Source organism: Eublepharis macularius, chromosome 17 (genome assembly GCF_028583425.1).
Source record: "Eublepharis macularius isolate TG4126 chromosome 17, MPM_Emac_v1.0, whole genome shotgun sequence".
NCBI classification, from domain to species: domain Eukaryota; kingdom Metazoa; phylum Chordata; class Lepidosauria; order Squamata; family Eublepharidae; genus Eublepharis; species Eublepharis macularius.
Genome location: NC_072806.1, coordinates 24049134 through 24326640, shown reverse-complemented (window position 1 = coordinate 24326640; position 277507 = coordinate 24049134). Strand labels below are relative to the sequence as shown.

The 277507-nt window shown below is 44.2% G+C and overlaps 4 protein-coding genes across 6 annotated transcripts; 3 read left to right on the top strand and 1 right to left on the bottom strand.

Annotated features, from left to right (window-relative positions):
* The first annotated feature begins 32846 nt into the window (after positions 1-32846).
* Positions 32847-63309, top strand: UBE2G1 (ubiquitin conjugating enzyme E2 G1). Its single transcript, XM_055000959.1, has 6 exons — positions 32847-33308; positions 51123-51225; positions 54734-54831; positions 56245-56423; positions 57143-57267; positions 62228-63309. Exons 1-5 carry the CDS (start codon positions 33263-33265, stop codon positions 57227-57229), a joined length of 513 nt encoding a protein of 170 aa, XP_054856934.1. The 5' UTR covers positions 32847-33262; the 3' UTR covers positions 57230-57267; positions 62228-63309.
* Positions 63310-72684: 9375 nt separating this feature from the next.
* On the top strand, positions 72685-124464 carry ANKFY1 (ankyrin repeat and FYVE domain containing 1). Of its 2 annotated transcripts, none has more exons than XM_055001058.1 (25): positions 72685-72735; positions 85281-85473; positions 88411-88529; positions 93320-93455; positions 93895-94018; positions 96562-96711; positions 100473-100638; positions 103425-103629; positions 104285-104353; positions 105141-105340; positions 107189-107286; positions 108294-108519; positions 108738-108836; positions 110264-110417; positions 111415-111583; positions 112143-112261; positions 112495-112651; positions 113250-113450; positions 114830-115006; positions 116514-116661; positions 117480-117570; positions 118218-118342; positions 118498-118644; positions 119729-119819; positions 121601-124464. In XM_055001058.1, the coding sequence occupies exons 1-25, from the start codon at positions 72726-72728 to the stop codon at positions 121731-121733; spliced, it is 3507 nt and encodes a 1168-aa protein (XP_054857033.1). In that variant the 5' UTR covers positions 72685-72725; the 3' UTR covers positions 121734-124464. The 2 variants fall into 2 exon arrangements, with proteins under 2 accessions (XP_054857033.1, XP_054857034.1); XM_055001059.1 differs by lacking the exon at positions 72685-72735 and adding an exon at positions 72797-72876.
* Positions 124465-126968: 2504 nt separating this feature from the next.
* Positions 126969-133179, bottom strand: LOC129344437 (neuferricin). The gene is made up of 5 exons (XM_055001060.1): positions 133061-133179; positions 132449-132956; positions 131450-131590; positions 129282-129468; positions 126969-127814 (listed from the first exon to the last, which is right to left on the bottom strand). The coding sequence occupies exons 2-5, from the start codon at positions 132699-132701 to the stop codon at positions 127601-127603; spliced, it is 795 nt and encodes a 264-aa protein (XP_054857035.1). The 5' UTR covers positions 132702-132956; positions 133061-133179; the 3' UTR covers positions 126969-127600.
* A 502-nt stretch (positions 133180-133681) lies between these two features.
* On the top strand, positions 133682-234416 carry ZZEF1 (zinc finger ZZ-type and EF-hand domain containing 1). 2 transcript variants are annotated; one of them, XM_055001956.1, is made up of 55 exons: positions 133682-134252; positions 143804-143948; positions 146502-146696; positions 147765-147936; positions 149851-150050; positions 151559-151769; positions 155235-155351; positions 156581-156759; positions 159629-159727; positions 159913-160004; positions 161432-161580; positions 162613-162724; positions 163717-163932; positions 164374-164474; positions 167219-167388; positions 168469-168602; positions 169320-169390; positions 171072-171186; positions 171399-171558; positions 171952-172073; positions 172169-172291; positions 173375-173541; positions 181241-181322; positions 182566-182767; positions 183659-183804; positions 184219-184459; positions 187582-187661; positions 189507-189600; positions 191451-191940; positions 193037-193201; positions 195558-195677; positions 197075-197236; positions 197831-197960; positions 200494-200632; positions 201700-201865; positions 203200-203462; positions 204538-204695; positions 205495-205678; positions 205928-206064; positions 208527-208804; positions 209457-209631; positions 209787-209919; positions 211948-212144; positions 213203-213322; positions 214697-214885; positions 215473-215573; positions 216577-216712; positions 218338-218697; positions 219339-219482; positions 220317-220485; positions 224283-224381; positions 225378-225543; positions 226652-226802; positions 227264-227335; positions 234252-234416. In XM_055001956.1, the coding sequence occupies exons 1-55, from the start codon at positions 133773-133775 to the stop codon at positions 234357-234359; spliced, it is 9087 nt and encodes a 3028-aa protein (XP_054857931.1). In that variant the 5' UTR covers positions 133682-133772; the 3' UTR covers positions 234360-234416. The 2 variants fall into 2 exon arrangements, with proteins under 2 accessions (XP_054857931.1, XP_054857932.1); XM_055001957.1 differs by lacking the exon at positions 234252-234416 and adding an exon at positions 229670-232451.
* Positions 234417-277507: the final 43091 nt, after the last annotated feature.

Here is a 277507-nt window from a genome sequence, read left to right as displayed (position 1 = left end):
GAACTCCGTTCTACTGTGTTCCTGCTGAAAAAAAGCCCGGGCCAAACTAGTCATGACTGGGTCCTTGTGGCCATCAAGAGGGTGTTGCTGCCATTTTAAAGTCATTTACAATTGCTGTGAGGGGCTGCAGCATGGTGCTCTTGTCCCCTCCCCACACCTTTTCAAGTGTCAAAACAGCTGTGTGTGGGGGAGTTTGGCATTTGGTAAGGCACAGCAGGGAACAAGAGTGGCTCAGCCTGCCGTGCTGCAGCATTTTTAACTGGGGATGCTATGGATTGAAAGTGGGACCTTATGCATGCCAAGCAGATGTTCAGCCACTGAGAACTAAACTACAAGAGACGAATTACACGAGGATGCTCACGTGAAGGGAGTCGCAATGTTAGCTGGGAAGCTGAGTTTTAAAAGACAGATTGGAAGGCTCTGTCAATTTCCCCCCTCTACAGAGCCAGGGAGATCCCTGTTCAGAGGGTTTGTTCATTTCCTCTTTGCCTCTTAGAAGGGGAGGGTAAACTGACAGAGTCTTTCAGAGGCAAAGAGGAAATTAAGAGATTAAGAGCCACAATCTCCCTGGCTCTGAGCCAAGCTACAAGTGACGCCTGACACGAGTTGGACACTTGTCAGCTTCCCTCAAGTTTTGATGGGAAATATAGGCGTTCTGGTCTTACAGCTTGGCTTTCCATTTAACTGAAGTTTACAGAACCCCCCCCACACACCCACGAAGGGGAAGGGGGCGTGTACAGCGAGCGCCTGACGCACTCCCCTTCCGTCCTTATGTTTTCCCTCCCATAGACTGCCACTCTGTAAACTTCAATTAAATGGAGAGCGAAGCTGCAAGACCAGGATGCCTACATTTCCCATCAAAACTTGAAGGAAGCTGACAGGTGTCCAACTCGTGTCAGGTGTCACTTGTAGCTTGGCTCTCTATAGAGAGGGGAAATTGACAAAGCCTTCTGATCTCTTTTAAAACTCAACTTCCCGGCTAACATTGAGACTCCCTTCACGTGTGCAGCCTCTTGTAATTTGTCTCTTGTAGCTTAGCTCTGAGTCATAGTCCTCTTAAGCTGTAGAAGCTTGCTGGGTGACCTTGGGCCAGTCACATACTCTCAGCTTAACCTACCTCACAGGGTGGTTGTGAGGAGAAAATGGAAGCGAAGAGAACGATATAAACCACTTCGCATCCCCATGGGGGAGAAAGGTAGAGTATAAATGAAGTAAATAAACAAGACATCTACCTGAGACCCTGGAGAGGTGCTGCCTGTCAGAATGGACAGACTCAGTATGAGGCAGCGTCAGGGCTTTTTTTCTGGGAAAAGAGGTGGTGGAATTCAGTGGGTTGCCCTTGGAGAAAATGATCACATGGCTGGTGGTGGCCCCGCCCCCTCATCTCCAGACAGAGGGGAGTTTAGATTGCCCTCTGCAACCCCCCTTTGTCTGGAGATCAGGGGGCGGGGCCACCAGACATGTGACCATTTTCAAAAGGTTCCGGAACTCCATTCCACTGTGTTCCTGCTGAAAAAAAGCCCTGGGCAGCGTCATGGGTTTATGTGTCCAGAGCAGGGTTTCCTTTCCCCATCACCTGCTCCTGTGAGATCCTTTTAAATGCAAATGGCAAATAGAAGATTCTGGCTCCTAGCACCACCACCCCATCTCAACTCTTTGAACCTACCCTAATTTTTTACAAGTCTCCACTTGTAGCTGGCACTTTCCAAATAGCTGAGCTTTGGAGAACCACATGAGCACTCCAACTTAACCTCTGACATAGCTGAGCTTTGGAGAACCACATGAGCACTCCAACTTAACCTCTGACATAGAGTCTCTCTCCAGACGAGACATCTGACGCATGAAGAACATGTGTTGGAAGATGCAATGTTAGTCAGGAGGGTAGTTTAGAAAGACAGAGCCAGCGGCAGGGCAAAGGCTTTGGTATACACTGGAGCTGTTTGAAGGGGCTGTGAAATGCCAGAAGGGAAACTTCAGCCCATTATAACCTCTCCAGGTCCAAGCCCGGCTCTGGAAGGCAGCTCCAGCCCATTTCCGTTCCTTGCTGCCCTCTGGTTGCAATCCCACACAGTTTTAGACTGGAGAGGTGAAACTGACAGAGCCATCAGCCAAGTGAAGATGAAATTATCAAACTCTCTGAGGACCGATCTCCGCCGCTCTGTCTTTTAAAACTACATTTCCCAGCTAACATTGTGTCTCCCTACACTTGACAAACACGTGCCAAGACGTCTCATGTAGAGAGACTCACCATCATGTTGATCTGCAGTAAAACAGCAGGATTTGAGTCCGGTGGGACCTTAGACCGTTGGGTATCTGAAGAAGGGAGCTCTGACTCTCAAAAGCTTATGGTCTCTAAGGTGCCACTGGCCCCCAATCCAGTCTGTGAACACACATGAAGCTCCCTTATACTGAATCGTTGGTCCATCAAGGTTACCACTGTCTGTTCAAACTGTCACCTACAACCTGATTCTTTTAGCTTGGATTGAACCTGGGATCTTCTGCATGCCAAGCAGATACTCTACCGCTGAGCCACAGTCACTCCCTGCAGCATAGAGCACCTCCACACCCCCAAAGTAGTGCTCTGTTGCCAGAAATATGGGAAGATGGCTACATCCGTTTTCAGCTTGGCTTAGAAGCTACATGAATCACAAAGTAGAAGAATCCTTGATTCTCAGCAAACATCATAGGTGTGACACGGCACACAGGAATGGAGTGATATTGGTACCTCCAAAGCAAACAGCCTTCTTTCCCCAACAGGCTACCTCTTGCAAGTCTGTCTTACAAAGTCTTCAATGGCTACATTCCATCTCCAAAACATTTCTCTGTGACTACTACCCAAGCAAGCAGGGCATGCCTAGTACCACACTTCATCAATGCCCTATCACTGCCCATTCAATAAACCTCTTTGGCTTTTTAGTTCTCCTTAGATAGGGTTTATCTCTTCACCTGACACCACATAATAACAGTCCACAGAGTCATTGCCTAATACGATAATGGATCCTTGTAACCTTGGAAAGGATTTCCAAGTAGCGTTGCAAGGTAAATAAGAAGCTCCCATCCTACCCCGTCATTGCCTCTTGTTTACTCTTTCCACTTGGGCAATAAAATTCGTATCTGGGTCACGCACAAGACAAGCCACGAGCTAAATGCAGACTGAGCTAAATCTCAGAGTTTTAAACCTCCCTTCTCACTAGTTTTCAGGAGAAGGAGAGAAAATTCAGGGTGAGAAGCAAGCGAACTTTCTATTGACTCGTACCTAGCTTTTTCCTCATTCTGAAGCATAAACTGTTGTTTCCTTGGGTCTTCTCTTAAGACCTTTTCTCTCCAATCCTGTCATCTACCTCTGTATTATCTACTTTGATGGGCATCCATTCTCTAGGCAGAGATGGATCTTTCCTGGCCTTTGTAACTCAATAACAACAACAACAACAACATTCAATTTATATACTGCCCTTCAGGATGACTTAACACCCACTCAGAGCAGTTTACAAAGTATGTCATTCTTATCCCCACTACAAATACCCTGTGAGGTGGGTGGGGCTGAGAGAGCTCTGAGAGAGCTGTGACTGACCCAAGGTCACCAAGCTGGCTTCGAGTGGAGGAGTGGGGAATCAAACCCAGCTCTCCCGATTAGAGCCCCACACTCTTAACCACTACACCAAAATGGTTCTCCTTTTAAATGCAAATGGTAGGATCTCAAGATCTCTTAACTGAACCTGATACTCACGATCTCCTCCACAGAGTGCACAAGGTCTACAGTTGAGCTAAAGCTCTTCTGACCATTCACTTATTCAGATAATTGTACCTTGATAATCTCCCCAGTGCAGACCCAAAGTGGTTCCCGACATTGTTCTCTTCTCTTCCTTTTTATCCTCTATAGTACGCAACCCTGTGTGGTGGCTTAGGCTGAAAGTGACAGTTCCAAGGTCACCCAGAAAGCGTCCATGGCAAAGCACAGAACTGAAGCTGGGTATCCCAGACCCAAGACCAGCTGTTACACCTCACTGGCTGTTCTCCTCATGGAGGGAGGACACAGGCAACAATACAAACATAATAAAACTATTATGAAAACTCATAAGAGAGAGCAATGATCCTACATTTAGTATCTTTAAAAAATCTGCAGCATCATTGTCGTTACATCACTGGTACTCTGAGTTATATACAGCAAATAGCTAGGGCAGAAAAATGGACACATCAGCTTATGGTGCAATCCTAAACAGAGTTACTCCAGTCTATGCCCATTGAAATCAATGGGCATAGACTGGTGTAACTCGGTTTAGGATAGCACTGACAAAGAGTCCAGTAGTATCTTTAAGACTAACCAACTTTACTGTAGCATAAGCTTTCAAGAACGACAGTTCTCTTTGTCAGATGCATGGGGGGTAGGACGGGGCTGTCAGAGTTGTTAAAGGTAATGCCACAATGTCAAATTTTTATGTCACGTGGCAAGATTTCATTTCATATACTAATCAGAACAGTACCCAATACCAGCATTTATCTGAACCTTCCTCAAGTTATGGAAAGAGATTAGATTCACAGTATATATAGCAATGTTTTTTTTTAAAGCTCCCATGTGCCATTAAAATTTCCTCTCTGTTTTTTATTGTGAAAGATAAATTTGAAAAGTCCTCCATTAACATGTATTGTCGAAGGCTTTCACGGCCGGAGAACGATGGTTGTTGTGGGTTTTCCGGGCTGTATTGCCGTGGTCTTGGCATTGTAGTTCCTGACGTTTCGCCAGCAGCTGTGGCTGGCATCTGTGGCTGGCCACAGCTGCTGGCGAAACGTCAGGAACTACAATGCCAAGACCACGGCAATACAGCCCGGAAAACCCACAACAACCATCCTGCATTAACAGTTTGATTCAACATTGCCAGTTTTCTTTTTCATCTTTTTTTCTTTCTCATTTTTCTTCCTTTTCTTATTTAATCTTTGTTGTTGTTGTATTATATGCTAATTTCTTATTCTTACATGCAGGGCTTTTTTTCAGTGGGAACGCGGTGGCACGGAGTTCCAGCACCTCTTGAAAATGGTCACATGGCTGGTGGCCCCGCCCCCTCCAGACAGAGGGGAGTTTAGATTGCCCTCCACACCACTCCATTTTTGCCAAGGGTGATTTAAACTTTAAAAAATGCCCCCCTTGTTCCAGCTGACCCAAAGTGATGTCATTGTGCGGTCCTGAGTTCCACCACTGAGTTCCACCACCTCTATTCCCAGAAAAAAAAGCCCTCCTTACATGTAATATTGTATGTTATGTATGTGGTTAAGATGGGGTGTGTGTGAGGGGGTGTTGTTGTTGTGTTTGAAAAATTAATACATTTAAAAAATTTAAAAATCAACACGTGATTTTGGGTTCCATTCCCTGGACCAACTCGTGACACACACACACACCCCAGCTCCCAGGCTGTGTTCTTAGTTTGTTTTGCAACTCTCCATACCCCAGCGTGTCTTAATGAAGGTGCTGCCAAGAATATGCACTTCCAAAGATAGCATCAAGGGGCCACGCTGCAGATGATGGCAGCTGGACTGAAACCCAGACCCGAGCAGAGTTCTCTGCTCCAGAATCTGCTGTCAGACGCCAGAGGCCAAAGTGCAGCCGGTGAACAGCAAAAAGCAGAGAGCTTTTCTCCTAGAATTTCTATCAGGGCGCCCTCCCTCCTCCTCTTTGCCAGCTTTCCTGGGCCAACATTTCACCCCAGGGTTCTGGGGTCTGATTTTAAATGCGGGAGGTCCGTAGTTTGCATGCACACCCCCAGCCCTATAATGTCCATGCTGAAAATAGGCGTTTGTTGACTACAGCTACTTCTACACAGGGATATTTCTGCCCTGAATGGAGAACAGCATGATGCCTCCACATTTGAGGGGCGCTTCCACACTGTCACATCCATTCCAAGGATGACTTATGGGGCTTCCCTGTTCGCTGCAGGTCAAAGAAAACCTTCTGTTTAAACAGGAAAATGTGGAACAGCAACCGGCAGCACTTCTATACGGAAACTCCACCCACTGGTAGCCAGACAAGGGAGGGGGCGGAGCTATGTTTCACTTTTCCTTCCCTCCCGTTTTAGCCTTTAGGTTTTTAAAACCCCTTTTCTCTGTTGAGAGGATGGCGGGGGGGGGGGGGGGTCTGGAAGGAACTGGGATTGTGGCAAGAAAGGGGAGGGGGTGGGGTGAGGTGAGGTGAGTTGGCCAGCGCTGAGAGGACAGAAGGACATGCCAACCCTGCTGGCTTCCATGTTGCTTGCTGCTGCTTCTGTATTAGGGGTGCCTTTTTGCTTCTCTGTGTGGAAGTGGCCAATGAGAAATTTGCCTCATATTGTAAAACTCGCGGATCGCATCCAGGGAACTGCAGGAGGAGTTCCACTTGTACAGGAGGCCTTGCTGCCTCTCTGCCCCACGACAACACACAGCAACCCCTGGACACACTGTCTTGGGGGGTCATGGTGTGATGTTGATAGGGCCTAGGGTTGCCAACCTCTCCAGGTGGGGCTAGAGTTCTCAGGTGCCCGCCAGTGGCAGGCAAACTCCCAGGGGTTTGCCTCCTTACCCACTGACTCACCAGTGGTCGGCTGGAGGTGACGAGCTCCTGGAGGTTGCCCGCCACTGGCAGGCACCCCTAGAACGCGCATCGCATGCTCCCAAGGGGTGCAACTACATCACCCCTGGAAGTGATGTCATCACGCCAGCTGCGGGAGCATTCCTGCGCTTTGTTTGGAGCTGATTTGGGTCCCAAACGAGCCGAATCAGCCCCGCAAGGAGTGGCCAGTGTGACAACGTCACTTCTGGTGGTGATATCACACAGGTGCCAAAGCGCATGCATGCGAAGCATGCACGTGAAGAAGACCTTGCTGCCAGCATGAGGTAAGTGCCAAGTACCCTCCCCCCACAGGGAGGGTATAGGGACCTGGCAACCCTAGGTGGAGCCTGGAGTTCTGGAATTACTGGTGATCTCCAGACGACAGAGATCATTTCCCCAGGAGAGAATGACTGCATTGGATGTTGGACTCTATGGTATTATACCATTTTGAGAAAATAAAATAAGCCCTACTGATAACTGCCTGTTAGTTCACCAGCCTAGGCTTCAGCCACGGGCCCAAAAGTCCCTGACTGAAAGCCTCCCAGGTGGATCTAAAGCAGCCCCAATAGGAACATTCAGAGAACTCTACTTTTGACCACTTACATTGATAAAGTGAGGGTTCCATGTTTGGGCCATTAGCAGAGTCTATCGTTTGGCATAGGAAGCATGATTATAGGTGGTTGTGAGCTGTTTCTGCTGGCTGCTGTGTGTGCAGGAGAGAAAATAATAAATCATACACTTGCTTTATATTTAGAAAAGAAATAAGAGTTCTTTATTGTAGGAACTCCGTATTCTGTTAGGAAAGGAGGAGCTATAGATCCTAACTACCTATCTATTCTAAGGGTGGATATGGATGGCAGGACAAGTCCTGCATCCATGCTGCCAAGATGGAGGGAGGAGAAGGAGAGAGAGGTTGCCTGGAACAATGTCAAGAAGAGAGAAGTGAGAGGGAGGTGGTCAAGAGGAGGAGATCCTGAGAATAGCAATCTGTATATCAAAGGACAGTCAGAGTAGTAAGCAGCAAACAGTAAACGGAGTGCCCTGACCTCTCTATCTTTCTAACTCTTTGGTTTGTCCCCCTCTGAAACCTGAGGAAAGGGACAGCGCTGGATCTTCCTCTTCCAATATACATGACCGCAGATTTCAGACTCACTTCCAGCTCTCTGCCACCACTACCATCCAATCAGGATTCCACAGCTGCTACTCAAGATGTGGGTGGCGGCGTGACCAAGCTAGGGAGCTCATTTGTGTGGGGAAAGTGAAGGGACTGACTCGTCACTGGAAAGCGGGTGTCTTTGACTCCATCTGCTGAAAGACAATTCCAAATGTTCCACAAGATGGGAAGTACCGAAAAGAGCAATAATGTGACTGTTTATTTGAATATTTTTTTTAAATCCTGGCCTTCCTCCAAGTTGCCAGGTGGAAGTTTACACGGTGTCGTTCCCCTCCAATGACCTAGTGAGATCATTTTGTCAGAGAGAGTGTATATGACTGGCCCAAAGTCATCCTGCAAGCTTCATTGCTGAAGAAGGATTTGAACTCGGGTCTCTCTGCCCCAAATATGACCCGGGGGGGGGGTCTGCAATCTTTTACAATTAAAAAGATCAACAAACAGCCAATAAAAGAAATCCTGCTCGCATAACTGACACTTAACATTGGCATTTAAATTGGCATTTTGATTGATAATATGTAACATTTCCACAGCCCAAACACTGGTTGTTGTGAGTCGTTTATTGGGGAGCAGCCCGCACAAGGACTCGCCTGCATTATTGTTTTAGTAAATGATTCACACTTGGATTCCTGGCGATTGTTTTCCCTCACTCATTTCATTTCTCAGTAAAGCATCTCAAAGAAGTGACTTGGTCTCATAAAAACCGCTTCCTGCCGTTCCCTTTGCATATTGGTGACTAGCTCGATACCCATGCTTCGCTATGGTATTTAACTACTTTAAGTCCAGTTATAATACTTACGGGTATGTAACATTTTTTTGGTTTATGTGGGTTTTTTTAAAAGTTGGTTTTGTAGTATAATAGCATAGTACCCAAGCTTCACAAAGGTGTTTGAATAAGGCGAAGTGTGTTATCCCTATTTAGGAGTCTTGTACCATCTTTCTTACGTAGGGGTGTGCCTAGGCTTGCCAGCTCCAAGTTGGGAAATTCCTGGAGATCTGGGGGGGTGAGACCTGGAGAAACTTGGAGGAAGTGGGGTTTGGGGGAGGGAAAGGACCTTGGCATGGCATAATTCCATAGAGTCCACCCCCAAAAGTAGCCATTTTCTCCAAGTGAACTGATCTCTGTGGGAGATCTCCAGCTACTACTTGGAGGCTGGCAACCCTAGGTGTGCCTCAGTAAAAAAAATTGAGGAGCCCATAGTACCTGCAGGGCCCCTAGACTTCAACCTAGTCAGCCTTATGAATAATAGGGCCCTATCCATGTGGTTCAGTCCTTCTCTTCCTGCCCTTCCAGTATTAGGCCTACCCAAATCTCTGCACCCCTCTTAGGTGTCACACTTTGATTGTTCTCTGCTGGCTAGAAATGTTTGCATAACCAAGCCTTAAGTCCTAGTTGCCTGTGAGAGCTATTGACAGCATGGAGAGAGAGGAGAGTGCTTGAGAGCAATTAACCGCTCTCCTGTCACCTGTCCTTGTACTGACAGAGAAACTTCTTAGAAGGACTGTGGCAGTTCATAAACCTAAAACTATCAATAGTGTGATATAGCAGCAAAGTGGGATGTATTTCTCCGCGCAGTGTATTGTCTACTCTGGCAGAAGCTCACCTTGATGTCAGGTAGAGAAAAGGTCTCCAACCGTATACCCAGTGCTCAAGATCCTTGAGTGAGACCCGAAACAGACGTGACGAGTTACCTCAATTCAACCTGGGTTTCCTTGCCTCAAGGTTTGACAGGAAGTGTAGGCGTCCTTGCAGGTGCATCGCTGCATTTCTCCTTCCCCTGCTTGCGTGGCCCGGAGCTACATAGCCACACATGCTCTGCCTCCCTTCCCCCACCCCCCGTCGCACTGAGCGTCACTTCATCTCCCCCCCTCCCTTGTCTGGCCCAGTCCCCGTACTTCTGGGCTGATGGGGGCTTCTGATGGGGGCCGGGCGAGTGAGGGGGAGATGCAGCATGATCCGGGAGCCTTTCCTACCGCTCTCCTGGTGCAGCCCGGTGTCGCTCTGTGGGGGCTGGGCCAGGCGAGGGGGGGGAGATGAAGTGACGCTTTAATTTGTATTGAGGCAGAAAAGTCTGTTGTCTGTTCATGTCTGTATGGCCTCACGGTCTCTGCCAATTTTGAACTGCTGCCTCTGAATGTGGTTTTCGGGTGCCGGTTTTGTCAATCGTATAAAGTCAATTAAACAAAATGAACCCATGTTTCAATACTTGAGGCTGGGACGTTATTGCATAGCAACCCCAGTTCTGCAAGAACCTGCAAGGAGAATTGTTGCTTTGCAACCACTTGCAAAATTATAAGCAAATAAGGGGGAAAATGAAGAATTTACTAGGAGCTGGTGACTGTAATGACACCCTATTTTTGTTTTCCAATGATGTTTGCTTTCCCCCATCACGTTTAGGAGAAGAAAGAGATTCGCTTCCAGTTGTGCTCTGAAAAGGTTCTGCACTTTCCAACCGGAGAGCTGACAGTTGCTGTGAAACTTAGTAGGAATAATGTCACAGAACTCTCTCCAGGGTGCTGCCTCTACCCAGGGGAGTCTTGCATGAGATATTGGAGTAAGTGCTGATTCTTCATGCCATGTCAAGTTGCTGTCCTTTGCAGTAAAATGAGCAGATCTGAAGGCAGATCTGGATGCCTATTTTTCTTCAGGGGTTGTGCAGCCTTCACTAGGCCTACCCCAGGCCATTGGCCCAGCAAGGAAGGCAATTAGTTGTGTCCAGGGGTCATTTCATAGAAAAAGAGCTGGAGGAACTCATTAGCATAATTTATTAGCATATGCCACACACCCTGACATCACTAGAAATGTGTCATTAGCCTAACTGATTTGTATATACCACACCCCTTGACATCCCCTATCCTGGCTGTTTTGGACCCTATCCTGGCCATTCAGGGCCGAAATTGGGCCCAAAATGGCAAAAAGAGGCTGAAAATGGCCAAAAAGGGGCCCAAAATGGTAAGGATCAGGCCGCCGCTGAGCAGGAGAGTGATCCACCACCCGTTAGAGGCCCAATCCGGGCCATTTTGGCCCCAATCCAGACTGAAACGGGCCCAAAATGGCTGAGAGTCAGGTGGGCAGGGCCACCTGACATGTGACCTCTTTGGGGAACTACCGGAACTGCGTTCCGGTGCGTTCCCCCTCAAAATGAGCCCTGGTTGTGTCCAGCATTTCAACCATTAAATTCAATTGCTGGAAAATGGCAATGTTCAGAAAACCAGGGAAAGACCGCTTTAATTCACCAGGGGGATACTCTGTTGCTAACCTGAAAGACACCATTCTTCAACAAAAGAGCTTCCAAAGGAGACTGCAGCGTGAAACTGCTAAATCAGAATTCATCAGGAAACTGAGTTGTACTTCCCAAGGTCTGAACAAAGACTAAGCATTTCTTGCCCATTATCAGTGTTAATCAGTTTAAGCAAAAACACACACACACCCCACCAAAAAAATTAGGGAGGTGGTATTACATCAACAATTGCTGCTATTGTGAATTCTCTCCAAGATTATTTCTTCTATTTCGTGTCCTTTTGGACTATTTACCATGTGTTTCCTCCATCATCCTGAATATATAAATCTGCTAACTGAGGGTCTCTCTCACAGATCTGATGAAACGGGCTCTTTGCCCTGAAAGTGTCTGACGCAATTAGTTAGATTTAAAGGGGCCATAAGTCACCTGGTGGGTTCTGGGGGGCTGTCGGGAAAATTGTGTACACTGCTCCCCGGGCACTTTTCAGATTGGGCTTAAGACCTTCTCCCAACATGCTATGGTCAGGAGCCAGTTTGGTGCAGTGGTTAAGAGCGGCAGGATGCTAATCTGGAGAGCCAGGTTTGATTCCTCCACTTGAAGCCAGCTGGGTGACCTTGGGTCAGTCACAGCTCTCTCAGACCTCTTTCAGCCCCACCCACCTCACAGGGTGATTGTTGCGGGAATAATAATAACACACTTTGCAAACTGTTCTGAGTGTTCAGTTGTTCTGAAGGTCAGTATATAAATCAAATGTTGTTGTTATTGTTGTTGTTGTTATCCAGACCAGGCCCTTCATGGCTGAGAATTCAGTCTGAAAAAACATAGGGCTCTACAGAAATGAGCACATCTAATTAGAATTTCAACGCAGCTACCTTCCATGGAATGTGTCCTGTGAAACTGCTTGTATATTACATTCCTGTTGACACTGCCTGACGTCACAGCGAGGCAAGTCTTCCGCCTACCTGTGTCATCTTTTTAATTAGATGCATATTAAATGATAGAATAATCCTACATGCTCCAACATTCCACACACGAAAATAGGGCCATGTGTGTAATGCTTCCTGGGTTTCATACCCAAAATCACTTGGTGAGCTCCCCACCAAGACCCCTGTTGTGGTCAGCGGCTGGAGGTTCACTCCATTCCATCTGTTGTATGCAAGATTGATATAGTCTGCATGGACGTGGCACAGGAAACTTTCTAAAGCTAAGCAGATCTCAGGCTGGCCAGATCCACTGATCTCTGAGGTCTGGTGATCAATTGTAATTCCAGAAGATCTCTGGGCCCCAGCCAGAGGTTGGCAATTCAGCTGCTGCCTCTTTTCACTCCAGTCGTGTTGATGGTCGGTGGGAGCTACATCCAGGCCCAATGGAAGGCACAATCCGGTCTGACTGCTGCTTTCCTTCCCATGGAGGACTCAGAGATGACTCTCAGCAGCTGGAAGGAAGGCAGCTCTCAGCTGGAGCTGGGACCCTACCAGAAGGAGCACGGCCTGTTTCTAAGGGCCAAACTACAAGTGACGAATGATACTTGAACGGCAAGTGTATTTCTCCCTGTTCACTTGCCCTCCACTTGCGCTCCCCTTGAACCACTTGCCCTTCAAGTGTCATTTGTCACTTGTGGCTTGGCCCTAAGGGGCCAAGTGAAAACGCAGTGCAATTATTGTCCAGATCTCTTTCTAAAATATATACTGACACTGATGGTGGTTTTAACGCTGACTTAGGGCTGTTTAGTACTCCTCTTTGACTGACAGAGGATTATATCTGTGTGTTTTTTCCCTTAATGGCAAGTTGCCTTGAGAACAATTTGGTGATGAGAGCAGCGGATTCTTTTGGCTCAGGAAGATACTTACGGGCAGGCCTAATTGTCCTCGAATCTAACTCTGAACACACATTACAGAGAACGCACATACACCCTGCTTGTAGGCACAGCGACCTGCCACAAGGGTCCCTCCATGATGCTCAAAATAAAAAGCCAAACAGAACAAACGAGGGGGGAAACCCTTAATCTAATGGGGAAGCCAGTTGCAATCCACTGGCACCTCTCAGCCGGCCTTTCCACATTCACAATTTAATCTGCTTCCACATGGTGTGTGTGTGTTGGTGTATGTGTGTGTGAGAGAGAGAAAGGCCATCCCTGCCCTGAAAGCAGCAGAATGTGGGATGGAGACAATGCAGGGACAACATTGCGTGCTCTGGCCCCACGTGACTCACTGTTGTCCCTGCCCTGGCCGCTGCCCCTTCTGTACCTCCTTCTGGCTGTCCCCCTAACCCTCTTCACAGCTGTTCTGGGGTGTTCACAGAGTTGTGGCTCAGCTGGGAAAAAAACCCATTAAAGAGCTTGAAAGAGGGGAGGGCATGTGGAGTTTAGCTCTGCAGTTTTGAAGAAGAGTTGAACGATGTAAAACCAATGTATTGTCGAAGGCTTTCATGGCCGGAGAACGATGGTTGTTGTGGGTTTTCCGGGCTGTATTGCCGTGGTCTTGGCATTGTAGTTCCTGACGTTTCGCCAGCAGCTGTGGCTGGCATCTTCAGAGGTGTAGCACCAAAAGACAGAGATCTCTCAGTGTCAAACCACTTTGGGTCTTCCTGGGAGGGACAAATGAAGTAAAGTAAATAAATAAGGGGCAACGTGGCTCCGCCCCCTTCCTGGGGAAAGGCATTTGCACAGACACTCTGTGCCGTCCCGCGGTTCCCCTTTGAGCTGGAGCAAAGGTGGTGGTTGTTTTGCACCTTGCTCCGACTTAAAGGGAGAAAGCAGGAGAGCCCCGTGAGTTGTGCTCTGAATAAGATCCCTACGTAGTGATCAAGTGGAGCGCAAGTGAACAGGGAGGAATACACGTGAGTCTGTTCACTTGCTGTTCAAGTGTCATTTGTCACTTGTAGCTTGGCTCGGAGTGTAATGTTGAGGGGATAGATCCAGAGGAGCTTTGTCCTGCATCTGACGAAGAGAGCTGTGGCTCTCGAAAGCTTATGCTACAATAAAATTGGTTAGTCTTAGAGGTGCTACTGGACTTTTTGCTATAATGTTGAGGGGAAGCATCTGCCAAAAAGCAAAGTCCTCCAGCTGCCCTCATGGGGCAAAGTCCCCCATGTGAATGCAGCTTTCTTTGAGAATAATAATAATAATAATAGCAACAACATTCGATTTATATACCGCCCTTCAGGACAACTTAATGCCCATTCAGTTTACAAAGTATGTCATTATTATCCCAAATGAATGATTCCAAAGCATCCAATGGAAGGCATCTGGTGCTGCCACTTTGTGGATCCAGGCAGTATCTCCATGTTTATATCTCCTTTCCTTCAAGAAGCCATACATTCTGTTCATTCTCTCCGGTCAACATCCCCGATGAGTCTCTCTACACCTTACTAAGTACCTAGGGATGCTCAAGTGCAGGGCTGTATGTCTAGTCCTCAATTCGTGTGCAGGCTCTTTTCGCTTGGCGCACATGCATGCTGCTTTCTCGGAGCTCCCTTTGTGTGTGACTGCACCTGCAAGTGATCCCAGAGGGCAAAGCGCCATTTCAGTTCTGTTTTTCCTGGGGTGGGGGGAAGGACTGCAAGTTCCTTTGGCGTGCCAATTTGCATTTCTTTAAGGTGTGAGAAAGTGTCAAGATCTGCATTTCAATGAATGGATGTGGGGGAAACTGGGATACTGTTTAGCAGTTGAGGAGAAACTGATATCAAACTCCTGAATGTACTCATTGGGAGCAAATGGAAGTGTGACTGTGCGAGTGAGAGCACGGAAAGTTGGAGGGAGGGCATGTGAAATGAGGTTCACTTGGGCGTCTCTAGGTATTTCGTAACATGCAGCGAAACTGGCTGTGAGGTAAGTTAGGCTGAGTCAGAGTGGCTAGCCCAAGGTCACCCAGTGACCTTGATGGCTGAGACGTAGGATTGCCAGCTCCAGGCTGGGAAATTCCTGGAGATTTGGGGGGTGGAGTCTGGAGAGAGCAGGATTTGGGGTGGGAAGGAACCACAGCAAGGTATAATACCATAGACTCCACCTCCAAAGCAGCCATTTCTTCCAGGGGGACTGATCTCTATGGCCTGGAGATCCGTTGTAATTCAGGGAGATCTCCATCCACCACCTGGAGGATGGCATCCCTAGCCGAGAGCCTCTAAATGAGACACCTGGACGTGTGTTCATCAAGTGCAGGGAGGCGCAACGTTCACCGGGAAGCATAGTTTAAAAAGACAGAGCCTGCAGATTGCTCCTCAGAGGGTTTGTTAATTTTGTCTTCTGCTCCCCAAAGGCTTTGTCAATTTCACCTCTCCAATCTAAACTGTGTGGGATCCCAACCAGAGGGCAGCAAGGAATGGAAATGAGCTAGAGCTGCCTTCCAGAGCTGAGCTTGGACTTGGAGATGTTATCATGGGCTGAAGTTTCCCTTCTGGCATTTCACAGCTCCTTCACACAGCTCCAGTGTATAGCACTGCTGCCAGCTCTGTCTTTTTAAACTACCCTTCCCAGCTAACATTGCATCTCCCCACACGTGTTCTTCATGTGTCAGATATCTCATGTAGAGAGACACTCTGAGTGGGGACTTGAACTCGGGTCTCCTGGGTCCAAGTTCAACACTCAACCATGCTTCTATTGCTGTGTTGCTGGTGTTTAAAAACCATGCTACTTCTGTTTGTCATTTATTTTGAAAACTTGACTGCTGCCCAACAGTGCCCACCCCAGACACTGGAAAATGTGGCACATTGGCCAAAGCTGATTAGTCCTCTTGTCGGGCCATGTGAAGCCCCACTGAGAGCATAAGATATGACCCTGCAGTCACAGATTGCCAGGGGACAGCAGCAGGCAGGCTTTGCTGATGGGATGTTTGCCCGCTGGGACTGGTTTTCTCATTGAGGAACCCTGAAAAAACTTTTGAGGAATCTTGTGTTTTTCCTAAACACTTAGAAAAACATTCAGGTTCCCTTGCTCCATTTACCAAGAGGAACATTTTTCCGCAAGTACAGTAACAAACATGCGTCCAACCTGGCAATCTCCAAAGACAACATGTTCCTTGAATTCCTTATAGACTTCCAGGAATGTTTTGCATGAGATCTGGTGCCCTTTGACACAATTTATTGCATAGATCTGAATAAATAAGGGGGGGGGGAGACGCTGAGCAGCAAACCTCCCTGCATTGCCAGGGCTTGAAAAACAATTGGTCATCTGAAGACCAACGAAGATGAGATGTGCATTGAAGGGACCTGCCTGGCATTAGCAGTCTCTTTCTCCCGTCTTCCTATAGGGAGGTCCGTCCCCCCCTCTGCCGCGCAGAGATTACTGGAAACAAAACAGCTTCTTGGCTGCTTTTCAGAATCTCTGCAAATGAACTCATGTTCCAGATGATTCAGTGTTCTCCATCTCCCCTTGGTAACACAGCAAGACACACAAAAGGGCAGCCTGAATTGTCAAAGGGATGGAGCACCTTCCTGTGAAGGAAAGTCCAAAGCATGTAGGCCTCTCCCCCATCCCGTTTAGAAAAAGGACGGCTAAAGGGTGCAGGGGATGATCAAGAGTTATAAAATGATGCATGGGGTGGAGAAAGTGAGTGTGCACGAGAGAGAGAGAGAGAGAGAGAGAGAGAGAGAGAGAGAGAGAGAGAGAGAGAGAGAGAGACCTTTCCTGTCTCGTTCTACTAGAACTCCAGAGCACCTAAAGAAGATGATAAGCAGATTGAGGACTGAAAAAAGAAATTAGTGCATGATTAACATGTTGAACTTGCTTCCACTGGAAAAGTATGTGGCCACTAGCATAAGTGGCTTGAAAAGCAGACTCTCACATATGCACAGAGGATAGGATTGCCAGCTTCCAGGAGATCTCCAGGAATTACAACTGATCTCCAGGCTATAGAAATCAGTTCCCCTGGAGAAAATGGCCAGACTCTATGGCATTATACCCTGCAGAGGTCCCTCCCCAAACCCCGTCCTCTCCAGGCTCCCCCCCCGCCCCCAATCTCCAGGAATTTCCCCACTTGGAGCTGGTCAACCCTAATTTGGAGGTTAGGACTATTCACCGTGATGGCTAAATGGAACCTCCATTTTCAGAGGCAGTGTATAGCAGCTGGTAGGACATCATGCTTCTGGGCTTCCTGGAAGCATTTGGCTGGCCACTTCTGGAGACAGGATTCTGGTGTAGGTGGGTCTTTGTTCTAATCCAGAAGGGCTTGTTTTACATTTTTACCAGTGCTTTCAGAAATAAACGGTAAGGGATACTTGATACATAGCACATGTTTTTCATAACTGATTCTCTTGCCAGTTTCACATGAACAAGGAAATTGGAACTTTTAAAGTGATGTACAGCAAGCTCTTGAAATGGGTTTTTTGGGCTATTGTTATTTTAAATCCTGCCTTCCGTCCATCTGGTCTATACGGCAGCAGCCAGGGCCTGTGATGACTTCTCTGTTGTGACTCCCACTCTCTGGGGGTGCATAAAGTAAGCCTTCTGTAGGGCTTCGTCTGCAGAGTTCTGAACAATGTTTGATGCTTGCTTGGGCTTCCAGACATTTAGTCCTTTGTGATATCATCGCTTTATCTCCATTGGATTTTATGTCCTGTGTGTTCAAACAATTTTACCTCCTTTATGACTTCACATTTTCATCCTGCCTTTCTTCCAAAAGCCTTGGGGCAAGATACCCGGTTAGGAGTAGATTCCCTACTCCTCTGTTTAATCCTCACAGCAGCCTTGCAAACAGTTGGCTAGACTGAGAGCCAACTCACACCTTACAAAGTCCTTCAGTCTCTTGCATGTCCATCCCGGTACTGTTGACAAGACCGGTTCTGGGATTTCTGTGCGTGACACGTCATTCCCAGTTGCATGTAGGCCTGATCCAGATTGGGATTGTGGGGCATAAGGCGAGTGGGCTCAAGCCAGGGCCCCGGGGAAGGCATTATTTGTCTGGCGGTGGAAACTATGCTGGACCAAGGCTCTTCACGGCCTTGGTCCAGCATACTTACGGGAATGCCTCCCTCCCTATGTTCCTCCATGGCAACTTTGCTTATCTGAACAGGGTCTCCTGCAGATGCCACCTGCACATGGGCAAAATCAATAGCAGCCTGCACGTGGGCTTTTTCAGAGCTGGACCCTACCCTGTGGAATGGCCTGCCCAGTGCCCACTCTCCTAGCTTTCTGCAAACGATGCAGAAACCGAATTATTCAAAAAGGCTTTTGTATTGTAGAGAGATGCTTCTCTAATGAGTTAGGAAGCATAGGACTTCCCCCCTATGTTTCCTTACGTACTACCTGTTGTCTTAAATATGTGCTCCTATGAGCTACTTGTGCTTCCTGTTGTCTAATGTCAGCCCTAGAATTGCTTATGTTCTGTTTCAGCATCTCTTCAACTCTGTATTGGATTCTTACTAAAGCTATGTCTTTGGCATTTTTAGGGAAATGTCCTTGATATTGACTGTACTAATCTCACACTGTGTAATTTGCCTTGAGTCTTAATGAGAAAGGTGGGCTAGAAATGACATCCATCCATCTATTCATATATACATAAATTGTATATAGCCCATTAATATGGGTGAGTTTCTCCAATGGGGCAAATAACTGCAGGGGAAAAGGTTTTAACCCCCCTCGTTTTGTGGGCATCACAGTTCTGATCCAAATCTTGTGTATGTGGGAACTCGGTTCCACGCATGGAACTCCCAGAAAATGTTAGATTGGTGATAGGACTAGGGTGAACACACAGGGGACACGTAAGGATTTTGTAATGTGTGGATTGAGAGAGGATGCCTAGGATTGCCAACCTCCCGGTGGTGGCTGGAGATCTCCTAGAATTACAAAATTACAGAGATCAGTCACCTTGGAGAAAATGACTGCTTTGGAGGGTGGGCTCTATGACATTATACCCCTCCACCCCAAAATCTCCAGGAATTTCCTGTCCAAGAGCTGGCAACAACAGCCTCACCTATTTCACACCCGAGTGGAGTGGACTTTGAAGCTGGTTCTTCCCAGTTCAGATCAGACGCCACACTGGCTCTTTTCCTGTTGATTAGGCCAGCTTGAAAGGCAGAGTATGGGTTTCTTTATTAATCTATTTTTTATTTTTAAAATAGAAAAGGGGTACAGAAAAGAAAAAGGGGACAAAAATTTAAAGAAGGAAAAGGAAAAAATACAGAAACTGTGTTACAAAGGCTATCAGAGTACAAAAATCTTATAACATTTAGGATATAAACAACATGCACAAAATTCAGACCTGCTTCCACTCCTCTTAAGAAAAAAACCTCATTATTTCCCTTATCTTGTCACTGCTTAATACTCATATAAAAAGGTAAAGGTGCAAGCACCCTGTGCAAGCACCGAGTCATTACTGACCCATGGCGGGACGTCGCATCATGACGTTTTCTTGGCAGACTTTTATTACGGGGTGGTTTGCCATTTACCTAATACTCATATATTCCTTAACAATATTTCTGTACTGACTTCTTAACAATATTTCAATACTAACTATAATACATTGTATTCTACTCAGGGCTTTTTTTCTGGGAAAAGAGGTGGTGGAACTCAGTGGTGGAACTCAGGACCACACAATGACATCACTTTGGGTCAGCTGGAACAAGGGGGGAGTTTTTTAAAGTTTAAATTGCCCTTGTCGAAAATAGTCACATGGCCGGTCACCCCGCCCCCTGATCTCCTGACAGAGGGGAGTTTAGATTGACCTCCGTGCCACTCGGCGGCACGGAGGGTGATCTAAACTCCCCTCTGTCTGGAGATCAGGGGGTGGGGCCACCAGCCATGTGACCAACTTTAAGAGGTGCCAGAACTCCATTCCACTGCGTTCCTGCTGAAAAAAAGCCCTGATTCTACTAATTATTTTACATTGATCAAATTAATAACCTTATCTATCTCGCTATATCTCTGTTCCTTCATTCTATAACGTGTTTAGCCACCCTCCACCTCCGCAGGGTATGGGTTTTGAAAGGATTAAAGGAGGGATTGGGTCTCTGGTGGTCTTCTGGTGTTTCTTCCCTCCTGACTTTACTCTCTCCCTGCCTGCACTGTGTCCAGGTGAGGGTCTGGCTTTCACTGTCGGCGTTTCCCTCTGCTTTCAGATGAAGACAGCAACTCATTTAAATGAGACAGCCTTTCAATGCTAGACAGTCTGCTAGAGAAACACGTTTGAATGAGGTATGTTAACATTTTGAAGAGAATGACATAATGTCTTTTTAAAAAGCAGCACATAAATTCTTCAAGTAGCCAAGTCTTCTGCTTTTGGGATGATCTAACCATTCCTGTAATGTCAATTGTTTGTCTTGAAAGTTTTCTTTCTCTTGAAAAGTTCACGGAGACATTATGGGGGAGAACTATTCAACTCTGGCCTTTTTCGCACAGGCAATTTTTGCTCCGTTTGGCCCCATACCTCTTCAGGTTTTCTTCCAAATTTCGGACAATTAACTCCCCCTTCAGATTTCAATGCAGCATTTCAAGGGTTCTCTTCGAAGTTTTCCCCCCATGAAGAAAAAGCGCAGGCTGAAGAGAACCCTTGAAATGCAGCATTGAAATCTGAAGGGGGAGTTAATCATCCAGAATTCGGAACAACCCAAAGAGGTATGGAGCCAAGTACGGCAAAAATTGCCTGTGCAAAAAAGGCCTCTGTTAACTGCAAGGCAATTTGGGCTTTTGAGATCTGTCACTTACCTTTCTGTAATGCTTATTAGAGAAAGTCCCATTGAACTCAGTGGGATTTACTTCTGAATATAGTCCATCACTGTAAACCTCTAAGGAGACTTTATGGCTGTTTGATAATTATTTTAATTTTGGTACTCCTTGAAACTGAGGAACAAACCTTTGGAGAATAAGAGGGGACCATGATTTGATATGAATGCTGTTCCTTGAAAAAGAAATTACGAAACAGGAAATAAGCTAGCAGCCTGTTGGGACAAGCTGGGACTTTTGCACCCTGGTCCTGCGGGGCGTGGGCTGGTCCTTGTGGATAAGTCCGAAGAGCGGTGTCTTGCCATCCAGTCAAAAGACCTAAAGTAAACAAAGGGATATAATGAGGAACTGAGACTAATTAAACTTACCTTGCAAGAACCCAGCTCTTATCTGCTTACATCACACTATCAGGAGCCCTTGGACCACTGTATCCATGACTTTACCAACACAATTCTACAGCACAACAGCTCATATAATATTTATTATGTACTATTTATTGTAATATTTATAGAAATATTTATTATAGTATTTATTGCATATTTATTCCTGCAATCGTCGTCTATATTATATCTGTGCATATTGATGAATGACCAGTCACTGCAGATTTATGAATGAAATTGCTCGTGAATACCATCCACTTGCTACGTAGGTCGGGGTCTTAAACAGATGTCTCTCCTATATTGTTTTATATTCATTGTTATTTATATTTGAGCACCTTGCACTTTAAAATTTTTAAAAAAATTTAAAAAGACTTTTAATGTGGTGATTGTACTCCACGGGGACTGTTTGACTTTTGGTCAGTTGCCTTATACCCATGTGCAGGGCTTTTTTTCTGGGAAAAGAGGTGGTGGAACTCAGGACCGTACAATGATGTCACTTGGGGTCAGGTGGAACGGGGGGGGGGGGAAGATTTTTAAAGTTTAAATTGCCCTCAGCAAAAATGGTCACATGGTCGGTGGCCCCGCACCCTGATCTCCAGACAGAGGGGAGTTTAGATTGCCCTCCGTGATCTAAACTCCCCTCTGTCTGGAGATCAGGGGGCGGGGCCACTGGCCATGTGACCATTTGCAAGAGGTGCCGGAACGCCATTCCACTGCATTCCAGCTGAAAAAAAGCCCTGCCCATGTGAGCCCTATTTTGTTTGTTATTTCCTAATGGGGCCTGAAGAGCTCCCAGAATCACAACTGATCTCCAGACTATAAAGATCCGCTTCCCCCTGGTGAGAATGGCTGTTCTGGAAGGTGAATTGTATGGCCACTATATGGCATTATGCCCTGCTGAGGTATACCCTCTCCAAATCCCTCCCACCCCTAGAGCGAATTTCCCAACCAGCCATGTGGAGACCAAGAGGATTTTGTCATGTATGAATCGGCATTTAGCCTTGCCCAGCAAGTAAGGCTAGTCTGACAGAGGGTCTTGGTCAAAAGCCACTTTCCCCACTCGGAGCTTGAACATAATTTTCCAGTACTGAAACCTGCACTCCGCAACCACTAATCATTGGACTCCATTGTAAGCTTGTAAACAGAGCTTACACTCTGAAAAGGTTGCATGCAACAACGATAACTGAACGCTTCTGCAAAGGGGCTTCTGAGGATGCACGGAAGCAAAGTCACCGAACTGACTGCTTGGAGAGATTCAGCCTGGCAAGACACCAGCCATAACCATCAAATCTCTTGTTCTTTTTCTCCAAAGGGCTTCTCAAAGCACGAAAGCTATTGGAGAGGGAAGAATGACAGACTGTGTAACTTTGTATTGCCAGAGAAAATAGCCCGACTAGTTTAAAGCTTCACGTCAGATAAATGTTCAACATCATATGTGACCATTTTCCACAATGAAATGGATGAATGCACTTCTATTTCCTACCTGTTCTGATAGTTAAGGTGCTCTTGTCAACGCTGCTGACCTTCTAATTTGATTTTCCACTCTCACTTGGCTGAGGGGGTTGTGACCTAAATACATTTTACAAGTTAGGAGAGACAAGTAGGGTCACCATGTCTTAACTGGCTCACAGTTCTAGCCACTAGTTAATTCTTTGTTAGCCAGCTAGATAAATCTTGCAATAGTTTTGGTTCAGATTTCAGCCAAGTGCCAGAACCGGTTTTGATACCAGGACTCAGTTCTTCCAGGACTGAACATATGTGTAGTGTGTTTTCATCCCAGCCACGATGAAAAGTTAGAGCTTCTTGATGAGAGAGTGAATCCTTGTCAAAACATTTCCTGTACATTACTTTGCAAGACTGGTTGAGACAGTCAAGGAACCCAACTAACTGTAGTCTGAAATCTGGAAGCCTGAACTGGGTGATGTAGCTTGTCTTTTAAGACAGTTTTAGGAGGTAAGCAAGTTACATGATAAACTGGTGGTGGAGAGTGCCATCAAGACATAGCTGACTTATGGTGACACCCTGGTGGGGTTTTCATGGCAAGAGACTAACAAAGATGGCTTGTCGTTGCTGCTTCTGCAACCCTGGTCTTTGCTGGAGGTCTCCCATCCAATTACTAACCAAGGCCGACCCTGCTTAGCTTCTGAGATCTGACAAGATCAGGCTCATCTGGGCTATCCAAGTCAGGGCAAAGGTAAACTAGGGATGCTTAAACACTTACTGATTGGACTCACATTCTGTTTGCCAGTTGCAGGTAGGGAGTTGAATTTTCATCAGGCAGTTTGACTATTCTGAGCAGTTCAAACCTGTGGATTGTTTCCCATGTATTCAAACAGTATAGAACAATTGATTGGCAGCATTTCACACATGCACATTCTTGCACGGCCTGATGGGAGTTTTAATTCCTTCCCCACATACTTGTTGCCATGCACACAGGTCTGAAGTCAATTATTTAATAAAGAGTGAACAAAGTGGTGTCTCATTTATAAGTAAACGCTGCTTTTGTTTTTTAAAAAAGCCTTACAGTTTGATGTTCCTCTAAGTTCACGTGATCAACTTTATTACACACCTTTCATCGTTTACTTCCCACCATGTCCTTTAATTTCCTGACCCAACCATCCATGACTCTGGAGGACAATCAATTTCACCTACTGCACAGATGCAAAAGCAGCCATGAGGCAAAAGGAAATGAAACTCTGCTGTTGCAGCAGGTGCAATCCTATTCGGATGGCAGCGATGAGACCCGAGGCTCAGCTCAGGAACGATCCCAGTTATCAAAAACAGTATGTTCGCCCTGAAGTTCACAGCACCTGTACTGAAATGCAACTTGGTATCTCGAAAGGCAATGCCGTGAGGGGAAGGAAGCAGAGGGCTGCGGAAGGCCTTGAGCACACTGAAGCAGAGAATTAGTGGCTTGCTAGCCACAGCTGATCAACAGATGTCCAGGACTGGAGCTGACATGAGTGAGGTTATATATATCAGAAGGCCAGGCGGAGAGCCAAGGAGGTCCAACAGAAACCTGTAATTCAGAGAAAAAGAAAGGAGGTCCATTCCCATCCACCCACCCCAGACCTTCCATGGTAGCTGAAATGGTGGAGGTTTCGATTCTCAACTTACAGTATCTGACACTACCCTGGTCATATAAAGATGTTGACCTTATGATACAGCACAGTATAGGTCAAATACTGGAGTACTGCATGTAACCTTCAGCACCCTGAGCTGGACTCAAGCCTTCTATTAATAGAGCAAAAGTCAGAAGCGTAATGTTCACAGTTGGACTGATGACTGGCGAAATGCTGTGTGCGCGCATGTGTTTTAAGGCAATTACGTGCTGGCCTTGACTGTCTGAAGAGTTAAGCCTTCCCTGTACACATGTATTGTTTTTTTGAAAATGCTTCTTGCCTTTTTTTCAATGCCAACAACAAAAAAGTAGCGGACAGTGTCCCTGGGAATAAAACACTCGCTCTGCAGAAGTGGGCTCAAATCCAAGGTCAGCTGTAGACCCACAAAGTGGTTTTGAACAAGTCCCTCTGTGCTTCTGCTGTACGTTTCTAAAAAAACTGGGGTAACCACGTTGCATCTTTGCAGAGACTGAATGTGGTATATGCAGTGGCTACACTGCTGAAAGCAATAGTCCATTGGGTACTATTAAAACCACAATAGCAAAACCTTGCCCTGACCCAGATGGCCTGGGCAAGCCCGATCTCAGCAAATCTTGGAAACTAAGCAGGGTCAACCTTGGTTAGTCATTGGATGGAAACCTCCAAAGAAGACCAGGGTTGTTATGCAGAGGCAGGCAATGGTAAGCCACCTCTGTTAGTCTCTTGCCTTGAAAATTCCAGCAGGGGTCAACACAAGTCAGCTATGTCTTGATGGCACTTTATACCACCATCACCAATGCTTTGATGGGACTTCGTGCAATATATCAGTTAGAACGTAGTCCTAGCATCTGGAAGAGCCAGGTTCAAATTCCCCACTCTGCCATGAAACTCACTGGTTTGATCACTCTCAGACTAACCTAGTTTACAGGGTTGTTGTTAGGATAGGTAGGGAGAACCTTGAGCTCCTTGCTTTTCCTTGTAATGTCCAGGCTGGATTACTGTCATGTGTTATATATCGGCCTAGTCTTTTGACATTTCAACTGCTTGAGAATAAAGGCAGCCATGCTATTAACTGGATCACTTTGTTTTCCGCAGACTATGCAAAACTTAGTTATTCAGGATCAGAAATAGATCATATAGGTGTTTTGGTAAAGTGGACAGGGCCTGTAGACAATATTGCTGGGTACTATCTGTTAGTGTAGATATGCTCCTACTGAGATTTTCCACATTGTTTAATATCTTCATGTCAAATTACTTGTTTTGTTTCTGCAATGTTTCATATATTTTAATCTATGCTTATTTTCAAATTTCCACAATCCATACCCTGTTGAATGGTTTGTTGAATGTACCAGCCTTTGGTTGTATTGATTTACACTGTGTAATCTGCCCTGAGAAAGATTTGCTCTGGTTTCCAGCTGACTTCTGGATGGAATTCAAGGTGATTGTTTTTACCTCAGAAAGAATTGACTAGGCCCTCTTCTGCACAGGTGATTTACTCCTCTCTTTTTGAGCGTTCATTCCTTAAGGATCAGATTCCTTTTGGCCACCAACCTTTTAATCCTGGCCACTTCTAATCCAAGTGTGGGTGCCATCCTTTTTTGGTCTGCTGCACTGTCACGAAATAAAGAGGGTTCTGTGGTAAGGTGTGAACATCATCGTTGGCATCACTGTTAGCGTCACTGGTGCCATCACATTACCATCACTCCTTTTTAAAAAAAATTGGGTATGCCCAATTGCTTTTGGTGTAGTGGTTAAGAGCGGCAGGACTCTAATCTGGAGAGCCAGGTTTGATTCCCCACTCCTCCACTTAAAGCCAGCTGGGTGACCTTGGGTCAGTCACAGCCCACTCAGAGCTCTCTCAGCTCCACCCACCTTACAGGGTGATTGTTGTGAGGCTAATAATAACTGCTCTGAGTGGGTGTTAAGTTGTCCTGAAGGGCAGGATATTACTGTTATTGTTATTATTATGTTATGACGTTACAATGTTATGACAACTAAAGGCACTCAGCACTGTTAGCAGTAGGGGAAAAAAACAAACAAAAGAGAAATGAAAGAAAAAAGAAACCCAACACGGCATGTGTACAGTGTTGGCACAGCATCATCCCAAACACAGAACTTTTAACCCAAAAAGCTTAGAAACCTAAAAGAGGTCCATGTCACCACAACACAAATTAACTGTCACTATATTATGAGGTCCTTTTTTGGCAAAGAAAACTTTATGACATTATCATCATCATGTCGTTAACTCATTATGTTTTGTTTTGCCCCAAGTGCCAGCCTCTGCCTCTCAGCTCTGGGTCAGCCTCTTTGGGGCTCTCCAGTTTGGTGTGTGCGCGTGTGTCTCTGTGTGGGGGATTCCGCATGATCGACTTTGATCGGACTTTCTGAGCAGTTGTGCTGTAGTGGAGTCGTATGAATCCACCGCTCCCCGATTCCACATTAAGGCTTTTGTTTCGCATTGACATTTCATTTCATCATGCTCAAAGTCCATTGTGCAGAATTTGCCAGTATAAAAATTGATTCCTCATTGCTTTTTTGGGGGGAAGTGTCAACAGACGTGCATCTTCTTCATTTCCCCCCTCAAAAAACCGTTGCTACATATAAATGTTGCATCAAACGAACACATCAAAATTTTTCTCAAAACACACGTGGCTACGTATAAACGTTGCATCAAACAAACACATCTGACAGGTCAGAGCATTTCCCGCCGATGTCGTGGAATGAATATTGGTTATTGACATTTGGAGGGAAAATTGTTACCGATGACGCCGCTTTCCCTTTGCCTCAGAATCTGTCAGCTGTCACTGAGCAACAAGTAACAAATTTGGCGCATTGAAAAATGGACCCGTTATTGGGCAACTGTCATCACGTGACACAGGACATGTTTCTGCATAGACATGTAGAAATATTGCAATGTTTTTTATAATTTTTTTAAAAGAGAGAGAAACAAGAGGGGAAGGGAAAGGGTAGTGGGTGTAGCTTGGAAAACGTGATCAACCAATCAAATTTAGTTGATTCGAAGGGCGGGAGAAAAGGGCAAGGGTAGGGAGAACATCGGATAAAGAATTTCGCACGATTAAAATCCCTAATCTGCAGCAAATGGACAAATAAGTCGGGGAAAAGCAGGAAGGAAAAAAACCGGACAAAACCTGCAGTGACTTCGAAGCTGCTGCTAGGATCGCCTTCCCACGTGTGGAAATGCAAAAAAACCAAGGCCATTTGGAAGCTGAAACGCAGAAAACCACTGGTGGGGAATCACCCCTCGTGAAAATGCCACACTGAAATCTGAGGGAATTTGGAAGAAAACCCGAAGAGGTATGGGGTCAAAAGCGGACAAATTTGCCCGTGCAAAAAAGGCCTCGATTTGAAACAAAGTAGCCGAAGGACTGTTTTCTTGTGTGTAAACCAGTCCAACTAATGAATTCAGCCTTGCCAGCTCTGCTTCAAGTGCTCCTGCCATCCAACGTTAGACAGGTGTCTCCATAGGGATAAGGTCTTTTCTGTGGTGCTGCCAATATGAAAGATCATTCCCAGAGATGGATCTTTTACTGATGAAGTGGAAAGCTGACAGTCCCAGAAAATTTGGTGAACACTCCCAGTTGGGATTTCACTGCACCTTACTCGCTACCATTAACTTATCTTATGGTGTGTTGTTGTGTTTACGTATTGATTCATTTTACTCATGATAGTTTTACTTAAGGTGCTATTTATTTATCAGCTTCACACACACACACCCTTCCCATAAACAACAGTAGCAACAATTCTGTCTTTGTAAATGGAGAGATGGAGGAATGGACAGCCAAGAGAAAAGCAAAAGTGGCAGTCTAGGGGTATAAGATTGGAAAGGAAACACTTTTTGAAATTGTCCACAACCACAATTGTCATGAGCCCATCAGAGCCAGTGTGGACAGAATTGGGATGCAGAAGGGACTGGCTTGTAGCCATTAGTATTCCTTGCAACTTCTAGCTGAGTTAACCCAATCTGGCATTCATCCAAAATCTGAACTGATGGATGTTCCATATTGTGTTACTCACTTGCCCCAGCCCCTCACCCCCTCTTTTACTGAACACTCCACCGTTAATGTTGCGCAGCAGCCAGCCTTCTCTCCTCTGCCCCCACTTCATCTGCTCTCTGCCATTGTTTAGCTTGGGGAGGGGAGGACAGGGAGGGAAACGCACATTCTCAAGCCTGTTAGCATGCATGTAGCAAGTGGCAGAACTTCTGGGAGTTCTCTTAGGCTCGACTTTACAGGAAAGAAAGGTGCAAACTTGCAACTGCTGCAAAAAAAAAATTCTCCTGCTGATATTAAGCAAATGTCCAGGGTTGGAATCTTCAGCTAACTGCCAAGATCAATCCCCCCCCCCACACACACACACAAGAGGGCCTGTTGCCAACACCTTATTTACGTATTTATTTATTGTTTATTTCACATTTCTATTCCGCCGTCCCCACGAGCGGGCTCAGGGCAGATCACAACCCATTAAAATACAATAAAATTCCATCTCCATAAAACATTTAAAAACATCATTAAAAAAAACATTTCTAATTATGCAGTCAGCCTTACAAACTAAAACAGGACGGTGGGCAGCCTTCGCAGGGAGGGTTAGATTTAGGGCTGCCATTCCCCTGCCCGGGATGTGGGATCCCCTGCTCACACCTCCTCCCCCCCGACCCCACTTACCTGGCCAGCAAGGAGGTGATTCAGCCCTTTGGTGAACGTGGGAGTGCATGCCGGGCTGCCCTTTGACCCACGTGATGATGTCACTTCCTGGAAGTGACATCATCACACATGCTGGGAGTGCATGCACGCGAGAGGAGAGAAAACGATGACTGCGGAGGGTGAATGTGAGGTTCCCAGTCCCCTGCTGGGGGACTCAAGGGACCTAACAACCCTAGTTAGATTTTATACGCTCCTTGTTGTTTCAGGCTGGTGGAGGCCCTGACCTCAGCCATGCTCCTGGTGGAACAGCTCTGTCTTGCAGGCCCGGCAAAACGATAGTAGGTCTTGCCGGGCCCTGGTCTCAGTAGACAGAGCATTCCACCAGGTGGGAGCCAGGACCAGGAAGGCCCTGGCTCTGTTCTAGGCTAAGCGGGTCTCCTTGGGGCCAGGGTCCACCAACAGTTGTTTATCCCGATTGGAGTATCCTCCAGGGAATATATGGGGAGAGACAGTCCCACAGATGCGCTGGTCCCAGTCCGCATAGGGCCTTATAGGTCAGTACCAAAACCTTGAATCTGATCCGGTACTCCACAGGCAACCAATGCAGCTCATGTAATATTGGTGTTATATGTGCTCCATTTGGCACTTTGATAATAACGCTCGCCACTGCATTTTGTACCAGCTGTAATCTCGGGTCAGGCTCAAGGGCAGCCCCGTGTAGAGTGAGTTACAGTAATCTAGCCTAGAGATGACCATTGCTTGGATCCCTGTTGTTAAGTCACGGGTTGACAGGTACAGGACAAGTTGCCTGGTCTGGCGCAGATGGAAAAAAGAGGACCTGACAACCGCTGCGACCTGTGCCTCCATTTTCAGGGAGGCATCCAGGGTCACCTTCAGGCTCTTAGCCTTTGAAATTGGCACCAGCGGTGCCCCATCGAGGGCCGGGAGCCGGAGTCCCAAACCTAACCCCCCCGTGGCTCAAGTAGAGGACCTCCGTCTTTGTCAGGTTCAATTTCAGCCGTCTCTGTTTCAACCACCCAGTCACAGCTGCAAAAGCACGTTACAGGACATCTGGGACTGAGTCGAGCTGGCCATCCATCATCAGATACAACTGGGTGTCATCTGCGTATTGATGGCACCCGACTCCGAAACTTCGTACCAACTGGGCAAGGGGGCGCAATATAGACTTAAACAGTAATGGGGAGAGTATTGGTCCCTGTGGGACCCCGCACACCAAAGGGTGTTGGATGACCATTTCTCCCCAAGCGCCACCCTCTGTCCCCGACAGTGGAAAAAAGAGACAAGCCACTGCAAGGTCGTCCCTCATATCCCCACATCGGTGAGGTGGTGAGTCAAAAGATCATAATCGACTATATCGAATGCTGCTGACAGATCCAGGAATATCAGTAACTCCGAGCCACCTCGGACCAGATGTCTGCTAAGATCGTCTGTGAGGGCAACCAGCAACATCTACGTCCCATGTCCTGGGCAGAACCTGGACTGGAAGGGATCTAGGGCCAAGACATCCTTCAGGAAGCCCCGCAGCTATTCCACCACCACCACCTGAGTGGAAGTCCAGCACCTCACCATTTCTCTCTCTGTAGGACTGAGTCCTCCACATCTAAAGGTGACTGCTCTGCCATGACTCACTGACTCTATGGCATTCACCCCTGATTGAGGAGGTCCCTCCCTTCCCAAAACCCTGCGTCCCCCAGGCTCCACCCCCAAATATCCAGAATTTCCCAAACTGCAGCTGGCAATCCTATCTACCCCCAAATATCCCATAATTTCCCAACCTGCAGCTGAGCATCTTGCCAAGCACCCCCCTCCCCTGAAGTTGGCCCTGCTGTTAAAGGCACAAAAGCAAGCCAAGCTGCTTTGCTTCCGGTCTACTGGCAACCTAAGTTCTCAGTGAAGAGGATACCCTGGACCTCGGCAACACTCAGAGGTCTAAGAATTGCAAAGAGGTGGCAAGCAAACAATTAATTGCCTAATGTGTATATTCAATTTGTATAACTTTGCGTATGGACAAAACCATAACTCTAAAGTATGGTGGGAGGGGGCAAGATAGCACTCTCTCAATGTAATGAATCTTCTAGCTGATGTTGTGGTTAAAGTTCTTGCATTGAAGATAGTAGAAATAAATCTATTTTTTGTCAACTGAAAAGAGTTTAAATCGATTAACCTTACTGATGCAGCTAAATGATACTATGTTCGTATTAACAGATGCTTTTCAATACTGGACCACAATGCTGTTTCCTTAACGTTTAAAGACAAGTGGCCTAATTTGTATTTAAAAATAAATGTGATGTGTTGAAGGCATGAGTTTAAGGTTGCCACTGTTCTGCCGCAAGGCTTTGTGGCTCCCCCTCCACTGTTTGAGTGGAACACCACTATCCTTTCTATCTAGGCTCCTGGGCTCATAAATATGCAGTTTTCTTGGCAAGGTGGGTGCAGTGGTGAGAAACTTTGGATGTAGAATTACAGCCTCTTAAAGTAACAAAAACCCTTGCCAGAGGAGGATGGGGAAGAAGAGTGTTAACCCTATGTAGGAGCTCATCCCCCCCTGCTCCCGATTAAGTGCTGGGTTGTTAATGCCATTTAAAATGACTGTGTACTACTTTTGCAGTTGTTTCATTTCCATTACACTATTTTTTTAAAAATCTTTGTTAAAATACTATATAAACACAACAGAGAAACTAAAGAAATTACAAAAGCTTGATATATTTGATGCGTTAGAAACATAATCCTTAAACCACCATTCACTAAAACATAAATATGTCATACAATATTAAAAATACACACTTAACTTTGGAAAATTACTTCATCAAATGGGTGTACAAATGGAATTATTCAGCTTGCTTTTACAAAGGAACAAGACACTGTTTATTGTATGCATTATCTTGCTCTTAATGTATCATTTTCTGATTTCTGTAATCGTTTTTGCTTTTCTTATAGATCTTACACTGTTTATATTGTATTATTTCTCAGACTTTATGGTCTAATCTTATTACTGTGTTAATTGTACGCCTTCTACTGTTTCTTGTTGTAATTTTTGTAACCCACCTTGAGTCTTAACAAGAAATGCAGGTTATAATTTATTTTTTTAAAAACCTCTTTGTAGAAATATAAGACAAAGTACAACGATCCTACTGGGTAGTTTCTGAGTTGTTTAATATGTCAGGCTTAGAATTGCTTGTGCTCTATTTCAGCATTTCTTTGGCTCTGCATTGGATTTCTGCCAGTTTTAAATCTTTGCAAATTTCCCTTTATATACCCTATTGCACTATTTATTGAATATCTTTGAAACTGACTGTAGTGACTCAGTGTAATCCACCTTGAGTTTCAGTGAGAAAGGCGGACTATAGATAACATATATAAATAAAGTATTAAAAAGAAATAAAAAGGCATATTTTGTTTCCTGTAATCGCATGGAGTTTCAACGAGAGAAAGGCAGACTGCAAGTAACAAGAGGAAAGAGCAAGAGTCCAGTAGCTCCTTAAAGACTAACAACACTTTGTGGTAGTTTATGAGCTTTCGTGAGGGAAGTGAACTGTGACTCAGGAAAGCTCATACCCTACCACAAAATTTTATTTGTATTTAAAGTGCTACTGGACTCTTGCTCTTTTCTACTGTTACAGATTTACACAGCTAACCATCTTGATAGGCAACAACAAATATAAAAAGCAACTTAATAAACCTAAACATGTAACTATTAAAAAGCGAGGTTGAAAGGGGGAAAAAAGACTGCTGCTGCTGAGAAGGAGCAAGAACCCGCTCTCCTTCCTCCACCTGAACGAACTTGTCAGCGTCGAAGTCAGAACTGGGCTCTGCCCTTCCCAACATGGCGGCGCCTTTATTTCTTTATTTACAGGCCGCCGTACGCCGCCGGGCGATTCGCTTCACTCGTCTGCCTCCCCACTGAACCCCATCGCTGGACCTCCCCAAGATGGCGGCCACGCTGAGGCGAAACGCCGATCGCGCCCGGCCGTAGGGGAGAAAGACGAGCAAAGAGGGCGGAGCGGGGAAAGGGAGAGCAGACGGCGGCGGCGACGCGTGCACCCTCAGTGCGCCTGCGCGCCACGGCGCCTCAGTGCAGTGAAATTCCGTGAGGGGGGAGAAGAGACGGGGGGTAAAAAGAAAAAGCGGAGGGAGGTTTGAGGCGAGAGAAAGAGGCGCGCGGCTCCAGCGCCCCCCCAGCCGTGGCCGCTGAGAGGAAACGAACATTTAAATAAGACCCCCCCCCCCGAAATCCCCTCCCCCTCCCTTCCCCCCTCCCCCCGGCAGAGGGACTCCGAGGCGCTGCCGTGGCGGCGGCGGTGGTGGCGAGAGGGCGAGCAGGCGTGAGGAGGAAGAGGGGCGACGACGAGGCTCCGCCGGCTGGCTGGCCGCCTCACGCCCGGTGGTAGCAGGAGGAGAAGGAGGAGGAGCGCCGCTGCCGCCGCCCCAGACTCCCTCCCCGGGCACCGGTGGGGAGAATGACGGAGCTCCAGTCCGCGCTGCTACTGCGGAGACAGCTGGCAGGTACCGAGGCTGCCCGCTCCTCGCTCGGTCCGGTCGGCCTGGGCTGGGGGGCAGAGGGGGGAAGGGAAGCGCACTCACACGAGGGGGAGGGGTCTGGGGGTGGGGGAGGGGCCGCTCGGCGGCCCTTGGGGGGTGGGGGAGTGGAAGTGAATGGGGGGGGGGCTCGAAAGGGGGGATCCTCTTGGGACTCGCAGGAAGGAACAGACTTTCTTGTCTGGGGGTGGGGGGGGGGTGATGGCTAAAAAGTGTTTTCTTGAGAAGAAAGGGGGGTGTAAAGAGTTAGGGGTGGCTCTCGGTGGAGTAGGGAGGGAATGTTGGAGGGGTCTCTTCCTGAGCGGGAGGGGCGATGGGAAATGGCTCCCCCCTCAGGCGAGGAAGGTCTCCCCCCTCAGTTGTGGCCTTTGGGATAGGTGGGGCTCCCCCCCCCCCGCATTTATGGCCTGTGGGATAGGAGGGAGAAAGGCTCTCCCCTCAGTTGTGGCCTGTGGGACAGGATGAGGAAAGCCCCCCCCCATGGTGGCCAGTGGGACAGGATGAGGAAAGCGCCCCCCCCCATTGTGGCCAGTGGGTGAAAAGAGAAGGGAAGGTTTAGTGTTGGTGGAAGAGGTGGTTACAGGGGAGGGAGACAAGCTGGAAGCATGATGGGGGCATCTAGGAAAGATTGGGGTGGCACATTGCTTGCTGTCAGGTGAGCCCCTCTTTGGCAAGAGGGGGGCAGAGGAGGGGACTAGTACGAAGAGGAGGTGTGTCATTGGGTTAGGAAGGTTTTCTCCATTCCAGCACCCTACTGAGAGAATGGGGAGGGGACTTGTATGAGTATGTGTGTTGGGAGGGGGGTAGCAGGAGGTGGAGAGTTCCCTGAAGGGCTTGTAGGATATGAAGTGTGTTTGGCTGAGGTTTGGACTTAGTGCAGGGTGGTGGGGGGTGCCACAGTGTGGCTTCTGGGCAGTAGGAGGGAATGAAGTGTAGTTGGGAGAAGGGAAATGATTGAATGGGGCTATCTTAAAAAAGTAGGAGCTGGGAGCAATTGTATGAGGGGAGAAAGTGAGTCAAAAGAGAGCTCTGTGTGAATGTACAGAGTCAAGAGTAGGGAAAGAAGTGGGATGGCTGGAGGTGAAGGGGGGGTCACTAAGCATAGACCTCATCAGTTGGCATTGAGGAGATACGAGGCACTCTAAGAACAGGCTGTGGGAGGTGCTAACTGAAAGAACCCGCAATACATGCTATATTGAGAGCTGAGGTGGTGGGCCTGAGTGTGTTAGTTGGGGTGTTATGCTTGGTAGAGGGATGAATAGCATTTGAGGCACAAACTAGCTGGAGGAGCAATAGATGGGCAGGGGAAGAAGAAAGTAGATAGAATGGTGAAGGGATCAGTGAGTATTGGCAGAATATATAGCCTGGCATGGAAGTTGGGTGTAAACAAATTCATAGTGCAGCAAGTGAACAGGAATAAAAGTAAGCAAGGTGCCTGGGAGCCACTCTCTGGTTCACCAAGGGGGAGGAGTTGGAACCTAAGACCTGCCCTACTGGATGAGAAATCATTCCTGCTCATGCCTGGGAGGGGTGCAAGGAGGACTGAGTTTGAAGGGACAGGCTCACTGTAGGCAGATATGTAAGGTGATCAAGGTGTCAAGGAGTAAATGGAAGGCAGTAAGCTATTTAGGGCAGATGGAGCAAGGGGGAGTGCTTGAACATGAGGAGGAAGTTTGAATTGTGGGATGACCACAGAAGTGACTTGATAAAGGGTGAAAAGCCAAGATGCTTGTGGGAGGGATACTATTAACTGATTGGGGAGCAGCAGCTAAAGAGAATTATGAGAAGTCTGAGGAAACTGTTTCTGGTGGGAATGGCTAGAATGTTTTGAGTGAGACTTGGGAAGATTAGAGCTGGTTTAAACCAATGAAGGCTTGAATGTGCTGAAGGAAGAGCCTGCAAATGAAGCTGAGGCTAGTTTAGGTCACTTGTGCAAGTAATAAAAAACATCCGAAATCAGGAAGAAGTCGTTGTTTTTGTAGTTGAAGTGCAAAGTGAGGGATGGGCTAGGGAGTGATATACTTGAGGACAGTCTACATGGTAGAGAAGTTATGTAAGGTAAAAGGGGGAGGCTATCAAGTTTAAGGAGGAGCATAAAGATAGTCATGATTGGAGATAGAAGCAGTCCCTGATTAGTCTAGTAGGGGAAGTATGTACTAGCTGTATAGGGCAAGGTTGGATAAGTCTTTGAGGGGAGTGGGGTTACTGGATTTGATGGGGTTAAGGGGTGATTTGGGGGTCATACCTGAGGAACAGAAGGGTAAACTGAGTGTCTAGGGATTCTGTGGTATGAACTGGCATTCCCTATGCTAGTAGGCACCTTGCATAGAGAGAGGGGGGAGGTTATGCTTTTTAACCATCTGTTTTAGGGAAGGCTTTGAGCTGCTGCCCTGATATTGTCCCCCTCCCCCCTTTTTGCTCAATCTATAGAATGAATTTGTACATTGGCTGCTTTGTTGAAAGCACAGTTGACATCTGTGGATTAGTATATTGGGGTGGGGGATGCAGGGGGATTAATTAGTATTGTTTCAGGTCCATAACAGAGAACTATCATAGGGTGTTTTTTTCAACTTCTTTCCTGCTAGGACTTCTGCCAGGGCTGTTCCTTTCCAACCACTATTTGAAGGTAGATGATATTTTGTCACAGAAGCTTTCCCCCCCCTTAAATCTCATTTTTGTGTTTCATAGTGATAGGGATATAAGTAGTGAGGATTCTTTGAAGAAGGCTGACTGGACCTGAAGACTGTGGATGGAATTGGTAGAGGATCACCACCTGGCCTAGGATGTTTTTGGAAGGCTGGCTGCTTCCTTCACTTTTTTTACATTCTTCCCCAACTTTTCCCCTCCTCTCTTTTGTCTGTAGCCTGGCCAGTCTTGCTTGGCTTACATTCTTTAGCTGTTGATGCAAGGGGATAGAGTTGAGCTTGGCCTGTCCCAGCTATAGCACCAAGCACATGTAGAGAATTCCTGAATGGTCATATTTAAAGAGAAATGAGCCAACAGTCACTGTGTGTAAAAACATGTTTTACAGTACTCCACTTTCTTGTCCTGCTCCCACCTGTGTCCAACTTCTTATTCCTGCTGTCAGGATGAAATATTCTTTAGATCTACCAGTCATCTGACTTACCTTGAATAAAAAAAAATTACCATAAGCAAACATATGGGACTGGGTATAGTGTGGCTTTGGGCTGCAGTGCTCTAGCTGAAGAGTGTTAAAAATAGTGCATGATGCAGAGTGGGGAAAGAAGACTGCTGCAACAGTACAAAATAATCTAGACTGGAAGAACTAGAGTTCTAGGTTTAAATACTAAAGTACTGCACTAGCAAGGGGAGTCTTTGGTAGCTGCCTTTAGGCTTGAATGAATGGCGAGTGAGGTGTATTACCTTTTTTAGCTCTGTGTACCTCAATGTCACACACATGGCATTGCAATAACTAGATACCAATGCTGTTCATTTCAGTAAAATGTACAGTGACAATTGCAAAATGCTTTGCATAGTGGTTTGAAAGCTAGGGCTTGTTTCATGGGGGTGGGCTGTATATGGTACCTTGTCATTGCACATGACATCAGAGTATCAGACCTCATGCAGTAAATTGAGAACAAGATGTTAGGGAGAAGCCCTTCTAATGCAAGTGTTGAATAGCAACTCCATTGCCCAGTGTTTCCCAAGTTTAGCAGTCTCTGATACTCCTGAAGGAGGAAGAAACACAAGATTCTTTATTAATTTGGGGAGATGAAGAAAGAATGTCTTGAAAATAAAGAGAAATCAGTCTAGTCTGGCAAATCTTTTGTACATGCCTATAAGTCCAGGGCAAATGTAAGTTAATATGAATGTTGTTGTAAAACTTTTGCCTCCTGTAACACCACCTTTTGACTTTTTCGTTTTAGAAGTGTTCTGTATCTAAACTCTTAACAGTTGTTTCCATGCAATAAAAATCTTAAATGCTTATACCATGTCCAAGCTCTGGTCTTATGTAAAAATGGATATTTATGTATAGCTTATTTGGACAAGATATAGACAGGGATTTAACTCTCATTGCAAGTAATGGAGGGTGACACTACTGTATTTGGTTAAACATCCAGTTTTTTCTTGGAGTTCTTGATCCAGCAGGTGACATGCATATGGATCTTGCTTCTGCATGCCAATCTCCTTATTGAGATGGGACATTAGCATATTTATACTGTGCTGTCAACCATTAATAAGGCTAGCTTAACATGAATAAGACAAATGTTGAAATTTTTATGTGTGCTTGTCAGTAATGGTATGTGGGTCAGAGGTCCCTTGAGAGTTGTGTGCACAGTAACACTTCTACATTTGTCTGTGTTGTCACTGTGGGGGCTGGTAGCATTTTAATAGTTGCGGACCAGGTGAGAGGTAGGGGTGTGAATGTATCTGTAAAGATGGAGATCTGTTAACAGTTGTGTTCTCTGCAGACATTTTGGCAAAGGAGGACTTCCTCTTGATAAGAGAATTCAACCCCCCACGCCCGCCCCAAAAACGACTGCTCAGGAAATTCAGACTTCCCAAGCATGGTTTCCTATGGCTGTCTGCTCCAAGAGGGAACTCCCTTGTACAGCTGATCTTCCCAACCCCCGCCCCCTTCTGTTAGTTGGCACTTACGTCCAAGTTTCAGCTGTTCTAATCTTTAAACAGTCAGAATGTTAGCAAGTTGAATTACTATCTACTTCTGTCACGCTTGCATATCAGCTGTTTTTTTAGGCACCTACTTCTAGGATAGCAGCCGTGTTAGTCTGTTGCAGCAAAAACATCAGTGTGTTGCAGGACCTTGGGTTAACATATTTATTACAGCAGTTAATACTACAATAAATCTATCTCTTATGATACGTGGCTTGTGACACATGGTGTGCTCTCGCACTTCAAATGCCTTATGAGGTGGGTGTAAAAATGGAGGTAGACTCAAATAGGCATCTGAAGGTGTTTATCACCACAATCTGTTGATTAGAAATTCTTAAACTTTGCTTGAGCACAGGCTGCAACTTAACTGCAATCTCCTGGTGTGCAGCACCTGCTGTGGGGGGTAGGAAGCCTGGAATTAAACTTTTCAGTACATTTTTATCCTGCTTTTTTATCATGGGTACATGGGTACTGACCAGACCTTCTTAGCTTCAGCGTCGCCACTTTATGTGCCTTCCAACCACATGCTAAGCCTAGGTCTCTCCATTGGTCTCCTGTGGCTTGTGAACTTGTGGCTGCCTCTTGAGATGGTAGAATGTAGTGTTAGAAACAACTCCTTATTCTAGTTCAATAATAGCATTAACTTAGTGAATGCTAATTTCACAAACTGCAGACAACCAGCTGTATGTATAGAAATGTTTGTAAATGGGAAGTGGGTGGAATTACAGGGGAGGGGGGAGCTTCTACAGTGTTGTGCTTGCTGGAAATTTTCTTGAAGACGACTGTCCCTTGGAAAATCTAGTTGTGCTTGCACTCTAAAACTGCTGCATTAATGAGCAGTTGAAGAAGTCTGCCTTGAGCGCTTTTGGTGTGACAGTTTCTAGAGTTGTTGAGCTTGGCAAGAACAAGGCATTTACTCTTACAGAGGGAAGACTTTAGTAACTTCTAAGTAAACAATTATGAGAAGTCACTTGGATTCTACAAAACTGGCTGTCATAACTTTTCCCTTGTGTAGGCATACAAGAGCTTCCATGAATATGCCTGGAGCTAGTTATAGAGCTCGCTGCAGAGAGCTGTTTCACAGAGATTTTATGTACAGATTTTTTTATTACTTTTAAAAGGGAGCTCACTTTCATGTATGTGGTGAACACTTTTTCCCTTTCTTTTCCTTCCCACCCCCACCTCAAACTGCTTGGCAGCTATGACAAATTGGAGAATGGAAATGCTGCTAAATAGACCATCAAATTTGGGGAGATACACGTAGAATTAATGTAATACCATAGCATTTTTATGATAAATCTTGGTGTACTTTCTGAAATTTGTTCTGTTATGTTCCAAGCTGCTTCCTGTCAAACAGAACAATGCTTTCGTCTGGCAAAGAGTATCCTAAACACATTGAATAGCCAAGCGCATAACCACTGGCAGGCTGGTACTCCTCACTTTGTCATGTCTTGACACTACTGTGATTTTGTGAAAGGCTTACTTGCCTACTGTAACTGATGTCCTTTTTCAGTAGTCTGTGAAATGAAGTTCAAAGTTTTCAAGTTTGCTTGTGAATGTGGTGCTAGCAGTGCATGTATGTTAATGGAGATAAGAGAAGCGAGGAGAAATTACTGTTGAATGTGACTTTAAGATTATATGAGTGAAGTAGACATGTTTAAATGACAGCATTTAAAAGAAAGTGGAATGCAAAGGTAATCAAAGTGATGATGGTAGCGTTTGACTTTCTTTTCCAGGTGTATTTAGCTGATAAATAACAAGGAACTTGATTAATATTCCATTGTTGGTGATGCACAAATACTTCACAAATACTTTCTTCTCTGGAGCACTAATAATGTTAGGGATAAATAAATAGAAATCTGTGCAAATGTGGAAGTACTGGATAAGGAACTGTTATGAGGAATCCTGCTTCACAAACAGATGTTGTCCAGGGCTGGGAATTAGAGCACTCGTGTCTTGTGCAGCCTTAGGAGGAAGAAGAGTAACACTTCAGCAGAAAGCCTAAACAAATTTTTAATGTGAAGAGTGGATGCTTAGTGTAACAGACTTATTATGACAGCTTGAAAGCTGAGCCATGCGGTGGTTCGAGGCACTGCTTTACTGATGTCATAAAAGGACATGCACATCTTTGTACCTTGGTGCATGGGGATACTGTTAATCCTGAGTTTATATTTAAAATAAGAGAGAGAGCTCTGGAAGAGCTGTGACTGACCCAAGGTCACCCAGCTGGCTTCAAGTGGAGGAGTAGGGAATCAAATCCGGTTCTCCAGATTAGAGTCCTGCCGCTCTTAACCAGTACACCAAACTGGTAATTAAATGGTAGGTACTACTTACACAAGGGCACTCTTGGCTTCCTAGAATATTTGATCGTTTAATATCTTATGCTATAAGATATATAACATAAAGTAGATGATATATATCTTATATATATGTTGTTATCTTCTAACATATCTTGCCATCTAAGCCCTGGGGAATTCTATAGATGCCTGTCTTGCATACCTGTTCAATGGTAGCTGTTTCATCCCTCCAATTTAGAGTTAGTTTAAATTCCATCTTGTCAGAATGTAAGGTCAGCTTTCTGAAGGCATGAGCAATTGCTTGAAAACATTTGAACTCCTCCATGGTCCTTCCTGTCTCGATTATTCTCTTAACTGGTCAGGAACATGGGTCTCCTCCTAGTTCTCTGCCAATGAGGCCTTAACTGATATCTTGACCTTCTCTGAAGTTACTCATTTTGGAATTCTTAGTATTTGTGCCCTTGAACACGATTTGACAATACAGTAAACATAATCAAAGTAAAATGTTTTCTAACTGTTGAAGTTACAGTACTCCAAACTATAAACTAATCCTTTTCCAGAAAGAACAGTTAAAGCATTGGCACTTAACTTTGCTACTGATTCAAGGGAGCTGTTTGCCAAGCCAAGTGACTCTTCATCCTTGTAGGGGAGTCAGGCATGAAAATCCAGTGTATTTTATATAAGAGGAAGTAAAACTCTTAGGTAGCACAATACAGTGTTAATCTTAGTTGAGTTTAGGACACACAGCAGAAGAATTTGCAGAAGCTATCATAATTAGTCAACATTTCACTAGGTGCCTCAGACCTCTCTAAAAGCTAAGGCTGTGAACAGATGCTTTAAGATCTTAAAGCACAGTAAATCACGTCAGTGATGAGAGCAGATTACAGTCAAAGCTATTTGGATTTTGTAAGTCTGCAAGTGCAGAGCTCTATATGGGATCCTCCCTCTGATATCAGGCTTAAATTCACGAGACTTTTGATAGGTACTTTTCAAAGAACTGTTTTGTTTAGAGATACGTATGTATGCTTCAAACTGTAAATGCATTGCCACTGTTTGTGACTATTGTATTTTATTCCTACCTCTTCTCTTGCATTAGAGTGCCTGGATTCTAAAAACTTCCCAAATTATTAAAGATTTTATTAACTATATAGCTTGATTCCCAGAATTTGAGTATAGAATGTCAATTGCCTTGCAGTCATACTTTAAGAAATATTGAAAACATACAGAAAGGTATGTGTAACATTCATTTTTGTTAGAGAAGCAACTGGGGAATTAAGCAGCATATATCAAAAATATCGTGATACAAGCGTCTACAATAATTACATCTGTGTACAACATTATGAACTATACAGCAGAACTTTGAAAGGATCATTTTTAATTGGTGATAGAATATACAAGTTCTGATTCTGAACTAACTTCACTTTTCATGTATTCTGCAAAACTGATGAGGGCTCTAATTGAAGGAAGGTTAGCTACTTTCATGTGTCCTTATTTTGGGGGTGGGATTATACACACCTCAAAATATGGACTAATTGGATATTAACTTTAAATGGAGACTCTCATACCGATTTGAGCATTACAAAGAATAAGAAGACTGCAGTAATCCTTTAAATGCCATTGTTACTGAGAAATATGTCTTGAATACTCAGGAATTATGATTGTATAAGAGACACAAGAAATAAAGGAAAGACAAATACGAGTAAAATCCTTTTTCTCCTTCTCTGACAAAATCCAGTTTGACCAGCTCTTGTATTTCAGTCAGTCCTGCACACTGCTTAAATATTAGCTTTGGGGATAAATACTTAGTCTGTGGCGAACAAGGGAGTGCCTTTACCATCTTATTTATTTCATTTATACTTCACCCATCTCCCCAGTGGGGACCAAAGCAGCTAACATCATTTTCTTCTCCTCTGTTTTATCCTCACAAGATGCCTGTGAGGTAGGTTAAGCTGAGAGTGTGTGACTAGCCCAAGGTCACCCAGCAAGCTTCCATGCCAGAGCAGGGATTCAAACCTAGGTCTCAAAGATCCTGGTCATATGCTCTAACCACTACCCCCACTGACTCTCCATCCCAATTTAAACTCTTCCTGTGGAAGCTTTCATTCTGCTCCATATAGCATGTATCCGCATAAAACTGTAGTGCTTGCCAGATCCATCCTGATCTAATTGTGTGATCAGTCTCAAGTCTTGGGGGAAAAGATGGACTATAAATGAAGTACATATATTTATAAAGCTGGTTAAGCGTACTAAGCAAGCTGGTTAAACTCTGAGAAGTATAAAATATTAAATTTCAAAGTATTTCTTGCTTGGGCGGTTGAATGTGGGTATCTGCATTAGAATGGGGTTGACAGATGATCAGGCAGCCTGCTTGATACGGACTGCCCTTTAATGGTGTCTCTGCCTGCACTGTGCAAGGTAATCACAGTAGTCTTGCATAACCTTTTACCTCAGCAGCAGGACGAGGAGTAGCATAGCACTTGTTTACTTTATTGTACAATTGAAAAGTAAAAAAAAAGAGAGAGAGCATTAAGGACAGGGCCTTAATCCAGGATGGTGCAATATTAGCCTGGCTGAAAAGTTCATTGGACTTAACACTGCACTACTTTACGCGTAAATGTGTAGGAGCAGTACAGGTTTCTCTCTGCTAAGAAGTTAAATGTTTTGATCACTGGACAAACTGATTGCTTTCTTACTAAAATAGTCTGTAAAGTTCATAAGCTTTAGATTTTTCCGATCTATTCACCCAGTAGAGAGATTATGTAAAGTACATTATAGATATGAATCAGGAGGCTCAAAAAATTCACAGAAGTCCAGGGCAAACTCACTTGTTTATATCTGTTGACTAAGACTGTAAAAAGTCCACAGGGCTGCCTTAGTGGCCCTTGACAAGGGATTGCTTGCTCCTCCGTCTTTCTTTGAATATACTGACTGAAATGCTGCAGGGTAACAATTTGTAGCTCCTGATCAGGTCTGGACATAACTGGATTAGCCGGATTCAGTGACTGGCTTGTGCCAGTTCAGATAGTGACTGTCAGTGTCTGCATAGATACTCCTGTAGTTTGAAAATATGGCCCAGCTCAATTATTTCACACCCATTTTTTTAGGGGATGTTGATTTTAGGAACATGAGTACTGAAATAGCAAAAGCGTGTCCAATGGTGTTCAGCTTGTGGAAGATAGGTAAACAGTACTTGTGTTGAGCCAAATGTAAAATTAAACAACTCTTTGTGTGTGTGTGTGTGTGTGTGTGTGTGTGTGTGTGTGTGTGTGTGTGAGAGAGAGAGAGAGAGAGAGAGAGAGAGAGCGCAAACGAGCAAATGAACGAACATGCAGTAAGTTGGCCAACATGAGCTCGGGCATGGAGACCGTTCTTAAAATTGGTGGTTAGTCTGTACTGACAAACCAGGAAAGAGAAGCTAAGTTTAACAAGTGGATGGTCTTGTTTACTCAAGTGGCTGCTCCTGTTTAGCAAATCCCTTTTATTATGGAGATGCATTGGTTAATGTTCATTTGTGTTGAACTAGGCAGAGTGGGGGGGGGGTTGCCAGATCTTAGTCTTTTTCTTGCTTGGTATTGTTATGAGCTCTGCCAACAGAACCACTTTTTCCTTCCCTCCACCTAGTTTCATGATGTGGTGTGCCTGAGGTAGGATCAAGTTTGGATTCCTGACAACTTCTGGCTTCTCCCCTGAGAGTAGAGCAAGAGAACGCATGAATGGATACTTTTCATATGCTGGTTATAGTATGATGTGTTCATAGCAAAATATATGGGCTGTTGCACAGTGCTGAAAGGATGGCTGTTGAAAAATACTTTGAAAGTACCTGCAGCAGTGATTTAGTGTTAATACTGCTACTGAGCAGCTTAAATGCATGGCTAAAACCTTGCAAAATTGTCTCTAGCATACTCCAGTATTACTGAAGGGCATATTGCTGTGGAAGTAGCCACTGTGTCTGGAAAATAATGGCATAAATTGGGTACATGCAGCATTTTGGATAACAATATACTTTAGGTTGGGAGTGCACTGCACAAACCATGTTAGTTCTGTAGTGGTAGTGGTTGGCCATGTGAGGTGAAGTACCCTTTCTGCATTTGCTGTGTGGACCTCGGTAGTTCTGTGAAGGAATATTTGGTTCTCTAAAATAAATCATAATCAGAGCTCGAAGGCACCTCAGGCACCTCTAGGGTTATCTAATCCAAAACCCACCCACCCCGTACAATGGAGGAAATTCACAGCTACCTAGAATCTAGATTGAGAACTGCTGTGTTAATTGTTGCCATCCTGGTTTGTTTAATACTAATCTTGTTAAAAACTGTAATTTTTCATGCTGCTTGCTTGGAGATCTTTGGTTAAAGTAGAATGCAAAGAACCTAATTTTTCTCTTTTGCATTCTGTGTATCTTAGCAGTAAACACTATGTACTGTTACTGCTAGCAGAAAAAGGTATAGAAAGAAGAATGCTCTGCTTTTCCATATCTCGTTTCTGCTGAAACATAGAACTTTTATTTTGTAACAGTTCACTATGTCTACACATGTTATATAGATAAAAATAGTTTGTATGGCCAGTTATTTCAGAAAATATCTAAGTTTTATATTAAGAACAGGTATCTATCAAATCTGTAGTTCCTCATCCACCTGCATTTATTTATTAAATGTTTTAACTGCTTTTTCCCCACACTGCAGGACTCAGAACAGCTTACAGAATAAAATTAGAAACCACATTTTTAAAACAATACATTCAACAAGCAAGCCCCTCTGTTGGCCCATGTCAATAGTCAGGGACTATCAAAAGTGCACTATACAATTTTGCTTTATTCTCTGTGCCTCACATTGTTTAACCAGTGAAGGCTTACGGACTGCTCCCTCTTGCAGATGGGTTAGAACAGTCTCTGCTTACTCCAGAACTTTTACAGTAATGGTCCAACATGATGAAAGGAACCCAAGGAAGGTCCCCACTCTGGTTTTCTGAAGGCTTTGCTAAACTGAATTATTTATAAAGGTCTTTTTGTGAGATCTCCCACACATTTGACTCTTGTGACAGTAGATTTATATTCATCGTATTCTGTTTTGTATGGTTTACTGTAACCCACCTTCAGTGCTTTTTTGAGAAAGGTAGGCTAAAAGTGTTGCAAATAAATTCATTACTTGACTTGAACATAGAAGCAAATCAGCAGCCAAGCTGCATCAGCCAAGTTGATGAATAAGCATTAGTCAAAACTTCGGATTTGTTCAGTTGTGATGGTTGTATAGACCTGTGCCTCCATACTTCAGTTTGTTATCTTTTGGCTCTATTCCAACGTGGTTCCAAAGCCAACCTTTTCTTTAAAATCAGGACTGATTCATACATGCAGGACTACTGCTGAGTTTCCTTCATGCAATCCTAGCTTAGTACTTAGAGCATCACCTAAACTATGTGGGAATTCTCATTATTGTAAAAGGTTCAAAAAAGGCTACTTCAATCCTGTGGCATACAATCCTGTGGCATACACGTCTCTGATTCATATGATTTGTCCTCCATGCAGTTGCAAGCATGTGCAAGTCTGAGGGTTGGATTGTCTGGTGGAAGTTTAACGGTGTTACTACATGCATGCTACATTCACCTTCCCTTTTTTAGGTCTTGCCTAACAAAATCTTAGAAAATATAATTGAGGATAAGAATATGGAAAGAATACCAGTTCTCTTTTGGATTCTGGTAGTAGGCAGCCTTGCAACATTTTGGATAACTATATACTTAATACCATATTCATACTTCAGTAATTTAGATTCAACACCTTGAAAGCAAAGCTGTTCTTCATTATGTTAGGTCAGAGGGTTTCTACGAATAATGTTAATCTCTGAGGTAACATGGTAGCAGTTTATAAACCTGTTTCAGAAAGAGAACTAGTTATGCTAAAATATAGAACAGCCTAGGATAGCCACATCTGTATGTTTCTTTTCTGTCTAGACCTTCATTTTGATCCAGATGTTGATCTTTGGTTGGATGAGAATTACGTCCCACCATCCTCCCCCCGCCACATGCATTTGGTTAAAGGAAACCAGGCATTTGATTCCAGTAGTCTTGAGAAACTAGTCTGATTGAGTTCTCTTGGCTTATAAAAGGAAACAAAACTAAGAACTAAAATGAATGATTCAAAAGTTGTATATGTTGGTTCCATAGGCTATTCAGCAAAGCCCAGGCAAAACCGTTGCCTTTCTGTTGTGTTCAGAGTGTCCTGGCAGAAATGTTCCAACGAAATGGCTGGCTGCAACTGCCAAAGCAAGTTGAAAAGTTGAGATGCCATGCATAGCTGCTGCTTTGGCCATAGGGCTCTGTCTGCTTAGTCATTTCAGCTGATGGTGCTGCTTAGACTCATTTGAATTTGTAGAGGGCGGCTTCCCCATAAGTTACTGTCATTCAGTATACCTTTGGAACCAAAGCCATAGCCTGTGCACGGTTCACTAAAGCATCTTGTTTTGGCTAGTTATGTGGTAGGCAGTGTGTACACTGATGACCTATGCCATAAACGGGGAATAAGATCTATCTATGCAGACAGGCCACACTCTTTACTTGGTTTTTAATTCTTGGCAGGTGTAGCAAATGGAAATGCTATTAGAGTAGAATGAGTCAGTTTTCCATTTCAGAGGGTAACCTTCTTGCAAGAGGGTTAGGCAGAAGTAAGGACTTGAACCATATTTTCCTTTCACTCTTCCCTTCTAACACTAACAGACAGCCTGCTTAGTCCAAAACTTTGTCTTATCCTAGAGCAAGGGCAGGGACAGCATTAAAATGGGGCAACTTCAAACAGTTCTGAACATGCAAAACTCCGGGGCTTTGATGCTGGAAACCCAAATGAAGAAACCGAGGAATTTCAGTTCTGTCTAAAGATAAGGGTGCTGTTGAATCTGCTCCCTTCTGTACAATGCACATCAGCCAAAAAATAAAAATGATCATAAGTGGCAAAATGCTTTATGTAGACTAAAGTATGCCATCTGTTTGACCTTAACAGAGAGGCAGAAAGCTCCTCTCCTGTGTCTTGGACTATTTCCATGGGCATCAGTTACATATCTGCTAAATTTTGCAAGCCTAGAACATAGCTATGGCATCCAATTGGGCCAATGCCTTACTTTACTTTTGTCCTTCTAACACAACTGTCAAATTCTCCCTGCAAAATCTTGACTCAGGCTTCCTACGCAACATACTTGTAAACTTTTATTTGTGGGGAAACAATCAGCTGTTCCTATTGCAAGTGAATTTGCACTGCCTGTTAAGTGGGTAGTATATGTCTCTGAAACTGGAACGAGTATGTTGTTGAAGGTTTTATTCTGTGAAGCTTGTGAGAGATCCAGTACATTTCAGAGGAAGTTAGCCGTGTTAGTTTGTAGTAGCAAAATCAAAAAGAGTCCAGTAGCACCTTTAAGACTAACCAACTTTATTGTAGCATAAGCTTTCGAGAATCACAGTTCTCTTCGTCAGATGCATGGAGGGCAAGAAGAAATGGTCAGATATATAGGTGGAGAGGGGAGGGAGGAGTAGATGCAAACAGTAGCTTCTGATATGGAGATCAGTTTGCTTCTGTTAAGGAAGTCAGTTACTTCTGATAATGAGATAACCGTTCATAGTCTCTATTCAATCCCAGCCTGACTAAGTCAAATTTACATATGAATTCCAATTCAGCAGCTTCCCATTGGATTTTGTTTTTGAAAGGTTTCTGTTGAACTACAGTGGCCTTTAAGTCCTTGATGGAATGTCCTGGTAGATTGAAGTGTTCTCCCACTGGTTTCTGGATGTTGCCATTTTTAATGTCAGATTTGTGTCCATTTATTCTTTTGTACAGAGGTTGGCTGGTTTGTCCAATGTACAGAGCAGATGGACATTGTTGGCACATGAGGGCATATTTTCTTTATAACTCTGGAAGAGCTGAAATCTGCTAATGTAAATAATATGCATGTCTGCTCAAAAGTTAGTCCCACTTTGTTCAATTAGACTTATTCCCTGTTAAGTGTGTTTAGGATTGCAGACTTAGCTGAGCACGACAGCTCTGGTCTCGAAGAATATCTAGTTTACGTTGGTAATAGGTGGACTTTCATTCCGAACATTGTGTTTCATCTGTATTCTCTTGTGGGGTGGATATCTTGTATATAAGGTTCATTTTGGTTGAAAGTATACATTAATTATTACAGTATTCCTCTCTTGGGGTTAACTAAATGGAAAACAATTAAACTTTTTCTTGGAAATATGTCAGGATCAACAAGTGAGATTGTATGAAGTAAAGTTTTATCTGTTCTGAAGACAGCAACTACTTACAGATTTTTGTGAAGGTGGAGCAGGCATTAATTGTTAAAATTATGGGAAATAATTATGACTAACATCTAGTCCCAGTGAGAAAGATGGACTAGAGATGAAAGTAAATAAATAAAAAATTGACTGGTTTCTTCGCTTGGTAACAATTTCAGCTGCCAATATTCTTAAATTACTTCTTGAAGCAAAGCTCACTCTCCATCAGAATCAAGTGTGCCACAATTTAACTTCTTATTTTTTAAAAAAGAACTCAACTATAAATCCCAACCTAAAACAAAAGTCACATATAACATTACAAAATTTAAAATTTTAAACAAAGCAAGTACAAGGCTGAATCAGAAATAAATTGCCAAGATACTAGTTACTGCTCCAGTCCCAACATTAAAATTATTCAATCTCTGTTTTGCTTCTTTTGGTTTATTCATATTCTGATATGTTTCAGATGAATACCACTGCCCTCTAAGTACCATATAAATGATTTTCTACCTCCATAGTTATTTATACACAGTCAAATTATTTAACAGAATATCTTCCGTATTTTATGTTCCTAAATAACTGGTGAGGCCAAATCTTGTAATTGCCCAGGTGCAGTCGGAACTTTTGCTGCTGGTAACACATAGATTGTTGGTTGCCTACGCACCACTCTTGGTCTTTGTCTCAGATGATCCAGTAGGATTTAGAGGGTTCATATACTCTAATCTTCCTCTGCATACCTGTTTCAAGTACACTTGTATTACTTCACAATGCTAACACGTATGATAGTATATTCTGACCTTTATCACAATGCTGACAAAGGTTGCTCAGTTTAAAGACATCTTTTAATCAAAGACTAGAAATACGTATTTCAAATTGAGATTCAAAATCCAAGTGTGCAAATTGCATTTCTCTTTGAGTTTGACTCATATTTGTGTGTTCTAGTCCCATTAATGTAGAGTAGAAAACAGAGTGTAGGAGAGAGATCTGAAACATAATTCTATAAAAGACAGCTTCAGTTGGGTAGCTGTGCTGGTCTGTAGTAGCAGAACAAAATCTGATACTGATGAAATGAGCTTTGACTTCTGAAAAATTATACCTTGGAAAACTTGGTTGGTCTCTAAGATGCTACTAGACTTGAAATTTTGTTATGTAAAAGATGGAACCTGACCTTCTAAGATACCTCTGTGGATTCAGATAGCTAGGTCAAACATGCCATATTCTCTAAATTTAACATTATGACAACAGATAATGCACATCAGGAGAGATATGCCAAGTATTAATTGCTCTCTATATTACCCCAGGCCGAGATGACAGAAATACAAATTTCGCTGTGATCGTTTCGAGAGTGCACAATCTGTTTTTTTTAGCTACATCCACACAGTTTCTAGATTATTTATGAGAATTTCCTCACTGTGCTAATTGAGTAATTTCCTTGTATCGCCTATATTATTGCAACCCGAATGGGTGATGGAAATATTCACCAGCATTTAGAACTGGTAACCCCCTGTGTTTTTTCAGTATTTGTCAAGTGCTTAGGTCTGTTTATTCGTCTAAATGAATGTGTTGCATTTTGTTGTTGAATTTGGAATAGCTGTGATCTTCCCCAAGTGTATCCCAGTTTTAAACATTTCTTGCCAGTTGTAAGTGAGCATTTTAGAGGCCAATAGGAGTTTTTTAAAAAACCCAGCTTTGAATCCTTTACCCACAACAAATTAGCTTGGTGTTGTAATGGTGTAAGTGGTTAGCCTGAATCCAAGGTGAATAGACAGACCTGAGCCTCCTGAAGCCTAACAGGATTCTTTTTTTATCTGGACAACTGTCTTTAGGGTAGTAACACTGGTTTCAAATTGGAGTTTCATCAGTACCAATATGAAGAACAGATAGCAAGGTCAAATCACTCCTCTCTACATTGCTAGGTTGCTGTAGAGGAACAAATTGTTGTGGTTTTTGTAAGCTTGAGATCTAGGATATTGTGCTGCATTTAAACATTTTTCTTAGCAGTGCTTGGATTTCAAAGCAGGCGAATCCTATACAGTACTCTGGGGTGTTTAGTTTATTTTCTAGGTGTTCAAGTGTTTAACCCCTTTTCAAAGACACCCTGCACCCTAAAGGAATTTAGCAAAGCTAAATGTTATGGTTAATTTTGGTAGGCTTGGTACATGGTACCAATTCTGCATCCTTAAAGGCAGCAAACTTTCATTATGCTGTTGCTCTTGGAAAGTGGCTTGTAGAGGCAGTTTTGTTTTCTTGCAATTAATGTAATCATAGATATGCAGTAGGGTGTTGTAGCATAATAATTCAGTTTATCACTAGGAGGAGACATGTCACAGGTTGGTGTAGTGGCTTGCTGTATGTGGGAGGGGGAAGAGTAGAGGAATGAGTAACCTGACTTGGATGAAATGACTTTCTGATCTTGGCATTTGTTGTATGGCCTTTCTGTTCATCAGATAACAAAACAAACTAGAAACCTTAAAAGTGAAAAAGCAGTTGAATGCATACCTAAAATTCACAAGCTCTGCATGTGTGCGTTATATAGCAAAAGGCACGAATAATTGTTACCATTACTCTAATAGTATTCGTCTGTTTGTGTTTTAAACAGAGCTCAACAAAAACCCCGTGGAAGGTTTTTCAGCAGGCTTAATAGATGATAATGATCTCTATCGATGGGAAGTCCTTATTATTGGTCCTCCGGATACACTGTAGTAAGTATTATTAATGGAACTAAAAATCATGCTGCTTAAGCATTTGACATCTTGCTAACTAGTTCAGCAAGATTGCTGCTCAGAATCCTCTGGTCTATTGATTTTACTAAGGATGTGGCTTAGTAGAATAATCCATTTTGTTTACTTGAATATTGTTGTAACTTTTATGTATTGCTCAAGCCCAACCGACCTTGATTATGACAGTTCCTCTATACTGCTTTCTTCTGTCCAAAGTTTAATAGGCACTTGTTGTGTGTGTGGTCAGGGGTTCATGTGTATCCTAGACACATGCCAGTATAAATGGGATCCATTTTCTATTTTAAGTCAAAATTCACAATATAAGGAGACAATCTTCCCACCACACCTCTCACCCATGCCAAAGAAGCTGCTGGTTAGGTTCTGTACTTAGTATAAGGAATACCCCCAGTCTGGGCAGATTATAAGATTGTAAGATGTTTGACGAAGTGGCAAGGTGCCTTTACAGACTTGGAAGGAATACAGGCATCCCTGTAGGATGAAATCAGAAACACAATTCATAGAGAGAAAAAACGAAAAACGTAGGCTGGAGATTTGGCCAGCTGGAGCAATCTAAATGTCAGTCACCATGATAGCACCTCCCAATATTAGAAGCCCATATCAGAAGCCAATCACTCCTTAAAACACTATACAAGTTGCACTATACTCCTTTTTGCAGAGAGTATAGTTGCAGAGAGGTGAGACGGAAGGAGGAGCAGGTGATAGTTACTTATCCATGCAGGTTCAGTAAAGGTGTTTTGGGACATTTAATAGCCCAAAATAGATCAATCTGACACACGAAATTGTTTCTTGAAGAAACGCTCCTGTGAAAGAGCACTTTTGTGGCTGAAGGCACTCTGGTTAAAAAAAGGACAGGCCTTGATTAGAGGCCTTGAAAGAACCTCCTCAGGATACAGTGAAGCCTCCCGCCATTAGCATTCCACACTCGTGCCAAGACCACGGCAATACAGCCCGGAAAACCCACAACAACCATCGTGCTACTGGACTGTTTACTATTTTGCGACTACAGACTAACACGGCTAATTTGTCTAGATCTATCACTCTGCCATGAAAGCTTGCTTGGGTAACTTTGGGCCAGTGATACACTCTTGGTCTAATCTACTTCACAAGGGTTGTTGTAATAAGAAAATGGAGAAGGGGAAAATGTAAGTCACTTGGGATCCTCATTAGGGAGAAAAGTTTAGTATGAATGAAGTAAATAAAATAAATATATGCACTGTAGTCTCTTCATTACTTTGAGCCAGGAGTGCCTGGCTAAAACACCAAGTTGCTAGTAAACTGTACAAGTTCTGTAATATAATAGGCCTGGCAAGTTCCTTGCATGATAGTCTTTACCCTAACTTAGTTTCATGGAAAGATCCACCGATTCTACACCATGTTTTATGAGAGGGCTTGTTGCCATATGTAGGTAGAATGAAAATTAAAACTACCCCTTTGCCCAGCCTCAGTCTAGGAAAGCTCTGCCCATATTGCTAAGTATATCATTGCTAAACCAGCAAAGTGGATCCATTCTTTTTAAAAAATGGCTTTTGAGGACCGTGTTCTTTATTTTGGACTACTTTGGCTTATTTAAGATGGTGTTGCAATACTCTGGCTAGTCTAGCATCTGTTGCATCGTAGAATAAATGTTGCCTGTACAAATGGCAGGGCCTGGGTGCATTTCAGGTGTTGCCTAGTAGAGTAGCATCTAGAAGATGCTGTTGCTTAACAAGCTGAGATGTTTTATAAACTGTAAGGGAAAGATAGAAGGGAGTTTACTTTCTCAAACCCCATATAGATGAAATATGATATTTGAAAGTAGGCATGGGTCAGTTGATCACATAGTTGATCATTTTCAAATATTCCATGAAGCTGAGGATGCTTCATGTAGGTAGCAGCTTCCGTTTGTTATGTTATCGCTTTTATCACTTGTTAGCAAAGGCAGGAGTGAGGGTTGTTTAACATCATGAGAAGTTAAAATAATTTATTACACTTTCTTTAAAAGCTCATTTCATTTTCACAATAGCAAGTTGCCTAATTTGTTTTTGCAATTAGTATTGGTATCACATTTTCTGATTAAAATCCTTTTTGTTCTAATAAAGCTAATGCATTGATAATCGTGAGCAGGTCAAATGGCCAACTGTACATGAAAATGCATGTCGTCCTACTTGACAAGTATGGATACAGGCATTTGTCTTAGTGCTACAATCACTTAACACCTCTTACAAGATGTTGTGTTAGGCACGCAGCCAATAAGCTGGCCATATCACATAATGGAGATGTTGGTGTAATGCTGGTGGCTCGGCAGCACTTGCTTGGCAACAAGTATTTGCCAGTGTGAGGAGCTGCGCCGTAGAAACCTGATAATGCTTTCTTGTCCAGGTGTATTTACAGTCTTCCGCTTTTCTTCCGACTGCTGTCTAGAGAACTTCCTCATCAGTGTCATGAAGGGGGGGGGAAGGTATAAAACAAAATGCTGAGTCATCTGTAAGGCCCATGTGACTGTTCAAAGCAGCTTAGGTGCAGGCGTGCAGTTAGTATGAATTATTGAGCAAAACGCTGGAGGGAACACAGACTAAGGCTACAATTTTGTGTGTATATTTGGAAGTAAATACCATTTGAAATCAGTGAGGCTTACTTCAGGTTAAAAACATAGTTGGCATTGAACTGCATGGGTTTCTTTTTCTAAATTAAGTTGGGAAACTAGATTAAGTGCATCATGACAGACCTCTGTCACATTTGCTTTTGTGACGTTCTAGATTTGAATTCCACTGAGGATCTCATTAAAGAGATAAGAAGTCCTAAATAGTAGTCCTGAAATATATTCTGGGTTCTAGACAGTAATGCTGAAGCACCAGAATAGGCACTTATCTGGAAAACACATGGCTTAAATGGTATAGCATTCAATAGCTGCGCTCTTGTTTACTTTATGTTTATACCCAGGGCTTTTTTTCTGGGAAAAGAGGTGGCGGAACTCAGTGGGTTGCCCTTGGAGAAAATGGTCACATGGCTGGTGGCCCTGCCCCCTGATCTCCAGACAGAGGGGAGTTTAGATTGCCCTCCGCGCCGCTCAGCCATGTGACCATTTTCATGTGACCATTTTCAAGAGGTGCTGGAACTGCGTTCCCCCGCGTTCCCCCTGAAAAAAAGCCTTGTTTATACCCCACCTCACTGGGGAAGTGGGGACCAAAGCAGCTTACATCATTCTCCTCTCCTCTGTTTATCCTCCTAACAACTGTATGCGGTAGCCTGACTGGCCCCAGATCACTCAGTACAGTGAGTGGCACAGTGGGGATTCTAACGGTGCCCCCAGATCCTAGTCTGATACTCTATAAACACATCACACTGGCATCAGCAGCATTTAGACAGGTAGTGCTGACTAAGATGTGATGACTCCATTTAAATTCAAAGCATTGCTGTTCTGCCGTGGTAAAATTAAGCCATTGAAGTTTCCCAAGGCCAGTTGCTGATTTTTTTTTTTAAATTCACGCAGTGAAGGCGGCGTCTTCAAGGCTCACCTTACTTTTCCAAAGGACTATCCGCTCAGGCCGCCAAAAATGAAGTTTATCACAGAAATATGGCATCCAAACGGTAAGCTGCTATTTTATAGTCATGTGTAAAATATTTTTGTTTTGCATCTGGAATGAATTTGAAGTTTGGTGTAATGGGGTGGAGGGATGAGACAAAAAATTATTAGTAAGATATGTCAGTTCTATAGGACTGCCTTCTTGGCAAACCTACCTATACACTAAAATACAATCTGAGGCCCTTCTTAGGATGTCTTCACCTCTGAAGACTGCAGGTAAAATATTTTTCTCCAAACTGTTGCAGTAGAGTGAGTAAGGCTGAGTGAGCTGTGAATCAAACTATTGCTTCTTGCACAAACTCATTAGGCAGTCTTAGGTAAACCACCATTTCTCATTGCAGCCCCCTTTTCCAAGATGGAACAACACTGAGCTACCTCATGTCCTTGTTAGTAAGGATTACAAATTCATATGTGTGAAGTGCTTTGTATATGCAAAAGAACTGTGTTGCTAAAAAGTTGATTATGAAGGCTCACCTTCCAAAACATATCCAGCAGGCCCTTGTGTTGCCATCTTCTAGGTGTGAAACGAAGGTGTATATTTCTTCTGCCTTTAGTGAAACCTAGCTTTAAAACTGTTCAGGTAATTAAAGAAGCATAAAACCTTAATTTGGCTCAGGCTATTCTTATAAAGCTAGACATGCATAAAAATGACTTTATAGTGTATAACATATAGTAATAGCTGATTATATTGTTAATTAAATATGAGGTTGGATTGTATTTTATAATTGTTTTCATTTGTGTTGAAATGATTGTTATTATAATTCTTTTTACAAATTACAATAAAACTTGAAAAAACCTGTTTGGGTTTTTAGTGTTAAGTGACTATTGCTGCCATTTATAGGGTTTTCTTAATAAACTGAACACTTTGTTTTGGAACTTGGTTAAGCTACAGTGAGAGTCTTGTGTAGACTAGTGGGCCAGAGTATCTGAAGCAAGCCAAGAATAGTCTTGGCCAAGCAAATCTTTCATTGCTAGTATATGAATTTGGCATCAAACACTTTATGGTGGAGTTGACTCTTATGTGTGCAGCTGGTGAATGAATAGTCTCCTTTTTTGGTAATCAGTTTTCCCTCCACTTGTTTAAAGTATAATATAACCAAATTGGCATTATTTTAGTCTTAATGCTGGAATTTTAAGCACATCTCCCCCACACCCTTGCCTTGGACCATGGATGTCTTGAGGGATCTTGGATGTAATGGTTGGCCTCTGCTCCCCAGTCTGTAACATGGAAACACTTGTGACTTGCATCACAGTATGCTTGTAATGTTTGAAAATAATAGAATTGCCAAGCTAGATGTTCTTCTGCTGGTGGATAACCTGCTGTGATTAACTAGCATGGTAACTAGCAAGCAGTTTAGCATAGCTATACTATATATAGTTTAGGATTGCTACTATTACTAATGTTTTTGTTTTTGTAGTTGACAAAAATGGCGACGTCTGTATTTCCATTCTTCACGAGCCTGGTGAAGACAAATACGGCTACGAGAAACCCGAAGAGCGCTGGCTTCCCATCCATACTGTGGAAACTATCATGATTAGTGTAATTTCTATGCTGGCAGATCCCAACGGCGACTCTCCTGCAAACGTTGACGCAGCGGTATGACTGTGGTGGCTTGTAAATGGATCTCTTCCCGGCATTGCAGTTGAATTAGTTTCAGGTCCTTGGCAAGCAGTTTTCTTCCCCATCGTAAAATCTTCTGGTAACAAATGAGATGGGAGCTGAACAAAAGCAGTCTGGTAATGGTGCTGGTTAAGCAGAATGGATGTCCTGCACCTTCTGCTTTCTGTACCACAAGACCAGTATCTCTGGATGGATGGATTGACATATGTTAAGTGGCGGTTTTCAGAAGTATGGGTATGGGTATAGCTGCTTGATTTGGTATGAATGAAATCCTCAGCAGCGTCTGGCAGACGTGGAGTAAAAATATGTCCCGATGGCTAGTGCAAGAAGAATGATTGTGCAAATCAACTTATTCAGAGTGCAGAATCCAGCTTTTCCTGGCACAGAAATTTGATTCTTTTCACAGAATATACGTAGTCCTGATCCTGGGCAACAGAAATATATTTGTTGTTAGGATCTGTGGAATGTTTGTTCTTTTAAAGTGAAACAAAAAACTAAACCGCTGCTTCCTCTGAAGCGGCCAAGAAAGCTAGGGAAACTTTCAAAAAGCTAATGCTGAATAGTCCTATACGTATGAACAAGAGAGTAGCTTCTTAACAGGCTCAAACATTTTAGGAGGTTCGGAGAAATACATTAATTGAGCTACTTGCTTTGTGTTGAGTCATTATTTTTGAAATCTGAATTTCAATTTATAGAAAGAATGGAGGGAAGATAGAAATGGAGAATTCAAGAGGAAAGTCGCCCGCTGTGTAAGAAAAAGCCAAGAGACAGCTTTTGAGTGACATTTAATTCCGCAGCTAGTAGCTTCACTTTTTTCAGGGTAAGTATTAAAAAAAAAACCCTCAGAAAATTCCCTTTTCAGTTGGAAGAGCCCACATGGGTCAGAGTTATTAAATATTACCACCACTATGATTAACAGTAAATGCAAACCCAGGTCACCTACACAGTGTTCTTGATTACCCCCCAAGGGGACAGAAAGCATCTCTTCATAAATGAATGAAAAGGACCAGGGCTTTTTTTCAGCTGGAACGCGGTGGAACGGAGTTCCAGAACCTCTTGAAAATGGTCACAAGGCTGGTGGCCCCGCCCCCTGATCTCCAGACAGAGGGGAGTTTAGATTGCCCTCCGTGCCATGGCGCGGAGGGCAATCTAAACTCCCCTCTGTCTGGAGATCAGGGGGCGGGACCACTGGCCATGTGATCATTTTCTCTGAGGGCAACCCACTGAGTTCCACCACCTCTTTTCCCAGAAAAAAAGCCCTGAAAAGGACCTTCCTCAAAGTGGTCTGATAAGGATGGAGCATGCTCCAGGAAAATAGACAGCAGTTGAATCAAAATAGGGGTGGGAAGGAGAAGGCGGGGGAAAGGCCTGCTCAAGCTTCTAAGAGTTTACTGATTTCTTGCAGGGGGAGATGGGGATGGAATTTCTCAGTCATTTTTATTCGCCTCCTCGCTCCCTCTTAGTTCATTATTCTCTTGTTAGATCCTGTGTGTTTAATGCATTGAGGTAAGAATCTCCACAAAACTTATTTCCTCTGTTCATTGCTTCTCAGTTTCTATGCGCGAGCTTACTACTTGCCTTGATTACATGCTGAGAGTTCTCTTTTGAGACTAAGAATTAGTCCTATGTGTGGGGTGGGTGTATAGGTCCGTTTTGTAGCTGGAGTCTCTGGGTAACTAGCTATCCAGTGTACATGTGAAATTGCTTAGTGGGACGCTCTCGTATGTGAAGCAGCTTGTTACTGAGAAATCTAGCACATGTTCCAAATACAGGGAGATGTTAACTGGGTGAGTAGGGCAAAAGTGATCCTGCCCTTGTGTTTCTTAGTATGTGCTATGATAACTGAATTTGACTTTAAGTAATTTCATTGCGCCCTGACCTGGATAGCTCAGGCAATCCTGATTTCGTTAGATCTTGGAAGCTAAGCAGGTTTGGTAGTTGGATGGAAGACCTCCCATGAAAACCAGGGTTGCAGAGGCAGGCTATGGCAAACCATGAAAACCCTACCGGGGTGGGTCATCATGAGTCAGCTGTGGCTTGACGGTACTCTCCACCACCAATTTTCAGTGCAGACAAATTCCTTTCTGCTGTTTACACCTGTTGATTTAGGAGTTGAGCTATCACCTTGGCATGGTGTTGTACTCTATTTACTCTTGATGGTATTGGGTGCCTAAGCTTAATACCTGTTGAGCAAAGGAGATGAAGTTGCTACAGCTTTCAACTAAGTTTGACAGCTATAACTAAGATATGTGTAGACTCTAAGTGGCCTTTAAACCTGTGTTTGATGCCTCAGCCTTTGCATGAATCCTTTCCCCTTTGCTGTAAACCCTAAATAGGTCAAGATTTTAATTTAAGAAGAACATACAAGCTTCTAAGTTGTACAAAAAATGTTCAACAGAAAGTATGAAAAGGTACCTAAACTTCAGCTACTTAAGTACCTGCATAAGTGTCCTTTTTATATTCTATTGCAAGGGGACTGAGGTAGCCTATTTTGTAAAGCACTACATACTTGAATAAGTGGAACAACAAATCTCAGAGAGGGGATGTCACCCAGCAGTGACAGACTCCTAGAGCGTGATCTCTGTCTGGATGCAGAAAAAGCATTTGATCGCGCTGAAAAAAATTATTTTTGTTAGAGCCTATGAAATTTGGCTCTCATTTAATCAAAATGTATGAAAAAACCCTCTGCTCATGTAAAACTATAGATCAAGTGAATAAAACAGGAATGCCCGTTATCCCTGTTCCTTTTTGACCTTTCATTTTTAACCCTTGGCTAACACAATCTTACTATATAAAAGGCTAAGCGTATTCAAGACAGCTCACTTCCTACCCTGGTGCACCTTCAGAGGGTGCTGCTGTGGAGGGAAGACCAGTTGAGGCAGCCAGACCTCCAGAGAGCATGTTGGGGCGGGAAGCTCAGGCCCAAATCAGGTGGGGAGCAGGCAGCAATGCTTGCCCCCTGCCTTCACCCATCTGGGATCCAGAGCGGAGCAGGTGGCAAGGCCTGCCCTTCACCCTCACCCAGCTGAGATCAGGAGTGGAGCAGGTGGCAATGCCCATTCCCCACCTTCACCCATACGGGATCAGGAGTGGAGCAGGTGGCAATGCTCACCCTCCGCCTTCACCCAGCTGGGATCAGGAGCAGAGAAGGTGGCAATGTTCGCCTCCCGCCTTCACCCAGCTGGGATCAGGAGCGGAACAGGTGGCAATGCCCACCCCCCACATTCACCCAGCTGGGATGAGTGGAGCAGGTGGCAATGCCTCGTCCCCTTTCATCCAGCTGGAATCAGAAGCAGAGCAGGTGGTAATGCCTTCCAACTGCCTTTACCCAGCTAAGATCAGGAGTGGAGCATGTGGCAATGGCCGCCCCCCGCATTCACCCAGCTGGGATCAGGAGTGGAGCAGGTGGCAGTGCCTAGTCCCACTTCAGCCAGCTGAGATCAGGAGCAGAGCATGTGGCAATGCCCGCCCACCGCCTTCACCCAGCTGGGATCAGGCACAGAGCAGGCGGCAATGTCCACCCACCCTTTATGCAGCTGGGATCTGGTGCGCAGCAGGGGGCAATACCTGCCCCCACCTTCACCCAGCTGGGATCAGCAGTGGAGCAGCAGTGGAGCAGGTAGAAATGTCCATCCCCTCTTCACCCAGCTCAGATCAGGAGCAAAACAGGTGGCAATGCCCACTCCTCCCTTCACCCGGCTGAGATCAGGAGTGGAGCAGGTGGCAATGGCTGCATCCCGCTGTCAGCCACGTGGGATCAAGAGCAGAACAGGTGCCAACTTCTGCCTTCACCAGCTGGGATCAGGAGCAGAGCAGAAGGCAATGCCTGCCCTGTTCAACCTGCTGGAATCAGGTGCCGAACAGGTGACAATCCCCCCCCCCCCACTTCACCCAGCCGGAATCAGGTGCAGAGTTGGATGCAATGCCTGTCTCTTTACCCAGCCAGGATCAGGCGCAGAGCAGGCAGTAAGCCCCGCCCCCTCACCCAGCTAGGATCAGAAGTAGAGCAGATGGCAAGGCCCACCCCCCTTCAGCCAGCCAGCCAGGATCAGGCGCAGAGCAGGCAGCAAGGCCCGCCCCTCACCCCGCCAGGATCAGGAGTGGAGCAGGTGGCAAGGCTCGCCCCCCCTTCACCCAGCTGGGATCAGGAGCAGAGTAGGTGGCAATGCCCGCCCCCTGCCTTCACCCAGCTGGGATGAGGAGCAAAGCAGGTGGCCCCTGCCTTCACCCAGCTTTCATCCGGCTGGGATCAGTGATGGAGGAGGAGGGAATGCCCGCCTGCCGTCCCTCCCCTTTCTAGAGCCTGTTGTTTTTCCCCCCATAACGGGCTTTGTTGCTAGTCACAAATAACTTCAATATCAAAGGAGTTACAAGGAGTGAAAACAGGAAACCAGATCCATAAAGTCATCTTATTTGCAGAATACATAATTTTATATCTAACAGACACAACCAATTTACTTCAGGCTTTGTAAAATTTACTTGCAGGTAAATTTTGCAGGTGGAGAACCAAAAACGTTATCAATTTTCAACATAAATTAACCACTGGCATGTGGAAATACCGAGGAGTTAATATAACCATAAATCGTAAAGATCTAATAAAAATTAATTATAGCAGTTTAAAACATGCAGTTGAAAAAAATCTCACTGATTGGAGCAAGATGAAATTCTCTAGGCTTAATAAGATCCTCATTATCAAGATGGTGATGTTGCTTAAACAATTATCTTTTTTTCAGAACTTACCATTTACCTTATCTCCCAAGTGTATTGCAGAATAGCAGATAACTTTCAATTCAGAAAGAACTTCTATATCTGCCACTGATAGCTGCTAAACTGCAAATAGTACAAAACGAAAGAGGGGAAAAAAACACATTCTTTCTACTCAGGCTTCATACAACAGAATATGGTATATTAAGGTACCAGATAAAATTTCATCATACTTAAAGGGAATGGAAAACCCAGGAAAAGTGGCTCCTTTTTGTGCTATATTTTGGTTTAAATGTTGATTCAAAGAAAAGCCAAACTTAAGTCTTAACCTGTACAATTTAAAAATAATGCAAGCAACACCACAGCTTACTCTTTCTAGATAAACATTTTTGACACAACTGTTTACAATAAAAATGCTTAGTGGTTTTTATTGTCACTGAGATCCGTCTGTACACAGCTTTTACTGTATTTACATTGTGTTACTGGAAATTGTATTTAGTTATAGACGTAGCATGTTTATGTGATAAACTGTGATTTTTCGAAATAAAAGAAATCTCTGCGCAACAAATCTCTTGTGCTGTATAGCTGAAAATAGTTCTGTGTAACTTGAAAACTTAAATGTTTTGACCAAGTTAGTGCTGTCATTTAGCGTTGGAATATAGACATACCTATTTGAAAAACATCCAGTACATAAATAGCATAAATATAAATAAAAGTTTTCTGGTGGAAGAAGCTTCTATATTAAAAACTACCATTTTTATCTTAGGAAATGGCAGTTAAATATTTTATGGAGATAACATGAAATTTTAACTACACAACCTGCTTAACTTACTGCTATTCTAGCTGTTTTAGCCATTCTCCAGCTGACTTTTCTAGGACTTCCTTGCAGTTAAGTTTGAATTGGGATTCTGACCAGCTGTTCTGATGCGGGTCGTGAGTATCTTAGATGCTTGTGAGAACTGCATCTCTTGGGTGTAAATAGTCAGTAGAGAGAGAGGTCTTTCAGAATTCCCAGTAGCATGACAATGCAACGATTGGTCAAATTGGCTGATAGGTTTCTGTATCTTGTCTTGCAGGTCTCCAATTGAGGAACGTGGCACTGTTTTTCCTGCACTCTACCCACCTATTGCTGGACTTCTGTTTATACCAAGTTGGCAGACACTGGCTGGAACTGGGCTGCAATAAAACTTGCCAGTTATCAATGCTGACAGAGCCTAACAAGTGCCAACAAAGATTTGTGCGTTTTGAAAACTAATGAACTGCTTTAACCTTCAGGAAAAATTGTAAAGATGTGTACATAGCACAACGTGATCCGGATAATATATATACAGTTCATGTACATCCACAAATACACATTGTACCAAATAATGCTGTCTTGTAGTTAGGATAAGTAAAGAATCGTGTAAATTCTAAAGATTTTAGCAGGTTTTCTCCCCCCTCCCCACCCCCTTGGTTTTTTCTTACCAGTCCTTAAAAATTTCTTGTGAAGCATGTTGGACTAAACCAATTAGGATTAAAAAATTCCGTTTAACTTTTTTTTCTTTGAGTCATTGATGCTTCATTAAAATCTTTCACTTTAATAAAGTTTAATATCTTTGTAATTCTCTCCCTTCCCCTCAACTTTTTTCCAGAGGTCCTTAATAAAACACTGAGATCTATTCCTTGATTCTAACAAAGACTTGAGCACTGTCACTATCAAGAGGTGCAGTTCTTCCTTTGACACTATAGCCCAGCTGTGCACATCTCTTGGATGGGATGTAGCAATAAAACTTAAAGCTGTGGAGCTCCCTTGAGCTTGAGATATTTCCCAAAGGGCTGAGCAGTTTTGCTTTGGAAATGGTTAGCCTGATGTAGGATGAGATGCTTTACTTTGATTTCTTGCCTGGTTTGGTTGGATAAATAAAAGCATGCAGATCTCTAGGCTTTCAAGTGAGTTCTGGTTTTGGTATTAAATGCTTTTTCTGTCCCCTACACAGCCTTGCCTCTCCCCTCTTATTCCTTTTTTCCCTCCTCCTGTATTTCTTTGCCTTCTGATCTTCTGCAGGTTTTCCTCACAATGTATAAAGATAAATTGCGATGTATATTTTCATGTAACTTGATTTTGGAATTCTGTCACCTTCTGTAGTGAGTTCTTCCAAAATACAATTTTTTTCCAATAGCTTGGTGTCATGTGGGCTGTCTGCAATATTAGGAACTAGAGAATACACTTTTTGGGGGGGACGCCCTTCGCAGGTTGAATGTGGCTGTTCTCGACAGCATATACTTGTTAACAGGTCCTTTCCAACAGATGATTCCTAAGTGCTGTGAACGTACATCAGGATCAAATGAGTTCCAGAAACCTGATGTGTCGTATTTAAAGTATCCTCTCTTGTTATCATAAAGATGAATCACCGACACACAAGTTAGTAGAGAGATTCATTCAATTTTGGTGCAGTTGATATGTCAAATAGCTGGTGAGGTAAGCCATCGTGAGGCAAGTCTTGTCTTCAGTTTTAGACTGTGGTTATGAAGGGGGAGCAAAGTTGCCATTCCGCCTCCTTGAGCAGCATGCGCCGTTACCAAAGACCGAGGGAAATGTGAAGCAATTGGTTCCTGTTCCAGGCTAGTAAGCAGGGAAGTGTGTGTGCACAAGTTCATCACAGGCATTCCGTCTTGATACTCTATACGGCAGGGTGCTTTTAAGCTTGTTTATCCTCAAACTTGTTTTAAAAAAAGACAAAGCTTTCCAAGCCTGTAAACTGGCTGTACGGAACTTCTTTGTTGATTGTATTCCTTTGGGTTCTACAGCAAGGGGTTCCTGCTGTTTACACCCCTCAGTAGCCACAGCTTAAAAGGAGTGGCTGGAGGCAAATCGCTTGCTTGCTGTTAAGTTGGAACCCGCGGAGGAATAGTTGCAGCCTCCCTCTGGTATAATCTGGGGCAGGTGGCACTTAGTTACATGACACAAAAATAAAAAGTGTCACAACTCCTTAATGGTGCTGCATTAGGCACTTGTTTCTGTAGCAGCTCTTGGCAAAGCACACGCACTGCCTTCATTTTAAAGCGTGATGGCTTCTGACTCCATGTAAATCCTCCTAGAAGGAGATATGTATTAATATAGCAAGGGGGCTAGGTTGAATGGGACTTCTGTGGCGCTTTTGTCTGGTGCAGCTAATTGCATGGGGTCTGAATGGACAGATCCAAACTAAACCTCTACTTCTGTATCCATCCTTCCAAAGCTGCCTCTAAGCTCAGCCCTCTGTAAACAGTTGGCCAGACTCGCCTGATTTCTGGGCTGTGGTTTCAAACAAAAGCATGTACTGGGGGTGGGGGGAGACGCATGTTAGGCTTCTGAAGGGAAAATAGTGATCCAATTATGAATGCCAGGGGAACCACCATTGGTACAAGCCAATTAAAAGGAACAGCAATTAAAACCTGAGAAAGGTAGCAGGTTCTTGCCTGTACCGAAGCAGAGAAGTGTTTGTCCCCTTGGCCTTACTACATGTGGCAATGCAATGCAAAGTTACTCAAAGAAGCCGTGAGTTAGAAACACTCCTTAATTAAGCGCTCACGCTTTTTCAGCAGACAGATGTATTTGCTGCTTCCGAGCTGTTGGTGCCCAGACACAATAGCTGGATTTAGACAATTGCTCCAAATGAGAACCAAATTTACTTGGCTCCTGCTGAGGTTGGGGGAGGAGATTTCTTACCAGCCAGCTGGCTAGCGTGTACACTCTTCTGCTTATGTAAGACATGGGGGGTTGTCCTGTATCCTGGCAGTGTGGTGCCATATATTTCCATAATTATGAAAGGGGGGAGAAAATCCTAGTATTTCTGGGGCAGCTATTGTAATCCAAAAGACAGCCAGCTGGATGTAGAATTAATAAGGTTTCCCAACTTGCCACTACATATTATATTTGCACATTTGGCCCTTGGATGAAGAAAAGGCATGGGGATGGCAATAGTTTGAGAAGGAATTCCACTTTGGGCTGAGCAGAAACATGATTGGGCTGTGGTGAAGCTCTGACTATCGTCTGCAAACCAGCTTAAGGAAGAATAATAGATGCCTCTTTGACATTATGCAAATCAAGAGTTTTGCTTTGAGATACTCATTTCTTACTATCCTTTTGTTTCTCAAAGCTGTTGGCTCTAAAGGAGGAGCTACAAGTCAAAACTAGCTGAGGCAACCTCTGCCGTTTGATATGGAGCCCAGCCTACTTTATTTCTAAAGCAACTAGGGTGTAGTCTTTGTCTGCTGCTGGTATTGGAGCATCTTGAAACTCGAAGTATCTGCTCGAGTTTCAAATTTTTCTTGCTGTTTGAGTTGGTTGCAGTTTGCTTCAAAAAGTTACAGCTGACAGATTCTAGTTTTGCAAAAATCTCTCCCCCCCCCCTCCAGCACTTCGTGGCAGTAGAACGGGCACTGCTTTCCTGGTTCCCTAGGGTGGCTGTTTTGGATGCGACTCTTGGAATATTAAATAAACTCTTGTAAATGGAGATCTCTGCCATATTGGGGCTTAAGGGTCACTATGTAAAAAAATTGGCGTTTTTAGCAATTGTGTTTAGAATGTTGGACAAGCTTCTCGGAGGTGCTGGTTTGAATCCCCACTTTGCCATAGAAGCTTGCAGGGTAACCTTGGGCTCGCTGTGTGCGCGTGGTCTCTTCGTGTCTTAACGTACCCCTCAGGCTTGTTGTGAGGATAAATGTGGGAGACAGCAGAATGGTATAAGGTTTTTTGGCTGTCCGCTGGGAGAAAAGTGGGTACACATGAAGTTAAAACCTCAATCAAATCCAGGCTAATCAGAAATGGCTTTTCCATCCCAGCTCCTCTTGTTCTGCTGAACAGTTTTTTTTAAAGTCTGATTGAGAAGCCAAATTTCAACCAGGCCTTGCTGTTTGAGCCGTTTGCTGTGGCAGGTGCTCAGTAAAAGGTATGGCTGATCTACCACTGGTTAGAGCCAGGCCATGCTTGGGATCTTCCTTTGTTCTTGAAAGTAGGAAGATGGAAACTTCCTTCCTGGCTGCATTCTTGTGTAGTTAGTTTATACCTACTTTTCTCCCCATTTGAGACCTAAAGTGACTTTAAACATTCTCCCCTCCTTTATCTATACAATGACCCTGTGAGGTAGGTTAAGCTGAAAGATTGGTGCCCAAGGTCGCCCAGTGAGCTTCCACGGCAGAGTGGGAATCCGAACCAGATTCTAACCCCACAATAACTACGACTCCACCCTCATGACTTGGTAACACTTACTGAATGGGTTAGTAAAAGTTAGGTCTGGTCCCAGTGGTACCACTTAAAAATAAACGCAAGATGACCCTCTTGCTTAGAAGTGAGATTAACTCAATCGTAAGCTTAGTTGCCTTGTAACGTTCTGCTAAGTACCTACAATCCCTGTCTCAGGAGTGTATCTTATCCTCTCAGTGAGCGAGTGAGGGAAGTGAATTTTCAGAAGGCACCTCTCAAAGCTGCTGGCTTGAAAGCGTGTACTGCAGTTATAGGGTTAATTACAATGGAATGGTGACATCAGTAGGCACTGTACCTCTTATTCACTTCCCCCTTCCCCCTTGGAAAGACTGAGCAAATCTAATACACAAATGGTGACACACTTATCCCACCCACCCCCCTGCATCCTACATCTATGCAGCTGTCATGCACAGACCACCTCCATGAGTCCAAGACCCTATTTAGACAACAGACTGAAGATGTTCTCACAGTACATGCAAGGGAGTTATCCATGTTCCAAAGAAATAATGCATGCAATGCTCTGGTTATACATCATTCCCTTGCGTTAAGAAGTATACAAATACATAAAGGTAAAATAGGGTTATAGTGGTATCTCTCCCACTTTCCCTTCATTTTTATCCCCTCTCAGTGGTTTTCAAACTTGGTGCTGCCAAATAGCGTGGGGCTCCTGTCTGACTTACAAAAGGGATTTCTCAGTGAGATCAATGATGGCAGGCAAGCTTCCCTGAAGCCCTGCTTGCCTATTGCTGCTGATTCCTCCCCACTCTACAAAACACTGCTTCAAGGGAGCTTGTGTTATTTCTGGTGGTATAAAATGAGGCCTGGTGTCCCCTAAGATCGTTCCTTTTCTCAACTTTTTGCAGTGTGCAGAAGTCCTGCAAATTTATAGGCTTTCCTTAGCAAACACCTTTGGGAACTGCTTGTCTAAGAACATCTACAACTACTCCTTATATTAATTAGAAGCACATTCTATTGATTTTGGTGCAGCTGTCTAGAGAAAACTATATGCTAAAGATTCTAGGCAATGATCCAGGAGTGCACATTTACTTAGGAGCAAGTTCTGTTGAAACGAATTGGCTACGCCTCTGAATAAATGTTTGGGACCCGGCTGTTGACTTGTCAAGCAGAGACTGGGTGGTGGCCATTTATTTTGGTCTAGTGCCTGGCAGTAGAACAGACCACCAGAAAGGCAGTGCTTTCCCCCCAAAATGCTGCAGTGGACTGGATGATTACAAGCTGAACAGGTGACGGTGAAAAGCGTGAAAACATGCCATGTCTCCTAGGCTGTGCTTTCAGAGAATTGTGGAGTGGTATTTTATGTATGTACATATTTATTTTATTGCACTTATATTCCACTCTCCCTGTAAAGCAGGCTCAGAGCGGATCACATCAAAAGTATAAAATAAGGTAGCATAATAAATATAAGCAATTCCAGCCAATAAAACCCAGCAGCATTCACGTTACACAGTCTCTCAACATCCAAAACCCACAGGGTGGGTGGCGCATGATTAGATGTTGTGCAGATCAGGGGAACAATGCCCCCTGCTGGCAGGAGGCTGATTGGTGGGATCTGCCCACCTCAGTCACCATATGCCTGGCAGAACATCTCTGTCTTAGAGGCCCAGCACAAAGATAATAGATCTTGCTGGGTCCATGTTTCCACAGACAGACAGAGTTCCACCAGGTCGGTCGGTGCCAGGGCTAAAAAGGTATAAAAAAGTGAACCTCGCTTTTTGTACCCTGCTTTTCTCCCCAATGGTGACCAAAAGCACCTTACGACAACATTGTCCTTCCGTTTTGGCTTCACACCAACAACACTGTGAGGTCACCCGAGGTCACCCAGCAAGCTTCTATGGCAAATTTGAATCTGGGTCTCCCAGATCCATGGGCAGGCTCTGGAAGTTTACTTGGGTGCAATTATAGCACAGTAGCTAGGACTATAGAAAGCTCAGCTTTTAATTATTTTTAATGGTAAATTTTTAGCTGCTTGTGTGGGAAGTGAGTGGTTGGTGTGACTTAGGCCTTAATGTAAAATTTCCCCATCGCTCAGGATCCTGTCCCCACCCACCCCAAACAGCCAACCCACAAGCAGTGAATGAAGCTTTCTTCCTGTTATTGCCAACTGGTATGCAGAGGTACACATAATCCATTTAGGTACGACTAAGTGTTAGATTCTCCATCAATTTCTCTAGTCCCCTTTTAAAGTGTAAGTTAGAGTGGTAGGAAGAACTACTTTCATGTTGTCTATGATGAGCTTAATTAGGTGAACTTGAATGTCAAGTTAAGGTGTCCTGAAGGGTGGTATATAAATTGAATGTTGTTGTTGTTGTTATATAAAATTCCTGTTGGTTCTGACTAGTGCCCTATTGTCCAGCATCCTGTCTCTCTCCCAGACCTGCCCTCCAAATAGCCAACCCACAAACAGTGAATGAAGCCAAGTTTCTTCCTGTTATTGCCTGCTGGTATGTAGAGGTAGATACAGAGGATCTGTTTATATATGACCAATAAGTGTTAGATTTTCCTTTGATTTCTCTAGTCCCGTTTTAAAACTATTTCACCTATTCACTCTGCCAGGCCTAGAGGCCAAGGCCTTGCCCTAACGTGGTCTCCAAGCACAGGTCTCCAGAGGTTTGGATGGAAAGATTCCCTTTATTCACTATGGCTAATAGCCACTGATGGAAGTCTTCCCCATGGATCTGTCCAATCCCCTTTCCAAACTGTCCGTGCTGGTGGCTGATGTGGCAAAATAATTTTGAAAATAGGCCTGATTAGATAAGACCAAATGGAGGTCAGAGAAAGAAGTGGAATACTGCAAGCATTAAATATTTTACCTATTTTGAAAGGAAGCAAAGCTCCTTTGTTGTCCCGTACTTGGATGGTGATCTCTATGGAATGGTTCAAATATAAGAGCAAGCCATAATTCGCCACTATACAGTTCAGTTTAGAACAGCAAACTATGGTTTGTTGCCTTTTTTCCCCTATTGCCTCCCTGCCTATGGTTAAATAACAAAAAGAAGAGGGACTGCACCCACATAGAAGTATCACTTTTCTTACTTGTTTTTAAATCTTTATTATGCATATATGCTTCTGCTTACTCCAGGATCAACAAGAACACACTACATATGCTCAGAAGTTTTTTTTTTAATTGTTCATGTTCTTTCAGGGCCTGAAGAGAAAAAAATACCGCTGATAAGAATACGTAGCAATTATATTTCCAGCGTGAAAAGCTCCTTGCCCCAATGTAGCCAATAACTCAGACCAGCATGCTGCAGCCTAGTGACAGACCACGCAATCTTCCTAAGCGAGTTACATCAGTCTAAGTCAATTGACTTCAAAAGACAGTGAGGTGTAATGGTTAGAATGTTAGACTAGGATCTGGGAGGCCCAGGTTCAGCTCCCCTCTCTGCCATGGCAGCTTACTTGGCGGCCTTGTGCCAATCACACACACTCGGCCTAACCTACTTCACAGTGTGGTTCTGAGAAAATGGATGCAGGAAGAATGAGGCTGTAAGGCACTCTGGGTCCCCTTTGGGGAAGAAAGCAGGGTGTAAATGTCTAAATGATAAGTGAAAGAGCCTGTGACTCTCATGTTCTGAATGCATATCTGCTACTAACTCACAAGATAGCAAAAAATTCTGCTCTTTATCTGCAAAATGAGGATAATGATACTGGCCTAATGTACAGGACTATTTTAAAGAATTGCAAAGACATGATGTACCTGAAGCGCTCTGATCACTGAAAGTGCTACATAAACGCTATCAGTGGTGGTTCTTATCATGCTGTATGGTAGCTCTGGACTTTTAATGGAAGTCCGGCAGCACCTTGACAACCGACATCATTTATTCCAGCATGAGCTTGCCTGAGTCAGAGCTTGCTTTTTCAAACGCTATGAAAAGGAAATCATATTCCAGATTTCTATAGGAAAAATTATCAAAGGGAGGCGTTGGGGCAATGATAGGCTTGGTGTTGAATCCCCTTACAAATCGTTCAGGTGTTGTTCTCGGGGTAAGGAACCAGAACAAACTGGATAATGGATGATGAGAGAAGTCAGAGGTTTCAGACTCTCCCTCGTGGAATGCAGATAAGCAAAAGTGTAAATAAGTAATATAAACAATAATACATTGGGGAAAGTGTATAAATAAATTTGCTGACATCAGTAAAGTGTTCAAAATAAAACACATTCTGTTTTATTTTGCTATGATTGACTGACAGGGCTATCCTTCCAGTATTTATAATGCCCTTACTGAACGTGGCTAGGAGACAGAGTAACTTAATACCAGGGCTTTTTTTCAGGGGGAACGCGGGGGAACGGAGTTCCGGAACCTCTTGAAAATGATCACATGGCTGGTGGCCCCGCCCCCTGATCTCCAGACAGGGGGGAGTTGAGATTGCCTTCCGCACTGCTGAGTGGCGCGGAGGGCAATCTGAACTCCCCTCTGTCTGGAGATCAGGGGGCGGGGCCACTGGCCATGTGACCATTTTCTCGAGGGCAACCCACTGAGTTCCACCACCTCTTTTCCCAGAAAAAAAGCCCTGCTTAATACCAAAAGCCAGCTAAGGTGAAAGATGAACTCCCTGACTCATAGGTAGATCCTAACCTGACACTAGCATCTACACTAGTTGTTAACAGTTGTCGTTACCTACATTGATTCTTAAATTCAAATAGGGAAAGACAGGTTTCCTTGATAGCTCTCTGTGCTGGAGATAGGTGGAACAGGGTACATGCATTTCCTGTGCATATGATGGAGGAGCAAAATTGTTGCTTTCAGGGGTAAATTCCATGGAGTTCAGAGCTATTTCACAAAGGGACCTATTTTATCAGCTGTTACGGAGATGATAGAGAAGATGGTGCATAAATATTATTTTAAATCTAGTATATTATTTTATCTTGAGTTCTCTGAGGAACTCAAGGTGATGTACTTTTATCTTCGCAACCACCCTGTGAAGTACATGAGGACAAGAGTGACTGGTCCAAAGATCAGCTTCATGGTATGGTAGAGATCTCAGCATCCCATATTCTAGTCACGCTAACCACGACATCAGAGAGGCTCTCTGTATTCTCTCTGGAAAATGTATGTTGCATGCATATGTATGTGGTGGAGCAGGATTTGAAATAATCACAAATAAATAATTCAGAGACACTTGTGTGGTCATGGGTACCACACAAGTAAACACACTCTGTGTACGCTTGGAGGCATACTGCCCTTCAGTCCTTTAAAAACCAACAAATCTCTATTCCACTTGAAAAAAGGCACCCTGCACATATTTATATTTATTTGTTTTGAATAAATACATGCATGTTCAAAGGCACCTTATTTTACTTTTTGTTATTATTGACTGTCATGAATGCCTTACAAAGGTTTTTCATAGAAAAGAGCATGAGTCTAGTAGCACCTATAAAGCTAACAACATTTGAGGTAGGGTATGAGCTTTCATGAGTCACAGCTCACTTCTTCAGATTTGCTTGTTTGCAAAAAAAAAAGTATGTATTAGTTTTAAATACATACATGTTCAAATATGTTCAAATGCACCTTGCCCTTGTTCCCTTTAAACCCAAACCAACTTTTGAGCCCCTGAGGGGAAAAGGCTGTCTTGTACCTTCATAAAGCAGGAACTAAGGTTACTTAAAATAAAACATAAATCCAGAGGAGTTTGCCTTGTTGGCAAAATAGGAAGAGTCCAATAGCACCTTTAAGGCTAACCAACTTTATTGTAGCATAAGCTTTCAAGAACTACAGCTCTCTTCATCAGATAAAACATCTTTGACATTACAGTGAAATCCTAAGCAGAGTTACTGCAGTGGTTTCAATGGGCTTAGACTGGAGTAACTCTGTTTAGGATTTGAGAAGAACACTCTGGACATGCTCAGAGGCACTCTGCTTGGCTTGCTGCTGCCGTTTTTTCACTTTGCAGGATACGAAAGAAAAATCGAGCCCTTCGCGCTCTCCCTTCTATAGTAGAGAAGAGCAAGAGTCCAGTAACACCTATAAGGTTAACAACATTTGTGGTAGGGTATGCGCTTTAGTGAGACACAGCTTGAAGAAATGAGCTGTCTCTCAGAAAAGCTCATACCCTACCACAAATGTTGTTAACCATAGGTGCTACTAGACTTGTGCTCTTTTCTATCGCTACAGACAGAAGAACACCGCTCCCCACGCGATCTTTCCCTTCTTCTAACAGCCTCCTTTGGGAGAAAGTGGAGTAGGTGGGGCTTGCACAGGAGGGCGCGTGCGCAGTCGAGCGCTTTTGTAAAACGCCCTCTTTTTCTTGCCCGCTCTCCCCACTTTCTTTTCTGGGTCGCCACTCGCCTCACATCTCGCGAGAGGTCCAAGCCGGAGGCCCGGGCCAACATGGCGGACGGTACGAGGCGGGGAAGCCTTTAAGGGGGGCGGCGGCGGCGGGCTTGTTCTTGTCAGGCTTCTTTGCGGCCGTCGGCGGCTTGGCGGGACCCCTCCTGCAGATATCACCGCGGGAGGGAAGAATGTAAAACGGGAAGGATGGGTGGGTGTGCCTGCCCGCTTCTCGTTTTTCTCGGGTCTGCCTAGAGGGGGGTGGTGGGGTTACCTCAGGTGTAGTAGTAACGGCAGCCTCCCCTCCCCGGGGGAGTGTGTGTGTGTAACGGCGGGGATGGAGTATGCCTCTTCTCTATGAAGGAGGGTAGAAGAGCGGGTCTGTCAAGTCAGCAGTGGGGGGGTGGGCCTTTAGGTATCAGGGTCGCTTTTTTAATATGTTATATTTATACTTTATAAAATGTTCCTGTGGGGCTGAGCACCCGCTTTGCATGCACAAGGCTCCTTGGACATCTCCAGGCTGAAGGGTCCTCAGGTGCTAGGGGACACCTCGCACCTGCTTTGCGTGCAGAAGGCCTCTGGCAGTCGCCAGGTAGAAGGACTTGAGCAAAGATCTTTCTTTGCCTGAGAATAGGAAGAGCTGCTGTCAGCCTGAATAGATGACGGAATGAACTTTAGGTGGTTTACTGGGCCCAACAGGACCCAAAGCTTCACGTGTTCCTTTTTTAGAGAGCAATCCTAAGACGGCCTACTCAGAATCCTATTTAGATCTATTCAATCAGGTTTACTCCCAGGAAAGTGTTATTAGGATTGCACTGTTAAACATTCTTTATATGTATCCTTATATCTTATTTTTATGTTGTTGTATTGCTTTGTGATCTTCCTCAGTCTGATCTCTGGAGTGGTGATATATAAAGTTTCTAAATATGTAATTCTGATAACAAGCTAAGAGGATGAGGCTTTAAGATCATGGTCTAAGAGGTCGTTTTGGGAGGGTAGCCATGTTAGTTGGTAGTCATAGAGTAAGATCCAGGTTCAGTACTACCTCAAATACCAACTAGATTTCCAAGTTATGAGCTTTTGAGAGTCCAGGGAGTTTTGACTCTTGAAAGTTGATACCTTGGAAATCTAGTTGGTCTTTAAGGTGCTTTTGGTCTGAGAGATGTCTTTCTTATCCTCCCTCCAACAAATATACAGTCTGAGGAAGAGGTTTGGAGAATTGTGAAGCTTGTGCAATTTGTGTTGCCTTCGTTGGCCTTAAAAAAAAGCTGTTATATGGGTTTTGGATTTTGCTTTGGACCAACATGTTTATCTTGGTTGAGGACCTGTTAGTAGGGCACTGAAAAGGACAATCTATAAATCAGGCAGGGTTTTTTGCTTGCTCTGGGTGCTCACCAGGGGAAATGTGGAGAGGTTGCATTGTACGCTCTCACCTCTCCCACAGTGCAACGGACTGATGAACAATTATGCTCCGGGAACTATGGGGTGCTGAGGCTGGTTGAGTTTCATTTGCAGGAGAGTGGGGAATCTATGAGGAATGGAGCACTGGCTTGACTGAGCAGGAATATTTAATTGTATTCTGTAGTAGGGGGAGCTGTGGGTCTCGGAGAGAGCTCTATTTTCCCTATGCTTCTTTGTGAGCCTCAATTTATAACTTACTAATATTCCATGTCTTAATTCTTAGGCCATTCTGGTTCATCACATAGTCCAACAGTTCTTATTTATCAGATGCAGCTTATGTTTTTACATCCCTACCTATTGTCTGTCTCATTCATATATTTCAAAAAATGCTTACTTTGGACTTGCCTTGCTCAAATTTTGCCAGGGTGGGTAGCTAGTGGTGATGTTCTTCAAAGTCCAGTTCCCTCTGCCAGACCTTGAAAGAAAATCTTGGTTGATGTGTTTTATATCTAGTGCACGTGTGTGAAAAAAAATGCATTAGATATAATGAACCATTAAGGCGTCAAGCAGGGTGCAGCCTGTTATATCACATGCAGCTGCTGTTGAGGCTTACTTTGAGCTTGTGATAACATGTTGGAGGATAACTGTTTTCTTGTCTATCTTTACCCAGAAGAACAGTTGGCCCCATCATGACTGTAAAGGTAGCTGCTGAGTAAATAAAAAGTATATGCAATATGACTTTCTGGAGGGTGTAACAGTAGTGTTATAAGCATTTTCTAACTTTTGTCTTTAAAATGTTGGTGAACAGGAGCATGCTATGCCCATCTGTGTGTAAAAACAAAACAAAGGGAATGTATTCCTACCCCCCCCCTTTTCTTTTATAGACATCTAGGTCTGGTTTTTTTTCCAGGTTTGAGTTCTGCGTGCAAGTTTTCTGTGAGTTAGGGGCTTCAGTGGGCTCCTGCATGTTAGGAAAAAGTCCTAGAAAGGAGAGGAGGTTGGTATAGTTCTCCGTTATGGTATTAGTTAACCTCAGACTTGCTATTGTATATACATGACTATTTTATTCCCAACATCCCATCACCTCCTTCTTTGTTTTATTTTACTATATTATATTTTGTAAAATTCCAGTTGTAAAAAATTGAGAACATGTTCCTATGCATGTTTACTTAAGCAATTCCGGTTAGGTAGCTGTGTTGGATAAAAAATAAACAGGAGTCTTTTGGTGCCTTAGAGACTAAAAAATTTCTCCCTGCTTGTAATTCCACAGAAAGTGCTTGTCCTCTGCATATGACCCATGATGCCCACAAACTTCCTCATTCTCTAAAGCCCAAAGAAGCTGGTACACCACCAGATTCTCTCACAATTCAGTTTTCCTGGCATGAATGAATACTTGGTGGTTAAATATCTCACAGCTTACCAACAGAGAGTCCTATTTACTTTGAAAACTTACCCACTCACATTTGCTGTGCTTATCTACCACCATCTGCTCACTCAGGGCAAGGAGAGCAAAACCAACTAAACTACAAGCACCTCAGAAACTAGAAGAGAAGGAAACCTAAAAAGCCAACCCTCTTCTAATTAGTTTCTTCCCGTTTTCTGATGGGACCTTCTGGGGAGTCAACAAGGTGATGAGCATAAGTTACGTCAAAGACTTTGCTTGTGTGAGAAAGTCAGGCCACAACTACAGGATTGCAAATTTCTGATACGTATAAGGTTACTGTGTAATTTTCAGCCTTCTGTTTTTTTCAGTGCTCACTGCTTTTAAACTCCTTAAAGCATTAAAACAAATTTCTTCACAGAAGTGCTTTCTGTGATGGAATTTTGTAACAGTTTAAGTATTCCTAAGCAAGTGTTAAAGAGTTTCTGGCACAGGTGTTCTAATTAAAAACTTGAAAGCTATACTAGTCACATAAATAGGTGGCAGAGGTATTAATAACTGCACTGCACTTACTGTATCTTCCTTTTAAAAAAAATTCTCTCTAAATTTTAACAATATAAAACAACAACAAATATAATAATAACATTCGATTTATATACTGCCCTTCAGGATAACTTAATGTCCACTCAGAGTGGTTTACAAAGTATGTCATTATTATCCCCACAACAAACACCCTGTGAGGTGGGTGGGACTGAGAGAGCTCCAGAGAGCTGTGTCTGTTCCAAGGTCACCCAGCTGGCTTCAAGTGGAGGAGTGGGGAATCAAACCCGGCTCTCCAGATTAGAGTCCTGTGCTCTTAACCACTACACCAAACGGGCTCTCAATAATACAACATTAATAAGACTCCAAACATGAATACCAGTTCATAGATTAGATAATTAACATATTTACAGATCATAAATAATTAATAAAGAGAGAAGTCAATATATTGGTTAGGTACTATACAGTCTATATTAGTTTGTTTAGTAATATGCTTTAGAAAGGGGAGCCATCTTTCCAAAAAGAAAGATGGATTATTGGGATTCTCTGATGAGGCTATTTGATCTGTTATTTTATCAGATATTAAGAGGTCCCAAACTTCTAGCATCCAATGCCTGATAATAGGTATTTTGTCACTTTTCCAATTTTGAGCTGTAGTTATCTTAGCTGCTGTTAGCATTAGTGACACAAGCTATAAGTAGGTACATTGGTTTTATTCCATAAGTTCAGCAGTATAGCTTCAGGATTACGTTGTATAGCCTATTATCGCTTTTCTAGCAGTAATGACTTTTTCCCAGTACACCTGGATTTGTGGGCACATTCACCAACAATGTAAAAACGTTCCTGTTTGTCCACAATATATTGTATCTTCCTTTATCACAACCTTCTTCTTGCATCTGCATGATGGTGTTCCTTTGGGATAGGTTAGGCTGTGAGTGTGATGGCTCAAGTCATCCATTGAGCTTCATGGCAGAATAGATCCAGAGGAGTTAGCCGTGTTAGTCTGTAGTAGCAAAATCAAAAAGAGTCTAGTAGCACCTTTAAGACTAACCAATTTTATTGTAGCATAAGCTTTCGAGAATCAAGTTCTCTTCATCAGATGCATGATCTGAACTGGGATCATGCATCTGATGAAGAGAACTTGATTCTTGAAAGCTTATGCTACAATAAAAATGGTTAGTCTTAAAGGTGCTACTAGACTCTTTTTGATATGGCAGAATAGGAGTTTTTCAGCAGCGCAATTCTATACAGAGTTGTATCTTTGTAAGTCTATTGAAATCAAAGGGTGTACTTCTGTTTAAGATTGCGGTGCAAGTCTTCCTGATCCTCGTCTGACCTTTTAACCTCTACACAGCATTGTTACCTTTAAGCGTGTGCAGCCCTGTACAACAACTGCATAGCAGGTTAGAAAGGAGGTGGGTAAGACACCCCTAACCACCAAGGGAGCCATGGCTAGCGAAGAATTAATCCTGGGTTAGCTGTACTCAAGATCTAATATTTTTGTACCATACTGGCTGCCCAAAATCTGTAAGATACATTGTATCCGCTTTGTATATCAATACAATTATTTTCAATAATTGTTCTGTTTTTCAACCTGAAGAACTTGAAAACTTGGGATATATTTTCCAAATGATTTTTTTTTAAATTATCTTTTAGAATGAGTCAAATGTTAAGAGAAGATTACTCAGTGTTTTACACTGAAAATATTTTCTAATAACTGTGCAGAATACTTTTCTATACTAAAATAGAAAAGAGTCCAGTAGCACCCTTAAGACTAACCAACTTTACTGTAGCATAAGCTTTCGAGAACCAGAGTTACTATACTAAGTGATTGCACATCTTATACTAAAGAGACATATAACTTAAATCCTACTTCAGATTCCTCAACTACTGTGGCATGCAAGAAAACCTGAAAATATCCACACCCAATCTAAAAACAAACATATAAAACAAGACTTCTTCCATTCTCTGGAGACTATGTTGATAAAATGAAAGTTCACAGCCGGAAGCTTAGTTGATTTTTCAGAAACTGGTTCTGGTTAAAAAAGACAACTTGTTAGTAATATTTTGAAGAATATTATTTAAATGATAAAGTGGTTCATATGGCCAGTTTTCTGCATGGCTACGACACTTTTTCCTGTGTTGATATGTTACTGAACAGATCAGTGTTATTCAGATGTTGACTTAAGCTTTAGAATATAGGGATCATTTTTAGCAGTGTGATCTGTTAATGGGAAGACACAGGATATTTTGTCACTGGAACTGGAAGCCATTTCCCCCACTGTGTGCAATAAATAAATAAAAAGCTCTGGGTGAACATTTCAGTCTCCAGAACACTTGGTGGTTGTTCTGTGAAAGTCAGCATTATCCAGTAGAGGAACTTGAGAGGGGGAGAGAGACTCCATCAGGAAACCAAATTAGAATTTCTGATTTATGTTGCTAGCATTGGTTAGGGGCTCAACAGGCCTGGTAGTTATTTTCAGTCTCCCAGTAGCTGTTAAATTTCTTAATGTAGCAACTGCAGTTGCTGTTACTGCATATCTGTATGTTTTTTCAGTTTTGCACAGAAATGTGCACAAAAAAATTAATGTTTGCTTTGTCTCCCCTCTTTGCGAGGATAAATCTTGCTGGCTTGGATTTATTGGTTCATTTGATGACATGGGCTTAGGCCACTGAAAGCTGATGCTTCAATAAATGTTAATGTTTAAGGCGTCACGGGACGTTTCTTGAACTTTGCTGCAGCAGGACTAATACAGCTACCCCGTTGGAATCTGGTATAAGATGCTTTGAAGTTCTTTATTTTTTTGGATACCACTAGCTCTTGGGAAGACAGATTTATTAGGACTTAAATACAAACTTCTTTTGGTTTACTACAGTATTTGATGGTTTGGTTTCTATTTCTTCTTACATGTTTTCTCCCATTACTTTCCCAGCCAGCACAAACTTAAGGTGGATTTGGATGCCATAGGTCAGCTTGCTGGTCTACTGGGCGTATCTGTCAGTCACATTTTTATCCTTCTGAGGAGTTCAGAGAGGTGTACATGCTTTGCTCTTTGATTTTATCCTTGCAACAACCCTTTGAAGTAGTTCACAGGCTTACATACTGAGCTCCATGTATTGTTGGGGATTTGAACCCAGGTCTCCAAGTCATAGTGTGATATTTCTACTCATCATAACACACTGCCTTTCATTGTAGGAATAAAATGCTTAAATATATACCCAACAATGCCATTGTGCTAACTAAGATGCATATAATACATTTTGTTCTTAAGGTAATAAAGTTTTTATCTGATGAGTGAAACATATGCAACAATTACTCTTTGAATTTCAGGTTTCTTCCAAAAATTGGACATAAATTGGTTTTTCTGAATGACTTTACAACTTCTGTGCACTTTGCACTGTAACCTCTCAACATCCTGTCTTAGCCAGAATCAGGATGGTTGAGTCAGTGTGGAGTGGCAGCCTTTGACTAGGCAAGCTCATATTCAAAATCTTACTAACTGAAGCAGCTTACTTCATGGCCTGGGCCAAGTCACTCCTACAGTGTTTTTGTAAGGCAAAAAATCAGTGTGCTAAATTCCCTGGAGAAAGGAAAGAGATGATTTTCTTGCCCTTTTATACTTAATGTGTGAAGCTAGTTTATTGAGACTGGACACATGTATCCTGGATGGGTGGGTATTTTCCAAGGATTTCCCCCCCCCCCAATTTATCAGATCGGGAAATTTAATTTAGGGGAGTATTGAAGAAAAAACTTACGAAGCTTTTAAAACAAAGTTTTACTTGCTTAAAACATGCAGCAAATTTTTGAAGGTGAATAGCTAAACACCACATGTGGAACCACCTTAGAAGCAGTTTCACTCTTGACTGAGGAAAAAAAAAATGGGAATGCCTTTTATTAAAAACATTACCTGTTGAAGAAGTATGACTTTCAGGTCAGAAACAATGTCCCCTATGTAGATTGAAATATTCTCCCACTGCTTTCTGAATGTTGCAATTTTGAAAGACAACTCAGTATCCATTTATTCTTTTACATAAAAACTGAGCTATTTGTCTTATGCACAGAACAAGAAGACATTGTTGACGCATGTCACAAGTTTTTGAGGATGAGCCCATGGTGGTAAAGCTGCTGCTGATAGGTCTTATAACAGTATTACCTTGGGTGTATTAAGGGATAAAACTGGCATTTTGCTTTGTTGCAGAGTGTGGTTGCTGGGCTTGTGTCTGCTTGGTGGTCCATAGTGGTTGGCAAGAGCTGTCCCAGGTTCAAGGATGGTCTGTAAACAAGGGAAGGCCTGTCACCCGAGGCCTGGCTGAGAGAGGAATAATTATCCAGTGTGAGCTGTAGTTCATTGATGAACTATTGATCATTCCAAGCACAGACTGTGTGGCTGAGGAACTATTGACTTGGTGTGTTGTCCTAAGACGTCAGATGAGGCTGGAAAAAATCCCAGATTCATGGGAGCCTAGATGCTTTAGATTAGGCTCTTAAGTACATTATTTCTTTTAAAAACAATTGAATTGCAGGGAAACTATTCTGCTTATCACTATCAGATCCACCCACTCAATAACTTGATATTCTGGCCAGCAAACCACTTTGTTTTTATTGACTTTCTAGTGCTCCAGGAGTTACTAACTAGACAGAGGAATTTTTTAGCAGGATTTGCATGATAAATGGCTAAAGGATGCTGGGCTAGGTACCAGAGTGTCGGCTTAGGCCAGTGAAGATGTCTTGTGGGTGATCAGATACAAGAATTATTAGATTTCATCAGTCCACAGTTAAACCATCAAGGAAAGATCCAGGTCCAATAGCACCTTAGACAAATTAGCTTCTTAAGGTACGAGCTTTTGAGAGTTAAAGCATCCTTCATCAGATACCCATCTGAAACTACCATCAAGACAGTTTTTACTTTTTAAAATGTTCTACCCCTTTTGTGGTCGTGTAGAGAAGATACTTTTTATTTCTTGGCTCTGAAATTATATATCATGGGTAGTTTGTGTTTTGATATAATTCACTTTGTCTCAACAATGAATATTCAGGTAGGTAGCCATGTTGGTCTGTAGTGGAACAGCAGGATTTAAGTTCAGTGGCACGTTGGAGACCACAAGAAGAAAGGAGCTTTGACTCTCAAAAGCTTACACCCTGAAGAATCTTGTGGGTCTCTAAGGTGCCAGTGGGCTCAAATCCTAATGAATATTCAGTTTCCTATGTATTTTAATTTTGGAACAACTGTCACGTTCTGCTAGAAAAAAAGGAAAATTTGAAATGTGAATCAATGTGCCCATGTTCTTATTTTGTATAATGTTTTCTGATATTGAGATGTTGGTTTTTGGGTTATAGGATGTGGGGAAATTGCTAGATTGTTTATGATAAATTAAACCAGTCGGCTAACTGTATGCAAGTGTGTCTGTGGAGCTAAATTTTGTAAGAAGCTTTTCTGTTCAAGCCTGCAATTAGCTGAAAGTATTTGGGAACCTCAGGCCTGTCCTATTCTGTTGCCACTTCTCCCACTGACATGTTCCATAGCGGTTGTGCTATAAGAATCTGCATTGCTGCTTCTGTCTTTTGATTTGTTACTATCATGGCCACCCTTCTGGAATGCACAATCACTACCTTTTGTCCCAGTTGAGTCTCCCAGGAGGTTCTGTGGACGGCTTAGTTTGGCTGACAGCCAGCTCCCAATGTGATGGGGCCTCCACAGTCAACATACATTCCATTGCAGTGTAAAATGCTCCTGTTGCGACTGTCTCTTTGATATTTCCCTGTCCCTTGGTTAGTTAAATTGCTTAAGTGTCTTTGCTTGCACTAATATAATAGGTAGTGCTTTGTTTGAGCTCTCTTCTCCTCACACAGCATGCATTCTGACCTTGTGCACTGGTTACAGTTGATGCAGACTTCTTCCAGAATAATTGAAATGAGTTGGATTCCCTATTTTTTTTTCCCAAGTGGTACCAAATTAATGTATTTAAAAACACTTTTATTCTGCCTTGACACACGGTTAGAAAGCATTTTAAATTAACGACATTAAAAACAGCAGCCACAGTAAAGATGATTTGTTTTACCTAAGTGGTTTCAAAATTACATTGTGCAATGCTTGCGAAACTTCCTGAGGGAAAGATAGCTCTGCATTGCCTCATAAGGTCAGTGAGCTTTCAGACAGTAAGAAGCAGATTGCTTTTATATGTCCTTAATGCTTTGGGTGTGTGTGTGTGTGTGTGTAAAATAGAAAGGAAAGAGGTAGGGTGATATTAAAATGGTGTGCCTGCCAGTCACTGTCAGGTGGGAGCAAAAAGAACAAGCCGAGTTGAATGGAGGTGTCTGAACAGAAGAACAAAAGCCGGAAGAATTTTGGGAAGAAGGAGCAATTTGGAAATTCCACCCCCTTTTAAATCTCCCCTTCCAATTTTTTTAAAGCTCTGAAGGGCTTGAGCAGGCTGATTTTTCACTCCCCCTTTCTCCTTTAACTGATACGGGGTTGCTTTCAACATCCTCTGTCTTCTGGAACATTTGCAGTCATTGGCATGTGAATTTGAATAGGAAGCCATATCTGCCGCATGGATATTTTTTCAGTCTTTCCAGCGTAGATGTCAGCAGGCATATCGATCCTTTCCCCCCCACTTTTCTTTCTCTAGTACTTCAGATTTTCCCACAATAAAGAATTCTTAAGAGGCTTTTCCTGGATCTCTCCTGGATTATGAATGATTCCCCCCTCTTTCATATAGTTATTTTTGTTTTATTTCTTTAAAACTTTTATATGCTGCCTTTCTACCCAAATAGGATCTTCAAGGAACTTGTTGGACAATTTGATGTCATATATTTTGGTGCTTCTATAGTAATTGCAACAGCCTAGTGGTGAAACACAAATCATGACTTGTATTGAGCCATAAATTTTTTTGGCAATTTGGGTCAGAAATAGCAGAACTTCCTCTTTATTTTTTTTTTGAGTGATGCCTTATTATGCCAAGTTTACCTCTGCTGCTAACCCTGTGAGCAGACCTCTGTGTAATATTTAGACCTGTTTTTGTATTGATACCCTCTTATCTGGACTTTATAGAGAGACCATTTGTTGTGATTTGACCCAACACATGCAGGTAAAGGAGAGAGGTTATTTGCAGAAGGCGTGGGAGGAGCAGACAAATGCAAACCCTACATGAAATTTGGTTTTTATAACAGGGATCTCAGCCATCTCAGCATAGCCAAAGGGGATTGGTCTTCAGCTTAATCAGTTTGCAGAGTATGCTAGTGAAGGCAACTCATCAAGTGCAGAAGATCAAGGTTAGTGTGTCATTACAGCACCCTTCCAGCATCTGTTGAATGAAACTGACTGACCTATTGGTCAGTTTCAACATTTGATCTTGTGTGTTTACTCATGGTTCCCGGACAGTTCAAAGTGATAGGTGAGTAGCTTAGTGTGGTTCCTAAAACTGTAGCTTCCCAATGTTTGTTCCATTTTTTAAAAAAAAACAATAGACTTTCTTCTCCGTTTGTTTTTCTCTGCTGTTTAAACAAGCAGCCTCAACCTGTTAAGTAGCTGAATGTAGTACTTTATTATATGATCTTTCACTCTGCCTGCAGAATTGTTGTTGAAGTGGGCCTGTTCACAAGTATCAGGCTGTTATTACAGTGCATTGATGCTTAACAGGGGCCTCTGGGGTGATCTACAATTCTTGGAGGGCTCTTTGAACTTTTTGAGGCAAGTGAGAGGCGGGTTTTTCAGGCACTCCCCCCCCCTTGCAGTGGCTTCTGACAGCTAACAGTGAAGAACTGTTATATACTGCTTGCTCTGCCATGAGTATGAACTCCTGGATTGCCCCCCACCCCCATCCTTGAAATGGCACACAGCAAATGGAAATCAAACACAAATGCCCCTTCTACTTTTAGGACACCCCCACCCCCAATAATACTCCTCCATCTATGAAACTAGGTATGTGTACGGAACCTCCAGAAAGAAATGCACTGTACTAGTGACAAAGATGAGGAAGAACAGGAAGAATACCCCCCCCCCAAAATGGCAATAAGGTTCAAATAAGAATTGTCTCTTCTTTGAGGAACGTTTTTGCCCTTTTCAGTATATATCATAAATATATCTAGATAAACTTGAGTTGTCCAGAGTCTTGTGTTGATGTTGGAATTGGGGGGGGTATTCAGTGATATTGCATACTTTGTAGGTGATAATAGATTAAAGTTTAAGACCCCCATATTGCACAGTGGGTTAGGGCTTCATATCTTTTGCCTGTGCTCCTTTGCTACCTGTTTGCCTATAGTATATTCAGCGAGGACCGAATGTCTCTTCCTGGAACAGGTTGGGTGGTTTGCCTCTGCCGTGTCCTGCTAAGGTGTGAACTCTTCCTGATGCTGATGTCAGTGGCTTTTGGCAGAGCTGCAGAACAGACCTGCAGAGTTGCATTTAGCGATTCAAGCTCTTTTTTTTTTTTTTTGCTCCCTTTGCACAGGGCTACTTGATGATGTGATATGTACAAAAAAATTTACAACCATTTAAAAATGGTAATTGCTGTCATTCGCCTCCATAAATTTTACTCTAAAAATGTATCAACACTCAGGTTATACCTTTTAACATCACTGATTGGGAAATCTTGCTGCCTGGTACTTAATGGAAGCTATCAGTCTTTGCCAGTGACTTCAGCAGCATAAAGGTCGATGAAATACAAAGGGAAGCCTTTTTATTATTGCCACTTGAATGCAGCATATTAATGTAATAGCTGAGCCACCCTGTGCAAGTGACTGAAATACTGGGCAGTGGGTGAGGCCACACCTGTTTCTCTCCCTTCCTTCCAGGAGGGGCAGAGAACGACTAGGGCCAATGTGTCCCACAGCAAATCTCCTTTCCTCTGGGGTAGTTCCAATACCTGAAAAATTATTGTATCCGTCTCCATTTGGGGTGCATTTCTAAAGAGCATAACCATGGCAAGAGGTTTTCCCAACCTTTCTGCATCTACATCGTTCACCTCGAGATGCTTAAGTTTGAGCCTGGGTCCTTCAGAATACGAGGCCTGGACTATCCTGCAGAGCTCTGTCCCCTCCCCAAGGACATATGAAGTTGCCTCCTGCAGAATTAAAACAATGATTCATCTAACTCCTACTGTCTACTTTGACTGGCAGGAATGCTCTGGGAACTCAGGCAGAGACCAGTCTTTCCAAGCACCTGCTACTGTTCTTTCCAATGCAGATGCCAAGGACCGAACCTGAGATCCATCTTTGTGCAAAGCACGAGTTCTGTGGTTGAGCTGAATCCCCTTCCTGTCTATGCATTGTGTTTGGTTGACTTTTTTTGCAGAAGAAGTGGCCAAACTGGAGAAACACTTGATGCTCCTCCGTCAGGAATATGTCAAGCTGCAGAAGAAACTTACGGAGACAGAGAGAAGGTGCACCCTCCTGGCTGCTCAGTCGAACAAAGAGAGTGCCAGCGACTCCTTCATCAGTCGGTTGCTTGCCATTGTGGCAGAGCTGTATGAACAGGAGCAGTACAGGTAAGAAGCCTTAATCTGACAGAAAGACTCCTTCCTTACTTTCAAAACCCTCCTTGACTTTGTCCTGCTCATGTCTTGATATGCCTGGGAACTTGTCTCCTCCAACTGCGCCGTCCTTGGTCTCTTGCTTCCTCAGATGCTTCCACTCTTTCTCCCATGGTACTTTTTTATACATGGAACTATCTTTCAGAAGAGCAGCATGATGCTACTCATTTTTTTTTCAAAATCCACCTTTTCCATGAAGGCTTTGGCATAATCTCTTTCCCTGTCAAAACTAAGTATTCATAATAGAATGAACTCATATCTCTTCCTGTTTATTCCTACTTCCCCCCCTCACCATTTCTCCAGTATGGCAAGCTTTAGATTGTAACCTTGGGACAAGGACCTGATATATGCTGTAAAACACATCAATTCTTTACAGATAAAGATGGAGACAAGAGCTGTGGATAGTTAATGAATGCTGAAAAATGTGTTCCCACTAGCTAGCAATAGAAACCATTCTATATCTTGTAAACCACTTCCAATGAGGTAGATAACCTGTTGTAGCAAAAACACTCGAGACTAACAAATTCTTAATCTTGCATAAGTTTTTGTTCTTGTACCTAGTACAGTTGGAGTGTGCGCGCGTGTGTGTGTGTGCATGTGTATTTTCTAGATTGGATTAACGGACAGATGCTGCTACAATATTTACATAGGGCATACTATTCTAGATGCTGTTTACTGTGCAGGAGTGTCAAAATTATGCAGGCTTGCCATAGACATTATATTAGACACTGATGCTTGTAAACATTTAAAAGTAAAAGATTTGGTCTTGTCTCTGGAACTAGGGTCTGGCACATGGCTTTGTGGTGTTGACTAAAAGATTGTGTGTGAGACCCAAGTACTCTGACTTATTTTCTTACCCTTCCCCTTATGGGTGAGAGGGTAATACCATAAAACCTGTAGCTTGAAATGCCCATTTTGTGACAGGCCAAACAACCCCTTTTTTGATTCTTGAGGCCTAGGCTAGTTTCTGCAGTTCAGCAAAGATGAAATAGATCTGTCCTGCATTACATGCTGAGGAATTGTGGTTTTGTGCTTATGATTTTACTGCACGCTATGGCTCTAGGTGCTTACTGTGGTTAAAAAGGATAGCAGCCCCTGCCATGTAGGTATACAGTCTAATGATTGTCAGATGAGGGTACCCCTTGCTAGAACTGAGCAGATGACTTGTGTGACAAAAATGATCGTAATCTGCATCTTCTTGCTAAAGAGCTTGGAGAGGACTAGATGTGGCACTGACAGCCATTCTGTTGAGTAAGTGATGTATCTGGATGGTAGGTTCACCATGTGTGAATTGCTCCGTTAAAGTGATTCATTTACAATGTTACCTGTATCCTGTCTGAATGCTTCAGTGGCTTCTCTTATTTCTGGGCTGGCAGCATTTCTGTGCTATATTGTTGGTGTAGAATGGTACATTGCCCTCCTCTCCCTTTTAATCTTGTTTCTTCCTTTTGGAGATGTAGGTATCATCATCTTTCCTTATCCTTCCACTGTCCCTGAACAGACACCGTTGGATCTTCTTAGCCATGTTTTAATCAACTTTGAAATTCATTTGAAGTTACTGTACTTAATTGTTTTTTTAATAACTAATGTCTATGCGACTTTTCTTAAAACTGATCAGAATTAATATTCCTCTTTTTTTGTGGTGTGTGTTTTGTAAGCCACCTGGGGCAGGGCTTATCCTGTCTTTCTCCAAGGAGCTTGAGCCTGGCATACCTGGTCAGACTCTCCACTTTCCTCCCTTGCTTTTGCCAACAATTCTGTGAGTTAATTGAGGCTGAGAGCATGTGACAGGCCCAAGGCAATCCAGTATTCTCCTCAACCCCGTTCTCCCTAGTCAGTCTGACACACTATCCATTATGCCGTACTTGCTCTGTGCTTGGTGAAATTGGTCTGTAGCAAATGTTCTTTGTTAAAAAGGAAAATGGGGATCTCACTTCACGTACTAGTGAAGGATTTAAAGCTTTGTGTATTTGAGGGCAGTGTGGAATAAGGGAACAGTGATGTATTTAGCTTTTAGAGGGACACATCAGAAATGTGGGCTCTTGCTGATGTTGCCTATTTGGGCTGCATGGATTTTATTGCTGTTCCAGAGGCCTGAGTGAGAAGCAGCTGTGGCCAAGCCTGATGGAACCTTGTGGCCTTCCTCTGCACCTATTCATATTTTATAGATCTGTATTTGAAATTGTTACCGTGCTGATTTGAGAACTAATTTTTGGTGGTAAAAAGCAATAAATATAAACTTTCTGGAAATAACAGTTATCAGATTAGCTTGGGAAATGCATACAATGTGTGCACCTCACTTATTCTTTTGACTGGATCTTGTTTTCCTCTGTGTTATGTTTCAGACACTTCTCTCTGTAATAACTCTTCTGCTGTTTGCAGCTTTTGGAATAAGTTGTTCTGTCCTCTGAGTGTAACACTATGTAGCTGATCAGATGACTCACAAAAAGTTATGCCACGATAAACATATTAGCCTCTATAGGATTGCAAGACTTTATTATAGCTGGTAAGAGACCTCAAGATCAGTGGGGAAAGAAAGGGGGTGTTTGCATTCTCTGTGACACTTTTCTTCCGAAGCTGATGGATTGTGTAATGGATTGGAATTGCAAGGAAAAGCCCTTTGAGAAGCCTAATGTATAGGCCGTAGTCTTGGTTTCTAACTTCTTTCCATCATGTTTTAGAATGTCTCAGCAAGAAGGAAGGGTGGAGTTGCCTTTTGTTCTGTAGTTCTTGGAACTGGAAGGAGCCACTAAGAGCAAAGCATAGCAATGCTCCTGATATGGTGGTGCTTCCCCCCTCCCCCCATCAGACTCTCCTGAATTAATTACAATTATGTGGAGTCATTAAGTCATCTAAGCCCAGGTGTATGTTGTGTGTGTTGTATCTCTCCAGTGACCTGAAGATAAAGGTTGGAGACAAGTATATCAGCGCTCACAAATTTGTATTGGCAGCTCGCAGCGAGGCTTGGAGTCTGGCCAACCTGGTGTCGACTGAGGAGCTGGATCTGTCAGGTTAGTTTCTGATGTGCGCCTTGTGTGTGAGATGCTTTCATTGCCTCTGGAAGAGCTGGTGAAAAGCCTCTTTGGAAGAGGAGGGGCTGCATCCTATCCTTCTGGAGGAGGTGCTCCGCCTACAGAAAGAGGCACTTGATCTGTTAATTACGAAGCTTTTGTCTCTGAAACATGCTAGCAGCCTTTGAGAGCCGAGTGTTAATGCTACTTAAATCAGTGGCCCGTCCTCCTTTCACTTTAATGATGTGGATGCTAAGCGTGGTGGTCTGTTCATCTTAGCAAGCAAGATCTTGTCATTGCCCCCTAACAAAGCTGTCTGTAACTGCCTGATTATTCCTTTGTTTTGATGATTGCTCTGTCAGAGTTGCTCATGGACCAGTTCCAAGTAAAAGCTCTGTTGTAACTGCAGTGAGTATGTTTTTGGAAACTTGAAGTATGTTTATTTGGTGTTCTAGTTTCCTCACCCTGTCTTCTCCGAAGGCTGGCAGCAGGCAGCTTTTTTTCCTAAAAATTGAGTGGTGTGATCAGAACACCAGCAGACTTGCATACACTTCCCTAAACGTTGCTGCAAACTTGAGGCTTTTGCAGGATTTGCAGTTTTGTTGAGAGGGAGTTGTTTGGCAGAGTGGAGCAATGCAAACTGCAACCGTGAGAAGGGGCTGGGGTCTGCTGAAAAGTATGGAAGCTTTATTTGTTGAAGCACTTATATCCTGCTCTTTCATAAAATAGTATTCCAGGGTAAGTTAAGGGACGTTAAAAATGCAAGTCATCATAGCAATAATGCAGAAAAATGCATCCTAAAATTGTATTACAAACCAAATTAAAAAGAATAACCAGTTTGCCCACATTAACTTAGAAACCAGGGTTAAAAGACTGGATTGAAACCCAATGAATATCACAGCAGCATAACTTGCAAAAGCTTCAGTATAAAGAAAAATATTATTTTAAGTCTTTACAATGTGAACAAATGCAGGCAAAGCAAACCTTGCTAGGGAGGAAATTCCAGAGCTGTATCCCTGCCACAGAGAAGCCTTTCGTATGGTCATCCATTGTGCTTCAGACAGGTATACGTTGGTTGTTAGCCTGTTAAAAGTTCATATTTTACCCTTCAGAAAAGGACCCTCAGGGCAAGCTACAGCCATTAAAAACACCTGAGCACTGTAACCAAATAAAACAAAGTCATCAGCTAGCACCACGAAGACCAGTGTTGTTAAATCTCTAATGGTCAGCAGCATAGCTGGGTTAGGACCATATTTAACATATGGCAGAATGTTAACAAGGATGGGTTGAAGTGGACCTCCCTTGGAAAGGAATTCCACCTCTCTCTCTTGTTCCTACCTGCTGGACCTTCGATAACGTGGATCACTGAGTACCGTGATTTCTGTATACCGACCGATTTGAAAGGAGGCAGAACTTGAGATCTTGCAGTCTGACATCATTTAAGACTTTAACGATAACTGGCATTTTGAGCCAAGAAATTTAGCAGCCAGTCAGTACAGATTAAACAAGAGTAGACTGGTTGCTCACCCCTGCCCACTCTCTATTAGCTGAATTGTGGACAGGGTCCACAGTTTGGTGTAGTGGTTAAGAGTGCAGGACTCTAATCTGGAGAACCGGGTTTGATTCCTCACTCCTCCACTTGAAGCCAGCTGGGTGGCCTTGGGCCAGTCACAGCTTCTAGGAGCTCTCAGCCACATCCACCTCACAGGGTGTTTTGTTGTGGGGATAATAATAACATACTTTGTAAACCGCTCTGTGAGTGTTAAGTCATCCTGAAGGGCGGTATATAAATTAAATATTATTATTATTAAGTGATTACATGGGCACTTGGGTTCATGCTTGTGTAGGAGTGGGTGATCCTTGAGAATTGCATCTGATGGAAGAGGGCTGTGGCTTATGAAAGACTCTGCCACAGTGAATTCATTAGTCTTTAAAGCACTACAAGACACTTCATTGCCTTGAAGAAGTATGATTCCCAGGCCATTTAGAACTTTAAAGGTTACAGTGTGTGACTTCAGAAGGCTGAATCCAACTTCTTCCTGTTTCATTTGCTCAATTTAATTGCTGAGACTTTATTTTTAAAAAGTGTGTATAAATTGTTTTCAATCTAGGTTGTTGATGACTTGATAAAAGAGCTCAAGAAAGCTTTAGTTGGCTGAGGATTGGTAAAGATTTTCAGCATTACTTAAGATTGCACAAGCATTCTGGAAAAAAAAACCCTTTGCTTTTATTCCCTTTTTAACTCACGCTCTTAAGGCAGCTTGCAAGAAATTAAAAACTCCATTGAGGCGATATAAAAAGGTTGCAGGATTAGCAGTGTTAATCATTTAAAATGTTAGCAATAAAAATGGAATAAAAACATAAGCCACAGCAGGTCTAATTTTAAAAAAAAATGTTGTCAGGATTGATCATTAGATATAAGAAATGGGCTGGCGCCGAAACCACAATATTTTAGGAGTGGCTTTCCTTTCTGAAACTGCTACTGAAAAGGATGCTGCAGAAAAAAAGAGTGACAAATTGCCTTTTTAGTGTTTCATTGACTTATAGTGTATGTGTGTTAATGTGGGGCTGCTCCCCATGGTCAGTATCATACCGCTTGCGTTTCTAGCTGCACGGCTGCTTCTAATATTAGAGCTTCAGCAGGTCTTCTTTCCAGCGGGTGGGCGGGAAGTCAGCTCCCATGCTGCAGAAAAGCTGTATTTCAAGAACCACCTGCCTCTTGAGGTAGGAATTCCATGTCACAGACTCCACAGGATGCAGCATTTCAAGGGTGAGACCTCCAGCCCAATAACTTGCACAGCCACTGACCATGTTGCATGATATCCATCAGACACTGTGAGAACCCATGTCAGCCACCCCCACTAACATGGAACGGGTCCCAGCAGCCCCATCTAGCCCAAGACTTGGGAGGGCTTGCATTTTCCTTGTCTTGGGAAACAAGAGGTATCATGGTGTTGCTGCAAGGGATCCCCCCCCCGCCCGCGCATTACTAGAACAAGCATATCTACTAACATCTTGAGCCTTAGAGAAAGCCTGTTGGTGTATAACTGAAGCCACTCTGGTGTGGATATATTGGTCAAAAAGTTAAGTGGCCTATCAGAACCTTTACAAACACAGAATGCTTTAATACGCTGCATAATATTAAGATATGTAGCTGATCAAGCCAAAATTTTTGTGTTATAAGCGAATGATGTGCCCATTGGAGAAATTTGCTATGTTAATGTTTACTAACACCATGTCAATTTTTGAACTGTTCGAAGATAAAAACAATCTATGTTACTATCCATTAACTCACAATAAAATAATTTCAACAAATAAACCAAACATCAGAACCGTCTACCTAAGATCCGGAAGCAATAGGGAAGGCTTCCGTTTTAAAGTCTTGGGAGTTGACAAGCACTGTCTCCCCAAGAACTAGAAAACTATAATTTTGGAGGCAAGCTGAAAGCAAGATATGAGCTAGAGAGAAATGCTTTGAGTTTCAGAGAAGGACTGGGTTTAGAATGTTATTGATTTTATTCACTTCATTTATATCCCACCTTGCCCGCAGTGGGAGCCCGACGCAGCTTACATTGTTCTCTTCCAAAATCCCAAATTCAGATTTATTACGGTCAAATGACCAGCAAGAAAAAGATCACATATACAAACCACAGTTCCTATCTACATAAAAAGAAAGAAGAGATTTAATTAAAACTGTTATCATACTCTGCAGATAATAAATCCTAAAAAATGGTTCTCTTCGCCTCTGTTTTATCCTTACAACAATCCTGTGAGGTAGGTTAGGCTGAGAGTGTGTGACTGGCCCAAGGTCACCCACAGCAGAGTGGGGTTTCAAACATGGGTCTCCCATTTCCTAGCCGATGCTCTACAGTCTGCCAACAAATCTTTTTGTGTAGCTACTACTCTATGCTTTATCGTTATTTTGCATTTGGGTTTAGGCATGGGCACGAATTGGAATACGAAGCAAATTTCGTCACGAAATGGGCCGTTTCGTGTATCACAAAACCATGTTTTGTGGGGCTGCGGTTATCACGAAATTCACAACATTTTTGGCCTGTTTCATTAGCTTCGTGAACGATTCATAATTTCAGACAGGCTGGCGCCGATCCTTGATTCCCTAGGTAACAATGGGCCAGACCTTTTGTTGCCTTTGGAAACCCTGATCATAGCCCACTTAACCTTGATTGGCAGCTCTCCTAGTCATCTGGAGAGCTTCCATTCTGCCCTATACAGGAGCTGGGGGGGAGGGTGTCAATCTCCTAGGCAACCAAGGAGGTGGACCTTCTGTTGCCATGGGCACACCAATCTCGCCCCTCCAAACCCTGTTAGGCAGGTCTGTCAGCCAACCACAGACCTCCTGTTCTGCTCTGTCAGCGTTTTTTATAAAAGGCACCTCTCTCTGCCTCATGTTTCAGTGACCTTTCTGATCAACGTGTTGCAAACTGGGAGGGTGGGTGGAGAAGAGCCTGCTGAAGTCTCCCTGTGAGTTTGACATCTCTGGGTATGAAGGGGGCCGTTGAAATGCCTCTTGGTTCTGATGAATCAAGAAACTAACACATCATTTTGGCAAACGTGTCAATTTTGTGAAATTTTGTAATTCGCAATTCGTGGATCATGACGAAACACGAAACTCTCGTTTCGGGCTTTTTCCATTTCGTGCCCATGTCTATTTGGGTTTCTAGTGGCTGGTCAGACACTCACCAGAAGGCTGAATCTGACCCAGGGTTTCCCTGGTTGGTGACCCCTAAAGTAAGCTCCCTCCAGTAATATACCTCACTCTTGTTGCCCAGATGCTGACCCCGAGGTAACCATGGCGATGCTGCGCTGGATCTATACAGATGAGCTGGAGCTGAGGGAAGACGATGTGTTCCTGACGGAGCTGATGAAACTTGCAAACCGGTTTCAGCTGCAGCTCCTCCGAGAAAGGCAAGCCTCTGAATAACCTGTTGCGTCTGCCTTGTAATTAGCCAAGCTGGATGCAAATTGGCTATTGGTCCTAATACAGATCATTAGTTCCTGGGGCTTTGGGGGAGGTGGCTTTGCATTTAGATGTTGGCATAATGCAAATATGTCTGTAGGTGATCCTAGGGATGGCATGATAGTCAATTATTGCCTGCAGGCTGATGGTTTTGACCATGGTCCAAGCATTCCCTGAAGCTAAGAATGCTGCTGTGCATAGGCAGCGCCTTCTTTCTTTCTAATATCTCTCAAACGTTATGTTAATGAAAGCACAGGAGTGAGGGCTGCTTTGGCCTTAGTCTTGCAGTAGAACAAAACCACTGTTAATATAAATTATCTGATAGTTAAACCTCATTCTTGTTACTGACTTATGTTCCTGCCCCTCCCACGCTCTTTTTCTTGATAGGTGTGAGAAGGGAGTTATGTCGCTAGTTAATGTCAGAAACTGCATCCGCTTCTATCAGACTGCCGAAGAGCTGAATGCCGGCACTTTAATGAACTATTGCGCTGAGATCATTGCCAGTCACTGGGTAAGTGCTGAGATCAGGCAAGGAGTGCTTGGAGATGATATCCCTGATATTCCAGGGCCTGGCATACTTATTCCAGCTATCATAAGTGGCCCTTTGTCCTCCTGTTTCTAAGGCAAAATTCTCTGTAAAGGATAGGGCTAGATTGAAGATCTGCATTTTTTGTTAGTTATTTCACTTTAAGAGCCAAATCAAAAATGCAACAAAGACTGTCCTACAGTGATACTCAGTGGCTTGGGAGCCACATGTGACCCTTTGGTATGCCACTTGTGGCTCTTATGAGCACCGTTTCCCCAATCTACTCTTTCCCATATTTCAGGAAAGTGGCCTTTGCATGGTGGACCTTTTGGTCCCCATCTTGAAACAGCCATTAGAGGAACAGGTATGCTGTGAGCCTCTCAGAAGTGTAGGCCTCCATCCATTCATGTTTAGAGGCAGTAAAACTGAATACCAGTGTCCCAGGAGGTGGCATCAGGGGAAGGCCCTCCAGAGTAACTGATTGGCCATTGTGTGAGACAGGATGCTGGACCACTGGTCTGATCCATCAGGGTGGTTCTTATGTTCCTTTCCAGAGATGGAAGTAAATATGGCTCTTTTGGTTGATAGTAATTGCAAATGCGGTTCTCCATGAGCTGTGGAGTGAGTACCACTGCTGTACCATTCCTAAAATGTGGGTGGGGAATTGTATATTTTGACTGTACCTCCCTCTCTAAATTCCCAGAATGTGAAAAGTTAGTTTGTAGCAAAGATGGGATTTACCCAGGTCCTCCTGTTTGACTTTCTAGCTTTCTGCATGCAAGCAGAAAGCTAGCTCTCTCAGCCCCACCCACCTCACAGGGTGTTTTGTTGTGGGGATAATAATGACATACTTTGTAAACCGCTCTGAGTGGGTGGTAACTCATCCTGAAGGGCGGTATATAAATCAAATGTTGCTGTTATTATTATTAAGGAATTATTAAGGGCTGCAGTCATGTAGTGGATATTTGTGCATCTACTTAAGATGGGATGTTATCACGGGAATAGCATGGGCCTTGTTTGCACTGAAAGCAAGAGGTTTCTGGCCTGCGATTACTAAATTGCAGCTTCACACTTGAGGCTGTTCTGGAAAACACTTCATAGAGTAGGAGCAAATTGCCTTGTTAAAGATCATCAGCCTATGCAGTATACTCAGATAAAAATTCTAGTGATTTGACAGTAAAATGTGGGAGGAAATAAAGTGATCCATACACATAGGAGAGGCTTGCATACAAAACTATTAGCTTGTATTCCAGAGAAGCTGTAAAAAATGGAATGTTACAATAGGTGGTACATTAGGTGAAGTGATAGAAGGCCATCTTCTTCCAGATCTCAGCTATCCCTTTCGGGTATTCTCCAGAATTGTTTAGTACAAGGTCCGCCACATTTTTCTTCAGCTCTGTGCCTTGCATGGGTCATGTGCACTTCCGTTAGAGCTGATGTCATGAGCAAACCAGTCTGTTAAGTATCTTGATTTTGGGGCTGGAATCTAACCTTACATAGCTTATGTGCCTGCATTCGGATCTCCTGACTAATTTGAGTAAGTTGAAGACTTCCGCCTTTAATCCTTGCATGCTGTGCAACTGGAGGAAGGAACGTTCATCCCCAGCCGTTTACCAGGGTAATTACTGTCACAGACTTCGCTCTGGTTTGTTCAATTGTCCTGAGCCAGAGTTTCTGCTAGCTTCCCTATTTTTAAAGGGAGAGCAGCCATTGTTTCTCATTTACAGAAGCCTTAGAGTAGCCAGACATTTTTTTTTGCACACACATCTTCTCCACTGCATCTTAAGATGGTTAAAGTTGGCAACATTTGGGCTTTCCATTCTGTACAATATCTTTATCCCTGCCCCCAGTTTTGTGTGTTATTTAATAGCCTGCCCGAAGAAGATGCTAGAGAGATACCAAGCTTGTTCACAGCTTTGTGATGTTTTACTTCATCTTGTTTAAGGTATCTCCTTACTGTGTCTTTGGAGTCACATTCAGTCTTTCTGCTACCTGAAAGAAGAAAGCTATTACTGTGCCCAGGGATTCTGTTCAGATATTTAAAAAAATTTTATAACCCATTTTTCTCTGAAAAGGACCCTTGTGAGAAAGTAGTGTGTATAAATAAACTAGTGCCTCTCAGGCCAGTCCTGGATTCTTTGGCTAGCTTGATTGGTCACAGGCTAGGAGCCCAAGGACCTGCACCTCTGGCCTGGCCCAAACTTTATAAGGTAACAGACAGGAAGAGAAAAAGCAACCCTCAGCAAAAACCGTCTTTATTTCATTCCTTCCCTCCTTTCCTTTTCCTTATTTCCTCTGTATTCATCTTGTCTGGGGTGGTGGTGATGCAGAAACGCTAGAGACAAAGCTTTCCTGGCATCATTCATCAATACCTGGGCTCATTTGTATTGCTAAAGGTCTTGTGTGGTGACATTTTCTGCCACATTAAATGGCTCTGTAGTAATAAACCAGTGGCTTAAAATATTAGTGTGGTAGTTGGGATTGGGGTGAACAACTGTTAAGATTCTTCTTCTTCTTCTCCCTCCCAGGATGATTTGAGAAAAGAGGACTTCAGCAGCATGAGTGCTCAACTATTGTACAAAATGATCAAATCCAAAACAGAATTTCCTTTGCACAAAGCTATTAAAGTGGAGAGAGAAGATGTCGTCTTCTTGTACCTTATCGAAATGGATTCACAGGTACAGTGTGGCTACCCAATTCTGCACAAGGGTTACTTTTGTAAAGCTTTCTGGCATGGCTGTCAAGATGTTACCTGGAATGGGCCTCCTTATGAGTAAGTGGGTGGAATTAGTGGCAAGGAGGAAGGCTATGCAAGTGAGTTAATGACGGGATATCTCCACCAGTATTTACGGAGTCCTTTCCCCAAGGTAGCAGACGAAACTTGGTGCTTTAAGGTCAAAGAGTATTTTTATTAAAAGAGGAAATTCACACACACAAGAGCAATATAAAAACAGTTTCTCTCACACGCACAGAGTCCTAGGAGGTTTAGCTAGAGATTGGAATAGAGTGAGGGAGGGGAAGTATATTTACCGATCCTGGAGAGTAGAGTAGTCTGCAGAGGGAGAGAGCTTCAAATGTCCAGCATTCTCGGCCAGAGAGACTTAGGGAGGAAGTGGCCCCAGGGGAGCAGCGCTTGGATCCAGTAAGCGTGCACAGTTTGAATGGGGCAAGAGTCCTGGTTCTAATAGGGCAAAACGTGTCCTGAGGCTGTGAGAGTCCCCTCAGCTGTTGGGACAAAGACTGTAAAAGTCAGTCTGTGGGAATTACAAAAGTTTGATTACTTGCTGCCAGGGTGTGTGAAAGGAAAGGCAAAGTCTCTCCTGGAACTGCACAAAAGGGGCAGTTTGCTAATGGGTTCTACCGGAGTTGAGTTGATGAATTTAGATATGAGAGAATGTAGGTTCCCAAAGAGAAATTAACTTATTGATGCTGATTGATTGCTCACAAATTTGAGGTGGGGAAATGTAATCATGGGAAGAGGACATTGGAATGTGCTGATGGGATGACACAGACGACGCTCACTATTGTTATGGTCTCAAGTGAGTTGCCGGGAAGATAGTAAATCCAGTCACCCTAGTCCTTTGCATTTACATGCACATTCCAGGCATACCTGAATCTCTTGGGCTGGGTCCAGCAATGTTCTGCCTAACCAGCGTGGAATTTCCACTGACGCAGACTAAGCTGCATTAATCCAGGGGCCCTGTGACCTTTTATATCACAGGCCTGTATTAAAGGTATATCAAATATGGCGAAGGCCAGGGCCGACTGCTTACAAAGATGGCTTGCAAAAAGATGCAAAGACATTTTTTTTAAAAAAAACGTAACCATCAACAATAAAACCAAGCATGTGAGCTGAGACTATTAGCAGCAATGAAAATAAAACCTTCATAAAACTAGTATAAAAGCGTCTTAAATACTGCAGTGTCATCAGAGTCTTAAGTTACATCAGCATTGCTTTTTGATACGATTCCCCCCCTCCTTTACTCAGAGGATGATGGGGGGAGGTGTATGCCACAGAGTGGCAACCTTGTAGATGCTGAACGTGAGATCTGGAAACCCCACATACTCCTCCATGGAAGAAAGAGGATATGAATGCATCACAAAGCCGTGCGCGGCTCAGGTCTTGCCCCCACAGAATCCTCCTCTCTTTGGTTTGTACCTCTCAGCCCTGTACCAGAAGCTTCTTTTGCAAGACCCAAAGTTTAATTCCTCAGCATGTAGGAGTCTGTCCCTGTACCAGATTCCCTGATGTTTTATTATAGCTTCATCCTGCTTTTCAAAAGAGGCTCATTTTTATGAGCCAGCCTGGAGAGCCAGCATGATGTAGTGGCTAGAGTGATGGACTAGTATCTGGGTGACCCAGGTTTGATTCCCTTCTCTGACATGGAAGCTTGCTAGGTGGCTTTGAACCAGTCACATCCTCTCAGCCTCACCCACCTCACAGGGCTGTTGCAAGGAAAAAATGGAGGAGAGGAGAATGATGGGAGCTGCTTTGAGTCCCCATTGGGGGAAAAAAGCAGGGTGTGAGTGAAGTAAAATAAAATTTTCAAAAATTAAAAATCATAGAAATCAAGCTCCTGTACAATTAAAATTTAAACTGATCGACAAAGAGGAAACTTTGGTGTGAAACCACACTACAAAGGGGGGAACCCCACCGAGGACCTAACAAGAATTACCAACGTTTACTTCTACAAGACGAGAAGGAACAGTTATATTACACTTTCTGGCCAATGAGTGGATTCACTGTTATTTACTATTGTAATTATTGTGTATTTATTATATTTAATGAAGAGTTATCATCCATATACTAGCATGTTTTGGATCAAAAAGGATATATTTATAATGAAATGTTTGACGGTTTTGTAGCACTGAGCACTTTATATTTATTAACACTTGTTTACATATCCTGTTGATTGTTGGTAATTCTTGTTAGATCCTCAGTGGGGTTTCCCCCGTTTGTTTGTAGTGCAATTAAAATTTACTGCAGATGTTGCTTGGGGAGGGGGAGTCTCACCTAAGCTGAATCCAAGCAAGATGGAGGGATGTCTGACTGCTGCCTTCCCCCTCTCTCTGGCTGCGTCGATAGCAGATGGTAACTGGGAGCATTCAGTCATGAAATAAGCACTGTCTTCCATTAATATGATGGAATTCGCTACAATCGCCTTTTTTGAAAAATCGTTTTTTACCAGCATAAATTGCCAAAGATTTTGTAAGTAGTAATTTTGAAGTCACTAAAAAAATATACCTGTAATTGAACTTTTCTCCTTAGAGTAATGATTACTGTTTTGGTGTAGTGGTTAGAGAATCTGACTAGTATTGGAGAGACCGAGGTTCAAACCCCCAGTTCACTGTGGAAGCTTGCTGGGTGACCTTGGGCTAATTGCGCACACTCAGCCTAGCCTACCTGACAGGGTGGTTGTGAGGATAACATGGAGAAGAGCAGAATGTATTATTATTATTATTATTATTATTATTATTATTATTATTATTTGAATTACACTCCACACAATCAATAATAAATAAAGATCACATGTTATCATTGATTGGCCTTGCTGAGCTGATACAGGTTTCCACCAGAGACCTAAATATCAGCCAGGTATCAATGTAATATGTATGCTGTTCCAAGTAATGTTCTCTTTTGGGAGTTCTGTAGGTGTTATGTCAGAAAGCTCCAGTTTTTCCATATAAGTTGCAACATTTTTTGAAATAATTCCCAGTGCCCCGATGATAATGGGGATTACTGTTGTATTCTTCATCCATAGTTGGGTGGTTTCTATTGCCAGATCTCTATATTTAATCATTTTTTCTTTTTCTTCGACTCTAGCATCCCCCGAAATTGCAATGTCTATTATCCAAACCATTTCCCACAACTGTTATGTCTGGTGTATTGTATTCAAGGTGTCGATCAGTTTGTATTCTAAAATCCCACAAGATCTTGACTTGATCATTTTCTAGCACCTTTTCCACCTGATGTTTGCATGAATTCTTTGATACTGGCAGATCATACTTTTTACTCAATGACCAGTGAATCAGCTTTTATTATCATCATCATCATCAACAACAACATTTGATTTATATACTGCCCTTCAGGACAACTTAACACCTACTCAGAGCAGTTTACAAAGTATGTTATTATCCCCACAACAATAATCACCCTGTGAGGTGGGTGGGGCTGAGACAGCTCCTAGCAGCTGTGACTGACCCCAGGTCACCCAGCCGGCTTCAAGTGGAGGAGTGGGGAATCAAACCCAGTTCTCCAGATTAGAGTCCCATGCTCTTAACCACTATACCAGACTGGCTTCTGCTTTGGGTCCCCATTGAGGAGTCACCTTAAAAACTTCCAACATTTATTTCAATATGGGTTTTCTTGGGTTATATTGAAATAAATATTGCTACTTTACAATATCTTAATGCCAGTCCTCTATTCCTGTTCCTGCAGCTACCTGGGAAGCTGAATGAGTTGGATCATAATGGTGACCTGGCTTTAGATCTGGCACTCTCTCGAAGACTGGAGAGCATTGCGACCACCCTGGTCAGTCACAAAGCAGATGTTGACATGGTGGACAAGAGAGGCGGGAGTCTGTTGCATAAAGCTATTCAGAGGGGTAAGAATGCTAGATATCCTGTGACAGGATCATTCACTTTCCTTCCGAGTATCTATCTGAACACAGCTAGCAAACATCTCAGATTCATAGGTACTGAAATTAGGTTTCTAGGTAGTCAGAGTGTTTTTCTAGACTCTTGTGAGAAAATGTGCATGATTTGGTGACACCTTATGTTCTAAGAAAGAAGTACCTTTTCTGGCAGCAAACATGAGGCTCTTTACTCCTTTGCCTGCCACTGAAGGAGAAGGCTGGAAGGAATTTGTAGGGAAGAAGCAATGGGTTGGATGTATGTCAAGTGCCATCAAGTTGCAGCTGATTCATGGTGAATCCATAGGGTTTTCAAGGCAACAGAAGTGGTTTGCCATTCCTTACCACTATGTTTGACCGTAGACTTCCTTGGAGGTCTCCCATCCAAGCACTAACCGGGGCCAACCTTACTTGGCTTCTGAGATCTAATGAGAGCCAGTGTGGTGCAGTGGCTAAAGTGAGGGACTAGGATCTGGATGACCCAAGTTTGATTCCTTACTCTTCCATGGAAGCTTGCTGGGTCTGTTGCATACTCTCAGTCTCAACCTACCTCACAGGGTAGGAGAGAAGATGTAAGCCGCTTTGAGTTCTCATTGGGGAAAAGGCAGGCTAAGTAAAAAATATGAGATCAGGCTAGCCTGGACTATCAAAGTCAGGGCATGGGTAGGATCGGGGTGCTTTCATTCTTTCCCCAAAACCCTGTGCTGGGAACTTGTGCATGATAAAAAAAAAGCATGCAGGTTGGGTGTGGGTGGATGAGTGGGGACTACTGGAAGGTAGGGAGCTGGGTGGAATTGGCCCTCCTTGTGCCAGCAGAAAACTGGTTGGATTCAATCTGTGATAGCTGCATTGGTGGCTCCAGGTGAGGGCAGAAAGGCAGGGTGTAAATTCTGTAAAATAAAAAAATAATAATAAACACAATACGTTGGGAATTCTGCTCAGGAGCCGAGTGTGTAGTTGTGAAGCTCTCTTTAGTGAGGGATGTCTGCTGATCTACCTTTAGATCTGGAGAAGTCAGCTGTGTGTTATTCTGATCAGGATCAATTTGTTATGACCATTGTAGAGTCACTAGACTAAGTCAAAATCTCCAAGAGGTTTGATGTAAGCAGATGCAGTTACTAATACAAGAGAAGGGATCGTCTTGAGGATTCGTATGTCGGCGAGGAATCGGTTGCCATGGCAGTGATGTCCAGAGACCTTAAGAGCATAGCAGCATCTTGAGTTACATCTTTCTCTGGCAAGATGAGCCTGTATGAAGCTTGGTTTTAATCTTAGTGGGGCTTTTTTTGCCTGTTCCTGTTACGTTAACAGTGTAAGGCAATGAGGCACATTCTTCGTTATGCCTTTGGGCTAAAAGCCTATGAAAAGGAAGTTACCTAAATGCATACAGGAAGAAAATTATTGTTCTCTACCAAAAAGGTTTTTTCTAATCTATAGACATGAATTTGTTTCCGTTTTTGATTTTTTAAAATTATCCCATCTGTCCATATGAACACACCTAGTGTGACTTTTGCAAACCTATGCACACAGGACCAAAATGTATGAGGCCAAAGTGCAACAAGATAAAAGCAACAGATGCTAAAACCAGAGCTCTAGAGAAACAAGCATGAATGGCAACCTTTTCAGGCTTGCTGAAAAGGGCTACTGTGATGCCTGCAAGCAACTGAAGATTTAAGAGGCTTCCGCAGTCAGGTTACAGGAAGGACCCTTAGCAGTTGGAATGCACAGCTTGCCAATAACTGGAAGCACAGCAGTACAGGTAGACAGAGGTAGCAGTCTCCTTTGCTGTTGCCATTCTGTGAGTGTGATCCTTACTCTAAGTCAGTTTGGGTAGATGACAATAGAGTGCATGTGTCAATAACTAGAGTGTTGAGCTAGAGCCAGCATATTGCAGTGGCTAGAGTATCTGGGAGTCGTGGGTTCAAATCCCTACTGTGCCATGGAAACTTATTGGATGATCTTGGACCAGTCACTCTCTTCTCAGCCTAACCTACCTTACAGGGTGATGGTTGTGAGGATAAAATGAGAGAGGAGTAAAATAGAAGAGGGGACAACAACGTTGTAAGCTACTTTGTGTTCCCACTAGGAAGTTATTAATAAGTTTTGGGAACAAATACCCATACAGTCATGAAGCTTTCTGTGGGTGGCTTTGTTTCAGACCCTCTCGGTCAGCCTCACTCATTTCAGAATCAACGGCAAATGGAGAACCACATGCACCAAGCCTGAGGTGCTTGGAGGAACTGGAGTGTAAAAATGTGTGACTTGGTTGAGCTGCATTCAGTCTAGTCCTTTTGACTTTGCATGTGGAAATGTGGGTAGCTTTGTTCATCCCCTTACTGTGTTTATGTCCACATTGTTGGGTGCTTGTGCTTTTCCTTAAAATGACTGCAGGAGGAGTCCCTTCAGATTTCATATATTATGGTACGAAAAAGTAGTTTCATATTTCTGAGAATGAGGAATGGAGGGAGAGGAACTGCTTTTTGAGGAATTGCTGCAGACAACAGATTAAGGAACATCAATGGCTGCCTCACTTGAAGAAAGCAGACCCTGATTTATCAAGATCCATAGCATCAGGGCTTGGGTTTAACTAAACCATTTCTGCCATTTGTGTTTAATCTTGGCGCTGTGTTGGGTAGAGCTTGAGGCATTATAATAATGGCTTCCTAGACACCCCCCCCCCGGGACTCAATTCTTTGGAACAAACTTAATTTTGGAGCCGTTGGCTGAAGTATGACTTCTCTTTTTGTTCTTCCTAAAAGGAGATAAATTTGCTGCTAACTTCCTGGTTAAGAATGGTGCCCGGGTGAATGCTGCAACCCTGAGAGACCAGGAGACTCCCCTGCACCTGGTGGCCTCTTACAACCCCAAGAAGCACACACCAGATGTCATGGCAGAAATGGCACAGATTGCAGAGTGCCTCTTAAAGGCAGGCGCCAATCCGAACATGCAAGACAGCCAAGGAAGGTAACTATATAGAAATAGCTCTGTTTGCTCCCGTGTCTTTTGCTCACTTCTAATGTCGCTTGACTTGCCCACTTGCATGGTTGGAATGACAGAATTGTTGGGGATTTGTTGCCAGGGTGACCGTGTTGTGGGCCAGATGCCCAATACAGAGGGTGTGCTTGAAGTTGGATATACTGTTGGAGACACCCTTAGTCTATGGCCTAGGCTAGATTAAGAGGCTGCATGATCACAGCTTTGATACTGATTCTTTGCATATAGATAGTTACAGGTGTGTTGGTCTGCAGTAGAACAGCAGGATTTGCATATAGATCCAATTGTAAATCTGAGTTGATGGTTGGAGAGAAACGACTGGTGCCTTGAGAACAGTAGAGAGAAAAGTTGAGTGTAGGAGGAGATGGGATGTGGATAAATGTACAGCTAGTGAAACTTCTTGAGCTGGTGCAGAAAGTTCTTGATGAATCAGAATATGATTTGATGCTAAAATGGATTTTATAGCCATGTACAAAAGGAAAAAATTCTGGAAGACACAATCAAGGGAATGGGATAGTCTCATGCTCTTTGGAAATAGGCCTGTGCTTGTTGAATTACATAGTAGATCTTGCTGTGAAGCCTTTGGGAGACTTGTCCTAATGGAGCTGACCTCTTTCTTTCCTAGGACTCCATTGCACTCCTCCATTATTGTTAGGAATGACCAAGTATTTAGTCAGCTACTCCAGTGCAAACAGTAAGTCTGTACTACCCAATAAAATATAACTTATTGTGTTGCTAACTTTTTGGGGGGGGTGGAGGTCTGATTTTCCAAAACATGGGGCTTTGTATGAGCCTGAGAAATAACAATACTTGGAGGGGAAAATACAAAAGTGCCTTATGCCAAGTCAGATCATTGGTTCACCTAGGATGATACTGTGTTCCTTTGACTGGCTGCTTTTCTCCAAGGCCTCAGTTGGCGGTCTTTTCCTAGACCTGCCATTTTAACTGGAGATGTATGTCTAAGCTGTGCTGTGTAATTATGGGTTACAGTTAGTGGCAAACTTGTACCTGTTTGGCACTTGGACTCCTGGGTAACTTTCAGTTCTGAAATAGTTTGGGTGTGATTGGCTAGAAAGTAGCTGCTCCAGTGCATCCTTGTCCATATAAGAGCAAAATTGCATCTCAAAATTGGCAACGCCTCACCTTCAGCAGGTGGCTGCTAGAAACTAGATCTGTGGTGCTAGTCAGAATTTGCAGTACCCTCCTTGGGTATATTTGTTGGATGCCTTCCCTCTCCAAGGTACCATATACAACATTTTAATTTACCTAGGCCTTTGACATCAGTTTAAGATTCTCTCTACTAGTTGCAAATTCTGTGTTCACTACTACGTATTACAGACCTTTTACAGAATTGTGTTTTATTTGTGTTCTAACCTGTTTTGTAGGCCAAATGAAGCTGAGAGATGGCGGTGGGCGGGGGGGGGGAAGTAAATCAAATTGCAGTTAGTGTATTATGGGTCAGAATATTTGCATCTTTTAAGGCTCGATTTGGAACTGAAGGACCATGAGGGAAGCACCGCTTTGTGGCTTGCTGTTCAGTATATCACTGTCTCTTCTGACCCTTCTGTAAACCCCTTTGAGGATGTCCCGGTTGAGAACGGCACTTCTTTTGACGAGAACAGTTTTGCAGCCAGGCTTATCCAAAGGGGCAGCAACACAGATGCTCCAGATACAGTAACAGGTAAGTGGAAGTGGTGATGGTGTGCAGAAATCAATGGTGGCAAGAAACCAACTGGGGTGAGATTTGACATTGCCTTTTGTGATTGGTAGGAAATAATTTCCATGTAGCTCCATGTCGACTTCTAAAACCCAGGTTGTAGTTTGTATGTCTTATATCTTACCCTTCATCCAAGGAGCTCATAGTTCTCCCTTCTTTTCCATTGGTGTGGAAAGCATATTTGTAAAAAGATTAATCTTCGCTGCCTGCTCTGCAGGCACAGCTGTGCTGAAGATCTTGAAAAAGTTCATTTATGAATGGCCCAGTTTCACCTACTGAGCTTCATGGTTGAGTAGAGATTTGAACCTGGGTGCGCTTAGTAGCTTCTCTTGATGTCTCCAAGAGACCAGACAGATAAATGCTAGAATTTGGTTATTAATTTGAACTGGGTAGTTGCTAACCTTCTAGAGTACAAGGTACACTCGATTGTTGATCTTGGGGCTAGGAACCTTGTTTTCAGGTGAAGACCATGCTGGACACTTGCTGAAGGCCTGAGGCTACCTTTCCTCACACAAACATTCTTCTTGTAAGATGCCACTGCTGCTATTCCCATTTCTCAGATAGAGGAATGAAGATGAGAGGAGGTGGCTTCTCTAGGGCTACCCATGAATGGTTGATTGAATTGACCGAACTCAGAAGTTTCTGGTTGTGCACAAAGAGTTGGCTGTCAGTTGTGTGTATGATGTAGCTAGTTGTTAGGAAGAAAAAGCCCCTGTAAGGTGAAATCTCTTTAGGCAATCTTGGTACAAGTATTGAAAGAAGCAATAACCTGTGACTGAATTCCAGCTTCTCAAGAGAACTGCAGAATGAACTTCAGAATTTAGGAATGTCATGTCTAAATGTTACCAGCAACTACATAGACGTTTTGAGATCTAAAGTGGCACACAGTTGGAGCTTTGACCAAGTCTAGCTGTGCAAAAAGTGGCTTCTGACTTTGAAATCTAGGCATGCCGGTTTAAAAGTCCTCAGAGATCTTACTCTGCTTGGAACGGGGAATTGGAGCACTTGTGATGTTAGCGACTGAAAAACTGGCCGGAATGCGTTGCCTTAATAGTAGTCCTGTAGGAAAAGAGTGAACTTGGAGAGAAAAGATGAAAGTCAAGTAGAAGAGAGCAGGGCAGCAAAATTGAAGTTATGAAAGGAATGACTGCTTTGGTGTAAAGAGTTGGTTATAAGATCATATGGAGAAAGGTACAGCGAGCATTTTCAAATAGTTGTTACTTTTGAATTATGAACCAAAAAAAAAATACTCCTGTCCTCTAATGAAACTAAGGTTTCAAACTGTTCTGCTTCATGGGAGAAAGAATCAAACCATAATTTAGAGTAGTTCAGGTATGTCCCAGTTGGCTCCAGATCCCTGTTGGAACAGAATTTGCTAAAAAGGAAAAAGCACCTTTGACCCTTCTCCCAGTGAGATGCTCCATTGCTTATTTCAAGAGAGATTCCCTCTTTCCTGAAGTTTGACCTCTCTGTTCTGAAAGCAGAAAATTAGGAGGATCAGTTACAGCTACTAAGGTGCGCTGCTCAAATGTGAACTCTTCTGGGGATTGTGAGCAGTGGGCCTTGTAATCTGCTCTCCCCCCCCCCCGCCCATGTCTTCCATGCATGTCTTGTTAAAATCTAGCAGAACCTCACAACATTGCTTTTTAAAATAGCTAGCCGTCATGGTTTTAAGTGGGAAGTCAGATGCTGATGATAAAAAAAACCTGTGCTATGACCTTTGCCATACTTGCTTTGGCAAACACAAGATGGTGACTTGAATGGTTTTTAATCTGTCATTAATTCTGTGTGCTGTTTTCCTGTTGCCTCCAGGAATCTGCTTGCTGCAGAGGGCAGCGGGAGCAGGCAACGAGGCTGCAGCGCTCTTCCTGGCGACTCATGGGGCCAAAGTTAACCACAGGAACAAATGGGTAAAGAAGAGAATTAAGGCCTGTTTCACTATACTGTTGTCCATAAATGTTGCTTGTTGGTTGTGTGAGATGAAGGGTGGATTTTAGGTTTGTACGTTTCATCCAATATGTCCTCAACCAAAGGGTGGGAAAAGTGAGAGTGGCATGAGATCTTGCATTTCTTTTGAACAGTGTGCTGGTGCATGTTTCCAAGCCTGGGACAGGAAAGATAGAGTAGGAAACTCGCACACCTGATACTCGCTCTTATTCTTGCCCCTATTAGATTCCACGAGCCAGGTACTATCTGCTTCATAAACCTAGTTATTAGCATTAGAGAGTTGATGGGTGTTGGAAAGAACCCAAGGGCTTGTTGAAACTTACGGATCATTCAAAGGTCTCAGCATTTAGACACAGAGGTGTAAAATTTATGTGAATTCTGAAGCCATGGAAGAAAATTTTGGGTAGGTGGGGAGGACAGATTCTAGAAATGCATCATTTGTAACTTGGCATATAAAACTGGGCCTGTTTGGCATATTTATGGAATTTGAAAGTATGAGCACCTGAGTTTTCTGCAAGTAGCACCGCAAGCAGATATATAGGCTGTTGTCTTCATTCCCTGCTTGTGGACCTCTTGAGGGCATCTGGCCACTGTGACAAAAAAGGGCGTTGAACTAGATGGGGTTTCAGTTTCATCTGGCAAGTCTGTTAGCATTCTTACGGTGCGGTCCTAAGCAGAGTTACCTCCTTCTAAGCCCATAGGTTTAGAAAGATGTAAAAATTGCCTAATGCGGCACTGTTAGTGGATAGCTCTATCATATGAGTGATTCTGCACACGTTGGATAATGCACTTCCAATCCTCTTTATAGATCATTTGGAACGGATTTTGTTGTGTGCGGAACGAAAAATCCACCTCAAATGATTGATAAAGCGCATTGAAAGTGCATTATCCAACTTGTGCGGAATCAGCCATATATAGATGCTGCTTTCAAGCTCTATTGTCTTAAGTTGACGAAACTCTTCTCTTAAAGGGAGAAACACCGCTGCACACAGCCTGTCGACATGGTCTGGCCAACCTCACAGCAGAGTTGTTGCAGCAAGGAGCTAACCCCAACATCCAGACGGAGAAAGCAGTGCCTGCCCAGAAAGGAGCGACTATACCAAGCACAGCAGATAATGTTTATTTGCAGACTCCCCTCCACATGGCAATAGCATATAACCACCCAGATGTGGTGTCAGTCATACTGGAACAAAAAGGTAAAGGGTCTGTTGGGAGGCTTGCATCCTGCACATCTTTTTGTAAAAACATTGAACTTTGTTCTTATGGGTGGAAGATCCTATGTCTGGGGATCCCACACAAATAATAAAGAAACTAACAAGACACAGTTCTACCTCCAGCATTTCTTTTCAAAACAAAAGGATAACTTGGATTGTAGTAATAGAACGTTAAAATGGTTTAATTTTTTGTTTTTCAGCTAATGCCCTTCATGCCACCAACAACTTGCAGATTATTCCTGACTTCAGTCTTAAGGACTCCAGAGACCAAACCGTACTGGGACTAGCATTATGGTCAGGTAAGTGTGAAGCTGTTATGGAATATGCCTGTGTTCAGTGGAGGATCTCAAGGAAAGTAGTACAAAAATGAGAAGCTAGATATTTAGACTTAGAGGCATCTCTCTTGTAAGGAGTTGGAGTAGCTTGCTGTAAAAAGTGGATCCGTGCCTCAGGGCAGTCCCTCCTAGCAACCTCCTATGATTATTTGCATGATTAGCTAGGGGAACCCATGATACATAGTCAGTTTCTTGCATAGGCGTGTGGCAGATTGGATGAAGCCAGTTTATGAAGGCCTTGTGTGGTTTATGGCTTTCCAAATGTAGATTCAAACTTCACTGGATTGGGGTTGTCGTTGTGGTATTATAACATCATAATCTGCAGTTGGTTTGGGCCGGCATGTCTATACCTAAATAAGCGTTGCCTGGAGTAAGGACCAGGATCCTGTTTGCTAGCTCCTGGACATTTTCAGCTTTGCAATACCTAGACCAGATTAAGAAGACACAGACAAGCATGTACTAGCTTTGGCAGTGCCGACAGAAAGGCAAGACAGATTCAAGTCCTAAAATTGCTGTTGAAGGGATATCACTGTAGATCTTTTCGCTGCCTGGAGTGGCCACAAGTTGTTGGTGGGGAGGAGATTAAATTTGGACCTTTGTAGGTCTGCCCCAATACTCAATCCATTACTCTGTCTCTCTCTTCTCTCCACCAGTTCTCCCACCCCCCATTAGATTCAGGTTGGGAAGCTGGCTAGGATGAGATATTAAAGAAGTAAGGCCAGAGAACTGGGCATGGAATGGTGCAAGATAGTTTGATGTGCCCAAGGATCCTTGGTTTTAAGCAGCAGCTGCCATGCGCAGTGGTAGTTGGTGTTCAAGCACCAGGTCCCAAGATCCCAGTAGGCGTTGTTTACAAAAGTACATATGGATCCCCTCTTCTGCAACAAGAACAATTTTGTGGAAGTAGCTCTTTCTCACTTCCTCTTCCCTCAGTAATGCAAGAAGGAAGCAGGGAAGGGACAGTTTTAGCCAGTTACCCCTTTTTGCCACAGTGTGGTGCTTCCCCTTTTATTGAACCCTCAGGAGTGCTTTTTCAGGGGAAAGAGGAGTTAGCAAACAACTTGCAGTAACCGCCACGCACGAAGGCACTTTACTGCTTGATACTACTATGCATAGGGGCATTGGGAAAGGATGGTTCCTTCTGAGGCCTTGCACATGCCCATAGGACCCATACCTTAATAATTGTGATCTCCCCGCACCCCCCTCCCCAAGCACATGCTTGCTGAACTTTGTTCAGAGGGGTAGCCTCAGAATTTGTGGATGGGTGCAAATGTTCATTGAGCTGTTCTCGTTGTTGAATGGAGAGGGCGTGAACTTTGCTGAAGTCTATCAGTTTATCTTTTAAAATCTGGCATTCTGTGACATCATAATATGCCTTGATTTCCCCCTAGGCATGCATATCATAGCCGCTCAGCTCCTTGGATCCGGGGCCTCCATCAATGACACCATGTCGGATGGGCAGACACTGTTGCACATGGCAATCCAGAGACAGGACAGCAAGAGCGCACTCTTCCTGCTGGAGCACCAGGCTGACATAAATGTCAGGTACAACCTGGGCCTGGGCCCTGAATTTGTAGGAGAGTAATTGGATGATATTCAAGACCATGTGTGCTCTGCGGTTTGGTAGTAATGCTGGGCATTGTGAAGTCTTGATTTTCAGTGCAGGCAACTGATGTCCAGTGAGGTCTTAAAAGTGGATGATTTGGAACATTTCCAGAGGTTTTCGGGGAAAGGGACTTCCATAGCTTCTTGTCCCAAAGCCACTATATAGTATCTTTCTTTTCCTGCCAGAGGGAAGGAAAGACTACAGTTCATGGACTTCCGTAGTTTTGTATCTCCCGCTATCTAGCCCCTGTATCCACTAGCAGCTCCTTCTATCCCCTTCATCTGGAGGGGTAGAACCTGGGCAGTGTCATCAGCTACCAGGGCAAGAGGAAGCTGATATTCAAACATCCCATATCCCTAAAAACGGATGTGTTGTATTTTAATAGCCACTTTGGGACCAGCTGAAGATTAGGGGGGGGGGGGGTCATTGTTACAAGCTTATGATGGTGAACTGCACTTCTACTACCTGATGTTTGTTACCTGTTTTTTTGGCAGGTATAACTCTGTTACCTGGCTTTGGTTTTCCTAGAGTGTCAGAGAGGTTTCCCTTAATACCTGCTTCTAAGATCCTTTAACTGAGGCTGCCAGTGACTGAACCTGGCACCTTCCTCATGCAAAGCATATGTTCTTCCATGGAACTGCACGCTGTTTCCATCTTCCAGCACAGGCTTGTCTTCCAGCACAGGCTTTCCAGGGGCATCTGTCCACTTACTACTTGAGACAGAAAGCTGGTCTAGATGATCCTTTGATGTGATCCAACAAGGCCATGGATACATTCAGTACAAAGCTGGAGGGGAGCATGGTGTGCTCCAGGATTACAGAAGAAAGGGCTCCTCAACAAGGTGCCAAATGGTCATTCTGCTAGTGAAGTTATGACTCGTTACGACACAGCAGCAGTGGCTGGTTCCACATACAGCCACGTGTGCTTTTATTGCAGGACGCAGGATGGAGAGACGGCCCTTCAGCTGGCCATCAAAAACCAGCTTCCGCTCGTGGTCGACGCAATCTGCACCAGGGGAGCAGACATGTCTGTGCCGGATGACAAGGGCAACCCTCCACTCTGGCTTGCGCTAGAAAACAACCTGGAAGATATTGCCTCAACTCTGGTAAGACTGGATGGCGGGCCTTGTACTGTCCTTTCTGGTTTTTTAAAAAAGAGGTTTGCATTGCTGCTGGATCACAATACACAAAATATTTTTTAATAAAAACTCTTTTACCAGTTACTTCTACCTCCCTTCTAAACCTTTAAGGTGGAGAAGAACTATGAAAAACTCCACCTCATCAGTAGTTGGGATCTATTAACTATCAGTGAAAGTTTCTGATGGATGCCAGTCTTTCCCTTGTGTCCCATCCCTCCTCCTGCAGGCCTTTCTGACTCCAGGAAAGTTGATTCCTAGAGTTGTAGGGCCCTCAGTGATTAATAGGCACTGGTAGGAAGGCGTCTGATCCGTTCTCCCCTCCTCAGTAAAGTCTTCCAATCAAGGTGACTTACGTGTCCGTGTAGGATCTGTGACCTTGGGGATCTGCAGTTCTGATGTCAGAAAGGACTGCTGAGGGAGGGAGGATAAGGGAAACACCTGTAATCCTTGTACCTATAGATAACTTTAATCGTGCCCAAATGTTTATTAGCTGTTCATTAGCATCTTTCTGCATCTCTGCCTGCAGGTAAGACACGGTTGTGATGCCACTTGCTGGGGTCCAGGGCCAGGTGGCTGTTTACAGACCCTCCTTCACAGAGCCATCGACGAGAACAACGAACAGACCTCCTGCTTCCTTATCCGCAGGTGAGACGCAAGCCTGTTTGAACTGTGTGTCAGTTGCAGCTAGATTTCTGAAGGCTCATGCTGTAACCATTCATGGCCTATAGAACATGTGACTTCTCCTTGGCTCCTATTAACCAATTAGTCAGCAAGCTCTTTGTCTGCACAGTTGTTGGGGAAACTATGCTGTTTTACCTGTGATTCCTCCCAATGTAAATTCAGCGTAGGGCTAGGCTGATGCACTGCTTTCTCCCTAGCGGCTGCGACGTCAACAGCCCAAGGCAGCCCGGCGCCAATGGAGAGGGGGATGAAGAGGCTCACGATGGACAGTCGCCTTTGCACTTGGCAGCCTGTTGGGGCCTGGAAGAGGCGGTGCAGTGCCTTCTGGAGTTTGGTGCCAATGTAAACGCCCAGGTACAGGAGGGAGAACATTTTCCGGGTCTTCATCTCCTGGCAGGCCTCTTCATGTCCTCCTCTATGCCTGGAACAGGCTCCCCACTCCCCAGTGAGGCTCACCTGGCACCTGCTTTACTTTCTTTTAGGTGCCAAGCGAAAGCGTTCCTGTTTACCACTTTTTACTTTTCGTTAAGGGATTTTATTTCTTCCATTCCATTCCGTAGGCCCAAGGAGCAATATATCTCCCTCATTTTTATTTGCTCTCTGTATTTTATGGTGTTATGCCCCTGCTTATTTTAAGAACTTTGGGGGTTTTGGGGGAGGTTTCTTTTAACGGCTTTGTCTTTTAACAGCTCAGTTTTGTTGACTTAGATGTGAGCTGCCTCAAGCAGGTCTCTGGTGAGGCTGCATATAAATTTTCCGAAGAAATAGATTTCCTCTTTGAGTCCATACAACGAATCTGTGCCAGGAGGGAGGAGGGACTCGTAGTGTGCCTTTGCAGGATAATTTCATAGCATCCATTATCCTGCATTAGCCCCTCTTAGAATGAAAGCATTCTTTGTGGCAGCTTCTTGAGCTGTATCGTTAACCAATTTACTCTCTCTCTCCTTTGTAGGATGCGGAAGGAAGAACACCCATCCATGTTGCCATTATCAATCAGCACGGGGTCATAATCCAGCTGCTGATATCTCACCCCGACATCCATCTCAACATACGTGACCGGCAAGGCATGACCCCTTTTGCGTGTGCAATGACTTACAAGAATAACAAGGCGGCAGAAGCAATCCTGAAGCGGGAGCCGGGAGCTGCTGAGCAGGTATGGGGAGAGGCAGATGCCCAAGCCAGCGGCTGAGGCCTTATGGGGGACTTCTTGCTGCATCATCTTCATGTGATATAATTGGATGTTACCCATTAAGAGCTCCCACTTACTTGACTCGGTCCGTTTTCTCAAACATGCAGGTGAGAGGGAAAATCTGTACTTGGAGGTGTGTGCTGTGACTTTTGAATGTTAGTGGTCGGAATTTGTAGATTCCAGGCCTATTGACTTTGATGGCTTTGTGTTGGCTTAGTGTCCGTGTGTGGTTGTGAGTGTGAGATAAGATGCAATGGCCTATCAGATCCCTGAGATCAGGTGAGCTTTCTGTAATGAGCTTTAAATGGGACCACCTTTGAGAAGGGTTCTAAAACTTCAGCTGGTTCAGAATGATATCAGCAAATTGCATTATTAGTTTCCAGTTTTCTGGGCCCAATTTAGAGTGCTCTTTCTGACCTATAAAAACGTGAGTGCCTAGAGATCTTAAGGGACTGTTTCGTCCCAAATAAATCTGCCAAATCTACCAGCAGCAGTCCTGCTCTGTGTGTCATTGCTGTTGGAGAGAAGCAGCAGAGGGCTTTTTTCTATGGTAGCATCGCAGCATTGGGTTTTTCTGGGAGATTCTCTCCCCCCCCCCTGCTTTTGTTAGCATTCCAGCATCAGGTCAAGATGCGTCTCTTCTAGCACTGTCAAATTAATGATTGTGAGCTTTTGGTTTCTGTTTGGGTGCTGCCGCAGCTATAGTATCCATACTGCGCCATGAAGCTTGCTGGGAGATCTTGGGCAGTTCACTCTGCCTCAGCCTAGCTGACTTCATGGGATCCTTGTGAGATTCAGATGGGTAAGGATGAACTGCATAGGCTACCTTTTGCTCCTTGAAGAAGAAGTGGGATAAAAATGTGCTTGATAAATACCTTATCCACGCACCTGCTACTTTATTTTAAAAATCCAACCTGCTGTGGCATTTTTAGAGATATTGGTAGGGTGGTTTGCTTTATACCTGAATACTTTATTAGCCGAGTTGGGGGCGCAAGGTAAAAAAGCGAGAAATGCAAGTTAACGCATGCAGCAAAGGCCACATGTGAAGTGCTAAATACATCTGAAGAGTGGAGATGGCTGCTCTTTGGCTTTATATCTTGTATTAGGTCGTCCTCTGGGTATGCGTGTTTAGCCAATAATGCACATAATGTGAGTTCTTGCCTGGAAAAACTTAGGCTACACATTCTTTAGCAAAGGTGCAGTATTTTGTATCTTTGCTGCTTCCTAACTACTCATCTGGAGTTTGCGTTAATAATCTAGGTGTTCAGTTTTAAGGCATGGTGCTTGGAAATCCACTGTGGAGGGTTTTTTCCTCACTTTTTTTTGTCTGGTCAATGGTTCAGATGGACAACAAAGGCCGGAATTTCCTCCACGTGGCCGTTCAGAATTCTGACATTGAGAGTGTTCTGTTCCTGATCAGCGTCCAAGCAAACGTGAACTCCAGGCTGCAGGACGCCTCCAAGCTCACTCCGTTACATCTTGCTGTGCAAGCTGGCTCGGAAATCATTGTGCGCAACCTGGTATGTGCTGCGGGGGGAGCCTTAACTCTACAGTACTCATTGCTGGAGGAGGAGAATTGGGAGAATGGCTTCTGCCAGGGTTCAAATTCAGCTTGAACATGACGGTTCCGTATTAGGTAACTGCAGCAGCAACTGCCAGTCATCCAGCAGGCAGAGGTTTTCATCGTTCCTGAAATCCAGCCCTTGTCAGTGGAGTCATCATCATTGTTTATTACGGTCGTAAGACCAGCATACAAATTATACAAAAGGAAAATACAATTAGAAGATGAAAAAGGTCAGTTTAAGAGCTTTTAAAATGTGACTCCCGTAATTTAAGAACTAAAGCACAGAATTTAGCAACTTGACATGTAATCATGACATCAGCGGAGTTGGTTTCACACATTCAGCTTGCAGGCTAGCAAGCCATGTGAATCTTTGTGTTATTTTGGGCAACTGTCTCTCCGAACATGTAAGAGATTTTGCTTTTGTTCATTATTATACTTTGCTCGGTGAATGCCTTTGTGGTTGATGATATTTTATTTTTACTCACACTGTTGTAATCCGCCTTGGATCTCAGTGAGATAGGTGGACTATGAATTTTAAAAAATGAAAAATGCTGGCCTGCTTTGAGCAAATCGTATTTTGGAAGAGCGGGATGATAATAGAAAACCAATTTAATAAAATACTATTATTACCACCACCCTGCTAGAATAACTCATACCAAACCCAGGCTTTTAAAATTAAAGCTAATTCCCAGTAGACAACCAAGTCAGCGATAGATACTATATGGCAGCAGTCAGAACTTAACCAAAAGAGCAGTTGGATTAAAAATGGGCTTTGCCTGGTGTCTAAATGTCAGAAGTTGAAGATACAAGGGCGAACCCCATGGATAAGAGTGTGGCAGAAACAAGAGGTGGTTGCTGGGGGCAGCACAGTAAGAGGGCACCAATGCACTGCTTCCCCCCCCACCAGCAGCCGCTGGGTCTAGGAGGATGTGTTGGCAGTGCTGTCGAGGCTTGCCGTGCTCTTGGCCGTCAGTGATACAGGAAGGGCATCGTAGCCATTGTTTTCCAAACCAACTTGCACCCAAGCCAAGCCCTTGCAGCATTGCCTGTGCTGTAGGGGATTGGCTTGTTCCGATCTTCCACAGGAGGTGGTGACTATGAAACTGGTCGCCTCTTGCTTCTCCAAAGGAGAATCTCTGCAATGGGCAGTTTCATACGAGAGAAAGCAGCTCTTCAGATCCCCGTAATTAAATAGTTCAGGGATTTTATAGGTCAAAACTGGCACTTCAAGTTGTGCTTGACTGCCAGGGTGGGTATTGCAATACAGAGATGATCTGTTGACCAGTAGTGTGCCCCACTGAGAACCTTACTGTGGTGTTTTGGGTCAGTTCTGTGAGCTTTTCACGTGGAGGGTATTGTAGTAATTGATGTATGAGTAATAGGGGGCTGCTTGTGCTCTTCTGATGTGGTTCTCTGTTGTTAAAACAGCCTTTTTTTAAAAAAAATCTCCTTTCTGCTGACAGTTGCTTGCAGGGGCCAAGCTCAATGAGCTGAACAAGCATCGCCAGACGGCCCTTCATCTTGCTGCCCAGCAAGACCTTCCCACAATCTGCTCAGTCCTTCTGGAGAATGGAATAGACTTTGCAGCAGTGGATGAGAATGGGAACAATGGTAACTCCCTGATGCAAGCCTTTCTTTCTCTCATACTGGCTTGCAAAAGATCCTTGCAAGTTGTCATTTCCAGTTCATTCCCTTTCCCGTTGCTCCTTCCAGAGATTTCCTGGGCTGGGGAAAAAAAATCACGTTCCTTTAAATCAAGGAAGATGATTTAGCGGGTGTGTGTGTGTGCGTGTGCGTGTGTGTGTGTGTGTGTGCATGGGGGGATTTTAGAGTACTAGGCGACCAGTCCCAACTATCTATCTCTCCCCCCCTCCCCCCGGCCAGGAGCTTGTATTCTAAAACTTGAGATAGAGGAGGGAGGTAAAGATGGGGATAAAATGGGGAGACAATTTGCATTTATTCCAGTTTCAGATACTGTGGCTTAGGTTCAACAGGTGATGGGGGGGAAAGGGGTTGTGCCAGTGGCTTTATGGAGAAGTAGCCTTGGAGGAGGAAATTGAAGGAAGAGAGAAATGGCAGGCAGATGATCTAGAGGTAGTTCTAGGTATAATTATTTCATTTATCTGTTTACTTCATTTATACCTCACCTTTCTGCCCGATGGGGAACCAAAGAGGCTCACATCATTCTCCCCTCCTCCATTCTATCCTCAGAATAACCCTGTGAGGTAGGTTAGGCTGAGAATGTAGGACTGACCCAAAATCATCCAGCAAGCCTCCCTGGCAGAATGGGGGTTCAAAGCTGGTTACTAAACCACACCGGCCCATTGGGTTGTGTCTTACATAATTTAAATGAACTTGCACGGAACAGATTTGTACTTGAGCTTCTGGTTTTTGAACGGTGGCTCTCTCCTTTGTATCTCTGAACACAGCCCTCCACCTGGCCGTGATGCAGGGGCGCCTGAATAACATCCGTGTCCTCCTGACAGAATCCAATGTGGATGCAGAAGCCTTTAATCTAAGGTAAAGTTAGCCCTGCCCATTTCTGTATGCTTTGTGTTTTTGTCCCCCCTCCTCCCACCCAGGTTTCCAAATTCTCTCCGAGGTGCTGGCCAATGATTGATTCACCCCGTGAACCGTGTCTAAGTTGGACTCGTACCATTGCGAATGGTGAGCTCTTTTTCTATAGGGGCTCACATAAAATGGCTACTTCAGTACCAAAAAGCCCCCTTCAAACAAAGTGCTCCATACATATAGAAAATTAGGACATCACGGAGGCTATTTGTACAGGAAGTTCTTTAACGGATGGGCCCCTTCAATCATACGCGTCCTGCCATTGCAGTCTGACGGGGGTATGGCCCATACACCGTCTCCTTCTCTCAGTGAGAACTAGGCATGAAACATGCTGACAGCGCTGGTTTGTCCCCTCAGTCCTTCAGTTGGCCTTGCTGGGATATCTACCTGCGGTGCTGGCAATAATGACTTGTTCCCGCTGCTGATCTTGGCTGCCTTGCAAGGTCTTTGCCCTGCTCCAAACTATGAATTCTTGCGTGCCGGTGGAGCATGCCACCAGGAATTGCTTCAAAGTTCTCTTTTTGAGAAGGCGCTTGTGGCGTAAAAGACGTAAACAGTGCAGATGTCTGTAATGTGCTCGATGTCTTTGTTGCCAGAGGTCAGTCCCCAATGCACATCCTGGGGCAATACGGGAAAGACAACGCTGCAGCCATCTTTGACCTCTTTTTGGAATGCATGTCAGAATACCCTCTTGACAAACCAGATGCTGAAGGAAACACGGGTAAGATGCTTGGGAAGTCGTGACTGTTAAGGGGTGGTGCATAAATAACTAAAATTAAAAAAACCTGCTTCCCTAAATAATTCATCCAGTCTTAAAAGCCATTGAAAGGGGGTCCATGGACAGGACTGAAGACTCTCCTTGCTCTTTCCTTCCAGTGCTTCTCTTGGCCTACATGAAGGGAAATGCCAACTTGTGCCGGGCCATTGTGAGAGCCGGAGCACGCCTGGGAGTCAACAACAACCAGGGAGTCAACATCTTCAACTATCAAGTTGCTACAAAACAGCTTCTCTTCAGGCTCTTGGGTAAGGGGGGGGGGCAGGCCACCTCTTGTTGCAGCAGTGCTTGGGAGACCTTCTGGGAAAGCTTGGGACACCACCCTGGGGACCTGACGGAAGAGAAGTTGGAGGGGCAGGGCAGATTTAACCAAGAAATAACAGCATCTCCTTGGAGGCCAAGCACTTGGCATGAAGTGAGATGTGTAAGGGAGGAGGAAATGCCATAGGTTGGGCTTGATATTACGAAACATGGTGGCAGGCGAACTGCCCAGCTCAGGTCAGCAACTTCCTCTGCAACTTGATAGGGTGGTGGGCTGTGATGGACAGCTTAAAGATGTGGGTTGGTGTAGCATGCTGGTTAGAAAGTCAGATAGCGGCGAGGAAGACCTGGACTCATGTCCTCTCTGTCATGAAGCTCACTAGGTGACTGTGGGCCAGCCTCTCTTTCAGCTGCACCCACTTCAGGAGGGCTTGTGAGGTTAAAATGGAAGGGATGGGGGAGAGAGGAGAACAGGGTACACTGCCTGCTGCTCCTTGAAGGGATCTTGCTATTTTATTGTTTGTGGCAATTGTGCTTGTGCAAAAAGGTCCGTATTTGCTCTGGTGTGCTCCTCTCCTCTTCCACAAAAGCATGGAGGCTACTCATAAATGGAGAAAAACAGAACTTATCTATCAGTGGAGGAAGGGGGCATCCTTGGGCGGGTTATTTCTCCTACTCTTTTCCCCAGCAGCGCTAGAAAGTTCAGAGAGAGCCTGTCTTTACCAACTGAAGGAGTCCCCTCCACCCCAAAATTCTTGTCCAGTACATCTACTGGCCTAACTTATTGGAAGTGTAGACTTACATGATACTGACATGAAGAAATGTAGTCTTATGAACTTGAGCCTGTCTCTTGGCCCTAAACAAAAAGGATCATGCCGCAGCAATGTGGAGTATCTGTAGGTGCTTTCTCCTCCTCGCAAGCACAGGATGATTGAGGTGGCTTACGGGGAGGGAGGCTGTGGAGAAGCATTTTTGTCTTTCATAGGGTGATTTTGTCATTGAGGGGCAGAAAGGTGGCCTTGGCGCAGTGAGGATAAACCCAAGAATTCCTTATTACCCTTTCTTTTTCAGATATGCTGTCCAAGGAACCTCCCTGGTGTGATGGCTCAAACTGCTATGAATGCACTGCCAAATTTGGGGTCACAACAAGGAAACATCACTGGTAATTGACCCTTGTGTCAGTTTTTGGCTTCACAAAGTGACAGGTTGTGATAGGTTGGTCCATTATACACCTGTGTTGACAGGCAACAGAACAGAGTTTTCCCAATACCTTGAGATGCTGTTAAGCTGACGGAGTTTGGGATTGAACCTGGGACTGGGTTCATTCAAAGCATGTATTCTACTACTTAACCACCTCCCCTCCAGTTACAGAGGGTGTAACGAGCTTTTGCCCGTGTCTGAAACTAAGCTTCTACTAGCCAAAAGAAAGATGTATCTTTCTCCTGGAAAGCTTTCAGCAATTAGTTCTTAGACCTGTCAAACAGATAAGTTCTTTGAACCACCTGTTTATCAGTACATTTATTTATATAGGGTTCAATCTTGCTTTGCAACTCTTTATCAAACACACAGACACCTGTCTAGAGTTTATTTCACTTTACTGAAAATACACCTTAGTTTTTTAATGAAGCAAGTAATCAAAATATAAATGGCTATTAATATAAATCCTATAAAAACAGAACACAGAAAGGCAATAAGAAATAAGTTTGCTAACATTTCTTAATAAATTCCAAGTTTAACATAAAGTTTCTATGAAATACATAGGTAAAAATAAGTTCTCACCTAAATTCTCTCAAGAGATTTCTTCCATCAGAGCTCTGCCATTCTATCTGCGTTTGCAATTTTATACATCATCATATGCAAATATTTAAGGTCTTTTCACATGATAGCACAAACAAACGATGATTGGTCTGATGCTTCATTGAATATTCATAGTTTCCATTGTATAACCTTCCAATTAGTAAAAAATTACGTTATACTCAAACTTACAAAGCAAAACTATAAATCTCTGAGAAGTGTCAGAAAAAGCTGAGAGATCACCATTGGTTGAACCTCTGATGGAGGAACATTAATCTCGATAGAGTCCACTATTTTAATTAACTGTCAAAAGATTAAAGTACACCTGTTAGAATTACCTAACACATAGAAAAAAACACACAGACGGTTCATGCAAAGTCTGAATGTTCGTCTAGAGTACAAGTGCTTGGCCTAATATTGCTCAGTATGGATTATTGTCGTGTGCTTTTATCTGTATTGGTGCAACAAGGGCATCCAGAACCATTTACCTTAGCTGGAAGGTTCTGTGTGTGAACGGCTGACCTAATGCTAGTATGCAAACAGACAGCGATGGCGGGGAGCTGAGTGGGGTGTAGCACAAAGGCCTATATAAAGCGCAAGGTGGTTTTGTCCTTGAAAATTTGATGTAGCGGTCTGGCCTTCAGAGTTGCAAGGAGCAGATAGGGAAGACAGTAGCTTGGATACTTAAGTTTCTGTCTATCATACCAACTCCACAGTGAAAGATTTCATCTGATGTGCTAGGGACCTTCCAAACATTTACAGGCAGGAGGTAGGATACCTTGATTGCACAATTTTGGAACCTGCTTAACTATTTAGCTGATGCTGTCCAGCAAAAGAAAAGGAGCCCCTGGATATCTAGCAAATTTGAGCTCCTTGTTCTTGGGATTAAGCCTTGAGCTTTATCATGACCTATAGCCCCCGTCCCCACCCCACTTCTTCCCTGTAATTCCATTATCACAAACTGCTTCTTATATGCCCTTCAGTTTCCAAACTGGGTTGCTTTGCAGCATGAAGAGGCTGCAGTTTGCCAAACACCCTGAGATTCCTTGCCCATATAAGGAAACCCTCTTGTCTGCCTTCTCTCCACCCTGCCCCCGAGCTCCCCCGGATGAGACTTTGTGTGGTTCAAACCTCTTTTCTTCCCTGCAGCCGGCACTGTGGGCGTTTGCTGTGCCACAAGTGTTCAACCAAGGAGATTCCCATCATCAAGTTCGACCTGAACAAGCCGGTCCGCGTCTGCAACATCTGCTTTGACGTCTTGACGCTGGGTGGAGTTTCCTAGTGTGGCCCACAGGGAAGGGGAGTGGCTTACAGGCACTGCTCCTCCCACCCACCTGCCTTGCAGCCACTCGATGGCAAATCATCTATAATGGAGACGGAGGAGCTTATATTTGTCTTCCTGTTACAATAGACTTTGATTGACTTAAGGGACCACGTAAACACTATATTCAAGTATAAATGAATCTTTTGTACAATTGCCGAATGCTAATGGTGGGTAATGGATAGAAACTGGACCAGGAACAAAGTGAGAAAATGAACGCAGATTGAGTTAGACCCTACGCTAATCATAGTCTGGGGCACTGAAAATGAAACTTCTTGCATTTAACTGATCATGTAACACAATAGGCCAAAGTAGGCCTTGATGCAGGTCTGCTCAGAAGTCCTGCGATGATTTTTTTTTTTTTAAAAACGAGAGATTGCTAGCTCTTATTTCTGGGGAACTGTGTGATTTGCCCCCTTTTTGTTACCTTCTCTGAGAGAAGGATCCCTGTTGTCCAGCTTTGTCGTCAGTGGGGCAATTCTCCTGTGCACAATGACTGCCCCTTCCAAAACAGGGTTTTGTTTAACACACATTGCTGTGTAAGTATTTTGTGTGGCCTTACAACAAAAGCTTTACGGTTTTCCTCCTGTAGAAACAGAACCAGAATTACAGCTCCCGCGTCTTTGGAACTTAGGTCCCCCCCGTCCCCACATTCCAAGGGGGAAGAGGGGGAGGCTGTCTTTATCAAATTCAATCACTGCTCCTCAAAGGAAGAAATCCTCATAAGCTACTGGCCAGTCTCCTTTATAGCAAATAACAGTCGGCTTGGCAAAAATAGTCATATGTTTACAATGGTGCAGGAAGGTCTGGTGGCAAGGGGTAGAACAGAAAGTCGGTGCGCAAGAGCACCTGTGGAACATCTGCATAATGATGCAGGGCGAGTTTGGGGGTGAGGCAGCCTGCAGTGCCCAATAGAAAGAGATCCTGATGACACTGCTCATGAAGGAACTTGTGTGCGTTCTGCACCTACAGCTTGGGGGGCAAGGTGGCGATTCTGGAGGCTCTCTCTGCTCAGATGTTTAGGGTGTGAACCGTTGGCAGCTTGCCCTGTTCAGGAGTTCTGTGGCGATTCTTGACTCCTCCGCAGAAACGCACATTCTCTCCACCCAGCTCGCTGTGGATATTTTACATTAGTTCTGCTTCTATGAAACACCAGATCTGGGTCCCTCTCAGAAGGAACCCCCTGAATTACACACTGACTGGCAAGTGTGATTAAGACTGCAGAATCACCGTATGTTTAAGTAGAAAGCTTGTTCGCCTTTTTTTCCCCTTAAAGAAACAAAACCAGGAAGAAGTACATAGCTAAACCTTTTTGTCGTTCCACAAATTAATCACTTGTGTTGTGTGTCTCTTACCTTTGGTAACCACTATTTTTTCAGTGTACGAATGGGCGTGTATGTATGGAAGGGAACGCAGAATGCCATTTATAACTTCAGAGCCTGTTAATTGCCCCCAGTACTAAATACTAACTTGTCCTGTAATGTTATCCATTACGTATATATATGTAAAAAGAGCTGATACCAGAGTGCTACTTTTCTATATTTCTGTGATTTATAGGATATAACTGCTTTATATGTTCAGTGAAAACTTGGGGTGTGTGCAGTAAAAAAGAAAAGCTGGCTCTTTAAGAGAGAACTCCTAAAAGTTAATGCTTAAAACAGTACATTTCATGTGGGATCTCAGTTTGCTGCTTCGCCTTCCGAACTCTTGGGGAAGAAAAACTGGAACTCTGTCCTCTTCAACTGTGTGGGAGCGATGAATGGTGGATGGGCTGTGTTTTTTTTCCCCCCGTTTCCTCAAGGAATGATTTTTGCTTGTCAGTTTTTTCTCATTAGGCTCCTTGCTCTGAAATGGGTGTGGGCAAATTTTTTGGCCTAGGGGGCGGGCTGCATTGGGGTTGCCACCTGCCTTTGGAAATGGAAAAAGGCAGCATCTAACTTGGAGCCTCCTTAAGCCAGTGGAGACCCAGTTGAGGCACTCTTCCTGGCACTTGGCCCTCAAAATATTTACAGGTTTTGCAGGAGCATCAGCCTCCTAATTGATGACACAGCCTAATAAGGCCAGGGTTGCAAACCAATTAAGCATCTTGAAGGCAAGAGGAAAAGCTCCTGTGGGGCAGATGTAGCTATAACTTTTCCATCCCGCTTTAAAAGGTTGAAACTGCACCACTTAACTTACATTGATACATTCAGTCTCTTTTGCCACTTTACCCCCCCCCCCCCAAAAGAAGAATTTTTTGAACGCTTTTTTCAGGAGATTTGATGTAGAAGAATTACCAAACCCCGAGGCATGGAGATAGTCTTTTGTCCATGTCCTTGATAGTATATCCAAGGTGAGTAGTCCAAATACGCACCCTTACTCTGGATTAGGTCTTGGTAATATGTCATGAATCTGATCTTTAAAGTTCCGGTAAGATGGGACTGTTTTTCTGGACTGGCCTTGTGTGAGTTTGGCTAGCTGACTAATCCAATAAACAAGTGCAGCTCTCTTCTGAGTGGCGGTAAATTAGTCAACAATTGACTTCCCAAACTGCACCGATGACCCCTGGGCTTGAGGGAATGGGAAGGTGGAAAGTTCCTTACGCGATTTGGTCCTCAGGCAGTACATTTTGGGGGTTGGCTCTAGGTGGGCTTCGTTGGGTTGCACAAACTAATCACTGTAAAGCACTTTTAATAAAAACATTTAAGTCTAATATTGTTCTAATTATATTGTTCTAATTTGGCCCTATGTTTCTGTTACACAAAAATTGCCAAGCAAGTCAGCTTATGCTTCTCATAAGGGACTTGAATACCTCAATCGCTTTTGTATGGTGGCAGCCTCTACATCAGCTGTGAGAAGTGTGAAAAATCTTTGGCAGTTGAATACTGGTGGTTTGATGGGCTGGGGGGAATCAGAGGCCCATAAATTCTTACATTCCTGTTTGCACTAATAATCTACTCGTGTGACGTGCTGTGAAATGGAATCCTAAAGACTGATTTCGATAGATGCCTGAAATTCTTCCGCTGTTTGAAAAGCTAAGTGGAATTTTAGCACCTTTTGTGTAAATTTGCTTGGTAATCTTTTAACAATAATGAGGACTAGCTGCTTCTTAGGGCCTGAAAACTGGATCTTAAGCTAATCTGGATACAATGTTATATATTGAAATGTATATAGTGGAAGACTAGGGAGGGAGTAAGAATTGGGAGCATTTCCAGAGATAACTGTGGGCATTATAAATTTGTGGGACCCCCTTGCTTCACAACCTGGAACTGCAGTTTTCTGTGATTCCCTGCAAGTAGCATCATGTGGCGGATTGGGTACCAGCTGCTCAGAACTTTGATGCAACTGTGTTGGGGAGGGGAGGATGAGTGGAGGAGAAGGTGCCAGCCTTCCTTGGAGATTCCTGTGAACTTCCACTCTAAAGTACAGAACGTTTGTAGCCAGGAGCTAGGTAGGTTGAAGGTGGAAATCCTCCCCCTTACCAAGATAGCAGTGCACAGCTGGCCTTCTCTTTCAGACAGGCCTGTGCATACCAATTGCCATCACTGTTGCCCATTTTACAGGAAACTCAACAGAACACAAGCAAAGCAAAAGATAAACTTCGAAACCATGACAACCTTTGCCCCTTCCCAAGAAAGCCTCACAAAGTGGATTTGAGGGGCTGCGGCATTCTGTTCACATCCACATACCGAGCTCCAGTAATTGACCGCCATTCCTCTTCTTCCTTTTCATTCTCTACCTCCTAGCTTTCTTGGGCATGGATGTGACATCTGCATAGTTAGACGTAACCAAGTACAAGCTGCTGAGTAGTAGGGGGAGCCTACCTTCATTTCTGGTCAGTCATTTCTAAATGAGCCAAAGGGACAAAAATCCATTCTCAGTTCAGAGTCACAGCAGCCTCGGAAGGCTCCCCTACTATCTCAGCACAGGAAAGGTATTTCTTACTGTGCAAAGCCTTTGCTGCCCAATGTGAGAAGAGGAGCCACACCTGCACTAGGGAGTCCTGCTGCTCCCTCCATGCTACTTTTTGCCTCTGGTTTTTGAATAGGATAAAGGGGAGAGATTTGGCTCCTTGTCATAACTTTATCCACAAACTCATCTCAGCAGCCAGCTGGTGTGTGTGATTTTCTTTCAAGCGGGTAGAAATTCTGCTCTACTCCCTGTTTGGCGTGTCTTGCCAGGCACATGACACATCTCTGTTGTGGTTGTCCCAGGCACGAAGAAGGCAAAACCATTGGGAAAATAGGGAAAATCACTTGTTGGATTGTGATTCGCACAGATGAAGGGGGTTGCCTGTCTTGAACCAGATTATTGAATGATTAGACTCTTGTCTGTGTTTGAGTTGCTGCTTTCTAGTCAAATTACTCTTGGGAGTTGAGGTCTGTTGGTATCTTAGTTTTGGACAATGCATACTTGGATTAGTCATGAGTCTTGGTCTGATTGCACCAAAATCAGTATATTTGATTTCTGTGTTTTTTACCTGTTAAAAGGAAGATGAAGGTTTGAAGAGATGATCTCCCATAGTTAATCATCATTGCGGGTATGGGGAAGAGTGCTTTTGACTAGCCTAATAACTCACGTGGAACAAGTGTCCTTGTTTATCTTATGCTCACTCAGTTAATTTGGTCTTAGGGTTAAGATGTGAGGTTTCTGGAACCATGCTGTGAATTGGCTTGCTAATGTTTCACATAGTAAGAGGCTGTTAATTGAAAATACTGAGTACTAATTCCATTTGCAAAAAGATAATAAATGCCTTAACCCTGCCTGTAAAACCAATCGCTCATGCAAATTTTCCACATGACACTGAAATGCCTCTCCATTTATGAATAAAAGGAATCTTCTACTGGTCCAATATCCTTGCAAAGGACAGCTGAGGAAGTAGATGTGTGTGGGCTACGCTGTTTCAGACTGCAGGAGTGGAACTTGCAAAGGAGAACGCTCTTCTATGCAATCCTATTTTCTGCACTACGAAAACTAGATATAGAGGAAGCCTGTAGCTTAGTCTACTGCTTAGCAATCTTGTTCTTTCTGTCTATGGATTTTTCCTCTATGTAAGAGTTTCTCCCTGCAGTGTGAATGGTACAGTCCACATCCAGGGCTTATCTTAGTGACATTCTGAAAACCAGGACTTCATCTTGGAATGGATCTTTCTGTATTTCCAGCAGTGGATTTTGTGTGTTCCACTGTAGAAGAATCACTTTAAAATAACACTTCTAGTTCCTGAGATTCTTGGTCTGGTTCTGAAAAAGGTAGTCATTTTTTAAACAAAAAGACAAACTACAGCTTTCCCCCTCAAGTCCTTGTAAAGCAATGTATTTTTCCAATATTTATAAGCCTCTGTTTAAATTCTTGTAATAAACAAGCATTATTGAATGGATGGCATTGGGAATTCTGATTGCAAACGACTTCACTTGCAATTTCAGAAAGTAGAGCAATTCTATCTGGCTGATTTGCATTTTTGGGAGATAATGAACGTGCCACTGTAACAGGATGCAAACCAAGTGTCCCTGTGCTGGTGACGAGTTTATACAGAACATGTGGTATTTATTCACTGTTAGCAGTCTACAAGGTCATGCATATTACCAATTAACAAGGTCATGCCCAAAATGAAGAGACTTTGTATCGACTCACATTTATACATTTTCAAAGGCCCACTGTCAATCTAAAAGAGTACATGGCTTCCCTTGTTTAATCCGAGATTGTGGGAGATTAAAACTTCAATTCACCTGGCCACCTACATTCATTCATGATCAGTGTGTATAGGAGAGGAGGAGTGAGTCAACCAATGAGCTCTACCTGTGTACAAAGCTCAGCTTCTTTGGAGTTGCCTCTGACATCTGAATGCTGCCTTAGTCTTTCAAAGCACACCAGTTGGACAGTGGGTGGCAGCCTTCATATTCTTGAAGTTTGGGATTGTCCAAGTCACCTCTGTTGCTGGGCTGCTGGGAAGAGGATTGCTCAGAAGGGGGCCCTTCTGTCCTCACACACACACAGTGGCTGCCTCGTGAGCCTGGCTCATACATCTTTCTGGGAACACCAGTCCAATCTCTGCTGATTCCCCCACTGCAAAGACAAGTAGGAAAAAGAAGAGACTTTAAGAATGAATAGAGCATGGTTTCCAGTCCTGAAAAACACCAGGCTAACAAAATACTCTACACCCTACAATAGCCCTGCAGAGAAGATTAACATATCAAGCACCAATCCATATGCAAAAGAACCTCCTCAGGATACAGTGAAGCCTCTATTAGCATTCCACACCCTGGGAAACTCTTCCAGGATGACTCAGGCCAAACCCACCTTCCTGAAGAGATATAAATTATCTGCCAACATCTCCACACTGTGACACACAGATCTCTGTCTTTTGGTGCTACACCTCTGAAAATGCCAGTCACATCTGCTGGTGAAACGTCAGGAACTACAATGCCAAGACCACGGCTATACAGCCCGGAAAATCCACAACAACCAACAACCAAGTAGGAAAATTATTGCAACTCAGGAGATACTTTGGAAAGAACATGAGAAAAGCATGGCTATCCATTTCTGTATACCTTTTGCTAAGCGGCTTCACCAAAGTAGTTAAATTACCATCAAATTACCAAATTAGGAAATAATTCAATGGTGAATGAACCATTATGGGAAGAAAATCCTCAAACTTGTCTCCATAATGAGACCAAAGAACAACACTTTGAAGTTTCTGGAGGGATAATTTTCCACAGCCACTACTGAAAAGGCCCAGTTCTTAATTGTGGCTTCTCCTGGTCCCTAAAACAAAGATCCTGATTAGGTTGCTAGTCTGCAGAGGGAAAGTCCTCATACAGAGGAACAAGACAATAATTATTAAGAGCGTGAGCCTGACTTGTACCAGCACATCCTGGACAGCTCACTCCAGACCAACATGGCTGTTAGTCTTCTTCCCCTTTCCACATATTCTTTGGATTTTATGAATTTTTGTCATCCGTGCAAGGTTTCAGAAGGATGGGGTCAAAATATCTCTATCCAATAGCCGTATCTTATCCCTATGTAGACTAAAAAAATCCACACAAGGGGGCTGCTCAGCTACAATTTAGGGTTCTGCAAATGGAGAAGAGGTGTGTGCCAGATATGCAGAAAAATCATTTGGTGACATAATATTGGGAACGGAACCCTCAAAAACTAAAAAGTGGAAAAAACAGAGAGTTTGGGCAAGATTCCTAGAAAGGCATGATGTCACTTCCGGGTTTCCCCAGAAGTGATGTCACACTGCCCATTTATTTCATTTCTTCTGCTGCCACAGAAAAGTGGTAGTGGGAAATGTCAGCTGGGGTGGAAAATTCTCCATGCCCACCAGGGGGCTGGTAACCCTAGTTGTGAACCCAAAATGGCACCTGCCTTTAAGGCATGTCTAGGCAGAGGGAAGATGGACTGTGCAGAAAAGTGCAACATAGGTCAGGAGAACAGAATTTCTGCCATGAATACTCACAGGTCCCCACTGATAAACACTGAAGAACACTGGATATACAGCCTCAAGCCACCCACCATCTCAGCTCATACCTCTGCTTGGAACACCAGACTCTGCTTCCAGAAGCGGATCGCCATTCGGCATTACAAGGTGGGAATAACTGCTTTTTCTCCTCCTCTTGGGTTTGCAGCCTCTGCCCTTCATCAATCAGTGCTTGGGCTTGCTGTAGAAGAAGAGTGGGGTTCCCATCTTCATCATAAAACCTCCCTGCAACTTTGCCTTTCCAAGAGTGGGAGAGAAAACCAAAAAAGGCATTTTTTAACCGCCACCTGCTTATCGCCCTCATCTTGGGGAGTTACCTTTTGCTACTGCAAGGGATGAGTACTGTACAAACACAATATTAAAACTACTCCAAGGAGCTGGAACACCTTTCCTTGTGAGAAAGGGTTGGAAATCCTGGGGCTTGGGGTGGAGAAAATGCCAAGGATTCGTTAAAATTTGTACAGGGTGGAGAAGTTGATAGAGGGAGCGTCTTCTTCCCTCAGGGACACCCTATGAAGTTGTTGGGAAACAGGTACAGGATGGACAAAAGGAAATACTTTTTTGCACAATGACTAATCAAATTCACTACCAGCGGAGAGGCAGTGATGGCCACAAACATAAATGGCTCTAAAAGGGAATCAGAGTGATTCATGAAAGGAAACTTTCATATCAGAGGCATTACACCTCTGAGTATCGGTGCTAGGAGACAACATCAGGGGACAGCCTTTGCCTCCATGACTGGTTTGTTGGCCCTTCATGCCAACTGGTTGGCTGCTGCGTGAAACAGAATGCTGGACTAGAGGGGACCACTGGTCTGTGCTAGCAGGGCTCTTCTTATGTTCTTGTACATTCATGCACTGCTCCTTGGCGATTATAGTTTGATCCATTATTATATTATAGATCTACAAACTACAAATTGCCAATTGTAGTTTGATCCATTAAATTTGGGGGCTATACTAACATGTACCGCGCCCACTGCAGAGATGCAAAAGCAGCCCATGCTTTCACAGTGTAGTGGATTTCTAACGGTGCCTTACCTGCTCTTGCCCCTGGGGCATAAATAACCCAAGAAATCCTGTAAATTGTGGGCACGTGCCAACAGTTGCTAGCCGCCCCACTGAATGCTGAACAGCTGCAAGACACTTGAATTGTTGTTCCTTTTAAATGGTGAACAAACCCATGTGAGCATCTTGGGTGCTCAACTCAAAGGCAAAGCAAGCATTGCAAGAGGAACAGGGTGTATGCTTGAACAAATTATTTTTGCAAGGATCACAGCAGTGCTGACAAAGACATACTTTAGGTAGCCCAGTTTGCACACGTGAAAACGTTAAAGCAATTAAATCTTTATCAGTCCTATGAGATTTTTGATAATGCGCCCATGCCAGAGTGAAGAAATACCTCTTCAATTTTTTTTAAAGAGCTCTTGGCTCTTCCTCAGACTATGGTTCACAGCCCATGGCCTTGGTGGACACCAGCCAAGGATGTCCTGCTTACTTTTTGCCTTTTTAAATATGATGCTTTTTAAATTTAATTTTTTTAAAGCCTCATACAGAATAGAAGAAAAAACAGAATAGTAAGAAATTTATAATAATAAGTAATAATAACATTCAAATTACATACCACCCTTCAGGACAATTTAATGCCCACTCAGAATGGTTTACAAAGTATGTTGTTATTATCCCCACAGCAATTACCCTGTGAGGTGAGTGGGGCTGAGTGACTGCCCCAAGGTCACCCAGCTGGCTTCAGACGGAGGAGTAGGGAATCAAACCCGGTTCTCCAGATTGGAGTCCTGCACTCTTAACCACTCCACCAAAGTGGCTCTCACATAAGCATCCATGTTTCCAAATTTCTATAAATAAGCCCATGGCTGTCATCTATATGCCATACATTCAAATATCAATAAAATTTTAAGGTCCTCAATTTATTAAATTACAGGAGGTGAGCATTTATCTTTCCAATGCCGTAATATGAGTCTGTTTTATGTACATTTGTTTAAAAGTGTATTTTTTGTAAGCTGCTTTGGGGCTCCATCAGGAAGCAAATTGGGATAAAAATATAGATACTAAATAAGTTTTTTTTTAAAAAAAGTGTTTCATTGTTCAGCTAGGGCTATCTGGGGCTACAGGTCCTGCTTTTCTCCAAACATTCTGCTCAAGTTATAATCATCAGAGAGAATAGGACTGTAGATTCTTTGACGCTATCACTAGTTACTTACCAATAAGCACATAATTCTTACTGTAGAATGAGAGCCAGTTGTGGATGGTCAACATTTCTGATGGTGATAACCCTGCAATATCATCCACCAAACCTTTTTCAGTAAAGTCACCTGTTGCGAAAGCTCGAGAGGCATCTTTCCCTAGAGAAACAATGTTCAATTAACACCCAGAATGGCCACCAGCCAACGGCAAACAAAGATGCTGAATACATGAAGCTGTCTTCTAATGAGTTAGGCCATCTGGTCCATCTAGATCAACACTAAATTCCAACAGCATAGATCCAGAGGAGTTAGCCGTGTTAAGTCTGTAGTAGCAAAACCAAAAAGAGTCCAGTAGCACCTTTAAGACTAACCAACTTTACCGTAGCATAAGCTTTCGAGAATCACAGTTCTCTTTGTCAGATGCGATGCATCTGACGAAGAGAGCTGTGATTCTCGAAAGCTTATGCTACAGTAAAGTTGGTTAGTCTTAAAGATGCTGCTGGACTCTTTTTGGTTTTCCAACAGCATGAGGGTCTCAGGTCTTGCCTAAGAACTTGAACTGGAGGTGCCAGTGAGGGAACCCAAGACCTTCTACATGCAAAGCAGGTGCTCTTCTACTAAGTCACAACCCCTAACGTACTAGTATGTCAATCTACAGAAAGAACCAAAACTCCAGGAGATTTCCTGTATGCACCTAGGGCTGTTATCTTTTTACAGTCTCACACAAGAAAAGGGGCACCAACTGCCATGCGCTGGAAAAGAACCCAGGCAGAACCGCACACCTATTTGCATACCCAGCAGCCAACACCACTGAAATAAGGAAAGACTGCCTAGGGTCAAAGATGGGAGAGAATATTACAGGAATTATCCCTCATTTGCCTGCCTACCAACCACTGCATGTTAAGCAAAGGGAAATGAACACAGACGGGGGTCATTCCATCAGTTCTATTGGCCAGCAACACACACATCTCTCCCCAAGCCAGCCGAATTAACCCAGGCGGTCCTTCCAGAGAATACCGGAGAAGAAGCTGTAGGCTCCCCCCGGTCCATAGTGCTTGTGCCCGCGCTCCACATCAAAGACCCGCCCCAGCACAGCCAGGTAAAGGCCCCGGCTCTGTACGCCGCCCGTGTAGCGGCTCAGTTCGGCGGCGCTCAGCACCCGCTCCTCATCACGCGTCTGCCACAGCCAAGAGCGGGGATCGAACCGGCGGCCCCAGAGCCAGGAGGCCACCAAGCCCAGAGACAAGGCAGCCAGCGCTCCTCGCAGCATCGGGCCCGGATTGGACGAGAGGCCGAGGGGCGGGCCCGAGGCGGCCAGTTCTCAACATGGCAGCAGGCGGACCATTAAGGGAATCACGTGGCACATCCCAAAAGTCATTGGCTCCGGTTTTCAAGGTGGCAACCAGCGAATCGGCTGGCTGTCGTAAACAAAGCCGAGCTTTTCGACGCTCCTTTACGGCAGCGTTGCAAAAGAAGATCTGGTCCTTATGGTTGAACGGCGAAAGAATAGTCTGTGGGCGGAAGCCTACGAGACGACAAGAAAATGCAGCATTACATATAATCGCAGTTTCTATTTCAGTTTCGGTTTAAAATTGGATTTTATTCCAACGCAAATATCGGTGTTTTTACCATGCTGGTGACTTTGGTGGGAGCTCAGTCAGGAACGGATGCATTTCCGGTTTAATCGGAAGTTCATACACCGCTTCTGTCTCTATGGTTGTCCATCCAACGTTATAAACGCGGCTTTTGGGGCGAGTTAGATGCCACTATACGATAGCTTGGCTCTCAAAAGGAATGCGGGGGGGAGCGAATCGAGGAACCTAAGAGGTGTCGCTTTACGGCGTCGTCGCAAACAAACGTCGTAAAACGGCGAAAGACGAATTCCATGTTTTGTGTTGCCTCTTGGTACTCGTGAGAGAAAACCGGTTTTACGGCAGCGCCGTAAAGTCGTCCCTGAAAAAAGTACAGGGAGGGGGTGGGAAAGCATTTTCTTTCGTCGGTTTCCCACAGTGCAACAAAAATAAACTCAAATTTCGCTCGGTATCGCTTTACAGCAGCGTCGCAAAAACGAGCTCCGGAGGGGAAAAGTCCTGCGCTATCGTTTTACGGCAACGTCGCAAAAAGTTAAAAAATACCCTGTGTAGGGTGGTTGGGATGGGCGGTGCCGTCCCCAGTCGCTTTACGGCTCCGTCGCAACCCTCCCTTTTCTGCCTTTCCTCCGCAAAGGCAGGGCTTTTGCGACGCCGGGCGTTGCTTGGCGGCGGTGTGGAATCCTGAGGGAGCGGCCCTTCCCGGAGCGCTGACAGGCCGCCGCCCGCCCTGAGGGAGAAGCCGGCGCCCCATGGGGAACGTGGGCAGCCACAGCGAGGGCGAGGAGGAGGAAGAGGAGGAAGCCGCGCAATCTGCGCGCGGGGCCGCCTCTGCCGCCGCCCCCCTCAGCGAGGGCGCCATGGACCCCCCGCCGGCCTCCGCCGCCCCGCCGGCCTCCTCCTCCTCGCCCCCGGCCGCCTCCTCCTCCGCGGCCTTCCCGCCGGCCGCCGTGCTGCTGAGCCAGGCGCGGCTGCGCGAGGCGGCGGCGGCCCGGCTGCGCGAGGCGCCCTCGGCCGAGTCGGTGCTCTCCCGCCACCGCGGCGCCCTGGTGCGCTGGCTGGAGGAGCGCCTGGGCCGCGGGGAGCAGGTCGTTAGCCTCGAGCAACTCTGCGAGGCCCTCGAAAGCCGCGCCGGGCCCGCCCAGGGGGGAGCCGGGACGGCCGCCGCCGCGGGAGCCGGGGCCGCCGCCAGTGCAGAAGCCGCCGCCGAGGAGCGAGCGCGGGTCGAGGAGGTCAGTGCGGGGAAGGGGCGCTGAAGGGGATCGCCCCGGGGGCTACCCGGCGCGGCTCGTGGAAGCGAGGCATCAGCTTCCCTCCTAGCTCGCTTCGTGAAGGGGATAGGTGGTGGTCGCAGGCTTGGACTACGGGCTGGGAAGCTTGGGTTCAAAACCCTCCTCTGTCGTGGGTAAGATGTAAGATTCAAAGCATCTTACATCATTAAAAAACAACCTTAATCTGAAATACTATACGAATGCAACCAATGACAAAGTAAACTATCACTCTTTGACCTCTGTTCAAGAGTCACTCGATAGTAGCACATCAGGAAAGCTCTGCTTTACTGGGCTTATGGAGTCTTTCCTCACATCCTCAGGGATGCTGTTCCATGGCCACTGAGAAAACCTGATCAGAGACAGTTCTTACTGACCTGTGTGGAAGGACTAGTAATTCCTGATCTGATGATCCAGAGGAGTTAGCTGTGTTAGTCTGTAGTAGCAAAATAGAAAAGAGTCCAGTAGCACCTTTAAGACTAACCAACTTTACTGTAGCATAAGCTTTCGAGAACCACAGTTATTGTATCTGATGAAGAGAACTGTGATTCTCGAAAGCTTATGCTACAGTAAAGTTGGTTAGTCTTAAAGGTGCTACTGGACTCTTTTCTATTTTTATACATCATAGAGGGATGGATATTGTCCTATAGATATAAGGATTTTGGGTCATGAAGTGGTTTAAAGATTAAAGCTTTGCCTAAACATGGAAGCAAGTTGGCAGCCAATGTATTGATCTTAAATTTAGGGTAATAGATGCAGAAAGCGTAATCTCAGCCAGCAAACTAGCTGCTGCATTCTGCACCAATTGAAACTTACATGCTGTGTTCAAGACCAGCCCCACAAAGACTGTTACAATAGTATTACTTTTCACTGACATAACGTTTTATGGTCTTTGTACTATTTCTGTGCACAACAGAACTGTGAAGTAGATGGGTGCCTTCACCATTTACAAAAATGTGGCTGTGTTGTATGCGTGATTGCTGAGCTGAGGTGGGATTTCCCTATAGATCGCACACGTCCTACACTGGTTCTTTATGAGCCACAGAGGCAGAGTTAAATCACAATTATTGGGAAAGGTGGAGAATTGCAATGAGAAAGTACATGAACATCAAGGAGCCAGACAACTGATGTGGCTAGTGTAGAGCTATGATCGCTTGAAAGGCAACTTAGGAAAAATTTGGACCTGATGAGAAAGGATAAACATTAGTATGGGCTTGAGATGAGAAAATGTAAATTAGTTGGGATACTGCATTTGGTCATATAGTCAGCTTCAGGATAGGAATGGTGAGTGCAGAGGAACCAAGAAATGAAGGTTTCTTAGTTTCTTATTGTCTTTTTTGTAGCCCACTTTTCTTTGTAATTGGGATCCAGAGTGACTTATGGCATCGTTCTCCCCTCCTTTATCTTATTGGCACAAACAACCACCTTGTGAAGTAGCTTGGGCTGAAAGATTGTGATGGGCCCAGGGTTACTCAAAGAGCGTCCGTGGTAGTGGAGATTTGATCCTGGCTATTCCAGGTGTCCTAGTCCAACACTAACCACTATGCGATGCCATGTTTTGGAGGTTTCTCTGAGAGCTTTGCTTGAAAACCATCTTTGTTTATATTCCCATTCCTGTGAATGTAGATGTTCAGAAGTTTCTGAGGAGATGTAGCATGGTTGTGGTGGGGGTTGTCTAAATACTAGACGCATTGGTCCAGTGGCAGGTTTTTTTTTACCAGCCTCATCTTCCTGCATGATCTGTGGCTACAAAAAGCCTGCAGCTGTGGGCATTAATGAATCATGACAAAAGCATATTATGGGGTGTGCATCAAAAAAACCCCAGCAAATCAGAATCTTTTTTCACCAAATCTGAGAAAAAATTTGGAATGTCATGAATTCCGAATTGATTCTTTAGTTCGGTTCGGCTGTTTCTGAAAAAAATGGCCATTGTTTTCTATGTGTCATTTTTCAAGAAAACTTCACCAAATTTGGAGGGAACCTACTCCTGACTATCCTCGAAAGATCTGCCAAGTTTCGTGAAGATTGAACCCTGGGAGCCAATTTTATGGGCCCCTAAAGCAGGTGTCCCCACCCATTCTCCATTATTCCCTGTGGGGGGAGATATTTGGGGGCTATCTGGGGTTGGAGGTGGCATTTTTCACACAAACCCCACCAGATTTTTAGGGGACCTACTCCTGACTGTTCTCTGAGCCCCCCCCCCCCCCCAAGTTTCAGGAAGATTGGACTCCAAGGCCAATTCTATGGGCCCTTGAACAAGGTGCCCCCAGTCACTCTGTTATTTCCTGTGGGGGGAAAAGTCAAAGCTGACTCCCATTGCAGAAACACACTGGGCCAAGCCTGCCATGGCTGAGGCATACTCCCAAATGCAAGCTGAGCTCATCACAGTGAAAGCCCAAGAGAAGCAAACTGAAGCACAGGAATGGAATCCCCCCTCCCCCCGAAACAAAGTGTGGGAAGGGGACCAACACCGCATCAGAGAATCACATCCATTCCACCCAAACCAAACTGAAGCAAAGGACGCTGTTACAACTTAGCCCAACAGAAACATACTGAAGCAAGGGAATGTCATGTGCTTGTTGCTAGGTACTGCATGGTTCTGTTCTGTGATGTTTCCTCACTAGCTGAACCCAGTGCCTGGATGCTGTATATGATACTAGTTCTATCTCCAGCCCCTGAATAGCCTCCAGATATTATCTCCATAGCGAATAATGGAGAGTAGATGGGGGTACCTTCTATGGGCCATAAAATCCCCCCCCCCAGGGTCCAATTTTCATGAAACGTGATCCCCCCCGCCAGCCCACTGGATAGCCCCCAGAGTGATTTCCCCATAGAAAACAATGGCTGAGTTTTACTGATTCCCCCCCCCCCCCGAAAATTTGGTAAATATTTAAGATACTTGGTTTTTTATTTGGAATATCCATTTTTACCAAATCATCCAAAATTCAGTATTTTAATCTGAATTCTGAACCAAACTGCACACTCCTAGTGTCTTATGCACACTGTGAATGCAGTGGCCCTGATGCAGAGAGGGGTGTGTGGAGAAACTATATTCACAGTGGAACCTTTTCCCTAGCTACATACCACTCCTCCACCTCAATCACATTTTGTTGATTTATAAACTTCTGTAGATGCTGTCTGTGATGATGTGTGAGAGGGATGTTTTAGAGGTTTATATGGAACAGAGAGAGTGGACAGAGAGAACTGCTTCTCCGTTTCCCAGAAGAGAACTTGAGGGCAACCAATGAAATTGATGGGCAAATGGATTCAGGTCAGACAAAAGGAAGTATTTCTTTACACAATGAATGATTAAAATACGGAATTCACCGCCAGAGGATGTGGTGATGTCCAGAAGCATAAATGGCTTTAAAGGGGGATTAGATAAATTCATGGGGGATAGTTCCATTAGGCATGGTGACACTCAGCCATGGGTATTTGAGTACTAGAGCTAGGAAGCTATATCAGGGGGAGGTACTGGCCTAGGGATGTCAATTGCCTGCTTTTGGCTCGAATTCTCCCGCTACTGCGCCCCTCACCCTCGCCTCTGGGGACCATTGGGAGACCGGCAGGGGAGGGGGGGAATGACAGAAATGTCCTTGTGTTATGTGACTAGGTCATGTCTGGGCAAAAACCTAGGTGTGATGTCAGTTTGTCAACTCACACTTTAGAAACTCTTGGCTTATTTATTTACATTATTTATAGTCTGCCCTTTTCACTAAATCATGGTGGATTTCACAGTGTAAGTCAATGCAGTCAATAGGATGGGGTTTCCAATAAGCAATATAAATCGAATTAGCGTGGCAGGAATTAAAACTGAATAAAAAGCCAGAACAAAGCTGAAACAAAGGTTTTCTAGAACATCCTCTGGCATCATATCCAGACTTTTGTCGAGGTGGTGCAGTGTCACATCTGCCCCCAAAGCTCCCTGAGGTGCCGTGCTGTGTCCCGGCATCCTTACTTTGGCCTCTGATCCCTAATGTTGGCTCTCTAGAATAACTGGTTGACTGCTGTGTGAGACAAGATGCTTGAGCACTGGTCTTGTATGCCAGGCTCTTCTGATGTTCTTACGTTCTCAATTTAAAAAGCTGCCTGTGCCATATTATGGGAACTCCTGTTTAGTGGGAAAAAATAATTTTGTGCATGTAAAGAGAGTTGCTGCGGTGAGGCCAGTACTTTTACAATAAGCAGGATGAAACTGCCCTCACCTGGATGGCCCAGGGAAGCCCGATCTTGTCAGATCTCAGAAGTTAAGCAGGATCAGCCCTGGTTAGTACTTGGATGGGAGACCACCAAGAAAACCCAGGGTTGCTACTCAGAGGCAGGCAATGACAAACCACTTCTGTTTGTCTCTTGCCTTGAAAACCTTATGGAGTTGCTACAAGCAACGCAAACTGCCAGTGTATCTCCACAGTTACTTAGGACTTCCAAGGAAGGTAAATCTGAAGAGGGTCACAAGAATAGGAGAGGGAGTTCACTCCAGAATGAGGCTGTTCTCTCTGCAAAAATGAAACAAAGGGAGAAGAAAATTGAGCTATGAACTTTTTCAGTGTGGAGTCTCTCACTGGCTGAAACGAAGCTTAAAAGGTCACTTTATAATCGAATATGTATTCTAGCAAATGAAGGCTTTAAGTCTGTATCATGAAGATGAAAATCACTTTATGAAAAACACCTTCATAAGCTAAGTTAAGTATGCAATTGTATTGCCTTTGTAGGAGAGGGTGTGGACCTGCAATACGGGTGATGGTACAAGGAGAAAGATTGCTTCTGGGCAAAGGTTCTGTGCCCACACCCTGTTACTCAGCAAGGAAGTTGTTAGAGTTACTGCACTCAGTTTCTAGGAAATGACAGCTCTGTCTTCAGTAACACCGCCTTGCTTGCATATAAATAGATCCCGCATGTTGTGCTGAAAGTTCAGACCAGTTTACAGTTCTCTTTTGTTCTTGAAATAGGGGCCAGTAAAGGACAGCACAAAGTTAATGCCTCTCATCTTTGTGCAAATGAGCTAGAAGAAACCTTTGCACTACCTGAAGGCCTGTCAAGTGGGTGTGCTGCTTAAATGAAGCTGTAAAAACACACAGGCAGGGCTTGATTTAAAGTCATTTGGGACTAAGGGGGGATATTTTAGGGCCCTTCAAGGTATGTTTCTTCAGCACCTATCTACTTAGTTCAGTCTGGGTCCCGAACACCAGCTGTAATGCCGGAAACATATTTGGGTCCTTAGAGGCAAGTCAGATTGACATGAACCAGACCTGCATGTCATAAGTAGCTATTAATTTGGAATAGGAAATAACCAGTTAGAAATTTAGTTTGGTTCCAACATCAGTGGCATTTCCCCAAAGTACTAATTTAGTGTTTGTGAAATTACCTTAATATATGGAGAGGCTTATCTGAGAATCTGGAGGTATCAGAGTTCACGAAGCCGTCGCTGAGAGCAGAGACCAGGAGTAGTTTCCTTTCCCTTTAGAAGCTTGTCTCTGAGCGGCAGGGTTTGTTATCCAAAGCAGGTCAGGTTATTTCAGGGCCAATGCAAATGTTTTCCTAGAATAAGTCTTGGGCGTTTGGGAATTTCTGCCTATTTCTTTTGCTGCATACAGCAGGCACTTTCAAACTGAAAGTGCCACAAGTTTGGAAGCAAGGTCATTTCCTCTAACTGGATGTTGAAACCACAAAATAAAAACTTTCTGCATGAGATGGGGAGTGGGTGGAAAGTGGAAAGAGAGTGCTTGCAGCGTACTCCTCTCTTCATTCTGTGTATGTGAGGTTATAAAAGGTTTCAGGCCACTAGACTAGATTTTTGTAACTGGCATTGCCATTTTACTAATTGCGTATTCTGATTTAATTCAGATCACATTAGCAGAATGGTCCTGGCTCAGTGTTAAAGCATCTGTTTTGTATTCAAAATATCACTGGTTCAGTTTCTAACTCGAATATCTTAGTTGCTGGGAAAGACCTTTCTCTGCCTTGGTCAAAGTCCTGTTGATTTTCAGCTGATGTTCCTTGTATATTTTCGAACACTTTTCCTGAAACCATGCATAAAAGAAGACATATTTGCGTAAACAAAGCTATAGTTTTGAGGTGCTCAGATATTCCCCTCAATAGATTCTTTCCCCCCACGAAAGCTCACATGTGGTTATTTGGGAATGATTCAGAGATACCTCTCGTCGCATTTCTGCAATCTCCATATCTCCTAACCTCAAAACTGGCTTGAGAATACGCAATAAATTACTTGCTTATGTTGTGGCGATGGTATTATACTACCCATTGAGTTGCAGAATGTCATTCTGGGAGTGTAGTTTGGGTAGAGAGCCATGTTACCTGCAGTAGGATTCGAGTCCAGTGGCACCTTAGTGATGAACAAGATTTTCAGAATGTAAGCTTTCAACAGTCACTGCTCCCTTCTTCAGACGCTGGATTCAAATCCTGCTGTTTGGGGGCGTGGGGATGGGGAGTGAGGGGGTACGTCCAAGAAAACTTTGAGTGGAAAGAGAGATTATTTTCAGTATCCTTACTTGTCACTTTGATTGTGTGCCCTTTGAGGGACAGCAGTACATAAGGAATTGAAAACTGGCTGTTTTATATGAATATATATATGTATGAATGTAATATAATAATATAATGAATATATACAAATGAAAATTCTCTGTAATCTAACATGGGGATACATGGGTTGTAAATGTAAACGCTTGCTATACGTTTCAGGGAATGCACAAAGCTGTTTTTTCACTAAATAGATCTTCCGCACTGTTTGAATATACTATGAGCCAGAGCCTTCATTATGTGGCACCCACACACAGGCTCAAGCTCAAACTAGCAAGGCTCAAGCTGAAACTTAAAAACTTGCTCCTTATCCCATTGTTGTGTTGACTCCAGCTGTTCTGTGCTTCTGCCTGTAGCAGTTCAGTGTATCAGCAGAGTACATCTCTGCTGATAATTCCTCTTGAAATGAAGACTGGTTATCTTCTCATATCAAAGGTCATAAGCAGGCATTGCTAGTCACGCAACTAACTGCAATGTTTGGCTAAGTGACCTCTCAAATATTACAGTTCAAACAGATATCTTGCAGCTCTTGTTTGTTGTTGGTGGGGCTGTGACCGTATCTGTGCAGTCAACAAGGGCATTGGTTGAGCTAGTTGGCATAGAGAGGAATTATGGAGGTGGTCGGCATAATTTCCTGCTGTGGGCTGCAATCTGGACAAAAGCAATTGTTGAAATAGAATTCTCTCCTTGAAGTTAGGGAATGGTTGCTAAGTGTCTTCTGCTCCTTCTGCCTCAGTTCGTTTGCAGTGCTGTCGTGTCCATTTTTCGCATGCTAGATGTGCCTCCTGCCCTGAACACCCTAGACTAACCTGAGCTCATTGGAGCTTGGAAGCTAAGCAGGATCAGCCATGGTTGGTAGCTGGATGCAGGAACATCCAAGGAAAACCTGAGTTGTTATGCAATGGCAATCCGTCTGTGCTTGCCTCTGGCCTTAAAAACCCCATGAGAGATTGCCATGAGCGGGTTGTGACTCGATGGCACTTTATTATTAGATGTGTTCCATTTTACTTGGCAAGTTGACCCTGTTAGAAGATGTGATGGCAACTTGCCTACAGTATTTGTGCTTTCTGCAAAGATAGTAATGGATCTCTCTGTAGAATGAACTCAGAAGGAGGGTATGCTATGCAAAAATGACTCGTCAGTTCTTATCACATCCATCTTGGATGTTTTATAGAGAGAATGGAAGCACCTGATCTAGACCCCCAGTTAGAAAAGAGAGGGAAAAGCAAACAGCTGCGGAGAGTGAACAATGAATGGCTGATCTGCTCAATGTAAATATGACTTCCAGGAGCGTCTGTACTAGACAAAAGATGACACTGCTCTAATGGTTTTAAAGCTCAGTGATTTACACACTTCCTTCTGTTCATCCTTAAAATAGTTCAGGGTTGTTATTTAATGGTGCTTTTCTACAGATAAAGATGGGAAAGAGGGTGCAGTTCAGAGCTGTCTAGTGTGTCTATGTTATGGCTTTATTTGGGATCTGTGGTCAGGCACCCAAATCCAGCACTAGAAAGACACTCCTACTGTCTGTTTACCAAAGTTAGCAGTAGCCCAGGGTTACTTTTCCCATGCCATTTCAGGTTTGGCAACATACTTCTGTAACTGTGCCATCATAAGCAGAATTAACACACGTCTAAATGCATTGAAGTCAATGGAGTTAGAAGGGTGTAACTGTCCTTTGGACTGTATGTAAAATTCATTGCTGGTAGTGATTGCTGTGGCCAAGTCTTGATTAGGTTCATACCAGTTGATGCTATCTCTTGCTAAACAAAGTTTCTGTGTGTGTAAATGTGGATTGGCTGTCTTTTAATTTATTTAAATATCTACATGCTGCCTCTCCAAAATTGTTTGCAGTAAAACAACATAGACAGGCTAACAGCACAAAGTAAGCAGTGTAAGCAGCTTAACAGACCAAAAGTCATCCTCATAAAGCGGTAGCATTAAAAGTTAATCTACATTAACACCAGCAGTAGAAAATTAAGGCAAAATCATAAACATTGAAATGGAAGGGCCACCTCTTCCCATATTTCTTCCTATCAGGTGAAGTTGTCTTCTGAGGCCTTGCTTCACCTGACATCTCTGACTGTGGTTAAATGGGTCGGTGCAAGAAAAAGCAGGGCGTTCTCAGTTGGGGCACCCTCCCCCCCATGCGCATAGCAGTTTGCCTGGGATAGAATTTGTTGAGTTTGTAGTGCCAGATGAAAAGTTATTTATTTGCTCAGGCCTTTTGTTTGGTTTGTTGCTGGATGGTTTGTTAGTTGACTGGTTTGTTCCGTTTGTGTCTTCCTTTATGATTTAATAATAGATCTCATTTCCCCCCTCCTCTTGTGATGTTCTGTTGCGTTATAACATTTTCATAACTGGGTTGATGTTGTTTGGTTTTATTGCTGTCTCATTTTGTGGTGCTTTGCTTTCTCTACTGTTTTGAATGTTTGATATGTTGATCTGCTTTGTGATCTGTTGTTATTATTTTTGAGTTGTTGGGATAGGATGAGTTTTAACTTATAGGATACAGTTTTTAAAAGTTGGGTGAAGTTGTAGGGTGCCCTTATGGCTGAGGGGTGGGGTAGAAGTTTCTCTAATAAGATGAAGGTTGTATTATTTAAAACAGCAGCGAGACCAAACCCCAAATTAATAATTTACACAGAAAGCAATCCTAAGCAGGGTCTGCTCAGAAGTAAAAGCCATTTTTTAAATTGGGGCGTACTTCTAAGAAATATTGTTAGGATTGCATCCAAAGGCTCAGATAAATGAGAACACTTTAGTTTGATCCCTGAAAACTCTCATCTCTGGAGAGGATTATGGGGTGGGATGGCTTTCCATAGAGAAGGCCCTGTCCTCTGTTTGCCTCACTTCTGAAGGTGGCGGAGAACATGGAGCTGAGTTTCAGGTAGATATTACATTTACTGAGTGGTGAGCATAGTAAGAGTAATCTCCAATTTGCCCATCTGCCGGCTGATCGTCTCTTCTTCCCCCAGGCCTTTGCTCAGTTTGACACCGAAGGGGATGGCACCGTGGATGTGGAGAACATGCTGGAGAATCTCAAGACCTCCAGTGGAGCCAATCTGCAAAGGGAGCTTAGCCATGTTATCAGACAGCTGCAGGCTTGTTCACTCGTTCCAGGTAAGAGAGAGGGGAGGGCAGAAAAGAAGTCGTCATCCTGGTACTTGGAGATCTTTGGGGTGGATTTTGGGGCATTCAGAACCACATAACTAACATGACATGTAAATGCTCCACTTGGAGATATCCTAGCTCAGTGGCGCAGCTCATGCATGTGGAATGTTCCAAGTTCAGTCCATGGCATCCTCAGTTAAAAGATCTTGTGTAGACAGATTGGGAAAGACCACAACCTGAGACCTTTGGGATTTGCTGCCAATTAAGACTTCTCTACTGGATTGGCTATGCAGTTGGGTTGGTGGTGGGACTTCCTTTTTTAAAAAAGGCAGTGTTTCTAGAAAAGGAGTCTTCTGGTGGAACCATTCAGCCTGAAAGCCCTGCTCATTTTGAGCACCTCTCTAGAGCTTGTACTGCCAAGTCCATTATTCGTCTTTTTAAGAGCTGATGTGGTGTAGTAGTAAAATGCATGAAATTTGTACTGAGAGCTCGTTTCAGTTTATTTCAAGGACCTCTGGACAGTGTTTGTGGTGATGGGACTTCAAGGGACTTGAATGTATTTCCTGTGGTGTATCTATGTGTTCTTGTCGTTCCACTATCCTTTCTGACTCAAAAGGTTTTTATTTAAAGTATTCACGGCCTGTTCTTCTACTTACGTACCTCAAGCTGAGAACGATATCAGAACAAAATTGTTTCTCTTGTGCCTGCGTTGTATGGCCTCTCTTTTGTCTTAAAAAAAGTAACGTCGTCTGACCTGGCGCAAAGCAGTCCGCTGTGCAGCCAATTTGCTGGTGGATTTTTGCTGTGTGTTGAGTGTCACCCACATGTAATAGGGAAAATCCTTGACCAGAGCTCACATTTCTATTTCCTGTCCCTTTCTTATGTTCCAGTCAAGAGGCTTGTTTTTTAATATGCTTGTTTTAAGGTCTGTTAAGTTCACATCACCAGTTGATGTTTTATTTACTCAAGACTTTTTCAGAGATGCGTGATGGTGACTCACAAGGTATTCGCTGCCTTTTGTAATGTTTATTGTAGCTCTGTTTGGATATACTCGAAATAAATAAATAATGTAAAAGAGCTCAGTATTTACTAAAAAAAATTTTTTTTGAAAGAATACATCTGGAAAATTTCTGGTGTCCATTTTAAAAAGTTATTTCCATACCTGCAGGAAAGGCTTGGAATGTTGTGCAAAGAAAGCTCCTGTTGTTTGAGACCCTAGTTTGAACAGACTTGCTTTTTCCGTAATCATTCATCTGCATGCTGTGTATGCAACCTCCTGTTTGAAATGTTACAGGATGTGGAGATTTGTGACTGTGAACAAACTATCAAGGAATATGGTTGAAGGCGGCAAGGGAGAACGGTCTGCAGAAGCTACAACTTGGGGGGGTTTTAGAGAGATGCTGCGTGGATATTCTCAGGCACATTTCCCAAAATGAGGCCTAGGAACTTCCTGCTTTTTTGTGTGTGAAAAAAGGTGTTTCTAGAAATGGAAGCTTCTTGGGGAATCATTCAGCCTGAAAGCCCTGCTCACGTTGAGCTCTTCTCTGGAGCTTATGCTACCAAATTCATTATTCATCTTTTTAAGAGCTGATGTGGTGTAGTAGTAAAAAGCGTGAAATAAGTGCTGAGAGCTTGTTTCAGTTTATTTCAGAGACCTCTGGGCAGTGTTCCTGGTCTCTCTGTCTGTCCACCACCACATTTTAATTTCCTAACAACGCTTCTGAGGGTAGGTTAGGTTTAAAGTCAAAGCAACTGGCCTGAGGTCATCCAGTCTTCTTCATAACTTGAATGGGGAGTAGAACCCAGGGCTCTCTGATCTTATATGTGATATGCTAACTGTTAACACCATACTGACTACATTTTCCCAGTACAGCTGAGTCATTAAATTTAGTTGACAGCGTTTTGGCAACCCACTCTTACAATTGTCCCAAACGTTTGCATGAAGTATTCTGAAAAACAAGTTAGGAAAAATCGTAAGTACACACTAAATATTTTCACTTGCCTCTGGCAAGATATATGTTGGATGAGCAGGTCCCTTTATCAGCTGTCTGAAATACCTGATTCACTCCTTGAATATGCAAACAACGCTCCTTGAAAATGCAGATAAATCAGAGGTTAAAATGAGTTGATGCATTGTTATCCTACAAGTTGGGCCTCAGTTGTCAAATCTATATGTTAGTATTGAAATCTGTTGATCCATTTCCTTCTTCTATGATTCAGTCAATGTGTCGATAACCTCATAAAATTACATAAGCGTTTGATGAACTATTGTACGTAGGGTCCAAAGCAACTCAAACACTACCCATGGATTTGTAGCACTTAATGTTTAAATCTAGGTGAGCCTTGCCACCAGTCTTTTATTCTTTTCCCAGTGCCTTTTGAAAGCACTTAAGTAATTTCGATTTTAGATTCATTAACTTAATTCCAGCCAATCATCAGCAAGCAAAGGTGCGAAATAAGTATCGCTTAATTCACTGGATTACAGGGAAGCTTTTTTTTCCTGTCAACAGTTGAAGGTGTTAACCTAAGAACATCTTTTTGTGTCTTTCTCTGTGTCTCAAGGTTTCATAGACATATTTTCTGAACTGAAGGAGCGCCGTAGTCTTCATGCTTCCATGATTCTGAGATTCTTGCACCGGAATCGTATTGCCAGCTCTGTCATCCCATATCCAGTCTTGGAGTACTTCAACAATATTTGCACGATGCGCTCTTCTGTACTGAAGGATTCCTTAGACCGGCTCTTCTTAAAAGAAAGCGGTATTGGAATTTGTTACTTCCTGGGAGGGAGGTATTTATTGTGAGTTTGAGAAACTCTGCCAGCTGAATAACCTTGTATACCTGGCTGGTGTGTATTAGCTCTGTTTTCCCCCCAGTTGATTGAAACCAGTGGACTTAGACTGGAGTCACTCTGCTTAGGATTTCACTGTTAATGCATATGCACAACAGAACTGCTTCAAAGGAGCAGTGCCTGTGCATGAATATTTACCCTGGATTTGCCTCTTTCTAATCAACAGTGCACATCCATTTCAGTGATTCATGCAGAAACACAGAAGATGCCTCCCTATCAGGACAGATTGTTCTTTCTCTTACCCACTATACAAGTCAATGTTCTGTGTGTGTGTGTGTAAGTGTAAGTGTAACTGTAAGGGTGAAGGGATACCTTTACTGTCAGAAATTTGGGGAAAGTTGGTCTTAAAAGGTGCCCTCTTCATGGTTCCAAACTCTGCAGCAAAAAAGAAAATAAGTTTTGTATTATGTTCTTGGAGAGGAATTTTTCTTGTCATGGGAAGGCTTATGCTAACAAAAATTGACTAAGGAGCAGCATATCCAAATAGTAGTATTAATGGTTTGCCATTGGTGGTAGTAATTTCAGTATGGGGCAGCATTGGTGTTATAAATGGGAGGTATACCTGATCAAGTGATTTCTTAGATATGAAATTTATGATTCTGTAGGATAATAGTTTTTTTCAGTTGTAACACTTCCTTCACATTCCTGGCATTGGAAACATTGATGATGGTGGAAGGTGCCATCAAGTCATAGGGTGACCCCTGCTGGAGTTTTCGAGGCAAGAGACTAACAGAGGTGGTTTGGCATTGCCTGCTTCTGCAACCCTGGTCTTCCTTGGTGGTCTTCCGTCCAATTATTAACCAAAGCTGACCCTGACACAAAATGGGTGCCTGCCACCAGAGAACTCACAGCCCTCTTAAAGTAATAAAGCAGATGGATGAAGGAACACAGAGAAAGAAGAAAGTTAAAGGTACTACTACTAGGAGCTCTTGTAACCATCCTGTTGGTTGTCCGTTCTTTTCCTCTTCTTTTTACAGAATGCCCTAATGACTTAAACCGAAGCCAGGAGTTGGACAAACTCAAATCAGTTTCAAAGTGCTACACTCACATAGAAACCTCATCTAACTCAGGTGATATTGACAAAATGACCAATGGGGAGACGTCCTCTTTCTGGCAGTCAGATGGGAGCGCTCGTTCACATTGGATACGGTAAGCAAAGTACTTCTGACTGAGTTCTGATCTAGGATTTTCCAAGTAAAATTGGTTTTTTCTTGCAAGGCTGTGATGGGACATGGGAAGTGGCTTGTTGCTCTTCCAAGACTGCATGAGATCTTTGTGTTGAACATACAACTGTGATTAGGGCTGCCAGTTCTCTGGTAGGGTTCATCAATCCTCTTCTCTCAGTCTCTGCCCCCACTCCATGCCACTCACCTGACCGGGGGTGGGGGGCAGAGAATGGGCCCAGGAGGCAAAAAAACCTCCCGGGCCAGCGTGCAGCGGGCCCGTTTCTGCTGGGCATAATGATGTCACTTCCTCAAGTGATATCATCCCGTCCCATGCTTCACAGGCGCCAAAATGTGCCAAATTCCAGAAGTTATGTCATCGCACCTGGTGGGAGTGCACATACAAGAAGATCATCTGTGAGAAGTGCCAGGTGCCCCACCTGTCTTGCCAGCAGGGTAAGGACTCCTGGCAGCCCTAGTTGGGATAGAGTCAATGTTCATTAACTCAAACTAATATAAGCCTGATCCATGTCCTCATTACCCCAGGCTAGTAGAGGTGGAATAGGGCTATGAGAAAGGCAAAACCCCCTTAATCTAACTGTTATTTAATGGGATGTGCCATGTCTTGAAGACACGTTTTCCTAGAGAAGCCTACCTGTAAACTTAGGTCATGTATGGAGACCTTGCTTTTTTGTCTGCAAGCCAGAGACAGAAGTGGTTCACACAGGGCAGAGACTTTTCAGTAGCAAATTTGAGGCTCTGAAATTTCCTCCCTGTGGAGATTTATCTCATCCTGAATATAAATGTTTCTTTTTGCGGGTGTTTGGTTATGATCTGCGGCATTTATGCCAGATTTTAAAGAAATTTAGTCATCTTACCTCCTCTGTGGACCTTTTGTGGCTCAGACAAGAAGGTAGAAATGTTTTAAACCTGGTCTTTTGCATCCAAGGTTTCATGAGAGATGTCTGGTGCTGGAAATGTAGCAATGCCTTCCGGAGGCTTACATTCACAAGGGCAGCATTTTTTTTCATTCCCTGCTTTTGCTTTTTTTAATTTGTTTTTTGTTTGCAGATATCCCATGTGGGGGAAGGGGGCATTCTGTGACAGCTCTGCTCTGCTTGCCAGACATTAGATCAGACTTTAGCTGCAGCAGCACAAATCAGTGCTTGAACTGCTGAGCTGTAGGATTGGTTGGGTAGACGCGGCAGTGATAAAGCATGTGGGAGCCTGGCTGAGAACATCTTTGATATTCTTCCCCTCCTCCCCCAATTTAGTGGAGGAACTTTTTCTCTGAGTGGGTTCCTCTTCTCACTTTCTCTGGAGTGGCCTTTAGCCCCACCTGTAGCGCCAGTCTTTTTTTCTTACTTGAACCCTGCCCGTTCCCACCTAGACTCCAGTCTTTCCAGCTCTGCACAGGCTGGTACATTGGCACCATTTTTTAATGAAGCTCTTAGCCCTGACCTCTTTCTTTTCCTTTTCCCCGAGCGTAGAGTGGGAAGGGTGGCATCTATGTCAGTCACCATGCAAGCTGTTCCTCTTCTAACCACTAAGTGCAACAAACCTGAGTGCAGTGTGGAAGCGGCGTCCCTCATTGTCTTTGTTGCTGCTGTGATTCAGGCACAAAGGCCAAATTGGGTGATGAAGAAAGCAAAAAGAAAAACAGGGCTACACTAGCACTGAAGGAGATGCCTTGCTCAGACCCCTGGGAAAAGAGATCAGAGGGAGCATATAGGGAAGGAGAACACCAGAAGGGACAGGCACTCTCAGATTTATATGGCCCTGCCCCAGTAGTGAACAAGAGAAGTTAACTCTCTCAGGATTACTCTCCATCCAACAAGAAGAAACATCGACAGTAAGTTCAATGACCCCTTTCTCCATTTTTTCCCCTTTTGCCTTGCAGCTTAAAGATGAAACCTGATGTCATTCTGAGGCACCTCTCCATCGCGGTGGCAGCAAATGACCAGAGTTACATGCCGCAGCAAGTCACAGTCGCAGTTGGAAGGACTGCCAGCAATCTCCAGGAGGTCCGCGATGTTCACATTCCAAGCAATGTCACCGGCTACGTGACATTGTTGGAAAACGCTAACATTAGTCAGATGTGTGAGTCAATAACAACACAATTGGCGTTTTTGGGTTCTTTACAGTAACAGTTTTCAGAGCTGAAATTATAGGATCATGGTGCTTAGACGATGTGCAGCTGTGCCCCAGGGAGCGTGTTACATTTACGATGCAATGAAATCAAAAGTGGTTTCATAAATTACTTTCTTTAAGCATACTGTGCCAGTGTATCCTCTCTGCTTCTATCCACCTGCCTTCTGGAAGGAATCCAACACCTGACAGACACCCCAACATACCTACAAGAATCAAATCTGGTTGACATCATGTTATCACATTCATGCATGTTCTCAGGGCTACCTGAGTGCCTCATTTATTTTTATGGAGTCCTAACATCATTCTGGTGTGGTAGTCAGAGTGTTGAGGATGGGGAGGGCCCAGGTGGTGCTGGTGCAGTCACCCTTCCTTGCCGTAGCCTGCCTTTCAGGGTTGAGGAGTGGAGAAAAATGCACACTGCCCTATGCTCCTTGGAGGAAGGGTGGGATAAAAATCTAATAGATCTTCCTGGGGTGGTGGTTGTCTGTTACCTGGTAGTGAAGTGAGTATCCTGAGATCTCAGAGGACTTGAACTTCCCCTTTTACAAATCCCCATTTTTGTTCTGATCGGCTCCTAACATGATGGAACCTACAATCTGTACAAAAATACCCCTCTAAGAGAACTGCAGGTGCTGCTTGGAAGCCGCTGTGCCTGGGATTGCAGCTTGATCCACTGCTGAATATACACAAATCCTAAAGTTTTCAGTGGCGATTGGAAGAGCCTTTGAGAATAAATCTTGTATTTTGACTGATTACTTTGACTTAGGAATCTTTCTTTTTTTTATTTATTCAGAATAAAGATATAAAATTTAAATAAAAGAATTGCATCTCATTGAAGAGAAAAAACCACCACAAGCAGCTTCTCTGAAGAAGCAACATAGAAATTTTCAAAATAAATACAAATTCTGGAAATTATGACGCTATGGCAGATGGGGAGTCTTGTTCTGAGCTTTCTGGGAATAACTGAAATATGTACAATACTTAATTTCTTGTCAGACATAACCATTTAACAAAATAAAATTCCTGATTGTTGGAATAATTGGAAAAAATCCGCTTGGAAATAGAAGAAACTGGGCGGGGTGTGTGTGTCCCTGTCCCCCCACCCCAAGAACTTCATGTCTCTAGTTGTGAACTTCAAAAGTTCAGAGTTTAGTTTAGAGGAGAGAATGATTTTAACAGTGTGAAGCAGCAGCAGTGAACTTGTTTGAGATGGAGCTGGGCCCCTTTCAGAAGTATGCTTTGCCTTCCTTTTGAAGTAAATGTGCAGTGGTGGCCCTGTTACCATGAGGCAAAGCATGGCGATGGCAAGTTTTGGCTGCCACCGAGGGCCAGATCTGACCGATAGGGTGGATTCTGCTGGGACGTTCTCTCCATCCAAGCCATGTTGCAATGACCAGGACTGCATGAGAGGCAAGTAAGACAAGAAGAAATTACCCCTTGTTTGATGCTCTTGACAGATGTGCAGATAAACATCAAGCGTTGCCTTAGCGACGGATGCGATACCAGAATTCACGGGCTCAGAGCTATCGGCTACCAGAGACTGAGGAAGGGTGGAGTCTCAGTCTGTGATGCATCAGCGATCTGGTACTGGTCGCTCTTGACCTCCTTGGTGACAGCGTCTATGGAAACGAATCCAGCACTTGTCCACACCATCTTGCAAAACACCCAGTGAGTCCTGTTCCCTTGTGCTGTGTCTCTCTCTAGTGCTTCATTTATATGTGAAGACTTCTGTGTTGGTGTGCAGTCAGGCATTTACCTAGGACTTACGTTCACTTTGAGAAGCAATATAAGCTAGTGGGCGACGTTGTCAGACTCAAAGTCCCTGCTTAGCTGCAAACTTTCTGAGTGGATTGACCCTTATTTACTTGCTTCATTGTGGACTGACCCTTACTTTGAGTCTCTGTATGTCACACTTATGGTTTTGGTGCCTTCATAAAACAGTGATTTGGAAACTTCTAGAGCTAGCTTCTCAGCAATTCTACACCATTAAGTATCCCCAGCCCTTGACCAGTGCACTTGAACAAGGTTGGCAAAATCTTGATAGTATCTTGACATCTTTGAGGCATGAAGAAATCAATTCTCTCCAATACTGGAACCTTGTCCAATTAATATTTGTTTCAAAAAGATCCGTTTGATCTTGAGGGCAAAGTGTATTTAATAATATGAGTGAAGATTCTTAATGGAGTTTCTACTTCATTTTTTCCTACTTCTTTTCTCCCGTCCTTCCAGCTCTTAGGAAATTTTTCCTTAAGAAGAGAGATAGGAGGAGGTATACTGATGGAGGAGGAGGAGCCAGGGACTGTCTTCCTCCACCTTTATTTCTCTTCTTTGCTAATTTTCCTGCCCCTTCCCCTCCCAATTCATAGCAAAGTGTGGCTGGCAAGGAATCAAAGAAGGAGAGATAAAACAGTGTTTGTAGAAAGGCGGACAGAGGCAGGGTTTGTCCAGAGGCAGGGTTTGACTTGGCCTTAAACATTCACTAAAGCAGGTTGGAGAAGCTTCTGCTGTTTCACCAGTAAGCCAGACTGTCTAGTGTAAGGCTAGCCAAATGTTGCCATGTCAGGCGGCAGCTGTTTAAGATGGACTCAAAAGAAATGATGCCTTATCCCAACAATTTGGCTAGCTGATGGTTTGTGAGTGATTTGGAAAGGGAGAGAGGTAAAGACTGTGAGGGCAAAGATGGGAGGATGCCAAGGGAGAGGCTGGGTCTTTCCGTGAACTCTTGCAAGGCTTGGGGGTCTTGTGGAATGCTGGGGAAGGCCATTGTGTAGTAACTGCTTTCCAAGCCCTGTTTAAAGTAGGCCCAGTGTAAGGCTGAGGAGGAAATGGTTGGCATAGGTCATGGAGAGGAGGAGGAACCAGGTGGCTGCAATCCCCTCCTTTCCTCTTGTAACGTATTGTTACCTGTGTCTAATTAAGGCTTCCTCTGAACAGACTAAATATTTTATCTTAAATCCTGAGCAGTTTCCAGACCTTAGATTCAGATCTGAAAAACAGCATTCTCTACTTTAAGGAGGCTGCTTGTCAGTACAAAATGTATAGGGTTCTTCTTGCAATATTCTCCCCCCGAGTTGCAAAGATTTCTTTTTAGAGTTTAAAGTTTTCTTTTCTTGAAATAAACTCTGGTCTTTTTAATGAAGCTGGATATAAAAACACAAATACATATTAATATAAATCCTATGGAGATAGAATGCAAAAGGCAATAAGAATTAAGTTTCCTAGCATTTCAGTCAGGCTTACTGTGGATTGCATGATGTTTCCCATAGCACACATTACATTGGTAAGATTCTCACCTAGATCTTCATGCGATTTCCTTCAGCCAGAACTCTGATTTGCTATTTACATTAGCACTTTTTATATGTTACCTTATACAAAACTCTTAAGATCTTCTACATGTGATAGCATAGATAAACTATGATTGGTTTAAGAACTAATTAATTATTCATATTTTCAACCATGTGACATATTTATTTATTTATTCAATTTATAGCCCTCCCTCCATGCGAGTGGGCTCAGGGCGGGTTACAGCAGTAGATAAAATTACAGTAAATAGGCAATAAAATCACAAACTCATTTTCCACAGCATAATTACCAGTAAGCTAGATGGTCCTCCTTCCCCTTCCCCTGCACATCATACACATAAAAAGAGGGTGGAGGTGTGAGTTTATAACTCAATTCTAGTTCATCATATGTTGTGGAGGGGGCAGATTATCATATAGCCCCTCCACTGGTAGGAGACCGGCAGGGAGGCTGATTAGATGGATCCTTTACTGGCCTCAACCATTTGCCTGGCGGAACATCTCCGTCTTACAGGCCCACCGAAGAGATATGATATCTTGACCGGCCCAAGTGTTTTCCGACAGAGTTCCACCAGGTGGGGGCCAGGACAGAAAAAGCCCTGGCCCTGGTCTAGGCCAGTCGAACCTCTCTGGGGCCAAGGACCACCAGTAGGTGTTTATCTGCAGATCTAAGCGCTCTCCGGGGTACATAGGGGGAGAGGCGGTCCCTCAGGTATGTTGGTCCCAGTCCATTTAGGGCTTTATAGGTCAAGACCAAAACCTTGAACCTGATCTGGAGCTCTACAGGGAGCCAGTGGAGTTAATCAGCCAAAAAGTGACTCTGTGTCCAGCTGCAAGATGAAAAATGTACATCAGTAAAGATAACAGGAAAAGTTAAGTGAGTAGGTCGTCATTGGTCCATTCTATGATTAGAGAACATTTATCTTAAAGTTGTTCACTATTTTTAATTAGCTGTCAAAGATGAAAGTACACCTGTGTGGTTATACAACATGCTAGAAAAAACTGCAGCAAAGTTCATACAAATTTCACTAACGTACACATATATCACTAAGTGTAGTGTGTTCTGATCCATACATCCATGACACTCTCAGAGCCCTTAGGGTCTCTCCAGGTGGGGAAGTACAGATAGTGAAAGGCAGGAACTACAGTCTGGAGGAGACAGGGCATCCCGTATCCCACGGGTCTTCCTCTTTTCCCTGTGTGTGTGATTTTTTTCTTCCCTTCCCCCAAGCTGTTTGATGGAGAATTCCATCAGAATTCTTAATATACAGGGCTCTCCTGGAATGCACATAAGATCTAGCCAAGTTCCCAAAAGGCAGTCGCTCCCAGTTACTTTCATTACCACCTTGCTGCAGGCAAAGCATTGTTGGGCTTAGGAATGATCTCCCCGTTACCTTCGAATGGACTTTGCATTGACTCTGTACTTGGTTGGTTACTTTCACGTGTTAAGATTATGTTGGAATCGAAATAGTGAGTATTAATTAGTGTATCTGGATATTGTAGCCACTCAGCGTTCCTGCCACTCAGCGTTCCTGGATGCCTTCAACTAGCTCCCACGGACTTTGGGACATTATGCATTAACAGCGACGTGATTACCACTTACCTGTTGAATGTTTATAGAAACATGATGGAACTTTTCTTGCTCCTATGATTATTGTAACTAATTGTTATTGCACCAATTGTTGTAATCTTTATTGTATAATTGTACATAGGGCAATATAATTCTTGGCGTGCTTCCTTTGTATTTCGTTTGGTGTAACACTAAATTTTAGCAGTGGTTTTGTGGCAGAACTGATATTCTGATGGGATGATTTTTCCCCCTCCTCTTCTCTAGGAAAGCCCTGCAGCATATACCGCCACTCTCTCTGTCACCTGGTTCCACAGACTTCTCAAGTTTCTTGTCTCCTAATGTTTTGGAAGAAGTAGACAGTTTTCTCCTGAGAATTACCAGGTACAGTCATAACGAAAGCTATCAAGCTAGGAGGGGAGGGGGCTGAGAAAGGCTTAACAAAGCTTTAGGGCATTTGAGTTTAACCCAGCAATGAAGGAGTACATGATAAATGTTTATAGTGCAGTTAATGTATGGAAAGAGGTTACAGATGGATTTTTCTCTTCCCCTTTTGTAGTAATAGGTCGTGTATTACAGCGTTGCTGGCAAGTTACCCATCCATGTGAGGTCCTCCTAATTGAGTGGCTATGTGGAAGAGCTGGAGAGACACATCCTGTTTCAAATTTGGTTCAGCAGATATAAAAGGGGATGGTATATTTGTCATTGAAATCAGTTACATTTCCTAAAGGACAAATCACTAACTGGTAGCACCAGTTGCTGGCCACTTGACAAGACATACTGGTAACCAGGGCTTTTTTTCTGGGAAAAGTGGTGGTGGAACTCTGTGGTTTGCCCGCGGAGAAAATGGTCACATGGCTGGTGGCCCCGCCCCCTGATCTCCAGACAGAGGGGAGTTGAGATTGCCCTCCGTGCCGCCCTCTGTCTGGAGACCGGGGGGCGGGGCCACCAGCCATGTGACCATTTTCAAGAGGTTCTGGAACTCCGTTCCCCCGTGTTCCCCCTGAAAAAAAGCCCTGCTGGTAACTAACCCAGAAGCGAAGGAGGCATTGTTAGGAGGGTGTTGGCTTGTGACAACAGCTCTTCCTCGCAGGCTGTTTGCAGAAGCTGAGAGGTGAAGCCTTGATCCACAGAGACCCGTTGGCTCTACTCAGAGTGGTCCTCGAACGAACATTTCTGGCCCAAATCCTAAAAACATACAACTTTTTGTATTTCGTTGTTCTCTTCCAAATATACCTATTTTAAACTTACGCCCTCTCCCAGTTGACGCATATGAATATCTGAAGCTGCCTTATACTGAATCAGAGCATTGTTCTCTCTGGCTCATTACTGACTGCCTGGCAGCTGGTCTCTTAAGACCTTAGAAGCAGTCTGACCGAGTCCTGCTACCTGAGATCCTTTGCCCTTGAAAATGCCATGCATTGAACCAAGGACAATCTACATTCTCTTTGTGCTCGAAACACCACAAAACTGGATGCAGATTTGAAATGCTTGAAAGTGTGCTTTAAAAGAGAGTAACATTAAGACACCAACTTTATGAAAAAAAAGCCTGCTTGAATTTACAGATCTCTCTCTCTCTCTCTCTCTTCCCCCCCCCCTTACAACTTTACTAGTTGTTGTGCTTCTCCAGAGGTAGAGCTCACATTGTTGGCATTTGCTCTTGCCAGAGGGAGCATTGCTAAAGTACTGAGCACGCTTTGTACAATTTCTGACCATCTGGAAACTCCGTACAAAGCTGCTTCTCTCATCGCTTCCATGGCCACAGTCCGGCAAAACCTGCTGTACAAATATGGTAGGTATTGGCATGGTGTGTTCCGATGGTCTCTGAAAGCCATACTTGTAATGCACTTGATCTTCTTTGCGCAGCTCAGCAGATTGTTTCTGGTTCATCAGTGGTGTGTTAAGTGAGACAGTTGAGCAAAAAGGTCTTTCAAAATTATTAGTACTAGCTGCTCACTTGAGGTGAGGAGCAGCTGTGAGAGGAGGCAAGTAACCCGGTTATTTCTGGATATGCAGAATTTACTGGCATACCTCCACTCCCAAACTCCATGAAGAAACCCAGCAATAGCATCTCCTGTTCATTGCCTCGTAATAATGGCACACGCACCCTTCTACATGTCAAACCATGTTAAAATGGTTGTTCTGTAACATTCCCCAGGAAAATTCACAACATTTATCATACAAACAATAAAAGTGGTTGTTTTTGTCCTAATGTTAAGTGAGAAATTATCTCTATATGGTGGAATTGTATAAGAGCGTAGATGTTTTATAATTGGGCTGCAAACCTAATATAGCTGCATGCATTGTGTAAAATGTCTTAATGCCCCCAGAGTATCCTGAGATCATTCTATATTTAACATCCATTAGACTTGTTTTTGAGCAACACTGGAAATCTTTCTCAGAACCTCCTAAGAAGAAGTGGTTAGTGGCAAAAGAGCCAGTAAAGACAACGTACAAGACAACTTTGTTTAGAGGAGAAAATGTGAAGTCTTCAGTAATTCAGTACATAATGTAAAAATATGAGCTGAATCCTGAAAACTGTGAGCAGAGCTCCACTCATGAAACAGATCTCTGCCGTCACCTCCTGTGTTTATGGAGTGGTGTGGGAGGCTGAAGCTCGAGGAAGAAATCCACAGAAAACGTGGAACCCTCTTGCACAAGAGGAAGTTTCTTCTGCTTGCACACGGGCTGATTTGGGTTCACTTCTGTGAGTTAGACTGTATTCTTTTCTCACCGCTTTATTTACTGTAGCTGTTAAGGTTTGTGATAGTGGCAGTCTAATATTTGGCAGATTGTTTCCGATGGGTTAGTCTGTAGTAGCAGACTTTGAGTCCAGTAGTGCCTTAAAGACCAAACAACATTTTCCAAATTATAAATTTTCATGTCAGAAGTCACTTTGACAGATGGAAAATTTTGTTGACCTGTAAGATGCTAGTAGATTCAGATTTTCTTATACTTGGTAATTGTATTTATGTGCTTGTCCTGTGTATGTGCTTCTCACATGCTGCTCTTCCTCCAAAGAGCTCAGAGCACAGTTCTTCCCTTCTTCATTTGATCCTTTGACATGTAGAGCACATTTTTATCTTACTGTTCCTCCAGGGAGTTTAAAAGTGGTGTCTTTTGTTCTCCCCTCCTGCATTTTTGTCACCCTTGAGCTTCACGGCAGATTGGGGATGTGAGCACATGTTTTCTTGCTCTTAAGACAATATTCTGACTATTGCACAATGCTGCTGTAGTTGTCCTTGCTGCCTTTATGGAGTTTGGTTAGCAGCAGAAAGCCTTGGCAAGCATGTCCGTAATCATTCAGGCACAGTATTGGGTGGCTGCATGGCTAAAAGAAATGCCAGGTTTTATTTGTTCTTTACTTTCATTTATTTACGTTATTTATGGTTTTTATGGTTTGCTATTTATGGTATTTATGGCTTTCTCACTGAGACTCCAGACCGATTACATAGTGTAAGCCAATATGATCAACGGCTGGGACAGTCAACCAACAATACATTTAATAAATAATGCAGTAGAAATTTGAAAACAAGCAGAAATCCGATATAGAGCTGAAATATGCTGAAGCAAAACATAAGTAACTTGACATATTAACGACACAGAGAAACTTTTAGTAGGAGCATAATTACAGCAAAAGACAGTATGGGGTAGTATAATCGACAGTCCCTATCCCTTTTCCAATGCATCTCCCTAGCTATGAGTCTGCAGCCTGCGGCCCCAAAGCTAAGTGTGGCTCAGTATATAACTCAATAGGGATCTTCTTTAAAAAAACCCCCTAATCTTAAAGGTATATCGGATATGTGGGATGTTAGAATAACCAACTAATATCTGAGAAAGGGAGCTTTGACTCTCAAAACCTCATACCCTGGAAATCTAGTTGGTATTTAAGGTGCTACTGGACCTGAGTCTTGTTCTTGTACTAGAGACCAACATGACTACCCACCTACAACTAGTAATGGGAACTGGAAGCAAAGGTTTGTATGGGATTAAAAGGCTTCTTAGAGATGCTTTGCAGAAAGGAAAATGAGAGAAGGGAATAACTGTCAGTAATCCAAGAGGAAAGCACGTGCAGATTTATGCCAGTCCACTAAAACAATTGCATGGTGTACTCCTGGGTATATTGCTTATTGTGTATCCTTTGTTAGGCTCTTCCTAATATAGGACTCTCAAATGCTTTATCAGGACATCAGTTCTCAGTAATGTATGTTGTGTATTTTCAGTTATGCAATTGGACTTCCTTATACTGGGCTCTTTGTTGATCTCTTGCTGTCAGCCTTAATGTAGTTTGCCTCTTTAATGGTAAAAGGTTGCCGTCCTTTAATCTAATTTGTAGTTATAGTGTGGAAACCCATAATATTTCCAGCCTTGTACTGGAAAAAAACTTGTAAGCATACTTTTATGTGTTTTCCCCTACACTTAACTGTCATAGATTCCAAGCATAACTTCTAATTGTAGCCTCAAAAAGAATAAAAGAGATGATCTAAAATCAGCACATTTAATCGGCTAGAAAGTATTTTTTTAAAAAGGAAATTTGAGTCGATCTTGTATCGAAACAAACTCAACTCGATTTTTCAGGAAGAATGTCACAAGAGAAAAACTCAATAAGAAAGCCACCAGTACAAAAATGCTTTTGCCCTCAACCCTCTCTGATTCTCCAGGAACGCCCCTGCGGCTGACTTTGCAAGCCTGTGATGTCAAAGGAAAGGAGGACAAATCAGGACCCGAAAACCTCCTCGTGGAGCCTTGGACGGGGGATGGTAAGCGCCCACTTGGCTTCTAGAGGCAAGTCGTCATCGCCGTGCCAAATCTGCACGCCATGGGAATCAGTCCTGGGCAACGCCCCCCCCCCCCGGGTTGGTCCAGCTCCAAATTTGCCGTGTGGAAAACGCTCCTCTGGGAGAAGGGCCCAGCAAAATTCACTCGTCTGTTATTTTGTTTGTAGGCTTCCTTACAGAGACCGGAAAGACTCGAGCCAGTGTGATTCTTTCCACAGGGACTGAAGCTGCCTTCCAGGTCACGCAAATCAGAATAAAGGTAGGGACGTGCTCATCAGAAAGTAGCAATTTAGAAAGCACAGTTTGCTTTCTTATGACAGACCTGATTTCAAGGCACTCCTTTAATGGTGCAGTTTGGCTGTGCTGGAGAGAGCATCAATTCCCACAAAAATCAGGTCTGTTTAGATGCAAAAAATCAAGTAGCCTTTAAAAAATTAAAACTATTGTGAATGTTTCCAACATGAAGATTATCTATAATGATAGTGCTGAGTGTTGAAATGGTTTTATACACACTCTGTAGTCCCTTTTTCATGACGGGCACCAAGTGATTCTGCGCATGTTGGATAATGCACTTCCAACTCTTTATAGATCATTTGGAATGGATTTTTTTGTGCGCGGAACAAAAAATCCACCTCAAATGATTGATAAAGTGCATTGAAAGTGCATTATCCAACGTGTGCAGAATCAGCCAATATTTGGCAGTTTCAGGGCATCTCTTCATGCCTGCGTGATTTCTGTATGCATGGCTGCAAAGTGATGTTTGTGCCAACCTGGGAAAGCAAATGGGGTTAGATGAAGAGGAGGAGCAAGGGAACCAGTGTGGTGTAGCTGATAGAGTGCTAGACTTGGCCTGGGAAGACCTGAGTTCAGATCACTGATTGAGCCATAAAAGTCACTGAATGATCTGCCACTTTCTGCCTAACCTATCACGGCGCTGATATGAAGAAAACAGTGTGACCACCCCATCATAAGTACCACTCTGAGCTCCTTGGAAGAAGGATAGTGTAGAAATGAGACAAATGAATTGGGAACCTTGGTCAAATCAGAGCTGGATTCTGGAGCCAGCTGTGGCTCAGAGCCGAACTAGATGAGATGCCTGAGACATGGAGGACACGTGTCGGTTTCCCACAAGTTTCCACGGGAAGTATAGTGAGAAAGAACCTCTGCCAGAGGTTCTTTCTCTAGGCATCTCATCTAGTCTGCTCGGCTCCACTTGCCACCGCTGGTGCACTTGGCTCCCTCCGGCTGTGAAGTGCATTTAGGGGAGCAGGGGGAGTGCGCTGGTGGCGGCAAGAAGGAGCTGAGCATGCCGATGGTGGTCAGAGGGAACTGAGCGTGCTGGCAGCAGCGAGAGGGAGCACGCGCTCCCCCTGCATGAAGAGGGGATTCTCCCCCTCTTCTCCCTGGCAGAGGTTCTTTCTCATCACACTTCCCATGGAAACTTGCGGGAAACTGACACGTGTCCTCTACATGTCTGGCATCTTGTCTAGTTTGACTCTCAGGCCTCCAGGGTGTGTGTATGTGGAGTCCCACAACCCCCCTCCCCATTCATAGACTACGCTGTGAAGAAGCAGATGGTGTGTTCCTCTTTGTGTCCCCTTACCCTGCAGCTTGTGCACACCAGAGATGTCATTTTGCTGTTCTCCTTCTATTTTGTACATGGTTACAGCCTTGTTCTCCTCCTAGGTGCGGAGAGGAGCGATTGGGGCCCGGTGTGGCTTAGTGTTTGCTTACAACTGTTCTCAAGAAAAATTTCATGCAGAGGAGCATTTTAAAAGATTTGAAAGCTATGACAAATGGAAACTAGAAGATTTCCGGCAGTTTTTGAAAATCAGGTAAAAACAAATGCGCATTGTGAATGTTTTGACGTTATAGCCAGTGCATTTTGGCATATTGCCCAAAGCTTGCTGAGAGGAAATGTGAACTTGAATTATGATCTCTTGGGAAAGAGTGTCTTGGGTCTTCCGGTTCTTTCCATAGCCAGATTTCCAACTAGATAAGCAACCCAATAGAAGCTTTTGCTGGTGTTTGCTAGTACCAGTGAGGCAAGATACTCAGAGGAACCTAGTAGGTGTAATAGTGTACATTGAGGCTACTCTAGGCTGTGATGGGCAAATGCTGAAAATCTGTGGCCCATTAGTGGTGCAGTTCTTGGGGGTCTTTTCCTGCACCCCACCAACCAAGGGTCTTCTGATATGCTAAATATTCACAAAAAAATAAAAGCTGTGGAATGCAAGATGTCTCAGGCCATGATCTTAAGATACTTACAAAACCAAGGTCTTAAGATCATAACCTGAGACACTATGTGTTTCCCCCCTGCCCTCCGAGTTCTTGAAAACATTCAGCCTGAGGAAGTGTTCGGTGGAACTCAAAAGCTTGCCCTCTTCAAAAGATTGTGCTTTTGTGTTTGGATTTTGTGCTTTGGACCACTGTGGTCACCTGCAACATCTAAACAGCATCCCCCAGTGTATTTCATAGTTGTTCACATCCACTGATACTTTGCTCACCTATCTTTGAGTCTTCTGTTCTAAGGAGGTCTTTTAAAGACTTTGCTTATCTGATTGTTTGAAAGTTCAGATCTCAGTGCTGCCCTCTTCCCTGTCAGAACCGTGCCTTCTGCTTATCCAACGAGCATCTTCCCATTCTCTCTGACCCTTGTTCACAAAGATTTTAGTTCACCAGTTTGGGAAACCACATTGGTAAACCATGAGGATTAGGAACACTTGTAATACGGAGATACTTGTGGTTGAAAATGTAGTTCTGTGACAGGTAGTCCTGTCATAGCCAGATACCATAGATGAATTGCAGTTGGGTTGTAGGGCTGCAGAGAAGGCACAAGCCTTGTTGACCTTCTTTTGTATCTGCAGGAGTGGCACCTCTCGTGATGAGCTGGGAGAGGAGGATCCTGTTGGCTGGTTTGAAATGGAAGAGGAATGGGATGAAGTGGAAGTCAAAATGCAGCAGTGCAGAATTTCCCAAGTAAAACTTCCATTCTACTCATTCAGACCTGAAGACAATAAAACTCATTCAGACCTGAAGACAAGAAAACTTTTACTATGTGGTTTATAGCAGTGATTCTCAATGGCTGGTACATGTACTGCCAGTGGGATGCAGGGCTTTCGTAACAGTTACTAAGAATTCGGTCTCCCTCACTCCCTTTTCATTAGTCATAGCAATAAAATGTACTCCCAAATGCAGTTTATTATGTCCCTGATTTTTATGTCCCTAAAACCTACTGCAAATGATAAATATGTGTATCATTTTATTTATTTATACATTTATATTTATATTTAACTTGAATATATTTCATATATTTAACTTGAATGTGACATATATATGCAACGTAAGCATAACTGATAGTGGCGGCAGTGAGGCTCAGACGATGATATATTGCATTTCAAATGTGCAAACACTTTGGTGCACGTTTATCTCAGTAATCCTTACAACGGTCCTGTACAGTAGGCCAGCAAGATTCAAGTCCAGTAGCTCCTTAAAGGCCAACAAGATTTCCAGAGTAGAAGCTTTCAACAATCAACGCTCCCGTTGTCAGATCTGACATGGCTGACAAAAGGAGCTTTGACTCTTGAAAGCTTATATCCTGGAAATCTTGTTGGTCTTTAAGATGCTACTGGATTCGAATCTTGTTCTTCTACTGCAGACCAACACGGCTAACCACCTGAGACTATCTATATGGTAGGCCAGTCATTTTATCCCTGTGTTGTAGAAGAACTGTTGTACTGTCATCAGATGATGTCATGGGGCAGAGCCTGGCGTGGCATCTTACCACTGTGGGCATCTGGCCCATGTAACTATTTGAGCCTCCCCCTAGAGTTCACACTCTACATCCTCCCTTGGCCTCTTGAGTCACATAGATTTCAGATGAAGCAACTTGGTGAGCAGGTTCCGCACAGCATCTTTGTCAGGGTTTAGGGTTCTTTTAAAAATAATGTCGGATGCAATGTCACTTTCAGTACCTGATGGTGAAGTTCCTGTGCACAAGGCAAGACAAAGCCGAGAGACTTGGGGTGCAAGGCTTGAGCCTCTTTGGGTACATCCGGCCTGCATCGACAGAACCCAGCAGAACCATGAGTTGTATGAAGTGCGGCAAAACAAATGGAGGTGCCGTTTGTGGAACAACTCTTCTCCTGAAGACTCTGTGTTTCACCCAGCAGCTTGCTCAGGATTTGGTATGTTTTCCCTTCTCTCCCTGAAACGTCTCTCCAAATTCTAGGCTGCTGTTTTTAAACACACGATTCGTTGACCGCCTACTTTAATGTAGCCACTAGAAAATAATAAAGGATTTAGGCTGGCCTGTGAAAACTTGCGCCATAATAAATTAGCTAGTCCTTTGACGTTCTGCAGGACTCTGCTGTGTTTGTGGTGATACATGAAAAAAGCTGATACCATAGTAATTCTGAATCGAACGCTCTTTAAAACCAGGGCATTTTGTGCACAGATTTAGGGCAGATTTTACTATACTGAGATCCCTTCTGTTGGGATTCAATGTCTAAGATTATTTTCTGGCAGTTTAACATCCATGCCTTCTTTTTCATGGTACTTCTGGTTTTTAAAAATAGAAGAAACAATTATTTAGTGTGCAACTTTTTGTGACTCCATATTCTTTGTAGGTGCAGAAGAAAGAGAGTGGTCTAAGGTACAGATCATACCTGGATTTTGGAGGCCTTGATTTAAAGCTGTTTTGGAATTTCTACAGCAGACTTCACCAAAAGTAGGTCTCCGTCAGTTAAAATAAACTAGATCTAAAGTTCCTGCTCCTGTCTTCTACTCATTGGCCCCGCAATGTCTGTCCGAAGCCCTGCTTTGACTTAAGCAAAGGAGAAGATGAACCATGGATTAAAAAAGCAATAGAGAGGAGTTGGGAATTTGGGGGGTGCTGAGGATGCCGTGCTTTCTGGCTAGATAGGTTCTCTAAGCAACTGACCATTTAAGTCCATTACAATATGCAGTTCAAATAATGGCAGCATTAGTTGCCGGTGAAGCAATTTGCAGAGCTGTTTCTTGACCATCAGAGTAGTAGAGTTCCTATTTTGGAGAGAACTCCAGTTGAGGCATTCCTCAGCAAGTTTTACTTGTCACAAATGGGCAACAGTTGATTAATGGACAGCACTCTCACCCTGTATTATAGTGAGCTTCCTGACACTCTAATTTACAACGTCCCTCCCATCCTATGCCTGGATTATAAGGACGCTTTCCGCTTTCCTTTTTCCACTCCTTGTATCTGATGAAGGGAGCTCTGACTCTCAAACACTCATACCTTGGCAATCTAGTTGGTCATACCCTGGAAACCTAGTTGGACGCAAAACTTGCACACCACCACCAAAGTGTTTAGTTCTAGCCATAAACTGCTTTCTAACCTAGGTGCTGTTCTTTCTACAGGCAGGGGCAGGGCTTGCTTAGTCAGGCTAAGCTGTTGATGGGCAAATTTGCCTGGGTCCTCTCTGATCCTTTAGCTTCCACACAGCAGCAAGGAGTCTTGGAGATGGGGAAAGTGATGGTAACGAAAGTCCTCTCCTCAAGCCTCTTACTGTCCTGGCTGCTGCAGTGGTGGCTACTGCGCTTTCTACCTGTGTATCTAGAGAGGAGGAAAAGGTTGCATTTTTAGTTGATTTCAAATGCTGATTTTATTAATGTAAAAATGCATTTTGTTTATTTACTTCCTTGATAACCCTACCTCTCTCCCCAGTGAGAACCCTCTCCTCATTTTATATTCACAATAACCCTGCAAGGTTGAGTGTGTGTGATTGGCCCAAGATTGCCAAGTGAGCTTCCATGGCAGAGTAGAGATTTAAACCTCTGTCTCTCAGATCCTGGTCTGACACTCTAATCTGGTGATACTCTGCATTCATACAATTACCATCAATCAGAAGAGCCACATTTCCTTTCATTCCTGGCACGAGGCCTGCACTTCAGGAAGGCCCTTGGCTGTGGCTGTTTCAAGGTGGGGGCGGCCTGCCAACCACAAGTCCCACCTGATAGCGGCCTTGCCCATTTTCCTGAAATACGGGTCATGTGCCATCTTGGGAAGTGGTGTTTAGGAGATCTGCAGTTGGCTTGTCAGAGAGCCACGGTTGGTTCCTGTGCCACTCAGTAAGTGTCCCTGCTCTAACCACTATACAACACTGGCTCTGTTAGTATTTCTTGAGATTTTGCTTCTATAGTTTGTTGCAGACCATTCTGAATGTCCGTGATAGCTTAGGATAGCTATCACAATTATTTTGCTTTGTTACTCTCTCTGGAAAGCCTGACCCTTAAATGGGCATTGATGGCACTCTTACATTGGTAGAAACCCCACAAGAAAGGGTTCAGTCTAAGTTTTTGAGGGCTGTTCTGCACATTCCAAATTGTGTATCCAATGCCTGGATATGGAGTCTGGTATTCTCAGGTTTGAAGCCAGGATATGTATCCAGTCCGTTTATATGTGGCTGAAAGGCCATTTTAACCCACAAGGTTTGTTTCCTGTGATCCTTCAAGGCGACTTCCAATCCAGCTGGCTCAATGCTGTGTATAGCCATACTAATAGAATAGGCTTTTCTCCCCAGGTACTCTTTAACTTATGGAGCTGAACAAGCAAAAGGGATAATAAAAAAAAGAATAGAGGATATCAAACATCAATCTGACATCTCCAATGCATCAAAACTTGGGGTGCTGCTAAATGTCAAAAGCACTTTTGAGCCAGCAGTATATTTGACCTCTGTGGAAGCAAATAGTCTTAGAAGGGCATTTGCTCTAGCTAGGTGCTCTGCTCTTCTATCTGCAGTTATTGAAGGCAGGTATAATAAAATCCCCTACCTGGAAAGGTTGTGATCATGTCCCCTAGGAGAGGTCAAATCTGTCGAGCATATGTTCTTTAGCTATCCATTTTATATTGAGGCTCATCTTGGATTTATTACCCCATTACTTGATATGATCCCTGGTTCATAAAGCAAAGCTTCACTGGTTTTTATCTGATAAAAATATTACACTTACATGTCAAGTTGCTAAATTCTGTGCGCTGATTCTTAAACTACAGAATTTGCATCTTAAAAATTTGTTCTCTTTTTAATTATATCTTCTCTTTGATTAACTTGTATGCTGGCCTTAAAGGTAAAGGTAGTCCCCTGTGCAAGCACTGAGTCATTACTGACCCATGGGGCGAACGTTGCATCATGTTGTTTTCTTGGCAGGCTTTTTGTTATGGGGTGGTTTGCCATTGCCTTACCCAGGAAACTGGGTACTCATTTTACCGACCTCAGAAGGATAGAAGGCTGAGTCAGCCTTGAGCCGGCTACCTGAACCTGGCTTCCGCCGGGATCGAACTGAGGTTGTGAGCAGAGCTTGGGCTGCAGTACTGCCGCTTACCACTCTGCGCCACCAGGGCTTCTATGCTGGCTTTAGAACCGTAATAAAACTGAAACTGAAACATTGGTAGAAATGGAACTTTGTTACAGTAATGTTGTGACTTTTCCCTTCTAGCCCACGAGAAGAGTGCATTGAGGCCCAAACCATGATACTGCGGCTTCTCCAGAGCTGCTTCTCAGTGCTCACTACAGACAATAAAACCACAAACACTCAGGAAAACGAACAGAGCCAAAAGCCTGACAACATGGAAGCGGCTCAGGATCTCTACAAGCATCTCTGTGAAGGTGATCTTTTTTAAAAAAAAGATCTGTGGATCAACACAATGTCTCTCACACTTTCTACCTTCAGGGAACATTTTCCACGTCAGTTGGGGGCCACAGAAATCCCTGGGCATGACTGAGGATTCTGGGACATGTTCACTGGTAGTGGTCTTAATCTTGCTATACTTTAAGTTTCTTTCTTTATGTAGTATTTGAAGAGGGACAGTTATTTCTTTGGAATGAAGAAGCATAGAGGAAATAATAATGATAATGATGATTTATTTATTTTTTATTTTGTCATTTATGATCTGCCTTTCTCACTGGGACTGAAGGCGGATTACACAGTGTGAGAGTAGTACAGTCAGTATCAAGGACAATTTCATAAACAGTGCCGTAGGGTAAATAAACACAAGTTTACAAAGACATAACATTAGCAAGAATCCAATACCGAGTTGAAGAAATGCTGAAACAGAACATAAGCAATCCTAGGACTGACATAGGAGCACATATTTAAAGCAACAGATAGTACGTAAGGCAACATAGTGGTGAAGTCTGTGGGTGAAATCTATGGTCCCAAACTCATTTTCAGAGTATCTGAAACCTCTCTATAATACAAAAGCCTTTTTGAACAATTTGGTTTTGCATCATTTGCGGAAAGCTAGGAGAGTGGAGGTTCTCCTGACCTCCTCAGGCAGGCTGTTTCACAGGGTAGGAGCCACCACAGAGAAAGCCCGTGTATGGGCTGCTGTTTATTTTGCCTGTGTGCAGGATGGCACCTGCAGGAGACCCTATTCAGATGAGTGAAGTTGCTGTGGAGGAACATGGGGAGGGAGGCGGTCCTGTAGGCGTGTCAGACCAAGGCCATGAAGAGCTTTGTAGATGATGATGATGATGATGATACCGATATCTTGGTGCCTCAGTGTAAAGCATTTTTATCTTTTTGAATGATATAAAAATCCATTGGCATTTATTTCGGTATGAACTTTCGTGAGCTCATATTGAAATAAACGTTATTACTAGTCTTTAAGGTGCCACTGGATTTTTGTTTCATTTTACTGTGACAGACTAACGCAGTCATCTTTTTGCATTTATGTTTCTGTGCAGTCGTAGACGGGAGAGAGAGTGAGTCCACGCCGTTAAAGACCTTGAAGCAGGAAGTCAACAACACATTAGTCAACGGCGCAGCCATCTTTTTCCCTGAGAGGCTTACCCGACGGGAGCAGCTCTTTGCCATGATGGTATATTGGTCTCTCTTCATTCATTCGTTTTGGCAGTTTTAGATCCTGCCTTTTTGTTCTCACCCTATCACTTAAAAACATGAAAGTGACGATAAAACATCGTCGTAAGAACGCCGAAAACACCACAGCAGCAAATTGCTTCATTTGAAGGTCTTCTGGAATGTGCGTTTTCAAATTATGCCGGAAGAGCCTGCAGAGGGTGCAGGTCTGCGGGGAAGAGTTCTCTGACTTGGGCAGGGAAGACTGCTGTAAAGGGCCTCCCGGAAGTCCTTGCCAACTGTGTCTTGGATAACACAGCTTCCTGTGTATAAATTACCTCTGGCTTCCCCATCCAATGCCCCAATGAAAACCTATTTACTTCATTTTATTTATTTACAAGATTTATAATCCCATCTTTCAGCCCAGACAGGGCCACCAAGCCTGTTAACAAGTACAAACAGAGCAGTATAAACACACATCATAAAACAAGTTAAAACCAAAACTATATATAAAAACATAGTGGCATCACTTAAAACGTAGGGAAGGAAGGGAGGGATCATCAAGGGAATGATGGAGAAAGCAAAAAGAGTCTTCACCCTCCACCCTGATAGAATGAGACAGACCTGCAAATGTGGCTGCTGTAGCAATGTTTAACCTCGTGTTTATTTTACTACACTTAACGCTTTTGTGTATGTGTTGTTTTTTTTAATTAGTCTTTTTTTCCTTCTTTTTCCCCAGAAAAACATTACAGAGCAGGAACACAAACCATCTGTCCATCTTGCTTTCAAATCCCTCTGCACATATTTCAGGTAAACCTCTTAATTATGTCGAAAGGAATGCTACAGATCTTTCATCTCAGCAACCTTGTTCTCCTACCTGTGAAACAGTCTGCTAAACTTCCTGCAAGCAAGAAAAAAGGACCTTCACGCGATAGGAATAATGTTTGGGTTCCAATGGAGGGAGGGGGTGGTGGAAAGGAAAACATAGTGTGGAATGAACAGTCGAACATCAGATTGGACTGAGACTATTTCTATACGTATTTATAATACGTGGTGTGTAAGCCGCTTTAGTGTACTGCAACTTGCGACCAAAATTCTGCTACCCGGAAAGCCAAATGCAAACAGAAGTTCAGAATACACAGACAATGGGCATGGAACTCAATGTCCTTTGCTTTGACATTTGATACTTTATACCATTTTTGATTTGCATTCCAGCAGCATCTTGAAAAACAGTGGTACTCGTATTCAAGAGTACTTTCTAACCTGAAAAATGTACAGTAGCAGATGAAGAGGAGGATTTGGGATGAGGGTCAAGATGTACAGACTCCAGGAGGCTTAGGAAGGGAAAGGGAACTGTCAAGTGGAACAGGGTCTTTCTTCCCTGTACTGAGTTGTAACGGATTTTTACCCGTGTCTTAACTAAGGCTTCCACTTTCCCAGAAGAAAGATTTATCTTTACTCTTGGATAGCTTTCAACAGTTAGTTAAGACCTGTCAAACAGAATCTGCTCATTTAACAAATTCTGCTTATCAGTACATTATTTATTGCAAAGCTTTTTTCCCATCAAGACACACAGAAACCTTTCTAGAGTTTCTTTCTTTCTTTTTATTGAAATACACTCTAGTCTTTTAATGAAGCAAGATATCAAAACATAAATGATTATTAATATCAATCTGACAAAAATGGAAAACAGAAAAGCAATAAGAATTAGGTTGGCTAACATTTCCTAATTAACTCTAAGTTTAAAACAAAGTTTCCATGAAAGGCATAAAGATCCCCATAGCATACGAAGGTAAGAGTCTCACCTAGATTCTCATGAGATTTCTTCCAATCAGGACTCTGATGTACTATCTGAATTTGCATGTTTTATAGGTTTATCTTATGCAAATATCTAAGATATTTTTCATGTGATAGCATAGATAAACTATGATTGGTTTACTGCTTAATTAAACATTCGTATTTTCTATTGTATAACATTCTAATTAGCCAAAAAGTGACATTATATCCAACTTGCAAAACAAAACTATAAATCCATGAGAAATGACAGAAAGAGTTAAGTTGGTAGATCACCATTGGTCCATTCTGTGATTGGAGAACATTAATCTAGATAGTGTCCACTATTTTAAATTAGCTATCAAAGATTAAAGCACTCCTGATTTAGTTAAACAACACTGGGAAAAAAACACAAGACAGTTCACGCAAAGTAGTCCACTCAGAATACACGTGTTTGTATTGCTTTGTATAATGTGCTTTAATCTGTATTACTGCAACAGAGTTAGTGGAGCCCTTCCCACTGGTGTAAGAGCCCTTTCCTACTTTTCTTGTTTTTAATGAAGAAGATGATACTCATATCCATGAGGACTAGAAACACTCTATTTGAGAAGGTGGGATTTTGAAGAATTCAGTGGATGTGCTGGAGTTCTTGAATTTGAATGCTTTATGTTTAGACCTGCATTAATAGAATACTTGGGAAATGTTCATTCTTTGACAGCGATCAGGATCCTGGTGGGCTTTTGCTCTTACCAGAGAAAGGAACTTCTGCAAACCTGGATGTTGATCAAGTGCTGTCGGTGATGGAAACACTCTTGTTGGTGGCTTCAAGAGAGGTAGGAATACTTAATTTGATTTACCATCTGCCTTGCTCACCAAGACTCCAGGTGGATTACCCAGTGCAAGTCAATGTAATGAATATTATGAAACATATATTAAGCAATGTAATAGGACCTGAAAACTGAAACAAATCACTAACAGTTTTTCTAGAAAACCCCTAGCATGCATTTCTCTTTTTTCTAACAACTTCAAACTTTTAATTTTTCAGTGTGAAATGTTGATGCTTGGTGTCGCCCAGCCAGACAGCAGTTCCGTGCTCTCGTCGTTATTCTGGTCTGTACAGGGCAGCCTCCTTTCCTGGTGCTACTTGCAGCTTAAGGGGAACGACTCAGCCTCAAAGAACCTTGCCACAGAAGTACTTACAAAATGTAGGTATTCAAGCCAAAGAAGCAACTATTGTAAGAATTTGATGCAATCTCATCTCAAGTTGGCCTGAGGTAAAAATCAGGTCAAGGAAACTGCAGACAGTTGAAGAGATGGTACAAGACTTCTGAATAGAGATAACATGCTTCACTTTATTCAAACACCTTTGTGAAGCTTGGGAACTATGCTATTATACTAGAAAACCAACTCAACCCCCCCACCCCACCCAACCCCAAAATGTTACATACCCATAAGTATTATAACAAGATTTAAAGTAGTTAAATACCGGAGCAAAGCATGGCTATCAAACTAGTTTGTTATAAACCAAGGCTACTGGTATTACTGAAGCAGTAAGAAAAATAGTGTTCATCGGCCCCTTTATCTTCTTTTTGGTCTAGATGTACAGTTGTTCCTGTCAAGCATCAGGAAAGTTTTTGAATCTCTCCTGGCCCAGCAGAGTGGAAAAATCATAGTGGAAAAATTAAGCAACTCTGTCTTTGCTATGGTAACCCGCCAGCTGGTAAGTGAGCTGCGTGGGCTATTGTGGTACATAGTTAATTACTTGATTTAAAACCCTGTAATCTTAATGAGATGTCTTGTGCATGCTTTCTCCAGATGACCGTCCTTCAGGACTTCTGCACTTTAGATATTCCACACTGTGCCCTTCTGCAGAATATCAGCATCTTGACAAAACTACTGAATGGCCTGTTGATGGAGACTGTAGAGAATACGGATAAGGTAGCCTCCCAAAAGGGTGCAGATATTTCTAATGAATGTTTGTCATCTTTAAGTGGCTGTTCTGTAGAATAATTCTGTAGTCTGTTATGCTTTTTGTTGAAGTTCATCACTATATCTAATAGTATAATACATAGGGCCCCTCGTGCCAGTTACAAAAGCAGCAAAAAATAAATAAATCAGCCTCTCACAGATAAGGAAAGGATGTCTGTTTGCTCAAGGGGACTCTCTGGGCATGCAGACAAATACGACTTCATCAACTTGCCAAAAAATGGGAAACATACAAAATCTGATGAGAACTGAATGCGTTTCAAAACTGTTGAGTGAATTAAGAGGGGAAAGGGGCGGGGGAAGAGAGAAATTCGCCTGCTCGAGCACCTTAGAGTTTATAGATTTTGGCAAAAGAAATTTTTGGAGAATGGAATTTGATTTTTAAGTCTCTTCCCCCCCCCCAATAATCCTGTGTCCACTGATACAACAGTGAAACCTGTCTCTCCCCCCCCCGCCCCCCCGACAAGATTGGAATCTCGGCATACTTGGGAGAATCTCCAGGTTTTGCAGGAAAAGATTACTTTATGACTTAAAGAAAACCCACCCCCAGGTGAGCACCTTGCAATCACAAAACATGGCACCCAGAGCAGGAGCTCAAAGATAGAATTTAAAGCACAGCTTGAGTTATAATATGAGAGAAGACACTCATGGAATTCAACAAAAAGTAATCTGACCTTCAGGTTCCAGAAAAAAAGTCTTTTTTAGAACTACTGGTCATATGAAAACTGTATATTTCTGGCATCATTTCCATTTCAGACAATTACTGGGAAAAAAATGACAAGGGCCCCAGTGTATGGCAATAAATACCACAGTAGGATCTGAGCCTTCTAGGCCCTGATATGTCAAGGTAGTGGGAAGACCTATTGCCCCTGAGGCACCCATTCTGGACCTAATTCTGAAGTTTGGACTAACTTTTTATGTGTACAGGATACTTCTGGGAAAGCAATGCTGGCGTTCAGAATTATTTCCAGCTTGGATTTGGGGGAGTCCATCCCATCCCTGCTCTGTCTTGATTTGTTTCTCCAATTATACCAGGTGGACATGGAAAACTGGCAGCAAGAACAACCTGTGGTTCTGAGAACGTGGGCTATGGAGTCGCCCCATAACTATGACAATAACTGCCACGATGTCACAGTGTTCATTTGCCCAGAGGCAACTTACTTCGAGGTGGAATTTAACGAACGATGTGAAACAGAGAGGAGGTAACTTGGCGGCGATCGGTCTAGGGGCAATTTTGTGTTGAATTTTGCTTTGGCCTTACCAGATCCATTGGTTTCTAAAAGCATTTCAACAGGGCTTGCCCACATGTGCATCCAAAGCCTGTGTAAACAGCTCTTTTGGAAACTGGTTTTCCTAGATAACAGTAGCCGCCAAACTCAGTCAGAAAATAAAGGAAGAATCTTCTTTCAGAAGAGCTTTTCCACTGATGATTTTCCACTATAGTTTGTTTATTTATTTACACTGAAATCTCATTCAGAGTTGGAAGCAATGCTGTAAAGCAAGTTGAAATGGCATATTACATGACGTGGAAATATCCAGTAGGAGCATCCCTGCAGCACACAGTACTGTGTATACTCTACAGTCCGTATCTCCTTATCAAAGCATCTCTCTGAACCAGTATCTTACAGTAAAGCTCTGTTACCTGTGTAAAAAAGCCCTCCTGAATAATTTAATTTTGCACAGGTTGCAAAAAGTCAAGGGAGTGGGAGCTTCCTGATTTTTTCCCTCACTCTGCCCCTGCGGCTGATCTTGCCACTGGATACAAAGCCATCTGTATGGGGGACTGGTAATGTTGATACCCGGCTTTTAGGCATGTCTTGTCCATTATTTTCTGAAATACGGCATTTATCGGGGAATGCATTTATTGTCATACATTAGAAACTTCTTGTCATGTTCGTTGAGTTTGTACACCCAGCTTTCTTGAATGGGCGTCCAGAGAGAATCTAAAAATAAACTACATCTTTGCTGTTAAATATATTTATGATTATAACATTAGAAATATAAATCATGAAGTGGGGGAGAGGGCAGTATGATAAAAGAACAATTTGGAAAACCAGCCCACCCCTTAAACTCTTCCTCTGTTTGATTTTGATCTCTTGGGGGCTTGAGCAGGCTGATTTGTCACCTCCCCCCCCCCACCCACACACACACCTGTCTTTCAACTGCTTTCAACATTCTATGCTTTCCACAGAGTTTTCAGTCATCAGGCCAATTTTAAAGAGGTTTTTCCCATTCAGTTTGCAGATATGTTTCTGCATAATCCTCTGAGTATGTAGAGACCCCTGACTTGTCTATGGGTGGCTTTATTTTGCTGCTTTCATCATCTGCATAGGAACCCAGCTGTTAGATATAGTGATGGAAAGTGAAAAGGAAATGAAATGGTGAAGCTAGCCAACGTTTATAAGACCCTGCAGGTTCTGCAGTATGGAATGGAAATAGGCACTGAAAGCAGATCAACTTCTGCAGCTTAGTCTGTGTGTAGATCCAGAGGAGTTAGTCTGTAGTTGCAAAATAGTAAGGAGTCCAGTAGCACCTTTAAGACTAACCAACTTTATTGTAGCATAAGCTTTCAAAAACCACAGCTCTCTTCATCAGATGCATGGAGGCTGAAGAGCGCTGTGGTTCTGATTAAGAGAACAGTGGTTCTCGAAAGCTTATGCTACGATAAAGTTAGTTAGTCTTAAAGGTGCTATTGGACTGTTTATTATTTAGTCTGTGTGCACACATACGCACAATACCCCACAATAAGAGTAGCCCTGTTTGCAAGTGACAGAGAATGCATATACAATCTGTGTACAATATACTCTTGCTTCTTCTTCATATGCACATTGACTAATTCTCACATTACGTTCAATGCATGTACACCTTAACATATGATTTAAACCCTACAATTTATCCAGGCACTGGTCCTTTGTAAACATGTATTGGCATGACGTGCGCTTACTGTAACTTGTGAACAGGGCTAATAATGCTCTTAAAATAAGGGGTGTTGGGCAGTTAAGGCTGTTTATGCAGTGGTGTTCACTGCTTTTAAATCCGTATTGCACACAGTCTGGTCTAGGATGTTCCAGTATGGAAGAGCTGGCCGAGTATTATGATGATGAAAAGGAACTGTGATCCAAGAGGTCCCTGATTCAGGTCCTTTGCCACAAATATATTTAAGTAGCTTTTGGCAAAACATTCTCAGCTGCAGCTGTCTCTGTGATATTGAAATGAGGATTAACTCTGGCCTCCCTTACTGTGCTGCATAAATGCCAAGATTAACAGATGGTGGAAATATGAGTATGAGTACCTTTTAAAAAGTTAATTATAAAAATGATGATAGTGTAAATAATTCTTTAAACTTTATGTAATGCTTGTTCAAAACACCCTTCAGGTATTTCCAAACTGGGTTAACAACTCTAAACAATAAATGTTTAAACTATCCTTTCTTTCCCCGCTTCTGTTCTTTGGTACAAGAGCAATGGTGATGAGGCAGCTCCACCAAGATTTTCTCTTATCATTGGAGGATGGTATCTTTGTGTGGGTTTTGCCTCCTCCTTGCTCCGTAGGCAGGGCATATGCAGATTTCTTGCAAAGGCTTCCAATATCCTGATGAGGTACTCAAACACCCTCTGCCCCCATCTGTGCCCTGCCCACTCTGTGGATGGACAAGGTTCCACAGTGCTCTTACCTTGTTAGGTAAAAAAGCAGGAGAAAATTCTGAAACATCTGACAAAATCAGCTGTGGCTCCCTCCACCCCCTGCTTGCTGGAGGTGGGGGCAAAGAAGAAGCAGCTGTTGTCTTGGATGGAATGCCGCACAGCAGCAACTGCAGCCAGGCCACTGCAAGAGAACAGCATGGCTGATTCAACCTCTGAGGCCCTGGGACAGGCCTCTGCAGTGACAGCCAGTGCCTCTTCTTTGGCTCCTGGGAGAGTGGGGCTTTACTCCACTTAGATCTCTGCACCTACATTACTAGGAAGGTGGTGAAGGACATTATGTTACTAATAAAGTGGTGAAAAACATTAAACAGGACCTGAAAGAGAAAAAGTGCAAAAAAAAAAAGCAGCTATGATGTAAATGGAAGGATGAGGATTGCTCCTCCCCTTCTCCCAACTTCCAGGAGGAGATGAAAAATGGAATCCAGCAGATGATCAGTCCCAGCAGCCCATGATATTCTCCTACTGGTCCTCTATTCCATCCCAGTCTGGGCTGGCTCCGTCTCTCCACATGAAAATTGAAGAGAGTACTAGATCGACATAGGTACCCAGAAGGTGATCTTGGTTTCTAGAAGACCCTTTACCCACCGACTCTATGGAGCCACTTGGAAAACCTTTCACAGGTGGTACCACAGGAAAAAAAACAGTACATCTGCAGCAGGCATAAGAGAAGTCCTTCACTTCCTCCACAAATGATCTGAATCGAGGCCTCTTTGGCAGCCCTTTCATTGGTTCTCTGTCCTGTTGCAAGACAGCCACTTTCCAGAAGCAACCATATAAAGCGTTCTTAGAGGGAGCATCCCTATCCAGCCCTCCTGTTCAACATCAGTTGCCTTTGTAGGCCCTCCATAAGGTGTTGAGAGTTCTACAGTAACCTCCATTTGAACTCTCAAGTTCTGTTCAACTGAACATTCTATCCTCCAGGGTAGCTTTCCTTGTTGTAGCTGTAACTTTGGCCAGGAGGATATCAGAACTCACTGTCCTTTTGACTGGAAATGAGCTTTGTTCTTTTGAGGAGGATATGGTGACCTTGTGTGCGCTAATCCTTCCTTTATACCGAAGGTGAACTTTTTGTTCATTGTCCATCTTCTGTGCAGTCCCACATAGGGACTGCGCATGCGCAGGCCTGCCGATCGGAAGTCTATTAGGGGGCACTCACTTTCCAGTGAGCATGAGCGAGACTTCCCACAGAAATGGTGCTGGGAGGCGATGCCCCCAATCCTCCAGTTCCTTTTTTGCCACTGGTTGAGAAGGTTCTGCATTTTGATCCACTCATTCTAGATTGTAGTTGTGCAAATTTTGGTGAGATCTTTCTAAATATAATGGCTGATACCACCTTTATATTTAAGAAATGTGTTACTTGCGCGACTAAAATGTCCAAAACTGACAGTCATTCTATTTGTCTGGAGTGCCTGGGGGAGGGACACAATGTCCAGGCCTGTGAGCACTGTAAGAGCTTCAACCCCAAGGCCAGGACGGAGAGAGCCAAGCGCCTTAATGCCCTGCTTTGGGAACGTGCCATGAAGGCTTCCGATGCTCCTAAAGCCTTTCCCCCTCTTCTGTGGGGACAGCGGGGGACAGAGGCTGTGGGGACAGGCCCTTGAAAAGGCCAACCTGACACTTACCAATTCAATCCGGATCCGTCACTTGTCCCGTCAGTCAACGGCGTCCTCGGATCCATCTCGGAACCAATCTCAACTTCACACATTGGAGTCGCAGGTTCCATTGGAGGAAGCCCTGATTCGCACTCCTCTCGAGTCTTCCGCAAGGTCGGATCCATTGGCATTGAGCGCCCCGAAGAAGAGAAGAGTGGAATTGAATCTCAGAGAACGTCGTGAGATGCCGAAGTCGATGGCCTCGAAGTCGAGGAAATCTCGACTGCGAATGCAGATGCTGCAGCTATGGTTTCTCTCTGTGCACAATTTTGAGACTGCACGGCAATGTTCTACCTGAACAAACAGGGGCACCACGTCCAGGACTCTGTGCGACGAAGCCAGATTGGGCTGTTGCCAGAGGTGTTTCTTTACAAGCTGTTCACGTTCCAGGCTCAGTGAATGTGAAAGCGGACTTGCTGAGCAGACTGAGGTTGGAGAACCACGAATGGTCCCTGACGGACGTGTATCTAGAGTTGGTGTTCAAACAATGGGGATTTCTGGAGATGGATCTCTTTGCAAGAGAGGGGAACCAGAAGGCGCTAGACTTCTGTTCTGGGGGGGGACTGGGACGCAATTCTCTGGGAGATGGTTTCCAGATAGTATGGAAGGGGCATATCTTCTATGCGTTACCTCCCTTTCCCTTACTTGCTCGAGTCGTAAGCAAGATCCAGATAGACAGACCACATGATATAACACCCTTTTGGCCCAGACAACCATGGTTCCAGCATGTGTTGCACCTGTCCAGAGGTTGATGTTATCAGTTTGGACCACAACCAGATCTTCTCACTCATGACGGGGTATGGTTTCACGACTTACCCAGACTGAGGTTGACAGCATGGCTCATAGAGGGACAGGAACTCTTTCCGCTAGAATAGCAGAGGTTGTGCTTAATGCATGGAGACTGAATACTGGAAGGCCTTATGAGTTTAAATGAGGAAGGTTCATTCAGTGGGTCTCTGAGGAATTTAGACCCATTTGACTGTCAGATTTCAGACATTCTGGAATTCCTATTGTCTCTCAAGGATGAGGGCCTTTCCAATTCCTCTGTTAAAGTTTACCGTGCCGCTATCTCAGCTTTTCACCCCAGGGTAGATGGGAGAACAGGTTTTTCTCACAGCATGTTAAAGTCTTTCCTCAGGGGTCTTCAGAATTTGTTTCCCCCAGTTAAGGAAATAGTGCCTCAGTGGTCGCTCCAGTTGGTCCTGTCACAGTTAATGCACCCTCCTTTTGAGCCACTAGCCACTTGTGAGCATGCTGACCTATCTCCGAAGGTGGCGTTCCTAATAGCCATTTTTTCCAACACCCCCCCCCCCACACACACACATGCCTTCAAGAGCTCGCTGTTGGTTAGCACAACCAGCACTTTCCCTTAGCAGGAGAGTGAGTGAGCTTGCTGCCCTTTGCTTTGACCCTCTCTTTTTGTAAGATTCATAGTGGTAAAGCCGTGTTAAGACCTGACCTTAAGTGCAGACCCATTTGGCTCAGAATATTGTCTTACCTGTTGTCTTCTCCAACCCAGCTTCTGCATCTGAGCGTGCATTGCACTCCTTGGATGTAAGGAGGGCTCTGCTCTTTTACTTACATCGTACAGCTGAATTTAGGAAGGACAAACGACTGTTTGTTATGCTGGCCCTAAGAAGGCCCTTATGCTGCTCAATCAGTGTCCCGTTGGGTCACCTCTGCTATTAGGCGATGTTACAGTTCTGCTAACATACCTTGCCCCCTCGAGGTTTGAGCTCATTCCACAAGAGCACAGGCGTCTTCATCTGCGCTTCTGAAGGGCATCCTGCTGATCGACATATATAGCGCTGCCACGTGGTCTTCACCCGACACGTTCATGAAGCACTATGCCCTGGATGTTATGGAGAGAAGAGAATCGGCTGTGGGTCAAGCTGTGCCGCTCTGTTTCATTGAAGATCACTCCCACCTCCTGGTAAGAAGCTTGTGAGTCTCCCATGTGGGACTGCACAGAAGACGGACAATGAAAACCGAGTTGCACTTACTGTAATTGCTGTTCATTGATGTCTTCTATGCAGGCACACTTACCCTTCCTCCAACCCGGCTGTGTGCCTCATCTCTTACCTGTGGAACCGGCACCTCAGGAGAACTGGAGGGTCGGGGGCGCCATCTCCCAGTGCCGTTTCAGCAAGAAGTCTTGCTCATGTGCACTGGAAGGTGAGCGCCCCCTAGCGGACTTAGCTAGAAAAACATCTGATCGGCAGGCCTGCGCATGCGCAGTCCCTGTGTATGCCTGCGCAGAAGACCTCAATGAACAGCAGTTACAGTCACTGCAACTCTGTTTTCCCCAGGGATCAAGCGCTCCGTCTCCCTTCATTCTGTCCTCATCCCAGTCATCCTAAGGAACATGAGTGGCATAAACTAGATGCCTGGAGTATCCTCCGCCCCTACATTAAAAGGACAGCAGCCTTCAGATCTTCAGATGCCTTGTTTTGTCCTCTTACCCAATACCAAGAAGAAGAAAGCATTATCATCAACCATAGCCAGATGGATCAAACCATGCATTTCCCTGTCTTAGGGCATTCAGCATCTTTTGCTGCCCTCAGTTTGTTGCCTCTTCTACTAGAGCAACCCCTATTTCTGCAGCCCTCTACACCGAAGCATCCATTGCAGAGGCCTCAGCTGAGGCAGCATTTCACAGAAGAGTCCTTCAGAAGGTAGTACGTTTATAATTCTCTCTTTTTTCCTACCCAGTGTAATAAAACATTTCAGTGTCCCATACCTCAGGTCGAAGAAACTTACTGTTAATAAAAGGAAAGATATCCCATACCAAGCCACTGATGGAGAATGAAACATTGGACTTACCATGAGGGTTTCTTCTCATCAGTGGATTGGGAGGTATCCTTCCCTGCCGTAGTTGGTATAGGAGGAATTGAAGAACTCCCTATTTCAGCTTGGAGAACTGTCTGGGATTTTTCTGTCCTGTTACTCAGTCTGACCCTGTCTCCAATTACAGGTCTGCAGGCAGATGTCCGTTTTCATTAATAAATGCTATATTAGAGATGGATCCATCTTCCTTAGAAACCTGGCAAGATGTGAACTGGGAGCCGGAGGGAACTGAGCACCTCCTCATGATAGTGGAAGTCTTTGCATAACATTTGCATATATGCCTTATCTACAGAGCAAGGAGAATGCACAGCTAACTCAAAGATATATTGTCGAAGGCTTTCATGGCTGGAGAACGATGGTTGTTGTGGATTTTCCGGGCTGTATAGCTGTAGTCTTGGTGTTGTAGTTCCTGACGTTTCGCCAGTGTCACTGTGACACTGAGACATCTCTGTCTTTTGGTGCTACACCTCTGAAGATGCCAGCCACAGCTGCTGGTGAAACGTCAGGAACTACAGCGCCAAGACCACGGCAATACAGCCCGGAAAATCCACAACCACCAACTCAAAGATACTTTTCAGTCCACTGATGAGAAGAAACCCTCACAATCCACTGCTTTGTTCTTCCTTCTTTGCTCTCTTGCCCTTGTGAATCCAGCTTCTTCTGACTGAAGTTAGTAATGGTTATATACATTTTTGCAGGTATGACTATCTGGAGTTCACTGATGCCAGAGGAGCAAAAACTCGGTATGATTCAAAAGTTGGCACGGACAAGTGGCCCAGGGTGAGTGACTTTTAAAAGGCTTGGGCAAGCAAAGACCTCTTGTGACTTATAAACTGATCTTGAGGTGTGTTGAATTAATGCCTTGACTTGTCACTGCAGTCAAATGTACTTTTAACTGCAGATCTTCTTACTGTGTGACTTTTTGGCTTGGGGAGGTAGCAAAGACGTGGTTGCCCAGTGAGGACTTTATAAAGAGAACCTGCTAGACTAGACTAGTGGCTCATCTGGTCCAGTATCTGGTTTTCTCTAGTAGCCAACTAGATGTCTCTGGGAAGTCTACAAGTGGAGAATGGAGGCTTCTTTGATAACTGATATTTCACTGTCAACTAAAGAGTTGCATGATCTCATAATCGTAAGAATCACTTTGAACAGTTTCAAGTCTTTGTTAAACCATTTGCCTGGGCAGTAAGGTCATGTCACTTAAAGGCTGAGAAACATCCTTTAAACATCCTTCGAGTGTCTTGCTCTTGGTAATAGTAGGGTTGAATTTGGAATGCTGAACAGCGATTATTTTACGTAATCCTTTTTTATGTCCCACAGGGCTGCCTGTTTGGTTTTGGCTGTGTAACTGGAAGCTTTAGGCTCCATAAATGTTAGATCTGGAAGTGGTTTAGCTGGGGCAGCATTCTGTGAACTGGTCCTGGATGGTCTAGGTAGCCTGATCTTATCAGATCTTGGCGGCTAAGCAGGGTCAGCTCTGCTCAGTATTTGGATGAGAGACCACTAAGGAAGTCCAGGGTTGCTATGCAGAGGCAGGCAATGGCAAACCGCCTCTGTTTCTCTCTTGCCTTTAAAACCCTATGGGGTCGCCTTGGCTGCAACTTGACAGCACACACACAAACACAAATGTTCTGTGAAATGGTTGAAAAGGTTTGGCAAAGGACAGTGTTGGGGGTGTGTAGGGTCTTAGCCAGGGCTTTTTTTCTGGGAAAAGAGGTGGTGGAACTCAGTGGGCTGCCCTCAGAGAAACTGGTTACATGGCTGGTGGCCCCGCCCCCTGATCTCCAGACAGAGGGGAGTTTGGATCGCCCTCCACACCACTCAGCAATCTAAACTCCCCTCTGTCTGGAGATCAGGGGGCGGGGCCACCAGCCATGTGACCATTTTCAAGAGGTTCCGGAACTCCATTCCACCGCATTCCAGCTGGAAAAATGCCCTGGTCTTAGCCCTCTTATTATGTTCCTGATGTGCCTTCCTCTCATGCTACCCTTGGCAAAAATGTGACTGTTTTGTTGCTCTGTAGAAAGTGACCTTTAAGGCTGGCCTACGGCTGCAGTTTCTCTTTCACTCTGACAATAGTAACAATGAGTGGGGCTACAAGTTCACCGTTGCGGCATACGGCTTGCCGGACATTGCCGTTTCTTGGGGCCTGGATCTGCAACTTCTCGTGGCCAGGCTTATGGGGCGCTTGGCTTCTCAGAGTATGGTGCTGAAATCTGTACAGGGTGAGTTGAGAGGGGCTTTTACTCATTTATTATTTTAAGAACCTGCTTCTGTAATTGCATTGTGGGTGAAGAACAAGGGGAAAGGATTCTCAGATGTATATCTTGTTTTTTCTTTGCTAAGTGATACACAACAGTATGTTCAGAACACAAAGGAAGAAAAAACCCACAACCGTCTCCCACCCAGCTCTAGCATAGAGTTTAACTAAAAATCTGATATTTTACATTGTTGGCTCTGAGGAAATGTTATAGATGATGTTAGTTCATTGCATGTTTTTGTTCACTGAAGTTAAGCATTTTTTTCTCATGGGTTTTATTGACATCTTCTAAAAGCTCTTAATATTATTGATTCCCCTCTTCTGCCCTGGCACATCTGTAGCCAGGCCAGATATGTGCCTGAGCAGAGGCTGTTAATGTTGATATATCCTTCCTCAGAGCTGTATCCCTCTTAAATTGCTCAAAGTCCTGTATTTTAAGCACATCTCACATAATTTTATTTTAATTCATTAATACACCACCAACTGGGACCCACAGCAGCATACTACATTTCTGTCCTCTCTGTTTTATCCTATTAACAACCCTGCAAGGCAGGCTAAGAGTGTGTGACTGGACCAAGGTCATGCAGTGAGCTTTCATGACTGTCAGGGATCTGAATCAGGGTCTTCACATCAGGGTCTTTCCCTCTAACCACTACACCATGCTGCTTCAGGGGTACATAGACTTGAGCTCCCCTAACAGATGGCTTCGTGTTGCATATTGAAGAATCCATAGGGGGCTGCATATGCTTGGCTTGCTCTACTTTTCATTTTCCATCGATGTGTATTTTAAGGTAACAGAGATAAAGCTTCTGCTGTTCCAATTTCCATTCTGTATTTTCCCCCCTCCGGCTGGTAGGAAATGAAAGAGAACTGTCTCCTGCAAAAGTGACAGCTATTCTTAATTCTCCTCTGTGGAAACCTGTCTTCAGGCAGCAGATGTGTCCTCCTGAGCAAACTCCAGAAGCAAGTGAGCCCAGCCAAACAAACCACGGAAATACAGAGGTACTTATTGTCTACCCCCTCACACACTAAATCTAGTTACACCAACACAAGGACCACTTTAGTCTCTACAAGTCTACTACCCCCTCAAGCCTCCTGAGCTGGTGTTAGTTGCCCATCCTAATGCCAGCCTCTGGAAATACGCTACACAGATAGGCGTGACAGAAGGCCACACTGCTGCAGTTGACCAGGGCAGAATCAAGGCATGGAGGGTTTCATTTGACGTCTGGTCACTGAGTTGGGCTTATTGCTGACATGAGGATTACCAACAAATACCAGGTTTACTTAGGCTTGCACGGTTAAAGCAAGAAGAAATGCAGTGAACAATAAGCATAATAATTCTGCAAATAAGGCATCTGCTGCTTGTGCATGGGCCATACACCCAATTTCATACTCTTTTTCTCGTGTTCTTTGCAGGCCTTCAACTCTCATGTCAGCGACTGTCATAAATTTCTCCTTGACTTCGCAAAATCAGACCCTGCCCAGGAATTCAGTGGGCAAAATTCTGAGCTTTTCAAAGGACTCACACAGGCATGTAAAAAACAGGCCCCCAAGAGTGATATAGTTGCTGGTTCCACTGTTGATCGAGCTGTCAACTCCACATTTGCTGCTTTGGTGTATCTCTCTCCAGATTTGTTTGGGAAGCTGCAAAGATATGGTAACTCTTGCATTAGTGAATATCTATTCGTAACGAAGGCTACTGCTCTTACTAATGTAATTCAGCTGTCAAAAGCAAACCTGCATGTTCCTTCCGAATAACAGTTTGCCCACATGATATGCACCATGTGTTACTTTGACGTAAGGGGGAAACACCAGTCCCTACAACAATTAACATGGCTGTTTTTGAAATGATAAAACACCACCATAGGCGATGTTCCCCTCTCTTGAAGATCAGATGTTATAGAATTAGTTTTATGAATGTTGCCCGTTTGAACTAATACTATAATGTTATCCTGAGAAATATTTTTATTTTATTTATTTTATTTATGTCATTTATAGTCCACCTTTTTCATTGAGACTCAAGGTGGATTACACAGTATGAGATCAGTACAATCAGTACCAAGGACAGTTCCATAAACAATGCTATAGGTAAATAAATACATGTTTGCAAAGACATAGCATTAGCAAGGTTGATGTTTTCCCAGAAGATAGCAGTTTCTGATCTTACCAATACCTGGGTGCACTCATAAGACCATTTCTGCTTGTTCTGACATTTCGTGCATCAAAATGGTAGGGTTTCTGAGCAGTAAGCCAAAGCAAGTCAGAAGTAATTGGTGAAGTCTCCTCAAAGGTCTGAGAGATGAAAATTTTGTAATACTTTCCCCTTGTCTCACAAGTATTGTTCAGATCAATGTGCAATCTGTGATTTGTCACTACAAGTCTCAGTGTTCATTGGACTTGTATGTTTTTCTCTTCATACGTGGCCAGTGAAAGATCTGCAGACTCATGGCAAACCATGGCTAATGGTTATATCCAAAAGACAAACTGGTTTTGCAGTCTTGTGAAGAGCTGTGATAACTAACCATGGTTTGCCATGTATCCAGATTTTTTTCTGGGTTGGCCCAATATGATTGAGGAAGGAGAGTGAAAAATTCAGGTATTCAGTGTTATCCGAAGATCCAAACAGGCATTTGACTTGTTTCTCATTAGCAAGAGGAGAGTGGCAGTAAAAATCCAGCATTGCTGTTTTAGTGGGAGTCTGTATAGTGTTGTGGTGGTTTGAGTGCTGGCCTTGGGAGATCCTCGTTTGCCACACAAGATTCACTGAGTGACTTAGGGCCAGACGTTCTCTTTCAGCCTAACCTACCTCATAGGGTTGTTGTGTAGATAAATGGAGGAGAGAGAGAGCCAATTAGCTCTGAGCTCCTTGGAAAAAGGGTGGGATAAAAATGTACTAGAAAGTAAATCTGCACTGCATGAGGGAAGTATAACTTGTACTTCTAGAAACCTTGGTCTATACTCTGATATCATGTCGGTCCTCTCCCTCTCCCGCTGGTTACAGAGGCTCAGGAAAAAGGTAAAATAAGCGTGTGCTAAAACAGTGACCATAAGGACTGTAATGGGGGACTGGCCCTAAGGTCCCTCTTGTCAACTGGTCCAAAAGAAAAATCCAAAAACCCAGAAGCAGTCCACATAATGCCTTTTGTTATCATTAACCCAATGCACGTGACAGTGTGCAAACTTTTGAGTTCTCCAAACTGATTTTCAGGCTGGATGTTACAAAAACTTTTTTAAAAAAGAAAAATGCTCAGACATGATGTGAAAGTCCTGTTGCAGTCTGCCTCTGCGTTGTGCTCCGATATTCGATGCAAAGCTGATGCTGGTATCCAGTGACTACCACAGTAGCCAGCCAGTAGCTTCTGGGAAGTGTACTAGCAAAGCCCTAAAGGCAATAACTCTTCTGTGTTGTTCATACTGGCCTTGCTGGTCTCTCTGCCCTGCTTCTTCTGCTGAAGAGAGTTTCCACTTAGTTGTCATGTCTAATAGCCATTGATAGGCCTGTCCTCTTCCATCATTTTGTCCCCTTTTAAAGCCATTTGAGCCAGTGGCCGCTGCCCAGTCTTGTGGCTGTGAATCCCTAATTATACATGCTGTGAAGCTAGATTAATTTAAACAATATAAAATGCAGAATAATGCATTTAATATTCATAGTCTGCAATGCCAAAGTTTCTTCATTTACTTCACTTATACCCCACTTTTTCTCCCTAGTGGGAACTCAAAGTTGCTTACAACATTATCCCTCCTTCTCCATTTCATCTTTACAGCAGTTCCGTGAGGTAGTTTAGGCTAACTGTGTGTGCCTGGCCCAAGGGCACCTCACAGGTTTCCATGTCAGACTCATTCAAACATGAGTCTTCCAGATCCTAGTATGACTCTAACCACTACACTACGCTGGCTGTCAAAGTTGTGGACACTTAAAAGGTCTTGAAAGAGCTGGAGGATCCTCCAGGTTTGTGTAACTCGAGAAGATTTCCACAGCTGAGTAATTCACTAGATAAGGGCAAATCCTTTCTGGGAAGTTTTTAGGCAGAAACATCCATGGATTCTTTCCTCCACTTCCTGGCAGACCGAAAGGAATGAGGAAGATTTGGAGGCTGAGGAGTCTATGAGGAGAACAGGAACAAACAATGGATTTTCTGGAACTCAGATGGTTATGTAAGGAGCCAGTCTCTACCTGCTTATAGAAGACTAGACCAGTGTCACAGTAATCCAAGGATTAGCAGATTATCGCTGGGGTTCGAGACTGCTTCAGTGTAGTACCCTGAGAGTTAAGAACACGAAGATCAGAAAGCAAATTCTCTCAAAACACAAACAGTTTTTTTTTTAAAGACTGCTATATCACTTTTAATTTTTAGGAGTGACTCCGTTTCTTTAAGAAAAGCATGTTTTGGCTGTTTAGTTGCTGCTTCCGTCTCTCTTTCAACACACAGGATCAGTGGTGCTTCTGTATGAGAGAGCTGTTTGAAACATCAGAGTGAGGGTAATGTTTCAAAGGCTGATTCTCATGTGTTAATAATTTCAACCTTGCTTTGGGAATAATGAAAAATTTCAGTGTTGTCTGTGAGAAAAGCTTGAGTTACTGATCCAGTCCTAGGTTCAGTCCTGAAATGGTGCGGTTCTGGATAAGCTTGGCTCTGTGACAAGAGCACGTGATGCCTTGAGGCAGTAGGGGCAAAGGTCCATTCAGAGCTTCTGTTGTTTCCTTTGGCCCTCAGAGTTGACTGTAAAATTAGAATAACTAACTTAAGAGGATCTTGTTTTTTTTTTCTTCGTTAACAGTCATCAGTGGCGGCAAAGCACTTTTGAGTGATGAGTTTGCACAAGTGTATTCCTTGGCTGATGGGATCAGAATATGGATGGTATGCTTTTATTATGTACTTATTTACATATTTTGCTCCATGCATTTGATAGCAGCTTCCAATAAAATAATATAAAATGGTAGATGCTTTAACATCTTTTTAAAAAGGCATGTAAAAAAAAACCAGTTTAGAAAGCAGCATGTACAAATCCGGTTAACGGATATACTACACAAACTCAAATTAGACTTTGAGAACATATTAGACCAGCCAGATCCAACCAGGAAAGACCTTATCTCCAAAATTTATAAAATGAGCATCCAAATCAACAAACCCAAATCTACGAACTTCAAGACAAAATGGCAACAGGACTGTGGCATGGCACTAACTACTGACCAATGGAAAAAAATCTGGACTCTAAAATTACTCAGCTCTCAAGAAATCAACACAAAACTCCAAACATACAAAGTCATAACACAGTGGTGCCTTACACCAAAAAAACCTAGCTGTAATTACATCATCATATTCTCCCCTGTGCTGGAGAAAATGTGGAGAAATCGGAACGTATGCACGTTGCTGGTGGCAGTGCACAATAATAAACAAATTTTGGCAGGAGGTGCCACAACACATATATATCATAACTGACTACAAAATTCCACTTTGACCACAACTAATTTTCTTGGATCAATGGCAAAATCTCAATATCCCTATGATAAGATGCAGTCTCATAGCCAGTTTGTTAGTAGCAGCAAAACAGTGATTGCCTCATGTTGGAATAAACAAAGCACCTCCATCAGTAGACCAGTGGTTCTCGAAAGTATGAGACCATTTTATCATGGAAAAAATAGCAGACAGTCCACAACAATCTAGCATATATCCTAAAATAACAATATTCTGTAACAAATGGTTACCTTCTCTTGAATGTCACCAAAAAGGTTCTCCCCACCACTGCACCTTGTTAATTTGTTTTATTATTTGTATATTGATTTTAGTTTTGTTTTTATCAATTTTAACTGTTCACCGCCCAGAGCCCCTGGGATGGGCGGTATATAAATTGAATAAATAAATAAAATAAATAAATAAAATGAAGTACAAACTCCAAACCAGCTATACCAAATAATTCTCAACTCATAAAACCAAACAAATGTGAAGGTATCGCAATGCCAAAATCAATACAATTAAAAATTTAGGGAAATAAAAGAAAACAGTAAACATCATCAATGTTAGGAAATTGCATTCTATAAAGTTTGTTATGATGTATGTTCTTTTTCCTATGTATCTTTATAACTATTGTATTTGAATAATCTTCTCAGTTTTGAGTTCGATCCTGGTGGAAGCCAGGTTCAGGTAGCCGGCTCAAGGTTGACTCAGCCTTCCATCCTTCCGAGGTTGGTCAAATGAGTACCCAGTTTCCTGGGGGTAAAGTGTAGATGACTGGGGAAGGCAATGGTAAACCACCCCGTAACAAAAGTCTGCCAAGAAAATGTCGTGATGCGATGTCCCCCCATGGGTCAGTAATGACTCGGTGCTTGCACAGGTGACTACCTTTACCTACATTTACTGCTTATGCAGGGAATGTTTTTGTACAGCAGGCCACAGGGTCATATGGACAGCCACCTAAGCACATGTAGTCAAATTGTGTGAACAATTTGTTTTGGTTTTGTGTTGGCAGCAAGAAACCTTTGTAATAGGGTGGTTGAGCTACATGTCTGGTCATGTTAATTTCTACTGCAACGTACCTTATGTACATGAAATCAGTGGCTGAAGACTTTGTCAGACCTTCCATTGAAAGCATAATAAGTCAGTCTGGTCCTTGGTCTCTTAGGACTCTAATTCTGCTTGCTGAAATATATTCTAGGAAAGACAAATCTGAGGGCACTGTGAAAGATTTCAATATCCTCCCTACAGCTAGAGATGAAGCAGAAGTCCCTTGTGGACCAAGGAAGTGACAGGGAAGAAAAGCCAGCTGGGGAGGCAAACGAGGTGAACCCAGAAACCCTTGGTAAGTGTCCTTGCAAACTCTTTTCACAGTTGAACACTTTGTTTCTGTTTCTGTCTCCGTCCCACAGTGTTCAACGTTATACAGGCCTGTATTTGATGAGGCGGCATATAGGGTTCACTGGGCTTGGGATGGTGCGCGATCATTTGTGCAGTGGCAAGAGATCTCTGGGGAGGTGTCCTCAGAAGTCCTACAGGATGGCACTGAACTTTTTCCTGACTGATCTTCTTGCTGTTCCACGAGATGGTGACAGGAACCAGAGAATTCAGCCCTGCAAAACTGAGAGCCATTGGCTATATTCAGACATTACAGACAGAGGTTTTCCAAGAATGGCACAGACATAGCTGTTTGCTGTGCTCGTGTGCTTTTCTTTTTCCTTTCTTCATATGTGGACAATCATTACAAGTTCCTGGGTTTAGGAAGGCTTGAATCAAGTTCCAGTTTTTTATGATGATCTGAATGCTGTAGGTGCCTGGGCAAACTGAAGCCCCTACCCTTCCCAGAGTGGGATTCTAACTCCTGGTTTGTGGGGAGGAATAGGCTTAGTTTGTTTGTTTTTTTATTGTATATTTTTTGTGCATTTCCTTCGAAACATCCTTATTCCCGTACATATATACCCATTGCCCAACCCCTCTCCATAAGTTCATATACAGTTTCTATATCTTCGGCAGAAGTCCCTTGTAAGAATCATTCTTCTATTTATCTTGTTTCTTCACATCCGGATAAGAGGAGTTAGTCTCTGAGTCCTCTCCTTCTTCTATTCCTCCTTGATTCTCCTTCCTCTTCCTCCTCACTTAATTCATCGCCGAAGATATTGTATCCTATAGCCGGGGAGGGTTGAGAGTTTTAGTGTATTTTGGATGACTATTTCCCATTCAAGTTATTCATCTGTATTTCCATACCTTTATCCCTCCCGCCCTCCCTTTAGCTACTCATCCTTTCTAGCCAGGGGCACAAGCTTAGGAGCTTCCACCGAACGTCCCGTTGTTGACCCTCCATGACCCATTTTAAATATAAATGCCATTTTTCCTTAATCTTTCCTATTCTTAATTCCCATGACTCATCCTGATTAATTATGGCTATAATGTCTGATTGAATGTATTCAAATAAATAATCCTGCCAGTTTAGTTCCATCCACTTAGTTTTGTCTTTCCAACCAAATGCTATTACTGCTTTACCGGCTAGCACCATTGCTTTAAATAAGTCCTGTCCTTCTTTTCTGATATTCTACACGAAGTGGTATAGAACCCCGGCTATATTAGCTAATATGTTCTCAAGACTAAGTTCAAACTGTTGGCACTGCAGAAATGGGAAAGGATGGTACTCCCATATGTGGTGGGAGTGTGCAGAAGTTAAAGCTTTTTGGGAGAAGGTAACAGAGCAACTTTATAAGTTCTTCGCAATAAGACCAAAGATAGACCTAGAATTGATGTTAGGTAGTACTTTAGGTCAGAATTGGCTTAGTTTGGACATTGCACCAAACCATCGCGATGAATGTTTTAGCTATGGCTTGGCAAATTCAGATATCACATGAATCCCACAGTTCATTTCCCTTCAACCTGGCTTGGGGCAATCAGGAACAGAAACTCTGGTTTGTGCCAACCTTGGCTTGGTGTCATGTTTGAATTGATAAGCTGTAGTTATGGCTGTTGCCCCACCTTTGACACTTTGCCTATAGAAAGAGGAGAAACAAGAAAGCAGACAAGCAGCTCTAAATCACGTCTTGGTGTTTGAAACACCAACCGTGTTTTACATTCTAAATTGTTAACACAAGCTGGGTTTTAGTGGGATGTTTGACCTGAGCCTTTGAGTTTGAGCAGTCCTCATGATTTTCTGTTGACCTTGCATTGTAGCACAACAGTGCATTCAGAAGAGCCTGTTACTGCTGAGCTTCCTGCCTGCAAGGACCAAGGCAGAAAGGCATGACTCTGATAGCATGGAGGACTTTGGACAGGGCCACAAAGACAAACGCCGAAGGACAAGCTCTGTAATTGAAGCCGATTTTCAGGCTGCAGACGCAACACCTGCCTGCCGAGTGATGGATTCTGCTTCCACAGAGGGCAGTCGAGTAGATTTGAGAAAGCAAGAGCCGGACTCACCACAGGCAGAAAAGGCCTCAGCCTCTCCAAGTAAACTGCTCGACAGCGGTGCCTCAGAGCAAGAAGATGTTTCATCCCCTCCCTCCACGCCCACACGCAAGCCCCCATTTAGTCGTGGAAGACTACGGCTTCTCTCTTTCCGTTCAATGGAAGAGCCCAAATCCATGCCCAGCATCAAGGAGAGGTATCCTATCCTGAAGCACGTCTTAGATTTCATAAAGGACCAATCGCTTTGTCATGAAAGGTGAGACGGATTGTGGGTTGGGAGCTGGGTATACTTCTCTGCTTAAAAATTAAATATACATCCAGCTTCTACCAGGATAGACTCCACAGACTATCAGAAGAAAGGGGCAGTACTGGGGGAGGTGGACTAGGGGCCATAGGCTAGAATTGATTTAGGAAATGGGAGAGGGAAGCATACAGATTTGTAGGCAAAATAACGAAGGCCTAACAAGCTACAAGATCTGGCTTGATGGGTAAACAATGACTCGGGCGGGGGGGGGGGGGTACCGGACCAGAAGTTTCAGGCTTCATTCTGAGAGCCATATTTGGGTGGTTTAGAGTGCTGGACTAAGACTGAAGTTTATTTGACACTGGCAGGGTGGCTGTGGGCAAGTCACACACACCTGTACTTACTGTATAGGATTGTTGTCAAGAGGGGGAATATGGAGGCGAGGGGAGTACCAAGTACCCTGCCCCGAGTGCCTTGGAGGAATAAAAACACGATTGATACAAAGTGAACACAAGCTAAGATCCAAGAGAGTGTTTATAACAGTTGCCTTTTGCAAGCAAAACACTTGCCAGATTTTAGTTACGCAACTTCAATATTCTTGAAAGCAAAAAGTGCCCACCTGCCTCCAGCCTCAGTATACAACTCAACAGCACTTCAGTAGTTCTGAACATGAATGTCCTGGGAACAGAACAGCTATACGATTCTGTTCACCTGCTAAAACCTTCACCAGAAGCCCGTATCCTTGTGCACAGGCAGTTTTTTCGGGTGTTGCAACGGGTTTGATTTGTCCAAACCTTTGGTATTTAAGCATGGACATTACTCTTGCTGTTCTAGAGCAGCCTTTACCGTATCTTGTCATTTCTAACACTTTCTTGTACGATTCCCTCCCTGCCCCCCATTTTAGTTCTAAGCTGTTGTAGAGAACTGTTGTGACACAAAGGGTAGGTCTGCTGGTTTTAAAAGAACAGTCTTGGGGCTGAAGGGAAATGGCATCAGCTGCTTGTTCCCTTCTGTCCTGATGCTGTTGCTGCTTTTTGTTCTGCTTGGTCAGTGTTTGTACGTGTGCTGCTCTGTTGTCACCAGTGTGTGGTGTGTATTTTAATTCTAGTGTGCTGGAGGTCCTTGCTTTACGGAAAGCTCAAGCCAAAAGTATCTTGGAAGGCCTGAAGACAATACACCGGTGCCTTGAATCTCTTGGCCAACCTCACTGTTTCCTCCCACCCTGCATTCTTTTTCTGTTGGAACTCCTGGCTTGCCAAAAAGACTTCTCAAAGTAAGATGTGCGAGAAATCCCACCTGATGCATGGGTTTGTTCATTCAGTGCTCATTTGTAGTGCATGACAACAGCCTGTATATGTTTCAGAGGTACAGTTAGAAGGCATTTTTCTTTAAATGGACTATTCAGTTTACTCATTTGTTTCCAGATTTTTAAAAGTGATCCGCTCCAAGTACAAGTGTTTTCCAGTCTCACTGAAATCCGTGGTTTTGATTGTCTCGCGCCCTCTCTGATGCCAGTTCCGTTGGTGGAGCTGGTATGTTAGCACAGAATGTTCATGAACATTCCAGCTGTTCATGAGCAAAGCTGCTGGAACTTGTGCAGTCCAGCTTCTAAGAAAGAAAGGCAAGTTGTTAATTTGGAATTAAAATCTTACGAATTTGAGGTGCAGGATCTTTGTGGAGTAGGCTGAGGACTGGAAGGGAATCCCAAGAGATAGGAAGCTAAAGGGTAGAGTTCCTTGGCTGAAGGAAAAGTGCACAGTTTGGCAATGGGCTGTAGAAAGGAATCTGAAAGAAGGCTCAAGGTTAAGAGCAGAGGACTTACGAAGATAGGTACTCTGAAGAAATGTCTCTGCTCTTATGAGGAGGGGCTGCATATTTGGTACAAGGAAGGCTGAGCATGAGTTGGGATAACTGAAGGAAGAGAACCAAAGTAGGCTGTGGGTCAGGGCTTTGGGGCAGTGATACGAGTTTTCCTGAACAACCTGAAACGGGTAAATAAATATTAGCAAAATTTTAAAAATGTTATCAAAAAAAGGCAAGTAAAACGTGTACAAGCCTAGAAAAGTCTGGTCCGGGCCTAGGAGGCAACTGCATGGTGCACAAGGAAGTGCTCTTATATCTTATTTTTCAGCTCTTTGTGGGCAGCTGAACTGAGCGCTTGGATTTTTTGCGTGCTTCCTATTCTGCATTTAGTCTATCTAACACAATTGATTTGCAGCACAACAGCCCTGACAACTAATGATGAGCAGGCGACATTTTACATATGTGGGGCAGAAAATTTTTTCACAGAAAAATAAAGCCCAGGAAAATTTCCCACTGCACGTCGCTGCTTTGGGGGGAACAGTATTGGACAGATGACGCTGAAGAGAGAAGGTGCCAAGCAGACAGTTGGATTAAGGCAAAGCTGCCTATAGAGACAGGAAAAGGCAGTGCGCCGTTGTCAAGAAGAAAGTGGGGCTGGACAGCTTTTCTTCATGACAGGGAAAATCAGTGTCTTTGCTGTGCTGGTTTGTTGAGTCATGATGAATATTCATTATCTGTCCCAATTGTTTTTTAAAAATACTGACTTGATATATGCAGTGTCCCATTTAGGGTGCTTGTACTCTGATCTTGCTTGTGTTACACAGCTTGATCTTTCATGTTTGTTTATTTTATTTGTTGCTTATAATCCTCCTTTCTTACCCAGATTCAAGGTAGATTACACAGTGCAAGTCAGTCCTGTCATGCAGAAATCTGATCAAACAGTGCTGAACCAAAACATAAATAAATTGATGTGACATATTAATCAACATGAAACTATCCATTAGAAGCATACTTACAGCAACAGGCAGTATATAAAAGCATATAGTCTACAGTCCCTATCCCTTTACCCAACACATCTCTCTGAACTATTTCCCTGCAACACAGTCTTATTATCTGTATTAGAAAGCCCTCCTGAATAATTCAGTTCTGCATGATTTGCAGAAAGCCAGGAGAGTGGGGGCTTTCCTGGCTGCAAGCTGGAATTCTGAACCACTATTGAACCATGGTTTACAATCCTGGTTCATAGACAAGGTACAAAACTGCAGTTTGTTAAAGGACATCGAAGCCAATGCAGTCTTTTAATCTCGGTCCATGCACAAGAGGTGGGGAGTGGGATGCATGAGGCAGAGACTAAAACTTAGATTGTTCTTGTCACAAATGAAATGTAGTTTTTATACATAACGAGGGAACAGTTTCATCAGAAAGGAAGCTTTAATCCTGGCAGAAGGTGACATGTATCATTATGAGAGAGTAAAACTGTAGGTTTTTTATTAAATTCAGGCTCTTTTTTAAAAAACTGCTAGTTTTCTGTTTGCATGAATTTTTTTAGTGTAAAGGAACACTTAAAGCTAGAATTCTTCCCCTGCAATCTGAAACGGTGCAATCTGCTCTGCCACTTGCATGTGTGAACCCGACCTTAGGAAAGGTTGGTGTAAAAAGTGAGTTGAGTAAGACTATGACAGTGTAGGGATATGGTGCCGTCACGGCCACAAAGGCAGCTGCGAATATTACAGTAGTTCAAAATAACCATTGCAGGAAGACAGACATCTTTCCCAATGCTGGGATTATAGTCCTGGTTGAGCATCCTGTCCCATTGTTTTTTCCAGTTACTTTGGACACCTGGAAGGCTGCGGTGCTGAGCTGCATCAAGAAATACGGGAATCTTACTATCAGCTGCTTCTCTTTTTGGTTAATGCTGTGAAAGGATTTAGCAGCCTCAATGACAAGTAAGGACATCGCTCACTTCTAAGCATGCTTGGTTCTCTTTGCAGTCTTTCTCCCCCTGCCCCTCCTTGTCTCTCTTATTAGTGGCAACAGTTAATCCTGTTGCAGAGTCAGTTTTGTACCCTGTCTTGTGTTTTTTCAGGGTCCTTGCAAGTTGACTTTGTGGCTAACTGAGCTTTCAAACAAAAAGTTTTCAGCAAGCCTGCTTTTCTCGCACCAGTCATGGGTCTCCTCTCAACCAAGTTCTTGTCATCTTGACTGTCCTTGTCCCTGTTGTGACTACATTGTGGTTGCGCAGTAATTTCTGGGCAATTTCCCAGGATAGCCAACGGGGAAGCAGCAAGTGTTCAAAGATGATCCTAAAACTGGTTATGGCGGTGTCCCCCTCCCCTGCCTCCCCCCAGTCCCTGCAGTTCCCTTCAGCTACGTGAGAAATTTTCCGTTGGAGGCAGGACTCCTTCCTCTTTATTTTCGTGCTTAAAATTGCTAGGTGATGTAGAAAATTAAACACACAGACTTACAATCTAAGTGTAAAATGGTGGGGTGGGGGAGCAGATTGGGTCAAAAGTGTTCTTCATATTGCTTGCCAAACTAATCCCGAGACCCACTTGCCTGTGTTTCTGACTTTAAGAGCAGAGTTTCTGTGTATTCATGGCACTGAAAACAGCAAGAACTTGGCTCTTACTGGGGGAGTTTTCTGCCTTGTGGCCACAGTCTATTGTTGATTTCTCGTTTAGCCAGATTTGTTCTCTCATCTGCATCCCATAAGATAGTTTGTAAAGTACGCAAGTGCTTTCTGCAAATTCATTGTGGCATCCGCTTTCATGATACATGCCTTCAGTTGGCAGATTGTGTACATTAGAGGGAGGAAAATTAACTGTGGGGTCTAAAGGTGATGAAATGCAAGAGGTACAGTGAGTCTGTGACAATTTTGAGCAAAACAATAAATAGCACTGTCCCTTCACCGCAGCAGTAGTATCTATTGAACCTAGCATAGAAATGTCAGGCAGCACTTGTTGTTTTTCATTCCCTTTTGACCCTACTGTTTACAGTTGCTTCCCTCTGTGGGTTGTGTGTGTATAATATATATAATGTGCCAACATTTCATATCTTGGATAAATTGTACTCTCGTCCACAAAAGCTTGCCCCACAATAAATCTGTTAGTTTTTAAGGTGCCATAATACACCTTTTGTTGGGTGTAGAGAAATTTTCAGTGTTACTATCAAGCAGTTAGTTGATGGTTCTGGCAAAGTAGCCAAGCTGGCTCATTGAAGATTAACTTAGCAAAGTAGGTCTTGTTGAACAAGGCCGTTCTCCCTTCTTGTAACTGATCACAACCTTTAGGGTTCCTGGTTGTTTTAATCAAGTGGTCCTGGTTTGTCTTCCCAATTTGTTTAGATCACTGCTCCCTGCCTTATCCTATGTGCAGGCATCCCTCCTTCACCTCTTGGATATGGGTTGGGAGCCACGCGACCTTTCCTTCTTCGTTGAGATACAGCTGCCACACCTCCTCATGACCATGTCTCAGGAAAACATAAGTACCCACGATAGCGTCATTTGGTAAGTAGGAAGAGAGGGCCCATAGCTGGCCAAATGGAAAAGCGTTTGGATTGAAAATGTAGCTGATGCTAGAGATGGCGGTGGCATGTAGTCATCTTGAGGCGTCTGTTGGCTTAGAGAGCCCGCTTGGATTCTTCCTGACGCGGGGGTAGGGGGGATTTTTCAAGATCACTATCATGCTTAAGCGATCCATGGAAAGTTACAGTGACTGAGCTTGTAAGGTGTTTAGCTGAGTTAAAGGCAGGGCTCATTTTGAGGGGCAACGCGCAGGAATGCAGTTCCGGCAGCTCCCCAAAGAGGTCACATGACAGGTGGCCCCGCCCACCTGACTCTCAGCCATTTTGGGCCTGTTTCGGGCCTGGATTAGGCCTGGATTGGGGCTGAAACGGCCCAGCTTGGGCCTCTGACAGATGGTGGATCACTCCCCTGCTCAGCAGTGGCCCAATCCTGACCATTTGGGGCCCCTTTTCGACCATTTTCAGCCCCTTTTTGGTGTATTTTACCTTGTTTTTGACCTGTGATGCCTTTTTTTTTTTGTCAGCTCGCTGGACTGCTGTCCTTATAAAATCCTTTAATTTTTCTGTCTATTCTTAGTCAGTGGAGCGAAGAAGATGAAATCGCAGACTACAGACAGAACTCAGAGTGGATGGATGAATGCCAAGATGGGGTCTTTGATGCCTGGTGTGACAAAATAAGCCAAGCAGATCCAGAGAAGCAAAGGAAAGTAAGAAAAGTTTCCATCCTTGATCATGTTAGAATGCTTACGAGGGAGAGAGAGAGAGAGAGATCTTTGAACCACTGGTCTTCAATGGGGGGCGGTTTCACCTTAAGGTAAGGTGGTTGCACTAGTCAGTTTTATTAGGAAAAAGGAGAGGAGGGTCAAAGCAGAAACCAGCTGCAGACCACTGCTTTTACGTTTATGGGGTGTAAGACAGGAATTTTGACATTCTCAGTCACAGGAAGACGACATCCTTTCAGAGAGAGAGAGAGAGAGAGAGAGATTTAATTGTATATGGCCAAAGGCCACCACAATACGAAGTTAAGAACCTTTAAGACCTGCAACTCCTCCCACCCACCTTCCAGAATCTCCACTGGGGGACTTGTTACCTCAGCAGAAGCGAGAGAAGAAACTGTCAGAGGGCAACATGGCTGTTGCTGCTCTTAAGTGAAGGCTTTAATAGAGGCTCCCTGCCTCCCCCGACGGAATTAGTCTAGCTAGGCGGGGGAAGGGTCCCTTCCCTTTTGGTTAGTTACTAAGAATAATGCCGCTCAAAGTAAAAAGAAGCAGCAGCTGCACCTAGAATAAAAAGATGCCCTGTTGGATCAGACCAGTGGCCCATGTTAGTCTCTAGCAGCAAGAACAAAAAGGAATGTTCTGGCACATTAAAGGCAAACAAATTCATGGAAGCATAAACTTGTGGGCTAGAGCCATACCCTTTGTTATTGGATGTATGCACAATCTGGAATTGATCAGCTTAGGGGTTGTGTGTGTGTGTTTTGTGGCTTCATCCTCAGCTGACACACAAACATGAGATTCCAAATGTCTGCCTCATGTCCTGTTGTAATTCTTTGGGTCCTTCAGGGGATGTTGGGTTTCTCTAGGCAATTCATAGAATCATAGAGTTGGAAGGGGCCATACAGACCATCTAGTGCAACCCCCTGCCCAGTGCAGGATCAGCCTAAAGCATCTAATTGTGAACAAGTTTGCCACTGTTTTTCAGTAAAAGGCAAGCCAAAGGTCAAAGATCAAGGCTATGTACCTCAGGCTAAAAACGAATTAGTTTTGCATCCAAGTATTAACAATTCTGTAGAGAGAGAAGCTGAACTACATTGTCTGGATTACTTACATAAGCATATTCAGAATTTTTCTTCTGTTACTATCTCACCCCCCACCTCACCCCTTTCCTGAATTCCTTCATCTGGGAGAAGGACAAGGAGCAATCTAGACCAACCGCTAGACATTTTTGCTACTCCTCTGGCTTCTGAGACTTCGTTAGGCATCACTTCTGTGTTTTCAAATGTATCTTCACAACCATGAGGCCTAGAAACTAGCATGTCTTTTGAAAAAAAGAAAGCTGAGCAGACTAGATGTGACAGCAGGAGATGTGTGAATGGATCTTATCGGGAGGGGGAGTTTGCCATTTTTTTGCTGATAGAAATAGATACACAGGAACATTTTCTTTCTGCATGAGGAGGCAGGGGTGGTTGTGATGGCTTCCATAAGGTCATCAAGTGAGTCCTTGACAGAGGGGAGATTCAAGTGATAGCCACTCTCTGGAAAGCGCTGTAGAAAGAATAAACCTGAAATTGCTGTTGCCACTCACTGTTGCTTTCTCTCTGTTAATTGGGCACGTACTGGTAATTCCCTGGTAGATCTCACCGTACAGCCTTGATGGACCTTGAAAATTGGTACATATCACTCACACGGTAACTTCTTGAATCTCTGAGGATGGACTCCACAAGAACATCCTTGAAAGGGTGGGGGGGGGGGAGAAAATGCTTCACTAGTTCTGATCGTGTGTATTGTATGTTCATGAGAACATCTGAATCAGTCCATGGAAGCTCAGTTGTTCTTAACAACAAGTCTTGTGCCACCTGACAACGCTGCCTTTTATCAAGCTGATTCCTCTTGCTCAGTGTCATCTGCTCTGACAGCAGCACTCCTGCAGAGCATGGTCTCTGCCAACACCTCCTGCCTGAAATCCTGTAACTGGAAATGTCAGAAAGCTAACCGGGGGCTTTCTGAATCCAAACTGTAGGCTCTGTCCTTGAGGTGCTGCCCCTCCTACATCTGACAGGGTTGATTCCAAGGACAAATTCTTGAGCTGCCATACATCTGTTTATCTTTAAGGTGCAGCAAGACTTTGTTGTTTCGACTGCAACAGACTGTAGTAACACCGGTCCTTACTTGGGGGTTCTCTGTGGGCATTGCGGGAATGTTGTTGTGTAGCCACGTTCAGGGAAAGAGGCAAACTCTCAGATGTATTCATCCCATCTGTTCTCTTTGTGAAGCGGTCCAAGCATGTTTTTTTTAAGAAGAGCTTGAGCTTTTCCTGCCTACCATTTCCTGATGAGTTGGGAAGAGGGCCCAACTCCTGTTCTGTTACCTACAGGCTGTGGAGCCCAGCTGGCTCCTTAATTAGTCCCATGCAAGACAAGTTATCCAGGCTTGAGAGAGCTGTGGTCGTATCATTTATTCAACGACAACAAAGCTTTTGCGAACACAGTCAAGGAAAACTGTGTCTGTCTTGTTTCAGATGCACATGTTCGTTGCCCGCTATTGTGATCTGTTGCGTGTTGACATATCGTGTGATGGGTGTGACGAGATTGCGCCCTGGCACCGTTACCGCTGTTTGCAGTGCAATGATATGGATCTTTGTAAGACGTGCTTCTTGGGTAAGCAGACTGCCAAAAAAGCCATCACTTCCTTGAATTCCCTGTGACAGAAATTGGAAGAGTGATTTTTTTGTAACATGGAACTTCAAGGGAGTTATATTGCATTAGGCATTGTGCTGAATATCATCTTCCTGGATCTGAAGTTAACAATGTTATCTCCTCTCAGTTGGAGGGAGGGCAGTGAAACTGAGGCGGTATAAAAATGCTTTGAGGGAAGAGAAAGCTTATGAGCAGAAATGATCAGAATTTCTGGGGTTGCTATTTTTGTACCTTGAGGTTTCCCAAGGTTTTCCTCCATTCTGTCTCTCAGATGTTTCAAAATGGGAAAAGAAGAGATATTAAGCGTACTAAGGTGACAGCAGAGGCAGGTTTGGGTAGTGAGTGGAGTCATTAGCAGTGTTTTCTTAATCTGTGCTAATTGAAAGTCAGCTTCATATCCAGAGGCGCTATATCGCATGCATGTATATGTGCTGTCAAGTTGCAACTGACTTATGGCAACATCAGCAAGGGGCTTTTAAGGTAAGTGAGAAGCATAGGGTGGTTTGCCAGTGCCTTCCCCTGCGGAGTCTTCCTTGGTGGTCACCCATCCGAGTATTGACTCTGCTTAGCTTCCGAGATCTGATGAAATCAGGCTATACCATGCCGCCTTCCCTCCCGCTGTGTCTAGGAATACTGTGTGTTGGAACAGATGACAAAGATGAGTGGTTGTTCTCTTAATTTTATTTATAAGTTTCCTAGAGGCATTTCTCTTGGTACTTTTGAAGAGTGGACCAGATGAACCTGTGGTCTGTTTCAACAGGGGTAGTCCTTACAGGTGCAAAATTTCTCAGACCAGCCAACGGAAGGATCCAAGTAGCAGAAGTTTCCTTGGCTTGTATTTCTCAGCCATGTGAAGATATTTAGCGATGCAGCCCTAAGGCTTAGAAGCAGTTGGCCTGCTTTAAAATACAGAAAGTAGAGCATACAAAACAGCTCGTAAAACAACTGCAGTGTGAACATGGTGCAGAGATGAAGTTTGTACACTCTTACTTGTTCTACTTGAAAGTGTTTTTGCCTCCCTTGTACAGGTGGAGTGAAACCCGAAGGTCATGAGGACAGCCATGAAATGGTTAACATGGAGTATGCCTGCAATCATTGCCAAGGGATCATTGTTGGCCAGCGCGTGAACTGTAATGTGTGCGAAGACTTTGACCTCTGCTTCGGGTGTTACTCTGCCAAGAAGTACTCTGATAGGTACTGATGTTCCTTCATCCATTAATGTTCCATTAATGTTTTTAAATGTTTTTAACTGTATTATTTAATGTTTTTTAATGATGTTTGTATTTGTTATCCGCCCTGAGCCTGCGAAAGTGGGGAGGGCGGAATATAAATATAATAAATTAAATTAAATCCTCCAGGAGGAGTTTGAACTTTAAACTTGCAGTCAGGACTTTGTGCCTCCCTGTTAATACCACCATGTACGAGGCAGTTCAAAACAGAGAATTGTCTAGTTGACCTCTTTTTGCAACCTGAGCCCACACCCAGCTTGCCCGGCCCTTCCCTTTATCCTTATTCTTCAAGAAGCAATGTTGTATCTGGTACAATGCCACCTTCCCTCCTTGTAAGATGACTGAAGAGGCGATGACTGTCCTACAAAAATGGCCCACCTTAATGTTATCAGTTAAGAGAGAATATAAGTCCTCTATACACCTTTGTTGCTTGAATTTTATATTTGGGTGAAAGAGAACTGGGTTGAAATCCTTACACAGCCACAGAGCTCAGTTAGGTGACTTTGGTCTGTTATCTTAACTCACCTTGCAGGATGATTGTGAAAATAAAATGGCAGGGGGCTAGAGCCCATGTATTTCTACCCTGAGATGCTAGTCAGAGCTGTAGGGTAGTGCTATGACTTGGTGGCCATGATCCATTTTTGCGTGGACACATGAAGCTGCCTTATACTGGATCAGATCATTGGTTCCGTCAAGCATTGTCTACCCAAACTGGCCGAGGTTTTCCAGTGTCTCAGGTGGAGGTCTTTCACATCACCTTCTTCCTGATCTTTTTTAACTAGAGATACCCAGGATCGAACCTGGGATCTTCTGCATGCCAAGCAGATGCTCTGCCACTGAGCCACAGCCCCTCCCCATGCAGCTAGAGGTTAGCAGGTGCTTGGGAATATCTTTCTCTGCCTATGAGAGCTGCTGCCAGTGAAGTAGAGAGTATCGGACCAGGTGGACTAACAGTCTGGCTATAAAGTTATCTTCCTCTGTTCTTGTGCTCAGATGGGATTAATAATTCCCAAGGTTCTGTCATACTGCAGTGTGACTATTAGCATAAGTCTTTCCCATGGCATAGAATGGTTATCATCGTTCCTGTAGAGAATGCTCTTCAAGTTATTGCGTACTAGTCTGCGTTCCTGGGGTTACACAGCCAGCTCTGGACAGCCAAGGACAGTTTCTGTGTCTCAGGTATATTATATATGTAAAAACACTCACACGCACACACATACACTCTGCTAGTGATAGTTGCTTTGTGAAATAAAAAGCCTACTAGCCTGTCTAACCAGAAGTCTATCTGTCCTTTTTCAGCCACCTTCCCACCCACAGCATCACGATGTATCCAATGGTGACCATTCGAATCAGTGACCGGCACAGGCTTATCCAGCCATACCTCCACAACTACTCCTGGCTGCTTTTTGCCGCTTTGGCTCTCTACAGCGCCGACTTGGGGAGCGGCGAGGAAGTGGATGGCGAGGCCCTTGACCAGACAGTCGTCTCCCACGCCCAAGTCCTGCAGCAGGAGTGCATTCGCCTTATCGGGGATTGCTTGATGAAAGCCCAGCATGGAAAAGGTGAATGAGGATATAAGGGTTTCTTGAACCAAGGCAGAACATAGTGTATCCTGACATAGATTCTGCACACATGTTAAGCCTCTTTCTCTCCCTCCCACCCTACCAATTTGCTTGTCAGGTAGGTATGTCAAGATGGGTCTGATTTCTGAAGCATCCTCTTTCAGCACTTCTGAGCCCTTACATGTAGCTGGATTGTGTGGGACATGGAACTCTGTGGCTGGCTGCTCTGCAGTGCTGTCTCTGAGCCCTTCCAAGCTCCAACATGCTAGGTCACATTTCTCATACTGAGGCACCTTTAGTCCCTCTGTACCGGCTGTCTTCAGCCCTTGGGTTGGGACCTCAAATGGATTGTGGCGTTTCCCCTGCTGGGTCTTGAGCCCGTAGAGAGTTGTCCTTTATTTGCTGCTGCTTTATGGGACAGTCTGCTGTTAGTGTTCATATGTAGAGATCAAGGGTGCTACTCCTTCTGCCCCCTTGGCCTGCGTGCTGAGACAAGACAGCAAAGCGAGGAGAGGGTTTTTCTTTATCACAAGCAGATTCAGGGAGGCTGACTCCTCCTCTTCCTTTCGCACGGCTGTGATGTGACTTACGCGTGTTGAAGCTGAGTGGGTCCTGTGCTGCCCCCTGTGGTTAAAAGTGGGTCCTGAGTAGGGAAGGGCTGAAGACCACTGCTCTTGCTTTTCTTCATAGAGGAAGACGGGCATGCCCTCACAAGGTCCTTCCTGGCCCCTCCTACAACAAACACCGCATTTCTGTCCAGAAAGCTCCCTGGCAGGATCTATATTTTTCAGACAGGGGGGAAGATTTCTGCTCTTTCCCTTCTTCTACAAGGGAGCAGAACGTCTCTGTTGCTGCAGTTGAAACTGCTGCTTCTGGATATAGGAGCAGCGGTCGACTTCCACCCGCCAATTGCCCAGGCCTCTGTTGTGTGGGTTGCTTGCACTTGATGAGGCTCATTCTGAAACAGTTCGGCATCTTTCTCTCCTCCTGCTGCAACGTGTGCACACGGGTGATTGGGTGTGTTAATATCCTCCTCTTGAATATCCCGCTTTCTCCCCCCACCCCCCCCATCTAGGTGTGAAACCTCTCGCTCTGCTCTGCGTGTTCCCAGAAGGTGAATCTTTGTCTGGAAAGGTGATGCCATCTGTTGGTTATTCCACAGACAGTAGCGTGGAAAGTAAAGAAGCCAAGGACAGCAGTAAGACAGCACCAGCATCTTTCACCCATTTCAATGTAAATAATTTGTTTAAAAGTATTGTTTAAATCCCTTCAATGGCTACCCATTTTTTACAATCCTGTAGAAAACTATAAAAAGCTCGCAAGCATAAATATGTTGATGGCTTTTTTTTTTTTTAGATTTGCTAGATGGGCTTGGCCATCTCAATTGTCTTTTAATTTTGAGCAGAGACTTAATTAAGACACACTTAGAGAAGCATTTCTTGGTTGCCCCTAAGTGTTGGAACTCCTGCCCCCTTCAGAGCACCTTTCGGAAGCACTGCCTAGCTAAATTTATTTGGGTGGCCTTAAAAACTCTTAGCTACCTTGGGGAAAGGGTAAACAAACAAAAAAGAGAGAAGTGATTTGTTCAGCTGCTTGAGCCTTCTGGGTGGGTTAATCTACAGATGTGTAAATAAATGACAGCCGCAACTTTTCCCCAAGGGACATTCAGTTGCAAATTCTCTCTGGATAGAACTCTTGCCAAAAAAGACAGAAATTACTGCAAAGTGTTATTTTAACACCATATCTGGCCAACACTGGTCAGCAGCAAAATGGCCTCTGAGCTGAACTTGGGTGGAACGCCCAGTTGATGGGAGAGGGGATAAAAGGCTGATCTCGCCTTTCCTTTCTTCCTGGTTTTCTACCACCAATGTAGCAGGCTGAAATAAAAGCTGCAGACCAGCCCTTCTTCTGTTCCAGAAGAGTGTATATGGTGGGAGGCGAAACCTACACACACACACACACACAGCACATAGGCTAGCTTTGTCTGCAAACGCAAGAGAATGTTGCAATGATGTCTATAATTTATTCCTAGGGAAATGGAAATGCTAACGAAATTCAAGCCTATGTAGATCCCAAACAAGAAGACAAGCCAAAAACAGAGAGAGAGCCTTCCAGTGGCCTTCTGCCAAAGAAAGAGGAAGGGTTCCAAGAAAGGGAAGCCCTTGCTTTGAACTCAGACTTGACTGCAAAAGAGAGCGCATCTCCAGAGCTGCTGGGTAAAGATCTCTTCCTATTTCTTCCTATTAAATTAGGAACGGAGGGGGGCACAGTGGCTTCCTACTGAGCCTTTTAGCTGCCATACTGCACAACCCTGGCATAAACAGAATGCACATTTTGTGAATTGGACTTCCTCTGGGGACAATCTGAAGCGGATGTGCAGTTTTAGCAAAATTGCTAACATGGTCAGCGATACCACTGTCACTCATCATTCTGTGTTTGGTGGTGGGGAAACTTAATTGTTACAGATGCTGAAGCTGCCAAAGATCTGCCTTCCAACCCAGCTGATGAAAAGGCGATACAAAGCCAAGAACAAGCCTTTGCAGAGTGTTCCCAGAAGAGGATTCTTGGCTTGCTGGCGGCCATGTTGCCTCCCTTTAAATCCGTAAGAGACCTGGCGTGAACGGAGGAAGGAAGAGAAGGGAAATTGTTGAGGGAAACAAGGACAGTGGCTATAGAAAAAACAGAGATACTGAGAGGACCTTGTGAACAGTTAGTGGGTCTACTGTCTTATTCATGGTTCTTCTGTCTGGGTTGCTTGCTTCCCTTATGGCATATGAAGTTGTTTCTAGAGAGCGCTCTGGCCTGAAAATTCAGTGTCTCTAAAAAGGTGCTGCAGAGATACCCCAGAATGCTAACTCAAAAATAAAAAGCAATTGCCTACTTCAGTGATTCCCAACATGGTGCCAGCAGCTTGACATTGTGTTTCCTGGTGCCCACTTCCTTCTTCCCCAACTCAAAGGGCCAATCCTATTTTGTATGGCTCTTAGGAGTAGGTGCTTCAGAAGAGCTTATGATTTGGGGCCTGCAGGGAGTACCCATTAGAAAACAGCTGCCTCTATCAGAGGAGGATACTTGGCTGGGCGCTTCCCAGGTTGGCTCCTGCCTCCATGACATCTATTTTTGGTGATGCCTGCTACTACTTTCAAAATTTCCGTAAGGATGGGGACACCTAACATACTTCAAAGGAAAGACAAAGCTGATGCTTAAGAGAAATAGAAATCAAGAACTTTGCCCTCAGTAATGTTGTAGCCTGGCTAAAACTGCATGCACCATGACAGCAAACCCTTTTCCTAAGAAACCTGCTCAGTTGAAATTGCTCCTCACTTGATAATGTTCCAAACGGGCTGTTTTTTCCCATCTGGTCCCAGGGCACCTGGTGAAACCTTCTTGCTAAAGTTAATCAAGTTCGTGTCTTGCCTGTGCCTGGAGGAGTAATCTCCTTGGGACACCCCCCCCCCCTCAAATGTACATCACCTTGAATTCCATGACAAAAGAAAGGTGGAGGATATTTTTTAGATCTGCTTCTTTCATTATTTAATTATATTTCCATCAGCTGTTCTTTCAAACCCAGCCAACCACCAAGGGGCTTGATCATGTAATTTCCTTCCGCAAGCCTCTCATGTGCATCTCAGCCAAAGTTTTTTTTTCCCCTTTGCAAATGACTTTCTTCATTTGCATTGCACCAGTGGTTTAGATGACGTCTGTGATATCTTCCACGACTTTTCTGTTGTGGAGAGACTGGGGCTTCAGCATCTCCCTGACATTTTCTACTGAAAGGTCTTAGGTAGCCAGTGTTGGGAAAGGCCATTCTCTGCCCAAGACATTGGAGAGTCACTGCCAGAGTAGGCAGTGCTGAGGAATCTGGCTCTCTTAACATGGCTTCATGTGCCTATTGTTATTGTTGATACAGTATTGTCATTGTCCATGGTGCTTTACAGAGTACTCAGACAGGTCCCTTCATTAAGGAACGTATAAAAAATAACATGATGGGAAAGGACAAAGGGGAGCAGGGAAGGAGGAGCATTAGGGATGCACATTTCAAAAATGTCATGCTAATTTAGGCTCTGGGTTTCAGGGAGCGCATGGTGTTCCTTACCCTGAAGTGTCTGGACCCTCCTTACCATTTGGGGGCTTTGGGGTTTTTGAAAATCCGGGACCATTCTTCCAATCCTCCCCACCCAGGCAGCAGAGAGGAGAGGGAGGAAGCTCACCCTCCAGATGTATGTTGATGTGTCCTGTCCCTTTAATAGTCCCATCTAATAGCTGATGCTGACCAACAGCTGATAGCGGGTGGACAGAGACTAGGTCTACTGGCCATTGGGAATAATAATGGCTTTACAGTTTCTTATGGGCAGACATGACCTCTCTACAGCCCATAGGAAATGTCCTCATTATTTCCAGTGGACCGAAAGACCTGGTCTCTGTTCACCCCATGATGACCTATTGACCCACTAACAGCTGATAGTTGGGGAAAGGGGGGCTTACATAGCTAACATCAGAAAATGGCGGGTGGTCAGCTGAGCTGGTGGGCACCCTTTCATGGAACAAGCAGCAGTGAGGGAGAAAAGGCAGAAAGGGAGCCGGAGAAGGTTGTTTGGCCGGTGGCTGGCAGAGCTGTTGATCACTGGCAGGGGTTTTATCAGGATAGGAGAACTGACAGATAAAAGGGAGGAGCAGAAAGGCCATGGAGGGCTTTGAATGGTAAAGATGAGGAGGTAGCACTGAGTCCTGGAGTGAACAAGGGGCCAGTATTTGTGCGTTGTTGTGTACATGTAGCTAGAAGTTTTATTTCATGTCTTGTGCGAGGAAATTCTTCTTGGTCCTTGGAAAGATGCTGCAGGTGAAGCCACTTGCCAAGTGATTGCTGCACTGCAGCACATCACTGCATAGTGAATAGTCTTCTTTACTACCTGCCCCCTCCCGCCATTGAGGTAGGCATGCAAACAAATTGAGAGGAAAGTTTTGGAGCTACCTGAGGCCAGCAGCAGAAGCTCAGAGATTGAGCGGATAGCGTCACCAGCTCTACTGACATTTTCCCCGCCCGACCCCTGTTTCTCTCCATAGGGCTCAACGGCATCCCTGGTTAACTTGGACCAGATCCTCCCCCTCATGTTTCAAGTTGTGATCTCCAACGCCGGCCATTTGAACGAAACCTATCACTTGACCTTGGGGCTCCTGGGCCAGTTGGTTCGGCGGCTGACTCCTGCCGAAGTGGATGCTGCCGTGACCAAAGTCCTCTCAGCCAAACATCGCCTTGTCGCTGCTGGAGATGGCTCCACAGCGCCAGAAGGCTGGAAGACGACCCATCTCCTTTTCAGCTTGGGGGCCCTCTGCTTAGACAGGTGCGGATTCAGTTATACGGCTTGCACCTGTAGCTACCATCAGGCAGTCCCTTTTCTCATGGGTGCGTCTGCTGTAGATCCCCAGCACAGAGGATTCAAGGATCCAAGTTTGAGCATCCACACTTGGATCACGTTTGTCGGTGCAAATCAAACAGAGGTCCTCCTCCCCCCCCCAGCTTCCAGTCCTGCGTGCTCTGATGGCTTGTTCAAAGCTTCTGCTCTCTTAACGTTTACCTTGAGCGGTGCTGCCTGGATGTCTTCTACCTTTTCTTTCCCAGATTAGCAAGTTTTGGTAGGAGGGAAGCTGCAGCAGCTAGTTTTTGTTATGCCTGGAAACCTTTTAGTTACCAGGCATGTGACTCTGTGTGAAGGGGCCAAAAGAGGCGAAGGCACAGAAGGGGGAGTAAAGAATAAGTGAAGCTGCTGGTAGCCAGGACGACCGTGGAACCACTCTTGAGAGAGGTGTTGAAATAGAAATCTGTTTTCCTCAACAACGCTCCTTTCCTGAACACATGGGAGGGCATTATAAAACAGGTGCCTCGAGTGGGAAACAGCTTGGCCTGTTTGATTTCCATAGAATGCTGTCACTTTAGGAACAAAACTCGTGGCGCTCTCGTCACATGTGCTGTTAATCCTAATTCTTGCTTTCCAGCCGTGTAGGCCTAGACTGGGCATGCTCCATGGCAGATATCCTTCGAGCGCTGAATTCCTCCGCCCAGTGGCATGGGGTGATTGCCGCTTTCACAGACCACTGCATCAAACAGTTGCCCTTCCAGTTGAAACACACCAACATCTTCACCTTACTCGTACTTGTTGGGTTTCCAGAGGTAAGCTTCTTAGGCCAAGTGATTCTTTCAGAAAACATTCTTCCAACAGTCTGCAGCGGTTGCCAGGATAAACGGAAATGATTTGGAAAAGTTAGCAATCAAACCGCATTGGTGAACCAAATGGCATTTGAAATGTGTTGTTGTTGTCATCCCAGGTCCTGTGCATGGGCACTCGTTCAGTGTACATGGATAATGCTAACGAAGCCCACAACGTGATCATCCTCAAGCACTTTACAGAGAAGAACAGGGCGGTGATTGTGGATGTCAAAAACCGAAAGAGGAAATCAGGTTCTCTTATGCTGTTTTACTTAATCTAATCCCCTAAAGCTGCTGCCAAACTAGAAAACATGTTTAAATCGAGGAATCTCAAGATGATTGTCTAGACCTAGAGAGCCCCTGCCTCCATTCCCAAGCGCTGAACCAACAGCCACTTGAAACTCCTAGCAGCCTTATGGGGGTCTGTTCCCCCCCCTTTTTTTGAGACTTTTCAGCCTCTGGGTTCGTTTCTGGGAGCACAGGCACACATTCAGTCAGTAACTATTGACATTAGAAGTAAAATATATTTTATATATTGTCGAAGGCTTTCACAGCCAGAGAATGATGGTTGTTGTGGATTTTCCGGGCTGTATCGCCATGGTCTTGGCATTGTAGTTCCTGACGTTTTGCCAGCAGCTGTGACTGGCATCTTCAGAGGTGTAGCACCGAAAGACAGAGATCTCTCAGTGTCAAACAAAATATATTTTGTTTATTAATTAGTTCAGATTAGGAGGAGTATATGCAGGGCAGGAACTACTCTATTAAAGCACAGAGCAAAAGGCAATGAACATAACAGCTTGTCTATGCTGGCTAAGACTGACTAACTAAACATTAAAAGGCTTGCTAACTTGCATCTCTGAAATAAGTTCCAGGCGGGTTGCTCATACTCACAAATTTAGAAAGTCCCAAACCATGCCAGGCAGTTCTGGTTATCTTGCTATCTGGCATGGAGCAAAGTGCCTCTCTGACATGCTGGTAGAATAGTTCTCTATAGAGGAATCCACACTGCTGTGAGCAGCCATCTTTTCAAGAGCTGTCAACCAATCAGGGCACTCTTAGATAATTGTGGTGCTAGCAAGAGAAACCAGGGAGGGTGGCTGGAAGCTGATATTCCCTGCTGCCCAAGGACATTTTCCCTTAAGAATTAAGAGGCCTGTTCATTCTTATCTCAGGGACCAGGCCAAACTCGGCCTGTGGAGACTTTCACTCCTGAACCAAAGTTACATGGGCAGGCCAGCCATGTAGGTTTTAAGGATGGTCTAGACAATTACTGTCTGCAGAGTCATGCCTCTTGAGATGCCAACCCTCTCATGCACTAATAAGCAAGGTCACAGGTCTCAGCATGGTGTTTTGGATCAACCCTACATCACTGTCACCAGAATCTAAAGAGCCAGATAATAGAGATTTGACTTTTGTTACTCGATCTTTCACATCTACCCCACCCTGAACATAACCAGATGGTAGGTTGCTGTTGAAAAGTAGGGTGGTTTCAAAAAGAAGCTTGTGGCAAAGACATCTGTTTTTCAGGGGTAAAAGAAGCAAAGGGGCCATGCAACTCCACAGGTGTACCTTAAGTAAATCTTTGGCTCTCAGCCAGTGCATTTAATCTGGGGAATTGGAAGATCTACATATGACCCTTCTGTTTTAAAATGATTGCTTAGAGAAGTCCTGATACATCCTTGGTGTGTGCTGTCCTTTGCTTTGACTCTCCAACTTACCTTACCATGAATCAGAAGTTTGTATTGGCTATCATAGGATAAATGGTCAGATGCAGACAACTGGGGTGTGGTGGTGGAATGAAGTGAGAGTGTATTCAAAATCACTGCCTAATCACTTCTTCGAAAAATATGGACATTTAAAATATAGCCACTGGCTGTTCTGAATGCACCAGGTGCTTGCTTGCCTGCTTTGAATTTGCATGCTGGGCATGGGTCAAGTCATGCTGGAAGTATCAGCTGATCAACAAACGCATGTCATCCTGACGACGCGGCGTGGGGTTCTGGGTTCTGTTTAACTCCTTCAGCCTTCTGGTTGAAGAAGCAGAATTAATATAGGCATGCTTGATTTTCGTTGACATTGCAGCTTTTGGGTGCAGAATTGTTTTGTTTGTTTCTGTGTAGATAAAGGAAACAACCTAAAAGGACCGGTGTGCATTTAACATTTAATTATTACTTGGTGTTAGGTTGAGGGCTAACCCCAGTAAATGAAACTTTACCTCGGTCGAGATACCGACAGAAAGCGATATGATCCCTTTCTTTATTTTTTCCCCTTCGTTTTTAGTGAAAGACTACCAGCTGGTTCAGAAGTGTGGCCAAGACAACAGTGAATCACAGAGCCAGCTGCGCCAGTACCTCCAGCATTTCGTTTTCATAACCAGCCATCTTCTCCAGACAAGTATTGACAGCAGCTTTGCTGAGGCCGTGGAAGCCTCCTGGGTCTTGTCTCTTGCTCTGAAGGGACTTTATAGAACACTTAAGGTACGATTCTGAAGCTCCCGTCTCCCCTGGATTTGTGGCAGGCGGTTACCTGGGACAAGGCCTCTCCCTTTAATCGCATATTCTCCCCTGCCCTTACTGCAGCAAGCTTAGGACGACTCTGATTGGATGCACTTCCCTCATTTTAGCATCCCAAGAGGTCGCTTACAGTGGCTAGCCTTCGGTGACCTTCATGGGAGAATGGAGCTTTGAACCTGGCCTCCCCAGTCAAGGTCCAGTACTCTAGCCACTCCATCACATTGCAGCATCGAAGTGTGGAAACGGTCTTTCGGAACATGCTTGCCTACCTTTATTTAAAAGGAAGCAGTGTGCTGTACTAGTTAGAGAATTAGGCTGGGATCTGAGACAAGCTGGGTTCAAATTCCCCATCTTCCATAAAATTCGGGGAGTGATCTTTAGCCCATCATTCTCTCTTAAGCTAAACCTACCCCCTGAGGGTAAATAGGGGAAGGGGGAACTGTCCTGAGGTCCTGTGCATTGGACAGGTGTAGTTTAGGTATTCCGCTACATAATTCTTGTTAATTGCTGTTTTGTTGAGGGTTAATGGATTTTATGTTTACATAATAATAACACAACAACAACATTCGATTTATAAACTGCCCTTCAGGACAACTTAATGCCCACTCAGAGTGGTTTACAAAGTATGTCATTGTTATCCGCACAACAAAACACCTTGTGAGGTGGGTGGGGCTGAGAGAGCTCCTAGAAGCTGTGATTGACCCAAGGTCGCCCCGCTAGCTTCAAGTGGAGGAGTGGGGAATCAAACCCAGTCCTCCGGATTAGAGTCCTGCGCTCTTAACCACCACACCAAACTGTTGCCTGGTTTTGCTTTATTTGTGTGCACGAGCTGTCTGTGTAGTTCCTGATGGAAATAATAAATACTCAGATCGCAATCTATTTGTAATAAATCTGTATGTTTCTCTCCTACCCTTCTTTTGGGAAGCTTAGAGAGGCTGATGAGGTGCTCCTGGGCAATCTCCCTTTACCTAGACTGCAACCTGCCTAGCTTAACAAAGCAATGCCTTCCTTGTCTTTGGCAGACACATGCCTTCGAAGAAATCCGCACTGGCTTCCTTCAGACAGGCTTACTTAAGCTGCTGGTGAAGAAGTGCAGCAAAGGAACGGGCTTCAGCAAGACGTGGCTTCTTCGAGACTTAGAGGTGATAGAATCTCTCGTCTGGTCGAGCAGCTTCTACTTTGCACGTTTAAATTCATCAGATATTAAAATGCGGTTCATCTCTGTAACCTGTAAATGGTTGTTCTGGTAGTGTTTCAGCAACAAGCTCTGAGTTAGTAGACTTACAAAGTCTTATTTTCATTGGGCATGGTATGTCACTCCATGGGGATCTTAAACATAAGCTTGGCAAAATTGAAGAGAACTCTTGTGTCAAAGGATGCCTTAGATTTATAAACATTCAACTTTGAGATGTGCAGTTGTTTGGCAGAGCAGACGTAGGCTTTCATGAGTTAGAACCCCTTTTTTTCAGACACATGGAATGGAGCATATGCGCCTACAGATGTATGAACTTTTTAAGAGGTGTGGTGGGGACTCAGGCTTTATCATAATGAGCCTGCAAATAGAAGGCAGTGTGAAATGAACTGCAGGGCACTCTGTCAACAGGCTTCCTCAACTATAAGCAAGGCTGAGGAAGCAGCACAAAACTAAATGTCAGGGTTGTAAGCTTTTTGGGGCAGGGGCCTGGTTTTGTCACATGCACATAGATGATACAAGATGTGCATACATCTTGTGAAAAACGTTACTGTCTTTGCAGCAGTTGCTCATACCTCTGTAGAGAAGTTTGCTCTGCCCCACATTTCTCAAGCTTCAAGCTTTCCAGTCTTTGAAATGGGGATGATGATAAACTTTCGTAAAAATTAAGTGAATGGCTTTACAAAAACAACAACCCTGAATCTCTGCCATAGCTTAATTTTTGTTTAAAGGATTAGTTGTAAAAATGAAAGCTTGCTGGCTAACTTTGGGCCTGTTGCACGTGCTCAGCCTAACCTACCTCACAGGGTTGTTGCGAAGATTAAATGGAGGAGAGGAGAATGATGTAAGCTACTTGGAGTTCCCATTGGGGAGAAAAATGAAGTAAATAAATATTTGTTTGTTTGTTTGTTTACTTCATTTTCATCCAGCCTTTCTCCCCAAAGCAGCTCACATCATTCTCCTCCATTTATCCTCACAACAACCCTGTGGACTAGGTTAGGTTGAGAGAGTATGACTAGTCGAAGGTCACTCAGTGAGCTTCCGTGGCAGAGCAGGGATTCGTATTTGGGTCTCCCAGATTCTCGTCTGATACTTTAACCACTGCACGACATTAGCTCTCCAGATTATATTTTAAGAAATTTAAGAGATTGACCGTGAGTCACCATGAGCATTTTTTTAAATTGGAAAAGTGGCATATAAGTATCGTAAATTAAAATTCAAACAAACCTGTAGTCAAAAGTGTAGCGTGTTAGTCCACAGGTTGGGACCCAAGTTTCTCCCACACCCTCTGATGTTGAGTCTTGCCTTTATCGTTCTCTTCCAGATCTTATCAATCATGCTTTACTCATCCAAAAAGGAGATAAGCTCCCTTGCTGAGCGGAAGGACCCGAGACTGGAAGAAAAGGACGAGGATCGAATAGTAGATCAGTCTGTTGTCACTCCCACTGAGGCAGATCTGAATCGGCCTGACCCTCTGGAGGGTTTGGATGAAGCCACCAAAATCTGCTTCTTGGTACTTTGTGGTGTATGGTTATAGGGGGTGAGGAAGACAACTAAGAATTTTAATTGCTGCAATTGAACCTAAGCAGCAGAGAGAAACAGCTTGTATCGTATTGTCCAGCATTACTGTAAACACCTTCCTTAACTGAGATTTCTTCTTTGGTGTCAAGTGTATGTGCCCAGACCTTTTACAGAGAGAAGCCCTAAGAATGCAAGGTTCTCGGTTTTATTTCGGGCTTTATTGTTGGACTAGCAACAAAGCTCATTGTGGCAAAAAATACAACTGGCTCTAGAAAGGGCAGGGGGAACAGGCTGGCCATTTCCCCCTCTCCAGTGGCCTGATCTGGGGTGAGGGGAGGAGGGTTGGGTGGCCTGGCCGGGCATTGCCCCCTCCCTGGTGCCCTGATCTGGGGCGGAGGGAGGAGGGCAGGGGGACATGCCCACCTCTGCCCCCCCCCCCATCGTTTTGATACTGTAAGCTGCCTCTAGAATTCTGCACTAAGAGGTGGGGAACAGTTACCTTAAATCAGTAAAAAACAAAGAGCAAAAGAGAAAAGGTTTGTGCTTCTATGTCCTAATCTCAGTTGAACTTTGTTCCAGATGACACATGATGCTCTTGATGCCCCTTTGCATATCCTTCGGGCCATGTATGAATTGCAGATGAAGAGGACAGATTCTTTCTTTCTGGAGGTTCAGAAGAGGTAAAGGCAGGGGTCATTTCATAGAAAAAGATGTGCAGGAACTCATTAGCATAACTCATCAGCATGACTCATTAGCATATGCCACGCCCCTTGCCATCACAGGAGGTGTGTCATTAGCATAATTGATTTGATGGGGCCTGAAATGGCCATTTTGGGTACATTTGGGCCTGGATCGGGCCCAAAACGGTCCAGATCAGGTCGATGCCGGGCAGGGGAGGGGTCCCCTGCCGGGCACCAACCCAATCCTAGCAGTTTTGGCCCTGATCCCGGTTGAAACAGGCCCCAAATGGCCAAAAATGGCTGTTTGGGCCCGGATAAGGGCCGAAACAGCTCGGACCAGTTCAGTGCTGGGCAGGGGAGGGTTCCCCCGCCCGGCACTGACCTGATCCCAGCCTTTTCGGCCCCGATCCCAGCAGAAATGGGCCCCAAATGGCCCAAAGTTATGTTAGTCCCAATATACAGTCTAGAGTGGTTAAGGGGCTGGAACTGTCATGGTCTGGGAAACAGGCATTGGTCTGGTCAGTTGCACCTTGTTCCTATGTAGTAATTTACTTTCTGTTAAATTTCACACTGTGCTGTTTATAGCTTCTGATTTGATTTGTTTTTCAGATGTTGCATATTGAGTGTAGATCATGGACCTTCCCTGCAGGATCAAAGAGGGGTGTTTAAGTTTGGGTGCAGCTGTCACTTCAGTGGACATTAGAATTAAGGGAACAGTCTCTCTGCTGCTAACTTAACTGGGTTTGCCTTTGATATCATTTGCATCTTGCAGATTGGATCTGCAAGGGCATGAAACGGTAACTGATTTGGTGCCCTAACCAGTCTGTGGTTTCTACAAATAAAAAAAAAAAAACCCTTCTAATTGGCTTGATTTAACAACCAAGAGGAAGGGGATAGGGAGAGAATAGCCTTGAAAATGCAAATTGGAAGGACTTTGCATGTAGTCTTCTCTTTTAACAGTTGCCTTCTTTTTGACTGTGAAATCTTTTGGTGTTTTTTAAAGGTTTGATGGGGATGTAATCACCACTGACGAGAGGATCCGAACCCTGGCTCAGAAATGGCAGCCTAGCAAACGCTTGCGCTCAGAGGAACAGAGTTCTAAAGCGGTTGATACCGACATGATCATCTTGCCCTGTTTGGTGAGCATCCTGTCTTATGCCAAAAATAGAAGAAAAATAGGTGCAATAAGATATAGCGCCGCCCCCCCACCCCCCCACATTGCCTCATCCCACAGCACGGCTGTTTTCTTGACCTTTATCAGGGAGTCTGAGCAGCAGAGGCTGATTTAGGTGTGTAGAGTGACTGCTTTAGTTACCATCTTGAAAAGGATGGAGCAGCCCCTAGAAGAAACAGAGAGAGACTTGTTTTCTGCCCTTCCTCTCAGACATGCATGGTGGCATAGGTGGTTCTCCCCTTCTCCATTTAATATAATTCAAAACAGGAGTTTTTTCCTAACAAATTTCTTAACCTTTCTTGCCTGTTGTTGGGTTTTGGTATTCCATATTGTAAGAATGTGTACTTTTTCCCTCAAGTGTTTACAGATTTTCAATATATAACAGTGTTAATGCTTGTACTTTCCCTGAAAATAAACAAAATAAGATTGGCTACTCCATTGCAGAAATGAATATTCCACGTAACCGTCATTCATGGTTGCAGTTAACTGTTCTACCTGTGCAGGGCAGGAGTGATGGAAATATTTAATGTAGAAACTCAAAAGATTCTCAAAGGCCCTCTTTCAATGGAGTAAGACTCCCTTTCAACGGCAAGTCCTGAAATAAAAGATTCTGCTCCCCATCCCCCACCATGGTTCATTTGCTTCATAGGAGGTATCGGGGGGATCAGGGTCTCTGACTCTTGCTTGAATACATGCTCTTTGTGCAGAATCCCTAACATCATCTAAGCAGAAAGTGTCAGGAAATTCTTTTCTCTACCTTGGAGAACTGTTGCCAGTGCTAAAAGGCAACACTGGCCTGGCTGAATCGATGTTACGAGTCAACTCTGTGTAGGGCAGCTTCCTAGGCATGTTCCGTCATTGGCTGTTGGAGCAGAATGCTGCGGGTTTTAAAAAGGAAGAGGAAGTTGGCCGGCGGGTGAGCACGGGAAGAAAGAAATCAAAAAGCTGACATTCAGTGTGGGGGAAGCTCAATCTGTTTTGATGTAAACATGATTAATAAAAAATAAGCGCCTGAGATATCCAGGTCTTCTCCTGCTTCTTTACAATCTAGCCCAGCTGACAAAATAGCAAACTGTATTTTATCTCCCGAATAAATGAGACAATTCTTTTTTGCAGAGGAACAGAAAAGAGAATGTAATTCAGCAGTTAGGAACAGCAGAACGTATAGAGGGGAACATTAGTCAGAGCTTAAGGACACGCAGATGGGCCTGCTTTGATACTTGCACACTATCAGAACAAAGTCACAAGTTTTATATGAAGATACCTGCCAAATATGCTTAGGCACTGTGGATATAGTGCTAGGAGAATACTGCACAATCGCAGGAATTCAGCAGCTCCAGCTTGCCCTTGCTCTCATCCCATGATGTGGGGGTGTACCTGTTGAATTTCTGCCCTTATTAGCCAACTTCCTCTCTCCAGGTCCTTCACATTTCACTCCCTATTCAGATTATTTTGCTTGTCTAGCGATTGTACTAGAGCAATTGGAAAGCAACAGCAAAATGGACAACTGTACATGGGGGGTGGTCAGAAGATAAAAACAGGGACTGTTTAAACGTGAATTTTGAAATCCAGCCTGCTCCTATCTTGCAGTCAAAGCCTGCTCCCAATGACAAGGCAACTGAAGAGGCCAATCCCATCACACAGAAGCTTATCACCAACACAGAAAGCGATCTCCAGGTCAGCTATGCCAAACAGCGCCGCACAAAGAGTTCCATCTTGCTGCACAAGGAGTTGGACTCCAGGAGCAAGAAAGCCGTGCGGGGCTACCTCTACAGGGTCAACGAGGCGACTGCGGTCCTCTATGCCAGGCACGTCCTCGCCTTGCTGTTAGCTGAGTGGCCTGACGACACGGCAATCAGCGAGGAGATGCTGGAGCTCAGCGGTCCAGCTCACATGACTTACATCCTGGACATGTTGATGCAGCTGGAGGAGAAACAGCTGTGGGAAAAGGTAGCCATTTCCCTGGAGAACTACCTCTGTATCTGTAGGTCAGGGAAGGCGTTTGACATGAGCGGGAGAATAAGTGTTAAGCCTCACCAGTACGGCAAGTGCCATCAGAACTGTGCGGTGGCAAGATTTTTCTCACGGTAAATATTACAAACTTTATCACTGCACAGGTCTGTTACTCAGTGAGGATTTAAAGGGGAGGTAAAAAATAGACTAGTTATCTGAGACCTCTTCTGTCCCGTCAAACTTTTCTGGAAGGAACCTGTTTGGAGAGGCTTGAAATTAGATGCCTTGTTCAATTAAAACTAATAGATACGCTGAATATGAGAACATCCCCTCATTTTTCCTGTTTTGCTTCAGTTTTTGGTTGAGTTGGAGCCTAGAGATGAGTTGTAGAACACATACAGAGGGTTAGAGGTTCACGCCCTGGCACCTCCAGCTTAGAAACAGTCACTACGTACCCTTGCTGGGAAGGGGCTACTGCCACTATCAGTTAACGATACAGAGATCAAGGGAGCTTCGGTCTGCATTGGTATAAGACAGTTTTGTGCGCTCGAGGGCGTGCAGTGGCCTCTCCTTAGCTATGCATTGTACGCAATTTTTGTGAGTGGTGAGGTGTAATGGGATTTTTCCCCCTCCCCCAGATTCTCCTGAAAGTGCTGCATGGCTGCAACAAGAGCATGCTTGCAACGATGGCACTCACAGCCTGCCAGTTCATGGAGGAGCCTGGGATGGCCGTCCAAGTGCGCGAGTCCAAACATCCCTACAACAATAATACAAATTTTGAGGTACTGGATCTAGCAGGTCTGACCCCAGGGATTTTCTGCTAGTGATGGCCATTAGCCATGGTGGCTAAAAGAACCTTCCGTGTTCAGAGGCAGTCTGCCTCTAATACCAGTTACTACCAGCAACAGTTTGGGGTGGATTTGGCCTCTGTGCTCCGTTTTGTGAGATTTCTGGGGAATCACAGCTGGCTGTTGTGGGAAGTAGATTGCGGCACTTAAAGCACCACTGATCGGATCCAGCAGGGCTTCCTGCATGCTTGGGTTTCTGGGGGGCTCATGGTTAAGCCCTGGATGCCAGGGCATATGACTGCTCCTCTCGTCTTGATTGGAGGAGGAGGCACAGCCCTGTTGGTAAATGAGGATGAGAGAGTGTGGCTTTTTCACCTGCTTTCTAGCCCCGTGGGCATTGATGGAGCTTGAAGGAGAAAGAAGCAGTTGCCACCTGCATGCCGTTCTTCCAGGTGTGATGTGTGTGCATAGGGGGAGGGCATAGGAAGTCATTTCACCTTGTGGGTGTGCCCCCAGCTTGGAGATGTTCCTGACAGCCTGGTCAACCCAGATATCCTTTGCCAGCTGCACATCTCATGGCATGGTGTTGGGCATCCCCTGTCATAACCAAGCTGAGTGCAGGGGAGGCACAGTCCTCGATACTTTACTAAGCTGGGTAGGGTTGCCAACCCTGAAGCTCCTGGTTTCGGCTCCAGATCTCCAACCGGCTGCAGTTCAGCTCTCTGCTTCATTCATCGGGTTGCACCCAGTCCGGTCCTCATTATACAATCTTTCATAAGCATCCTTGTACTTGGAGTTGTTGACGTTGGTCCGGGCTCTCTTTCACAGGATAAGGTTCACATCCCTGGTGCTATCTACCTTTCCATCAAGTTTGATCCCCAATGTAACACCGAAGAGGGGTGCGACGAACTGCTCATCTCCAGCAGCAGCGACCTGCAGCTTGATCGGCACAGCTTCAGCGGACCCCCACATAAGTGGACCGACTTTGAGCTCCCAGGTGAATCTCGTTCTGGACCTCATTCCTGCGCTGTGTTTCAAACGCACTCCATCTCTTTCAGTATCTCTGTGTCTTGAAAATACTATACAGGATTCATTAATGTATTAATTTCCTTGCTGGTAAGTAGTGGCCACGGTCTTGCACTGATCCTACTTGAATGCATCTGTCATTGCATCGCATGTGACATTTTCAGAGACTGGAGTGCTTCGCTGGTTCAGTGCAGGCATCATGGTTGCTCCCTGCAACCCATACTTTGCAATCAAAAAATGCATTTAGGGAGTAGATATTCCCTCTTGTCTTGTAGCTATAGTTGCCAATCTCCCGGTAGGAGCTGGAGATCTCCCAGAGACAAAACTGATTTCCAAGCTCTACAGAGAGCAGTTCCCCTGGGGAAAATGGCAGCATTGGAGGGTAGCATTATACATCACTGAGGTCCCTCCCCAATCCCCAGATGCCCCCCCCCCAATAAATTCCCACCTTGGTGTTGGCAACCCAAGTTGTAGCATTCCTTTCTCCATTTTACCTTTATTATTGCATTATTTACTAATGTATCCTAAAAAGATCTCACTGTGCTATTATATGGAGCTTGCAAACTCATTCTGGACTGTGTGTGTTATGTGCCGTCAAGTAGCCGCCAACCTATGGTGACTCTATATTAATGAAAGAAATCCAGAACATCCTATCATTAACAGACTTGCTCAGATCCTGCAAACTGGAAGATGTGGCTTCTTTTATTGAGTCCAGCCATCTCATTTTAGGTCTTCCTCTTTTCCTACTGCCTTCCACTTTTCGTAGCATTATTAACTTTTCCAGAGAATCTTGTCTTCTCATGATGTTACCAAAGCATGATAGCCTTAGTTTATTTTCATTTTGGCTTCTAGAGAGGAATCAGGCTTGATTTGCTCTAGTACCCACTTATTTGTCTTTTTGGCTGTCCATAGTATCCACAAAACTCTCCTCCAGCACCACATTTCAAATGAATCCATTTTCTTCCTGTCACCTTTCTTCATTGTCCAACTTTCATATCCATACATAGGAATGAGGAATACCTATGTAGAATTGAGGATCACTCTCTGGCTTAGTTCGTAACCTGAGTCAGTACAAACGGAATAACCGGTAGCTTTTTTGAAGTTCAGCGTTGCAGCCTTATGAAGCAAAACTCTTCTGAGAGCATGAATGTGAAGTGCTCCTGCATGTTTCAAGGAGTGGGCTTGCTGCTTCCAGCTGAAGTTGAATCAAGTACTGCCTAATGGGGTTCAGTTTTGACCTAATTTCTTTCCCTTCGGTCCCTCTGGCCCACATTGGTTTCCTCCCCTCAGCTTGGCAGAGAAGAACAAACAACATATGTCGTGTACTGCACTCCCTATGACTCATCCTTCCCTTTCTGTCATTTACAGAAAGGTTTATTAATGGAGAGGGCACCCCAAAGCTCTCCCTTTATTCAGGACACGTTGCTTGTCAAAAATATTTCTAAATGATTGTCAGAAAACATTTTTAATCTACTAGCAGTTGCCAGCTGTGGCTATTTCAGCATTTGGAATCAGAACCCTGTTTTGTCTTGCAAATGATATATTTAAAGCCGTTCCTTGATTTTAATGAACATCATGAAGCAAACAATTTTTTCCCTGCCCGTCACCATGTTTGCTGAAAAGGCGGAAAGAGGATCGCATTTCCCATTGTGCATCAATATGCATTTACGTCCCGCTTCAGGCCCCAACATCTCCAGTTTGAAGTATCAGGAGTTGGGCAAGATCCTTTCTCTGCCTCAGACCCGGCGAGCCGACCTCCAGACAGAGTGCATAATGTGAAGCTGGATAGACCAGTATCCTGTCTTAGTAGACGGCAGTCTTCTATGTTCAGACATTTATTTGAAATACTTGCGCACCGTCTTTGCACCTTGCAAGGTCTTCAGGTCACCTTTTGATCCAAAATATTTTTTAAAAATTAAGAAGACACAATAAAACAGAATCAAATCTACCCAAGACTCTGAGAACAGCCTACAGCACTAATAAGTATTAGAAAAGCAAAACATTAATTTTTTAATATTTTTGATGAGAGAAAATACTATGTGTTGTTGGCACCTAAAAGATAAAACTAAGGTGCCTAATGTATCTAGGAAGGCTGTTCTGTCATTGGAGCACTACTGCGGCTGAAAAAGACCCTGTTTCCAGTCCCACCCACCTAACCTTCAAAGGAAATATCACCTAAAACAGGGTGTCAGGCAGTGATCTCAGTGAACTGGCAGGCATTTTCCAGCAGAGTTCTGGGGGTTCTTTGTAATGTAGTTGTTGGAAGATCAAGGCTCAGTTATAAGAGAATTTGGGCAGGTTGTTATCCAGTAGAGCCAAGAGGTCATTCAGGATCAGTGGTCTTCAGGCATTTTCAGACCCAGGATTTTTAAACCTTAGGAGGTGGCATGGGACCCACTAAGCTGCAAGCATGTGATACCTGAACCATGTGACAAGAAGAGGAGTTCCAAAGCTGAGACCTCACAGGTTGTGAAGGCCAGGACAGCAGGCAGCAGAGCAAGAGGGACAGGAAACAAGCTCAGCGCCGGGAGGTATAAGGAGCAGATTCAAAGAGCTAGAGATGTAGAGGAAGCTACTGCCAAGTGGCCTGACTCATTGCAAAGAGTTCGAGGAAGGGTAGTTCCACTGCTGCCCACACTAGCAGCACAGGTCCTTCCAGAAAGCAGCGACAAAATATGGAGGGTCTCAGGGCTCATGGGGAGGGTCTTTCTCATGAGCTGAAAGCCGCTGCTCTAGATCCTTCCTAAGTTCCCCTCTCTGTTGGCCACGTTGCCCCATGGAATCGCAACCCACCGCCAGCCCTGTCTTGGAGAAGAAATTGTAGGGTGTTACTGATTCCAGCACGAGCTTTCCTCAGTCCTCATGTGAATATTGACAGGAAATCATTTTACATGCATTTGTAGGGAAAGTCACAGAAGGAGGAGGAGTTGGAGCAGAGAGAATCTTGGTGTGGATCTTGACATACATTTTTCAGGTTTAATTCTCAGTGCGAGGGATTGGCAAGTGTTGGAAGCGACGAGCACTGAGGAGCCCAGCCTAAGCCTCGTTTCTTTGTTGTGAGGCAGAACCAATCTAAGTCCGGAGCCCTTCCCTGATGGCGTATCAGGAGACCTACGTTACAAATACCCAGTCAGCCATGCGGTTCATTGGGGTAGTCTTATATGAGCCCTTGCCTCTCAGACGAACTCCCACACTTCATTTGGAGCTCCTTAGAAGAAAGGCAGAGTATACTTGTTATTGATAAATGGATGGATGTATTGACTGCTGATGACGGCTTATTTTCTTTCTAACATGTTTGATCCAGTTTTAGTTTATAATTCACAACTTTTTCTGGTCAGGAAGGTTTATCTACCACATTTTTTCAGACTTTTTCATGAGATTTTATTAAAATTGTGTATTACCTAACCAGTATGGACTTTTAAAAAAATATTTTGGTTACTCAATCTGTTGTTTTGGGTTCAGTTTTCTACTCCTGCTTTCGGATTTAATAGATATATAATAAACAGGATGCTCTGATATCCGCCTCTTTCTAAGTGTACAGTCTTAGCCTGCAGGCTTTACTGTATCTTACATGTACAGCAGCAAATATTATGTGCACTGCCTCTGCAGATAGAATGCCTCATCTAAAATAACTGCTAGAAGGCCAGATAGATGCATTCCACGCTGTATATATAAGCATCTTGCTGGTATGTGTAGAAATTCTGGAGCTGCCCTCTCCCCGTTATCCTTTTATCCGGCTTGTGTGAATCTTTCCTTTCTGCTTAATAGGAGATACATTGCACTATCGATTTACGTCTGACATGAGCAACACTGAATGGGGCTACAAGTTCACAGTGACGGCAGGTCACCTGGGGAGGTTTCAAACAGGTGAGCGCATTATTCAGAGCAAAGAATTGAGGAATCTCTTAGCATTGTTATTCTTGGGAAACTAGCATGTCTTAACATGAGCACCGTTCTTTACATGGATATGCTGGAGGGAAAATGACAAGATTTGATATTGTCCATGGGAAAGCAGAGATTTCTGTGTGCATTTGTTACATAGCATAGAATTCAAAGCAGAATTTGAAATGGCGGTTGCAACTCTTCTGTTTTTTTTTTAAATAAAATGTCTTTCCCCTTTTTTTATGCTGTAACTCAGTGGTTCCCACCCTGGGGGTCAGGGAACCCGGGGGGGGGGGGCAGCTGAGGAGTCTTTGAATCCGTACGCTCACTAAGCATTGTTATTTTAATCTTTTTGTTGTTGTGTATTTTCTCAATCAACAGATGATAATAATTCAACCACTTTCATGGGGGGAGGGGGTTCCTGCGGGATGTTTTGGTGTTAAAAAGGGGTCTTCATACTCAGAAGTTGGGAGCCACTGTTGTTACTCCAGTTTCTGGATTGGGTGACTTGTGGGAATTCTTTGCTCTTCCCCCCCCCCCCCCATCTTCTAGATGAAGGCAGGTGGCTAATACAGGCAGTACTTTTTTGGTTTTGGAAAGGCTTTCCAGATCTTTGGAAAGGCTTTCCATATAAGGTCTGCCTGGCAGCTTCATTTCTGACATGTAGCCCTTTATTTCTGCGTGCTTTGCAGCGGAGTGGGCGGGTGTTCCATTTTTGTAAGAATTCTCAGACTTGGCTTGGCTGTCATAAGCGGGTGGCCTCCTGCTGGTTCTGTTCTATTCTGTTCAGGTTTTATTGGTGTTTCATTTTCTTCCCAAGCTACCTTGAACAAAAAGATTGCTTTTGGAAAAGTGGTCTAGCAAGCATTTTTAAGAAATAATAATAAAATATTTCAGAGAAGTAAAAAACTGCCCTAAAATGTAAGTAAAGGAGTAAAAAAGATGCCCTAAAAAGTGCAAACGACTGTGTTTGAATTCTAGGGTTCGAGATCCTGAAACAGATGCTGTCCGAGGAAAGGGTGGTCCCTCATATTCCATTGGCCAAAGTCTGGGAGTGGCAGGTGGGCGTGGCCTGCCGACAAACGGGTCACCAGCGATTGAAAGCCATCCACTTGCTCCTGAAGATAGTTCAGTGCTGCAGCCAAGGGTACGCCTGCTAAGTCTCTGTTTCATTGCTCAAGTGGCTCACCTTCACATCTGCACAAACTGAAAACAACTGAAATCGCCTCTCTTACGGTTTTGTCAGCTGCAATTTTAACTTTATTTTTTTACAAACAAACATTTTCAGTGTAATACGGAATGGTAAAAGGTGATGTTAGGAACATCATTTGTTCCTTTTCAATTTTTTAAAAAAGAACCATTTAGTATAGTCGTGAGTTCCCATTGGTAGCATTGATCTCTTGGGACCTCGTTTCTCCACCAGTGCTGGTTGTCAGCCCCGTGGTATGTTTGCCACTGAATCAGTCAGCCCTCCTTCTTCCTGGGTGCCTTTGAGCCACACTTTTCATGACAGGCTTTATAAGCAAATTACAGTACCAGCCATTTTTATTTTCATACCATTAAGTTTTCCTTAATTCTGGTTTGGTGTGATGTCTGAATTGAGCCTTAGTGATGTAAGGTGGTGGGGGGGGCGGTCCTTGTGTTGCCTAGCTTTGCTTTAAAATTAAGAGTTAATGAAAGATTATCTCAGACATATCAAATAATGGATATTCGAGGTCTGTAATGTGGAAATCTTAATGGAGAACTCACACAGATTCCATAGAAAAGTAATCCTGACCTGCATGGACATAATAGATAACAGCTGTGAAAGAAAGCAGTTTGGAAAACCTTCTTGTGCCCCATTCTCCCAAGTTCTGGGCAAGGCATGAGAATATCCGTTCCCATTTCAGGCCCATGAAGCCCTTAGCGTCCTGTTCTGATGTCAGAGCCCCGTGAGGATAAAAAGTTGTGAAACGTGGAAGTTGTGTCAAACCTGAAAAAGCAGGCACACACGAGAGAGATGGTTGCTCTCTCAGCCTTCTCTTGCAGTGCTAAGGAGGCTTTTTTACAAAACAGAGGAGTGTTAAAAATGAGATTCCTTCTCTCTCTTCCAGTCCATGAAGTCCAGAATGGTGCAGTCCATTCTGCCACCTTGAAACTCTACTTCCACCTCATTCTGCTTTCATATGTAAACAAAGTGGTAAACTGCTGACGCTGCGGGGATAAGAGCAGCCTTGGCACCTTTCCTGTGTTGATGTCATCCTTTTTCTTCATAGGGACTGTGACCTCACGTTACTGAAGCCACTGTGGCAACTTTTCACCCGCATGGAGAACAATCTGCACCTTGACGTGACCAAGCCGGGAATCCTCCTCCCACTTCACCGGGCACTGACTGAACTTTTCTTTGTTACTGAGAACAAAGTCAGTGTAAGTGTTCCTCCCTTGCTTTCTCTTTGGGCGCTGAGAATGGCTTGCAAACGTACAAATTTAAGCTCTTCTTCCCTTCCTCTTGCACTACTTCTTCTTGTTTTTTTTAAAGGCTTACTTAGGTAAAGTGTGTGATCTAAGATCATTGCAGCCAGGGGTAAGACACTCCTTTGTGGGAGGTGCACACCAGTGCTTGTTTCACGACCACGAGGTCTGCTTGTTTTTAGCATTCTGATCCTGAGCTGAGGGTGTTGCAGTCCTTAAGTCAGTTGTGCAGAAAAGAAATTCCCTTTGAAGTGCAATGGAAGATAACAGAAGTGGAAGTTGCAGGACTTCTCATTTTGGCTTTTTAGCAGAGGATGACTGTGTGCATATGTTTGTCTCCCCCTCCTGTGAATTCTTAGGGTTACCATGTAATCCAGTGGTGAAAATACTTTTTTTCTTCTCCTCCCCCCTCACAGGAACTTGGATCTCTGCAGGAATACTTGCTTGCCTTAAATACAGAAGACCATCTTCACCGCTGTACAGCACAGGTAAAAGTTCCTGGCATGTCTGATCACATCCCTCCTGCATGACGTCACCAGTCAGGTGCAGAGAGATTTGGGACACTGTACTCCTAGGAGGATGGGAGTGCTGGATTTAAATAAAAAAGGCCAGTAAATAGCAAGTTGGCTTTGACCCATGTTGACTGGCGAGCTTACGTCTCTTGATGTCCCCCAGCATTTCTCCCCCAGTTCCTTGTTCAGGGCCATCGCTAGACATTTTGTGGCACACAGTAGGCTTCTATTTCTCCCCCCACAACCCTGGATTTGTCACTGCTAAGGTTTTTTTCCCCTTTTTAAAAAAGAGCAGGGAGATGACATCCCATTAAAAATATAGAATAGACGTTCTCTCTGGACTGGCCTTGTAAAAAAGTGGTTATTGATCTGGAGTAAGCCGAAAGTGGCTGCAAGAGTGTCTGTGTCTTGATGCTGTCCTTGTGCTGAGGAACTGTTGTCCATAAATGAACTGTCCCTCCTGACAGCTGGTGTCAAGGGATGTCACAGGCCTCCAGTTTTCCTTCCAGTAGCATTCAGTGGCTAAAGACTGCCAAGTCTCTGAGAATCCTCAGTATTGTCATTCCACCTGGCCTACTGCTCCCAATAAGCCCCTGGAGTAAGCTGATCCATTCCCCTTGAAAACACATCATTGCATACCAAAAATAAAATGGCATTCCATTATACAATCATTTTGGGCCCCTGGCCCAGTGGCACCCTCCCCGCCCCCGCCCACAGCTGCATAACTGCCCTTGTTTAGCAAGGTTACGACTCCTCAGGCAGGTGTTGTGCAGGTTTCCTTTTTGGGACAGGAACTGAGAAAATGGGGAGTGCTCACGCTTAGTGATCACATACCGTTCTTTGCCCTGACTATTTTTTTGTCCAAATCCCTTTGAGCTTCCTCCTTGTAGCTGCCCTTAAGGCATCCAAGGGATTGTATTAGGTACTTCATGTGCTGGCATGAACAAAGCTCGTCTCTATTCCGAATTGTTTGCTGCCAAAGCAGATGGTTACAGAAGAGACATTTTCTCTGATGGTGCTGGTTGCTGCTCAGCTCTTGCTTTCTCTCTCTCTCTCCCTCTCTGCCTGCCTGCCTGCCTTAAAGCAGTTATTTCTAAAGGATCTCCCTTGTACTAGGATCTCCACCCCCTTGCCAAAAAAACTGAGCAGACCTAACAGAGTGCCTCCGTCTGATGTGCTGCAGACAACTGAGACCAAAATATTTCCACCTTTAAAAGAAAAACCTTAAAGCCATGTTTGTAGCGCGTTTTTCAAGGCCCGCTTGAACATAACTCGAAGGCATCTGGGCAGAGCTTGAACTTTGGTTCAAGGGTAAGAATGTTGTGGCCTGCAATGTGCCTGCCTCTCAGGGCCCCCGGGACGTGCTGCTGTCATGTCAAAACCCACCCAGGCATGCAAAGTATGATGGTGTGATGCTGCCTTATACAGAGTTAGGGTGTTCTTTTGCCTTATTTAGAATCGTGTCCATGGAGGAAGGTGGGTATAATGTGGCTGCAGTGTAAAATGCAAGGCAAATATCAGTTCCTATAGAACTCACTGACTCAATTAGACCGTTACATCACTATTCGTAATTCAGAGCCCAAACCATGGTTTGAGCTTCCTGACTTGGGCCTACCATGGTTCAGAACTGTTGTCTGCTACTTTCCCCCTGTGCTTCTGGTGCGGTGGGGCCTCTGGAGACAGAACAGTTCCCGTTTATCAGTTCACGCATTTGCACCAACTCAACTGCAGCATAAAAACACGCTTTGCAAGCCCACTCCCAGGTCTCAGTTTGTAGTTCAGGTTTGCTGGCCAGATGCAAACAATGGTTTGTCTATCCAGGCTCTTGCCATATCTGACCTCTTAGTGAACTCTCCCAAACTTATCCATTAGCACTATCCTTTTCTCATGTGCACCACATCACACACTGCCTGTGCAATCTTAAGCGGAGTTATGCGCTTCTTCAGGTGACTGCTCATGATGTTGCCTTCTAATGAATGAAACCCTTGGTCCATCAAGGTCAGTGTTGTCAGGGTATTGTGAGTTTTCGCAGGGAGCTGGAAAAGACAGGCGGCAGCACTTGAAAGGAGAAAACAATGCTGTGCTCTATGGGGTTTTGAGCAGCGAGAACTGTAATACTCTCCCCCCCCGGTGCTCACCCCACAGCACCCTCTCAGGATTGCCTCCTCGAACCGTCAAGATCAGCACCGTCACTGTGCAGGGATAGGAATCTGCTATTTGCGACGTTTCCACTCGGCCTTGGTCTCTCTGACACTCAACTCTTACTCTCTCCCTCCCTCTTTCTCTCCCTCTCTTTTTTTTTCCAAACAGGCCCTGAAAAACATTGCTGCTATTAGCCTTGCTATTAACTATCCCAACAAATCAACAAGTCTCTGGAACGTTTAATGAGCGGCCTTGTGGTTTTGGGATAGGATAGGTTTTGTCCACAGGAACCTTGGCGCAAGCATCTGAGCTTGTTTCAGGCACAGGAGAATGGACGAGAGAGAGAGAGAGAGAGAGAGAGAGAGGGTCCCTCTGCTTCAGTGTATGTGCACAACGCAGCCACCCCCCACCCACCCACCCCAGTGTAGATTCTGTCAAAGCAGCGCACTTCTGAGGAAAAACGGGGCACACTCTCTCCGGAGCATCCTGTGTCGCCTACAGCTATGTATGCACTTCTATTGTAGCATGTCTGTTGGAACAGTATTTACTTCCTTTAAATTTTCAAAATAAGTGGGGCGGGGGGAATGAGTGAGACGAAGAGGTGAAGTTTCTCCCTCCCAGAAGGAGAGGAATGCAGACCCCCTTCCAGGCATCCCTCCAACTCTGCTGGACTATCTCCCATCGGTAAAACTGGACAGTTAACTGGAAGTGAGCCGCCGGAAGTGTCTTTCTTCGCCTGCGCAGGTCCTGCCGTGATGCCTGCTTCGCTCAGGGCTCAAGAAGGGGCAGAGGAAGATTGCGGGGCAGGGGTGCCCAGCAAGGGTGGAAAGGGCACCTGCTCCGGCATTGCTGTGTCACTTCCCATCTATTATGAAAAATAGTTTCCTCCCCAGCAGCAGCCAGCTACAGTCCCTTTAAAACGAGTTAAACTTAAAATCTTGGAGTTCTAGCGTCCAAAGAGGTTGCCTCCCTTGATGTGAGACTGTTGCTAAACAACAAACTTGTGCAGATCACTGCACAAGTTTCTTTTTTGTAAGATGCTGCCCTCATGGCCCACACACATCCTGCAGGTTGCTCATGTTGGGGAAAGGTCAAGGATGCTTCTCAGCAAGGTTGCCTCAAGGAAGAAGATGCTGGTTGAATCCGAAGACTCGACTTCAGAGTGGCGGCTAGTGACTCCCCTGACTCTCTTCATTTCGCAATAACTGGGTAGCTCTTGCACAAGATGGAGTCTGTGCAAAGATCTATTGAATCTAAATGAATTGGCTTTAATCTATTGGGGGAGAGAGGGGCGGGAATTTTGCCCCCTTTCCAGAGGTGAACATCCAGAAGGGCATGGCATTTTCATGTGCCTGGAAAATAGAAACGGACGTCCACGTTCGGCTCCTGAGTCGCTCTTTCTCACATCCCAAGTTTGCAGGACTTGCACACTTGAATGCTTTTCAGAATTTGAATTCCAAGGAAAGGGGCACAGGCAAATCGAGGCAGTGAGGAACTGCCATCAGCACAGTCAGATGGGAATAGGTTTTCCCAGGAGGAGGATTTGTCCAAGAGGGATAGTTCTTGTAACATTCCGATTGCACAAGAAAAGCCTGATTTTGGGGAATGGCTCTGGTAGAGGGAGGAGCATTTTTGAAAAGAGGTGGGAAGAAGGGATATGGTCAGTCTGGTGCTGTGAAGCCCTTGCAGTTGCAGTGTCTGCCGACAGCATCTCGTCTCCCAGGTTTCAGTGAGCGAACAGAAGAGGCGAACAGGGCCAAAAGTAGAAAAGCAGAGAGGATTCAGGGAAGAACAGGTTCCTTGTTTAAGGCTACTTAGGAGCATGGCTGCATTAAAAACAGAAGCTGATACTGACTTGGGTAACACAAAATACGACGGTTAGGAGGGATGGTCCTTCTAATGGAGGAGTATTTCTGCTCCGCTGCCTCGCTACCCTCTGGGGTGGGGTGGGCAGATGGTAAAGCTTGCTTTGGGATGCATCTCAGGTTGCTGTTGCACTCTCACCCTGTTGCCAGGTTTTCTTTTCAAAGCATGGAGGTGTTCCCTGTTTAAGAGCATAGTGATCTTGTCTTCCTTTAACACATGGGGGTGCACAGAGAAGGACCGGGTACGGTAGAGCCAGGTGTTCTTGTTTTTTTTCTGAAGCCCCCCCCCCCTTCCATGCATGTTGCTTCACAAGGGGCCCACTGTTGGAACTGTGTGTTGACAGTACTTCAAGTTAACAATTTGCTGAAGGAAAGATGCTGCCGCAGTCTCCATTCATTCCTCTTCCCATCCCTTAATAATTCTTCAGGATCACTGATCACACCACTGCAGTTCTCCCATGTCCTCTTCCCGGCCCCAACCATTTCTGTTTGGCTCATGTGTTTCTTTTTCTAGGTAGTCATATGCATAACAATCTCAAAAGAATCACACAGGATAGCCCATAGTGCAGACTGCTTATCTTGAACTGTTATTCTGAAGCCAGTAAAGAGGAGTCCCTCCCCTTATTTCAATCCTCCCCCCCCCCAATGTGGCGCTTTGGTGGTCCAAAGCAGGCAGTGATGTCTTCTATCACCTTGCCTATAAGGGGCAACGAACTTGTAAGAAGGTTTTCCTGTTAGCTGGAAATGGAAGTGGGAACGTGCAGGGTACACATGGAATTTGGTATTTCTCATAAACACTTCTTCTGAGTTCCTTAGTAGATTCATTTAAACACAGAAACTGAGATTCGAACTGTATACATCTGGGGGTAGGGGAGAAATGTGCCTATAATGAAAACTGCATATATTGAAATCTGATAACGATGTATTAAGAAACCACCATCCTGATATAACTTTTACTTTCAATATAAACACTTTTTAAAAAATGGTGGCTTTTAATTTTCTTACGGGTTTTTTTTTTGACTTCACAAACCTTTTGTGTGTGTGTGTGTGTGTTTAACATCATTAAAACCAGTCCCTTAAATTGATTCCTGTTTGGTTTAAAGTGTATTGGGGGAAAAAAAACATAGGCTATAGATGCGATGGATATATGCAGATGAAGAGATATATTGTAAAATCTATTAAAATGGAGAGTACAAGGAGATGGGTCTGTTTCTTTTGTGTGTCTATTGCGATGCCAGGGGAGCACAGCTGAGACTGGCTAAATTGGTAGTTCAGTTGCACAACAAGCATCTTTTTACCAGGCTGAGCCACTGGGTCCACAACACCCATTCTTCTTTGTCAGCAGCTCGCCAAGGTTTCCAGAAGTGAAGGGCTTCTTCCTTGCAGGCATATTGTTGCTCCTACTTGTACAAGCAGGATTTGATAATAGAATTAATTTCTTCCGTTATTTAAAAACTTTATAAGCTCACATTTCTCCCATATAAACGGGACCCGAGCTAGTTAACGAAGAAATCAGCACAATATAACATTCTAAGAGGAGGAGAATGAAAAGCAACCCGCAGAATAACTTAAAAGGACAGCACAGAATGCTGTCTTCCACGATATCCAAGGAGCCAAAGTAAGGCATTCTGTTTTGCCAGCCTGGTGAAATATAGGTGCTCCGATCCTCTGGGAGGCTGTTCTGTAGCAGTGGAGCAGCCCAAGAGAGAACCTGTGAGCAGGCAGCAGCAGGGCCTTATCCTATGGTTCTTTCGAAAGGGATGGATGTGAAGGGACTTAAAGGTAAGCGCCAGCACCTTGATCTGGTCCCAGAAATCAATGAGCAACCAGGGCAAGGATTGCAAAACAGGTTTACGATGTGGCCTGCCTTGGGTAGCAAATGGGCTGCCACAATTTAACTGCCGTTTCCAAATAATCTCAAAGAGGGCCCTCGTGTGCATTGCAGTAGTTAAGCCTCAAGGTAAGTGTTGCCTGGGTCAGGATGGCCGATCGGCAGTTTCCAAATAAAGGGGAACGCTTATGGGCCCACGCACAGTTAGCCACAAGTACTTTTGGCCCACTGCAGATGCTGGTTTCTCCAGGAATAGAGCTGGTGCATTCACCCAAGCTTGCAGCCGGACGTAGCAGGTGACATGAGAGTTTGCTGTTTAGACTTTTGCATAAATTCATCCCCTGTACTCATTTAAATCTTAAGTTGGCTACTCTTGTCCCATGACAAAAAAATGGGCTGGGCCATCTCTGAGGTGCAATGCATTGTCTAAAAATGGAGAAAATGGCTAGTCTTCCCCATACCTATATTGGCTTTTTAAAAGTATCGAACCTTGACATTTTCAGCAACAGCTCACACTAATTCCAAGGGTTTAAATAGAGTTTATTTACTATGCTGTTGCTTGGAACCAGTGGCGGGAATGGCTGAGCCTTTCCCTCCTGCTGCATGCTTGCTTGCTTTTGTCAACAAAGCAAAGGAGGAAAGAAAGGGTTATGGTAACAAGATGCCAAAGGGGAAAAAATCTCTGTAACTGTTTAATTATAAAACCCAGTATTCACACAATACAATAATATTCTTCATTGGAGTAGACAAATCCAACCAACAGCTTCCAAAGTCCAACATATTTATATCATCATCCTGACGTGCAGTAAGAAGCAATAATGATACATAAATAATCATGTACAATCAGAGACTGTAACAGTCAAAAATCACAGTGGTGTACACTCAAAGAATCTGAAGATCAAAAAATTCTATGCAGGTAGGTCCAAGCACAAAAGTCAACCCAGTATTCAAGAGTCAATTCAATGCAGGTAAGTCCAAGTCCACAAAGTGTCCAGGTGCAGAAAAAGTAAACTGATACTCTAAATTTTTCTTTTTCACAAAAAAAACCCTTTAGGCACTGCAGATGATGCTCCTGTGTTCCACTCAACGAGGGGCCGGCTCGTTTGCCACCTGGTTTCAACGCTCTTCCTCAGGAACGTGCCGCACCAGTACCTCTTCATAAACTGCAAGAACCAACCTTAAACGCTGCCCCACGTTGTCAAGACCCATTAAAAATAAACTATACCAAAACTAAAACTTGCTTGCAAAGATTCATTCTGAAATTCAATACTTTCTGCAAAGCGTTCTTCTCTGAGCCCACCTGGGTAACAAATATGAAGCCCCCGATTACTTAAGTAGATAGAAGATCTCTGCTAGTATTGATTCTTAAAGAGATAGTCATTCCCAAAAGCTGACAAGCATCCTTTATAAGAAACATGAATAATCCATAGCAAAGTTTAATCCAGAAGGGGCAAGGGTATTATCTAAATGGTATGTCCAAAAGACTTCTTTTTACAGCAATATTATTTGCATTCCCTGAGCTTGCAACATGCAACACTGAAAACCTCTCATTAAGATGACATTGTGAAAAGTGAGCCGCTGAAAGGGGCGTCCATGACTCCATTCCTGATCCTAAACATGTTCTAGAATCCTTTGCCTGACTGTACATGTACTACTACCAATATACAAGAATCTAAAAGTGTATTCAATTACATAGACAGCTCCATGGGTACTACATGTCTAAAAGGAGTGCAAGGAAATATTCCTTTTGTTCCTACCCAAGTAGAGATCTTGTCCTTCACCTACCAGGGTACATGCTCTGCAGTGTCCACCTTTAAAGTGACCAGTCGGTAGCTCTTTGATATGTATTTTCCTGAAACTTTGAATATACTATAGAATCCTTGATATTTTTAGCTCTCCTATACCCTATCATTAGCAGATTTGCACATCCTGGAATGCCCCAAATGAAATGCCAATGTTTTAACATGATTTTTAAAAATTTTGTCAGCAAAGGGTGAAAATTCTAAAGGCTTCATTGGGCGGACCACAAGGGCATCTGCAGCACCTAATTTTTAAAAAAATCTGCAAAAGAAAAAAAAGTATCAGTTTACATTTTCTGCACTTGAACACTTTATGGACCTGGACTTACCTGCATTGAGTTGACTCTTGAATACTGGGATCCTTTGACTTTTGAGCTTGGACCTACCTGCATAGGACTAACTTTTGATCTTTGGATTCTTTTGAGTGCACGCCACTGATTTTTGACTGTCACAGTCTCTGATTGTACATGACTGTGTATCATTATTTCTTCTTACTGACCATGTCACTTTACAGAATGTTGATAGATTGGTGATATAAACATGTTGGACTTTGGAAGCTGTTGGTTGGATTTAATTACCTACTCCAGTTAAGAAGATGATAATATTGCATTGTGTGAATACTGGTTTTTTTTAATTGTTGCCAGGACACTAAGATAAGTTGCAGAAAGACTCAAATCGGAGGTAGCAACAGATAACGGGATCCTTGGGAATCTTAACAGCAATTAATGTATTGAAAGAAGCCTATCTGAAACTTGCTTATTTGTGTATTTGCTTATTTGGATATTTGTGTAATGCCTACTGAGCATGATACGTTCTTTGTGCTTTGCCTACCTTCTGTCAATCCTTTACCGCACACCAGATTCCACGTACATAAGAAGAACCTTGCTGAATCAGACCAGTTAACCCTGGTGGACCAGCTAACAGCGGAGAGGTCAAGGCCTTCGCTTGAGGCTGCTTCCTAGCACTGGCATTCTGAGATTTACTGCCTTTGCGTGTGGAGGTTCACTTTAGTCCCCATGTTGAGTAGCCCTTGGGGGACCTCTCCTCCATGAATCTGTCTAATGGCCTTTTGGAGCAATTCGTGCTACATCTGCTGGATTGAGCAAAGTGACCAAATACTTTTTGCCTGTCCTGAGTCGATTGCCTATCATCTTCATAAGGAGCCTGAGGTCTAGTATTATGGAAGGGAGAAAAGGCACCCTCTATTTTCTCCACCCCACGCAGAGTTTTATAAGCCTCTTGTTCCGCCTTATTTGTCTTTTTTCCCCAGTAGGGGGAGAAAAGATCTATATAGAAGTATTATTTGAGAAGCATTATAGATCTATAAAGGGGGAAGCATACTCTCCTCACAACTTCACAACTGTCTGAATGAAAAGATGTAATGTTTAAAGATGTTGCAACTGGTTTTTCATTTGCTGATGATGTGATTCGAGGTTTGCAAGACAGACACACAGCATCACCCATCACTCTTGTTTTTCTCGTGACTCCTGCTCTATATTCATTTTTAATACATGCTTCCCCTTATTGTAACAAGGCTGCTTTTTTAAAAGTTGCAAAACAATATCAGGGATGACATGGTCACTAGCCAGTTGATGCTATCCATGGACAATTTTTGCTGAAAAGTTGCTGAACTCTTTCCCCCGCCCCCAAAAGCTAAATTTGGAAGAAAGAGAGGCAGATTTATACTGGTAATGTTTCCAAACTGCGCCTCCCCCCTCCCCCAACTCTCCATTCTTGCAGCGTGTTTGCCAGGCAACAGAGATAAGGGACCTGTTTTTGACCGCAAGAGATCAAACCATCCCTGGGTTCTTGCATGCTGCTTCTCTGCTCATCAGAGTCTCAAACCAAATCCATGGGAGACAAATGTCATTAAGGAACACCACATCCCTCTGCCAAGGGTGTGCGCTGTCACCCGCCTGTTCCCGGAACTCCAGCAAGCATGACATAAGGCCTCCATGCAGCAATTTCCTCACCCACAGATCTGCTGTCTGAAGCTCCATGAGCTAGTGTTGAAGCAGCTGGGATCACTTTCCGTAGGCAGGTTCTGTGTTTTTTAGGGGGGGAGTGAGGTGGTTTATGCACATACAATTTTAAAAGCTGTTTCTAATCTAACCTGATGTGACTTTAAACTGCATGTTCTGCACCATTTCACAGATAGAGGGTTGCTTGTCTTACATTCTTGCAAACCTCCCCTACACACACACCCCGTTTTGCATCGAGGTCATCCTCTCTTCACATGAACGGAACACACTGCTTATTTGTGGCTTGAATTTGTTCTGCACTTGTTGTATTCTCTATCATGTTACATTTAACATTCCAAAACGAGTCTGCAGCATGTACGGTGTAATCCTGGTGTTCATGCATGTGTAATTGAACGCATGCCTGCTAGGGTCAGCTGTAGGGTCAAGAAATTTATTTTCTTGAGCACCATAACTGGGATTTAAAGCATGAAGAAATCTGCTTTAGTTTTTAGCAAATACATAGACAAACACCATTTAAAAGGCACACCCCAAATCTTTCCTAAAAGCAAACCTGGGTCAAATGATGGACAATTCGCAATGTGCTTCTTTAGTGCTTTTATGTTGCACATTCAAAGCCATTTCCATATACAGAGGCAGTGCCGTAAACATGACTGTGCTTTATTCACTTCCTTTATACCCTGCTTTTCCTTCTCAGTGGGGACCCAAAGTGGCTTACATCATTCTCTCATCTATTTTATCCCCACAACAACCCTGTGAGGTAGGTTAGGCTGAGAGTATGAGACTGGCCCAAGGTCACCCAGCAAGCTTCCATGGCAGAGTGTGGGTTCAACCCTGGGTCTCCCAGATCCTACCCTGACATTCTAAGCCAGTAAACCATGCTGGGTCTCCAGTATATCTTGGGTCAAGGCATAAGGAAAACTGAATTGTCCTCCAGTATGTTGCTGACGACTCAAAATATCCCCCAATCAGTGCTACATGCAACACGGCAAGCTCCTAGCAGCACAGCGCTTTATGCGTCTGCACGCTTCGTCTGTGCTACAGCGATGATGCATGTGTGCACCCTCTCAAATTTTGCTTCTAGGCTCCAGGGGACAGAAATGAATCCAGAAGACCAGTGGTAATAACTTGCGTTAGCAGAGTTTTATAAAGCATTTCTCCCCACCCCTCAACCCAAGAATACGGAGAAGGTAGGATCATAAGCTACTAGCTTGCCAGGGGGAGGGACGGCCTGGGGTAAAAAAGAGGTGGTTGGGTCGAAGGCACAGGGCTGGGGCAGAAGAAATTCTTTTTAGAGAAGGGGTATGGGGTGATATTAGAGTTGCCAGTCTCCAGGTGGTGGCTGGAGATCTCCCAGAATTACAACAGATCTCCAAATGACAGAGATCACTTCCCCTGGAGAAAACGGCTACTTTGGAGGGTGGGCTGTATGGTATTATTCCTGCCCTTCCCAGGCTCCACACACACACCCCAATCTCCAGGAATTTCCCAACCTGGAGCTGGCAACCCTAGGTAATATTCAAACTAAACCAGGCTTAAGGCAGCATGCACTGAGTTCTAAAAAAATAATAGTAATTCTGTATTGCAATAAGCCAGAGTTGTGTCCTCTAGCATGGAATGCAGCCTCTTGCAGGATTTGCTAATTTGTACACTTATTTTGCATCAGACTGGGTTTTTTTTTTATTTTCATCATTTATTTCAGTACCATTAGTCACGCAGAGAGGCATGGAAATAGATGCAAAACTCATCACCACGATCACTGCAAGCTGCCTATGCTCCAGCTCTTCTTGTTCTTGGGTACTTGCCCCCTGGAGAACAAATGTCTCTGTTTTGCGAGTTGAGGGTATGGATGTTTGAAGAGGGTCCAGCTCAGTTTACACCCCACCCACCCCAAGCAGTGAGCTACCCCCTCTTGCCTTTCAGTCGCTGTGCACGGCCAACCAGGGGGAGATCTGCCGTTCAGTCCACGTGGGATTGCAGGAGCAGCGCAGCATGCTCACCTGGCAAACTGCGAGGTTCACAGCATCCCTTTGTGAGCTTATTTTGAAGGCCAGAATTCGCCATTTCAGGCAACTGAAGACTTTCTTCCAAGTACTTGCAGGCCTCTAATCCCCCTCTTTTCTTGTACTTAGAAGCGAACCAAAAATCCACCCACAAAATGTAATCTAGAATGGAGGATCCAGCTGAGTAGCCGTGTTAATAGCAGAAAAATAAAGCAGAATTCCAGGAGCATTTCCTGTTTCATTATGAAGCATGCAGGGGGGAAAGAAAATCCTCCTACATGTTTCCCACTCCCAGTCTCTTTTGCCATATCAGATACCCAGGGCTTTTTTTCAGCTGGAACGCGGTGGAACGGAGTTCCGGCACCACTTGAAAATGGTCACATGGCTGGTGGCCCCGCCCCCTGATCTCCAGACCGAGATCAGGGGGCGGGGGCACTGGCCATGTGACCATTTTTGCCAAGGGCAATTTAAACTTTGAAAAACTCCCCCCTTGTTCCAGCTGACCAAAAGTGACATCATTGTGCAGTCCAGCATGTGGTACCAGGAGCACCACCTCCCACCAGGAGTCGCCCCCTGTGCTCGCAACCCACTGAGTTCCACCACCTCTTTTCCCAGAAAAAAAGCCCTGCATATACCTGTTGGTGCTCTTCTACTGTCAACATGTGCAGTCCGTGCCGTTTGGCGGGGGGGGGGGCACCTTCCAAAAACACTGAGCAAGGCTGCAGGCAGCTGCCATTTCACCCCCGTGACCTCGTTTGCTTCTCGCCACAAAAATCGCCTTGGCTTTGGAACAGTGTGGTGACTCAGGCATGGAATTCCCACTGCTCCTTGCCAAGCTTTTAAGAGCCTCTGTCCTCTGCACGGTCACTCAGGGTTCGCTTTGCTGCTGTTGGAATATCTGGGCAGAACTGCCCATGATCTTGACAAATGCCTAGTCCCCAAACCTGTGGCCAGGAATGCGGGTGGTGGTGGAGGTGGAGGTGGAGGAATCTTGCGGGTGAGAATCAGAGGTGCACACTTGACAGATCTCCCCTGGAATGGTCCAGCACGCACGCACGCATGCACATCCTGGAGTTTTTCCTCCTTGCTGGATTTACTTATGGTTTTAGAACCCAGCTGGAGAGAAAATGATTAAAAATAGACTGGGAGAGAGTAAGGGTGGGGGGGGGGGGTTAGGCAGCCTCAACCTGGCATAATTCTCACCTGCAGGTCCCAGTAGCTAAAATTGTCTTACGAAGAAAATATGGCATTTCATACTGGGAAACCAGCAGCAGCATGTGAAAAAGTTGCTATCCATTCTTAACTTACCCCGTGGCATTAGTCCCGACTCCCGGGATTGAGTTGAGGGGGTGGGTGAGGGTAGAGTTAAGAACTTGCCTGGAAGAAAGGATGGTTTATAACATCGCTTGTAGGAGCTTTCTGGGTAGGAAAGACAACTTTGCTGGGGAAGTTGGTACTGTGATGCAACTACATTAAGGCTGCAATCCTAAGAACACTTTCTTGGGAGTAAACCCCCATTGAATAACATGGGGCTTACTGCTGAGTAGACATGTATAGGATTGCTCTCTAAGGGCCAAGCTAGAAGTGACGAATTACACTTGAATGGCAAGTGAACAGACTCACATATATTCCTCCCTGTTCACTTGTGCTCCACGCAATTGCACAAGTGGAGTGCAAGTGAACAGGGAGGAATACATGTGAGTCTATTCACTTGCCATTCAAGTGTAGTTCATCACTTCTAGCTTGGACCTAAGTCTGTGTTTCGTCCACTCCCTTTACTGACAGCCAGTGAGGAAGAGGAATTAGACATGTCCCATTTGGCTTCGGCATCTGCTACATTTCCATTTATTTACGTATTTATTTCATTTGTACCCTACCTTTCTCCCCAACGGGGAACCAAAGCAGTTTACGTTGTTCTCCTTTCCTCCATTTTATCCTTGCTACAACCCTGTGAAGTTGTTAGACTGTGAAGAAGAGTGAATGGCCCAATGTCACCCAGTACACTTACATGGCAGAGCGGGGATTTGAACCTGAGTTTCTCAGACCTTAATCTGGCACTCTTAACCACTACACCACACTTGCTCTTAAATGAACTGAACTGACAGCATCAATTTTCTTCTCGCCTCTCAGCCCTTACTGTAAGTTAGAAGCAAGGGACGTGTGGGTTTTTATGAACAAGTGGAAAGGCTTTCTGGAGCCAGCAACTTTCATACTGTGCCGTGCAACGCTGTAAAATTGGAAGAAGGCGACAGTCAAATAACTGCAGTACAGAAAACAAACCAGCAGGATTTGAGTCCAGTAGCACCTTAGAGACAAGATTTTAAGAGTATAAGCTTGCAAGAGTCAAAGCTCCCTTCTTCAGTTACAGTCTCTTCTTGGTATCTGAAGAAGGGAGCTTTGACATTCGAAATCTTATCCTCTGAAAAACTTGTTCATCTCTAAGTCACTACTGGACTCAAATCCTGCTGTTCTACTGCAGACCAACACGGCTAGTTACCTGAAAGAACACAAACCAGTGGCTCCAAAATCTGATGAGATTCCCTGCTATATATTTTTCCCCTTTCTGAAAAACAAGAGTCGGATCTTTTATAATCTTTTCCTTTTCACTGAAGAGCATTGCAGTCATTTCTGGTGGGATGGTTACAAACACACATTCAATCAAATACTGCCTCCCAATTTCCAGTGGGAAGGGCTTGACTTTACCTGATCAACATACATATGGTTGTCTATTTGTGGTTGACCTGGGTTAGCAAGTTGGCATCTATTTACATGCACATCTTTCGTGGTTGATTTTTCCTTTGAATGCTTCTTGAAATATGCTGTGGCATAATATAAAAAACTTTTTTCTTCTTCTGATTAAGTGATCAAATACAAAAAGTTTAAAAATAAATAATGCCTTTAATGACTGTAATTTGACAGTAGGTGGTGCTATTGTGTTGTTTGGATAGTCGCAGCATTGGTATTAAAAGGGAAGGCCTCCTTTGGAAAGCTGTCCATCCTTCATTCTGTCTCTATGGTTGAAATAAGGCAATAGAGTTCAGCCTGGGAAAAGGGCTAAGGCTGCGTCCCCTTCCTTACAGACCAGCATCCACAAGATGAAGCCTGCTCTATGAAAGGACCCTTGCGGAAAAGGACTTTCTGGAAAGGAGGCAGAGAGTAGAGATTTTTCAATTCGCATGGCTTTGAATTCAGATTCTCCCACAATTTAAAAAAACCACTGTCTTAAACAGTAAAATGACAGCAAAACCACATGGCTCTTTTACTTAGACCCCTCTTGATTTGTAGACAATCCCTTATAGAAGGCTAGAAATGGACATAACTGATTACATGATGTTTGAGATAGTTATTATAGCACAAAGCTGCAGTAATCGCCTCCAATATGAATCTGAATAGCTCCTGCCTTTTTTTTTTAAGTTTCAAAGGACAAGGTGGCTTATTACTTTGTAGTCTCTGGTAGAGCCTCGGATTTTTTACACTGTGTACCGAGTAAGGCTGCAATCCTTTCTGCGCTTGCTTGAACACTGAAACTTCCTTCTGAGTAAACGTGCACAGAATTCGAAGTCTTGCTGATTTTTTTTTCATTCGTTTTGACAGGTTGAAGTGGACTTTTGGTTAGTTGCTCTGTTGTTGTTACCTGATGCATTTTAAGGTTTATTTTTTTTATTTTAAACTGCTTCGGAGGACTTTATGCTTGATGTTTTTCTCTGAGAGCAGAAGACAGGCAGGAAGGGGGAAGGCAATTGCCAATGCCCTCAGGGTGCTACACTGGCCATCCTGGCAAAAGATGATGAAATGGCCAGCTCACACCTTGGCTGGAATACTCACAACCCTCAGAAGGGGTGGGCAGACTTAAAAGACAGAGGGGTCTACTTTGGCTGATTCCCTCTGGAGGAAAAAGCAGCTCACACCTGGGCCCCATCTTGGTGGCCACCATTGCCATATAAAGCAAACAAAGGGCTGCCTGCCTAGATAAAGACTCCAAGCTTTTAGACTGCTGTAACTAGAGATGGGCACAAACTGGAAAAGAACCGAACCATGCGATTCGTGGTTCATTAAATTTCACGAACCACGAACCACGAACTTTCATGAACCTGCCCCTGGTTCGTGAACCGGTTCGTTTGGTTCACGAAAACGTCACATCCGGGGTCAGAAAATCATCACTTCTGGGTAAGCAGATGGTCAGTTCCGGGCCAGAAGAAGGTCATTTCCAGGTCAGCAGAAGGTCTGCAGGAAGTCCATCCCCTGTTGCCTAGGAAACTGATTGATTGGCACCAGGCTGTCTGCAGTCACAAACCAAAAAATGAACCAAATGAACCAGCCTAAAGTTCAGGGCGGTTTGTCAGAAATGGGATCTGACAAACCGCGGTTCATGAACCACGAACCAGCCTGGTTCGTGCTTAATTTTGGCTTGTATTTCAGTTTGTGTCCATCTCTAGCTGTAACTTCTAAGCTTCAAGAGCCTCTCTTAGAATAAGATCAACTAGGGTGTGTACAGAGCTGAGGGACAGGGGATACAAGAAGGGCTCTGCACAGCTCAATTGTAAAACATCTGCTCTGCATGCTAAAGTTTCCAAGTTCAATTCCTGCCATTTCTAGTTGAAGGATCTTGGTAGCAGGTGTCAGGAAAGACCTTCCTCTGCCTGAGGCCCTGGACTGACACCAGTCAGAGAGGAAAAGACTGAGCTCAATGGGGCAATTATCTGATTTGGTGTAAAGCAGCCTCATATTTCTTAAATTGCCAATCTAGGCCTGCCTCCTAAGCAGTTTGCCAACAGTACTGTTGGTAGCTACCCGATCCTCTGGGTTTCCACAGGTCTGCTCTTGAAGAAAGCCTTTCAAAAAAGAACTTCATCAAGGACTGGGCATTTCCTATTCAGAAGGACTTGTTCTCTGAGAAAATGTTGCTGTGCATTCAACAGTCTTCCCTCCAACTTGTTTTGAGACGGCGGACATCAAACAATGTTGCATTGTTTGGTGCAGTCGCAGAGAATGAAGTGTGAACCGCCAGCGGGTTCTGCCCAGTTCCTGTGGAAACGCCTGGTTTTGATTGATTTACGCTTTGTTTAGATGCTCCTTATTTTGTTAGTGGAAAAAATGTTGCTGAAGTGGGAACCTTCAGATGGCCACCATATCCTGCAGGAGCTGAGCGTACGTCGTTCCCAGCCAGTTTTTTCCAAGCAGGGTGCCAGGGTACCCCAGCGAACTCTGACAATCAGCGCTAGCGGGCTGCACGTTCTACATCAAATCTTACCTGATTTTTGTCTAGCCCTTCCTCCAAAGACCTCAGCATCCCATCCAGACTCGTTCCACCCTACTATTTTTGCATTCCTTTTCAATCATAAATGCCATGTCTGTTTGTTTACCCCAACGTACCCAACAACGACAACAAAAATCAATGTATCGATCAGATGCTTTTAAAGGATGCATCTCCCCGCCCCTTAAAATGCTAATGACCACAGAAGGTAGTCTGGTTTTTCGTAGCAAAACAGAAAGTAACAAGGATCTTTATCACCGAGAGATTACATTGGAAGGGAAACTTTATTTTTCCAAGCGGAGGGTTAAGATTTCCCAGGTGATCAGACATCGGGTCTGAATTCTCCATCCAGCTGACGGTACAAAAGGAAAATTGGCAGCTCTCCCTTCTATTGTGAGGGGCCTTGTTAAATGAAAGGGCTGCTATGAAATGACCTTATCAGGGCCAACTTGATTTCTTTTGGAAAGGCTTGGGCACAAAGTGTCCCAGGGAACTGCTGGGCGGCCCTTGCTGAAACTGTTCTGCTCATGGTCAGATAGCGTTTCTAAAGGTAAGCAAGCACTGAGTCATTACTGACCCATGGGGGGACGTTGCATCACGACGTTTTCTTGGTAGACTTTTTACGGGGTGGTTTGCCATTGCCTTCCCCAATCATCGATACTTTATCCCCAGGAAACTGGGCACTCATTTTACCGACCTCGGAAGGATGGAAGGCTGAGTCAGTCAATCTTTATTACGGTCATAGACCACACATTAATAGCATACAACCTACAGTCAGGGTAAGTCATATTATTTACAAATCTATTCACTAAAATTTCAGGGTACAGATTCTTAAATATTTAAAACCTTATAGGGCAGGCTGAGTCAACCCTGAGCTGGTTACCTGAACCGGGCCTCCGCCAGGATTGAACTCAGGTCGTGAGTAGAGCTTGGACTGCCGTACTGCAGCTTACCACTCTGCGCCACGGGGCTCTTATTGTGTTATAGTGTTTCTAGAATGTCATATAGGTATAGACTTGACCACATCTGATTGGACACTAAGGAGCAGGATGTTGCACTGGGTGAAGCTGACTGGTCTAATCTGGGAAGGCTCTTGTTCTCATGAGACCAGCTGTCATGTAAAGCCTGAAATTGTTCTGTCAAGAATGGAAGAGGCCAAGGCTTGGAACAAACAATTTCATGGAGAATGTTGGACAATCTACCGCTATTTGCCAGAACTTCCATGTAATGTTCCTGTGGATACAAAATGTCAGAAGCCTGCAACAGGGAAATTGCTTAGAAGTGTCCCCCGGGCCACTGTGGGAAAGCTATTGGACTCGATGGACCTTTGAGTCAGATCCAGAAGGACCGTTCCCATGTCCACCCACCAGGTGTGTTCCCTTGAGCTTCCTTGCTTGTTCCTTAACTTCTTTGTTTGTTTGATTCTTCAGGTGTTCATTTGTCCTCAACTTCAGCTCTTAGCAAATATTCCATCTTCACAGCAGCACATTGCCCTAATATGACAAGATGGTTGTCAAGGCAACAACTTCATTAAAGAAAATGGCAGGGTTTTAAGGCCGTCTAATGTCTCCAAGTGAAATAGGAAGGGTGCTCAAGGGCTGCAGCAAACAGCCCCTGACGCTGCCCTACAGGGGGTTGCCCCCTTCCTGTGGCATTCTTATGCCCAAACCCCTGTGATCGTCCATATTTCTCCCACACTGCTTCATTTTCTCATGCCCAGCACCAAACGAGCCTCTCATTCCACAAGAAACTCAGATGAACTAAAAACAAAACTGAAACGCAAGCATGAAAATCATTGCTTGGAAACGGAGGAATGGTAACAAGATATTCCGAACTTCTGCAACGTTGCTTGAGAAACCTCCCTTTGAACATACAAAGTTGCCTTATTGTGAGTCAGACCTTTCGTCCATCAAGGTGAGCACTGTCTACTAAAACTGGCAGCAACTCTCCGGGGTCTTAAGCAGAGGTCGTTCATCTCACCCACTACCAGATGATTCTAATTGGAGATGTCCAGCCCTGGTATCTTCTCCATGCAAAACAAATGCTCTACCACTCATTAATTAATGATCAGCTCCATATCAGGCAAGGAATCTGATTGCTGCTTTTGATACTGAAGTGGGATCCCGAAAATTCCAAGAGGAATTTGCATAGCTTTGCATAGGATTTGCTGAAAACCACTTGGGGGGCATGAGATGGGTGGTCTTTCAGACCCCAACTGTGATTGCAAATTGGTCATGACAAGTGGAGCTCCGTTTCCCCTCTCCCCCTTTCCTCACTCCCTCTGGCTCCACCCCCCCCCCCGCTCCCCTGCCTTCTCCTTATGCTGCTGGTGGCTGGCACCCGTGCTTCAAGGTGGGCTTCCCGGACATTTCTTGATATCTATGCATGTGCAGGTATCTGGGGGATATGCACCTCCATTTTTTAAAAAAACATTTCTATTTTTTTCCTGCAAAAAAAAGAAGACACACTAGTTTCCACGGAAAGCGGCACAGAAGTAAACCATCAAGGGTTGCTTCTATTCAATGGCCTCCAACAGAGGGTTGCCAGCCTCCAGGGAGGACCTGAAGTTCTTCCAGAATTACAACTGATCTCCAGACTACAGAGAATAGTTTCCCCGAGAGAAAACGGCAGCTTCAGAGGGTGAACTCTATGGTATAGGCAGATTGTAGGTGAAACCACTCCTCGTTTCCCCTTCTGCAGACAGTCTAGGAATTGCTCAGGTCGGAGTTGCCAACACTTCCCCACCATAGCAACAATAACATGGTGCACAGGAATGGCATCCACATCCACATAGCTGCTGTAGCACAGTGGTTAAGTGGTTTGCCTGCAGATCAGCCCTCTGCTGGTTCAAATCCCAGTGCTGCCATGAGCTCAGTAGGTGGCCTTGGGTAAGCCACTCCTCTCAGCCCAGCTCCCCAGCTGTATTGTGGGGATAATAATAACACTACTAACTTGTTCACCACTCTGGATGAGGCGCTCTTCTGTCTAGAAGAGTGGTATATAAGCACAGTTGTTATGATGTTCTTGCTCCCCTTGCTGCACATTCCTTCTCCTTTTCTCCTATTGTGCCTGGCAAAAGCTCAGGCACAAGTGTGTTCATGAGAGAACCCCCCAAGATCCAGAACCCTCCCTCTCCCCTCACTTTTTTTTCTCTGCTGAGCCATGCTCTAATGTTACAGTGGGATTCAGCAAAGAAAGGGAAGAAACCCTTTAAAGGGCTGAAGGGGAAAGGGAATTGTTGGGCACTGTTTGGAAAGTGGAGCTTAGCTCTATTCCTCTCCCCATAGTCGCTACGGGGAAATGTACAGACAGGTGCCCCAACTGCAACCCCACCACCCCTTCCCACTTCGACTCAAAATAAATGAGGTTTCTGTTTTGCCCAGAGTAAAGGGATGACCAGACAAGACATGCCCAGACTGGGCATGGCATCATCTGGAGTCGCCACTCCTTACTGCTACCACTGCCCATGCGGGGAAAACGCCCTGTGGTGCAGCTGGAACAAGGAAGAAACAAAACTGAAATGAGAACTTTTAGGGGAGGGAGAGCACTGGTGAAAAAACTTTGCAACTCTCCCTTTTCTTATGACTGTGCAATTCACCACTGACATGGCCACCGAAGTCCAAACCTTGTGGGAGAAGCCTCCATGTGGCTCCAGGGAGTGAGGGCCAGCCCGTCTGATAGGAGCAGCGTTGGAAGAGGAAAACTCACAGTGTGGCTCCTCCCATCCTCTGGCCTGGGCTTCCTCACAGGACTTTGATGGCACGGCAAGGAGACCCCTCTTCTGTGGCTTCCATGTTGCAACGCTAACATGAGGAAGAGGGCCCGTGCTCTCTCTGGGAGACTGGCCATTGCAAACATGTACAATGCAGCGGGTACAGCTGATGTCGAATTTGACTTCCTTGCAAATCTGCCGCTGTGCAGCTGCTGTGAGTGGGTGTTTGTGCTTCCGCAGGGCCACCCTGGGCCAGAGAGATAAGTACCAAGAGGAAGAAGGCAGTTGAAGCAAACCCTTTTGAGCTGGAGGGTCTCCACAAAGCCTTATCAGATGTGGACCTTGCCCTTGTAGAGGGAATAATGAGCTGTTCTGCAGAGGGCTGTTAGGCCAAGGCCCAGGGGCAGAGCAGAAGGAAAATTCTTTTTTTCTTTTCTTTTAAAGAAAAACAGCTGTATATTTTCCCAAAGGCCTGAGATTCAGGGGGGGGGGCAGTGCTTAAGGCCGGTGTTGTGTTAGAGTGTTGAACTAGGGCTGGGTGACTCGCATTCAAATCTCCACTTACTGGGTGATCTTAAGCTTCCCCCCTTTCTCAGCTTAACCTACCTCACAAGATTGTTGTGAGGATAAAATGGAGGAGGAAAGAACTATGTAGCTTGGAGGAAGGGCAGAATAAAAATATTACAGATAGTAGTAGTACTAATAGTACAAGCAGCACTAAAATCAAAGATGGAAAGGGAGTACTTCCAAGATTATAATCATAATAACTGCATTTATAGACTGCTCTTCTTTACAGATTAAAGTCCCTCTTAGAATTGTAAACAAAGTCAGTGTTGTTATTATTATCCCCCCAATACAGCTGGGGCTGAGAGGAGGGGCTTCCTCAAGGCCACCTACTGAGCTCATGGCAGTAGTGAGATTCGAACCAGCAGAGTGCTGATTCACAACCCAGCTACTTAACTGCTATGCTACAGCAGCTCTCTTTTCTTAATTTTGAGGATAAGTGAGAAGGGATTATTTTTTCCTAATGATAACAATAGTAAATCCCTTAAACGTTGGAGCACGCTGGTATGTTGTAAGAAATATGTGTAGTAAATGGTAGAAATGAACAGGTAACTAATGCAGAGAAGCTGGAGTGGCCATGAATCACTCAATTGCATTTGATACAAAGATGCCACCTACCCCTGGCAGATGCTGAGTGGAAGGAGATGAGGCCGGAGCAGTGATTGATACAGAGATACAGCAGGCATCCTCCTCTGTGAGGGCCAGGAGCTATATTTCCACATGAGGTGCAATTGCTCGAAGCAGTCACATATAATGCACAAATTTGGCAGTAATTATGTGTGCAGTGGCTGCTTGGCAGTGAAGCCAAAACAGTGCCTCATGCAGGGACACTGCAGGCAGCCTCCTTAGTTGGCTAGGTACTTTAAGTGCCATGGAGTCTTTCTTTCTCACAGTTGTGTTTGCACTTTTTCTCCCTGCTGCATAGTTTGGGAATAAGTGTCTTAGCAGTTTCTGATTAAATGAACATCAAGAGGATCAAAATGTTCTCACCATCTCCTTGGCTGCCTCGCCCCTTTATCCATTTAGGAGTTCCAAAATGTATACTGAGTCACTTGCTATGAGGCGTTCAGAATACACAAGGTCCAGCATCGACCAGAGTGGTTATGAGGCTCTTGGCACTGGGGTTTATAGGAGGACTTGGAAGTGACAGGTGGCTAGAGCTTGGCCAACGGGCAACTACCCAGCTGGCTGTTGCCTGGAGACTGGCGGTCAAGTCCAGACCGGGCCACTGGTTGGAACTGAGGTGAGTTCTGGGGTCACACAGCAAAGCCTGATGAAGTTGTTTGGAAAAGGGAAGGAGGTGGGAGAAATCTGGAGGAGAATTTGAGTGCATTTGAGGCATTTGAGGAGGGGTTGCTACTAGCTAGTCTTTTCCTTCCCTAATGTTTTCTGGATAGAAACCTTTTTCTCTAGACCAGCATTTAACTACAATAGGAAAAAATATAGATAATTGTTTGAGAGTGCACAAATAGAGCTGGGTCCCTTCCTGCCCTCGTCAAGGATAATTGGACAGACATGAAGTTTTTCTACCAAGATGTGGAGGCTTCACTGGCCTCCTGTTCCATCCCACCCACGCATTTTGACTAAATGCTGGCGATCCTACTTGGCGGATGAATGTTTAGATATATCGCGCCTTTCCTCTGTGGAACTCAAGGCAGCGTGCATGGAGCTCTCCCCTCCAGTCGCCGCTTAGACCAAGTTCTGCTTAACTTCAGCATGGTGGCTGCGTCACGTGAACGTAACAGGAAGTCATCAAGCTGCCTTACACCGAATCAGCTGTTGGTCTATCAAGGTCCGTCTTGTCTACTCTGATTGGCAGTGGCTCTCTGGTAGAATCTTTCACATCACCTGCTTCTGCCAGATCCTTTTAACTGAAGGTGCTAGAGATTGAACTTGGGGCCTTCTGTGCGCAAAGCAGATGCTCAGTCTCAGAGCCAGGGCCCGTCCTCAAAGGTGTCTCCCGATCCGGTCAGCATCTGAAGAACAGTCTAGTGGGTGTTGCAACTTCACGCTTCTTGGACCTTCAGCTCCTTCAGAGAAAGAATGACAAGTTTAGAATCCCACATTTTATTTATTTATTTATTTACATCATTTATAGTCCACCTTTCTCACTGAGACTCAAGGCGGATTACACTGTATGAGGTTAATACAATCAGTATCAAGTACATTTCAATACAATACCATAAGGTAAACAGGTACAAGTTTAAAAGACATAGCATTAGCAAGGATCCAAGACAGAGTGGAAAAAATACTGGAGCAAAACATAATCATAAAAGAAAGTAGTAAGGCATCCAGCAAAAAAGGAGGCAAAATCAGGACATCGGGTTTATTAGGGATTGAGAACATCGGGACTGTCCTTGAGAAACAGGAATCGTTGGCGCATGGGACCATATAGCCGAGCACCATGTTTTCTCACCAGATGCCTTGATGCTGTGAACATTGAGGGTTGGCTGTCCTCTGGCAATCATGAGGCTGTTGACAGTCCAGCTGAAAATCAAATCCCAGCAGGTGCCACCCACCACTGCTAGTGAATTGTCATATTTTGTCAGGTGTTGCCTCAGAGGGAGTGCTCGAAACAGAAGGTAATTGTGTGCACTGTTGTACAGAAAGCCATGTGTTAGCCATCCTGAAATGTCAGTGGTTTGGACGTTACACCGCCCACACACTTATCTGGCTTCCTAATACTCATCACACACAAAAAAAAAGCTTCTTCCCTTTTGACTCTGCATTTCTTTCCTGCGCATGCTCCTTCGTTATTTTTTTGCCTGTCATTATTCATTGGAGGTGAGTGTAGTTCCAGTTCCAGCGGGGTATGCGAAGGAGGAGCTGCTAGAAGACTCACAAGTAGCTGACACTGCTTGGCAAGTGGGGGTTGGCTTGAGAATATTTGCCCCTCTGAAAGCTCTCCTCCCCTATTACCTTCAATAGGTCCCAGGTGAGCTCCAGAGGTAGCCCTTCTGCAGACCATATGGGATCTGAGCTGGGAGACTGTAGGAGGTGGGGCTTTGCGAGTGTGAGTTGTTACCTTTATTGTTTTCCAGGGTTTTAACTCCCTCTGCAGAGTTTCTAGAAGTGTAATCTCCGGGCTCTTCATTCTAGTACATTTGCACATAGATGCAGGCGCGTGAAGGCGCCATGCTGTGCATAGGCTGCTCTCTCCCATCCTGCAGCTGCCATTGATCCCCCGCGCCTGAGGGAGACAATGAGCCACGATTGCCGGCAGCGATCAAGGCCTCCCCTACCCCACAGAGGCGCCCCGTTGGACCTCCCTGCGAATTTCGGGGCTGCGAGCTTGGAGAAGAAGGTCTCTGTCTGGACTGGAGGAGAACTCATTTCTCAGTGGGGAAAACGAACCGAGGCTTGTCTGGAAGTCCTTGAAGACTATGCCTGTGAGGAAGTAAGAGTATGAAACGGGAATTGAAAACAAAAACCCGTCGGCTGCATGTTTAAAGGAACGTTCAGCTCTAGTTCTTCTAGATAATTTGATGGGCTTCGATTCATTGATGAAAGAGAAATAAAAAGATAAAGAAAATAATTAATGCTTTGGTCTTCACCAGTTGGACTACTTGCCGTATTAACTTGATCTTTACCAGTTGGATTACATGATATTTTATTTATTATATTTATTGTTCTTGCACTTGGCACTTGGCACTTTGCACTATTTAAAAATTACTCAAAACTGTTCCGTGATTGCTTGGAATTTTTCCCCCTGGGCTGTAGATTTAATTGATCATCTCAAGGCAGTCCTGTAGGTTTCTCGCATATTCCTAACCCAGAGAACAAATATCCTCTTGGTTTTTCAATCTGTGGAGGAGTGGCGATCGCAGAGTCAGTGGATACAGCAAGCATATTGCCTTTGGGCAATGTGAAACAGTGTATTTATGGAGGGGGGATTGTGGTATTACAAATGTGTCACTGTTCCTGTTGGCGAGATGTTAGAGAGAGCGTGCTTGTGAACTACATAGCATGCAGGGGCTTCCTACTAAAAGTAATGGTGCTCCTACTGCAGGGTTATCTCATGGTTTCATGTACTTCATCTATTAATATTAATTGATATTAAGTTTGCCTTCCTCGCTAGGACTCAAGGTAGATTACACAGAGTAAGTCAACGCAAACAACAGGATTGGACATCCAAAAAATAGGATTTGCATTTATTTATTTATTTAGTTCAACTTTTAGCCCATCCTCCCCGTAAGCAGATTCAGGGTGGGTCACTCACAGCAAGCATAAAACAATGGGTATAAATACATTTACAACAATAAAACCAATAAAAATCACATCATCATACAGCATAAACCACAGTGTCCAAAAATTGTGGCTCATTCTGTAAAAATCTGGAACCAACCAGAAATCTGAAAACTTGAATTGAAGCAAAGCATAACAACTTTAAACGATGCAAAAATTGCATAGTAGGATCATACTATTTAAAACCTTCTCTTAGATGCACAAATAAATCTTACGTTTCATAATTAAATTTGTCAGCACCTGATTTTTGTTTCGGTATCAACTAATCTTCTTGCCAGTATTCCCACAAGAAGGGCCAGTAAAGCACACTTCCTAGAAACTGGAATAGGAACAATTCTCAGCAAAAACCTGTCAAGTTACAAACCGTTCCATTAAACAATTCCTTTATTTGCTTTTTCAGTTCATTTGTTCAATTGCTATCCCACTCTGTCATGAAGGCTCTGAGCAGCTTACACACTATTTACATTTTTTACAATTAAAGAAAGGAAGAAATTGAATTTTCCAAAATATTGCGCAAACAGCCAGTGGCTTATGGCAGAGCTTCTTTCTAAAAATAATGTTTAAGAATCTGTTTTCTTTGTTACTGTTAACATTAAGCAAATGAAAATTTAATCATTTCGTGAATTGTTAAGAATGACGCACAAAAAAGAAAAGCATGCACATAACACAACTTCTTTCTTAGAAACAAAACACTTCCATAGACTGAAGGGCAGAGAACACCCCATGCATGATTTTTTATTGTGTCTTTGATTCCAAAAGGAGAATTCGATACTACCACAATCTAAAGCATTGCATATGATCTTTCTCATCTACTACGGTCTTTGGACAAGCTCTTCCCATGCTCTTACCCTCAGAGGTGTGGTAGCTGTTCACCAACAACCAGGCCTTCTTTCCCCGAATTCCCAGAGTTCTTTTTATGCACAAGCTTGCTCACATGGAGCCTCTCCTGGGTAGTTTTGTGCATGTCTTTGTGTTTATTTCATCTGATTTTAAAACATCTTATTGATCTTTGTGAAGGGGGCACGATCTCCTGGTTTTTGTTGTGTTTATTGACTTAACTAGGGGGGGAGGGGGTCTGTTATTAGCTTGCTTAGCTTTGATACTTGCTCAAGTAACAGATTGTCATTTTTTTTTAATTTTAGAGACTAATTCAGAAGCCTTGTTTATTTATTTGATATGTTTCTATGTTGTCTTTCCAGGTGGATTCTCAATGTTTCTTTTAAAAAACTGTACAGCCACATTACATTAAACAAGCTAGAAAACTAGTGTGGTACAGTGGTTAGAGTGTCAGTCTAGGATCTGGGAGACCCAGGTTCGAATCCCCTCTCTGCCATGTAAGCAGACCTTGTACCCTTCACACACACTCAGCCTAACCTACCTCACAGGGCCGTTGTGAGGATAAAATGGAGGAGAGGAGAATGATGTAAGCTGCTTTGGGTCCCCATAGGGAAGAAAGGCAGAGTATAACTGAAGTAAATAAAACTGAGAACGCCCTGATAAAAACTGATTGCTCAAATTGCCACACATGGGCTGGCAAGGGTAGGGGGCATTCTGTCATTCTCGTCCTCTGTTAGGTGAGGTGTAGCAGTTATGGTGTACTAGGCTGGGGGAGATCTGGGTTCAAATTCCCATTCAGCTATGAAACTTGCTGGGTGACCTGGGGCCAGTCAGTGTCTCTAAGCCTGGCCTAATGCACAAGGTGGTTGTGGGGGATAAGAAAATAATGACATAAGCAGCTGCAGGCAAAACCCATTTAGAGTTGCCAGCAGGCCTGGGGGAAAATGTCCTAACCCTTTAATAGAGGCTTAAGAGGATGTTATTTACCGGATGATGCTACTTACCTCCGTGTAATGAAAAACCTCTAGTTAAAGCAATAGGTCTGTGGTTGAGAGTAGGGTCCTGATGTTTGAGCATCTGCAGATAGCTGTTCCAAAACGAGGTAGAAATTTTGGGTATGAAACTTGTATTTGCATGCCATGGCTCTGGGTTGCAATGCTAGAAATAAAGGGATAGGTGTAGAGATGGGCACGAACCGCATTACGAACTTCAAAAACCCACGAAATTGGCGATCGCGATCCGGCGTTTCGTGATTGTCCACAGCAAACGAACCAGCGTTTGGAAGAGGCCTGGTTCGGTGTGTTTGGCCGCGGTTCAGGAAGCCAGACAGTCAGGCGCCATCAATCAATTCCCCTGGCAACGGAGCCAGGGGAATGCCTGAACTCTGTCTGCGCACCTTCTGTCGCCCTGGAAACCCGAATGGAAGCCCAGCTTACCTTGATCGGCAGGTCTTCCTTCCAACCATGGAGCTGCAAAGTGGTTACAAGTTGGGAGAAGACACCCTGGGGAGAGAGGGGGGAGGGGTGTTCTGTAGCCACGGGCGCTCCAATCTCATCCCTGCAAACCCTGATAGGCAGCTCTGACGGCCAAACACAGACCTCCTGCGTTGCTCTATGGGATCTCAGCTTATAAATAGCAGTGGGCTCCTAGGCTGGCTTTCACTTTCAGCTAGCATTGGAGTGTGACAGAGCTGCTGCTTGCTAATTGCTAGCCTTTGGGGAGAGACAGAGAGAGTATAATTGAGCTTGGATTTTTGTGGGAGTTTCCTGGGGGCCTCGGATTGGAGAGGGTATAACTCCAAGATCCCTATTGCAATCTTGACCAAACTTGGGTGCTGGCTGGAGGAGAGCCTGCTACACACTCCCTGTGAATATGGGCTCTCTAAGTGCAACGGGGGCTGTTCTGAGCACCACGAACCGCGAACCAGTTCGGCAACGGGAAATGTCCGTTGCGGTTCGTGACTTTGGGATCGTCATCGGCACTGAACCACGAACCGCAAAGTCGTTAAATTTTTTTGGTTCGTGCCTATGTCTAGATAGGTGCAATTAAAATCCACAAGACAGATGAGGGGGCAGAAAGAAAGAGAAAGAAAGAAAGAAAGAAAGAAAGAAAGAAAGAAAGAAAGAAAGAAAGAAAGAAAGAAAGAAAGAAAGAAAGAAAGAAAGAAAGAAAGAAAGACATTTTGAGTCCTGCAGAGTTTCTTTGGCAGGTGGCTCTGAGAGTCTGTTCCAAAGCAATCTTTTTTCCTCTCTGGCTGTCTATTATTATTAACTTTAAAATGAAAATAATGCCATTTGCAGGGCTGGGGGAGGGAATAAAAAGGAGAGGATTATTGCTGACTCTGTTGTTTGGAAGGGACTTGCAATTAAATGTTTACTCAACTCATGAAAAGGTCATGTTCAAATGAACAAGGTTGATTTAATTCTCACCATTATAAACTCAGGTCAGAGCAAACATGATAAATCAGCACACAACCATGTTTATTACTTCTATATAGTTATACCCCACTTTTCTCCCCAGTGGGGAGCCAAAGACATTTACATTGTTCTCCCTTGCTCCATTTTATCCTCACAACATCCCTGTTAGGTAGGTTAGGCAGGGAGTGTGTGACCGGCCCAAGGTCACCAGTAAACTTGTATGACAGAGCGGGGATTCAGTCTTGGATCTCCCAGGCCCTAGAGCAGCACTCTAACCACCACACCTTGCTGGCTCTCACCACAGCTATACCTTGTAGCCGTGATGCCCAATATGGTACCCAGGAGGAGTACTAGGGCACACAGTGTTGTGTTCCCTAATGCCCTTTTCTTGGGGATAAAAATCCAAAGGGATGCAACAGGAAAAAAAGCTAGAAGGTTTGCTCCCTTCCAACTGATTGTCCAGAAAAGCACCAAGCTCATCCCGAATAGGTGCATCTCATAGCCAGACGTCATTGGCCTGGCTGTAGACACAGATGCAGCACTAGGCACTGCGGCAGGACAACTCTCCATTTTGGAACAGAAGCCCGTGCCTCTCCCCAAAGCAAAAAGCCAGCCCAAGCTTTCCTATGTTTTTTCTGGACAAGAAATATTTCAGAACCACCCAAGAGTCATCGTCCTGACTCCTGACCTCTGAGTATAGGGTGCCCATTCTCCAGGTAGGGCCTGGAGGCCTCCCAGAATTGCAACTGATCTGCAGATGACAGAGAGCAGTTCGCCTGGGGGGGAAAGGCCGCATAAAGTGGGAGCAAAACCTGGGGTATAGTATAGATCTAAAACAATGGCTACAGATATGGAAGACAAATATTAAAATAAAATCTGCCACATTTAAAGAAAACCTATACAAAATGTTCTACAGGTGGTATGTGACACCAGAAAAACTAGCAAAAAATGTATCCGGAAACGTCCAACAAGTGTTGGAAATGCAAAGATAAAACAGGTACATTCTTTCATACTTGGTGGTTGTGTAAAAAGGCGATGAAATATTGGAAAATGATACGTGAACTATTGCAAGAGGCACGAGGCAGGACTATACCCTTTAAACCTGAAATGCTTCTACTAAATATTATACTGGAAGTGATGCATAGGGAAACTAGATATTTGATACTTCATATAATTACGGCAGCAAGAATAGTATACGCCAGGCATTGGAAGAACACAGATGTACCAACAAAAGAAGAACTGATAGAAAAAATTTTGGAGACTGCAGAATTGGATACACTAACAGAATTAATAAAAGAATAAAACAGACACGATTGGAAACGTAGGCTGTTTCCACACACGTTGAATAATCCACGTTCAATACGCTTTAGTGAACATTTGTAACTGATTTTCCATGAGTGGAACAAAAAATCCACTTCTAAAGGATAACTAAAGTGCATTGAAAGTGCATTATTCAACGTGTGTGGAAACGACCGTAGATGGATCCCCTTTTATAGGTGGATTGAATCAAAATACAAAATAAGAATTTAATTATAGTCTAGGAAGATAGGACCCAAAATAGTGAGAAAAGAAAATGATTATCAAAATTAAACAAAGTAGACTTATAGACGTAATAGACTAACAGCAATGAAAAGACTACACAAATACAATCAGGGTCATTTTGTGAAAAAAGAGCTGGAGGAACTCATTAGCATAACTCATTAGCACAACTCATTAGTATATGCCACACCCCTTGACATCACTGGAAATGTGTCATTAGCATAACTGATTTGCATATGCTACACCCTGACATCACCTATCCTGGCTGTTTTGGACCCAATCCTGGCCATTCAGGGCTGAAATTGGGCCCAAAATGGCAAAAAGGAGCTGAAAATGGCCAAAAAGGGGCCAAAAATGGTCAGGATCGGGCTGCTGTTGAGTGGGAGAGTGATCCACCACCCATCAAAGGCCCGATCTGGGCTGTTTTGGCCCCAATCCAGGCCGAAATGGGCCCAAAATGGCCGAGAGTCAGGCGGGCAGGGCCACCTGACATGTGATCTCTTTGGGGAACTACCGGAACTGCGTTCCTGTGTGTGCCCCCTCAAAATGAGCCCTGAATACAATTGAACTGTAGAGAAGGAGTGTAATATATTGTATAAATATGTATTAATCCTGTAAGATTTGATTTGATCTGTTTGCAGGTTGATTTGGAATTAAAACTTACAAAGCATGTTAAAAAATGGCTGCATTGGAGGATGGACTATATGACATTACACCTCACCCTTCCCCAGGCTCCACCCACAAATCTCCAGGAATTTCCCAGCTCGTTCAGAAACAGTTGACTGAGTTGTGTGACTACCCTTGAACATCTGGATATTTTCTGATAGGCCTCATCCCACATGGCAGCCATTTTTTTGATTGTGCTGACTTCCCTTTCCAATCTCTGTATAGTGTGGGGACTCCTGTTCGGGCCAAACTCTTCTCATTTTGTGAAAAGAGAGCTTACAGTAAGTTATACTGCCATTGACCGTTACCTGAAACAGTCTGCGTGGTGCATATCTTGGGGGCTGTCATCCTATATGAACCTCTTCATGATTTAAAATCTGGTAATGAGATTTTTTTCAGCCTTGTGGAAAATGCCTTCTAATGTGGAGATCAACCTAACTTCTGCTCAAGGAGCAGGGTGTGTTTGTGTTGTGTGGACCCAGGATTTTTGACTGTACGCCAATAAGAGGCCTGTCCTTTCAGAACTGACTGGTTGGATGTTCTTGCTTTTATCATCACATTTTTAGGTTTCAGACCTTTTTGTGATATTTTTATGATTTGATTTCTGCCTTTTTATATTGTACAGCTCTTTAAACGTTTATACTGAAAAATGGCATAGAATGAAATATTGTGAACTCAGACCCGAAATATGATGGGTGTTTATCTGAAGATCTTGATTCAATAATTATAATACATTTTAGTTTTTAAAAGTGCTAAGTTTTCAAGTGCGTGTCAGCATTCCGAGAAACTTTTGCCTTTGTTAGAACATGGGAAGCTATGGGAGATAAGAGGTCTATTCTTACTGAGAAGTTTGACATGCTGTGCCGAAAGCAGAGAGGGAAATTTTTCTCCCTCTTCCATAGTACTAGAATTGAGGGTCACTATGCAGGGTTGAGGGACAGTAGATTCAAGATGGACAAAAAGGAATTGAGCAACAAATGATGAACATATGGAACTTCCTGCCACAAGGTTTAATGGTGGTTGCTAGCTGAGGCTGCTTTAAAAGAATAGTAATAATAACAATAACATTTGATTTAGATACCACCCTTCAGGACAACTTAACTCCCACTCAGAGTGGTTTACATATTATGTTATCCATATTATGTTATCCACAATCACCCTGTGAGGTGGTGGGTGGGGCTGAGAGAGCTAGGGTTGTCAGGTCTCTTGACTCTCCCGGTGTAAGATTGGGAGCCTGGCACTCACCTTGGCCGTCGTCACACGGGCTTTTATTCCGTTAAATATGCAGCATGTAGCGTTACAATCGCTGTCGTTACATGATGCATTTTTCTGTCAGATTTCGTCCTCCTTGCGCTTCCAGCTGTTCACACCGTGGCGCTCTGTGCCGGCATATCGAGCAGGCACAGATAAAACTCCTCCTTTTTTAAAAAAAAATTTTTCCGTTTAATTGCGTTATAGCGTTATAGCGAAATAACAATGAAAAACCTTGATGATAGCCCAACCTCTAATGAGCTTGATAGGCGGGCCAAGTTTTCCCGCTCATTGACCAGCCACATCATTGGATGAAAATGTTTATCTGGCGAATTTTGACTTCCATAAAGATCCCATCGTCCAGAGAAAAATCCCTGTCTGACGTGATCCCCCAATGAATCTGTATTTTACCACGTCGCAATAGCGACATAAGGTCAATTTTTTAAAAAAAAAATTACACCGCTGTATGGGAGGGGCAAAATGCCGTGCGTGGCGAGATAACCCGTTATGAGGCGGTATGAATCGCTGCTGGGTGATCGCACGGATACTGATTACAGCGCGAAAAATGAGTGAGAAATAGAAATCAGACACTCGCAACAGTGACGGAATAAGGTGGGTTTTTGCAGGGAAAGAGCGCCATTTTAGCGCTAAATAAAAGCCCGTGTGACGACGGCCCTTGTTGCTCCCTGGCTTTTTCTTTGTGAGTGTGCTCCCGGCTTGCACGATAATGTCACTTCCGGGAAGTGATGTCATCACACGGGTCAAATGGCGGCCCAGGAGCGCTCCCATGCTCACCAAGAGGCTGGATTGGCCCACTGCGGGGCACAATTTGGCCTGAAATAGGCCTGCTGCGGAGCACAATTTGGCCTGAATCAGGCCGCTGTAGGTATGGGAGTATGCCATGCTGCACCGCCGGGGGGGGTGCCCTGGGGAGCATGCCCTCTCTGCTGGCCAAGTAAGTGGGTGCGGAGGGGAAGGGTGGGAGCAGGGGATCCTCCGCCCCAGGTGGGGGAATGGCACCCCTAGAGAGAGCACTGGAGAGCTGTGACTGCTCCAAGGTCACCCAGCTGGCTTCAAGCAGGGGAGTGGGGAATCAAACCTGGTTCTCCAGATTAGAGTCCCACCACTCTTAATCTCTACACCAAACTAGCTTTCTAGACAAATTCATAAAAGAGAAGAGACTACAATAGTTAGACGAAACATCCGTGCCCAGAATCAGTGTTCCTCTGAGGGGCAGTGCAGTGGCAGGGGAAAGCTATAGCTTTGATGCCCCACATGTGGATCTCCTGGGGATAACCCCTTGGCCACTGCAGGAAACAGGAAGCTGGATTAGACGGCATGATCCAGCAGGGCTCGTAGTTTGTATTTATTCACTTGACTTGGACCCGTAGCTAGCCAAGAAAACAGAAAGCTTGAGTTTTGCTGCCTGAAAGCCCACCTGCTGCCTGCTTTTGGAGAACTAATGTTGCTTTAAAGGCTCGGCCTGTTTGGGGGCAGTACGTTTGCAAATAAATGGGGAGGGGTGGGTGATTCCAGCACTACCCTCCCCACACAAAGGAGCTAAACTGTTCAGGATGGCCCTGAAAAATTTGCTGCTATTCAGGAAAGCGAGGGAGTGGCAAAAAGGTGCCCAGGCCTCCCAGGCCCGCCTCTCAGCCTGAATCACCCTCTTGGACTTGCCTTGTCAAGCAAGCACTTGCTTGTCTATGCCTCCAAAGGCCTGACCTGCACCCAGCACAACCAAAATGGCTTCTCCTTGCGAAGGATGGGAAGCCTAGCAACAGCGACATTGTTTTCTATCTTTGCCTCACTTTTAAGGATTAGCAGCCAGGATGACACACTCCACGAAAACGAGCGTGCAAATTTGTTACCAAGGCCATCTGAGCCTCCCACTCACCGTGTTAAAATTAAATTTATTCTTTTAACTGTTTACTTTGAGTTTCTTGGCTGCCTTGCCAGCCTCCAGCCACTGGAATGCACAGGCGAGCCGGAGCGAGGTGGGGCAGTCGCCTTGCTAGAAAGCAGCGCTCGGCCCTGTCATCGTGTGCGCCAGAAATAGAGGCCGCTCCCCGTTGGGCAATGGGCTGGACAGAGGGATAATAATCATGACTGCCTTTTCTCAGACCGGGCTGCAGACCAACGAGTTGGGCTTTCTAGCATAGAACTAAGAGGCCTTCCTTGTTTTAGGTTTCTAGGCCTCATGATTAGCTGAGAAAAATCCTTGTGGAGAATCCGCACTATTGAATTTGCTCCTGTTTTTCAGGGACAGTCCCCGTTTCCTGGCACTTCCTGTCCTTCCTCTGCCTCTTGTGGAAAACTTGGAAGAAAAATATTTTAGTGGCCACATTTGAAAGTTGGGTTGCCAGCTCCAGGTTGAGAAATTCCTGGAGATTTGGGGGTGAAGCCCAGGCAAGGCAGGTTTTCGGGAGGGACCTCAGCTGGGTATAATGCCATAAAGTCCACCTTCCAAGGCAGCCATTTTCTCCAGGGGGAGTGATCTCTGTCGCCTGGTGACCCTTCTGGGAGATCTCCATCTACCATCTGGAGGTTGGGATGGAACGTTGGATTTGGTAGTGACAGTGTTGGAGCAGGAAGATCTGGGTTCAGAATATCACTTGGCCATCAGGCTTACTGGATGACCTTGGGCTGATCTGTCTCAGCCTAACCTACTTTGCAGGGTTGGTGTGAAGCTGGAAGAGAACTACAGACTGTGCTCGGAGTTCCTCGGTGGAAGGATGGGCTAAAACTCTGTCAAATAAACAGTCAAGTGCCTTCACATCTTTGGATAGTTGCCTATCCCAATAGCAAATGCTGCTGAATGTGTTTGAGTTGTCTCTGTTATCCTATAAGAAGATTACAATCAGATCTATTGTGAGACTTAAGCTGCCTGGTGTGCCTCTGTGTGTGTGTTTAAAGGAAACTATTACAACCAAATCCGCAATGCTGTCTTGCTTCAGAAGCCTGTGCAAGAGGGAAAATAAACAGAACATCTTACAGAGGAAGAAAAACCTTCATCAGTGTACAGCAGTGGAAAGGGTGGGGCAGGGGGGGGAGACAAGGTTCTCAAACAATGATCCTTTCTCTGAGACTATTAAGGTGAAGGAATTAAAGTATCAAGATGAAGGAAAATACATAGAATGTGAATTGTAACTAGTCCCATTGATCCATAGAAAAATTCCCCAGTCACATAAATGCCTTCTAAAATTTCATTAGGGCCAACAAAATATCTCCAAAAGGCGAGCAAGCTTCTGAGCACCACAGAATTCTTCATCAGGCTGCATGTTCAGTACAAGAGGGAAGGGATGAGAAACAGATGTTTCAGGGCACATTCAAAGCACTGCCCTCCTCCTGCTCTCCTCTCTCTCAGAGCATGAAGAGCAGTAAAAGGCAAAGTGCAGTCACTGCCCTGGCGTTGGGAGTCCCTGCTCAGAGCCAAGCTACAAGTGACGCCTGACACAGGTCGGACACTTGTCAGCTTCCCTCAATTTTTGATGGGAAATGTAGGCATCCTGGTCTTGCAGCTTGTCTCTCCATTTAATTGAAATTTACATAAACACACACACACACACCCAGCGGAGGGGAAGGGGGGCACCTGGCGAGAGCCTGACGCCTGCAATCCCCTCCGGACCGCATGTTCTCCCTCCCATAGACTGCTGCTCTTTAAACTTCAATTAAATGGAGAGCCAAGCTGCAAGACCGGGATACCAACATTTCCCATCAAAACTTGAGGGAAGCTGACAAGTGTCCAACCTGTGTCATAGCTTTTTTGTTGTTGTTCAGTTCAGCTTTTTAAATGAAAAATCTTTTCCCTTTTAAATGGCAATGTGTATGGTGTGTGTGTGTGTCTGGTTTTAATAAGTGAGCCAAGGTGTAGATTGAAGGGCTGCACCCCCTCTCCTGCCAGCATTGCCTGGATTCTCCTTGGGGCTACCTTCTCCAAGGGAACAGAGATCCATTATATTCCTCAGGTCTGTGCCCCAATTTAGGGGTTCGATTTAAGGCGCCCTTCCCCTCCTCTGCAATGTCCCAGAACTCACTGCTGATTAAAATATTTGTATTCCATCTTTTTGATTTTTTTTTAAAAACACATCTCCAAGGAAGCGAAGAGAGATCCAAAGCCGCCACAGTAAAAACTCTTTGGCTTTTCCTTTTAGGAAAGATGCAACACTTTTCTGCTCTGTTCCCAGCACCGTGCTATCCTCTTCCCCCTTCTTTTCGGAGATCCGCGGACTAGAACTGTTCACAGCGTTCAAGAGTATCTTCTTGACTCTTTCCTGCAGAGAGGTCTGTGAACCTACATTGAACTGAAGGGGGAAGTGCGTTCCTCGCACCAGAGGCCTCTTCTATATTCCGGAGCTTTTCTTCCCATCACTAAATCATCCTAACTGCCAGACTCCATTACTTTTAGCACAGGGCAAGCCCGTCTCTTCCTCCTCCTACCTTCCCCCAATCAGAAGGGAAAAAAAGGTTTATTTTTGTGAGCTCTGTTTGTTTTGAGGGAAGCCTGTTTTAATTGACAGCAGGCAATCTGTTTTGGGAAGCCTGGAGACTCTGACGGCAAGCCTTCCTTCTGTCCGCCTGAGGCTGGTTTACAGGCTTAAGTGCTGGAATGGATGTCTGCAGGGTACCCACCTCTGCTCTGGTGCCAAGGCTGAGTCAATTTGTTGTAAAAAAAAATAAGTAAATCTCCCCACTCCTGCTTAAAGCAATTTGTCATCCTTTCAGCACCATCCTCTCCCAGTTCTGCTGCAGGACTTTTTGCGGCCAGCATCCTAACCGCGGCTTCTGCATGGTGCCGTTCTACATTTGCAACCCCCTAATTCAGTACTGGAAGACGTGTGGGTTGGTATTCAGGTGAAGGAAAGGACAGTGGCACATCCCTTTCCCCCAACAAGGCCTTGAATCAGGCCAGTTGTCTTCAGGACAGAAATCTTGTACCCTTGGTTGTTGCTGTTGTGCGAAGTGCCATCAAGTTGCAGGCAACTTAACGGCAATCCTGTAAGGTTTCGAGTCAAGAGACAGTCAGAGGTGGTTTGCCATTGCTTTTCTCTGCATAGCACCTTTGGATTTTCCTAGTGGTCTCCCATCCAAGTGCTAACCAGTGCCAACCATACTTAGCTTCCGAAAGCTGACTAGATCAGGTTAGCCTTGGCCACCTAGGTCAGGGCATAGAATGATGCTTCCCAGCCAAACCTTCCTGTCACTGCTACCAGAGGCAAGAGAGAAGGGGAGGGTATAGCCGTGGGGGCAGGGAATGAAGGCACCAGGAATGCTTTTTATGAGCTGGGTCTGAATTTCAGTGGAGTTCTGACTCGGCTCATAAAGTGCCCAGGGGGAACAATGAGTACATTATAAGCCCCACCCCATTTTTTATGAGAGCCAGTTCGGTGTAGTGGTTAAGAGTGCGGGACTCTAATCTGGAGAACCGGGTTTGATTCCTCACTCCTCCACTTGAAGCCAGCTGGGTGACTTTGGGTTAGTCACAGCTTCTAGGAGCTCTCTCAGCCCCACCCACCTTACAGGGTGATTGTTGTTGTGGGGATAATAATGACATACTTTGTAAACTGCTCTGAGTGGGCATTAAGTTGTCCTGAAGGGCGGTATATAAATTTTTTATCCTCCTCCTCCTCCTCCTCATTATTATTATTATTATAAAATACAAACAGTATGGTGCAGTAGCTAGAAAACTGGATTTTGACCATAAAGAAATGATTTCAGATTAGGGTTGCCACCTGTGTTGGGAAATTCCTGGAGATTTGGGAGTGGAGCCTGGGACTGGGAGAAGGGAGGGACCTCAGTGGGGTATAATGCCACAGGGTCCACCCTCCAAACTGTCATTCCCTCCAGGGGAACATCTGAAGATCAGCTGTAATCCCAGGAGACTTCCAGACCCCACCTGGAAAATTCAACCCTATTTCAAATTCCCACCCCCAACCCTCTTTAAGGCAGGAAGTAGCCAGACCTATCAATTCAGCCGGGACCTAACTCCATTTTAGGAGTAAAATGTCTATGACAAAGATCACGGTCTCAGTCCATCTGTAAAATGTAAATTATGCAGCTACAACTCAAATCAGGTTCATATGGAAAGGGAGGGTGGAGCTTAACCCTTCAACTTCTGCTTGGTTTTGTTAATCAAAACCATGTTCCTTATGCTTATCATTTAAAGAGCAAAAAGTCATTAAAAAAAACAGATGCATTTCCCCCCCCTTAACACTCTAAGAACAGTGTAGGGGTTCACAAGGTAAACCCCTTCTTCTGCCTTCTCGCATGGCCCCAGTTTGAATTTGGCTACAGCTGTGCAAATTTACCTTTTACAGATGGATGGAGATCCATGATCTGTGTCCCATATGTTTTGGCCTGAAAATCTCCCCTCACTGAAGACGGTTTTGTGCTGAAATGTCATTAATTAATTAAATACCATGCCTTTCCTTAAGGGTTCAAAGCAACATACAATCCCAAATGTTAAAAACGTACAAAATACAGTAAACCCTCACCTATCCCCACCCCCCAAGACAATTGTCATTTGCATTTGATTCATGCAGGTGATCTTGGAGAGCCAATTTCATGTTGAAAAGCAGGGTAGAAATGCTACTAATCTCTACATACATACATAAAATGATGATAAAAGAGCAAGTAATACAATGGATAATGTCAATTTCTTCTAAGGGGTTAGAGTGTGGTTTTGAGCATTTCTTTTTCGATGTGTGTTAGAAGAAACATCAAGAATCTCCCACTTCTCATTAGTGATCTGCTTTTCCCCCCAATTGGTACTTGGATTAATCTCTTTCTCTCTCTTTTTAAAAAAACATCATAATTTATCTTGGTTTATATATTGTCTACACTTTTTAATTGTGCTCCTTTTATACTCCACCTTTCTCCCCAACAGGGACCGAAAGTGGCTTACGTCCATCTCGTCGCCTCCATTTCCCCCCTCACAACAAACTCTATGAGGTAGGTTAGGCTGAGAGTTTGTGACTGGTCCAAGATCACCCAGAGAGCTTCCGTGGCAGAGGGGGGAATCAAACCTGGGTTGCCTAAATCCTAGTCCTTCGCTCTAGCCACTACACCACACTGGTTTTCGCTCTCTCTCCTGTAAAAATTCTTAGCCTTCATCCCTGACTGCTGTGGAGACCCCCCGTTGGCCTGCCCTTTCCCTTTGCTTGGTAATCACCCCATTTACTGCCTCACCCATGGTGGGGAAGGGGTTAAAGAGAAGCTCTTCTTCCATTTGGTAAGGTAATAAGATTAGTCCACCCATTTCCCCACCCCCCTTTCTAGATGATATCCTCTGTGAAAGACTGAACAGGCAAATTCAGTGGGTAAAGGGTAAAGGTAATCCCCTATGCAAGCACTGAGTCATTACTGACCTATGGGGGACGTCGCATCACGAAAGACATTTGTTACGGGGTGGTTTGCCATTGCCTTCCCCAGTCATCTACACTTTACCCCCAGGAAACTGGGTACTCATTTTACCGACCTCGGAAGGATGGAAGGCTGAGTCAACCTTGAGCTGGCTATCTGAACCTGGCTTCCGCTGGGATCGAACTCAGGTTGTGAGCAGAGCTTGGACTGCAGTACTGCAGCTTACCACTCTGCGCCATGGGGCTCTTCAGCAGATAAAGGGTAAAGGTAGTCCCCTGTGCAAATTCAGTATAGCCTGTTTTTTACGCCAACTGAGCGGCAACTTCCTGTAAACCTAAACTCAAGAAAGATTGGCAAAGCCAATGGTCTATGTGGGCAGATTTTGAGGCTCCTGGGCAAGATGCCTTCCAGCATCTCCCGCGAAGAGCATCACCCCTTCCCATGCAAACACACAATCGTCATGAAGGAGGGAGGAGCAGCAGAGAAGTGTTTTGTGATCCTGGGGGGCCCATCATAGCTAGCTGATACTCTTATCTGCAGGCACCTGTTCCCACTTGAAAGGAGAGATCACCCCGGATGCCCCTTGAAAGCACTTCAGACTTGAATGAATATTTCTCAGTCTCTCCCACTGCCATGCGGCACCTCTGATTATTCTCAGCGGTTCCTGATTTTACAATGCTAAAGGAGGTGACGTGGAGTTCAGCCACTTGCCAAATTTACAGCAGTCGTTCCAGTTTTATGGAACTGGCCTTCCAGTGTGGAGTAGTGGTTAGAGTGTCAAGCTGTGATCAAGAGACCTGGGTTCAAGCTGCGCTGTTCGATGAACTTCACTAGGCAACCTTGGTCCAAATGGTCTCTCTCTCTCTCTCTCTCTCTCTCTCTCTCTCTCTCTCTCTCTCTCTCTCTCTCTCTCTCAGACAGCTGCTACACAGTGTTGCCATGAAGATAAAATGGAGGAGGAACTCCAGTGCAGTATGTCCTTCGGTCCTTTACTTCTTGAAAGTTCATTTCCAGTTTTATTTACTGAAATATTCATATCACACTTCCCTCCCCAATGGGGGAACCAAAGCCGCTTACAACATCCTCCTCCATTTTTATCCTGACAGCAACAGGATAAAGTCAGGCTGTGACAGGCCTAAGTTCACCCAGCGAGTTTCTATGGCAGAGTGAAGATTTGAAATAGCGTCTCCTAGTCTGTCACTCTAAGCACTAGAGCAATGGCAAATTGAAGTGGTTCGTATTGCTGTTCATCCCTAGAACACAGAAATCTTGTTTGCTACTTGAATTATTTCCATGGAATTTGGAGGCAGGTGGTCAGTTTAACTTTTCGCTTTAGCCTTCCATGCCTCCGAGGTGGATCCCAGTCCAAGGCCTGAGTTTGCTGAGATCCAGAGACAGCCACTTTCATCCTCCACCCCCGACCCGTTTTAACAGCGCCTCCACTGCACACCCCTGTTCTGTTTTCAGCCTCTCTGCTGAGTCAGCTGGCTGAGAGGCCAAGTTTTTCACGGCTCCGTTCACAGATTCCCCAGCTGGCCATTAATTCCAATCCAAATGTCCCTGCTTTTTAATTAGGTAGGCTTGAATTGGCTTCTGGTGAGTCACCACTTTGGACGAAAGAGTCGGCTTCGGTTTCTTCAGGGCCTGCTATTTTGCACGAAAAGGATGAGCCTCCCTGGGAGCTTTGGGAAGCTCTGAGGGGGGTTAGAAAGTTTTGGTGGCCGTGACCAGGGTTTTTTTTCTGGGAAAAGAGGTGGTGGAACTCAGTGGTGGAACTCAGGACCGCACAATGACGTCACTTTTGGTCAGCTGGAACAAGGGGGGAGTTTTTTTAAATTTTAAATCGCCCGTGGCGAAAATGGTCACATGGCCAGTGGCCCTGCCCCCTGATCTCCAGACAGAGGGGAGTTTAGATTGCCCTCTGCGTCGCTGCGGCGCAGAGGGCAATCTAAACTCCCCTCTGTCTGGAGATCAGGGGGCGGGGCCACCGGCCATGTGACCATTTTTGAGAGGTGCCGGAACTCCGTTCCACTGCGTTCCCGCTGAAAAAAAGCCCTGGCCATGACTGACTCTTCTTGGAACTCTGCTTAGGATGTTGGTAGTTGTCAGCGATGACTAATCAAATCTCACATTTGCTATGTTTCCATTACCTGCTTCTTTCCCTTGGTCAAATCCTTCCCAATGAATGTTGCTTGCTGGTTAACCTTGGTCAGAAGCAATGCTAAGAAGGAAGATGCTGAGCTTAAGATATGTTCCCAATTGCTAGGAGATGAACACAGACAAAACAGGGCTCCTGAAGGAGGGGAATATGGGCAAGCGTACTCACTTCTTAAATGTGTGCTAAGGGGGTGGAGTTCCAATTATCTTGGCTGGTTTCCAGACCGATGTCAAGCATCAGTATGAGGAAGACATCTACTGAAGCGCCTGGCCTGGTTGAAGTCTCACCTCCACCCATAAATACTTGATCCATTTGCTGCTACCACAAATAGAGAATTATAATGTGGCATGGCTCTCTGGGAGAATGTCCTATTTTATTCTGGGAGAGAGGCCTGGAGGGAGCAGAACACAATTCTTGTGTTTTGCTTTTAGCCTTGATATCATGGCTTGAGTGTGAAAGAGTTGTATTCTTCTCCTTCAGGAGGAGATTGCTTACATTCATGCGCAGTGGGGCAGGGGGCTGTCTGGGGTGGGGCTACAAGAGAGCAATTTGCTCAGAGCTCCCCAAACTTAGCTCATTTGGAAATCTTCCGTAGTGGTGACTCTCGAAATACCAGTGCTTGGGAGCAACAAGGGGGAGGCTTGGCCTCTGTGGCTGGCTTGTGGGCATCTGGACGGAATCCATGACCGTCCTGGAGATGCGTTAAATGATTAGCACATGAGAATTATAGCAGATTGACAGTGAAAGCTTCTTATATGGGTGGATGTGAGGCTGGCCCCTGAGGAAGTTTATGTGGGATGAAACAAGCTGAATGATCTAGCCGGCAGCTTTCCGGGGTCCTTTTTCCATCTTGTGGATTCCACCTATTTAAAAGAACAGAAGAAGAAAACTTACTGCCTGTTTGAGAAACGTTGAAATACTTACCTTCTACTCACGGCTTTGGACCAGGAAGCTGGGAACCAGGTCACTCATTTCCTGCTCTTCGCCTGAAAGGGAATCAAAGCTACATCTATCCCTTCACATTCGCATACCTACGGAACAGTTAGCTATGTGGGAGTCTCCCATGTTTGGCTTAGTAGCGTCAAAGAGAAGAACAAACATAAACTATATCCATGTAAGTGACTTTCTTTTTCAACACTGAAAGACTCTACTGGTGGGATACGGTCTACGTACAATTTCTTTACATTTATCTTTGAGCTTGACGGAAGAGTATATTTTTGTATATGAATTGATAACTTTGTATCCTGACGAATCTTTGTATCTTGTTGCATCTGACGAAGAGAACTGTGATTCTCAAAAGCTTACGCTACAGTAAAGTTGGTTAGTCTTAAAGGTGCTACTGGACTCTTCTATTTTGCTACTACAGACTAACACGGCTAACTCCTCTGGATTTGTATCTTGATTAATTATTGATATTTATTGCACTGAGCACTTTGAAATGTAAGAAAATTCTCGTAATTTAATGTTTATTGGATAGGTTAATTGATCCCAAGCGTTGTTTTTGTTTGTGGTCTCCCCCCATGGGGGCAGGGGAATCCCCCACTCCCACCCTCTGCCCGCTGCCACCACTCACCTGGCTGGCAGGAATGGGCCTCCCGGGGCATGCTCTCAGCACAGCGCAACAACGGCTGATTCTGTACACGTTGGATAATGCACTTTCAATGCACTTTATCAATTGTTTGAGGTGGATTTTTTGTTCCGCACACGAAAATATCCGTTCCAAATGATCTATAAAGAAGATTGGAAGTGCATTATCCAACATGTGCGGAATCACTCAATGTCACTTCTGTTGGCTGCTGAAGTGCTCCCACGTTTCACACCAGGTCGATTTGGTGTGAAGGATTGGAGCGCTCTCGTGGTCTGGGCAATGATATCACTCCTAGAAGTGATGTCATCGTGCCATGCCAGGAGCGTGTGCACACTTCCTGCACGTGCGAAGAACTTTGAAAGGTGTCGGGTTTCCCAGCCCTCCTGGTGGGAAGGTAAGGGGACCTGGCAATGCTAGGTTGATCTCTGTGTTAAACAGGATGTTGGACCAGGTTGGATCCAGCACAGCTGCTCTTACCTTCTTCTGCTCTCTTTTGCTCCGCCCCTAGTTACCGACTCATTCTGTTGCTAGGAAAAGGTTAGTTCTCGCTATCCCTTCATGCCTTGCGGCAGTGTTTCGTCACTCTGCTTCCTGGTTCTTTGAAAGTTGGAGATTAAAACAAGCCCCTATTATGTATACTTTACATTATCCACACATGTTCCTTATGCTGTTCTTTACTCAAGTAGATTTTGGGGTTTTCAGTTGGTACCCCTATTGTGCATACCACCTCGGTAAAATGAAAAAAAAGAAGGAAAAATACCTCCAAAGTTTCATTTTACACTAAATTCAAAATTTAGTATATACACGCATATCCAATATCCCGCCCAAATCTTTCATTGTTCAACAGATGAACAAATACTACTTTAGGGTTGCCAGATTCTAGGTGCAGCCTAGAAATCTGGAATTATAACTGATCTCAGGCGCCAACCTTTATTTATATATTTATATTGTTTTTGATTGTGTTTCCCCCCCGCTTTTAAATATCTTAATTGCCCTGATGGGATTGATTGAATTGTGTATTGATGGATGGTTTAGCTGTGAGCTGCCTTGAAGGGGGAGTAGCAGAACAGCAGGTATACCTACATGTTCTAAATAAACAGAGACGAGAGTGCCTTGGAGCACAGGTGCATCTTCCTCATCTTCGAGGGGCCACAGCCCTTCCTGACCCATTTGGGACTTCCACGTATGTGAGGGTTTTGCCATCTTCCTTTAAAAATGTAACTGCTGTGATAATGAAACAATTTCTGGATGGAGATTTGAGAAGATAGCTTCAGTTCTGTGCAGCTGCCCTTGAATAGCAATTAAGCACATTTGGAGAAAATGTATCCTTTATGTTTTAAAAAAATGAGTTTATATCTAGGGATGCTGCAACACTTGCAAAAATTTAGGAACCAGAGAAACTTGAAGGAAGCCAGAGAGGAGGAGAAACTTTCTTCCTGACTGCTGTAGAAATGTATTTATTTTCCTATTTTATTTATCTGTGTATAGCAGAGGCTAGAGGAAGGGCTCAACAGGGGTCAAGAATGGCCACAAACAATCGCCACCCTGCCATTCCTAGTGGCAGGACTTGCCCTGGTTTGTGGAAATGGTAAAGGGCAGGTCTCCCCCAGCCGACCACGTTCGTGCGCTCCCACCAGGAAATGGGAGATTGCCTCCAAGGCTTCTGTGATGTCACACAAGTTTCTCTGGGATAATCTTCCCTTTCCTGCTTGGATGGGTGCCTGCCTGGACGAGGCCGCAAGAAATCCACGCTCACGCAAGACGTGTGGTAAGCAGATGGAGCGAAGGAGGGTGGATTGGAGGTCAGGTTGTGAGAAGACCACATCTTTCCTGAATTCCCCCCAGCACTGATAAAGGGCAGCACCTCTGAACATATGAAGAGTGTGTTTTCCTTATTGCAAGGTGTCTGTACATCTGGCATTTCAAAGGAGGGCTTTTAAGAAGGGTCTGACTTCAGACAAGCTTGACCCGGGGGGGTGGGGCTGAGGGGAGTTATTGGTGGCTCCATTTTCCACCACCAGCCCCCAACAACAAGGCGTGACCCAGTGAAAGAGTATTTGCTGCTCCATTGGGTGTTTATCAGGTTTGGCGGTCGTGGTTTCCTTCCTCTTTCCCCCCCTCTCCAGTGAAGTCTGCTGCAATAGCCCCCAAATGGATCAAGTGGGGGAAGAACAGGAGGGTGGAAGGGAATCCCTTAACTGAGAAATATGAAGAAAGATTACAAAAAACAAAGACAAAAACAAGTTAAGCAAATGAATGCAAATTGCCATAACTGAAGTAGAGTGACAGACTAGGAACTGGGGGGCCCAAGTTCGATTCCCTGCTCTGCCATGGAAGTCACTGGGTAACCCTGGGCAGTCACGAAATTTCAGCCTAAACTATGACACAGGGCTTGTTGTGAGGAAAAACTAAAGGAGAGGAGAATAGTGTAAGCTGCTTTGAGTCGCACTGATGAGAAAGGAGGGGGGATAGGTGAAGGTAATCCGCTATGCAAGCACCCGGTCATTACTGACCCATGGGGGGACGTCGCCTCACGACATTTTCTTGGCAGACCTTTTGTTTCGGGGTGGTTTGCCATTGCCTTCCCCCGTCATCTACACTTTACCCCCAGGAAACTGGGTTCTCATTTTACTGACCTCGGAAGGATGGAAGGCTGAGTCAACCTTGAGCCGGCTACCTGAACCCTGCTTCCGCCGGGATCGAACTCAGGTTGTGAGCAGAGCTTGGGATGCAGTACTGCAGCTTACCACTCTGTGCCATAGGGAATAAATGAAGTAAAATAAAATATATTTTTTTTTAAAAATGTGCAGCATTTTCTGAGCTTGGAATGCTTCATCAGACACATTATGAAATCCTTACAACAACCTTACAAAGTAGACCGATATTGTTACCCCCATATTGCAGCTGTGTCAGGGAGAGGAAGCTGAGGGAGTGCGGCTTGCCTTCATCTGACTTATGAAAGCTTCTGCTGGAATAAATTTCAGTCGTCTTTAAGGGGTTGCTGGGCTCTTATTTTCTAACACCACCAAATGATTTTGTGGCACAGGACTGAGCTGTCAACCTTCTAGCCCTATTTTTGAGTCATGAACTCTGCACATGCTCCCAGTGGGAGTCAATCTAACTAGGGTACCTGATCAGAATAACAGAGGTCTGATGTGCAGAAATCAGGAGGTGAAGCTTTTCCTAGCTAAGCACAGTAACTTGCTAATGTCGTCCTATTAAGCTGCTGCTAAAGGTACAGCCTTCATTTCAGTTCTGTCCTATGGGTACTTGGGTCACCTAGCAAAGCCTTGACTGACTTCCATGCTTGATAACTTTCGCTTTCAAAAACACAGGCATCTGGGGGAGGGGAGGAGTCAGGATTGAATATTACTGGTCAGGGTCCAGGAGATGATCCCACAGAGGAACCTAGCAGGTGATGGGAGGAGCCTGACAGAATCTGGTATGTCAGGGGCGGAGTCTGCCCCAGTCTTAGAGCGGAATCACAAGTGACAAAAGGCACAGGTTGGACACTTGCCAGCTTCCCTCAAGTTTTGATGGGAAATGTAGGCAGCTTGGCGGAATGTTGGACAAGTGACAGTTGAAAAGTCCATTGGACAGCAGTCAGAGAGCCAAGCTGCAAGACCAGGATGCCTACATTTCCCATCAAAACTTGAGGGAAGCTGACAAAGGTCCAATCTGTGCCTTTTGTCACTTGTAGTTCCGCTCTAGTAGAGTTTCTCTGCACGAGACATCTGACATGTGAAGAAGACATGTCGGAAGATGCAATGGTAGCCGGGAAGGGCAGTTTAAAAAGACAGAGCCGATGGCAGGGCAAAGGCTTTGCTATACACTGGAGCTGTGTAAAGGGGCAGTGAAATGCCAGAAGGGAAACTTCATCCCATTATAACCTCTTCAGGTCCAAGCCCAACTCTGGCAGGCAGTTCCAGCCCATTTTCATTACCTGCTGCCCTCTGGTTGTGATTCCACTCAGTTTTAGACTGGAGAGGTGAAATTGACAGAGTCTTCCAGGAGGCGAAGATGAAATGAACAAACCCTCTGAGGAGTGATCTCCACCAACTCGGTCTTTTTAAACTACACTTCTCAGTTAACATTGTGTCTCCCTACACTTGACGAACACGCACCGAGGCATCTCGTGTAGAGAGACTTGTAGTTTATCTGGTTTTTCCTAACCCTAATATGGGTTTCTTTCTTGAGAACATAGTTTTCCTATTCAAACCAGAAAAATACTGGGCAGTCTAATGAATCTGTGGCACTGAGAGATCTCTGTCTTTTGGTGCTACACCTCTGAAGATGCCAGGCACAGCTGCTGGCAAAACGTCAGGAACTACAACGCCAAGACCACGGCAATACAGCCCGGAAAACCCACAACAACCATCGTTCTCCGGCCGTGAAAGCCTTCGACAATACATCAGTCTAATCAATCCCTTATTCCAGGGTTAATAGCAACATCATCCAACACACACACACACGCACAATCTTGTTTATGTACAGCAAAAATATGAAACGGATGTAAAGATTTAGGATTTGAGTCTACTAGCACCTTAAAGGCCAATGAAAAGAGCTTGACTCTCGAAAACTTATACCCTGAAAAATCTTGTCAGTCTTTAAAGTACTATTGGACTCAAATCTTGTTCTTTTACTGCAGACCAACACGGCTACCCACCTGAAACTATGAAAAGATGAAGTTTCCCTCTGGTTGTTCCGTTTCTCAAGCCAAAGGTATGGTTTCCTTGCACTGCTCTTTCTTTCACGCGAAAAGTTCTCCTTTCTCTCGGCTTTCTCTTTGCTGTGTGCACCTTTTCCAGTTTTCCAGTACTAAAGGGACATAACTATTTTTGAAGCTGGGAAAATGGTTACTGGCTAAACCATGCCTCTTTAGATGGCTATAAGGGAACTTTTCCTCTGGATGAATTTGGAAAGAAATAATGTAAACAAAGAATTCCCCTGTTGTGACTTGTTGATCGCCTGGATCACTGTAATGGATTCTCTAATGTGCACAGTACACACCATTGTTCTTGTATTTGAATAGATAATCGTATCCTTTTTTCAAGCAACTCAGGGCAGTGAACATGGTCTACACATGGCAGATCTACAAGGTAGATTAGCCTTAGAAACAGTGACTGTTTTACTATTACTTTACTCCTTAACAAAGGGGCCACTGTCTTTACAACCGTACAGCCATGCCCCCTTGCTGGATTATCCAACCCCCTTCCCCACTAAACTGCTCTGCTATTTCCCTGGGTTGTCAAAGGTTGTCGTTTGTTGGTTTAAATAAACTGTGCCATCATTTTGATCCCTGTTAGTCTATTAATGTGGCACCTGGGAGCTATCAGAACATGAATCGGACAAACAACGATTTCCCAATTAGATTCCCTACTGCTCTCAATTATCTACTTTTCTGACCTGGGGTGATGGTGAAGTGTGGAAACGACCTGTTTGGATTTCCCATTTTCCTTTCCTTCCTGTCATTAAGGGAAAAGGGCTGTCAAAATTCATAAAAACATTCAAGATATAATAAGCTTGTATTAAGGCTAAGGCTGAAGTTGAACCTAAAGCTCAGGAAGGTCTAAACAGGATCGAGAGAGACTAAATGAAGCAAGTAAATAAATGAAGAACAAAAATTCTCATTAATGCACTGTTTAACAATTGTGATCAGTGCCTTCAGAAATCATTTGACTGGAAGCATAATATTAAAATAAATACGTCTCTTATCCTAGCATTGCTTTTCTCTAGCAAGGTGAGTTTTTTTTAAACCCATTAAGAGACTTTAGGTCTGAATTAAGAGACTTTAGGTCTTTAGCAGCTCAGGTTTATAATTCTTATGCTAAAATTGCAAGAGAGCTGAGGTCTAGCAAAGCTTATTGAGAAGCAACGGATCGGTGTTTTGTTTTGTTTTTTCCGATGGTGCTAGGTTTCACAGATTGCAGATCTGAATCGCCACATCATCATTTTAGGTAGATAATGCTTTTGTAGTGATCAAAACAAATATAATGTCCAAAATATTATATTTCATGCAGCTGAGTGTGTGTGTGTGGGGAGGGGAATCAGTTTTAAGATGCGGGGGGTGGGGGGGACTAGTCTGTTGATGTAAATGGTGATGGCCATCATACCCCAAGGCAGTCCAAAATTATGAGTGACCGAGTTTCTTCTTGCAAAGTTCAAATCAACCCAGCAATTTCACATGCTTATTGCCGTGGTATCCAGCTATCTTTCTGCTGTTTCCATGACAAAGCATATTAATGAGCAAAGGGAGGGGGAACTTGGCAGAGAGAAGATAGTTTCTTTTCACGAGAAACATATTTTAATGAAACCTGATTGCTTTGGGTGACTGCTGATGACTGGGTGAACTTGAAGGCCCCCGAAAGAGAGGTCGCTGGTGTTCATGAACTACAGATTCATGAACATAATCACACACACCCCCAGCTCTATAAAAGAAAAGTAACCAATTAGCAAATAGTGATGCAAACTGAAAAACAAACCACCCTGAGAAATTGTTTTTTCAGATGTGTTGCTTTCTGTCACCAGCGGTGTCATGAAAAATTCCAGGGTGGAGCTGCGTCAAAGCTGCTGCAGGAAAAATAAGGCTTACCAAAATGTGGTGCCTTAAAGATCAATTGCTTTATAGTGGCCTAAGGGGTTTTTTTTGGTAGACCTAACAGGGTCGCCAACTTTTAAACCAGCTTGTCTAGTTCTCCTTTTAATATCAGTGTGATCTGTAGCAATCTTCAGGTCACGTTCTTTAGCTCCATGCCATGAAAAACTTTAACTGCTCATTTCTGCATAGTAAACCTTTATTAAAGGAGCAGGACATTTTTTCCCTGGCCGTGCTGGCAATTTTAAGACTAGAATCCACCATGTCCAGTTCTGAAAGATTATCCTCAGCTAGTAAAAGCTGCAGGCTGCTATTGGCATGACCCAACAGGGGCACACGCT

Coding starts and splice junctions, on each gene's coding strand:
- UBE2G1 (XM_055000959.1), top strand. CDS start 33,263: ATGACGGAGCTCCAGTCCGCGCTGCTACTGCGGAGACAGCTGGCAG. Junction 33,309..51,122: donor ACTGCGGAGACAGCTGGCAG/GTACCGAGGCTG, acceptor TGTTTTAAACAG/AGCTCAACAAAAACCCCGTG. Junction 56,424..57,142: donor CTGCAAACGTTGACGCAGCG/GTATGACTGTGG, acceptor TTCAATTTATAG/AAAGAATGGAGGGAAGATAG.
- ANKFY1 (XM_055001058.1), top strand. Junction 112,652..113,249: donor GTGCCAATGTAAACGCCCAG/GTACAGGAGGGA, acceptor TCTCCTTTGTAG/GATGCGGAAGGAAGAACACC. Junction 115,007..116,513: donor AAATCATTGTGCGCAACCTG/GTATGTGCTGCG, acceptor TTCTGCTGACAG/TTGCTTGCAGGGGCCAAGCT.
- LOC129344437 (XM_055001060.1), bottom strand. CDS start 132,701: ATGCTGCGAGGAGCGCTGGCTGCCTTGTCTCTGGGCTTGGTGGCCTCC. Junction 131,591..132,448: donor AGCCTACAGCTTCTTCTCCG/GTATTCTCTGGA, acceptor TTGTTTCTCTAG/GGAAAGATGCCTCTCGAGCT. Junction 127,815..129,281: donor GTCTGGTGTTCCAAGCAGAG/GTATGAGCTGAG, acceptor TTGTCTTTGCAG/TGGGGGAATCAGCAGAGATT.
- ZZEF1 (XM_055001956.1), top strand. CDS start 133,773: ATGGGGAACGTGGGCAGCCACAGCGAGGGCGAGGAGGAGGAAGAGGAG. Junction 155,352..156,580: donor TTTCTCCTGAGAATTACCAG/GTACAGTCATAA, acceptor CAACTTTACTAG/TTGTTGTGCTTCTCCAGAGG. Junction 171,559..171,951: donor CACAGAAGTACTTACAAAAT/GTAGGTATTCAA, acceptor TTTTTGGTCTAG/ATGTACAGTTGTTCCTGTCA.